Source organism: Ovis canadensis, chromosome 3 (genome assembly GCF_042477335.2).
Source record: "Ovis canadensis isolate MfBH-ARS-UI-01 breed Bighorn chromosome 3, ARS-UI_OviCan_v2, whole genome shotgun sequence".
NCBI lineage: Eukaryota > Metazoa > Chordata > Mammalia > Artiodactyla > Bovidae > Ovis > Ovis canadensis.
Genome location: NC_091247.1, coordinates 125164685 through 125453042, shown reverse-complemented (window position 1 = coordinate 125453042; position 288358 = coordinate 125164685).

Here is a 288358-nt window from a genome sequence, read left to right as displayed (position 1 = left end):
AAAACAAAAGGCAACTTCAATGTTTTCAAGAGCAATGTTGAGAACAAAAGGTGTTAAATGCTATTGGTTATCAAAACTCTGAAAAACTTGGACTTCAAATATATATATATATATTTAGCACAATTGATAATGTCAAAATCAAGTTGTAATTACAGAAAAAAATATCCAAATTGAATATAAAAAAATAGTAACCATTTACCAGTGTGTTAGGAGACATTATTCTGTTGTATACTAAGAAATCCGACTCAAACTATTTTAAGCACACACAAAAAAGATTCATTGACATATAAATAAAATAAACCAAGATATTACTCGAAGTAATATGAAATGCTGGAATTCCAGTGATGACATCAGAATGTAGATTATGTCTCTTCTCTGTGTTGGATTTATTTTGCCCCCATAGGGAACCCTGGCTACTACAGGTTTATATGGCCACCTTGTTCCACCGTATAAGAGAGCTTTTCCTTGTCAAGTTCCAGAAAAGACCCTTACATTACTATAATTCCTAAAGTTTAAACAATAAAAATTCTCAGTGCTGGCTACAGCCTAAAAAATTTCATTGTTTATGAGAAGGGAAATTAGCAGAACCGTTGCAGAGAGTAATTTGTCAGTATCTGAGAGGGAGGAAGGATACTATGAGGAACATGAGTAAACTTTTTGAAGTCAAATAGCATCTCTAAACTTAAGAATCTCTGGCCAAAATATCCAATTTCTGGAATGTAATCTTAAGAAATAATCAGAATAGAAATACTTTATTAATCAAAAGATTAATCAAAACCTTATTTATCATTGGATGAGAGAGTTTCAAAGATGTTTTTACTATTAATATTTTTCAGTTATGCTTATAAAAAGTTATAGCCATCTAAAAACATCCAAAATATTTTTAACTTCATATGAAACAAATAAATAATCATCTAAAATAAAAATGTTAATATCTTTAAATAAAATACCTATAATTTCAAAAATCAGAAACATTCAATAATATGAAAACTTTAAATTGTAGTATATACTTTCAAAAAATCATCATAGCATTGAATATTATTTATCCTAATTTTTATTTTGCCATTTACCTAATACATATATAGGTATATTTGTGTTGCCTTTTAATCCAATTCTGTAGTGTTATTTGTTTTATAACCTCCTTCCCTCTTGTGAATTTCTTTTCCTCCTTTCTCATATTTTCTATATTATTTTATACTATGGAGCTCCTCAAACAGAACTTCTTTTCCATTTAGAAGTAGATTATATTCTGAGGATTTTTTTTTTTTTTTTTAGATTATCAAGTGCTTTGCCTGACATCTTTCCTCATAACCGTGGCACTTTTTGCTCAAGGACCCTATGTTTTGAGTTATTTTTCTTCTTACTCATTATCAGCAAAGACAGTGTTTGCCAAGAGAAAGAATGAAGAATTTTTTTCATCAGTCTTCACTTGCATGGTGGTCCTTTTTCAGAGCTACAGCTGAACTGCTCAGTGGTCTATTCTACCACTTAGCAATTGCTGATTCAAAACAAGAAGTTTTTCTGGGTTTGGTTTTGTTATTTTTGTTTTTTAATTTGAAGTTTCTGCTTGTGTGCAGCAGTCATTTCCATGAGAGCTGAAAATAACTAGAAATTGCACCATCTTCACCTAACAGTTGTTGAGGGATAGAAAGAAATACTTTGTTTTCCTGAGTTAAAAGTTGACTCCCAATCATGTACAATGTTTCCAGGTAATCTCTGTACATTAGTCTGTTTTTCTATGAAACAAACTACCTCAGATTCTCAGTGGTTTAAAGTAACATTTAATTCCCTTACTCTTTGATTCACTGGTCATCTGGGTGGTGTTGCTTCAGGTCTGTTTCAGGTCTGATTCATCCTTGTACCTGGAATATGTCTTTTTCATGAGGACTGGCAGGAGTATAGAAGGAATAAGTAGAAACAGTATATTTCATAAGATCTAGGTTTAGAAGTGTCACACTGTTGTTAACTGTCCACATATCACTGGCCAAGGCATGTTACATGGCTAAATTTAAAAAAAAAAGGGGGGGGGCAAAAAAGATGTCCATTCTAGTGAGAGCTACCTACTGCAAAGTCAACTAGGAACATGAACCAATTAATTCTATTACAGAGAGGGAGTGAAGAATTGATAATAAACTGGCAACATCTATCACATTCTGTTTCATGAAGCAAACCCAGAGTTTATCATGTATTGAAGCATAAACAGATCTTATAGTTAAAAAATTCAATCTACTTTATAATGTATGTCAGTTTCTTTCACACTCTCTCATTAAATTATCTGTCAATCTGGGCTTTTTGTACTTCAAGTTTTTAATCTTATTCTGTGTCCAACGGTTTATGGTGAGAACATGAATGAGATCTTGTTGGAACTTTTTAGAAAGTCATAGCTTGAACTGATAACCTGCATTCTGTTTTGCTTTTCAAAACTAGAGTTGAATTAGACTTCTGTTTACAAAGGATACTAAAACAATTTTCAAGTTATATGTCAAAATATATAACTTTAATCCTATTGATAGCACAAAGCAACTTTGTAAACTTGGATAAGCCAGGATTCTCTTTCAGCTCCAGTAGTTTCATCTGTAGAGAAACAAAATTAGTTATTGAAGTCAAAACTTGAATAATGGTATATTTTTCAGTAATGTAGTAAACAAAATATTTTACATGTGCTATCAAACAAATGAACAGACATTTTATCCTATATCTTTGAAAACAACTCATAATTCTTCAGTTAGGCTAGTTATTAAAATGCATTGAAATTAAAATTCTAATTAAAATTAAAACAATATTATTTCTGATTTATCTCCTCTGGGAAGGGGCTGGAGGGAACCCTATAGGTTATGAAAATATTTTATGTCTTGATAGAGATGCGGGTTACTTAGGTGTATGGATTCGTCAAAAAAAAAGTATATTTAAAATTTGAATGTTTCACTCTCTGTAAATTTTACCATTAGAAAAGAACTACAAACAATTTAAAATTAAATTTAAAAGGCATTTAAATTAACTTAAAAGCCTAGGATATTTTGAACATCAAAACATATAAGTAACAATAAGAAATTAAAATCTATTGAATAAAACAAGAATCCATGGTGCCATGCAGACAGGAAAGAAAGAAGGATTGTTCCTTGAGGTAGACTGTTTACAAATAGAGAAATGATGGTCCAGAGGCAAAGTAATACTTGGCAAACTTCACTGAGGCTACTGATGTAGACTGTGAAATCCTGACTAGATGAAATGAAGGTAAAGAGGTAGGTAGTAGCCTAAAGTGTCCTATAGGCTGAGTTAAACATCTTGGACTTTTTTCCTTTGAGTCATGGAGACTCAAGGACATTCAGCAGGGCGTCAGCATGATTAAGTCTGTACTTTGTTGTCATCCAGTTGTGTCCCACTCTTTGCAAGCCTGTGGACTGCGGCACGCCAGGCTTTTCTGTCCTTCACCATCTCCCGGAGCTTACTCAAACTCGTCCATCGAGTCAGTGATGTCATCCAACCATCTTGTCCTCTGTTGTCTCCTTCTCCTCCTGCCTTAAATCTTCCCCAGCATCAAGGCCTCTACTTTAGGATGTACAAATCTGTACTTTAGGATGTCCATATTCATGTCAACATGAAGCACAGAATATTCATTAAGAAACTACTGCAGGAACATTGCTGATAGATGACAATGGCCTAATTTAAACTAGTGGCAGTGTGAATGGGTGCAGGGGGACATACTCTATGGCTGTTAGGCAGCTGGAATTTATAGGACTTGGCATCTAACTAGATGTAAGATAGTGGGAGAGGTGTTAAAAATGTCTTTTGGTTTTCTGGTTTGGGCAGCTAGATGGACAGTGGTTACCACTCAAAAGATAGAAGACAGAGAACAAGGAATGTGCTTCTTAATCTGTTTCTTTATCTGTAAAGTTGCCATTGCTTTAATCATCTTGTAGGTTGCCTGTACTACATTGAGACCTAAATCCCTGGCACAGAGATGTTTAATAAACAACCATTATTTCTATGTACAAAGTTGCAGAGAAACAGGTAGCTATACGTAGTAGGAGGCAGAATTGTTACTAAACATGCCAGAAAGGCCCTGAGTGCTATAGACAGATAGGCGACAAGAAACCAAGGTAGATGCTTTTCCTCTGTGATCCCATAGTACCTAGGCATCCTTTCTTCTTTTCCTGTGAGATCTTTAGGACCAGGGTCTGTGGACTTATTCACTGTTATATCTGTGCCTAACACAGTGCCTGCCATAGAATAATAATATGGAATAATCATTTGTTGAATGCCTGAATGAATGGATGGATGAATGAAAGCAAAACTAAAAATGCAGCTTGAAGTATTACAAGAGGATGAATCTAGATCTTGATCATAGACATCTGATTGCCTTTGTCCTTTAAGTCAAAATATATTATCCTTTCAATTCTCCAACAGTACCACACTCTCTCCAATTGCAGGGCCTGTGCACCTGCCCAAAATGCTTTTCCTCCACCCAGAATTAATGCCCCCTTATCCTCCAGATTTCTGATCAGTCATCCTTTCAACCGGGAAGGATTCTTGCTAATGTAGTCAGCCCCTCTACTACATTACCCTCCTTGCACCAGGCATCTGTCCTGTGTCATTCTCACCAAAATAAGGCTCTATATTTACGTCTGTGACTGTTCATTTAGTAACTATTTCCTTCAGTAGACAGAAAACTTCAAAGAACAGAATCCTGTCTGTTTTTTATTCACTAATCATCCAGGACCTAAAGTATAGTGCCTGACACACAAAATAAAAGTTTGTTAAATAGATACATTAATTTAAAACTGTCTCATCAGTAGATAGTTGGTTCATTTCAGCACTGTGTATACAGTTGAGCTCAATAAGTAAGAGTTGTTTGTTAAATGAAAGGTTAGAATTGATTTTCTTTCCCAAGTTTGTAAACAGTTGTTAACTAGTATGCTTGAAGCAAATAAATTCATTTCTGCATTAAAAAATAGAAATAGTGATGGAATTAGAAAAATCAGTGAGTGCTTAAGTGATTGAGAGTACAATTTTGCTAAAAAAAAAAAAATGACATTTACATAGTTTCAAAGTACTCCCCACAAAGTATTAATTGTGAAGGGGAAAGGGAAATAAAGTGACTTCATAGTAGACAAACTTTGAAGATAACATTTTAACTATATGATCAAATTAATATCACATACCTTTTACCTTCTGTGATATTTTGTGATATCTTCTGTCATATTCCTGATTCCTATGATATTCCTGATAAAAATGTAATAGATGAAACTGATCATAAACATCAAATTCATACTGAGATATTTCACAAGATAATGACATATGTGTGTGTATAGGAAATTATGTAAAATGTTAAATATCTTGGTCTTAACCATAAACCCATCATTATATAAGGGAATTTTTTTATTCTTAAGGTTTAAAAATTAAAGAATTTAGTGGTAAAATAACATGTTTTTAATGGAAAAATAAGCTCTTACTGTATGGCACAGGGAAATATATCTAATATCCCTTGATAAACCATAATGGAAAAGAATATTAAAAGAATATGTGGATATGTATAACTGAATCATTTTGCTGTATAGCAAAAATTAACACAAACTGTAAATCAACAATACTTCAATAAAAATAGAACATGATTCTAATTGATACAAATACACCTGATTTATTCTGCTCTCCATCTTAGACAAGACCCATGGCTTAAGGAATTTGAAGTAGGAGCAGAAACACAATCTACACTTTCATTCCTCCTTTTCTCTGCAACTGGGAAGAAATGATCAGACAGAGGGAGATGATAATGGTTGGCTAATGGTTGAGTGTGCCAGGGCTCACTGTATAGCCTCTTAACAAATCCTGAAGAGCAGTGATATCTCCAGTTGTTTGTTGGTCTCTTTAGAATACCTCTGTTTTCAGCTGGGACCCCATCTATCTATTAAGGAACAAGAAATAGCCTGTTTACTGTTCTGTGATCTCTTACATCTCTAACATTCAAAATCGTAATTATATCCTTACATATTGTGGGTAAATACAGATTCTTTACAATCTTTACAATCTTGAACTCACTGTTTACACTGATGCTTATTTAAAAACATCATTCCACATTCCTATATATGGATAATCAAATTGTTATCCTTGGCACTAGAAATGTTTCATGAATTCTGTGCATGCAAGCATGCTCAGTTGTGTCCCACTCTTTGCAACCCCATTGACTGTAGCACACCAGGCTCCTTTGTCCATGGGAATTTTCTGGCAAGAATAGTACAGTGGGTTGCCTTTTCCTTCTCTATATATGTATGTGTATATATATATATATATATGCTTTATTTTTAAAATATACAACCCAGGTCTGGTATTTGAGTCAATTAACTCTGCTACTAGAAATATTTATTCAGAAGGGTATAAAGCAAAATTTGTGCTTCTCCATAGACATTACATTTCCCAGATATTCTCATGGTCCTTGGAGAGCTGCTAGCAAAAAGTATTACCAAGTAGGAAGAAATCTAAAGAAGTCACTGAAGCATAGTGCCAGAGAGCTCTACATAAACAAGGAAAACAAAGATTTATAGAGTAATTATGGAAAGAGAATATGTGGGTGTGAAGAATAAAATTGGCCCTGGAGGTTTCACTACAAATATGTTGCCATCAATTTTTCTGGAGAAGAGGCAGAAAATTGTCTGATGACATTAAAATGCAGTGCAGATTGAAAACAGCAAATGTGTAGGAGACCAAAATGACCCCAAGATAAAACTTTACCCCGCTCATAATATTTATATCTATATAGCTGTGAACCAGCAATTCTCTTGCCAACTGCATTTTCCTTTTGTAACCAAGTGATGTGTGTTACATAGACATCAAATTCCACCCGGAATTAAGCCATGTGACTTTACAATCAAATACATAATATTTAAAGCAGAAGAGGTTATGTTTGTCTTACATACAAAGAAAATAATGTTTCTCTGAAACAGTCATGCAATCATTCAGTATATAACATACAACAGCCATTGTGAAGAGAAATGTGCTAAACAAAAAGCTATTAAGGCAAGCAAAGTAATCTTTTTGAATTCTACCACTCATAATCCCAAGGTTGTAAAAAAGTAGCACTTTTTGTCATAGTATACTTATTTGTAAAATAAGAAAATATTTAGGGTCATTTTTGTCATTTCTAACAATTTTGAAATTCTGTTGTAGAAAATATCTTTCAGGGCCTCTTATTCCCGAGAGAAAAACAGTTGATTTAAAATTTTTATGTCATTATCAGTCTACTACAAACAGAAACTGGTTTCTTCAAAATTTAAAATATACAAAGTCCTCAAATGCTGCAGTTACTTGAAATATGATTCTTGCCATTCTTAAAACCTTACTTTTTCTTGTTTCTAGAGAAATAACTAGGGGCAAGTCTCTGCAAGGCCTCACCAAAGAAATATCATGTCTAGGGAAGGGAATGGATATGTAGTTATTTTCTTTTCCATGCCCCATCTGTTGAGGAGATCTATAAGCAATTATACACCAATAACAATAAAAATATCTACAGGTAAAATATTGTTGTTTAGTCCATAAGTCATGTCCAACTCTTTGCAACTCCATGGATTCTAGCCTGCCAGGCTCCTCTGTCCATGGGATTTTCCAGGCAGGAATACTGGAGAGGGTTGCCATTTCCTCCTCCAGGGGATCTTCCTGACCCAGGGGTCAATCCCAAATCTCTTGCTTCTCCTGCATTGGCAGGCGGATTCTTTACTGCTGAGCCACAGCGGAAGCCCTACAAGTCAAATATTTGTTTCTAAATATAACTCTCCACTAAAGAAACCTAGGCTCATTAATGGGAAAAAACCTGATTTTAGGGTTGAGGAAGGGAAGGTACATGAGACTGGAACATTTTGTTTTGCTAGAAAATAAGAAAGTGTTCTAAGAATAATGGGACATCTCAAAAGGACCCAGGGATTAGACTGGGGGACTTATACTGGTCACTTTAGGAACATCAGAAAATAAACAATGATAGCAATAGATTTTAACTTATTCAAGAAACCATGGTCCAAAAGTTCATACTGATTTACATGCAAACATGGATGTGTACTTTATTGAAGCTAAAATGTCAAGTAAAAATATAGAAAAACTTCTTGCTATGAGACCTCTACTTTCCACAAAAGTCAAATTCAGAAGAGAGAAAACCTGTGGAACTCTTTCAGAGTAACGGAGACTAAGGAGGAAGAATACCTAAATGCAACATGTGTTCTTACGTTTGATTCTGGACTTGAAAATATAACAGCTATGAAAAGTATTACTGAGATCACATTAAGAACATGAAATATACTTATGGTCTCTGTATTAAATAACAGAATTATATTACTGTCAATTTTTATTTTGAGAATTATGGTTATTAAGAGAATGTCCTTGTTCTTAAGAAATAAACATCTAACATATCCATGGTAACACAAATATTTTATCTCCAACTTGCACTTAAATAATTCAGAAAAACTTCATGCACACATGGAGAGAGAAAGACTATAAAAATTCAGTGAAAGCAAAATATAAACAATTGGGACAAACAAGAGAGCTTTATACTATCCTTGTAACTTTTTCTAAATTTTAAATAGTATGTTATGATTTTAAAAGTAAAAAAAAAATATCAAGAATGTAGATGATATATTTCACTATAATGGAAAATAATGAAACCCTCCCCTAGTATTTACAGTTGTCTCAGTTCTCAGTCTTAGAGCCAATCAGTTAAAGGGGTGGCTGTGTTTTCTTGAGAAAGAGCCCTACAAAACCCAGCAAGTTTATGTAATACTGATCACTTCACATTTTCCTAAGGGACCTATGGCAATTTACCAGAGTAACTCTTTGTGGAAAGAATGATCAGATCATTCAAAGGCTATTGCTTATAAGAAATGAAGTGCTACACACACACGCACACACACACACACGCACACACACACACACTCACACACGTGTATATGTGTGTATGTGCTTTTAAAAGGAAGAGAATGGGTAGTGGTGTGCTAGTAGGCTAACTCTCTGGGGGAAAAAAAATCCTAATTTATAGTGTTTGCTGATTTCTGAGGCATATGTCCCCCACCATGGCCAATTTCAAGCTACCAACAGTTTGACTTATGAATTTTAAAATGTTTTCCTAATTTTTCAAATGTTTTATTATTGAGGTATAATTGATGTAAGGGCTTCCCTTGTGGCTCAGTTGGTAAAGAATCTGCCTGTCCATGCAGGAGACATGGATTCCATGTCTGGGTTGGGAAGATTCCCCTGGAGAAGGAAATGGTAACCCACTCTGATGTTCTTGCCCGGGAAATTCCATGGACAGAGGAGCCTTGTGGGCTACAGTCCATGGAGTTGCAAAAGAATTGGACACGACAGAGACGACAACAACAATAACTGACATAAACCACTATTAGTTTCAGGTGTATAACATTAAGAATTAGATATTTGTAAATATGGCAAAATGATCCCCATAATAACTCTAGCTGACATCCGTCTGCATACATAGTTCAAAGTGTTTCCTGTGATACTTTTTAAAATTAATTTTTACTAGAGTACAATTGATTTACAGTTTTACATTAGTTTCTGCTAAACAGCAAAGTGAACCAGTTATACATGTACATGTATCCACTCTTTTTTTGATTCTATTCCCATATAGGTATTACAGAGTATTGAGTAGAGTTCCCCCTGTGCTATGCAGTAGGTTGCTATCAGTTATCTATTGTATATATAGTATTCTGTATATGTCAACCCCAGTCTCCCAATTTATCTTTCCCTCTCCCTTTCTCCTTGGTAATAAGTTTATTTTCTATATCTGTGACTCTATTTCAATTTTGTAAATAGATTCACTTGTAGCATTTCTTTAGCATCCACAGACAAACGATATTACATATTTGTCTTTCTCTGTCTGACTTCATTTAGTATGACTATCTATAGGTTCATATATGTTGCTGCAAATGGCATTATTTTGTTCTTTTTTTATGGCTGAGTAATCCATTGTATGGGAGAAGGAAATGGCAACCCACTCCAGTATTATTTCTTGGAGAATCCTGTGGACCGAGAAGCCTGGTGGGCTGCTGTCTATAGGGTCGCACAGAGTCGGACACGACTGAAGCACTTAGCATGCATGCATGCATTGGAGAAGGAAACATCAACCCACTCCAGTATTCTTGCCTGGAGAATCCCAGGAACAGGGGAGCCTGGTGGGCTGCCATCTATGGGGTCTCACAGAGTTGGACACGACTGAAGCAACTTAGCGGCAGCAGCAATCCACTGTATATATGTACCACATCTTTATCCATTCCTCTGTCAATGGACATTTAGATTGCTTCCATGTCCTGGCTGTTGTAAATAGGGCTGCAATGAGTATCTGGGTATATGTATCTTTTCTAATTATGGTTTTCTCTGGATATATACCCAGGAGTGGGATTGCTGGGTCATATGGTAGCTTACCTTTAGGATCTTTAAAACAAATTATTTATGTAGTTTAATTGGAGGATAATATTGTGATAGCCCCTGCCATACATCAACATGAATTGGCCACAGGCATACCTGTGATATTCCATCCTGAAACCCCCTTCAACCTCCCTGCCATCTCCACCCCTCCAGGTTGGCACAGAGCACCAGCACTGGGTTTCCTGCATCATACCTGAAACCTCCAGTATTTCTCTATTTGAGTTAGTTAGTCTTAGTCATTCAGCCATTTCCCATCCTTTGTGACCCCATGGACTGTCACCCACTAGGCTCCTCTGTCCATGAAAATTCTCCAGGCAAGAATACTGGCAGGGAGTAGCCATTTCCTTCTCAAGGGAATCTTCCCAACCCAGGGATTGAACATGGGTCTCCTGCATTGCTTCAGATGCTTTACCATATGAGCCACCAGGGAAGCCCAAGGAGGTCATTTATTTTACATATGGTAATAAGTTTCAAGGCTATACTCTCAAATCATCCCACTCTCTCCTTTTCCCATTGTGTCCAAAAGTCTGTTCTTTATGTCTGTGTCTCCTTTGCTGCCCTGCATGTAGGACTGTCAGTATTATCATCCTAGATTCCGTCAGTTCAGTTCAGTCAGTCATGTCCAACCGACTATTTGTGACCCCACGACTGCAGCACACCAGGCTTCCCTGTCCATCACCAACTCCCAGAACCTACTCAAACTCATGTTCATTGAGTCGGTGATGCCATCATCCTCTGTTGTCCCCTTCTCCTCCCACCTTCAATCTTTCCCAGCATTTGGGTCTTTTCCAATGAGTCAGTTCTTTGCATCAGGTGGCCAAAGTATTGGAGTGGCCAAAGTATTGGAGTTTCAGCTTCAGCATCAGTCCTTCCAATGAATATTCAGTATTGATTTCTTTTAGAAAGGACTGATTGGATCTCCTTGCAGTCCAAGGGACTCTCAAGAGTCTCCTCCAACACCACAGTTTAAAAGCTGATTCTTTGGTGCTCAGCTTCATTTATAGTCCAACTCTCACATCCATACATGACTACTGGCAAAACCATAGACTTGACTAGACAGACCTTTGTTGGCAAACCAATGTCTCTGCTTTTGAATGCTATCTAGGTTGGTCATAACTTTTCTTCCAAGGAGCAAGCATCTTTTAATCTCATGACTGCGTTCACCATCTGCAGTGATTTTGGAGCCCAAAAAGATAAAGTCTGTCACTGTTTCCATTGTTTCCCCATCTATTTGCCCTGAACTGATGGGACCATATACCATGATCTTCGTTTTCTGAATGTTGAGCTATAAGCCAAATTTTTCACTGTCCTCTTTCACTTTCATCAAGAGGCTCTTAGTTCTTTCTTCTTTGCTTTCTGCCATAAGGGTGGTGTCATCTGCATATCTGAGGTTATTGATATTTCTCCCAGCAATCTTGATTCCAGCTTGTGCTTCTTCCAGCCCATCATTTCACATGATGTACTCTGCATATAAATTAAATAAGCAGGGTGACAGTATACAGCCTTGACATACTTCTTTCCCTATTTGGATCCAGTCTGTTCCATGTCCAGGTCTAACTGTTACTTCTTGACCTGCATACAGATTCTCAGGAAACAGGTCAGGTGGTCTGGTATTCCCATCTCTTGAGGAATTTTCCAGTTTGTTTTGTTCCACCCCATCAAAGGCTGGTGGGTGGTGGTTTAGTCACTAAGTCATATCAGACTCTTGCAACCCCATGGACTGTAGCCTGCCAGGCTCCTCTGTCCATAGGATTTTCGAGGCACAAATTATGGAGTGGGTTGCCATTTCCTTCTCCAGGTTAAAGGCTGTGGCATAGTCAATAAAGCAGAAATAGATGTTTTTCTGGAAACCCCTCCTACCCCCATTTCTGATGATCTAATGGATGTTGGCAATTGGATCTCTGGTTCCTCTGCCTTTTCTAAAACCAGCTTGAACATCTGGAAATTCACAGTTCATGTACTTTTGAAGCCTGGCTTGGAAAATTTTGAACATTACTTTGCTTGCGTGTGGGATGAGTGCAATTGTGCGGTAGTTTGAACATTCTTTGGCATTGCCTTTCTTTGGGATTGGGATGAAAACTGACCTATTCCAGTCCTGTGGCCACTGCTGAGTTTTCCAAATTTGCTGGCATATTGAGTGCAACACCTTCACAGCATCATCTTTTAGGATTTGAAACAGCTCAACTGGAATTCCATCACCTCCATTAACTTTATTCATAGTGATGCTTCCTAAGGCCCACTTGATTTCACATTCCAGCATGTCTGGCTCTAGGTGAGTGATCACAGCATCATGATTATCCGAGTTATAAAGATCTTTTTAGTACATTTCTTCTGTGTATTCTTGCTACCTCTTCCCTATATGTGCATTAATATATGATATTTGTTTTTCACTTTCTGACTTACTTCACTCTGTATAATAGGCTCTAGGTTCATCCAGTTCTAAGAACTGCCTCAAATGCGTTCCTTTTCTTTTGTTTGTTTGTTTTCATTTTCTTTATTTTCAGTTTTTTTTTTTTAATTTTAAAATCTTTAATTCTTACATGCGTTCCCAAATATGGACCCCCTCCCACCTCCCTCCCCACAACATCTTTCTGGGTCATCCCCATGCACCAGCCCCAAGCATGCTGTATCCTGCGTCGGACATAGACTGGCAATTCAATTCTTACATGATAGTATACATGTTACAATGCCATTCTCCCAAATCATCCCACCCTCTCCCTCTCCCTCTGAGTCCAAAAGTCCGTTATACACATCTGTGTCTTTTTTCCTGTCTTGCATACAGGGTCGTCATTGCCATCTGTCTAAATTCCATATATATGTGTTAGGATACTGTATTGGTGTTTTTTTTCTGGCTTACTTCACTCTGTATAATCGGCTCCAGTTTCATCCATCTCATCAGAACTGATTCAAATGAATTCTTTTTAACGGCTGAGTAATACTCCATTGTGTATATGTACCACTGATTTCTTATCCATTCATCTGCTGATGGACATCTAGGTTGTTTCCATGTCCTGGCTATTATAAACAGTGCTGCGATGAACATTGGGGTACATGTGTCTCTTTCAATTCTGGTTTCCTCGGTGTGTATGCCCAGAAGTGGGATTGCTGGGTCATAAGGCAGTTCTATTTGCAATTTTTTAAGGAATCTCCACACTGTTCTCCATAGTGGCTGTACTAGTTTGCATTCCCACCAACAGTGTAGGAGGGTTCCCTTTTCTCCACACCCTCTCTAGCATTTACTGCTTGCAGATTTTTGGATCGCAGCCATTCTGACTGGTGTGAAGTGGTACCTCATTGTGGTTTTGATTTGCATTTCTCTAATAATGAGTGATGTTGAGCATCTTTTCATGTGTTTGTTAGCCATCCGTATGTCTTCTTTGGAGAAATGTCTATTTAGTTCTTTGGCCCATTTTTTGATTGGGTCGTTTATTTTTCTTGAATTGAGCTGCATAAGTTGCTTGTATATTTTTGAGATTAGTTGTTTGTCAGTTGCTTCATTTGCTATTATTTTCTCCCATTCAGAAGGCTGTCTTTTCACCTTGCTTATATTTTCCTTTGTTGTGCAGAAGCTTTTAATTTTAATTAGATCCCATTTGTTTATTTTTGCTTTTATTTCCAGAATTCTGGGAGGTGGATCATAGAGGATCCTGCTGTGATTTATGTTGGAGAGTGTTTTGCCTATGTTCTCCTCTAGGAGTTTTATAGTTTCTGGTCTAATATTTAGATCTTTAATCCATTTTGAGTTTATTTTTGTGTGCGGTGTTAGAAAGTGATCTAGTTACATTCTTTTACAAGTGGTTAACCAGTTTTCCCAGCACCACTTGTTAAAGAGATTGTCTTTAATCCATTGTATATTCTTGCCTCCTTTGTCAAAGATAAGGTGTCCATATGTGTGTGGATTTATCTCTGGGCTACCACACGAAATGCTCGAACATAAGACACCACCAGGACCGAGCACAGAACAAAGGACGGAACAGAAAAAGCCGGCTGCAGACCATCCCCCGCCGGGGACAGGCAGCCAGAGCTGTAAGGACTGGAAAGGGGCAATTGCAGACCCGGAGAGACTTTACTTACCTAACTGCAAGCAGGCTTCTTTGCTAAGACTTCTGGGGGTGCTGGACAGTGACCATCTGCCTCACGGGGGGCGCCAGCAGTCCACCCAGAAAGCTGAGCAGCAGCGGCAGAAAAGGTGACAAGTCGCGGCGATCGTGCTGGCCAAACTCCTGAGCTACTCATTCCTTTTTACAGTTGAGTAATATTCCATTGTGTATACGTACCACAACTTCCTTATCCATTTATCTGTTGATGGACGTCTAGATGGCTTCTATGCCCTAGCTATTGTAAATAGTGCTGCAACGAACAGATGAACATCAGAGTACATGTGTCTTTTTCAGTTATGGTTTTCTCAGGGTATATGTCCAGCAGCGGGACTGTTGAGTCATATGGTAGTTTTATTCCTAGTTTTTTAAGGAATCTCAATACTGTTCTTCGTAGTGGTCGTATCAGTTTGCATTCCCTTCAACGGTATAAGAGGGTTCCCTTTTCTCCACACCCAATCTGGCATTTATTATTTGGAGAAATTTTTATGATGGCCTTTCTGACCGGTGTGAGGTAGTACCTCACTATAGATTTGATTTGCATTTCTCTAGTAATGAGTGATGTTGAACATCATTCATATGTTTAGTCATCTGTATGTCTTCTTTGGAGAACTATCTGTCTAGGTTTTCTGCCCACATTTTGATTTGGTTGTTTGTCTTTCTGGTATTGAGTTGCATGAACTGCTTATATATTTTGGAGATTAATTCTTTGTTAGGTGTTTTGTTTGATATTTTCTCCCATTCTGAGGGTTGTCTTTTCACTTTGCTTGTAGTTTCCTTCTTTGTGCAAGACCTTTTAAGTTTAATTAGGTCCCATTTGTTTATTTTTGTGTTTATTTTCTTTGGTCTAGGAGGTATATCATAGAGGATTTATTAGAGACTGTTCTGCCTATGTTTTCCTCTAAGAGTTTTATGGTTTCTGGTCTTACCCTTAGGTCTTTAATCCATTTTAAGTTTATTTTTGTGTTTGGTGTCATGAAGTTTTCTAATTACATTCTTTTTCATCTAGTTGACCAGTTTTCCCAGTGAAACTTGTTGAAGAGACTGTCTTTTCTGCATTGTATATTGTTGCCTCCTTTGTCAAAGATAAACTGTTCATGGTGTGTAGGTTTATCTCTGGCTTTCTATCTTGTTCCATTGGTCTATATTCTGTTTTTGTGCCAGTACCATACTGTCCTTTTAAAAATTTATTTATTTTTAATTGAAGATTAATTGCTTTACAGAATTTTGTTGTTTTCTGCCAAACCTCAACATGAATCAGCCATAGGTATACAGATGTCCCCTCCCTCTTGAACCTCCCTCCCATCTTCTTCCCCATTCTCCCCTCTAGGTTGTTACAGAGCCCCTGTTTGAGTTCCTTGAGTCATACAGCAAATTCCCATTGACTATCTATTTTACCTGTGCTAACATAAATTTGATGACTGTAGATCTGTAGTATAGTCTGAAGTCGGGAGGGCTGATTCCTCCAGTTCCATTTTTTTTTTTTAATTGCTTTGGTTATTCAGGGTCTTTTGTGTTTCCATACAAATTGTGAAATTATTTGCTCTAGTTCTGTGAAAAATACTCTTGGTAATTTAATGGGGATTGCTTAGCAGCAGGAGCAGCATTGAATCAATAGATTACTTTGGGTAATACAGCCATTTTCACTATATTGATTCTTCCAATCCAAGAACATTGCATATCGGTCCATCTGTTTGTGTTGTCTTTGATTTCTTTCATCAGTGTCTTATAGCTTTCTGCATACAGGTCTTTTTTCTCTTTGGGAAAATTTATTCCTAAGTATTTTATTCTTTTTATTGTGAATGGGATTATTTCCTCAATTTGTATTTCTGATGTTTCATTGTTATTTATAGGGATGCAAGGGATTTCTGTGTATTAATTTTATATCATGTGACTTTATAATTTCACTAATTAGCTCTAATAATTTTTGCTGGCATCTTTAGGGTTTTCTGTGTAGAGAATCATGCCATCTGCAAAGAGTAAGTTTTACTTCTTTTCTGGTCTGGATTCTTTTTATATCTGTATATTCTCTGATTGCTATGGCTAAGAGTTCCAAAACTATGTTGAATAATAGTGTCTTGTTCATGATTTTAGAGGAAATGCTTTCAGTTTTTCACCCTTGAGGATAATGTTTATTGTGGGTTTATCATATATGGCTTTTATTATGTTGAGTCATGTTCATTCTATATCTGCTTTTTGAGATTTTTTTTTCATCATAAATGGGTGTTGAATTTTGTCAAAGGCTTTCACTGCATCTTTTGAAATGGTCATATGGTTTTTAATCTTTCAATTTGTTAATATGATGTATCACATTAATTGATTTGCATATATTGAAGAATCTTTGCATCCCTGGGATAAAATCAACTTGGTCTGAGGTATGATCTTTTTAATATGTTGTTGGATCCTGTTTTTTAGAATTTTTTGAGTATTTTTGCACCTGTGTTCGTCAGTGTTATTGGTCTGTAATTTTTTTGTGGCATCTTTGTCTGGTTTTGATAGCAGGGTGATGGTGGCCTCAAAGAATGAGCTTGGGAGTTTTCCTTCCTCTCCAACTTTCTGGAAGAGTTTGAGCAGGATAGGTGTTAGCTCTTCTCTAAACTTTTGGTAGAATTCCGTTTGTGATGCCATCTAGTCCTGGGCTTTTGTTTGTTGGAAGATCTTTTATTACAGTTTGGATTTCTGTGCTTGTGGTTGGTCTATTCATATTTCCTATTTCTTCCTGGTTCAGTTTTGGAAGGTTATACTTTTCTAAGAACTTGTCCATTTCTTCCAAGTTGTCCATTTTATTGGCATATAGTTTCTCCTGATAGTCTCTTATGCTTTGTATTTCTGTGTTGTCTATTGTAACTCTCTCTCTCTCTCTCTCTCTCTCTTTTTTTTTTTTTCTAATTTTACTGATTTGAGTCATCTCCCTTTTTTTCTTGATGAGTCTGGCTAAATGATTTGTCAGTGTTGTTTACCTTCTCAAAGAACCAGCTTTTACCTGTATCGATCATTGTATTTTTTAAGGTATCTCATACTGTGCTCCATAGTGGCTATACCAATTTATGTCCCCACTAGTGGTATAATAGTGTTCCTGTTGCTTCACATCCTCTTCAGCATTTCTTGGTTGTAGATTTTTTTTGATGGCCATTTTGGCCTGTGTGAGGTGATACCTCATTGTAGTTTTGATTTGCATTTCTCTGATGAAGAGTGATGTTGATCACTTGTTCATGTGCTTTTTTGTTCATCAGTATGTCTTCTTTGAAGAAATGTCTGTTTAGATCTTCTGCCCATTTTTTGATTGGGTTGTTTGCTTTTTTTTTAATATGGAGCTTCATGAGATGTTTATAAATTTTAAAGACTAATACCTTGTTGGTTACATTGTTTACAAATATTTTCTCCCATTCTGTGGATTGTCTATTTGTTTTGTTTATAGCCTTTGCTGTGCAAAAGCTTTTAAGTTTAACTAGGTCCCATTTGTTTATTTTTGTTTTTATTTCCTTTTCTCTAAGAGGTGGGTGAAAAAACAGCTTGTGGCAATTTATGTCAATTTATATGTTCTGCCTATGCTGTTTTATAGGCGTTTTACAGTGTTCAGTCATACATTTAGGTGTTTAGTACATTTTGTGTTTATTTTTGTGTATGGTGTTGGGGGTATTCCAATTTCATTCTTTTACTATAGCTGTCCAGTTTTCTGAGAACTACTTATTGAAAAGACTGTCCTTTCTCTATTGCATTTTCTTGTCTCCTTTGTCATATATTAGGTGACCATAGGGGCAGGAGTTTAATATCTGGGCTTTCTATCTTGTTCCATTGATCTATTTTTCTGTTTTTGTGCCATGACTATATTCTCTATACTCTTTATAATATTTAGATTATTGAAGCTTTGTAGTATATCTGAAGTCAGGGATTTTAATTCCTTCTGTTCCATTCTTTTTTCTCAAGATTGCTTTGGCTATTCAGAATCTTTGTGTTTCCCTAAAAAGTGTAGGAGTTTGGTCTAGTTCTGTGAAAAATCCCGTTGGTAATTTGCTAGCAATTGCATTGAATCTATAGATTGCTTTGGGTAGCATAGTTATTTTGATAATATTGATTCTTCCAATCCAAGAACATGGTAGATCTCTCCATCTGTTTGTGTCTTCTTTGATTTTTTCATCAGTATCATAGTTTCCTGAGAACAGATCTTTTGCTTCATTAGCTAACTTTATTCTTAGGTGTTTTATTCTTCTGATGGTAAATAAGGTAGTTTCCTTAATCTCTTCTGTGATTTTTCATTATTAATATATATAAGTCAGTTATTGAGCTAGCTAGTATTTAGTTAGTTAGTTAGTTAGTATATACAAGAGATTTCTTTGTATTACTTGTGTGTCCTGAAACTTTGCCAAATTCATAGATGAGTTCTAGTAGTTTTCTGATAGCACATTTAGGATTTTCTATCTATAGTATCATGTCATCTGCAAACAGTGACAGTTTACTTCTTCTCCAATTTGGATTCCTTTTATTGCCTTTTCTTCTCTAGTACCTGTGGCCAGGACTTCCTAAATGAAGTTGAATAAAAGTGGCAAGAGTGGACACCCTTGTCTTGTTCCTGATCTTCGAGGAACAGCTCTCAGTTTTTCACCTTTAAGAAAGCTGTGGTACATATACACAATGGAGTATTACTCAGCCATAAAAAAGAATTCATTTGAATCAGTTCTGATGAGATGGATGAAACTGGAGCCGATTATACAGAGTGAAGTAAGCCAGAAAGAAAAACACCAATACAGTATACTAACACATATATATGGAATTTAGGAAGATGGCAATGACTACCCTGTATGCAAGACAGGAAAAAAGACACAGATGTGTATAACAGACTTTTGGACTCAGAGGGAGAGGGAGAGGGTGGGATGATTTGGGAGAATGGCATTCTAACATGTATACTATCATGTAAGAATTGAATCGCCAGTCTATGTCTGACGCAGGATACAGCATGCTTGGGGCTGGTGCATGGGGATGACCCAGAGAGATGTTATGGGGAGGGAGGTGGGAGGGGGGTTCATGTTTGGGAATGCATGTAAGAATTAAAGATTTTAAAATTTAAAAAATAAAAAACTAAAAACAAACAAAAATAAATAAAAAAAAAAAAAAGAATTGCATTTGCTGTGCGTTTGTCCTGTATGGCTTTTATTATGTTGACTTATATTCCCTCTATGCCCACTTTCTGTCAAGTTTTTATCATAAATGGGTGTTGAAATTTGTCAAACACTTTTTCTAGATAAAGATTTTTAGCTTCATCTCTTCAGCTCAGTTCAGTTGCTCAGTCATGTCTATTTGTGACCCCATAGACTTCAGGGAAGCATGCCAGGCTTCCCTGTCCATCACGAATTCCCAGAGCTTACTCAAACCCATGTCCATCGAGTTGGTGATGCTGTGATCCAGTCAATGATGGTGATCCAACCATCTCATCTTCTGTCGTCCCCTTTTCCTTCCTCCTTCAATCTTTCCCAGCATTAGGGTATTTTACAGTGAGTCAGTTCTTTGCATCAGGTGGCCAAAGTACTGGAGTTTCAGCTTCAGCATCTGTCCTTCCAATGAATATTTAGGACTGATTTCCTTTAAGATGGACTGGTTAGATCTCCTTGCTGTCCAGGGAACTGTCAAGTGTCTTCTCCAACACCACAGTTCAAAAGCATCAATTCTTTGGTGCTCAGCTTCATTTACAGTCCAACTCTCACATCCATACATGATTACTGGAAAAACCATTGCTTTGACTAGATGGACCTTTGTTGGCAATGTCTCTGCTTTTAAATATGCTCTCTAAGTTAGTCATAGCTATTCTTCCAAGGAGCAAATGTCTTTTAATTTCATGGCTTCAGTCACCATCTTCAGTGATTTTGGAGCACCCCCTCCAAAACAGTATCTCATTGTTTCCATTGTTTCCCCATCTATTTGCCATGAAGTGATGGGACTGGATGCCATGATCTTAATTTCTGAATGTTGAGTTTTAAGCCAACTTTTTCAGTCTCCTCTTTTGTTTTCATCAAGAGGCTCTTCAGTTCTTCACTTTCTGCCGTATCTTACCAACATTCTTTGCTTTCTGATCCATCTCTTAGGAACATTCAAATATGATATCAGTTCAGTTCAGTTCAGTTAAGTCACTCAGTCGTGTCTGACTCTTTGCGACCCCATGAATTGAAGCACGCCTGGCCTCTCTGTCCATCACCAACTCCCAGAGTTCACTCAGACTCATGTCCATTGAGTCAGTGATGCCATCCAGCCATCTCATCCTCTGTCGTCCCTTTCTTCTCCTGCCCCAAATCCCTCCCAACATCAAAGTATTTTCCAATGAGTCAAGTCTTTGTATGAGGTGGCCAAAGTACTGGAGTTTCAGCTTTAGCATCATTCCTTCCAAAGAAATCCCAGGGCTGATCTCCCTCAGAATGGACTGGTTAGATCTCCTTGCAGTCCAAGGGACTCTCAAGAGTCTTTTCCAACAACACAGTTCAAAAGCATCAATTCTTCAGCGCTCAGCCTTCTTCACAGTCCAACTCTAACATCCATGCATGACTACTAGAAAAACCATAGCCTTGACTAGACGGACCTTAGTCCGCAAAGTAGTGTCTCTGCTTTTGAATATGCTATAGCACACAGTATATACTATACATTGTACAGCATTACAGAATATTTAGTGAAGTTGACTCTTCTTGAACAACACAGTTTTAAAATATATAGGTTTACTTATCCAAGAATTTTTCAATAGTAAATGGAAGAGTACTATTGTGGTTGGTCAAATCAAAGAATAAGGATCTGGGGATACAAGGAAATACAAATATGAAGAGCTGAAGGCTATACATGGATTTTGAACTACATAGGGTTTTGGCACACATGCCCCTCACATTGTTCAAGAATCATCTGTGTAGTTCCCATGCATTGCATCACGTCACCATGGTTTATTTAAGCACTGAAAGTTTCTACCATTTGACTCCCTTTCCCTATTTCACTTAAACCCTATACTCCACCACTGTGTCTTACAGGATGTTTGGTTTTTTAAGATTCCATACACGAGATCAGAAGATAGTTTTATGACTTTATCTGACATTTCACTTGGCATAACACTCAAGGTCTATCCATGTTGTCATAAATGGCAATATTTCCTTCTTATTATGACTGAATATTTCATCACACACACACACACACACATGCCACATTTTCTGTATCTATTCATGAAGTGATAAGTAATTTCTGTTATCTTGGTTCTTGTAAAAATACTACAAATTGTGACTGTGCATGTGTCCTTGAGAGTTAGATTTTTTCATCTTATTTTGATACTAAGAAATGTAATTGCATCATGTGGTAGTATCTATTCTTATTGAATCTTCACACTGTTTTCCATGGCGGCTGAACCAATCTAAATTCCCACCAACAGTGCACAGTTCACTTCAGTTCAGTTCAGCCGTTCAGTCGTGTCCGACTCTTTGCGACCGCATGAATTGTAGCACGCCAGGCCTCCCTGTCCATCACCAACTCCGGAGTTCACTCAGATTCACGTCCATCAAGTCCGTGATGCCATCCAGCCATCTCATCCTCTGTCGTCCCCTTCTCCTCCTGCCCCCAATCCCTCCCAGCGTCAGAGGCTTTTCCAATGAGTCAACTCTTTGCATGAGGTGGCCAAAGTACTGGAGTTTCAGCTTTAGCATCATTCCCTCCAAAGAACACCCAGGGCTGATCTACTTCAGAATGGACTGGTTGGATCTCCTTGCAGTCCAAGGGACTCTCAAGAGTCTTCTCCAACACCACAGTTCAAAAGCATCAATTCTTTGGCACTCAGGTTTCTTCAGAGTCCAACTCTCACATCCATACATCACCACTGGGAAAACCATAGCCTTGACTAGACGGACCTTTGTTGGCAAAGTAATATCTCTGCTTTTCAATATGCTATCTAGGTTGGTCACAACTTTTCTTCAAAGGAGTAAGTGTCTTTTAATGTCATGGCTGCAATCACCATCTGCAGTGATTTTGGAGCCCAAGGAAATAAACTTTGCCACTGTTTCCCCATCTATTTCCCATGAAGTGATGGGACCAGATGCAGTGATTTTCGTTTTCTGAATGTTGAGCTTTAAGCCAACTTTTTCACTCTCCACATTTACCTTCATCAAGAGGCTTTTTAGTTTCTTTTCACTTTCTGCCATAAGGGTGGTGTCATCTGCATATCAAAGAGCTCCCTTTTAAGCCAACTTTTTCACTCTCCAAGTTTACCTTCATCAAGAGGCTTTTTAGTTCCTCTTCACTTTCTGCCATAAGGGTGGTGTCATCTGCATATCAAAGAGCTCCCTTTTCTCCACATTTTCACTAATACCTACTGCTTCCTGATAGCCATTCTAACAGGTGAGGTAACATCTCCTTGTGGTTTTGATTTGCATTTCTCTGAGGATTATGGATGTTGAGCGTCTTTTTTATGGCCTTTTGGCCATTTGTATTTCTTCTCTGGAGAAATGTCTATTCAGATCTTCTGCCTAATTTTTCATCATATTATTGCTGCTATTGATGTTATTGACTTGTACAAGTTCTTTGGATATCAATTCTTTATCATTATTTTCTCTCATTCAGTAAGGTTAACTTTTGAATTTGTTGATTATATCCTTTGGTGAGCTGTCTCTATTTCTTGAGCTGAGGATTAGAGCTATTATGATACAAAATCCAAGTGGAAAACCTTAAAATGCACATATTCCCTTTGTCAAATAGTGAGTAAGAAGTACATCTGACTCTTAAACCACAAGGGTTAATCCATACATAATATAGAATTGGCCCTTCATATCTGCAGTTTGTCACATTTACCAATTAAACCAACCATGGACTGTGGGCACTGTAATGTTTACTACTGAAAAACATCTGCATATAACTAGACCACACAATCATACCAGCATTCAAAGGTCAACTGTGATATCATATTCCAGATACAATGGCAGAGATTTATCACCCTGTAAGGTGTCACTAATTATACATGGATAATTATCCCTATCATCATCCTCTTAATTTACTAGTATAAACTCTTCCAAAGCCAGAAGAATAATGGTAGTAATGGTGAATGTATTATTTACTGCTGCAAGACAAATATCCAAAAACCTAGTTTCTAAAACAACACACATGTATTATCCACAATTTCTGTCGGAAGTCTGGGCATAGTTTACCTGGGTCTCCTGCTTCAGTCACAGGAGACTACAATTCACATGTAGGCTGGAGAATCAGTTGTGGAAACATCTGCTTTAGAGCCACTTTAGGTTGTTGGCAGTATTCAAGTATTTGCATTACTGAGGTTTCAGTTTCTTCCTGGAGAATGCTTTTGCACAAAAAGGCTACCCAGAGTTCTTTTGACATGGGATTTCTAAATTGGCCTTTACTTCATGGCAGCTTTAGGGTCTCTCTAGTACATTAGTTAGGGTTAGGGTCAGCCATGAAATTAAAAGACTCTTAATCCTTGGAAGGAAAGTTGTGACCAACCTAGACAGCATATTAAAAAGCAGAGACATTACTTTGTCAACAAAGGTCTGTCTAGTCAAGGCTATGGTTTTTCTAGTAATCATGTCTGGATAGGAGAGTTAGACTATAAATGAAGCTGAGCACTGAAGAATTGAGGCTTTTGAACTGTGGCATTGGAGAAAACTCTTGAGAGTCCTTTGCACTGCAAGGAGATCAAACCAGTCCATCCTAAAGGAGATCAGTCCTGGGTGTTCATTGGAAGGACTCATGTTGAAGCTGAATCTCCAATACTTTGGCCACCTCATGCAAAGAGCTGACTCATGGGAAAAGACCCTAATGCTGGGAGGGATTGGGGGCAGGAGGAGAAGGGGATGACAGAGGATGAGATGGTTGAATAGCATCACTGACTCAATGGATGTGAGTTTGGGTAGGCTCCGGGAGTTGGTGATAGACAGGGAGGCCTGGCATGCTGCAGTTCATGGGGTCGCAAAGAGTTGTACATGACTAAGCAACTGAACTGAACTGAAGTACCTTGGTTAGTAAGAATTACAGTAGTGACATTCCAATATCTTTGCCATGTTTCATTGATTAGAAGCAGGTAATGGGAAAACATTGTATAAGATTATAAATATCAGTAAGCAGGAAACACTGGGAGTCATCTTTGTGTCTGTTCACTAGAGTGGACATCTGTAAACTTTCTTATTCATAGCTGCTGTCATTCTAGCTACAATAAAATTACTCAAACAGACAGGGATATTTCTAAATAATAAAGGAATTTTCTTTCAGGAGAATGTTATAGTGCTAAATCTTTATGTACCTGATAACATAGCTTTAAGCTGAAACCCAAAATTCTTATAAACAACAGAATGGTTAAATTATGGCATGGTCACACAATGGAATACTACAATGCAATGAGATTGAACAAAATCCAATGTGGTATACTTCAAAACATTTCTAAAAACCTATCTAGAATACTTACACATGTGCTTTTTTATAGAAATGAGAGGACAAAAACATTGACTTCATATGAAACAGAAAAACAGACAAAAATTGCATATACTTTATTTTTATTGCTAAAGTTAGGGACTACCATGAATATTTATGTTTTGTTTGTGAAGACCAAACAACTTCATAAGAACAGCAGCAGATTCAAAACATAACAGCTAAAAGTATACCAGAATTAAAATCAATTTAAATTTTAATTACTAGGAAAAATTTTAAATACTTTTAAACTTTTGGTTTAACAAATAGAAAAAGAATGTTTCTTCACACAATGTCAAGCAAAACATACAAACAGAAAAGATAAAACGTAGAGAATATAGTAAATAATTATAAAACAAAATGCCATGTAATAAAAAACCAAAATATTGTCAGACTTTCATTTAACTAAGAAATAAATGTTGAAATTTATACTCTAAAAATAGAGCATATTTAATTTATATCTTCTACTTAATATGAGATTTATAGTAAAACCACAGAGAAAATGTAGTATTTAATATGGGATAAATTAAGTTGCATCCATAGACAAATATTTATAATATTATTGACATATGTAACCATGAGCCTTTTAAAGGTGAAAATTATAGCTTTTATATTAGTGAGTGAGTGGGTGAGTGAGTGAGCTCAGTCATGTCTGACTCTTTGCAACCCCATTGACTGTAGCCCACCAGGCTCTTCCATCCATGGGATTCTCCAGGCAAGAATACTGGAGTGGGTTGCCATTTCCTTCTCCACTTATATTAGTAGTTACCATGATATAATTATTGGTATTTACATCTCTTATATTTTAAATCTTTTTCATATGATTTAAAGCTATAAAAGAGTACATTTAAATCCATTATTTATTTAGTTTAATAATATGTGGAGAAGAATAAACATAAGCAGTATAAGAAGAAATGGGGGAGGAGAAATAGTGCTACAACAACTGATGCCAATAAATGTCACTCAAATGGGTACACTCAGATGGGTACACACACTAGGTCAGGCACTGCAGCTTATGTGTGTGAATGTAATTAGTGAAAGTGTTAGTCAGTCAATTGTGTCCCAGTCTTTGTGAGCCCATGGACTATATCCTGCCAGGCTTCTCTGTCCATGGAACTCTCTAGGCAAGAATACTGGAATGGGCAGCCACTCTCTTCTCCAGGGGATCTTTCCAACCCAAGGATCAAACCCGGGTCTCTTGAATTGCAGGCAGATTTTTTACTGTCTGAGTGACCAGGGAAACCCCCAATGTAATTAGGATCCCCCTGAAATGAGAATAGAATGCTATAAGTATATAAGTTCAAGTAAATATGCAGAAACTGTTAAATATCACTGCTGCTGCTGCTAAGTCGCTTCAGTCATGTCCGACTCTGCGACCCCATCGACGGCAGCCCACCAGGCTCCCCTGTCCCTGGGATTCTCCAGGCAAGAACACTGGAGTGGGTTGCCATTTCCTTCTCCAATGCATGAAAGTGAAAAGTGAAAGGGAAGTCACTCAGTCGTGTCTGACTCTTAGTGACCCCATGGACTGCAGCCCACCAGGCTCCTCCATCCATGGGATTTTCCAGGCAAGAGTACTGGAGTGGGGTACCATTGCCTTCTCCGGTTACATTACTAGCAACATAAAAATAAATACTAATATTTAACTATAAATTAGAACAAACTGCCTAATATTTCTATTTCTGTGAAAAATGACTTGGGAATTTTGATAAGAATTGCTTTGAATCTATATGTTGCTTTTGGTAGTATGGTCATTTTAACAATATTAATTCTTTCAGCCCGTGAACTCAGGATATCTTGTATATATGTCCTCTTCACTTTCTTTCATCAGTGTCTTATAGTTTTCAGTGAATAGTTTTCATCTCCTTGGCTAAACTAATTCCAAGGTATTTTCTTTTATTTATGATGCAATGGTAAATGAAACTGTTTTCTTAATTTCTCTGTCTGATATTTCATTATTATTATATATGTAGGCAAAAGACTTTTATATAATGACAATCTTTCAACTTTACTGAATTCATCTTCTAATAGGTTTTTGCTGGAGTTTTTCTATATATAATATGCTATCAGGATAATGCTGGCCTTGTAAAAAGAGTTTGGAACTTTCCCTTTCCTTCTAATATTCAGAAGAGTTTGAGAAGAATTGGTATTTAATTATTTTCTAAAGTTTGGTATAATTCATCACTGAAGTCCTCTGGTTCTGGGTTTCAGTTTGTTGTGATATTTTGATGACCAATTTAATTCCCTTACTAATAATCAGTTTACTCAGATCTATTTCCTTATAATTGTCTTGATAGGTTATATGTATCAAGAAATATACCTATTTCTCCTAGATTGTCCAATTTGTTGTATATAATTGTTCATACCTGTCTCTGATGATCCTCTGTATATCTTCAGTGTCAGTTGTAATGTCTCCCCTTTCATTTTTGATTTTGAGTTTTATCTTTTTCTCTTGATGAACTTAGTCAAAAGTTTGCCAATTTTATTTTTGCAGGAATTGGCTCTTAGTTTCATTGACCTTTTAATTGTCTTTTTAAAAAATTTGCACTGTGATCTTTATTTATCTGATTTCTCTTCTCCCTCTAGGACTCCTATGGTGCAAATATTGTTTCATTTGGTATTGGTTCCTCAGCCCTTAAGCTATTTTCACTCTTTTATTTTTTTTTTCTTTTTGCTTCTCTGATTAGATAAGTTCCCTGATTAGTTAATTTACAATGTTGAGTTAGTTTCTGTTGTACAGCAAAGTGAATCTGTTATGCATATAGACATACCCACATAGCAAGGGCGGCTGTGACCAGTGCACATAGTGCAGCTAAGAAGAACTATCGCACATCCGAGGTCAGGGGCAGAAGCCAGGAGGACCCCATGCCCGAGGGGCGGTGGCCAAGAGGAGTTACCCCATGTCCGAGGTCAAGGACAGTGGCCTAGAGTGCCAGGCTGTGACGGTGCAGGAATGGCCAAGAGGAGCTACCCCACGTCCTAGGCCAGGGGTGGCGGCCAGGAAGAGCAACCCCATGTCCAAGGAGTGGTGGCTGCAAGAGGGTCTAGAGGAGCTATTACATATTCAAGGTCAGGAGGGGCAGTGGTGAGGAGATATTCCTCATCAAAGGTAAGGAGCAGGGGCTGCGCTTTGCTAGATTAACCATGAAGAGATAGCCCAAGTCCAAGGTAAGAGAAACCCAAGTAGGTGTTGCAAGAGGGCATCAGAGGACAGACACACTGAAACCATAACCACAGAAAACTAATTAATCTAATCGCACTAGGAACACACCCTTGTGTAACTCAATGAAACTAACCCATGCCCCCGGGGCCACCCAAGACGGGTGGGTCATGGTGGAGAGGTCTGACAGAATGTGGTCCACTGGAGAAGGGAATGGCAAACCACTTCAGTATTCTTGCCTTGAGAACCCCATGAACAGTGTGGAAAGGCAAAATGATAGGATACTGAAAGAGGAACTCCCCAGGTCAGTAGATACCCAATATGCTACTGGAGATCAGCTGAGAAATAACTCCAGAAAGAAAGAAGGGATGGAGCCAAAGCAATACCCAGCTGTGGATGTGACTGGTGATAGAAGCAAGGTCCGATGCTGTAAAGAGCAATATTGCATGGGAACCTGATTGTCAGGTCCATGAATCAAGGCAAATCGGAACTGGTCAAACAAGAGATGGCAAGGGTGAATGTCGACATTCTAGGAATCAGTGAACTAAAATGGACTGGAATGGGTGAATTTAACTCAGATGACCATTATATCTACTACTGTGGGCAGGAATCCCTCAGAAGAAATGGAGTAGCCATCATGGTCAACAAAAGAGTCCAAAATGCCATACTTGGATGCAGTCTCAAAAACGATGGAATGATCTCTGTTCGTTTCCAAGGCAAACCATTCAATATGACAGTAATCCAAGTCTATGCCCCAACCAGTAACACTGAAGAAGCTGACGTTGAACGGTTCTATGAAGACTTACAAGACCTTTTAGAACTAACACTCAAAAAAGATGTCCTTTCATTATACGGGACTGGAATGCAAAAGTAGGAAGTCAAGGAACACCTGGAGTAACAGGCAAATTGGGCCTTGGAATGCAGAATGAAGCAGGGCAAGACTAATACAGTTTTGCCAAGAAAATGCACTGGTCATAGCAAACACCCTCTTCCAACAACACAAGAGAAGACTCTTTACATGGACATCACCAGATGGTCAACAACAAAATCAGATTGATTATACTCTGCAGCCAAAGATGGAGAAACTCTATACAGTCAACAAAAACAAAACCAGAAGCTGACTGTGGCTCAGATCATGAACTCCTTATTTCCAAATCCAGACTTAAATTGAAGAAAGTAGGGAAAACCACTAGACTAGGTATGACCTAAATCAAATCCCTTATGATTATAAAGTGGAAGTGAGAAATAGATTAAAGGTACTAGATCTGATAGATAGAGTGCCTGATGGACTATGGACTGAGGTTCGTGACATTGTACAGGAGACAGGGATCAAGACCATCCTCATGGAAAAGAAATCCAGAAAAGAAAAATGGCTGTCTGGGGAGGCCTTACAAACAGCTGTGAAAAGAAGAGAAGCAAAAGGCAAAGGAGAAAAGGAAAGATATAAGCATCTGAATGCAGAGTTCCAAAGAATACCAAGAAGAGATAAGAAAGCCTTCCTCAGTGATCAATGCAAAGAAATAGAGGAAAACAACAGAATGGGAAAGACTAGAGATCCCTTCAAGAAAATTAGAGATACTAGGGAATATTTCATGCAAAGATGGGCTTGATAAAGGACAGAGATGATATGGACCTAACAGAAGCAGAAGATATTAAGAAGAGGTGGCAAGAATACACAGAAGAACTGTACAAAAAACATCTTCATGACCAAGAAATCACGATGGTGTGATCACTAATCTAGAGCCAGATATCCTGTAATGTGAAGTCAAGCGTGCCTTAGAAAGCATCACCACGAAGAAAGCTAGTGGAGGTGATGGAATTTCAGTGGAGCTATTTCAAATCCTGAAAGAGGATGATGTGAAAGTGCTGCAGTTGATATGTCAGCAAATATGGAAAACTCAGCAGTGGCCACAGGACTGGAAAAGGTCAGCTTTCATTCCAACCTCAAAGAAAGGCAATGCCAAGAATGCTCAAACTACCTCACAATTGCACTCATCTTACATGCTAGTAAAGTAGTGCTCAAAATTCTCCAAGCCTGGCTTCAACAATATGTGAACCGTGAACTTCCTGATGTTCAAGCTGGTTTTAGAAAAGGCAGAGGAACAAGAGATCAAATTGCCAACATCCGCTGGATCATCGAAAAAGCAAGAGGGTTCCAGAAAAACATCTATTTCTGCTTTATTGACTATGCCAAAGCTTTTGACTGTGTGGATCACAATGAACTGTGGAAAATTCTGAAAGGGATAGGAATACCAGAGCACCTGATCTGCCTCTTGAGAAACCTATATGCAGGTCAGGAAGCAGCAGTTAGAACTGGACATGGAACAACACACTGGTTCCAAATAGGAAAAGGAGTGTGTCAAGGCTGTATATTGTCACCCTGCTTATTTAACTTATATGCAGAGTACATCATGGGAAACGCTGGACTGGAAGAAGCACAAGCTGGAATCATGAATGCTGGGAGAAATATCAATAACCTCATATATGCAGATGACACCACTCTTATGGTAGAAACTGAAGAGGAATTAAAAAGCCTCTTGATGACAATGAAAGTGGAGAGTGAAAAAGTTGGCTTAAAGCTCAATATTCAGAAAATGAAGATCATGGCATCTGGTCCCATCACTTCATGGGAAATAGATGGGGAAATAGTGGAAACAGTGTCTGACTTTATTTTTTTGGAGCTCCAAAATCACAGCAGATGGTGACTGCAGCCATGAAATTAAAAGACGCTTACTCCTTGGAAGAAAAGTTATGACCAACCTAGATAGCATATCGAAAAGCAGAGACATTACTTTGCCAATAAAGGTCCATCTAGTCAAGGCTATGGTTTTTCCAGTAGTCATGTATGGATGTGAGAGTTGGATTGTGAAGAAAGCTGAGCACTGAAGAATTGATGCTTTTGAACTGTGGTGTTGGAGAAGACTCTTGAGAGTCCCTTGGACTGCAAGGAGATCCAACCAGTCCATTCTGAAGGAGATAAGCCCTGGGATTTCTTTGGAAGGAATGATGCTAAAGCTGAAACTCCAGTAATTTGGCCACCTCATGCGAAGAGTTGACTCATTGGAAAAGACTGATGCTGGGATGGATTGAGGTCAGGAGGAGTAGGGGACAACAGAGGATGAGATGACTGGATGGCATCACTGACTTGATGGATATGAGCCTGAGTGAACTCTGGGAGTTGGTGATGGACAGGGAGGCCTGGCATGCTGTGATTCATGGGGTCGCAAAGAGTCGGACACGACTGAGCAACTGAACTGAACTGAAGTGTACTGTTTTTAGATTTCCTTCCCATTTAGGTCATCACAGAGCAGTGAGTAGAATTCCCTGTGTAATTTCTCATTAATTGTGTATTTTATATATTGTTCTTATTGCTTAGTCACTAAGTTCCATTCAAGTATTTTGCCACCTCATGAACTGTAGCCTGCCAGGTTCCTCTGCCCATGGGATTTCCCAGGCAGGAATACTGGAATGGGTCACCATTTCCAGCTCCAGGGGATCTTCCCAATCAGAGACTGAACCCACATCTCCTGCATTTTATATATAAATACTGTGAAGTGAAGTGAAATTCGCTCAGTAGTGTCCAACTCTGTGACCCCATGGGCTATACAGTCCTTGGAATTCTCTAGGCCAGAATACTGGAGTGGGTATCCTTTTCTTTCTCCAGGGGATCTTCCCAACCCAGGGATCAAACCCAGGTCTCCTACATTGCAGGCGGATTCCTTACCTTTAGTTTATATGTGTCAATTCCAATCTCCCAATTTGTCACACATCTCTTTCTCCCTTTGGTAACCATAAGTTTGCTTTCTATACCTATGATTGTACTACTGCTTTGCAAATAACTTAATCTGTACTACTTTTCTAGATTCCTCATATAAGAAATATTGAATAATATTTGTATTTCTCACTCACTTCACTTTATATGACAATCTCTAGATCCATCCATACTGCCTCAAATGTCCTTATTTCATTCTTTTCCTATGGCTGAGTGATAGTCCTTTGGATCATTGTACAACATCTTCTTTATTCTTACAATGAAGGACATTTAGGTGACTTCATTGTCCTCCCTATTGTAAACAGTGTTAAAATGAAGATTGTGGTTCATGTATCTTTTTGAATTATGGTTTTCTCTGCATATATGTCTAAGAGTGGGATTGCTGGATCCTAGGGTGGTTCTGTTTTCAGTTTTTTAAGGTACCTCCATGCTACAATCCAACAGTGGCTTAACGAATTTACATTCCCACCAATAGTGTACGAGAGTTCCCTTTTGTCCTTTCCCTTTCCAGCATTTGTTTTTTATAGATTTTTTAAATCATGGGCATTCTGGTAGGTGTGATTATTGAGAGTTCTCCCAGCAATCTTGATTCCAGCTTGTGCTTCTTCCAGCCCAGCGCTTCTCATGATGTACTCTGAATATGTTAAATAAGAAGAGTGACAATATACAGCCTTGACACACTCATTTTCCTATTTGGAACCAGTGTGTTGTTCCATGTCCAGTTCTAACTGCTGCTTCCTGACCTGCATATAGGTTTCTCAAAGGCAGATCAGGTGCTCTGGCATTCCCATTCCTTTCAGAATTTTCCACAGTTTATTGTGATCCGCACAGTCAAAGGCTTTGGCATAGTCAATAAAGCAGAAGTAGATGTTTTTTTCTGGAACTCTCTTGCCTTTTCCGTGATCCAGCAGATGCTGGCAATTTGATCTCTTGTTCCTCTGCCTTTTCTAAAACCAGCTTGAAAATCAGAGAGTTCATGGTTCATGTATTGCTGAAGCCAGGTTTGGAGAATTTTGAGCATTACTTTACCAGCATGTGAGATGGGTGCAATTGTGTGGTAGTTTGAGCATTTTTTGGCATTGCCTTTCTTTGAGATTCCAATGAAAACTGACATTTTCCAATCCTATGACCACTGATGAGCTTTCCAAATTTGCTGGCATATCAACTGCAGCACTTTCACATCATCATCTTTCAGGATTTAAAATAGCTCCACTGGAATTCCATCACCTCCACTAGCTTTATTCATAGTGATATTTTCTAAGGCCCACTTGACTTCACATTCCAGGATGTCAGGCTCTAGGTGAGTGATCACACCATCGTGATTATCTTGATCATGAAGATCTTTTTTGTACAGTTCTTCTGTGTATTCTTGCCACTTCTTCTTATTATCTTCTGCTTCTGTTAGGTCCATATCATCTCTGTCCTTTATCGAGCCCATCTTTGCATGAAATGTTCCTTGGTATCTCTAATTTCCTTGAAGAGCTCTCTAGTCTTTGCCATTATGTTGTTTTCCTCTATTTCTTTGCATTGGTCACTGAGGAAGTCTTTCTTATCTCTTCTTGCTATTCTTTGGAACTTTGCATTCAGATGCTTATATCTTTCCTTTTCTCTTTTGCTTTTAACTTCCCTTCTTTAATGACACCACCCTTATGGCAGAAAGTGAAGAGGAACTAAAAAGCCTCTTGATGAAAGTGAAAGAGGAGAGCGAAAAAGTGGCTTAAACCTCAATATTCAAAAAACGAAGATCATGGCATTTGGTCCCATCACTTCATGGGAATTAGATGGGGAAACAGTGGAAATAGTGTCGGACTTTATTTTTTTGGGCTCCAAAATCACTGCAGATGGTGACTGCACCCATGAAATTAAAAGACACTTACTCCTTGGAAGGAAAGCTATGACCAACCTAGATAGCATATTTAAAGCAGAGACATTACTTTGCCAATAAAGTCCGTGTAGTCAAGGCTATGGTTTTTCCAACTGTCATGTATGGATGTGAGAAACCTGGAATGTGGAATGTGAAGAAACCTGAGCACCAAAGAATTGATGCTTTTGAACTGTGGTGTTGGAGCAGACCTTTGAGAGTCTCTTGGACTCCAAGGAGATCCAACCAGTCCATTCTGAAGGAGATCAGCCCTGGAATTTCTTTGGAGGGAATGATGCTGAAGCTGAAACTCTGGTACTTTGGCCACCTCATGCGAAGAGTTGACTCATTGGAAAAGACTCTGATGCTGGGAGGGATTGGGGGCAGGAGGAGAAGGGGACGACAGAGGATGAGATGGCTGGATGGCATCACGGACTCGATGGACGTGAGCCTGAGTGAACTCAGGGAGTTGGTGATGGACAGGGAGGCCTGGCGTGGTGCAATTCATGGGGTCGCAAAGAGTTGGACATGACTAAGCGACTGAACTGAGCTGAACTGATTCTGATAGGTGTGAGTTAGTAGCTGTTTGTAGTTGGAGTTGCATTACTCTGGTAATGGCACCCCACTCCAGTACTCTTGCCTGGAAAATCCCATGCATGGAGGAGCCTGGAAGGCTGCAGTCCATGGCTTCGCTGAGGATCAGACATGACTGAGCGACTTCACTTTCATTTTTCACTTTCATGCATTGGAGAAGGCAATGGCAACCCACTCCAGTGTTCTTGCCTGAAGAATCCCAGGGACGGAGAGCCTGGTGGGCTGCCGTCTATGGGGTCACACAGAGTGGGACACAACTGAAGCAACTTAGCAGCAGTAGCAGAATGAATGATGATGTTCATAAATTCATGTTTTTGGCCATTTGTATATCTTTTATGGAGAAATGTGTATTTTGGTCTTCTGCCCATTTTTTAAATATTTTTTTTTTATATTGAGGTACATGGGTTTTTTGTATATTTTCGAGATTAACCCCTTCTCTGTTACTTTGTTTGCAAATACTTTCCCCCATCTTGAGAGTTGTCTTTTCATTTTTCTCATGTTTCCTCTGTTGTGCAAAAGCTTTTAAGTTTAATTAGGCTATATTTATGTATTTTTGTTTCTATTTTCATTATTCTAGGCAGTGGATCAAAAAAGATCTTGCTGTAATATATGTCAAAGTGTGTTATGCCTGTTCACTTCTAAGAGTTTTATAGTATGCAGCATTAAATTTAGATCTTTATTAGATTTCAATCTTATTCCTGTGTATGGTGTTAGAGAGTGTTCTAATTTTATTCTTTTACATGTAGCTGTCTAGTTCTCACAACACCACTTATTGAAGACTGTCTTCTCTCAGTTATATATTCTTGCTTCCTTTTCAGTATATTTGGTGGCCATAAGTATGTGGGCTTATTTCTGGACTGTCTATCCTGTCCCACTGATCTATATTTCTACTTTTGTACCACAGCTATACTCTTTGGATTACTGCTTTGGCTATTCAGGGTCTTTTGTGCTTCCATACAAATCATAAAATTTTTGTTCTAATTCTGTGGAAAAAAGAATGCCTTTAGTAATTTGATAGAGATTACACTGAATCTCTATCAAATTGAATCTCTAGATAGTTTTGGGTAGTACGGTCATTTTTGCATTGATTCTTCCAATCCAAGAACATGGTCTTCTTTGAGTTCATTCATCAGTATCTTACAGTTTTCAGAGTATAGCTCTCTTGTCTCCTTCAGTTCAGTTGCTCAGTCATGTCCAACTCTGTGTGACCTCACGGACTGCAGCATCTGCCTGGTATTCCCATCTCTTTAAGAATTTTCACCAGTTTGTTGTGATCTACACAGTCAAGGTTTTGGAATCATTAATAAAGAAAAGTAGACGTTTTCTGAAATTCTTTTTCTCGTTAGGTGGGAATATTCGTAGGTATTTTATCCTTTAGTGTGCCATGGTAAATGGGATTCTTTCCATGATTTCTCTTTCTGATATTTTGTTGTTAATGTACAGGAATGCAAGAGATTTCTGTGTATTAATTTTCTATCCTGCAATATTACCAGCATTATTAATGAACTCTAGCATGTTTCTGGTAGCATCTTTAGGATTTTCTGTGTATATATTTGTGTCATCTGCAAAGAGTGAGTGTTTTACTTTTTCTACTTCTTTTACAATTTGGGTTACTAGCTATGGCTAGGATTTCAGAAACTATATTGAATAAAGCTGGTGAAAGTGGACATGCTTGCCTTGTTCCTAATTTTAGAGGAAATATTTTCAGGTTTTCACCATTATGATGTTAGGTGTAAGTTTATCATATATGATCTTTATTATATTGAGGCTAGATCATGGAAAAAGCAAGAGAGTTCCAGAAAAACATCTATTTCTGCTTCATTGACTATGCCAAAGCCTTTGACTGTGTGGATCACAATAAACTGTGGAAAATTCTGAAAGAGATGGGAATACCAGACCACCTGACCTGCCCCTTGAGAAATCTGTATGCAGGTCAGGAAGCAACAGTTAGAACTGGACATGGAACAACAGACTGGTCCCAAATAGGAAAAGGAGTATGTCAAGGCTGTATATTGTCACCCTGCTTATTTAACTTCTATGCAGAGTACATCATGAGAAACACTGGACTGGAAGGAACACAAGCTGGAATCAAGATTGCCAGGAGAAATATCAATAACCTCAGATATGCAGATGACACCACCCTTATGGCAGAAAGTGAAGGGGAAATAAAAAGCCTCTTGATGAAAGTGAAAGAGGAGAGTGAAAAAGTTGGCTTAAAGCTCAATGTTAAGAAAACGAACATCATGGCATCTGGTCCCATCACTTCATGGGAAATAGATGGGGAAACAGTGGAAACAGTGTCAGACTTTATTTTTGGGGGCTCCAAAATCACTGCAGATGGTGATTGCAGTTATGAAATTAAAAGACGCTTACTCCTTGGAAGAAAAGTTATGACCAACCTAGATAGCATATTCAAACGCAGAGACATTACTTTGCCGACTAAGGTCTGTCTAGTCAAGGCTATGGTTTTTCCTGTGGTCATGTATGGATGTGAGAGTTGGACTGTGAAGAAGGCTGAGGGCTGAAGAATTGATGTTTTGAACTGTGGTATTGGAGAAGACTCTTGAGAGTCCCTTGGACTGCAAGGAGATCCAACCAGTCCATTCTGAAGGAGATCAGCCCTGGGTGTTCTTTGGGAGGAATGATGCTAAAGCTGAAACTCCAGTACTTTGGCCACCTCATGCAAAGAGTAAACTCATTGGAAAAGACTCTGATGCTGGGAGGGATTGGGGGCAGGAGGAGAAGGGGACGACCGAGGATGAGATGGCCGGATTATATCACTGACTCGATGGACGTGAGTCTGAGTGATCTCCGGGAGTTGGTGATGAACAGGGAGGCCTGGAGTGCTGCGATTCATGCGGTCTCAAAGAGTTGGACATGACTGAGTGACTGAACTGAACTGAACTGATAGCCACTCTATAACCATTTTCTGGAGGGTTTTTTATTATTATTATTATAAATGGATATCGAACTTCTTCAGATGCTTTTTCTGCATCTATTGAAATAATCATGTGGTTTTTATTCTTCAACTTGTCAACTTATTACACTGATTGTTCATACATATTAAAGGATCCCTGCATTCCTGGTATAAATCTCACTTGAACGTGCTATATGATCCTTTTAATGTGTTGTTGAATTTGATTTGCTAGTATTTTGTTGAGGGTTTTTGCATCTATGTTCGTGAGAAGTCTCATCCCTGCAGGAGAACCTCTGTGATACAATTTTTATTCCAGTGTGTGGGTCGACATCTGCCAACCGCTGTGAAAGCAACCATCCTATCATCTTGTTGCTGTTTCGTCTTTGCCTTTAGATGTAGAACATCTTTTTTGGAAGTTTCCAGTCTTTTTATTGTTGGCTGTTCAGCAGCTAGTTGTGATTTTGTGTTTTCATGAGTGGAGGTAGGCTCAAGTTCCACTCTGCCATCTTATCTGCCTTCCTCTCTTCTTTGGTAGTCTCAGATTTTCTTTGCTAACCAACTTCTGCAGAAGAATGGATGAACTGTTTAATGACCATTATTTTAAACTTTTTGTCAGCTAACAACTTCTGTTTCATTTTTTCTTTTCTTTTTTTTAAAATTTTTATATTTACTTTATTTTACTTTACAATATTGTATTGGCCTTGCCATACATTGACATGAATCCCCCATGGGTGTGCATGAGTTCCCAATCCCTAACCCCCCTCCAACCTCCCACCCCACATCATCTCTCTGGATCGTTCCCGCACACCACCACCAAGCATCCTGCATCCTATATCGAACATAGACTGGTGATTTTTTTATTACATGATAGTATACATTTTCAATGACATTCTCCGAAATCATCCCACCATCTCCCTCTCCCTCAGAGTCCAAAAGTCCATTTTATATATCTATATCTCTTTTGCTGTCTCGCATACAGGGTCATCATTACCATCTTTCTAAATTCCATATATATGTGTTAGTATACTGCATTGGTGTTTTTCTTTCTGGCTTACTTCACTCTGTATAATCGGCTCCAGTTTCACCCATCTCATTAGAACTGATTTAAATCTATTCTCTTTAATGGCTGAGTAATATTCCATTGTGTATATGTACCACTGCTTTCTTATCCATTCATCTGCTGATGGACATCTAGGTTGTTTCCATGTCCTGGCTATTATAAACAGTGCTGCAATGAACATTGGGGTACATGCGTCTCTTTCAATTCTGGTTTCCTCGGTGTGTATGCCCAGAAGTGGGATTGCTGGGTCATAAGGTAGTTCTATTTGCAATTTTTTAAGGAATCTCCACACTGTTCTCCATAGTGGCCATACTAGTTTGCATTCCCACCAACAGGATAAGAGGGTTCCCTTTTCTCCACACCCTCTCCAGCATTTATTGCTTGTAGGCTTTTGGATTGCAGCCATTCTGACTGGGGAGAAATGGTACCTCATTGTGGTCTTGATTTGCATTTATCTGATAATGAGTGATGTTGAACATCTTTTCATGTGTTTATTAGCCATCCATATGTCTTCTTTGGAGAAATGTCTATTTAGTTCTTTGGCCCATTTTTTGATTGGGTCGTTTATTTTTCTGGAATTGAGCTGCATAAGTAGCTTGTATATTTTTGAGATTAGCTGATTGTCAGTTGTTTCATTTACTATTATTTTCTCCCATTCAGAAGGCTGTACTTTCACCTTGCTTATCTTTTCCTTTGTTGTGCAGAAGCTTTTAATTTTAATTAGATCCCATTTGTTTATTTTTGCTTTTATTTCCAGTATTCTGGGAGGTGGATCATAGAGGATCCTGCTGTGATTTATGTCGGAGAGTGTTTTGCCTACATTCTCCTCTAGGAGTTTTATAGTTTCTGGTCTTACATTTAGATCTTTAATCCATTTTGAGTTTATTTTTGTGTGTGGTGTTAGAAAGTGATCTAGTTTCATTCTTTTACAAGTGGTTGACCAGTTTTCCCAGCACCACTTGTTAAAGAGATTATCTTCACTCCATTGTATATTCTTGCCTCCTTTCTCAAAGATAAGGTGTCCATAGGTGTGTGGACTTATCTCTGGGCTTTCTATTTTGTTCCATTGATCTATATGTCTGTCTTTCTGCCAGTATCATACTGTCTTGATGACTATGGCTTTGTAGTAGAGCCTGAAGTCAGGCAAGTTGATTCCTCCAGTTCCATTCTTCTTTCTCAAGATTGCTTTGACTATTCGAGTTTTTTTGTATTTCCATGCAAATCTTGAAATTATTTGTTCTAGTTCTGTGAAAAATGCCGCTAGTAGCTTGATAGGGATTGCATTGAATCTATAGATTGCTTTGGATAGTATACACATTTTCACTATATTGATTCTTCTGATCCATGAACATGGTATATTTCTCCATCTATTAGTGTCCTCTTTGATTTCTTTCATCAGTGTTTTATAGTTTTCTATATATAGGTCTTTAGTTTCTTTAGGTAGATATATTCCTAAGTATTTTATTCTTTTCACTGCAATGGTGAATGGAATTGTTTCCTTAATTTCTTTTTCTACTTTCTCATTATTAGTGTATAGGAATGCAAGGGATTTCTGCGCATTGATTTTATATCCTGCAACTTTACTATATTCATTGATTAGCTCTAGTAATTTTCTGGTGGAGTCTTTAGGGTTTTCTATGTAGAGGATCATGTCATCTGCAGTGAGAGTTTTACTTCTTCTTTTCCAATTTGGATTCCATTTATTTCTTTTTTCTGCTCTGATTGCTGTGGCCAAAACTTCCAGAACTATGTTGAACAGTAGTGGTGAAAGTGGGTACCCTTGTCTTGTTCCTGAGTTTAGTGGAAATGCTTTCAATTTTTCACCATTGAGGATAATGTTTGCTGTGGGTTTGTCATATATAGCTTTTATTATGTTGAGGTATGTTCCTTCTATTCCTGCTTTCTGGAGAGTTTTTATCATAAATGGATGTTGAATTTTGTTAAAGGCCTTCTCTGCATCTATTGAGATAATCATATGGTTTTTATTTTTCAATTTGTTAATGTGGTGTGTTACATTGATTGATTTGTGGATATTGAAGAATCCTTGCATCCCTGGGATAAAGCCCACTTGGTCATGGTGTGTAATCTTTTTAATGTATTGTTGGATTCTGATTGCTAGAATTTTGTTAAGGATTTTTGCATCTATGTTCATCAGTGATATTGGCCTGTAGTTTTCTTTATTTGTGGCATCTTTGTCAGGTTTTGGTATTAGGGTGTTGGTGGCCTCATAGAATGAGTTTGGAAGTTTACCTTCCTCTGCAACTTTCTGGAAGAGTAGGATAGGTGTTAGCTCTTCTCAAAATTTTTGGTAGAGTTCATCTGTGAAGCCGTCTGGACCTGGGCTTTTGTTTGCTGGAAGATTTCTGATTACAGATTCAATTTCCGTGCTTGTGATGGGTCTGTTAAGATCTTCTATTTTTTCCTGGTTCAGTTTTGGAAAGTTGTACTTTTCTAAGAATTTGTCCATTTCTTCCAAGTTGTCCATTTTATTGGCATATAATTGCTGATAGTAGTCTCTTATGATCCATTGTATTTCTGTGTTGTCTGTTGTGATCTCTCCATTTTCATCTAATTTTATTGATTTGATTTTTCTCTCTTTGTTTCTTGATGAGTCTGGCTAATGGTTTGTCAATTTTATTTATCCGTTCAAAGAACCAGCTTTTGGCTTTGTTGATTTTTGATTTATGGTCTCTTTTCTTTTGCATTTATTTCTGCCCTAATTTTTAAGATTTCTTTCCTTCTACTAACTCTGGGGTTCTCCATTTCTTCCTTTTCTAGTTCCTTAAGGTGTAGAGTTAGGTTATTTATTGGACTTGTTTCTTGTTTCTTGAGGTATGCCTGTATTGCTATGAACTTTCCTCTTAGCACTGCTTTTATAGTGTCCCACAGGTTTTGGGTTGTTGCGTTTATATTTTCATTTGTTTCTATGAATATTTTTATTTCTTCTGTGATTTGTTGGTTATTCAGAAGCGTGTTGTTCAGCCTCCATATGTTAGAATTTTTAATATTTTTTCTCCTGTAATTGAGATCTAATCTTAATGCACTGTGGTCAGAAAAGATGCTTGGAATGACTTCAATTTTTTTGAATTATCAAGGTTAGATTTATGGCCCAGGATGTGATCTATCCTGGAGAAGGTTCTGTGAGCACTCGAGAAAAGGGTGAAATTCATTGTTTTGGGGTGAAATGTCCTATAGATATCAATTGGGTCTAACTGGTCTATTGTATCATTTAAAGTTTGTGTTTCTTTGTTAATTTTCTGTTTAGTTGATCCGTCCATAGGTGTAAGTGGGGTATTAAAGTCTCCCACTCCTATTGTCTTTTGTTAATTTCCCCCTCATACTTGTTAGCATTTGTCTTACATATTGCAGTGCTCCTATGTTGGGCGCATATATATTTATAATTGTTATATCTTCTTCTTGGATTGATCCTTTGATCATTATGTAGTGTTCTTCTTTGTCTGTTTTCATACCCTTTGTTTTAAAGTCTATTTTATCGGATATAAGTATTGCTACTCCTGCTTTCTTTTGGTCTCTATTTGCATGGAATATCTTTTTCCAGCCCTTCACTTTCCATCTGTATGTGTCCCTTGTTTTGAGGTGGGTCTCCTCTAGGCAGCATATATAAGGATCTTGTTTTTGTATCCATTCAGCCAGTCCTTGTCTTTTGGTTGGGGCATTAAACCCATTTACGTTTAAGGTAATTATTGATAAGTATGATCCCATTGCCATTTACTTTATTGTTTTGGGTTCAGGTTTATAGGCCCTGTTTGTGTTTCCTGTCTAGAGAATATCCTTTAGCATTTGTTGAAGAGCTGGTTTGGTGGTGCTGAATTCTCTCAGCTTTTGCTTGTCTGTAAAGCTTTTGATCTCTCCTTCATATTTGAATGAGATCCTTGTGGGGTACAGTATCTGGCCTGTAGGTTATTTTCTTTCATTACTTTAAGTATGTCTTGCCATTCCCTCCTGACCTGAAGAGTTTCTATTGAAGATCTGCAGTTATCCTTATGGGAATCCTCTTGTGTGTTATTTGTTGTTTTTCCCTCGCTGCTTTTAATATTTGTTCTTTGTGTTTGATCTTTGTTAATTTGATTAATATGTGTCTTGGGGTGTTTTACCTTGGGTTTATCCTGTTTGGCACTCTCTGGGTTTCTTGGACTTGAGTGATTATTTCCTTCCCCATTTTAGGGAAGTTTTCAACTATTATCTCCTCAAGTATGTTCTCATGGTCTTTCTTTTTGTCTTCTTCTTCCGGGACTCCTATAATTCGAATGTTGGAGTGTTTCATATTGTCCTGGAGGTCTCTGAGATTGTCCTCATTTCTTTTAATTCATTTTTCTTTTTTCCTCTGATTCATCTATTTCTACCATTTTATGTTCTATTTCACTAATCCTATATTCTGCCTCCATTATTCTACTTTTTGTTGCTCCAGAGTGTTTCTGATCTCATTTATTGCGTTATTCATTATATATTGACCCCCCTCCCTTTTTTTTTGTCTTCTAGGTCCTTGTTAAACCTTTCTTACATCTTCTCAATCCTTGTCTCCAGGCTATTTATCTGTGCTTCTATTTTGATTTCAAGATTTTCGATCATTTTCACTATCAATATTTGGAATTCTTTATCAGGTAGATTCCCTATCTCTTTCTCTTTTGTTTGGTTTCGTGGGCATTTCTCCTATTCCTTTACCTGCTGGGTATTCCTGTCTCTTCATCTTGGTTATATTGCTGCGATTGGGGTGGCCTTTCTATATTCTGGGAATTTGTGGAGTTCTCTTTATTATGGAGTTTCCTCACTGTGGGTGGGATTGTATCAGTGGCATGTCAAGGTTTCTTGGCTAGGGAGGCTTGTGTTGGAGTTCTGGTGGGTGGAGCTGGACTTCTCTCTGGAGTGCAATGAAGTGACCAGTAACGAGTTATGAGAAGTCAATGGTTTTGGAGTAACTTTGAGCTGCCTGTATATTGAAGCTCAGGGGTGTATTCTTGTGTTGCTGGAGAATTTGCATGGTATGTCTTGCTCTGGAACTTGTTGGCCTTTGGGTGGTGCTTGGTTTCAGTGTAGGCATGGAGGTTTTGATGAGCTCTTGTTGATTAATGTTCCCTGTAGTCAGGAGTTCTCTGAAGTTCTCAGGATTTGGACTTAAGCCTCCTGCTTCTGGCTTTCAGTTTTATTTTTACAGTAGCCTCAAGACTTCTCCATCTATACAGCACCAATGATAAAACATCTAGGTTAAAGAAGAAAAGTTTCTCCACATTGAGGGACACCCAGAGAGGTTCACTGAGTTACATGGAGAAGAGATGAGGGAGGAGGTAGTTAGAGGTGACTGGATTGAGGTGGGTTGGATCAAAAGAGGAGAGAGCAAGCTAGCCAGTAATCATTTCCTTATGTGCACTCCACAGTCTGGACCGCTCAGAGGTGTTCACGTAGTTATACAGGAAAGAGGAGAGGGAGGAAGTAGACAGAGGTGGCCAGGAGGATAAAAGAGGGGAAAGAAAAGGAGAGAGACAGATCCAGCCAGTAATCTGTTCCCTAAGTGTTCTCCACAGTCCAGAACACACAGAGATTCTCAGAGTTCTGTAGAGAAGAGAACGGGGAGGGAAGAGACAGAGGCCACTGGTGGAGACAAAGGAGAGTCCAAAGGAGGAGAGAGTGATCAAGCCAGTAATCTCGCTCTCAGGTAACATTAGGTACTGAAGATTGGGTTTTTAAATATACAAAGTTGACAACAAATACCGAAAAGCAAAGATTAAAAATCTAGAGTAGAGGTTGGATTTTCAAAACTACAATATTAAAGAAAAGAAGAAGAAAAAAAGCCATATAATTATTAAAACAACAACAACCACAAAAAGACTATATACGGTGTTCGCTTTAAAAATAGGGTCTTTTTTTTTTGAAATGTACTAGTAGGTTATAAAAATAAAAATTAAAGGAGAAATAGAGGACTTAAAATTTTTATTTTATTTTAATTTTAAAATATTTATTTTTTTTCTTTTTTTTTTAGTTTTTTATTTTTTAAATTTTAAAATCTTTAACTCTTACATGCGTTCCCATACATGAAACCCCCTCCCACCTCCCTCCCCATAACATCTCTCTGGGTCATCCCCACGCACCAGCCCCAAGCATGCTGCACCCTGCGTCAGACATAGACTGGCAATTCAATTCTTACATGATAGTATACATGTTAGAATGCCATTCTCCCAAAACATCCCACCCTCTCCCTCTCCCTCTGAGTCCAAAAGTCCGTTATACACATCTGTGTCTTTTTTCCTGTCTTGCATACAGGGTCGTCATTGCCATCTCTCTAAATTCCATATATATGTGTTAGTATACTGTACTGGTGTTTTTCTTTCTGGCTTACTTCACTCTGTATAATCGGCTCCAGTTTCATCCATCTCATCAGAACTGATTCAAATGAATTCTTTTTAACGGCTGAGTAATATTCCATTGTGTATATGTACCACAGCTTTCTTATCCATTCATCTGCTGATGGACATCTAGGTTGTTTCCATGTCCTGGCTATTATAAACAGTGCTGCAATGAACATTGGGGTACATGCGTCTCTTTCAATTCTGGTTTCCTCGGTGTGTATGCCCAGAATTGGGATTGCTGGGTCATAAGGTAGTTCTATTTGCAATTTTTATGGAATCTCCACACTGTTCTCCATAGTGGCTGTACTAGTTTGCATTCCCACCAACAGTGTAGGAGGGTTCCCTTTTCTCCACACCCTCTCTAGCATTTATTGCTTGCAGATTTTTGGATCGCAGCCATTCTGACTGGTGTGAAGTGGTACCTCATTGTGGTCTTGATTTGCATTTCTCTAATAATGAGTGATGTTGAGCATCTTTTCATGTGTTTGTTAGCCATCCGTATGTCTTCTTTGGAGAAATGTCTATTTAGTTCTTTGGCCCATTTTTTGATTGGGTCGTTTATTTTTCTTAAATTGAGCTGCATAAGTTGCTTGTATATTTTTGAGATTAGTTGTTTGTCAGTTGCTTCATTTGCTATTATTTTCTCCCATTCCGAAGGCTGTCTTTTCACCTTGCTTATATTTTCCTTTGTTGTGCAGAAGCTTTTAATTTTAATTAGATCCCATTTGTTTATTTTTGCTTTTATTTCCAGAATTCTGGGAGGTGGATCATAGAGGATCCTGCTGTGATTTATGTTGGAGAGTGTTTTGCCTATGTTCTCCTCTAGGAGTTTATAGTTTCTGGTCTAATATTTAGATCTTTAATCCATTTTCAGTTTATTTTTGTGTGCGGTATTAGAAAGTGCTCTAGTTACATTCTTTTACAAGTGGTTAACCAGTTTTCCCAGCACCACTTGTTAAAGAGATTGTCTTTTCTCCATTGTATACTCTTGCCTCCTTTGTCAAAGATAAGGTGTCCATATGGGTGTGGATTTATCTCTGGGCTTTCTATTTTGTTCCATTGATCTATATGTCTGTCTTTGTGCCAGTACCATACTGTTTTGATGACAATGGTTTTGTAGTACAGCCTGAAGTCAGGCAAGTTGATTCCTCCAGTTCCATTCTTCTTTCTCAAGATTGCTTTGGCTATTCGAGGCTTTTTGTATTTCCATACAAATCTTGAAATTATTTGTTCTAGTTCTGTGAAAAATATGGCTGGTAGCTTGATAGGGATTGCATTGAATTTGTAAATTGCTTTGGGTAGTATACTCATTTTCACTATATTGATTCTTCTGATCCATGAACATGGTATATTTCTCCATCTATTAGTGTCCTCTTTGATTTCTTTCATCAGTGTTTTATAGTTTTCTATATATAGGTCTTTAGTTTTTTTAGGTAGATATATTCCTAAGTATTTTATTCTTTTCATTGCAATGGTGAATGGAATTGTTTCCTTAATTTCTTCTTCTATTTTCTCATTATTAGTGTATAGGAATGCAAGGGATTTCTGTGCATTGATTTTATATCCTGCAACTTTACTATATTCATTGATTAGCTCTAGTAATTTTCTGGTGGAGTCTTTAGGGTTTTCCATGGAGAGGATCATGTCTTCTGCAAACAGTGAGAGTTTTACTTCTTCTTTTCCAATTTGGATTCCTTTTATTTCTTTTTCTGCTCTGATTGCTGTGGCCAAAACTTCCAGAACTATGTTGAATAGTAGCGGTGAAAGTGGACACCCTTGTCTTGTTCCTGACTTTAGGGGAAATGCTTTCAATTTTTCACCATTGAGGATAATGTTTGCTGTGGGTTTGTCATATATAGCTTTTATTATGTTGAGGTATGTTCCTTCTATTCCTGCTTTCTGGAGAGTTTTTATCATAAATGGATGTTGAATTTTGTCAAAGGCCTTCTCTGCATCTATTGAAATAATCATATGGTTTTTATTTTTCAATTTGTTAATGTGGTGAATTACATTGATTGATTTGTGGATATTGAAGAATCCTTGCATCCCTGGGATAAAGCCCACTTGGTCATGGTGTATGATCATTTTAATGTGTTGTTGGATTATGATTGCTAGAATTTTGCTGAGGATTTTCGCATCTATGTTCATCAGTGATATTGGCCTGTAGTTTTCTTTTTTTGTGACATCTTTATCAGGTTTTGGTATTAGGGTGATGGTGGCCTCATAGAATGAGTTTGGAAATTTACCTTCCTCTGCAATTTTCTGGAAGAGTTTGAGTAGGATAGGTGTTAGCTCTTCTTGAAATTTTTGGTAGAATTCAGCTGTGAAGCCGTCTGGACCTGGGCTTTTGTTTGCTGGAAGATTTCTGATTACAGTTTCAATTTCCGTGCTTGTGATGGGTCTGTGAAGATTTTCTATTTCTTCCTAGTTCAGTTTTGGAAAATTGTACTTTAATAAGAATTTGTCCATTTCTTCCACGTTGTCCATTTTACTGGCATACAACTGCTGATAGTAGTCTCTTATGATCCTTTGTATTTCTGTGTTGTCTGTTGTAATCTCTCCATTTTCATTTCTAATTTTATTGATTTGATTTTTCTCTTTGCTTCTTGATGAGTTTGGCTAATGGTTTGTCAATTTTATTTATACTTTCAAAGAACCAGCTTTTGGGTTTGTTGATTTTTGCTATGGTCTCTTTTGTTTCTTTTGCATTTATTTCTGCCCTAATTTTTAAGATTTCTTTCCTTCTACTAACTCTGGGCTTCTCCAATTCTTCCTTTTCTAGTTTCTTTAGTTGTAGAGTTAGGTTATTTATTTGACTTGTTTCTTGTTTCTTGAGGTATGCCTGTATTGCTATGAACGTTCCTCTTAGCACTGCTTTTATAGTGTCCCACAGGTTTTGGGTTGTTGTGTTTTTATTTTCATTAGTTTATATTCATATTTTGATTTCTTTTTTTATTTCTTCTGTGATTTGTTGGTTATTCAGAAGTGTGTTGTTCAACCTCCATATGTTGGAATTTTTAATAATATTTCTCCTGTAATTGAGATCTAATCTTAATGCATTATGGTCAGAAAAGATGCTTGGAATGATTTCGATTTTTTTGAATTTATCAGGTTTAGATTTATGGCCCAGTATCTGATCTATCCTGGAGAAGGTTCTGTGAGCACCTGAAAAAAAGGTGAAATTCATTGTTTTGGGGTGAAATGTCCTATAGATATCAATTAGGTCTTACTGATCTAATGTATAATTTAAAGTTTGCATTTCTTTGTTAATTTTCTGTTTAGTTGATCTGTCCATAGGTGTGAGTGGGGTATTAAAGTCTCCCACTATTATTGTGTTATTGTTGATTTGCCCTTTCATACTTGTTAGCATTTGTCTTACATATTGCAGTGCTCCTATATTGGGTGCATATATATTTATAATTGTTATATCTTCTTCTTGGATTGATCCTATGATCATTATGTAGTGGCCTTCTTTGTCTCTTTTCACAGCCTTTGTTTTAAAGTCTATTTTATCGGATATAAGTATTGCCACTCCTGCTTTCTTTTGGTCTCAATTTGCGTGGTATATCTTTTTCCAGCCCTTCACTTTCCATCAGTATGTGTCCCTTGTTTTGAGGTGGGTCTCTTGTAAGCAGCATATAGAGGGGTCTTGTTTTTGTATCCATTCAGCCAGTCTTTGCCTTTTGGTTGGAGCGTTCAACCCATTTACGTCTAAGGTAATTATTGATAAGTATGATCCCATTGCCATTTACTTTATTGTTTTGGGTTCGGGTTTATACACCCTTTTTGTGTTTCCTGTCTAGAGAATATCCTTTAGCATTTGTTGGAGAGCTGGTTTGGTGGTGCTGAATTCTCTCAGCTTTTGCTTGTCTGTAAAGCTTTTGATTTCTCCTTCATATTTGAATGAGATCCTTGCTGGGTACAGTAATCTGGGCTGTAGGTTATTGTCTTTCATCACTTTAAGTATGTCTTGTCATTCCCTCCTGGCCTGAAGAGTTTCTATTGAAAGATCAGCTGTTATCCTTATGGGAATCCCCTTGTGTGTTATTTGTTGTTTTTCCCTTGCTGCTTTTAATATTTGTTCTTTGTGTTTGATCTTTGTTAATTTGATTAATATGTGTCTTGGGGTGTTTCACCTTGGGTTTATCCTATTTGGAACTCTCTGTGTTTCTTGGACTTTGGTGATTATTTCCTTCCCCATTTTAGGGAAGTTTTCAACTAGTATCTCCTCAAGGATTTTCTCATGATCTTTCTTTCTGTCTTCTTCTTCTGGGACTCCTATAATTCGAATGTTGGAGCGCTTCATATTGTCCTGGAGGTCTCTGAGATTGTCCTCATTTCTTTTAATTCGTTTTTCTTGTTTCCTCTCTGATTCGTTTATTTCTACCATTCTATCTTCTATTTCACTAATCCTATCTTCTGCCTCCGTTATTCTACTATTTGTTGCCTCCAGAGTGTTTCTGATCTCATTTATTGCGTTATTCATTATATTTTGGCTCTTTCATATTTCTTCTAGGTCCTTGTTAAACCTTTCTTGCATCTTCTCAATCCTTGTCTCTAGGCTATTTATCTGTGATTCCATTTTGATTTCAAGATTTTGGATCATTTTCACTATCAATATTTGGAATTCCTTCTCAGGTAGATTCCCTACTTCTTCCTCTTTTGTTTGGTTTGGTGAGCAACTCTCCTGTCCCTTTACCTGCTGAGTATTCCTCTGTCTCTTCATCTTGGTTATATTGCTGCGTTTGGGGTGGCCTTTTTATATTCTGGTAATTTGTGGAGTTCTCTTTATTATGGAGCTTCCTCACTTTGGGTGGGGTTCTATCAGTGGCTTGTCAAGGTTTCCTGGTTAGGGAGGCTTGTGTTGGAGTTCTGGTGGGTGGAGCTGGGTTTCTTCTCTCTGGAGTGCAGTGGAGTGACCAGTAATGGGTTATGAGACATCAAAGGTTTTGGAATAATTTTGAGCTGCCTGTATATTGAAGCTCAGGGGAGTGTTCCTGTGTTGCTGGAGAATTTGAGTGGTATGTCTTGTTTTGGAACTTGTTGGTCCTTGGGTGGAGCTTGGTTTCGGTGTAGGTATGAAGGCATTTGATGAGCTCCTATTGCTTAATGTTCCGTGAATTCAAGAGTTCTCTAATGTTTTCAGGCTTTGGACTTAAGCCTCCTGCTTCTGGTTTTCAGTTTTATTTTTACAGTAGCCTCTAGACTTCTCCAACTATACAGCACCGATGATAAAACATCTAGGTTAAAGATGAAAAGTTTCTCCACATTGAGGGACACTGAGAGAGGTTCACTGAGTTACAGGAGAAGAGAAAATGGAGGGGGTAGTTAGAGGTAACTGTAATGGATGCGGTGAGATCAAAAGAGGAGAGAGCAAGCTAGCCAGTAGTCACTTCCTTATGTGTGCTCTATAATCTGGACCACTCAGAGGTATTTACGGAGTTATACGGAGAAGAGGAGAGGGAGGAAGTAGACAGAGGTGACCAGGAGGATAAGAGAGAGGAATGAAAAGGAGAGAGACAAATCTTGCCAGTAACCAGTTCCTTAGGTGTTCTCCACCGTCTGGAACACACGGAGATTCACAGAGTTGGATAGAGAAGAGATGGGGGAGAAAAGAGACAGAGGCCACCTGGTGGAGAAAAAGGAGAGTCCAAAGGAGGAGAGAGTGGTCAAGCCAGTAATCTCACTCTCAGGTAAACTTAGGTAGTGAAGTTTGGGTTTTTAAATGTACAAAATTGACAACAAAAACTTAAGAGCAAAGATTAAAAATCTAGAATAGAGGTTGGATATTCAAAAATACAATATTAAAGAAAAGAAGCAGAAGGAAAAAGGAAGAAAGAAAAAAAAAGAGAGGAAAAAAAACAAGAATTATTAAAAAAGAAAAACCCACCAACAACCATCCAAAGACTATATATGGTGTTTGCCTTAAAAAAAATTTTTTTTTAAATAGTAATAGTAGGTTATAGAAATAAAAGTTAGAGGAGAAATAGAAGACTTAACAATTTAAAAACGTTAGAAAGAAAAAAAAAGGAAAATTTTAAAAATAGTAAAAATAGTTCTTGCCCTTCTCTGATGTTGTGGGCCATGTGGGATCACTTCCAAGGTGGTTCCCTCTGTTTAACTTCTTCTGTTTGCTGTTTTTTTAGGCTCACTAGTTCAGTTGTGCTGTGGGGAGGGGGGATGCTGCAAACAAATAGCACTGTCGTGTGCACACAGTGTCTCAGCCCCGCTTGATCTGTCCCTTCTCACGGTGCACAAACCGCTCCGGCTCTACGATGCTCAGCCGGGAACCGTCTGGGGCTGGCCCTAGGCTGCGTGCACTTCCCCGGTCCAAGCCGCTCAGGTTCGGCACTCAGGCAGCCCTCAGAGGCACAGATTCAGCTGGGACTGTGCTTTGTGCCCTTCCCAGGTCCGAGTAGCTCAGGAGTTTGGCGAGCGCGATCGCCACGACTTGTCACCTTTTCTGCTGCTGCTGCTCAGCTTTCTGGGTGGACATCTGGCGCCCCCCATGAGGCAGATGGTGACTGTCCAGCACCCCCAGAAGTCTTAGCAAAGAAGCCTGCTTGCAGTTAGGTAAGTAAATTCTCTCCGGGTCTGCAATTGCCCCTTTCCAGTCCTTACGGCTCTGGCTGCCTGTCCCCGGCGAGGGATGGTCTACAGCCGGCTTATTCCGTCCCGTCTTTTGTTCTGTGCTCGGTCCTGGTGGTGTCTTATGTTCGAGCTTTTCATGTGGTAGCTATCCCACAGTCTGGTTAGCTAGCCCAAGTTAGATCGTTCTCTTAAAAATTTTTAAAAAGTTTTTAAAAAAAGAAGAAAAAGAAAAGAAGAAAAAACAAATCACACAACATCAACAACAACAAAAAAGGAATGATTGTAAAAATATTAAAGATATATCTGGCCCTTTCTCTGGTGTTGTGGGCAGTGTGGGGTCACTTCCAAGGTGATTCCCTCTGTTTAACTTCTTCTGTTTGCTGGTCTCTTCAGTGTCTGATTTCCCCCCTGACACAGGGGGGGCGGTGGTGGACACTTTTTTTTTTTTTTCAGGCTCACTTGTTCAGTTGCGCTGTGGGGAGGGAGGGATGCTGCAAACAAATAACACTGGCGTGTGCTCGCAGTGTCTCAGCCCCGCTGGGCCTGCCTCTGTTCTCAGTGCACGCCGCTCAGGCTCTACGTTGCTCTGCCAGGAACCATCTGAGGCCGGCCCTAGGATGCATGCACCTCCCCGGTCTAAGCTGCTCAGGCTTGGCACTCAGGTAGCCCTCAGAGGCGCAGATTAGTTTGGGCTTCCCAGGTCCAAGTAGCTCAGGTGTTTGGCGAGCGTGGTCACTGCGACTTATTGCCTTTCCCATCTCTGCTGCTCAGTTTTCTGGGTGTACCGCTGGCGTCCGTTCTGAGGCAGATGATGACTTTCCAGAACCCCCAGAAGTCTTAGTTAGCAAAGAAGCCTGCTTGCAGTTTGGTAGGTAATGTCTCTCTTGGGCTGCGATTGCCCCCTTCCAGCCCTTACGGCTCTGGCTGCCTGTCACCAGAGGGGGATGATCTGCAGCTGGCTATTTCTGTTCCATCCTTTGTTCTGTGCATAGTCCTGGCGGTGTCTTATGTTAGAGCTTTTTGCGTGGTAGCTATCCCACAGTCTGGTTTGCTAGCCCAAGTTAGTTCGCTGTGGTTACGCACGGGGCTTTCCAGCCTGATTCTTAAAAGCACTGCAGCCTGCTCCTCCCGTGTCTCCCTGCCCAGCCCCCACTTGCCAGTGGCGGATGCAGGCGTCTGCGCTGCTTCTCCACTGGGGGAGTTACTATTGGGCTTGTAATCTGTTGGTTTTATTTATTTATTTTTCCTTCCTGTTATGTTGCCCTCTGTGCTTCCAAGGCTCGCCACCGACTCAGCAGCAAGAGTGTTTCCTGGTGTTTGGAAACCTCTCTTCTTAAGATTCCCTTCCCGGGATGGGACTTCCTTCCCGGTACAGAGCTCCCTCGCTACCTCCTTTGTTCATCTTTTATATTTTTTCCTACCTGTTTTTGAAGACAATGGTCTGCTTTTCTGGCTGCCTGATGTCCTCTGCCAGCATTCAGAAGTTGTTTTGTAGAATTTACTCAGTGTTGAAATGTTCTTTTGATGAATTTGTGAGGGATAAAGTGGTCTCCCCGTCCTATTCCTCTGCCATCTTAGGACCACCCCCTCATTTTTTTTCTCTAAAATTTTATTCTTAGTTTGGAACATATTACTCTATTTACTTTTCTTGACTTTATGTGGCTTATATGCATTAGTTAAGAGAGCCACCTCTCCTAATTGTGAACAAGTTCTTTCATGTAGGATATAAACTTTACCTTTCAGTGGTGCCCTAGCTCTTGGTTGCCTTTTAAACCTCTGTGATTTTCCAAACACTCTATTTATAGTGACTCCTAGTAGATGAAGGTGTGCTAAGACCTGTCACTGTCCCAAAGGAGAGGATTTTAGTTAGAACCTAGGTTACTTTTCTATATTTTCAGAATTATTATCAACAAATATTTATTATTAAAGTATTTATTCCTTTAAATATATTCTTCCCATTCACTAAATAAGATCTTCATTTTTGCTTAAATGCAAAAGACATTCACATACATGTACTGCTATTTTAATCTCAAACTACAAATATTAATGTCTGTTTAATATAATTATTGAAAATTAAAAGATGCTTGCTCCTTGGAAGAAAAGTTATGGCCAATCTAGGCAGCATACTAAAAAGCAGAGACACTATTTTGCCAACAAAGGTCTGTCTAGTCAAAGCTATGATTTTTACAGTAGTCATGTATGGATGTAAGAGTTGGACTTTAAAGAAAGCTGAGCACCAAAGAATTGATTCTTTTGAACTGTGGTATTGGAGAATACTCTTGAGAGTCCCTTGGACTGCAAGGAGATCCAACCAGTCCATCCTAAAGGGAATCAGTCCTGAATATTCACTGGAAGGATTGATGCCAAAGCTGAAACTCCAATACTTTGGCTACCTGATGCGAAGAACTGACTCATTGGAAAAGACTATGATGCTGTGAAAGACTGAAGGTGGGAGGAGAAGGGGACAACAGAGGATGAGATGGTTGGATGGTATCACTGACTTGATGAACATGAGTTTGAGTAAGCTCCGGGAGTTGATGATGGACAGGGAAGCCTGGTGTGCTGCAGTCAGCCCAGGGGGTCACAAAGAGTCAGACACGACTGAGGGACTGAACTGAACAGAATTTATTGACTCAAACACGGGTTTTCTATAAATGACTGTACAGCACCGGACTTCTTTAACATAATATTCACTATGAAACTAAATTGACAACAAAATAGGACAAATTGGTTCGTATCAGAAAGTACTAAAAATATCTAACATTATACTTACAAGAATGAGAACAGTTCAATGACACAAAACAACAGCATTTTTTATTTGAAAGGGTTACATTCTAGTAGGTAATTTATAAAATGAGTTATTTTCACAGTTAATAGTATTTCATTCCAAAGATACATCAGTATCTTCAATATTCTTAAAGTACTCTGATATTAAAAATCCTTATCTATTTGTTTGGCTACTAAACGCACTTGAGGAATTGCTCACAGAATACCTTTAGAGTATTTAGCTATCAATAAGAAAATCAGGCTGAGCCTCTGAATTTCCTTTCTGATATAAAATTGTCAAGTCAGCAGGAGTAAATCTATGTCAACTAGGATGTGTTTTTATGCTTCCACAGGGAACAGAAATAAAGACATCAAGTGTTAGCTATTTAAGGTATGTGACAGAGAAGAATACTATTAGAGTTCCCTTTGACTCACTGAATGATTGCTTATAAAGAAAAAGATCTGATATGTTTAGCTGCACAAAAAATAGATGAATTAGTCACATAATCTTGTTTCTAATACTTCACACCCAAAGGTAAGACACCAGTAACATTTTAGTTAAATCAATTGTAAAAACTTCAATGGAAAACTCTGTACTTCAAGGAATATTAGTTATATTGGAGCAGATTAGATTTGCTAGTAAAAATAATAATACCTATTATAGCTAATATTTGAGTGCTTACTATATGCAGACATGATTATGTCTTACTATTACCTATTTAAACATCATATATATATATATATATATATATATATATATATATATATATATGAAATCATCAAGGTAAAGGGAAGTCAGAATTTGTTCCAGGTCACACAGCTTCAAACCTAAACATATTCACTCCAAAGCTGGGTCTGAAAATGGGAATCCTATATGCAAAGCTACAAAAACAGGATTATAAAACTTGGGTACAGAATAAGATGATTTTTTTTCCCTCAGTCATATGGATTTTATATAGGGGAGTTAAAAATATAGGGACATGAGTTTGGTTGAGCCAACATTATGGTGAACCAATTATGGATTCTGGAAAATAATAGGGACCATGGAAAGCTTTCCAGCAGAGGAATAGCAAAACCTAAATGGTGCCTTAAGGAGAAAGAAGATTAACATTTAATGTCAACTATTAAACAGCTGTTAAACTATAACTATTGAATCACATAAGATGTGGGAGGATTGAGTTTGCTTTAGAGAAACAGCATTACTCCATGGTTCCACACACAGATTTATAATGAGTAATGAATCCAGTTTTGTCATTTGTTACGTATCTCATGAATAATCTGGGACTGTATAAATTACTTGGATGAACTGCTTGGGTAACCAACATATAATGTAAATTCAAACTGATAATAATATACTGATAACATTTTAAAATTTTTCTTAAAAAATTTAAATATCCTAAAAGTCCTATTGTTTTCCATTTCTATTATAACTAACCTAATTCAGAATGTTACAACCTCATGCACCAAAATGGTGCATCAGTCTCCCTAGTAGTCTCTAAATTTCTGTTTACTATTTATCTTTGCAACTAAAAATCACACCTTCTCCTCAAAAATTTTCAGTGACTCTTAATAACATAACAGTGTAATTTCAAACTTGTCAATCTGGCATTTAAGACTTCCAAAATGTCCCTCAATTTGTTTATTTATTTTATCTCTAATTACTATGTCATTGCTAGTTTATTCAATAAATATGGTTATCTTGCTTTCACTCCACAGAAAGGGAAGAGGGATAAAATTTGGGAATATACATGAGTTTGTTCGTCAGATATTTAACTTCTTGAACCACAGTTTGCCATTTTGTTAAAACAGGTTTTCCCTACCTCACTCAACAAGATATTATAAGGATTAAAATAAATTTACATAATCAAATGAAAATATACTAAAAAACATGAATTTTTCAAACACTGCTGTGTTACAGGCTCTGGATTAGGCAGTGTAGCTGCAATGACAACATTCCAGAGGCCAATTTATTTAAAAAAAAAAATAAGGACTGATGTTAGAATTTGAGATGATGTAATAATTATACCCATATTCCTCTTCTAAACTCAAAACCAATTAAGATATAAACAGATCAATGTATTAATTTTGTTACTAATAAAACAAGCCCAAAGACCAGTCCAACCATCCACTATAGGAATAAACACCAGATGACTGTCCAAACTGAGGGATATTTTGCTTCTGGAAAGCAGACATATTTGTCCAAGAAAGCTGCCTTCCATTATTGTGTGATGGACTATCCAGTCCTAGTGACTATTACATGCAACCTAGGTATTAAAGCAGGGATATTTCACTATGTTATGTTTAAATTTCTAGCAGAATGCAATAAAAATAGAGTGGTATATATTCATTGTTGATCTAAGTACTAACTAGTTAATTTCAGTCAGTGCAGTAGAGTCGCTCAGTCGTGTCTGACTCTTTGCGACCCCATGAATCCCAGCAAGCCAGGCCTCCCTGTCCATCACCAACTCCTGGAGTTCACTCAGACTCACGTCCATCGAGTCAGTGATGCCATCCATCCATCTCATCCTAGTTCATCCCATTCTCCTCCTGCCTCAAATCCCTCCCAGCATCAGGGTCTTTTTCAATGAGTCAACTCTTCGCATGAGGTACCCAAAGTATTAGAGTTTCAGCTTTTGCATCATTCCTTCCATAGAAATCCCAGGGCTGATCTCCTTCAGAATGAACTGGTTGGATCTCCTTGCAGTCCAAGGGACTCTCAAGAGTCTTCTCCAACACCACAGTTCAAAAGCATCGATTTGTTGGTGCTCAGCCTTCTTCACAGTCCAACTCTCACATCCATACATGACCACTGGAAAAACCATAGCCTTGACTAGAAGGACCTTTGTTGGCAGAATAATGTCTCTGCTTTTCAATATACTATACTGGTTGGTCACAACTTTTCTTCCAAGGAGTAAGCATCTTTTAATTTCATGGCTGCAGTCACAATCTGCAGTGATTTTGGAGCCCCCCAAAAATGAAGTTTGACGTTGTTTCCACTGTTTCCCCATCTATTTCCCATGAAGTGATGGGATCGGATGCCATGATCTTCGTTTTCTGAATGTTGAGCTTTAAGCCAACATTTTCACTCTTCTCTTTCACTTTCATCAAGAGGCTTTATAATTCCTCTTCACATTCTGCCATAAGAGTGGTGTCATCTGCATATCTGAGGTTATTGATATTTCTCCTGGCAATCTTGATTCCAGCTTGTCCTCTTCCAGACCAGCATTTCTCACGATGTACTCTGCATATAAGTTAAATAAGCAGGGTGACAATATACAACCTTGACGTATTCCTTTTCCTATTAGGAACCAGTCTGTTGTTTCATGTCCACTTCTAACTGTTGCTTCCTGACCTGCATACAAATTTCTCAAGAGGCAGGTCAGGTAGTCTGGTATTCCCATCACTTTCAGAATTTTCCACAGTTTATTGTGATCCACACAATCAAAGGCTTTGGCATAGTCAATAAAGCAGAAATAGATGTTTTTCTGGAGCTCTCTTCCTTTTTCCATGATCCAGCGGATGTTGGCAATTTGACCTCTGGTTCCTCTGCCTTTTCTAAAACCAGCTTGAACATCAGGAAGTCCACAGTTCACGTATTGCTGAAGCCTGGCTTGGAGAATTTTGAGCAATACTTTACTAGCGTATGAAATGAGTGCAATTGTGAGGTAGTTTGAGCAGTCGTTGGCACTGTCTTAATTTGGGGATTGGAATGAAAACTGACCATTTCCAGTCCTGTGGCCACTGATGAGTTTTCCAAATTTGCTGCATATTGAGAACAGCACTTTCACAGCATCATCTTTCAGGATTTGAAAGAGATCAACTGGAATTCCATCACCTCCACTAGCTTTGTTCATAGTGATGCTTTCTAAGGCCCACTTGACTTCACATTCCAGGATGTCTGGTTCTAGGTCAGTGATCACACCATCATGATTATCTGGGTCATGAAGATCTTTTTTGTACAGTTTTTCAGTGTATTCTTGCCACCTCTTCTTAATATCTTCTGCTTCTGTTAGGTCCATAACATTTCTGTCCTTTATCAAGCCCATCTTTGCATGAAATGTTCCCTTGGTGTCTCTAATTTTCTTGAAGAGATCTCTAGTCTTTCCCATTCTGTTCTTTTCCTCTATTTCTTTGCACTGATCGCTGAGGAAGGCTTTCTTATCTCTCCTTGTTATTCTTTGGAACTCTGCATTCAGATGCTTATATCTTTCCTTTTCTCCTTTGCTTTTCACTTCTCTTCTTTTCGCAGCTATTTGTAAGGCCTCCCCAGACAGCCATTTTGCTTTTTTGCATTTCTTTTCCATGGAGATGGACTTCATCCCTGTCTCCTGTACAATGTCATGAACTTCAGTCCATAGTTCATGAGGCACTCTATCTATCAGGGCTAGTTCCTTAAATCTATTTCTCACTTCCACTGTATAAGCATAAGGGATTTGATTTAGGTCATACCTGAATGGTCTAGTGGTTTTCCCTACTTTCTTCAATTTAAGTCTGAATTTGGCAATAAGGAGTTCATGATCTGAGCCACAGTCAGCTCCTGGTCTTGTTTTGGTTGACTGTATACACCTTCTTCATCTCAATCTGATTTCAGTGTTGACCATCTGGTGATGTCCATGTGTAGAGTCTTCTCTTGTGTTGTTGGAAGAAGGTGTTTGCTATGACCAGTGCATTTTCTTGGAAAAACTCTATTAGTCTTTGCACTGCTTCATTCTGCATTCCAAGGCCAAATTTGCCTGTTACTCCAGGTGTTTCTTGACTTCCTACTTTTGCATTCCAGTCCCCTAGAATGAAAAGGACATCTTTTTTGGTGTTACTTCTAAAAGGTCTTGTAAGTCTTCATAGAACCATTCAACGTCAGCTTCTTCAGTGTTACTGGTTGGGGCATAGACTTGGATTACTGTCATATTGAATGGTTTGCCTTGGAAACGAACAGAGATCATCCCGTCGTTTTTGAGATTGCATCCAAGTACGGCATTTTGGACTCTTTTGTTGACCATGATGGCTACTCCATTTCTTCTGAGGGATTCCTGCCCACAGTAGTAGATATAATGGTCATCTGTGTTAAATTCACCCATTCCAGTCCATTTTAGTTCACGGATTCCTAGAATGTCGACATTCACTCTTGCCATCTCCTGTTTGACCACTTCCAATTTGCCTTGATTCATTTTAGTTCACTGATTCCTAGAATGTCGACATTCACTCTTGCCATCTCCTGTTTCATCACTTCCAATTTGCCTTGATTCATTTTAGTTCACTGATTCCTAGAATGTCGACATTCACTCTTGCCATCTCCTGTTTGACTACTTCCAATTTGCCTTGATTCATGGACCTGACATTCCAGGTTTCTATGCAATATTCCTCTAACAGCATCGGACCTTGCTTCTATCACCAGTCACATCCACAGCTGGGTATTGTTTTTGCTTTCGCTCCATCACTTCATTCTTTCTGGAATTATTTCTCCACTGATCTCCAGTAGCATGTTGGGAACCTACTGACCTGGGGAGTTCCTCTTTCAGTATCCTATCATTTTGCCTTTTCCTACTGTTCATGGGGTTCTCAAGGCAAGAATACTGAAGTGGTTTGCTGTTTCCTTCTCCAGTAGACCACATTCTGTCAGACTTCTCCACCATGACCAGCCCATGTTGGGTGGCCCTGCAGGCTTGGATTAGTTTCGTTGAGATAGACAAGGGCATGTTCCTAGTGTGATTAGATTGGCTAGTTTTCTGTGATTATGGTTTCAGTGTGTCTGCCCTCTGATGCCCTCTTGCAACACCTACCGTCTTACTTGGGTTTCTCTTACTTTGGACATGGGGTATCTCTTCATGGCTACTCCAGCAAAGCGCAGCCCCTGCTCCTTACCTTGGACGAGGTATCTCCTCACCGCCACCCCTCCTGACCTTGAATGTGGAATAGGTCCTCTAGGCCCACCTGTGCCTGTGCAGCCACCACTCCTTGGACGTGGGGTTGCCTCTCTCGGCCGCTGCCCCTGACTTTGGACGTGGGGTATCTCCTCTCGGCCGTGCTATGTACGCAGTCACAGCTGCCCATGCCATGTGTATGTGTGTGTTACGTTATATACGTTAAGCCAACATATATACGTTAATATATACGTTAATATACAGTGTTTGTCCTTTGATTTCTGACTTATTTCTGACATACCTGTCTAGGTCCATCCACATCTCTATAAACCCTTTTCCTTTTTATGGCTGAGGAACATTCTATTGTCAAGTTTATGAATTTTCTATTTAAAATTTGATACAGAAAATGTGAATTTTGGAGGCCCTTAGTGTTTTTCTGGGTTCTTTATTCCAGGCTTCCCATGTGATTTCCCCTTTCTTATTTGTCGGATCTCTGAGTTATCATTGACTTCCCTATCTGAACACCCATTAAAACTACTTCTTTCTGACAATAAGACAATTTAGGAGTCACTATCCAAAATGTATAAATAGCCCATAAAATTCCATATCAAAAAAGCAAACATCCCACTTAAACAATGGGCAGAAGACCTGAATATTTTTCCAAAGAGGACATACCTATGGTCAATAGTCACATGAAAAGATACTCTTCATAGCTAATCATCAGAGGAGTGAAAACCAAAACCACAGTAAGATACCATCTCACACCAGTCAGAGTCGCTAGCATCAAAAAGAACACAAATATCAAATGTTGGCAAGGATGTATAGAAAAGGGAACCACTTGTTCATCATTGGTGGGAATGTAAATTGGTGCAGCCATTATGAAAAAAGTAGAAGAGTCTTTAAAAAACTAAAACTAGACTTATTATATGACCCAGCAATCCCATTCCTGAGTACCTATCTGAAGAAAACAAAAACAGTAATTTGAAAAGATACATACACCCCAAAGTTTTTAGCATTATTTATAGTGCCAATATAAGGAAGCAATCTAAATGTCTATCAATATTTGAACAGATAAAGAAGATTGGTATATATTTATATATACACAATGCAACACTACTAGTCATACAAAAGAATTAAGTTTTGCCATTTGGGCTTCCCTTGTAGCTCAGTTGGTAAATAATCCGTGTGCAATGCAGGAAATCCAGGTTCGATTTCTGGGTTGGGAAGATGCCCTGCAGAAAGAAATGGTGACTTACTCCAGTATTCTTGCCTGGAGAATCCCATGGACAGAGGAGACTGGTGGGCTATAGACAATGGGGTCGCATGAGACAGACACAGCTTAGCAACTAAACCACCATTTGTCACAACATGGATGAACCAGGAAGGTTTTATATTTAGTGAATTGTCAACAGGTAATATAAAAATAAGGCAAAATAATATAATAACAACAACAAAAAAGAAACAGACTCACAGATATAGATAACAAAGTAGTGATTATCAGTGGAGAGGGGCAAGATAGGGGCTTAAGAGGCCTAAACTACCATGAATAATATATATATATATATATATATATATATATATATATATATATATATAACAGAGATACATTGTATAGCACAGGGAATATAGCCAATATTTTATAATAACTTTAAATGCAGAATAATGTATAAACCATTTAAGGCACTATGTTGTATACTTTAAATTAACACAATACTTAGAAATCAACTGTGTGTGTGTGTCAAGTCATTTCAATCATGTCTGACTTTTTGCAACCCTATGGACTATAGCCCACCATACTCCTCTGCCCATGTAATTTTCCAGGCAAGAATATTGGAGTGGGTTGCCATGCCCATTTCCAGGGGATATTCCCAGCCCAGGTTGGAACCCACATCTCCTGAGTTTCCTGCATTGGCAGGCAGTTTCTTTACCACTAGCACCATGTGGGAAGCCTGTAACTCAATTTAAAAATTTGAGGTACAGTTGATACCACCTGTAATCATTTGCACCTCAATTTTTTAAAAAGTATCATTATAAGTGAATCTCAAAATTTTTAATCTTACTACCATATTTTAAAAATTATATCTAGGTATCTTTTTAAAAAAAATGTGTGAATTTTTATCAAAACATAGGATTGATTCATTGTAAAATGTGAACTCTTCTATAAGGTTTTTCTATATTCCTCAGTTCCTCCCAAATATATTCTTTACAATTTCCAGAACAAAAACATTTGAAAAAATTATTCTTACATATGCCAGCAAATCTGGAAAACTTAACACTGGCCACAGGACTGGAAAAGATCAGTTTTCATTCCAATCCCAAAGAAAGACAATGACAAAAAATGCTCAAACTACCGCAGAATTGCACTCATCTCACACGCTAGTAAAGTAATTCTCAAAATTCTCCAAGCCAGGCTTCAGCAATACATGAACCGTGAACTTCCAGATGTTCAAGCTAGATTTAGAAAAGGTAGAGGAACCAGAGATCAAATTGCCAAAATCCATTGGATCATTGAAAAAGTAAAGAGAGTTCCAGAAAAACATCTACTTCCACTTTATTGTCTATGCCAAAGCCTTTGACTGTGTGGATCACAACAAACTGTAGAAAAGTCTTCAAGAGGTGGGAATACCAGACCACCTGACCTGTCTCCTGAGAAATTTGTATGCAGGTAAGAAGCAACAGTTAGAACTGGACATGGAACAACAGACTGGTTTCAACTCAGGAAAGGAGTACATCAAGGCTGTATATTGTCATCCTGCTTATTTAACTTATACACGGAGTACATCATGCAAAATGCCAGGCTGGAAGAAACACAAGCTGAAATCAAGATTGCCGGGAGAAATATCAATAACCTCAGATATGCAGATGACACCACCCTTATGGCAGAAAGTGAAGAAGAACTAAAGAGCCTCTTGATGAAAGTGATGAAAAAGTTGGCTTAAAACTCAACATTCAGAAAACTAAGATCATAGCATCTGGTCCTATCACTTCATGGCAAATACATGGGGAAACAATGGAAACAGTGAAACTTTATTTTCTTGGTCTCCAAAATGACTGCAGTGGTGACTGCAGCCATGAAATTAAAAGACACTTGCTCCCTGGAAGAAAAGTTATGACCAACCTAGACAGCATAGTAAAAAGCAAAGCTATTTCTTTGTCTACAAAGGTCCATCTAGTTAAAGCTATGGTTTTTCCAGTGGTCATGTATGGATGTGAGAGTTGTATGGATAAAGAAAGCTGAGCATTGAAGAATTAATGCTTTTAAATTGTGGTGTTGGAGAAGACTCTTGAGAGTAACTTGGACTGCAAGGAGATCCAACCAGTCCATCCTAAAGGTAATCAGTCCTGAATATTCATTGGAAGGACTGATGTTGAAGCTGAAGCTCCAATACGTTGGCCACCTGATAAGAGCTGACTCATTGGAAGAGACCCTGATGCTGAAAATGATTGAAGGTGGGAGGAAAAGGGGATGACAGATGATGAGATGGTTGGATGGCATCACCAACTCAATGGACTTGTATTTAAGAAAACTCTGGGAGTTGGTGATGGACAGGGAGGCCTGGCATGCTGCAGTCCATGGGGTCATGAAGAGCTGGACATGAGTGACCAATTGAACTGAAGTGAACTGAACAGTCATTCTATTTAATTAAAATTAGTGCTCCTCAGGGCTTCCTAGGTGGTGCTATTGGTAAATAACCTATCTGCTATTTTAGGAGACATAAGAAACACAAGTTCGATCCCTGGATCAGCAAGATCCCCTGGATGAGGAAATGGTAATCCACTCCACTATTTGCCAGGAGAATCCCAAGGACAGAGGAGCTAGGTGGGCTATAGCTGGTGGGATCTCAAGTAGTCAGACATGACTGAGGCAACTGAGCACACACTCAGAGTGTTCTTCAACCTTGGGAGGTGACTGGAAATACAGGAGACAATTTTGATTGTCAGAATGACTGAGAGAATATTTGGGAGACTGGAGTAGAATATCAAATTTATTATCAGAAATAGGATTATAACTCACATTGAGACACTTTCCTGCCTAAAATGCCATTACCTCCTATATGTCCATTAAAAAAACACTACTCTGAAAATAATGAGATTTTTTTTATCTTCTTTTTTTTTTAAATTTTAAAATCTTTAATTCTTACACGCGTTCCCAAACATGAACCCCCCTCCCAACTCCCTCCCCATAACATTTCTCTGGGTCATCCCCATGCACCAGCCCCAAGCATGCTGTGTCCTGAGTCAGACATAGACTGGCGATTCAATTCTTACATGATAGTATACATGTTAGAATGCCATTCTCCCATATCATCCCACCCTCTCCCTCTCCCTCTGAGTCCAAAAGTCCGTTATACACATCTGTGTCTTTTTTGCTGTCTTGCATACAGGGTCGTCATTGCCATCTTTCTAATTTCTATATATATGTGTTAGTATACTGTATTGGTGTTTTTCTTTCTGGCTTACTTCACTCTGTATAATCGGCTCCAGTTTCATCCATCTCATCAGAACTGATTCAAATGAATTCTTTTTAATGGCTGAGTAATACTCCATTGTGTATATGTACCACTGCTTTCTTATCCATTCATCTGCTGATGGACATCTAGGTTGTTTCCATGTCCTGGCTATTATACACAGTGCTGCGATGAACATTGGGGTACATGTGTCTCCTTCAATTCTGGTTTCCTCGGTGTGTATGCCCAGAAGTGGGATTGCTGGGTCATAAGGTAGTTCTATTTGCAATTTTTTAAGGAATCTCCACACTGTTCTCCATAGTGGCTGTACTAGTTTGCATTCCCACCAACAGTGTAGGAGGGTTCCCTTTTCTCCACACCCTCTCTAACATTTATTGCTTGCAGATTTTTGGATCGCAGCCATTCTGACTGGTGTGAAGTGGTACCTCATTGTGGATTTGATTTGCATTTCTCTAATAATGAGTGATGTTGAGCATCTTTTCATGTGTTTGTTAGCCATCCGTATGTCTTCTTTGGAGAAATGTCTATTTAGTTTGTTGGCCCATTTTTTGATTGGGTCGTTTATTTTTCTGGAATTGAGCTGCATAAGTTGCTTGTATATTTTTGAGATTAGTTGTTTGTCAGTTGCTTCATTTGCTATTATTTTCTCCCATTCAGAAGGCTGTCTTTTCACCTTGCTTATATTTTCCTTTGTTGTGCAGAAGCTTTTAATTTTAATTAGATCCCATTTGTTTATTTTTGCTTTTATTTCCAGAATTCTGGGAGGTGGATCATAGAGGATCCTTCGGTGATTTATGTCGGAGAGTGTTTTGCCTATATTCTCCTCTAGGAGTTTTATAGTTTCTGGTCTTACATTTAGATCTTTAAAACATTTTGAGTTTATTTCTGTGTGCGGTGTTAGAAAGTGATCTAGTTTCATTCTTTTACAAGTGGTTAACCAGTTTTCCCAGCACCACTTGTTAAAGAGATTGTCTTTACTCCATTGTATATTCTTGCCTCCTTTGTCAAAGATAAGGTGTCCATATGTGTGTGGATTGATCTCTGGGCTTTCTATTTTGTTCCATTGATCTATATGTCTGTCTTTGTGCCAGTACCATACTGTTTTGATGACTGTGGCTTTGTAGTAGAGCCTGAAGTTAGGCAAGTTGATTCCTCCAGTTCCATTCTTTTTTCTCAAGATTGCTTTGACTATTCGAGGCTTTTTGTATTTCCATACAAATCTTGAAATTATTTGTTCTAGTTCTGTGAAAAATATGGCTGGTAGCTTGATAGGGATTGCATTGAATTTGTAAATTGCTTTGGGTAGTGTACTCATTTTCACTATATTGATTCTTCTGATCCATGAACATGGTATATTTCTCCATCTATTAGTGTCCTCTTTGATTTCTTTCATCAGTGTTTTATAGTTTTCTATATATAGGTCTTTAGTTTCTTTAGGTAGATATATTCCTAAGTATTTTATTCTTTTCGTTGCAATGGTGAATGGAATTGTTTCCTTAATTTCTTCTTCTATTTTCTCATTATTAGTGTATAGGAATGCAAGGGATTTCTGTGCATTGATTTTATATCCTGCAACTTTACTATATTCATTGATTAGCTCTAGTAATTTTCTGGTGGAGTCTTTAGGGTTTTCCATGGAGAGGATCATGTCATCTGCAAACAGTGAAAGTTTTACTTCTTCTTTTCCAATTTGGATTCCATTTATTTCTTTTTCTGCTCTGATTGCTGTGGCCAAAACTTCCAGAACTATGTTAAATAGTTGCAGTGAAAGTGGACACCCTTGTCTTGTTCCTGACTTTAGGGGAAATGCTTTCAATTTTTAACAATTGAGGATAATGTTTGCTGTGGGTTTGTCATAGATAGCTTTTATTATGGTGAGGTATGTTCCTTCTATTCCTGCTTTCTGGAGAGTTTTTATCATAAATGGATGTTGAATTTTGTCAAAGGCCTTCTCTGCATCTATTGAGATAATCATATGGTTTTTATTTTTCAATTTGTTAATGTGGTGAATTACATTGATTGATTTGCGGATATTGAAGAATACTTGCATCCCTGGGATAAAGCCCACTTGGTCATGGTGTATGGTCTTTTTAATGTGTTGTTGGATTCTGATTGCTAGAATTTTGTTGAGGATTTTTGCATCTATATTCGTCAGTGATATTGGCCTGTAGTTTTCTTTTTTTGTGACATCTTTATCAGGTTTTGGTATTAGGGTGATGGTGGCCTCATAGAATGAGTTTGGAAGTTGACCTTCCTCTGCAATTTTCTGGAAGAGTTTGAGTAGGATAGGTGTTAGCTCTTCTTGAAATTTTTGGTAGAATTCAGCTGTGAAGCCGTCTGGGCCTGGGCTTTTGTTTGCTGGAAGATTTCTGATTACAGTTTCAATTTCCGTGCTTGTGATGGGTCTGTTAAGATTTTCTATTTCTTCCTGGTTCAGTTTTGGAAAATTGTACTTTTCTAAGAATTTGTCCATTTCTTCCACGTTGTCCATTTTATTGGCATACAACTGCTGATAATAGTCTCTTATGATCCTTTGTATTTCTGTGTTGTCTGTTGTGATCTCTCCATTTTTGTTTCTAATTTTATTGATTTGATTTTTCTCTCTTTGCTTCTTGGTGAGTCTGGCTAATGGTTTGTCAATTTTATTTATCCTTTCAAAGAACCAGCTTTTGGGTTTGTTGATTTTTGCTATGGTCTCTTTTGTTTCTTTTGCATTTATTTCTGCCCTAATTTTTAAGATTTCTTTCCTTCTACTAACTCTGGGCTTCTCCAATTCTTCCTTTTCTAGTTTCTTTAGTTGTAGAGTTAGGTTATTTATTTGACTTGTTTCTTGTTTCTTGAGATATGCCTGTATTGCTATGAACTTTCCTCTTAGCACTGCTTTTATAGTGTCCCACAGGTTTTGGGTTGTTGTGTTTTCATTTTCATTAGTTTCTATGCATATTTTGATTTCTTTTTTGATTTCTTCTGTGATTTGTTGGTTATTCAGAAGTGTGTTGTTCAACCTCCCTTTGTTAGAATTTTTAATAGTTTTTCTCCTGTAATTGAGATCTAATCTTAATGCATTTTGGTCAGAAAAGATGCTTGGAATGATTTCGATTTTTTTTTTAATTTATCAAGTTTAGATTTATGGCCCAGGATGTGATCTATCCTGGAGAATGTTCCATAAGCACTTGAAAAAAAAGGTGAAATTAATTGTTTTGGGGTGAAATGTCCTATAGATATCAATTAGGTCTAACTGATCTAATGTATCATTTAAAGTTTGCATTTCTTTGTTAATTTTCTGTTTAGTTGATCTGTCTATAGGTGTGAGTGGGGTATTAAAGTCTCCCACTATTATTGTGTTATTGTTGATTTCCCCTTTCATACTTGTTAGCATTTGTCTTACATATTGCACTGCTCCTATATTGGGTGCATATATATTTATAATTGTTATATCTTCTTCTTGGATTGATCCTTTGATCATTATGTAGTGGCCTTCTTTGTCTCTTTTCACAGCCTTTGTTTTAAGGTCTATTTCATCGGATATGAGTATTGCCACTCCTGCTTTCTTTTGGTCTCTATTTGTGTGGAATATCTTTTTCCAGCCCTTCACTTTCAGTCTGTATGTGTCCCTTGTTTTGAGGTGGGTCTCTTGTAAGCAGCATATAGAGGGGTCTTGTTTTTGTATCCATTCAGCCAGTCTTTGCCTTTTGGTGGGGTGTTCAACCCATTTACATTTAAGGTAATTATTGATAAGTATGATCCCGTTACCATTTACTCTATTGTTTTGGGTTCGGGTTTATACACCCTTTTCGTGTTTCCTATCTAGAGAATATCCTTTAGAATTTGTTGGAGAGCTGGTTTGGTGGTGCTGAATTCTCTCAGCTTTTGCTTGTCTGTAAAGCTTTTGATTTCTCCTTCATATTTGAATGAGATCCTTGCTGGGTACAGTAATCTGGGCTGTAGGTTATTGTCTTTCATCACTTTAAGTATGTCTTTCCATTCCCTCCTGGCCTGAAGAGTTTCTATTGAAAGATCAGCTGTTATCCTTATGGGAATCCCCTTGTGTGTTATTTGTTGTTTTTCCCTTGCTGCTTTTAATATTTATTCTTTGTGTTTGATGTTTGTTAATTTGATTAATATGTGTCTTGGGGTGTTTCGCCTTGGGTTTATCCTATTTGGAACTCTCTGTGTTTCTTGGACTTTGGTGATTATTTCCTTCCCCATTTTAGGGAAGTTTTCAACTAGTATCTCCTCAAGGATTTTCTCATGATCTTTCTTTCTGTCTTCTTCTCCTGGGACTCCTATAATTCGAATGTTGGAGCGTTTCATATTGTCCTGGAGGTCTCTGAGATTGTCCTCATTTCTTTTAATTCGTTTTTCTTGTTTCCTCTCTGATTCATTTATTTCTACCATTCTATCTTCTATTTCACTAATCCTATCTTCTGCCTCCGTTATTCTACTATTTGTTGCCTCCAGAGTGTTTCTGATCTCATTTATTGCATTATTCATTATATTTTGGCTCTTTCATATTTCTTCTAGGTCCTTGTTAAACCTTTCTTGCATCTTCTCAATCCTTGTCTCTAGGCTATTTATCTGTGATTCCATTTTGATTTCAAGATTTTGGATCATTTTCACTATCAATATTTGGAATTCCTTCTCAGGTAGATTCCCTACTTCTTCCTCTTTTGTTTGGTTTGGTGAGCAACTCTCCTGTCCCTTTACCTGCTGAGTATTCCTCTGTCTCTTCATCTTGGTTATATTGCTGCGTTTGGGGTGGCCTTTTTATATTCTGGTAATTTGTGGAGTTCTCTTTATTATGGAGCTTCCTCACTTTGGGTGGGGTTCTATCAGTGGCTTGTCAAGGTTTCCTGGTTAGGGAGGCTTGTGTTGGAGTTCTGGTGGGTGGAGCTGGGTTTCTTCTCTCTGGAGTGCAGTGGAGTGACCAGTAATGGGTTATGAGACATCAAAGGTTTTGGAATAATTTTGAGCTGCCTGTATATTGAAGCTCAGGGGAGTGTTCCTGTGTTGCTGGAGAATTTGAGTGGTATGTCTTGTTTTGGAACTTGTTGGTCCTTGGGTGGAGCTTGGTTTCGGTGTAGGTATGAAGGCATTTGATGAGCTCCTATTGCTTAATGTTCCGTGAATTCAAGAGTTCTCTAACGTTTTCAGGCTTTGGATTTAAGCCTCCTGCTTCTGGTTTTCAGTTTTATTTTTACAGTAGCCTCTAGACTTCTCCATCTATACAGCACTGATGATAAAACATCTAGGTTAAAGATGAAAAGTTTCTCCACATTGAGGGACACTCAGAGAGGTTCACTGAGTTACAAGGAGAAGAGAAGATGGAGGGGGTAGTTAGAGGTAACTGGAATGAGATGCGGTGAGATCAAAAGAGGAGAGAGCAAGCTAGCCAGTAGTCACTTCCTTATGTGTGCTCTATAGTCTGGATCACTCAGAGGTATTTTCGGAGTTATATGGGGAAGAGGAGAGGGAGGAAGTAGACAGAGCTGACCAGGAGGATAAGAGAGAGGAATGAGAAGGAGAGAGACAAATCCTGCCAGTAACCAGTTCCTTAGGTGTTCTCCACCGTCTGGAACACACAGAGATTCACAGAGTTGGATAGAGAAGAGATGGGGGAGAAAAGAGACACAGGCCACCTGGTGGAGAAAAAGGAGAGTCCAAAGGAGGAGAGAGTGATCAAGCCAGTAATCTTGCTCTCAGGTAAACTTGGATAGTGAAGTTTGGGTTTTTAAATGTACAGAATTGACAACAAAAACCTAAGAGCAAAGATTAAAAATCTGTTTTTGAAGACAATGGTCTGCTTTTCTGGTTTCCTGATTTCCTCAGCCAGCCTACAGAAGTTGTTTTGTGGAGTTTGCTCGACGTTGAAATGTTCTTTTGAGGAATTTGTGAGGGAGAAAGTGGTCTTCCCGTCCTATTCCTCCGCCATCTTTACAGTTCCTCCCAGGACCTTTGAAGCCAGAAACAGAGACGCGGCGTGGCCCTCTCACTCGCTCTGAATTTTCATCTGCATGCAAATGCGTGCGGGGCACTGACTCTCCAAGTCGGTCCAGAAAAATTCCAAGAAGTCAAGGGAACTGAGCTGAGGGACCAGATGGACTTTTGAAAAAGTCTCCCCTGACATCATCAGATGAAAGGGAACTGGGCCCATTGGAGAAACAAGCTTCCCAAGTTCATGTAATGAGTACAGTAAGCATGATAAGTGAAGGGGCAGGTTCAGAACACAGATCTCATCTCCTAACACAGGCTTTGAGGGACCTCACAAAGGCAGAGCAGGAGGAGAGGTCAGCAAGCACCCCAGAGCTGCACCCAGCCCAGTCCAGCTTCTCCCTCCTTGCTCTTTTTTTATCTTCTAATATATGCATATTCTTTTCTTGTATGACATTCTAAATTCCCAAACTGAGATATCGCATTTACAGGCACATTTCAGTTACTTGTTTTGCATATTGGTTTGTAATAATTTATTTCCCTTTCTACCAGTGTCTCATAAGAAAATGCAATCAATGATATAGGATTTCAAGGTAGTCTATTTGTAGTTAATAAAGCCTTCTATATTTATGTAGGTCAAGCCACAATCAAGTTTCCTAATTTTACAACCAGTATTTACAGAGTTAATAGTAAAGTCTCAAAAAGAATAGACAGTCCAGCCTGTAATTTCTATATGTCTATTCGTCTTAAAAGACAATGATCATTTAACGAAAGAAATATCTTGTAGTACAAGAGACATGGCTAAAAAACACAACCACAGAAACCAAATGATTCTATCATTGAATTTTTAGATACTCACAAGCAAATTTTAAATATGTCTTACTAACTTTGGATGTCAAAGTCAGAAGTATACCAAGAAGAGGATTCTGAAAAGATGGCAGAGCAAGGAGCACAAGGCAAGGATGCCCACTCTCACTGCTTTTACTCAACACAGTTTTGGAAGTCCTAGCTACAGAAATCAGAGAAGAAAAAAGGAATTCAAATTGGAAAGGAAGGAATCGAACTGTCACTGCAGATGACATGATACTATACTTAGAAAATCTGAAGATGATACCAGGAAACTACTAGAGCACATTAATGAATTTGGTAAAGTTGTAGGATACAAATTAATACACAGAAATCAGTTGTACTTCTATATACTTTATAATAAAACATTCATCTTTATTAAGAAAATAATTCCATTTTCAATTGGTTTATAACTCCAAACTTTGTTTTCTGTGTAATTTCAGAAACTGGTGCATTTAAGAGAAATATTAGTTTATATATGGGACCACATAATGTATAAAGATGTAATTTTGTCATATCATTAACCAAAGGGTATAGCAAAAGAGCTGTAAAGGACCCGAATTTCTGTATGTTACTGAAGTTAAACTGGTATAATTTATATTAGAGTATTTTAATCTCCATAGAAACTACAAATAAAATACATATAAAATTATATACAAAAGGGTATGAGAAATCAGCTTAAAGATCTCACTAAAAAAAAAAAAATAACCAAACAAATATGCAGGACAGTAATGCAGAGGCTAAGACACGAAAATGTTATAAGTATATTAAAAAAAAAAAAACTTGTACAATGACAGAAATAAGAAATTACTATAAATACTATATAAATAGACTAAATACTTCTATCAAAAGTCAGTCTGGTAGATATAACAACTATAAACATGTATGAACCTAATAACAGATCATCATAACACATGAAACAAAACTGATGGATTTGAAGAGAGAAATATGCACTGCTATAATAAGTTGGAGCCATCAATATCTCAATCACAATAAAGGATTGAACAACCAGACAGAAGATAAACAAGAAAACAGAGGACTTAACAATATACACTAAATATAACTGACAGAGAGAGAACACTCTAACACAGGAAGTACATATTCTTCTCAAGTGTGCATAGAACACTTTCATGATAGACCTCAATATATTTGAAATATTTAAAATATTAAAGTATAAATATTGACATGTTAGCCTCAATAGATTTAAGAAGATAAATATGCAAAGTATTTTCTCTAATCACATTGGAACAAAGTTTGAAATCAATAACAAAGGGAAAAGTGGAAAATTCACTACCTTGTAGAAATGAAAGGACACCCTTCAAAATAATATATGGATCAAGGAGACAAATAAAAATGACAACAAGATATACCAAGACTTATGCCACAGAGTAAAAGTGATGATAAGCTGGGAATCTATAGCTGTAAATTCTTACAATAAAAAACAAGAAAGGTATAAAATGAATAATCAATCTTTACAACATAAGGAATTAGAATAAGAACAAACAAAATCCAAAGTGGCAAAAGGAAGAAAATAATAGAAAAAAATTACAAATAATTGAACCAAAAACTGCTTCTTCAAAAAAAAAAAAAAAATCAACAGAACTTCAGACAAGAGAGAATATGCAAAATGCTAAAATTAGAAATGAAAATGAGAATATTACTACCAATTCTAGGGAAATAAGATATTATTAGAAAGTAGTATGAACATATGTATACCCACAAATTGGATAATATAGATGTAATAGACAAATACCTAGAAAAACACAATCTTATACAGTAGAAGTGAGAAAGAGATTTAAGGGACTAGATCTGATAGATAGAGTGCCTGAGGAACTATGGAATGAGGTTCATGACATTGTACAGGAGACAGGAATCAAGACTATCCACATGGAAAAGAAATGCAAAAAAAGCAAAATGGCTGTCTGGGGAGTCCTTACAAATAGCTATGAAAAGAAGAGAAGTGAAAAGCAAAGGAGAAAAGGAAAGATGTAAGCATCTGAATGCAGAGTTCCAAAGAATAGTAAGGAGAGATAAGAAAGCCTTCCTCAGTGATCAATGCAAAGAAATAGAGGAAAAGAACAGAATGGGAAAGACTAGAGATCTCTTCAAGAAAATTAGAGATAACAAGAGAACATTTCATGCAAAGATGGGCTCAATAAAGGACAGAAATGGTATGGACCTAACGGAAGTAGAAGATATTAAGAAGAGGTGGCAAGAATACACAGAAAAACTGTACAAAAAAGAGTTTCACGACCAGATAATCACAATGGTGTGATCACTCACCTAGAGCCAGACATCCTGGAATGTGAAGTCAAGTGGGCCTTAGAAAGCATCACTACGAACAAAGCTAGTGGTGGTGATGGAATTCCAGTGGAGCTATTTCAAATCCTGAAAGATGATGCTGTGAAAGTGGTGTACTCAATATGCCAGCAAATTTGGAAAACTCAGCAGTGGCCACAGGACTGGAAAAGGTCAGTTTTCATTCCAATCCCAAAGAAAGGCAATGCCAAAGAATGCTCAAACTACTGCACAATTGCACTCATCTCACATGCTAGTAAAGTAATGCTCAAAATTCTCCAAGCCAGGCTTCAGCAATACATGAACCACAAACTTCTAGATGTTCAAGCTGATTTTAGAAAAGGCAGAGGAACCAGAGATCAAATTGCCAACATCCACTGGATCATGCAAAAAGTAAGAGAGTTCCAGAAAAACACCTATTTCTACTTTATTGACTATGCCAAAGCCTTTGACTGTGTGGATCACAATAAACTGTGGAAAATTCTGAAAAAGATGGGAATACCAGACCACCTAACCTGCCTCTTGAGAAATCTGTATGCAGGTCAGGAAGCAACAGTGAGAACTGGACATGGAACAACAGACTGGTTCCAAATAGGAAATGGAGTACATTAAGGCTGTATATTGTCACCGTGATTATTTAACTTATAGTCAGAATACATCATGAGAAATGCTGGGCTGGAAGAAGCACAAGCTGGAATCAAGATTGCCAGGAGAAATATCAATAACCTCAGATATGCAGATGACACCACCTTTATGGCAGAAGGTGAAGGGGAACTAAAAAGCCTCTTGATGAAAGTGAAAGAGGAGAGTGAAAAAGTTGGCTTAAAGCTCAACATTCAGAAAATGAAGATCATGGCATATGGTCCCATCTCTTCATGGGAAATAGATGGGGAAACAGTGAAAACAGTGTCAGACTTTATTTGTGGGGGCTCCAAAATCACTGTAGATGGTGATTGCAGCCATGAAATTCAAAGACGCTTACTCCTTGGAAGGAAAGTTATGACCAACCAGTATAGTATATTGAAAAGCAGAGATTACTTTGCCAACAAAAGTCTGTCTAGTCAAGGCTATGGTTTTTCCTGTGGTCATGTATGGATGTGAGAGTTGGGCTGTGAAGAAAGCTGATCACTGAAGAACTGATGCTTTTGATCTGTGGTGTTGGAGAAGACTCTTGAGAGTCCTTTGGACTGCAAGGAGATCCAACCAGTCCATCCTAAAGGAGATCAGTCCTGGGTGTTCATTGGAAGGACTGATGCTGAAGCTGAAACTCCAACACTTTTACCATCTCATGGAAGAGTTGACTCACTAGAAAAGAGCCTGATGCTGGGAGGGATTGGGGGCAGAGTGACAAGTGGATGACCGAGGATGAGATGGCTGGATGGCATCACAGACTCACTGGACATGAGTTGAGTGAAATCCTGGAGTTGGTGATGGACAGGGAGACCTGACATGCTGTGATTTATGGGGTTGCAAAGAATTGAACATAAATGAGTGGTTGAACTGAACCAAGATTAAATCATGAAGAAATAGAAAATCTAAATAGACATATATGTAGTAAGAAGGCTGAATCAGTAATCAAAAAGTTCTCAACAAATCCACTGGCTTCACTGGAGAATTCTACAACATATTTAAAAAATTAATGCCAATCTATCTTAAATATTTCTAAAATATTGAAATGGAGGAAACAAGTCCTAAGTGATTCTATGGAGCCAGCATTGACCCTGAAACCAAAGCTAGAGAAAGATACTTCAAGGGAAATAAAAATAAAACTGTAGACCAATGGTCAAATTACTTTTGACAAGGGTGCCAAGACCATTCAATGAAGGAAGAACAGTTTTTTCAGCAAATAGTATGGGGAAATTTTGGCATATTAATGCAGAAGAGTGAAACTAGATCCTTACTTATAACCATATATAAAAATTATCCACAGAGTAAAAGGCAACATCCAGAATGTGACAAAATATTTGTAAGTAATGTAAGAGATTAACATCCAGAATATATAAAGGACACTTAAAACTCAACAACAAAATACAAGCAATTCAATTAAAAATGGAGAAAAGAGACATTTCTCCTAAGAGAATGTGTGAGTAGCTGATAAGTACATGAGATGATACTTAACATCAGTATTCATTAGAGAAATGCAAATCAAATCTACAGTATACCACTTTATATCCATTAAAATGACTACTATCATAAAGAAATAGAACACATATCCTGGCAAAGATGTGAAGGAATTGGTTCATACCTTTGAGCATAATTAATGGGGATGTAAAGTGGTACAGTCACTCTAGAAAACAGTTTGGTCATTCCCGAAAAAAATTGAAAATAGAGCAAGAGCATGGTTCAACAATTCCACTTCTGGGTATATATACCCGTGAGAATTGAAAGCAATGTCTTAAAGTGACATGTGTACACCTATTTATAGTAGTGGCTCACAACAGCTCAAATAAGGAACCAACACAAATGGCCATGGACAGATAAATGGATAAGAAAAATGTGGCATATATATATATACATACATACAACAGAATATTATTCAGCCTTAAAAGGAAGAAAATTTTGCAATAGGTTACAACAGTGATGAACTTTGAGAACACTATGTTATGTGAAATAAGTAAGTCGCAAAAGACAAGTACTGATTTCATTTATATGAGATACTTAGGGGGTCATATTACATAGTACAATGAAAGTACAATGGTAGTTATCAGGGCTCAGGAAAGGGATATTTGGAAGTTACTGTTTAATGGATATAGTTTCAGAAAAATAATTATGGAATGGATGGTGGTGGTGGTTGCACAAAAATGTGAATGCATTTAAAATCACTGAATTGTAAACTTTAAAATGGTTAAGATGGTACATTTTATGTTAAGTGTATTTTACCACAATAAAAAATAATAAAAAGAACACATTCACATGCACACTCCACATTCTACAAGGACAGAAGCTTCCGTGTTCAGGTCCTTTCCAGACTGTCTTCTGTATGACTTCATCTGTCTATTCTTTATCCTTTAAAATATCTTTTTACAATAAACTAGTAATATAACAAGTTAAAAAAAGAAGAAAATAGTATATTCAAACATACCCATCGATTTAAATTTACCTGCTGTACCTCTAAACAATGTGTTTATCTCTAAGAGCTATTTGGTCTCTCAATTTTGTTCTGTCTCTATTTTTCAGGTTTCCCTCATGGCTCAGCTGGTAAAGAATCTATCTGTAATGTGGGAGTCTTGGCTTCAATCCCTGGGTTGGGAAGATCCCATGGAGAATGGAATGGCTACCTACTCCAGTATTCTAACATGGAGAATTCCATGGACTGCATAGTCCATGGGGTTGCAAAGAGTTGGACATGACTGAGCTACTTTCACTATTTCTCAGACATTAAGAACCCACCTGCTAATGCAGGAGACACAAGACACACAGGTTCAATCCCTGAGTCAGGACAATCCCTTGGAGTAGGAAATGGCAACCCACTCCAGTATTCTTGCCTGGAAAATTCCATGGACAGAAGAGCCTGGTGGGCTACAGTCCATGGGGTTGCAAAGAGTCAGCCATGAGAGAGCACACATACATGCTGCTGCTGCTGCTGCTGCTAAGTCGCTTCAGCCGTGTCCAACTCTGTGCGACCCCATAGACGGCAGCCCACCAGGCTCCCCCGTCCCTGGGATTCTCCAGGCAAGAACACTGGAGTGGGTTGCCATTTCCTTCTCCAATGCACAAAAGTGAAAAGCGAAAGTGAAGTCGCTCAGTCATGTCTGACTCTTTGCAACCCCATGGGCTGCACCCTACCAGACTCCCCCATCCATGGGATTTTCCAGGCAAGAGTACTGGAGTGGGCTGCCATCGCCTTTTCTGCACACATATATACGTAATGAATATACCAAATGTTGGAAGTAAATATTTTTTCAGAACCAGTTGAGAGAGAAATACAAAAATGAACATGTATTTCTTTTCTCCTATAAAGTTTTTGAAGGACACAGTGAGACTAATATGAGTTAAGTGGCTCTTCTTGAAACACTCATCAATTTAAAAATAGCCACAGGAAATCTTGCTCTTCATAGAGCAAACATAACATAGCTCAGAGTGACTGCTCACACTAATCTGAGATGGAAAGGGAGGTCAGAGACCAAATGCATAATGCAGATATGTATTTTTTACACAAATTAGCTCTACCCAAGTGAAAAAATATGTACTGATACTTTTCATTTCACAACTAAGAAAGTCATTCCTTCATGAGGAGGAGTAAAAGTGAAACTAGAAGTTCTGAGTGCTGTTTTATTGCATGTTAAAAAAGGCTTTCTATCTTAAAAGCTGTGAAAGACTAATGCTTGTTGCAAATTTGAAATAAAGTTAAAAATGATTCATTTGGGGAGATTGCATCAATTTTAGAATTCTAAAGTACTAGGTCCATCAGATGGACAAAGAGAAGAGTCCTCCACAGAAAAAAATTGACATAGGCCAAGTATGGAAGCACAAAACAGTCTGTCCATGGACCACTGTAAGTAATTTTGCATGACTGTGAGTTAAACACACAATTGGCAGAAAGCTTTGGCAGAGATGCATTAAGACAGGCGGGAAAGAAGCCAGATCATTTAAGGCCTTACATGCCAGCTAAAGAATTTGAGCATTATTGCGAAGGCTATAAAGAACAATTAGGGGTTTAAAGGTGGCTTAGAAATCAGACTTCAATATTAGATCACTTTAATTCTATTATGAATAAAGGATGGAAGGTTTGGAGGGCTGAAAGTACAGTAATGAAAGAATACTAACAGGGACCAAGGAGAAATGATGAGAGTCTGGATAATTCAGTGTTCATAAGGAGTTAAATTTTAAGAACTGTTTAGGAGGTGGCATAAGACTTGATGATTTGAACAAGATAAGTCAGAGGAAGAGTCCTGGCTGACTTCTAGATTTCATTATTTATGATTGATCTAATGCCAGTGCCTATGAGCATAATAAGGAGAAACGGAAAAATGTGGGGAAAATACAATGAGTTTGTGAATAAAGCTATTGACTTTCAAATGTTTAAGCAAATGCAAGAAAAGATACTCAGTAAGGGTTTGATTATATCAATCTGGATCTCAGAAGATGGGACCCTGGTGGAAATAGAGATTTATGAGTTATTAGCATATGGGGTTTATGAAAGATAATTTGGAGAAAACATACAGAATGAAAATAGAACATAACTAAGAAAACATTATCATTTAAGAATGTGCTTAGCAACACACAATGTAATAGAATACCCAATAAATAGTAACATTTAAAATGGTTTCCAAATCTACAAATAATAAATCCTAGGGAGGATGTGGAGAAAGGGAATCCTCTTGCAGTGTTATGGGGATGTAAATTGATATAGCCACTATGAAAAACAGTATGGAGGTTCCTTAAAAAACTAAAAATAGAACTACCATGTGACCCAGCAATCTCACAACTGGGCATATACCCTGAGAAAACAAGAATTCAAACAGACACATGCACCCCAATGTTAATAGCAGTACTATTTAGAATAGCCAGGACGTGGAACCAACCTAAATGTTCCTCAACAGATTAATGGATAAAGATGTGATGTGTGTGTATGTGCGTGTGTGTGTGTGTGTATGTAATATATATGCACATATATAACTGGTGTAAATATACATATATAAATGGTATATATACAACCTTCCATTGTACAATGGAACATTACTCAGTCATTACAAAGAGTGAAATAATACCCTTTGCAATAACAGGAATGGACCTAGAGATTATCATATTAACTGAAATAAATCAAAAAGAGAAAAAAAAACCATACTGTGTCACTTATATGTGGATTCTAAAATATGACACAAATGAACATATCTACGAAACAGACTCATAGACATGGAGGACAGATTTGTGGTTGCCAAGAGTAGGGACTGAGGGTGGAAGTGATTGGGAATTTAGGATTAACAGATACAAACTATTATTTATAGGATGGATAAACAAGGTCAAACTGTAATAGTCAACATCTTGTGATAAACATAGGGAAAAGAATATGAAATATATATGTGTGTGTACATTAATATATGTATGTATGTATAACTCAGTCACTTTGTTACATAGCAAAAATTAACACAACATTTTTAAAAAATGTTATACTTCAGTAAAATTAAAACATTTTAAAAAGGCTTATTTCTCTTATGTAATTAGAAATCTAGAGGCCACTACTCCAGGGATTTTGCAATGGTTTAAAACCACCTTCTGGAGAAGGCAATGGCAACCCACTCCAGTACTCTTGCCTGGAAAATCCCATGGACAGAGGAGCCTGGTAGCCTGCAGTCCATGAGGTCGCGAAGAGTCGGACGTGACTGGGTGATTTCACTTTCACTTTTCACTTTCATGCATTGGAGAAGGAAATGGCAACCCATTCCAGTGTTCTTGCCTGGAGAATCCTAGGGGCGGGGGAGCCTGGTGGGCTGCCGTCTATAGGGTCACACAGAGTCGGACACAACTGAAGGGACTTAGCAGCAGCACCACCACCACCTTCAATAACCTGACTTGTCTCTGTGTTTCTACTCTGAATCTACCTGTATATTGGCTTTCATGATCACTCTTGTTCCTTGATGGTTGTAAGATGGTACTGCCCCTCTGTCTCATATCCTCATTGTACACAGAAGGGACAAAAGAGAAAGAGATGCTTTCAATATAGCAAAAGGAAAATATCTTTTTAAAAACTCTAAGACACTTCATTAACCAAAATTGTCATATAATTGTACCTGAAAGAAAGGAAAGCACGGTATTTTGATTTCAGCAGACTGCTACTCCAAGCCACTTCCCTTACTAAGGAAAAGACTAGGTAGTGTTAATGGCAGGCAATTCATAGGCTCCAAAAAAATAGAAGTTTTCTCCAAGAATTACCAGAAGAGATAGCACTTATGAAGCATATTGGAAAGGAGTGGCCCAAGAGGCCAGACCATGAGAGTCTTCTGATAATGATATCCAAATCAAACAAGTAGGAAGTAAGCAGCAGCGTGTGTGTGTGTGTGTGTGTGTGTGTGTGTGTGTGTGTGTGTTGTGAGGGGATGTGGGGCTGGTGGCGGGGGGTGGGGGGCGGTTCATGTACAGGAAAAATAAAAATAATGAAAATACTCTGAAAACATCAGCTGCTTGTTTTCTTGATTGTTCTATTTAATTTGCACATGAGTTGCCCTTCATTTTGAAAACTCCTCTTTTATCTCTATATTATGGGCTTCCCCTGTGGCTCAGCTGGTAAAGAGTCTGCCTGCAATGCAGGAGATGGGGGTTTGATCCCTGGCATGGGAAGATCCCCTGGAGAAGGGAAAGGTTGCCCACTCCAGTATTCCAGCCTGGAGAATGCCATGGACTCTATGGTCCATGGGGTCACAAAGAGTTGGACACGACTGAGCGACTTTCACTATCTCTATCTTATAAATCCAGCATATTTTCAGTTTCTGTTCTACTTGTTTCTTTGTCCATGATGAAGTTGACTTATGCAATGTCTTAGTGAACCAAATATATTTAATCATGTGGGTCCTCAGAAATTCTTCTTATATCTTTGAAACACTTTGATAATTTATTTGTAACATCTGACCTTGAAAATAAGAGCAGAGTGAAAAATGTGGGGCCTCTTAGAACTAAAATTACCTGTCCATCCTGATACTGAGAAGGTAACTGAGATCAAGACAGACATGACCTTTATCTGAAAAGTCCTACCTCCCCCAAGGGAGCTTGCTTTCAGTGCTTGATGTGGGCTGTAAATATTCCCCCTATCTTGGATCCATTTCTAGATATCTACAGTGCCAACTCAGCTACAGGGGTCTTCATGAAATCACAGACTGGCTTCTTCCTTGACCTAATGCTGCTTTCTTCACCTGACTCCCAGGAGTTTACCTTTCGAGTACTCTTCAGTGAACTTCCTAACCATTAATCTTCATCTCAGACTCTGCTTCCTGGGGAACACATAAGTATTTCATTGATCTTAAAAATATATACTAACCTCTTCCTTCATTCATCTAATACATATATGCATCTCTGTCAGGCAAAGCTATTTTGCAATAAGGAAAGAATAACACAAATGACATATCTATCTTTATATATATATATAGTAGAGGAATACAGACAGTAAATAAAATGTAGTTGTCCTTTCTGTCTATATTGTCAGGTAATGAGACACACTTTTGATGTCATTGCCATGAATTGAGATAATATTAGGTAGCCAAGTATAAAGGTTGTATAGGCAGTTGGATAAACAAATCTGGAGTTCAGGGTGAGATCTTTATTAAAGATATATATTTGAGAGTCAGCAGCACACAGATGGGATTTAAAACCAAAATAATAAATATTAATAGAGGTCTGAATATTGAGTCTTGGGACATCACCATCTATACAGAATAGGGAGATGAAGAAGAATCAGCAAGAGAGACTCAGAGGAGTGACTAGCAAAATAGAAAGAGAACCAAGACAGAATCTTTGGTCCAGAAGGCAAGTAAAGACTGACAGGTGAGTGGAATACAAAAAAAGTATAGACGAAGAGCAGGAGGTAAAATGGATTAAAAATAATCATGAAATCAATACTCTCTGGTAGTAAGCAGTTGGAGAAAGGGAGAGTAAGTGGAACTGGAAAGATATGAGAAATAATATGAGATATAAATTGATGCAGCTTAAATTTGGATTGAATTTTGGATAAGAGGGTGAAAAATGAGTTAAACCTTAATTGCTTTTATGTGTTCTCCTGCTTCGCATAGTCTTTTGGTCAACCTGGGTAGGTAATGAATACTTATAGAATCTCCCTCTTCAAACAGTTCCACCTCTAACTTTCCCATTTGGGTTAATGATTTATTTGTCACAAAACACTCATTAACAAAAGTGGGGAAATTGGAGATACAGCTATTCTTTCATTATGCCATACCCCTTTAAATAAGAATGTGAGTCTGTATATTTTCCAGAGGAAGAGATGGTATTCATTCGGATACATCAGGAAGGAGTCAGGATTTAAGAAAATGTTTCTAAGTTACTACAGCCATGTTTACACTTACCTTTGCATTTTTCTATTAAAATGTTTACTCAATTCTATACTAAACTTTAAATAAACCTTTGAAATGTCATATTTGTTGCTTCTTAAAATTTTCTATCTAAACATTGAGACATCAAAGGAATGTGAGAAGGTAAACCCAGGACCCACTACAAGTATCAAATTTGTTTCAAGTCCATGTTTGGTTTCGGAAAATGCATATATTCTTTCATTCATTTTACTCTATAATAAGACTATTTCTATAAGTACAGAATTTTGTTTTAAAAAATAAGGTGGGAGGGGGGTTCATGTTTGGGAACGCATGTAAGAATTAAAGATTTTAAAATTAAAAAAATAAATAAATAAAAAATTTTAAAAAAAAATAAATAAAAAATAAACATATCTCCAGCAGATGTATTACACTTCACCTTGGTGTCCCATATGCCTTGCTAGCTCTTTTTATTTGCTTTAAGCTTTTTATTGTATATTGGTGTACAGCTGATTAACCACACTGTGATAGTTTCAGATGAACAGCAAAGGGACTTAGCCATACATATACACATATTCTCCCTCAAACTCCCTTTCCGTCCAGGCTTCTATATAACATTGAGCAGAGTTCCCTGTGCTATAAGCAGGACCTTATTTGTTATCAACTTTAAATATAGCAATGTGTACATGTCGGTCTCAAATTTCCAGTTTCCCTTCCCCTCTGGCAACCATAAACTCATTTACCATAGCCAAGGGCCATCAACAGAGGAATGGGTAAAGAAAATGTGGTACTTATATACAATGGAATATTATTCAGCCATTTAAGGGAAAGAAATAATTTACAAAACAGAAACAGACTCACAAGCTGGCTCCCTTTTAATGCAAGAGTTACATTTCTCATAACTGGAAGAAAACCCAGTTGAGTAACTAGTCAGAGAGCCTTGCAAAGTTCAAGGTATTAGAAGTTGATTAAAATTCAAATGAGCTTATCTGTCAGTGATCAAGAGTCCATTGTTTTTATCTGAGTTTGGACTGTATTAATAATTAAAATTATTTTAATTGGAAAGCAAAGTAAGTTTCCTCAGAAAATGATCCACACAGTTTAGATAACATGAATTATAAAAGCTGAGTTGAGGTTTGAATAAAACATTTATCTGTGATATTTTGATCTCTTTCTCTGTGGGGCAGGAAGCACCGCATTCTTGTATTTTATCCCCTCTTAACACTCCTTAAAAGAAGCCTCATCCTGAATGGAAAAAAAGTTCTCAGCAAAAGGAGTTTATTTTGTTTCTGTCTGAGTTTTGAGGGAGATGTCTAGTTGTGTTTATTGTTTCTAAAAGTTTTGGCAAGACAAAGAAAAGCATTTTTGCTTATGAAAACCATAGGAGAAATTTAAATTAATACAAAGAGAATGAGAGCAAGTTTAGGCCATTCCTTTGAAGCTGGATAGGCAATTCAAAGTCATAGGGCAGGGATTCAAAGAACCATTGCCTAGGAAAGCCTCTCTCCACCCCACATCAAGCTCTAATATATTTGGGATAAATTGTGTATCTAGTCCAACAGGCTTAAAATGTTTTATTTCAGATTGGATGAGGTTGGAGTTATTGTCCTTTTTATGACTTCAACATCATTTGTCTTTGTGTCTTTTTCCTCCCTGGTTGCCCTGATTGATCTTTTCCAAGTCCCCTCCACATAAATGTATCCTCCCCCATGAGCTGACTGTGGCTCAGATCATGAACTCCTTATTACCAAATTCAGACTGAAATTGAAGAAAGTAGGGAAAACCGCTAAACCATTCAGGAATGACCTAAATCAAATCCCTTATGATTATACAGTGGAAGTAAGAAATAGATTTAAGGGCCTAGATCTGATAGATAGAGTGCCTGATGAACTATGGAATGAAGTTCGTGACATTGTACAGGAGACAGGGATCAAGACCATCCCCATGGAAATGAAATGCAAAATAGCAAAATGGCTGTCTAGGGAGGCCTTACAAATAGCTGTGAAGAGAAGAGAGACGAAAAGCAAAGGAGAAAAGGAAAGATATAGGCATCTAAATGCAGAGTTCCAAAGAATAGCAAGAAGAGATAAGAAAGCCTTCTTCAGCAATAAATGCAAAGAAATAGAGGAAAACAACAGATTGAGAAAGACTAGAGATCTCTTCAAGAAAATTAGAGATACCAAGGGAAGATTTCATGCAAAGATGGGCTCGATAAAGGACAGAAATGGTATGGACCTAACAGAAGCAGAAGATATTAAGAAGAGGTGGCAAGAATACAAGGAAGAACTGTACAAAAAAATCTTCATGACCCAGATAGTCATGATGATGTGATCACTAATCTAGAACCAGACATCTTGGAATGTGAAGTCAAGTGGGCCTTAGAAAGCATCACTATGAACAAAGCTAGTGGAGGTGATGGAATTCCAGTTGAGCTGTTTCAAATCCTGAAACATGATGCTGTGAAAGTGCAGCATTCAATATGCCAGCAAATGTGGAAAAATCAGCAGTGGCCACAGGACTGGAAAAGGTCAGTTTTCATTCCAATCCCAAAGAAAGGCAATGCCAAAGAATGCTCAAACTACTGCACAACTGCACTCATTTCACATGCTAGTAAAGTAATGCTCAAAATTCTCCAAGCCAGGCTTCAGCAATACATGAACCGTGAACTCCCTGATGTTCAAGCTGGTTTTAGAAAAGGCAGAGGAACCAGAGATCAAATTGCCAACATCTGCTGCATCATGGAGAAAGCAAGAGAGTTCCAGAAATATATCTATTTCTGCTTTATTGACTATGCCAAAGCCTTTGATTGTGTGGATCACAATAAACTGTGGAAAATTCTGAAAGAGATGGGAATACCAGACCACCTGACCTGCCTCTTGAGAAATCTGTATGCAGGTCAGGAAGCAACAGTGAGAACTGGACATGGAATAACAGACTGGTTCCAAATAGGAAAAGGAGTACGTCAAGGCTGTATATTGTCACCCTGCTTATTTAACTTCTATGCAGAGTACATCATGAGAAACGCTGGACTGGAAGAAACAAAACCTGGAATCCAGATTGCTGGGAGAAATAGCAATAACCTCAGATATGCAGATGACACCACCCTTATGGCAGAAAGTGAAGAGAAACTAAAAAGCCTCTTGATGAAAGTGAAAGTGGAGAGCAAAAAAGTTGGCTTAAAGCTCAACATTCAGAAAACGGAGATCATGGCATCTGGTCCCATCACTTCATGGGAAATAGATGGGGAAACAGTGGAAACAGTGGCAGACTTTATTTTTTGGGGCTCCAGAATCACTGCAGATGGTGACTGCAGCCATGAAATTAAAAGACACTTACTTCTTGGAAGAAAAGTTATGACCAACCTAGATAGCATATTCAAAAGCAGAGACATTGCTTTACTGACTAGGGTCCGTCTAATCAAGGCTATGTTTTTCCTGTGGTCATGTATGGATGTGAGAGTTGGACAGTGAAGAAGGCTGAGCGCCGAAGAATTGATGCTTTTGAACCGTGGTGTTGGAGAAGACTCTTGAGAGTCCCTTGGACTGCAAGGAGATCCAACCAGTCCATTCTGAAGGAGATCAACCCTGGGATTTCTTTGGAAAGAATGATGCTAAAGCTGAAACTCCAGTACTTTGGCCACCTCATGAGAAGAGTTGACTCATTGGACAAAACTGTGATGCTGGGAGGAATTGGGGGCAGTAGGAGAAGGGGATGACCGAGGATGAGATGGCTGGATTGCATCACGGACTTGATGGATGTGAGTGTGAGTGAACTCTGGGAGACGGTGATGAACAGAGAAGCCTGGCGTGCTGCGATTCATGGGGTTGCAAAGAGTCAGACACGACTGAGCGACTGAACTGAACTGAGCTGAACTCCCCATGTTTCTTCCATGTCATTTCTACTAGCTCTTCCTTTTGATATTTTTTTCTGTCACTGATATAACTCATAAAATGATATGCATACATTATCATACACACAGCCTACACACACCACTGTGTTGGTAAATTTGACACAGCAATCCATTGAAAAAAGCAAGCAGAAAAGCAGCATATATATATTTTTTTAGCTTTAAGAGATGATGTGTTCAAGAAAACAGTCTGTAAATCTGTGTTCTGTCCAGTGTTCTAATCCACTCGGCATTTTATATTAAATGTGTATATTAAAATTGGGTAATGAAAATTACAACAGATACAGAACTTCTTCTGACCTTCCCTTCAGATTCTAAGGCCCCTCATAGTGGGATATAACATAAAGAGGTCAGAGAAAAATTCTAGAGGAAGTGATGTGTGAACTCAAAGTTGTAGGGATGAGTAGAAAATATCTAGTTAAGGGTAGAAGAATGTAGAAAATACCTAGTTAAGAGTAGAGAAAGGAGCAGTAATGAGTATGAGGGATGTGAAGGAGCCCAGTTGGGCTGCATGAGGAAGTTGGTACACGACTTGCATTACACAGGGTGCTAAGGCCAAGATAAGAATCCTACTTTTTCTCCTGAAAGCAATATGTATCATTAAAGGGTAGTTAGCAGATGGGGAACATGATCAGAAATGTATTTTGACAGATCACTGTGCAATAAAGTATGGATAACTGACAAAAGAAAAGTTTAGAGGAGTTTGGGGAAATTAGTTTCTAGGCTATTGAGAATCCCAAGATTGCAATACGTACAGAAGGAAACGTTGTGCTGGCCATGCACATGAAAATATAATATGAGAAATATTTAGGAAATGTGACTAACAGGACTTAGTGATGCTTCAGTTATCGAAGATGAGGAAGAATGCTATGTCCACAATGAGTGCTGTTATTTCCTTATAAACATAAAAGGATTAGAGTGCCATTCACAGAGCTCAGGAAAGTTGAGAAAGAAATAGAACTGAGGGAGAATACTATGAGTTTATTATTTTTCATATCCTCTATTTGAGGTGCTTTATAGATTTCCAAGAAGAGATATCAGAGAAGGGGCCAGATAAGTGCATCTGTTCTCTCTGTATAGCTAATAATGACTGAAATCATAAAAGTGAATGAAAAAATAAGAGATGAGAATAGGATTCTACCACTAAGAGTAACTTCGGAACTTAATGGTCTATAGTAATGAGCCTGAGAACAAATACAGTGAAGTATGAAGAAAATCAAAGGGTACTATTGTAAGAAATTCAAAAGATGAGAATTTTGCAATGCAAGAAAGTAGACGATAGAGCTGAATGTTACTGAGAAGCACACTAAGAAGGGTATTAAAAATATTCTTTGAATTTAGAGCCAGGAATGTGATTACTGATCTTATCAGTAACTGTTTTGATAGAGGCATGGTGCTTGATGCCAGATCAGTTTGAGAAGTAAAAGATAATAAAGGAATGCAGCTCTCATATTCATCTTATTTGAGAAAATTGTATTAGGATGTTCTTCCACTACATTTTGGTGAAATGACACAAAAACTCATACCCAGATCAGAAACATGAGTGTTAAGCTAGATTAATACTTCTAATTTACTATTCTACTAAGAATAAAACTTTGCAGATTTCAAAGCAAACTTAAAGACTTTCATAGCAAGCAGCATCTTAGACTAGAAGGAATTTAAGCCATGGATCTGAATTCCAAATTTATCAATGACTAGCCGTAAACTCTGAGTAAGCTACTAAGCATCTCTAAGCCCTTATTACCTCATTATAAAACAACATGAATAAGATCTTTTGCAGAGAGCTTTTTAGAAATTAGAGAGATTACTGTAAAGTGCTTATAAAATGATAGCCATACTAAAAGTAGGCATCCTTTATATTTATGTCTCCTTTTTCTTCCCCTATCAATACTTACGTTTGGGCTTTCATCAGCTTTTGCCCAAATATTTCACTTTTTTTTTTTTTTTTTTCCTAACTAGCCTTTCTTCTCTTCCAGACTGTTGCCAGGATGAACTTTCTAAAAGGCGAATATGTTCATATTGCTGGCTTGGTTAGAGCCCTTGAAATGTTTCAATAGATCCCCCCTCCCCCGCCTAGTTTCCAGAATAAAGTTCAGATTTCTTAGACTGTCATCCAAGGTCCTTCATGTTGTGATACTTGCCCCCAAATCCTAGCTCTGTTTATTGCCATTTCCTCACATGAACACTTCTAATCAAGCCCCCAGAACTTCTTGCCATTCTCAAACACATAGACCATACTCTTCACATTATCACACAGGGTGTCCCCACTGTTCAGAGAGTTCTTCTTTCTGTCCCTTCTTCAAAACTAAACTGAACCTTCACTGTAATGATTTTCCTGAATCGGATTGGCATGGATTTTCTCTGTGCTCCAGTAATATCCTGTGCATTTTCTTCTTTCATATAGTGGGTTAAGGCATAGACACTGGCATAGACTGCTCTTGCTCAAATATTGTTCTGATATTACTTGTATACCTCAAAGCTAAATACTCTCTTTCTGTGACCCACTTTTCTAATAAAATTAGGATCATTTCAAAAGAGTCATTTTTCTGATTTGTTATTTAAAATATGAGCTAATACATGCAAAGCATTTAACACTCAGATGTTAATATGAAGGTAGCAGGAGAGCTGTTAGCTGTTAATGCGGAGGTCATGATACCCTACTATTCTATGAGCTCCTTGGATCAAAGGTCTTCTATTGTTTGCTTTTATAATACCAACATGTCACAACTGTTCCAAAGTCTACTGCTGTTCAAGTAATACTGAATAATGAAGCAGACACAATAAAGGATAAATTTCAGAACATCACATCCGAGATCTGAAAGTGCCAATATGAAACAAGAATTAGTATGGACATAGAAAAATCTCTCCTAATAAATTAAGGAAAGGTATCATTCTAGGGTGGCCAAATGTTTATATCCACAATTTACTGTTTGCTGAAGAAATGAGCTATAGTAAATATCAGTAATAAACATTCCTTGAAGAGATACAAATTACATGTTATGGGAATTTGAATATGTCTTAATTGTAAATGTACTTTTTATTAACAGTAAATAAAATAATAATTTCTTAAAGCATCAGTTATTCCTATAAATTAGATATATTTTTAATAAAAAAGCTAATTTCCATGTTAAAAGGATATTCTATTACAGTATTAATTTTGTAGTATGGTCATATGAAATATTCAGGTGTTAATTAAGCATATTATGAATAGCCCAAAATATGGTATACATTGTAGTCAATAATAATATCAGTATACTTACTGATATAAGAATAAATAGAATAAAAAATACATTTGTTTGGTTTCCTAACTTATTTTATATAATCTGAACTCAGCCCAGGAGCTAAGAACATATTCTCTAATTTCCAGTTAATCAATTTCAACAATCTGCCACTTTTCACATTGAGGTCAGTTCTCAGGAATCAGAATTATTTGTCTTACAAATTATAAGAATAATTCATAAGTGACCATCTTAGAAGATTTTGCTCCCTCCAAATAAAACAAACTATTAAGTGACCATGAGCAAACTTAACCTATGTAAAGCACAGTAAATACTTCTCAGTTCCTCTTTTATAACTGTCTTTTGTCGTACTAGAAAATTCTACAAAGGAAAAACATGGTTCCAAAGTTTTTCATTTGAGAAAGAGAATCATGATCCACAAAGTCAAAACAGTAACTCAATCATTTCTTTAAATGATCACTTATCAATATAGAATCTGCTGCTGCTGCTAAGTCGCTTCAGTCATGTCCAACTCTGTGCGACCCTCTAGACAGCAGCCCACCAGGCTCCCCCGTCCCTGGGATTCTCCAGGCAAGAACACTGGAGTGGGTTGCCATTTCCTTCTCCAGTTCATGAAAGTGGAAAGTGAAAGTGATGTCTCTCAGTTGTGTCCAACTCTTCGCGACCCCATGAACTGTAGCCTACTAGGCTCCTCCATCCATGGGATTTTCCAGGCCAGAGTACTGGAGTGGGTTGTCAATTACTTCTCTGAATATAGAATCTGAGACCACATAAAACCTTTTGAAGATCGTTTTTCTTCAAATAATTTTTCTATTCTAATACTACCTATAATCTGGTTGACATGGACTCTTGTTTCAAAATCATAATCCACTGAGAAAAGAAAAGTTTTGAACTCCTTACCTTGTTCATGGCCAAGTCTTGGTATTTTCTTTACTCTTCTCTTGAGTTGCTGAACCTTCTAGTCAACTTCATTTTTTAATCACTCGCTTCACGTACTATTAGTTGTTCTATACTCAGCTTTCATATCTAACAATAAATATTACTCCTCTGGTAATGACCAAAATTCCCAAATATGACTCACCTTGCTCCTTGGAACTGTGCCTGCTGTGGTCACTTAGCAGGAAGCCTTGCAGAACTTCAGCCCTGGGAATAAAGATCAGATAATTTTTAAAAACAGAGAATAGAGTTTTGAATATTTATACATTTGTAGATAAAAGTATACTAAATTATCTTTCTCCAAGTTTGAAATATACTGATTTTAGCATTAATACTGAAAGGTAAGGTTAGATTTTAATATTCACCTTTAAGTAGCAAAATGCATATTTTTAAAAAATAACTTGCAGGAGTTTGAAAAATTAAGAATTCTAAGATATGATATAAGACTAAATACATATAAAAATAGGTATTCCATCTATATATTCACCAAATGAAGAACCTGAGCAAAGGAAATATTAAGACTGAAAAATTAGACACATAAAGTTTTTGAAAAAGTATTAAAATCAGTGTTTCAGCTGTGCTGAGCCAGCTAGACCTAGCTTTTATGGGTATGTGGTTTCAAATTATACTCCATAATCTTCACCAAGTGTTTTATATTCCTGAATAGGAAAAAAAATAACCATATAAATCACTTTAAAATGTGTGTTCTCTACTGACCAAGAACAAAAGCTATCTTGGTTAGAAGCATGGATAGTAGAAGCAGGTATATTAATATAAATAATACTGTTTTAAAATATAAAATTATCTATATTTTATCATAGTAGGTATAATGTGAGAAAATCTAACCTGATTCCATTTTTCACAATGTTAATATAAAACCATTAGTAATAATAACATTAATTATTCACTTCTAACTCATATTTTTATCCCAAGAAAATTCTACAGTATGTTATTACAATGTTTTGAACTTTACTCAAGCACCCACTGAATTTTGAATACATAGTCTAAATATGCCATGGACACATACAACTGTTTACAGTCAAAAATGATAAGAACTCACAGGAAAAATGGTTTAGGGAGTGTGATATTTCAGTTATTTTTAAATTAATATTAATGGATTTTGTTTGAGTAAATCACATAATTATTAATATTAAGCATGTTCATTGTTTCCAACTCAAAATCACCTTATGATTTTAAAAGAATTATCAAAACCTTTTCCTGAATTAGTTAAATTTTGACATCAGCAGTAAGTAAGACCATCACAGCCAAAATGGATTGAGATTACCTGCTTATTTTTACAGGCAGAACCAGATTCCATTTCTGGGATAATGTGGTCTTTAAATTCAGATACTGGAATTATTTAAGAACCAAATTGGTTCAATAAAATATTATAGGCATGTACATTTTTACCTTCTGTCAAGAAGCTCTTTATCTATTTGCAGGATGAAAACAGTGGTAACACAGTATAAGTAGAGACCTATCATTTTCCATTGTTCTTGAGCCTAATGCTTTAGGCTAACTTGCAGGCAAAGAGAGAAAGCCAGAGGATAAGCAAAGAAAGACCAAGAAGAGAGATATATTAACATAATCACAGTGACTGAAATTGAAAACCAGTAAACACTCCAGCACAGGAAACTCAAAATAACAACTCACTTCTAACTACAGCTATTTTCTTATAAAAAGTTTAGTTTGAACAATATGGAACATGCTCTGTCTAAAATAAAGCAGGATGTGATGAACTTGATCCTCAGACCAACACAAGTTCTATTATCAACTCTGACTATATTATGTCAGGCAGATTATTAAAAATGAAAGAGTTTCAGTTCCCTTCATCTGACCAATAAAAAAAAGTTGCCTGAGGCATATAGGGGAAGATTAATATGAAAGTATTTAGCCTAAATCTGGCAGCAACATGGTATTTCACAACTGTAACTTTTTATCATTAGTCAATCCTGGCTTAAATATAGGGTCTAGGGCATACTTTCATTCATTACGCCCTCTGTGTTAACTTCTTTCATGGTAAATACCAACTAAATAGTGAAAAGTTCCCAGAATCAGATGTGTAAAATACAAGTTTATTTTTAGCTACAATTACTGTTACTGAGATCCCCTTTCTATGGATATCAAAAATGTTTAACTCTACCAATTCATGGTAATTAAATTACTTCTGTTTTAAAAGTCTCAGAATTTCACCTCTCACGCACGCCACCACCATCACCATGCACACACAAATATACACAGGCGTGGTTCGCCTTAATTTCTCCCAGAGTCATCATAATCCTAGGGTGGAGTCATGTATCATCCCAGCATTAGAAGCGAGGCATCTGGTCCTTGTGCCAGTTCCTGGCTCCTCCGATTCACGCGGAAATGTAGTTCACGCTCATCTGGCCCTCACTACTCTATTACCTTAAAGTACCCAGTTCATATCTGTTTTCATTGTCAGAACCATATAATCCATATTCTCTTTGTCCTAAACATAAGTCTTCTTCTGGTACCTTGATCCTGATAAAAGTTCTGAACATTTGCTGGGGACTGGTTGCTCAGAAATGTTGGTTATCTTCCCACACTATTCAGGGAGTTCATGATTTTGTGTAGTTGACCTCATACTGATTTAAAACTCCTTCAATCACTGCTAGTCTAATCCTGGGTGCCAACTGGACATTGGGTTTTCCCATAAGACTTGCAGAATTCTACATTATGCTGCGGGAAGCCAAGCAGCTAGTCTTTTCTTCTCATATCTGGGGATTTATTTCATCTAGTCTACTCCTTGGGGCTTGGTTCAAAAATCAAGGGATGGGCACTTCCCAGAGAACCATTGTTTCTAAATCTAGCTACATTCCTGTGTGATCTCTCTTTCCATAAGCTAATCAGTCTAAACCTCCCTTTCCTATTCTAAGATATCAATTCTTGGCTCCAAATCCAGCAGGCGCTAGCTTTTCATAATTAAATGGAGCTTCCAGCAGTGAAAGAAAAAGGCACAAATTTCTTACAATTAAAAGTCCAGTCTTTTTAAAACATCATCTCCACCACAGGTTTATAGACACTCAGGGAATCAAGAATTTGACCCCTTGATTGTTTCTCTTTTGTTTTATTCTTATCATCTCTACCTTGAATATACAGTTTATAGAAACCCTTCCTTCTCCCTCAGAGGCTGAGCCCATGAGAAAGTAATGGAAAAACATAGTTTCATAATCAAAACTTTGCTCAGGGCAGTTGCCAATGCCAAAGACAGTTAGACTAGACTCCAGAGCCTAGTGTTCAACAGTCCACTCACATGTGGCTTTCTGCCTCTGTAGTTGTTGACATGGTTCCTTCAAGTTCTTCTCTCCAAGTTTGTATATTCAAATCCATGCTATTCTAAGCTCAATTCAAAGTGCTGTCTCTTCTAGTCAACAGAAATAGTAAAGATGGTCTCTTCTTCACTAGAAATTCTTATAGAGTCATATCTGTACCACTGTCATGAAGTAGAAAAATTCTCATTTATATTGGAATATTTCTGTTATATATTTTATTCATGATACTTTAAGTCCTCAAAATGTATTTCTCCTGAGTCCTGTATTTATCACTAGCTGTGATGGTATCTGAATGAGATATTACATCAGTTTTATTCATAAATTGATCAAACCATTTAGCTTTCTCTAGGGTTTATTAAAATATATAACATATATTCTAATATTAAAATACTTAATTACATTTTAGTTTCCTAGGGCTGCTGTTGCAGAGTACCACAAACTGGATGACTTAAAAGAACAGAAACTTATGTTCTTAACAGATCTGGAGACAAGAAGGGCAAAATCAAAGTGTTAGCAAGGCCATACTTCCTCTGAAATCTGTAAGGGAGAAATCCTTCCTTATCTCTTACTTTCTATAGGTGGCCATTAACCCATAGTGTGGCTGGGCTTGCAACTGCATTACTTTAATCTCTGCCTTTGTTGTCACATGGCTTCCTCTTTGTCTGTTTCTGTCCTGATGTGGCTGTCTCTCCTCCTTTTTGTGTGTATCTTTGTCTAAATTTCTCTCTTCTTATAAGGATACTGGTCAATTGAATCAGGGCCTACCCTAATGACCTGGGGGCTTCCCAGGTGGTGCTCCAGGTAAAGAACCTGTCTGCCAACTCAGGAGATGTGAGTTAGACTCCTGGATCTGGAAGATTCCCTGGAAGAGGGCATGGCAACCCACTCAAGGATTCTTGCCTGGAGAATCTCATGGACAGAGGAGACTGAGAGGTTACAGACCACAGGGTCACACAAAGTTAGAAATGGCTGAAGTGACTTTGCAGGCATGCACTAATGGCCTGATCTTAATTTGATTACCTCTGGAAAGACCCTATCATAAATACGTTCACATTACATAGGAACTGTGGATTTGGACTTCAACATACCTTTTGGTAAGATACAATTCAATCCATAATAATAGTTTGTAATGGTTGACAAATAGTAAAATACTTAAAACAGGACTTGTCTTCAGCTCACATGGTAAAGAATCTGCCTGCAATGTAGGAGACCTGGGTGGGAAGCCAAGAGCTACCTGGAGTAACAGGCAAGTTTGGCCTTGGAGTCAAAACGAAGCAGGGCAAAGGCTAACGGAGTTTTGCAGCATGCAATATGCCAGCAAATTTGGAAAACTCAGCAGTGGCCACAGGACTGGAAAAGGTCAGTTTTAATTCCAATGCCAAAGAATGTTCAAACTACCGCACAATTGCCCTCATTTCACACACTAGCAAAGTAATGCTCAAAATTCTCTAAGGTAGGCTTCAACAGGATATGAATCAAGAACTTCCAGATGTTCAAGCTGGATTTAGGAAAGGCAGAGGAACCAGAGATGAAAGTGCCAAAATCTGTAGAATCATAGAAAAAGCAAGAGAGTTCCAGAAAAAATCTACTTCTTCTTTGTTGACTATAGTAAAGCCTTTGACTGTATGGATCGAAACAAACTGTGGAAAATTCTTAAAGAGATGGGAATCCCAGACTACCTGACCTGTCTCCTGAGAAACCTGTATGCAGGTCAAGAAGAAACAGTTAAAACGGGACATGGAACAACAGACTGGTTCAAAATGGGGAAATGAGTACATCAAGGATGTATATTGTCACCCTGCTTATTTAACTTAGATGCAGAGTACATTGTGTGAAATGTAGGGCTGGATGAAGCACAAGCTGGAATCAAGATTGCAAGAAGTATCAATAACCTCAGATATGCAGATGAGATAGTCTTTATGGCAGAAAGCAAAGAGGAATTTTAGAGAGTGAAGAGCCTCTTGATGAAAATGAAAGAGGAGAATGAAAAAGCTGGCTTAAAACTCAATATTAAAAAAACAAAGATCATGACATCTGGTTCCATCACTTTATGGCAAATAGATGGGAAACAATGGAAACAGAGAAACTTTATTTTCTTGGATTCCAAAATCACAGCAGATGGTGACTGTAGCCATGAAATTAAAAGATGCTTGCTCATTGAAAGAAAAGCTATGGCCAACCTAGATGGCATATCATAAAGCAGAGGCATTACTTTGCCAACAAAGGTACGTTTAGTCAAAGCTATGAATTTTCTGCCAAAAGAATGCACTGGTCATAGCAAACACCCTCTTCCAACAACACAAGAGAAGACTCTACACATGGGCATCACCAGATGGTCAACACAAAATCAGATTGATTATTCTTTGTAGCCAAAGATGGAGAAGCTATATACAGTCAGCAAAAGCAAGACCAGGATCTGACTGTGGCTCAGATCATGAACTCCTTATTGCTAAATTCAGACTTAAATTGAAGAAAGTGGGGGAAACCACTAGACCATTCAGTTATGACCTAAATCAAATCTCTTACAATGATACAGAGGAAGTGAGAAATAGATTTAAGGGACTAGATCTGATAGATAAAGTGCCTGGTGAACTATGGACTGAGGTTTGTGCCATTGTACAGGAGACAGGGATCAAGACCATTATCATGAAAAAGAAATTCTAAAAAGCAAAATGGCTCTCTGGGGAGGCCTTATAAATAGCTGTGAAAAAAAGAGGAGTGAAAAGCAAAGGAGAAAAGATATAAGCATCTGAATTCAGAGTTCCAAAGAATAGCAAGGAGAGATAAGAAAGCCTTCCTCAGTGACCAGTGCAAAGAAATAGAGGAAAAGAATAGAATGGGAACGACTAGAGATCTCTTCAAGAAAATTAGAGATACCATGGGAACATTTCATGCAAAGATAGGCTCAGTAAAGGACAAGAATGGTATGGACCTAACAGAAGTAGAAGATATTAACAAGAGGTGGCAAGAATACACAGAAGAACTGTACAAAAAATATATATATATATTTTCATGATCCAGATAATCAGGATGGTGTGATCACTCATCTAGAGCCAGACATTCTGGAATATGAAGTCAAGGGTTCCTAAGGAAGCATTGCTAAGAACAAAGCTAGTGGAGGTGATGGAATTCCAGTTGAGCTATTTCAAATCCTAAAAGATGATACTGTGAAAGTGCTGCACTTAATATGCCAGCAAATTTGGAATATTCAGCAGTGGCCACAGGACTGGAAAATGTCAGTTTTCATTCCAATCCCTAGGAAAGACAATGCCAAAGAATGCTCAAACCACCATACGATTGCCACTCATCTCACATGCTAGAAAAGCAATGCTCAAAATTCTCCAAGCCAGGCTTCAAGAATACATGAACTATAAACTTCCAGATGTTCAAGATAATGTTAGAAAAGGCAGAGGAACCAAATCAAATTTCCCTCATCGAAGGGAGGGATCATCGAAGAAGCAAGAGAGTTCCAGAAAAATATCTATTTCTGCTTTACTGACTATGCCAAAGCCTTTGACTATGTGGATCACAATAAATTGTGGAGAATTCTTAAAGTGATGGGAATACCAGACCACCTAACCTGCCTCTTGAGAAATCGGTATGGAGGTCAGGAAGCAACAGTTAGAACTGGACATGGAACAACAGACTGGTTCCAAATAGGAAAAGGAGTACATCAAGGCTGTATATTGTCACCATTCCTATTTAACTTATATGCAGAGTACATCATGAGAAACACTGGGCTGGAAGAAGCAAAAGCTGGAATCAAGATTGCTGTGAGAAATATCAATAACCTCAGATATGCAGATGACACCACCCTTATGGCAGAAAGTGAAGAACTAAGGAGCCTCTTGATGAAAGTGAAAAAGGAGAATGAAAAAGTTGGCTTAAAGCTCAACATTCAGAAAACAATGATCATAGCATGTAGTCCCATTACTTCATGTCAAAGAGATGGAGAAATAGTGGAAACAGTGGCAGACTATTATTTTTGCCTCCAAATCACTGCAGATGGTGACTGCAGCCGTGAAATAAAAAGGTGCTTACTCCTTGAAAGGAAAGTTATGACCAACCTAGACAGCATAGTAAAAAGCAGAGACATTACTTTGCCAACAAAGATCCATCTAGTCAAGGCTATGTTTTTTCCAGTAGTCATGTATGGATATAAGAGCTGGACTATAAAGATAGCTGAGAGCCAAAGAATTGACATTTTTTAACTGTGGTGTTGGAGAAGACTCTTGAGAGTCTGTTGGACTGCAAGGAGATCCAGCCAGTCCATCCTAAAGGAAATCAGTCCTGAATGTTCTTTGGAAGGACTGACGTTGAAGCAGAAACTCCAAAACATTGACCACCTGTCACGAAGAGCTGACTCATTAGAAAAGATCCTGATGTTGGGAAAGATTAAAGGCAGGAGAAGAAGGGGACAACAGAAGATGAGATGGTTGGATGGCATCAATGACTCAGTGGACATGAGTTTGAGCAAGCTCTGGGAGTTGGTGCTGGACAGGGAAGCCTGGCGTGCTGCAGTGCATAGGGTTGCAAAGAGTCGGACATGACTGAATGACTGAACAGCAACAACATACTTAAAATATATTTGAATTAAAAAGTTGTTCTTAACATGAGATGTTCTCATATTTCAACAGTACCTACTATATATGTGCTAGCTCATCAGCAACGTGTAACAGCTTGATCCTTGCATTAATCAAATAATCCCTCTGAATTTAAACAAGTCTGCCTCTATATTACTGCCTAGTAGTTCTCTCTCTCTCTTGAAACCATCCTTCATTTTTATTTTAAAGCTTTTACTCTGAAGCTGACTGCTATTGTGACTTTCCTGTTAAAGGTCCAAATCAAATCCATTTAATCAGTAATGGAATTGGTTCCATTAATCTAGTTCATTACACATCACAGAGAAAAATCAAACTGAAAAGAAATAAAAAATGACACTGTACAATATATTCACTTGCCTCTCTTAACCCAAGCCCTTGGGTTAGCTATTCAATTTCATTACAAATGATTTAAGATTATTCATATTTATCAACCTCACACTGTGTCTAGATAGTTGTTGAAGCATCTCTATGGGATATGCCACTGTATTGATATAAAAATATTAAAAACCTAGCTCTAAAAACTGAACAGCATTGCATCACATGAATTGTATGTATAATTATTGATAATGATATGAAAATTCAAGGCTGAGCCATTAATATTCTAGATCAAATGATATCTGATTTGTGATTGCAATTAAAATTGCTTCCAATGAAAGAGTGAATGATTACATTTTATCACATTCCTAATGCAAAATACTAAACTCTCAGAATGTTGTTTTTCTAATTGTATCACTTACTTTTGGTGTTATTTTAAAGTGCCATTCGAAATGCTTTATAGCCATGGCAAGAGATCCATAATGGCATTTTCAACATAATGCATGAGAAAGTAACACAGAGATAATGTTTGATGTAAATAATTTTGAAAGCATTTCCATCTGTAATACGTCTTTAAAAAAATCCCACAAAGTGTCTTGAATTTTCACATAAATGCTATACCTTAGTGAGAAAATATATTGGCAAAGAGTGGAAAAGGAAGAATTACTCATAAATACATTTCATGACAACTATGAATTTTGTCATACTACAATACAAAATAAATCACTGCATGTTTCTAAATACCTCATTTCAATTCAAAAAGTATATATTGCTATTCAGCATTATAAAATTTGAAACTTTTAATGAAAAACAACTGAAGTCTCTTGTTGTGTAAAGAAGCAGCTTGCCTTGTCCTGCTTTCACCATGATCTCCAGCCTCTTCACTGTCCTTTAGTGGGTGACCCATCACCTTTGGCACACTTGCCTCTGTGCTTTGTCTGTATAAATTATCACTTTTTAATCAGCATGACTTTTAGGCATTTTCACCTTATAAAGTAAAAACCACCTAAAACCAACCAGAGTGTGTCTGTTTTTTGTTTGTTTCTTTTCCTAAGCAATACTCTGTTCTAGTAATGGCTCAGATGTTTATTAACATTTTGACATTAGCTAGCTTATCCTGTTTGAGTCTGTTACTTCATGTGCAGAATTAATTATTTGTGCACTAGTGTCAAGATATTCTAAGTCAGCCGACAAAAGGCTAGCATATTGTATATAATGAACAAATGATAATTTGTTTTCAGCTGCTTCTAATTCAAAACACACTTCAAAGAAAATTGCCTACTCATGCTGAATTGGCTCTACTAAAGATGGATAATATCCATTCTCTTCTCACTTCAAGTTGATCCTGGGCACCAGTCTCACTCATCCCTAGTTTGTGTCCATTTTCTTTCCCACAAAGACTTCCATGTTTTGTCAACTTCCATACATTTCAATCCATCCTTTAATGAAATGTTAATATCCTTTTTCACTAACAAATCAAGACATGCACATTTTACCTTAAAATTCTATTTTTTTTACCCATTTTCATCTTCTTTCCTCAGTTACCAGATGAGTAACTGGCTCTCCTGGAATCCATCTCCTTAGAATACACTTTTAGTTATATCTATACAGCATTCTCTCATCTCATTTAAATCTTTGCTCAGACATCATCTGTTCAATGAGGCCTAATTGGATCCTCCTACTTAAATGTTAAATTCAACTCATTCATCTCCTTCATGGATCACAGCCTTGTGTGGCAAAGGGGGTTGTGCAACTCAATAAAGCTATGAGCCATGCTGTGCAGAGTCACCCAAGATGTCCAGGTCATAATGAAGAGTTCTGTTGAAACCTGGCCCACTAGAGGAGGAAATGGCAACCCACTCCAGTATTCTTGTCTGGAGAACCCCATGGACAGTATGAAAAGGCATAAAACATGACACTGGAAGATGAGCCCCCAGGTCAGTAGTTACCCAATATGCTACTGAGGAAGAGCAGAGGGCAATTACTAATAGCACCAGAAAGAATGAAGCAGTTTGCTCCAAGCAGAAATGATGCTTAGCTGTGGACTTGCCTGGGGGTGAAACTAAAGCTCAATGCTGTAAAGAACAATATTGCATTGGAATGTGAAATGTTAGATCCATGAATCAAGGTAAATTGATGTGGTCAAGCAGAAGATGGCAAGAGTAAATATCAACATCTTAGGAATCAATGAACTAAAATGAATGGAAATGAGCAATTTATTTCAGATAACTGTTATATCTACTACTATGGGCAAGAATCGCTAAGAAGAAATGGAGTATTCCTCACAGGCAAAAAAAAGAGTCCAAAATGACAACTTCAAAAATGATAGAATGATCTCGTTTTTTTCCAAAGCAAACCATTCAACATCACAGTAATCCAAGTCTATGCCCCTATCATTGATGCTAAAGAAGCTGAAGTGGACTGGTTCTATGAAGACATACAACACCTTCTAGAATTAACACCAAAAAAGGTGTATTTTTCATCATAGAGGAATGGGATGCAAAAGTAGGAAGTCAAGAGATACCCAGGAAAGCAGGCAAGTTTGACCTTGGAGTACAAAAGGAAGCAGGGCAAAGGTTTACAGAGCTTTGTCATGAGAACATGCTGGTCAGAGCAAACCCCCTTGTCCAATAGCTGAAGAGACAACTGTACACGTGGACATCACCAGATAGTCAAACCAGAAATCAGATTGATTATGTTCTTTGCAGCCAAAGCTGGAGAAGCTCCATACAGTCAGCAAAAACAAAACCTGGAGATGACTATGGCTCAGATCATGAGCTCCTTATTGAAAAATTCAGGCTTAAATTGACGTAAAGAAATTTGATTTAGTTCAGATATGAACTAGGCCAAATCCCTTATAATTATACGATGGAGGTAACAAATAGATTAAAGGGATTAGATCTGGAAAAAAGAAAAAGTGCCTGAAGAACTATGGACTGAAGTCCATAACACTATACAGGGGACGGTGACTAAAATCATCCCAAAGAAAAAATGCAAGCAGGCAAAGTGGTAGTCTGAGGAGGCTTTACAAATCATTGAGGAAACAAGAGAAGCAAAAAGCAAGGGAGAAAGGGAAAGATATACCCAACTGAATGCAGAGTTTCAGAGAAAAGCAAAGAAAGATAAGAGGGACTTCTTAAATGAAAAATGCAAAGAAATAGAAGAAAACAATAGAATGGGAAAAACTAGCGATCTCGTCAAGAAAACTGGAGTGATTAAGAGAGTATTTCATGTGAGGATGGGCACCATAAAGGACAGAACTGGTAAGGATTGAACAGAAGCACAATAGATTAGAGTAGGTGGCAAGAATACAGAGGAAGAATTCAAGGTCTTAATCAGAATAACCATGATGGTGTGGACCCTCACCTAGCCAGACATACTGGAATGTGAAGTCAAGTGTGCCTTAGAAAGCATTACTGCAAACAAATCTAGTGGAAGTAATGGAACTGCAGCTGAGCTATTTCAAATCCTAAAACATTATGCTGTTCAAGTGCTGCACTCTATATGTCAGCAAATTTGGAAAACTCAGTAGTGGCCACAGGAAAGGAAAAGGTCAGTTTCCATTCTAATAGCAAAGAAGGGCAAGGGCAAAGAATGTTCCAACTACCAAAGAATTATATTCATTTAACATGCTATCAAGGTTATACTCAAAATCCTTCAAGTTAGGCTTCAGTAGTACATGAATCAAGAACTTCCAGGTGTGCAAGCTGCGTTTCAAATAGGCAGAGGAACAAGAGATCAAATTACCATCATTTGTTGGATTATGAAGAAAGTATGGGAGTTTCAGAAAAATATCTACTTCTTGCTTCATTGACTATGCTAAAGCCTTTAACTGTGTGGATCACAACAAACTGACGAAAATTCTTAAAGAGATAGGAATACCAGACAACCTTACCTGTCTCCTAAGAAACCTGTATGTGGGTCAACAAACAACAGTTAGAACCAGACATGGAACAACCTACTGGTTCCAAATTGACAAAGGAGTATAACATGCTGTATACTGTCACCCTGCTTCTTTGACTTCTATGCAGAGTACATCATGTGAAATGCAGGGCTGAATGAATCACAGCTGTAATCGAGATTGCTGGGAGAAATATCAACAATCTCCTATATGCAAATGATACTGTTCTAATGGCAGAAAGTAAAGAGGAACTAAAGAGCCTCTTGATTAGGGTGAAAGAGGAGAGTGAAAAAACTGTCTTAAAACTCAACATTCAAAAACTAAGATTATAGCATCTGGTCCCATCGCTTCATGGCAAATAGAAGGGGAAATACAGGAAACAGTGGAATATTTTATTTTCTTGAGTTTCAAAATCACTGCAGACTGTGATTACAGCCATGAAATTAAAAGACACTTGCTCCTTGGAAGGAAATCTATGACAAACCAAGACAGCATATTAAAAAGCAGAGACATCACTTTGCCAACAAAAGTCCATCTAGTCAAAGCTATGGTTTTTCCAGTGGTCATGTATGGATGTGAGAGTTGGACTATAAAGAAAGCTTAGTGCCAAAGAATTGATGCTTTTGAACTGTGGTGTTGGAGAAGCCTCTTGAGGGTCCCTTGGACTGCAATGAGATCAAACCAGTCAATCCTAAAGAAACCAGTCCTGAATGTTCATTGGAAAGACTGATGCTAAAGTTCCAATACTTTGGCCACCTGATGCAAAGAGCCAACTCATTGGGAAGGTCCCTGGAAGGCAAAAGGAGAAGGGGGTATCAGAGGGTGAGAGGGCTAGATAGCATCACCAACTCAATGGGCATGAATGTGAGCAAACTCTGGGAGTTAGTAGAGGACAGAGGAGCCTGGAATGCTGCAGTCCATGTGGGCACAAAGATTCAGACAGGACTCAACAACTGAACAACAACAAAACACTCATTCATAGGCTCTTACCACACTCTATTTTTGTTCCATACCAGGTTTTAGCCATAGACTAACTACACAGATTACTTAATCAGTTGGTCTACACTGTGTCCTTTAAGAAAAAATCAGTGCCTCTACAGAACAGGCATTCTTTTATATTTTTCCAGTAAGGGCACTGTGAACTAAATATATATATATATATATATATATATATATATATATATATATATATATATATATATATATATATATATATATGTATGTATGTATGTATGTATTCCATATATATTCAGTGGATAAATGAATGAACGTCTTTCTCTAAATCTACAAAACAACCTTTTTTTCTACCCCTTAGAAAACAAATCATCTTTAACACTTTCATTTTATAAAAACTTAAAATAGAGAAAATATTTTTTAAGTGTTTATTTGTCTTAAAATTTTAAGTGAGCTCAACTAAAGTCTTTAAAATCCAAAAGAGCTAAAGGAGAGAGAGACATAAGTATATGTTTGTATGGGGAGGGAGGGAGGGAATGGGGGAGGAAGAGAGAGTTGGAGGGAGAGAGAAGGAAGGATTGAAATTTTAGGCTTGGAAATTTTAAAAGCAAAATCTAAACATATAAAAAGAAAACCTATAAAACAAAGTGATTTAGAGATTTAAAAGAAAATAAGTGCAGTATTTTATGACGTTATTTAAAACAAACAAACAGAGGATTAGGGGCTTATAAAACAGAATCAAATGCAAGAAAGATGGAGGGCTAAGAGGTTCCAACATTCATCTCCCCTACAAAAATAATAAATAATGAACAACTACAGCCTGATGAAAATAGTTCTAGGAAATCTCTGGACTACAAAGCAGCAGCAACAGTCATCCTGCAAAGCTTATAAACCAAGAAGAGCCACATGGAAAAGAAAAGGAAGTTTTTATATGTGCTATTTTCTCCTTGTCCAGAGCGCCTTTGTGCCAAGAGGGATCCACTGCAAGGGAGCTCACTTCATAGGGTAAAGAAGAGCAGAGAGCTGTGAACCCCAGCAAGCCTCACACTACGGACATTTGCAGCCTTTGTGATCAAGAAACCCCAGTCTTCTGCAACCCAGTTTACAGAGCCACCCAGAATCCCCACTTTTTTTTCTCTCTTCCACTTCTGGGGGCTGGAGCTCTCTCTCTGTAGGTAGATCTGCCTACAGGTGCACTAGTCACTGCTGTGCTCTGTTCTCCAATAACAGGATGCCACTGTGCCTCATCATCTATAAGACAACAGATGCTTCTCCATGCCAATCTCTCAGGTCTCAAATTGTGACTCTGACGGGCCATTACCAGGACTAAGATTTCCCTGCTCTGCATCCCTCCCTTAGGTCTTAAGTCAGGGTTCTGACCCACATCACAGGCTGCACTGCAGGAGCTCTTTGTCCCAGACCCCAGGGTTCTAACTCATATCTTTGACCTGCCGTTGCACTGCTTCTCCTCTGTTCCATGTCCCCTAGTGCCAGAGTTGGGACTTGGACCCACCATGCTCTTACACCTTGCCCACTGGGCCTGAAATACTGCTTTTCATCCTGTTATCCAAGAACCCATGCCACTTCTATGTCCTACCCCTGGGACCTGAATCACTTCAGCAAGCCCCATAGACCAAGAATCCAATCCCACAGTAGATCTGTCTACTCTTGCACTTCAGACAGTGGCAGTAGTGTATCCATGCTCCAGAACCAAAGAACTTTTACAGTTTCACAAGTACCTGATTTTAGGACCCTGGCTTTGCTGCTGCTCTGAGTACCAGTCTGCCAAATCTGCCATTGAGAAGGACCAAATCAGTTAAAATTTCTTCTCAAGGAAAAAAATGGAGAATAGGAAGACACCAGGAGACTTAACTTCTGAGGGCCACCACAACATGAGCCACTAATGCCATCCATAGAAAGTCCACAGTCTTGACCACAAAAGAGTCCATAGTCTTTGCTGATGCTGCCCTCAATAGACAGAGCTGCAGAAACTTCACCACTGTGCCTTCCCAGGAAAATTATCACTCCTCCTAGCTGGCACCCTCACAGTCACCATCAGGTGCAAATCTTTCCACACTGAAGCCAGTTTGAGAAGACTGAAAGAGAAGACTTATGCACAGACATCAATGCACAGAAATACACAAAAAAGGAAAAACATAACACTATCAAGAAAGATAATACTTTTCAGTAATTGAATGCCAAAAGAATAGAGACCTATGAGTTATCTGAAAAAGAGTTCAAAATTATTATGTTGAGTAAGTCCAGTGCAATTCAAGAGAACACAGACAACTCAATGAACTCAGACAACAATGCGTGAACAAAATAAGAGATTCAACAGAGAAATCACACAAAAAAATTTTTTTACTTCAAGAATACAATGCATAAAATTAAAAATACAACAGAGAGCTTCAATAGCAAGCTCAATCAGACAGAAGGAAAAACTGCAAAATTGAGGATAGATCTCTAGACAGACAAAATCTCTGATCAGATCTCTGGTCGTGGGGGGCGGTAAATAATAATGAAAAGGAATGGTTTTCTCTTCAAAATATTGACAGAGGACGGTCCTAAAATCACCTCCTCCCATGGACACACTGAATTTACAGTTAACTATGGAATGACTGCCTCTGAAAGAAATCCAAAGTAGCTCAGCCACTCAGGTGAATAAGAAAACAACAATAACAACAACAAAAAACCACACACACACACTGAAATGGGTAAAAGAGGCTGAAACACATAACTGGTAAGGAAATTATAACTCCCAGCTTCTCCCTGAGCAGGGAAGGATTTGGACCACTCTTCTGACTCCCCATCTTTTTTAAAGTCTTCTACCTGATAGACAGGTCCCAAAACATCTAGATCAGAAGATCCATGAGATAATAATGTTATAGTGAACTAAGAAAAAGTTCTTAAAAAACTTCCAAGGATTTACCATGATTTCCTCCCCAGTGTTCAGTGAGAAGCAGAAGACTGAAACGCCCAGTCTTTCTTTTGAAAGAAGCCTATTTTCTTATCTTAAAAGCTGAAGCCTGAGGAGTAGGCTTCTAGTTTAACCACAGTGAAGAGGAATTAAAGAGCTTCTTGATGAAGGTGAAAGAGAGTGAAACATTCAAAAAATGATCATGTCATCCGGTCCCATCACTTCATGGCATATAGATGGGGAAAAATTAGAAACAGCGTCAGATTTCATTTTCTTGGGCTCTAAAATCACTGCAGATGGTTGACTGTAGCCACAAAATTAAAAGCTTTCTCCTTGGAAGGAAAGCTATGACAAACCTAGACAGCATGTGAAAAATCAGAGACATCACTTTGCCAACAAAGGTCCATAGAGTCAAAGCTATGGTTTTTTCAGTAGTCATGTATGGATGTGAGAGTTGGACTATAAAGGAAGCTGAGTTCTGAAGAACTGATGCTTCTGAACTGTGGTGTTGGAGAAGACTCTTGAGAGTCCCTTGGACAGCAAGGAGATCAAACCTGTCAATCTTAAAGGAAATAATCTCTGAATATTGTTTGGAGGGACTTGTGCTGAAGCTGAAGCTCCAATATTTTGTCAACCTGATGCAAAGAGCTGACTCACTGGAAAAGACCATGATGCTGGAAAAAACTGAAAGCAAGAGGAAAAGGGGGCAACAGAGGATGAGATGGTCAGATAGCATCACTGACTCAATGGACATGAGTTTGAGCAAACTCAAGGAGATAGTGAAGGACAGGGAAGCCTGGCGTGCTGCAGTCCATGGGGTCACAAAATGTTGGACATTTTGTTGGACTCAGTGACTGAAAAATAACAAAGGGCCAATTACAATACTCTCCAGAGGCAGGAGAAGCTAGAAGCTACCAACTTCATACATTTTCTCTGTCATACTCCATATAGCCAGAGAAAAGTTTGTGTACATGTCTAATGCCTTAGCTTTTATGGTTGTTACCCAGAGTACACATCCCTTCATCAACTAATTCTGGCGACCAGTGGGGGTACATTTTTGAGTCCCACATGCCAAGACCTCTTGTAAAAGAAGCCTGTTTTGCTGACTTTAAAAGCTACAGACTCAGGAGCAGACTTCTAATTTATCACACATCTACAAGCTGATTAAAATTCTCCCTAGAGACCAAGAAGGCCAGCAGATGACATTTTTGTGCCGTCCCTCTGCCCCACACCAGATTGCAGGTGTCTCTTTGAAAGGAGTTTGTGCACATGTCTGGCACCTCAGCTTTTCTGGCGGCCATCCAAACTGCACAGACTTTGATTGTCTGGCTCTGGTGGCCAACAGGACTTGTATTCATGGGTTCAATGGGGTTGTAGCAAATAAAAAAACACTTCTTAACTGGCTTTTCCCTTAGGCTCCATGTAGCTGGAGCAGGTGGAAAAGCTAATCTCCTGAAAAAGAAATCTCCTCAGTCTTCTCCTGAAAAGGCTATTTTCATACTACAAAATCTGCTGCCTGAGGGTCTGAGTTTCAATAAGCCTGCATCTAAGTATTGACGGAGGCGTTGCCCTTGAGTGACTGACCAGTCTTGGAACACAGTCAACCATAAGAATCACTGAGAGAAAAGAAATCTGCCTGAACAATTCAAGGTTTCAGAGACAACCAAGAATGAGGGCAGAATTCAATGATAAGACATTTCCTACACAGGGGCACTCATTCAAGAGTGAGAGAGATGACTATTTTATCTAATTCACAGAAAATCAACAAAAATCAAAAAACAACAGAATATGTTCCAAATAAAAGAATAATATAAATGTTATAAATATATATCATATTTCATATAAAATATATTCATTTGAAGTATGAATACATGTGATTTACCTGAAAAAGAGTTTAAAATAATGATTATAAAGATGATCACTAAGGTTAGGAGAACAATACATGAAAAGTGTGAGAATTTCAACCAAGAGAACATTTAAGATTTCTCTACCAAACAGAAATTACAATGTGGCAGAATAACTGACCTCAAAAATTCAACAGAGGGGTTCAAAAGTAAATTAAATGAAACAGTACAAAGGGTTAGTGAACTTGAGAAAAGAGCAAATTGGAGGAGCAAAAAGTAAAAGGAATGAAAAAAAAGGATGAAGATAGCTTAAAGAATTTAAAAGACATTATAAAGAGAATCAATATTCATGTTATATGGATTCAAGAAAGCAAAGCATGAGAGAAAAGGGATAGAAAGCTTATTGGAAGAAATCATGGATTAAAAACTCTCCTAACCCAGGGAAGGAAATAGATACCAAGATCCAGGAAAGATTCCAAATAATATGAATCCAAAGGCCCTCAGACCAAGATATATTATTATTAAAATCTCGAAAGTTAAAGACAAGAAGAGAATATTGAAAAGAGCAAGAGAAAAGTAACTTAAAGTACAAGGAAACCATGAGACTCTGAGCATATTTTTCAGCAGAAATTTGCAGACCAGAAGAGAATGACATGATATATTCAAATTTTTGAAAAGAAAAAGGAAAAACTACCAGCCAAGAATACACTGCCTGGTAAAGCTGTCATTCAAGAATGAAGAGATAATGAATTTTTCATATAACTGAAAGCTGAAGAAGTCTTCATGATTAGCCTAGACTTACAAGAAATATGACTTTTTTTTTAAAGCTGAAATAACAAGATAGTAATTAGTAACAGTAAAACATATTAAAGTACAAACTGACTGGTAAAGGTAAATACATAATTAAATTCAGAAAAAACTATAATGATGTGATGGTGGTGACTAATAACATATATCTATATGAAGGTTAAAAGACAAAAGCAGAGGCTTCCCTGATGGCTCAGTGGTAAAGAACCTGCCTGCCATTTTCAGACATGAGTTTAATCAGACATGAGTTTGTTTACTAGTCCGGGAACATGGACATGAACATGCTGTGGAGCAACTAAGCCTATGCATCACATACCTACTAAGCCTGTGTTCTAGAGCCTGGGAACTGCAACTACTGAGCCCTAGAGCCCAAGCTCCACAATAAGAGAAGCCACCACAATGAGAAGCCTGTACATCACAATGAAGAGTAGCCCCTATTTGCCTCGACTAGAGAAAACCCTGCACAGCAGTGAAGACCTAGCACAGCCAAAAATCAAAGCAAAAAAGACAAAAGCAGTAAAAATAACTATTATTACAATAGGTTATCAATGAATGCAAAAGAAAAAGATGTAAATTGTGACATCAAAAACAAGAGAGCAGGAGTAAAAACATATTTCTAGAATATATTTGAGTATAAGTTGTTATCAACTTAAAATATAATGTTATAACCCTAAGACAGTTTGGGTAAGCCTCATGGTGACCACAAAGCAAAAAGTATAGTAGATATACAAAGTTAAAGAAATAACAATCTAAGCATGTGTGCTAAGCTGTTTCAGTCATGTCCAACTTTCTGCAACCCTATGGACTGTAGCCTGCCAGGCTCCTCTGTCCGTAGGTTTTTCCAGGCAAGAATACTGGTGTCAGTTGCCCTTTCCTTCTCCAGGGAATCAGTCCATATCTAACAAGAATTAGTTAAAGTGTAAATGGCAAAATTCTCAAATAGAAAGACACAGAGTGACTGAATGGACACTTATAAAACAAGACCCACCTAGTCATGTCTACAAGAGACTCACTTCAGATGTAAGCACACACATAGACTGAAAGTAAAGGGATAAATAAAGATACTCTGTACAGATGGAAACCAAAAGAAAGCTGGGCAGTTATAGCAGACAAAAGAGACTTAAAAGACAAATTTGGTAATAAGACACAGAAAAGGTTCTTATATAATGATAAAGTTGTCATTTCAACAAGAGCATATATTATTTATAAATATTTATGCATACAACATATAAGAACCCAAATATATAAAGCAAATATTACATGCCTTACAGGAGAAATAGACATCAGTAGAATAATTGTAAGGAACTTTAATACTCCCCAACCTCTTAACCAGTGGATGACCATCCAGGCAGAAAAAGGATAACAAAATATTGGACATAGACTAAGTGTTAGACCATATGGCTTTAACAGAAATCTAGAAAGCATTCCCTCCAAAAGCAATAAAATACACATTCTTCTCAAGTGCACATGGAATATTCTCCAGGATAAATCATTTGTGGGGCCAGAAAAACAAGGTCATAATAAATTTAAGAAGGTTGAACTCATATCAAGCATCTTTTCAGATCACAACAATATAAACTAGAAATCAATTATAAGAAGAAAACTGGAAAGTTCACAAATATTAAGCAAAATGCAACTAAAAAACCAATAGTCAAAGAAGAAATCAAAAGAGAAAGCAAAAAAGAAAATCCTGAAAAAATGAAAATACAACAAGTCAAAACTTATGGAAGGCAGTAAAAGTAGTTCTAAATAAAAATTTATAGCAATAAACCTCTACAGTAAGAAACAAGAAAGATCTGTGTGTGTGCTTAGCCACTCAGTCATGTCTGACTCTTTGTGACCCTATGGATGGTAGCCTGCCAAGCTCCTCTGTCCATGGGGATTCTCCAGGCAAGAATACTGGAGTGGGTTGCCATGTCCTCCTTCAGGGGTTCTTCCCAACCCAGGGATCAAACCCAGGTCTCCTACAATGCAGGCAGTTTCGTTACCAGTTGAGCCACTGAGGAGGTCCAAGAGTACTAGAATGGGTAGCCCATCCCTTCTCCAGGGGATCTTCCTGACCGAGGAATCAAACTGGGGTCTCCTGCATTGCATGCAGATTCTTTATCAGCTGAGCTACTAGAGAAGCCCAAGAAAGATCTCAAATAACCTAATATTTTAAAACCACAAAATGAATAACAAACTAAGACTACAGTTAGTAGGAGGAAGGAAATAAAGAACAGAGTGGAGATAAATGAAATAGAAACTAAAGACGGTAGAAAATATCAATGAACCTGAGGGTTCCTTTTAAAAGATAAACAAAACTGGCAAGTATTTAGCTACATTCAATCAAGAAAAAAAGAAAGAGGACTCAAAATTAGAAAAAGACATAACTACTGTTACCACAGATATTAAAGGATCTGAAAGACTGCTATGAACAATCATATGCCAATATTTTAGACAAATAGAGAAATAGACAAATTCCTAGAATTATGCAACCTATGAAACTGAACCATGAAAAAAAAGTCTGACCAAACCAATTACTAGTAAGGAGATTGAATCAAAGTCCTTCGAAAAAACAAAAACAAGAATTCAGGACAAGATAGCTTTACTGGTGAATTCGACTAGGCCTTTAAAAGGGAATTAATATCAATCCATCTCAAATTCTTCCACAAAAGAGAAGAGGGACACTTGAGGCCACGTTATGCTTACACTAAAAGCAGACAAAGAAAGTACAGGAAAAAACCATAACCAGTCATATCTCTGAGGAACACAAATGCAAACATTGTCAACAAAATACTAATAAATAAACTGAATTCAAAGCCACCTATTAATAAAAAAAACCATGATGAAATGGGACATATATCTTGAATGCAAGGATGGTTCAATACACTCAATTCATTAAATGTTATATACCACATTAACAGAAGAATGGATCAAATTCATATGATTGTTTTAACAGATATAAAATCTTGCTAAAACTCAGCAGTCTTAATAAAAATTCACAAGTCAGGTATCGAAGGAATGTATCTGAATATAATAAAGGCCATAATAAAGACTACAACTAATATCACACTCGGTGGTCAAAGTTAGAACCTTTCCTCTGAGATCAGTATGAAGACAAGAATGCCTGCACTTCAGTTAACACAGTACTGGAATCTAGCCCCAGTACTCCAGCAAGAATAAGGTAAGAATCATCCAAATCAAAAAGAAAGAAACAAAATTATCCCTCTTTGTAGATGATATAGTAATATATATAGAAAACTTTAAATATCCCATCAAAAACTTTTAGAACTAATAAAAAATTAATGAAGTTGTAGGATATAAAAACAGCATACAAAAATTACATTTCTATTTGCTAACAATGAAGATGTAAAAGATAAATTAAGAAAGCAATCACATCAAAAACAATAAAACACTTAAGAATAAGTTAATCAAGTAGGTGAAAGACCTGTACACTGAAAACTATAAGATATTGATAAAGGAAATTAAAGAAAACACAAATAAATATAAAGATATTCTATACATTTCACTTAGAAGAATCAATATTATTAAAATATTGTATTTCTATATGACCCAAAACAATCTACACAATCAGTGAAATCCCTATCAAAATCCCAATGCATTTTCCACAAAATTAAAACAAAGAATCCTAAAATTTGTGTGGAACTCCAAAAGACCTTGAATAGCCAAAGCAATCTTGACAGAACAAAACAAAGCTTGAAGCACCCCACTTCCTGATTTCAAACTATATTACAAGTTTATAGTATTCACAGCAGTATGCTATTGGCCTAAGAACAGGTATACAGACAAGTGGAACAAGTAAGCTCAGATCTAACCCTACACATACACAGTCAACTTATTTTTGACAATGATACTAGAAATGCACAATGGGTAAAGGATAGTCTTTTCAATAAGTTATGATGGGGAAACTGAATATTCATATGCAAAAGAATAAAACTGGACTCCTATATTACACTATTTTAAAAAATTAATTCAAAATAGATTAAAGACTTGAACATAAGACCTGAAACCATAAAATTCCTAGAAGAAATCACAAGGAAACAGGTCACTGACATCAATCTTACAAATGATTTATTGGATAAGACAAGGTACAGGCAACAAAAGCTAACATAACTAATAAGAAGTACATCAAACTCAGAAGCTTCTGCATAGCTAAAGAAAATATCAACAAAAAGAAAAGACAACCTATGGAATAGGGGGAAAATATTTGCAAGTCCTATATATGATAATGGATAAACAGCCAAATTATATAAGAACTTAATAGTGAAAAGTCAATTAATCCAATTTAAAAAATAGGCAAAGGACCTGAATACCTGAAAAGGCAAATTTCCAAAGAAGACATAAAAATGACTAACAAGTACATGAAATTATACTCAACATCACTAATACCAGGGAAACACAAGTCAGAACCACCAATACTTATCATTTAACATTTTTTTGCACGAGACCCTGCTTGGATTCCTGGGTCAGGAAGATCCACTGGAGAAGGGATAGGCTATCCACCCCAGTATTCTTGGCCTTCCCTGGTGGCTCAGCTGGTAAAGAATCCACCTGCAATGCAGAAGACCTGGGTTCAACCCCTGGGTTGGGAAGATTCACCTGGAGAAGGGAAAGGTTACCCACTTCAGTATTCTGGCCTGGAGAATTCCCCATAGACTGTATAGTCCATGGGGTTACAAAGACTCGAACACAACTGAGTGACTTTCACTTTCAGAATGGCTGTAGTCAAAATTATGAAATAAGATAAGACTATGAAAAAGGATTCCATATACCTGGTTGGTGGGAATATTAATTAAGTAGCTATTATGGAAGACAGTATGGAGCTTCCTAAAAGAATTAAAAATACAATTAACATATAATGCAATAATTCCCATCCTGTGAATATATCCAAAAGAAATGAAATAACAATCTCAAAATATCTCTCATATTCATTGCAGTACTATTTACATAGCCAAGATATGGAAATAATCTTAATGCTCTTAGATGAACTGATAAAGAAATGTGGTACCTATACACATGGAATAGTAGTTGGACATTTTTAAAAAAGGGAAATACTGCCATTTGCATCAACATGGGTAAACCTAGAAGCAATTATGCTAAGTAAATAAATCACCAAAAGAAAGATAAATAATACATGGTAACGTTTATATGTGGAAAATAAAAACAAATAAAAGTTAATTTCATAGAAACAGAGGATAAAATCAGCAGCTGAGGGAAGGGGAAACTAAGAGATGCAAGTCAAAGGATAAAAACATTCAATTTTAAGAAGAATAACTTCTGAGAATCTAATGTGGGGTATTGTGACTATAAAGAAAGCTGAGCTCCAAAGAATTGATGCTTTTGAACTGTGGTGTTGAAGAAGACTCTTGAGAGTCCCTTGGACAGCAAGGAAATACAACCAGTCAATCCTAAAGGAAATCAGTCCTGGATATTCTTTGAAGGACTGATGCTGAGGCTGAAACTCCAATACTTTGGCCACCTGATGCAAAGAGCTGACTCATTTGAAAAGACCCTGATGCTGGGAAAGACTGAAGGTGGGAGAAGTGAATGACAGAGCATGAGACAGTTGTATGGCATCACCAACTCGATGGACATGAGTAAGCTCTGGGAGTTGGTGGTGGACAGGGAAGCCTGGTGTGCGCGGTCCAAGGGGTTGCAAAGAGGCAGACACAACTGAACAACTGAGCAACTCAACTGAACTGATGGTGACTATGTGTGTTTATGCTCAGTCCCTCAGTTGTGTTCAACTCTTTAGGATCCCACGAACTGTAGCACACCAGGTTCTTCTGTCCATAGAATTCTCTGGGCAAGAATACTGGAGTGGGTTGCCATTTCCTATTCCAGAGGATTTTCCCAACCCAGGGATAGAACCCACATCTCTTGCATCTTCTGCATTGTCACTCAGATTCTTTACTACTGCACTGCCTGGGAAGCCCATGGTGACTGTACTGAATAATACCATATACTTGAAAGTTGCTGAGAGTAGATCTTAATTTTTCTTATCAAACACATAAAAATGTTACCTGTATGAGGTGATGAATGTATTAATCGCTTTGATATTGATAAATATTATATAATATAAATGGATATCAAATCATATATTTTATACTTTTAAATATATGATTATAATGACAGCTACTACAAATGAAGTTATAATGGAGTATTTATGTACTAAGAATAAAAAAGTCAATATTATAAAGCAAAACTATAGAAGAAAAATGAATATTAGAAAATCCTTAGTATAAGGAAACAATTTATTTCTTTAGTCCAGACAGGTAAGTCAACACAGTAAATAATACCAATAGGAAAAATAATCAAAAGTAAAGACAGAAGACCTAACAGAATGAGATAGACTGCATTGAAATATATAGAACTAGAGATGTAAAAATGCTCCCTAATGCTCATAAAACAATAAACATGACTAGAATCTTAACTACAAAAAGTTCCATAGATCCTAAAATATAAATATTGTACCAATATCATTATCTGATTAAAGGAAACTAAAAAATTTTAAAAACTTAAATATCTTACCAAATCAAAATAAATAGTTTTCCTTAAACAATCTTCTAAACAAGTAAATCAAATCTACATGTTGTAAAATCTAGAAAATATTTAAATGCAAACATTCCCTATTGAAATCTATAGAATACACCTAACACATATTAAGATAATTCACAGCTACAAATTTTGTGTCAATAAAAATAATGAAAACAAACTATCTGATTGAAAACATTAGAAAATGAATTATAAATTAAGCCAAAGGAAAACAGGGGATAATTATTAATGATAAAAACAGAAGTTATTTATAAATCTGAAAATAATAGCAAAATTTAAATCTAGTTTTCAAAATAACTATATATGCATTAAACTAATAACCAACCTAGTCCTGAAAAAAAATTGTAGAAAAAAAATCCCTAAAATTTAAAAATATCAAATTAAAAAATGAGAAAAACAAAAACAATGGGATAAACAAAAATTTTTCTAGAAAAGTGGAAACTGTATTTGCAGCCAAAATCTAAGTATATCAATTACCACAGAATAAATAATGTTTGTAAACTGAGATCTCTCTAAAAGCACTAGGCATAGATCATTTTCGTACTGTTCATGGGGTTCTCATTAAAGAACTAAAGAGTTTCTCAATGAAAGTGAAAGAGGAGAGTGAAAAGGCTGGCTTAAAACTCAACATTCAAGAAATGAAGATCATGGCATCCAGTCCCATCACTTCCTGGAAAATAGATGGGGAAACAATAGAAACAGTGACAGACTTTGTTTTCTTCAGCTCCAAAATCACTGCAAATGGTGACTGCAGCCATGACATTAAAAAACGCTTGCTCCTTGGAAGAAAAGCTATGACCAACCTAGACAGCATATTAAAAATTAGAGATATTACTTTTCCAACAAAGGTCTGTCTAGTCAAAGCTATAGTTTTTCCAATAGTTATGTATGGATGTGAGAGCTGGACTACAAAGAAGGCTGAGCACCAAAGAATTGATGCTTTTGAACTATGGTGTTGGAGAAGACTCTCGAGAGTCTCGTGGACTACAAGGAGATCCAACCAGTCAATCCTAAGGGAAATCAGTCCTGAATATTCATTGGAAGGACTGATGCTGAAGCTGAAGCTCTAATACTTTGGCCACCTGATGCAAATAACTGACTTACTGGAAAAGATCTGAGGCTGGGAAAGATTGAAGGCAGAAGGAGAAGGGCACAGCAGAGGATGAGGTGGTTGGATGGCATCACCAACTCAATGGATGTGAGTTTGAGTAAACTCCAGGAGTTGGTGATGGACAGGGAAGCCTGGTGTGCTGCAGTCCATAGGGTGTCAAAGAGTTGGACATGACTAGCGACTGAACTAAACCGAGCTAGATCATTTTACATGAAAAATATATAAAATCCTTGACAAATAGATCATTTTCAAAGCTATTTAAACTCTACTCATGTGGTGCTACTGGTAAAGAAGACGCTTGCCAGTGCAAGTAGACATAAGAGATGCGGGCAGGTTCAATCTGGGTCAAGAAGATTCCCTGAAGAAGAGCATGGTAAGCCACTCCAGTATTCTTGCCTGGAGAATCCCATGGACAGAGGAGCCTGGCAGGCTGCAGTCTATAGGGTTGCACAGAATCAGACATGACTGAAGCAACTTAGCATTCATGCATGCACCATATGTTTAAAAAAAACGTAAAAACCCTGAATTCTGTTTTTTCAAAGTAGGCATAAAATTACTAAGTACTGCACAAAACCTGTCAAGAACTGTATAAAAATAGTGAGATCATTTATGAATTATGAGACATTCATTATACAAATTTTGTGAGCAGAATTCTGATCATTATATGAATAAAATGTCATTTTTCAAGAGATTTTATTCTAGATAGAGGATTGTTCAACATTATCTGTTATTAATATAATTTAACATGTTACTAAGCCTAAGGAGAAATATCACAATATTATCCATAGATATTAATTAAATATAAAATATTAAATATTTTATATTTAGAGATATTGTCTTAAAATGTTAAAATACACTTATTCTTAGTTCAAGAGGCTTAACAGAGAAGCAATAAATATTTGCAGAGTCAAGGACAAGATAAGGCTGTCCTCTGTCACATTAGTATCTAACATTTTACTTTAGCTACTTGCAAAAATATTTTGATAAAAGATAAACTAGAGATATAAGATTTAGAAATAAAGTGACCTGTTTACCGATGATATGTTTAAATACCTGCAAAATAGAAGTGAATCAACAAAAATTATTCTGTAAGAAATAAAATAACTCAGTATAGTATGGCATAAAACAGAATATTCATAAAAAACACTTAAAGAAAAGAGTTTGAGCCATATTGGACAATTTTTAATCCATAAAAACACCAGCAAGTCAATTAAACACTACTAACAGCAACAAGGAAAGTAAAAAAGATAAACTTATGGTAGAAGAAAAGACCTCACTTGCAAGAATACAAAAGAGGCACAGTACCTGTAAACAGACTTAACCAGAAATGAATAAATATTGTTTTTGACTAGAAACTGTAAAACACTCATGAAGGGAGAAGACTCAAACGATCTGTAATGTAATGTGATGTCAATTTAAAAAAAAATGTTTTTAACTAAACAGGCTGCCTCAAAGCTCAGATGGAAAATAAATGTGAATAACCCAGGAAAATTCTTTAATAAAAACAAAGTCATTGGAGGCCATTAGTCCATTAACATAAAATATAAAGCTTTCATAAATAAAACAAGATAGTACATTAATAGACTATTGGAATAGAAGAAAACATATAGAAATATACATACAAACATGTACATAATATTATAATATGTGAAAATGTTTGGATCTAAAGTTAGGAAAGAAAAAAATAGCTCAGTTTATAAAAGGTTTGGGGAAAACTGGGTAACCATCAATACACAAATAAATTTGGAACTGTATTTCATGTCATAATTAGACAAAAATGCAAAATGAATCAAATATGGAAACGTCAAATTTTAACAAAGGCATGCAGTATAGCTGTGAAATGAATGACCCTAATTTGATCTTACAAAGCCATAATGACCTAATTACAGAATCTCATTTCCTAATCCTTGATCCACTGGACATAAGTGAACATTTTGCAGCTGTTCATTTCCATTTAAAACCCTCCAATCTTTGGCTTGAGTGACTTCAGGGTTCAAGACAGACTCAGGTCAGGCAGATAGTTATAGTTACAAGATGCCAGTTCAGGCCAGTTCAATTGCTGTCGTGTCCGACTCTTTGAGACCCCATGGACTGCAGCACACCAGGCCTCCCTGTCCATCACTAACTCCAAGAGTTTACTCAAACTTTTGTCCATTGAGTTGGTGATGCCATCCAACCATCTCATCCTCTGTCATCCCCTTCTCTGCCTGCCCTCAATCTTTCCCAGCATCAGGGTCTTTTCAAATGAGTCAGCTCTTCGCATCAGGTACAAAATGCCAATATATAAATAAAACTAAAGTGAATAAACTGAATAAGTGGTGAGAATAAAAATAAATTCCAAAGTAGGTGTATTATTGATTAAATGACTTTAGTCATTCTTCCCTGACTCAGCTTCCATAAACAATTTTTGTGGAGGTAGGTTTTTAACTCCAAGGTTTTGCTTTACTTAGGGCTAGGCAATCAGAGGCATGTCTTTTCCAACATCCTACCATACAAGATTTTAGCTTCTTTGAATAAATGAGAAACAGCCACTTAGAGAGCAACACTGGAATGAACATCCAACTACTGGTTTGTACTGTAGACACTAAGTCTTCACGTCTACCTGGCCCTTTAAAGTCTTCTTCCCTGGGATCTTTTATGGTTTTAAATATTATTGTTTTCACCAACTGGGTCCTCCCCTTCAGAGATCTTATCTACTGTCATAATTCAAAAAAAAGTTGATGACTCCAAAACCTATAATCATATCTTTAAAAAACCTTTGGCTCCAGACCATTATTACCAATTTACTATAAATTGTTGTCTCAAGTCAGAGACAACCACAAGAAGGCAGCTTAACAGAGTAGTTAAGAGCATTGGGGGCGGGGGGTGGGGTGGGGTGCAGTTCCCTGGAGGCTCAGTGGTAAAGAACCCATCTGCCAAACAGGAGACTTGAGTTTGATCCCTGGGTTGGAAAGACCCCCTGGGAAGAAAATGTCAACCCACTTCAGTATTCTTGCCTGAGAAATCCCATGGACAGTAGGAACCTGGCAGCTGCCGGGAGCCAGCGTGAGGAATGCCACCCTTAACAAGGTCATGCGGCAGAGATCTGATGTACAAGGTAGAGTCAGATCTCAGGTTTTCCCCCTGATATTTCCTGAGCATGTACCCCCCAAAATAAGAATATGCCTGCCTTATTGTATTGTACTTTTCCACTCTCCTGACACACTCTGGAAAAAGTCATCTCAAGGCTTTAGTCTTCTGCATCTGAAATGGTGTTTCAATCCAAAAACCCCTCTGATGGCTTTTTAGCCTGCCTGCAGGACTCGTACAGCTGCGCATGTGATTGAGGCCTCCTGACTGCGGGAGGCACAGGAAGCTTAAAACATCCTAGGAATGTAGGGGCTTCCGAGGAGTCAAAATCATTAGAATAGGACTCATTAAAGGTATCATTTGTTGAGCCAATACTTGCTGCCAAATTTTCGTATCTTTTATTTGTAGAGATAGTTGGTATACAGAAAAACAGGTAGTAGACCTGGTATTAGCAACATTAGATCTTTGAGTTAAGTACTTTCTTTGTTATAACCCACTGCACCTTTGTTCTACAGGAATGTAACTTTATTTAGTACTTTGAGGGTGATGCAGAGTAAAGAAAAAACACATCTAGGGAAAAGGAGTTTTCTGGTTGATAAACAATTATCCAGGAAGAGAGCCATAAAAATGTTAACAAGCCTCTTGGCCAGAAGATAATGTAAACCACCTGAGACCTTTTGTACACGGGAGGGTACGCAGAAAGAAAGCCTTGTCTCAATGAGGGTCAGGACTGCTGCCCCTGCATAACTCTGCATATTCCATTATGTACAAATTGGGGTATATAAGCTGATTTTGAAAAATAGTTTTTGGAGTCTTGCACCGATGCTGGGCTTCCCCCTGTCGTTCTTTTCTCCCTTTTTCAGCTGAATTCCCATCTGGGGTGTCGAGGCTCACCGTGTTTACTTACTTGTCCCGGCTTCTAAGATCTGTAAGAGAGAGAGCCCAAGGCGGGGCACTCTCCGATATTCAAACGGATGCCAGTGGCCTAACGTAGATGGTGCAAGTTCTTTGTCTGGAACTTTATTGGCTTTCCACGTATACCAAGTTATTCTGTTATGCCCACGGTCCGGTTCCCTAAGACTGAGAGAATAAGATGCTCACAGCAATGCAAAAGCACAAAGGGGTTTTATTGCTAGCTCGAGCTAGGACTCAGGTCTCATCCAGCACAGTGGAGTCTTGACAAGAGCCCCGAACTCTGAATCACATCTACTTTTATACAGATGGTTCTTTGTTCCTGTAACAGCATAGCTGATTGGCTAAACCGTATGCACGCATGGGACTTTTAAACCTCACATCCCTATCCGGATTGGCTCAGGTCTGGCGCGGGCGGGGGGGTGCTATGGGGATTTTTTCTGATTGGTCGAGCTACACTGCCTGCAGGAGTTCCCAGTGCCTCAGCTTTCCTAGAGACTAAACCTCAGGCCTAGCCTGCCCCTTAGAGCCTGTCCTGGCTCCAGTTTGGTCCTAACATTCCCCCCTGTCTCAGCTACATAGAGTAATCTTCCTCTTTATTTTGGGGCAGGGCCTGATATTGTTGCCTCAGTACCATCAGTTGGATGGTATTGACACGGTCTTTTACAAAGGCAACAAGCTTATTTATGATGCATGGACCAAAAATAAGTATTAATAGTAGCGCTATTAGAGGGCCCACCAGGGTGGAAATTAGCATTGTTAACCACGGGGACTGTTGGAACCAGGACTCAAACCATCCTTGTTGGGCCTCTTGTTCTCTTTTTCATTGGGCCAGCCCTTCCCTTACTTTGGCCATTAATTCTCTTACTACCCCAGTGTGGTCCGCATAAAAACAACATTCTTCCCCCAGCACCGCACATAGGCCCCCTGAGAGACTTCATACTCAAGATACTTTTTGGGAATTGGGGCAGAGGTCTCTTTCTTCTGTAACTTCTTCCTGCTGTGCATGGGCGTAGGCCTGCCTAGTAGAGCAGAAGTCTCTCTCTACCTGATCTAAGTTGGGGTTTTCCACATCTGAAACCAGCTTCTACCCTTGTAGTTGCAGCAATTTAGTTGACCCCTCTCAGAGATGAAATAGACAAGGGCCAAATAAAAGACCTAACAGGATGGTCATCTCTGGTCCCCGGAAACAGAAGGCAACATTTGGGGTGAGGGTTGCAGGGTTTGTGATCCTTTCTGACTGGTTGGTGGTGAGGCAACAGAGCTGTGCTCCAAGAATCTTGTGTTCAGTCTGAAGTTACCATCTTCCACCTGGGTGGGGGCTCAAAGACATTGTTATGCATATTTCTTTGAGTAGGAACCAGGACTCTGTCTGGAGGCTGTACCAACCTTTGAATGTTTCTGTTTTTGTATCCTCTCCCTTCCCTGATTAGCAATTGTTTGAATCCAGGCTTTGAAATTCAGGGAAGGCCAAGGAGGCTGAACAAAGTCTATATCCTACAGATAAGAAATGGAGAACACAGAACAGATCTATACTCCAGAGCCCCACAGAGTCCCGTTCAGTTTTAATTTTAGGGAACTAGGCAACTATGACTGTGATAACTTCCTGTCAAAATGGGGCATAGGACTGCCCCAGCTTGGAGCAATACAAGCTGTAATCTGAAAGTACACCCATAGCATCACCTAGTTATTTTCCAGGATATCTGAACCGTAGCTACTCTATTTTGACTTTTAATTGTAAACTTTTCCTTAATAGCCAAAGCAGATTTCACCGTTAATGACATCAGTGTTTCTCTAGGTATGAGAAGATGCAAGAATTGGGACTCATAAAATCTTTTCCTGAAAAGATCGAACTATCTGAAGGCCTGTTCTGCCAGTTTTTCTCAGAGCACACAGTGCCTCATCCTTGATTTTCACCCTGAACTCCTTTCAGGGGCATTGAAAGTCATCAGTTGCAGCGGCCATGATTTAATCTTCATAGATGTAGATGGCGAGTGTCAGTCTTCAGTTGGCAGAGCCCCTTTTTGCTCATAAACTTGACCATGGTTATGAGGGGGGCACGTCATGACCATTTTATCCCATGGTGCTGAGAGTGTCCATTCTCAGGTAAACAGGCCACTCAATGTGCTGTTACTGGACTAGGTCATAAAACAGTATCTAAAATTCTCTGGACCACCTGTCTTACTAGCTTTTTGGTCCAGGAAAATATTCCCTCTTGTTGCTTCTTGCCATATCTAGAGTTACACTGTTACCATCATCGATTTCATATGGGACTATATATTATTCTATTAGAGGCCTCACACACATATTTGATAGTGTAATCTGACTTAGTCTGCCCTGTAGAATCTTTATCTTCCAGGGAAATTATATATTGGCACCATCTATAAGGCACATAGCCCAGTTTTTTAGTGTTACTAGACTGATTATCTTTAGTATGATTTAATTTTTTTTTCAATATAGAGGAGACTTTAAACCTAATTTATTGTAGCCTGGTATTATCTATATAAATCCATCCCATAATTGTGGGAGATTTTCCCCTCTTTTGTGGAAACTTTTCTTGTTCTGATTGAGCTTGGGTAATAGAAAAAAGCTCAAATTTATAGCCAGAGTCAGAGCAGCATTATTAATTGGCCCAGTGAGGGGATCCTATCTAGTAATATCATAGTGACCTGAATATGACTATAATTTTTAAGTAAATTTTCTCAGGGCCAACCAGTTAGAGTCTGGTAGTAGAGAAATTTACCAAGGTAACCCAGAACTAGACACAGGTAATTGGCCACAAACTCAACAATTGGATTGATTTTTAAAACTAGCATAGGATCAGGCCTATGATAGAAAAGCATTTGACTTATATGCAAAGGTCTAAGAAGTCAAGAAAACATAAGTGATCATATGAATCAGGTCCAGCATCTTGGGGAAGCTGTCTACCTCTGATGTCGTCGTCTTCTCATCCTGGTGTGGTGTAGTTTCTCCTGATAAAAAAAAAAGTCTTTCAATCCATGTTGGAGACAGTCCCTTAAATTCTGTCTTTTTCCAGTCCTGGTTGCAGGTCATGAGGCATTTGATCTTCATCCAAAGATAGATTACTGAGATAAGCTTCAGAAACAAACTTAGGGTGTTCTTCAAGAATTCAATTAAATTTTACATTAATATCACATAACATCAAAGAACTATCTAAGAGATGAGTCTTACTAGATGCAGACCTCCATTAACAAACAGGGATTTAACATTTTGAAATATCTTTTTCTCCTTATAGTTACCCTTGTTTTTCTTAAATATAACCAAATTAAGGCTAGTTTATTTGCAAAATAGGTCTGTTCTCACTGATTTTGGTCTGATGATTTTTATAGCCATAACTGATTATAGGCTTTGTATTTTGCTGAAACATTTATAGAGTCTCAGACTGAACTTTTAAAATAAAACAGGGCTGGGAAACTCACACCAAAGGCTTATCACAGATTTTGCCTAACAAATCTAGGTGAATTCTTCCCTTTTGAAGGTCTCAAAAATTCCTTAAGATTCTTGTACCCATGAGATGACCTTCCTAACTCATTTGATAAACTTACTGGAAACCTAAGAACTTCCAATTTTTGGAGGAGTCAGATAGAAAATATAACTGTTTTGTTTATAACGTTTAATTTTACCAAAGTATTGTCATAATTAGTTTGAGAGGAAGATCTTCCCTACTCCCTGTAAACATAAGATTTAAACCCATAATTTTTCAAATAGAAACCATAAAAGTTATAAGCATATTCGCTAGTTCATTCAGTCCTTTTGTTAACTTTTGGGAAGTCATCAGGTTTTTCAATAAAATACCAGGACATATCAGAATGTTAAAAACTCCATATAATTTTTAGGATATCTGTATTAGTAATTTTACCATACATTATAACATAAGCGGATTTATTACTCATCTGATAATCTTTTTCATGTACTTTAACCAACCAAATAAACACAGTTTAATATCTCTCTGGGATGCTCTAGGGGCCCTCTGAAGCACCCCAAAGTTAGCTTGAGATATAAAAGCTCATATCTCATTTACATATTTTAGAAGTTTCTTCACTTGAGGTAATTCCCTTGTTGACAAACTTGTAACAGATATAATATTTAACTTATATTAAACCTAGGTACAATCAAAATATTCTACTTAATGTTAATTACTCTAAGACATGTCTATATTAGATAGGTCAACAAACCTTAATATCAGGTATTTAACATTGAATATTTCCCAGTTCACATGAACCTGGAATTTATTTTTTAATTTAGAATTACTTGATTTGTAAGCACTTACTCCTTTTTTTAAGCCAAATAAATAGTGCTAATATACAAACTAACCTCAAAAATATTACCCAGGGACAGAGACATACCAAGACATATTTAGACAGACACAGTGCAAGATCTAGCTTTAAGTCTTTTTTTTTTTTTTTTTTCTCAGTGTCAGGAGTTAGAGATGGTCTAGATAAGTGTTCCTGAGAGCCCTGGTCTCAAGGCACAGGGAAAGAAAATCAAGTTCTAACAAAACAGCAGCAGGTCTAAACCACACGATGGCCAGACAAAGCAAAATTTCCTTCTCCAGGGGATCTTCTCAACCCAGGGATTGACCCCAGATCTCCCATATTGCTGGCAGACGCTTTAACCTCGGCTCCACCAGGGAAGCCCTTAAATACAAAAATACAGTCTCTCAGAAAACCTCCTATAGAGACACAGAACTTCAGATCTAAGCACTAACATCAAAGATTTCAAGGGAGGAAAGGAAGCCAGGTTGAAAGAAAAAGAGGGAGGAGGCAGGAGAGGGGGGCAAAAGGGGTGGCCTTACAGACGTCTCCTGCCACCTATAGATACCCAGGCATTACGGGACTTTTCCCTGGGCCTCCAGAGAAGGGAGGACTGGAACTCGGCCCTACCAGAAATCAGAACCAGAATTCGAGTTCTCTGCCAAGGGGAGGTGATCAGTCTCCAATCCTCAGCTCAGGCTGAGGGCCCTTCGACCAGATTCCTGCGTCCAGGACGGGGGAACTAGAAAAACAGGGAAGGATAGGAAGGGTTAAGGAGAGGAGACAGAGAGAAGGGGAGAGAGATCAATGAAGTCTCTTGTTCCTTACCGGTCAGGGCACTCTGGCCAGCTGTCCCCGTCAGGAGGAGACCAGGAACAAAAGGGTTCCCGTCGTGGCCGCTGGGTCTGGTCCATTGGCAGGCAAGCTGGCCCCTGAGTACCCCGAGTGGTTAGGATGTCACTCTTGGCTTTTTCACCAATAACGATAGATCTTGCGCCCTTACCGAAGGGCATCCACCACCCACCAGATTCGGGATCAAGAGGGAAGCGCTCCCCCGCTCAGAGCCAGCTGCCTTCCAGCGCAACTGCTGGGCCTTGGCCTTACACTAGCTAGGGCAACTAATTTGCCCTTAACCTGACCTAACACCAGTGCTCAAATTCAGAGCCAGCTTCCTTCCAGCACGACTGCTGGGCCTTGGCCTTACGCTGGCTGGGACTATCAATTCGTCCCTGACCAGACCTGTAACCTTCCCCAGGCTAAGAAACCCCTTCTGCCAGGAGGGCGTTATTCTCCCCAGTCAGAGGGATCCCAGATGAGCCCCCAAATGTTATGCCCACCGTCCGGTTCCCTAAGACTGAGAGAATAAGATACTCACAGCAATGCAAAAGCACAAAAGGGTTTTATTGCTAGCTCGAGCTAGGGCTCAGGTCTCATCCAGCCCAGTGGAGTCTTGACAAGAGCCCCGAGCTCTGAATCACATCTACTTTTATACAGACGGTTCTTTGTTCCTGTAACAGCATAGCTGATTGGCTAAACCGTAGGCATGCGTGGGACTTTTAAACCTCGCATCTCTATCCGGATTGGCTCGGGTCTGGCGCGGGTGGGGGTGCTATGGGGATTTTTTCTGCCTGCGGGAGTTCCCAGTGCCTCAGCTTTCCTAGAGACTAAACCTCAGGCCTAGCCTGCCCCTTAGAGCCTGTCCTGGCTCCAGTTTGGTCCTAACAATTCAGCCTCTTTTCTCCACTTAATTTTCCTACTACACTAATTCTTCCTAATCTAATCTTATATTAATAAATAAACAAGTTTTTCCTTGCCAACGCCGTCTCCCCTTCGAATCACCCTGGATCCACCAGGGCTGGACCCCGGCAGGCAGCTACAGTCTAGGGGTCGCAAAAGAGTCACACAGGACGTAGTGACTAAGCAAAAACAATAACAGCATTGGAGCCAGGCTGCCTGGGCTCAAATCCCAAGTTTGTCAGTTACTATTTTAAATACATGGTCCTGCAAAGTTGATCAGTTTCACTGTGGTTCAGTTTCCCCAGATAGTTAAATTATTTAATATTTATCAAACATGTATAAGAGGATATAGGACAGATTGAGCTATTTAGGTGTTAAGTAAATATAAATAATAATATATGAGGGAAATTTACAGTGGGGATGTTCCCTCCAAGGAACTTATCTATGTACTTCATTAGAAAGCCAATAATTAGACATTTCTCCCCCAGGAGTTTGATGATCTATCGGCCTTAACCAGGAAAGTAAGGTATTTGACAATAAAGAGTACTGTTCCTGCAAGAAACTTGTCCCTCTCCTCTATCTCTCTTCCTAGAGCAGCTAAAGATATAAAAGCATAAGATAGAAGTTGAGGAGGTGGCCTAGAGCGATACACTATCACCTTCTGTGTGACTCCTGGCGATAATAAGAAAATGAGAGAGCAGACCACTGCACTTCCTCCTCGCTCCAAGTCCTTTGACCCCAAACCAGGTCTGAATCGTGATGGGGGAGGATATGAGATTAGAGTTGTAAATTAGACTATGGTTTTTAATAACTTAAAGTTGAGAGAAATTTCAGAAACTGCTCAAGACATCATTAAGAGATTTGCTACCATCAGAGAAGGAAGATTTGATGTAGCACAGCTGGGGGCAATGATTAGAAAAAATATAAATCATTTTCAAGAGTGTACCCTACAAAGCTCAGACTCTCCAATAAATCTGTTATTATATATATAGCTATAAGAGCTTTGACATATGAGAGGCAAGCTGTAGCACTCAGATAGCTGTGGCTAGAAAAGCTTCTGCAAAATTTAAAAGTTTTTCATCAAGTCAAAAAAATCAATAACTTTTGACAGAAATCAGGAATCACTTAAAATGGCTTATACTATAACTAATCTTATTGCCATAACCAAAAAAAAACCTAATATTAAAAATGATTTATTGCCCAATATAATTTCATTAAACTCAGGAATTTCTAAAGATGAAACATCAACACACACAATCACACACAAACATAGTCAAAATTAAGTTATATTTTTAGCAAAGAAAAATTATGTTCTTAATATACCCCTCTTCACTAATTGTTTCATATGAATTAGATTATATAAGAAGAATACAAATAAAAGTGACAAAGAAAAAGGCAGGTAACAAAGAAAGAGCAGACAACTACCTCCACAGTACTGTCTGAAGAATGCTAAAACATCTACAGATGCAGAATTATATTTTTGCCAACCTATTTGTTGACTAATAAGTTGATTTCCTCATCTTTAAATGTTGCTATTAATACCACCCTGGGATTAGAATAATAAACCTGAGATGGGAGAGGCACTATTTCAAACAGACAAATTAAATCAGGTTGTTAACATATAAAATACTTAGCAATGTAATAGTAAATATATGTAGCAAGCATTAAATATATGTAAACTTATATAAGAACCTCTAAACATAATGGAGATGGAAGATCTTTGCTTTGTGTCCATTTCTTTAGGTCTCTCTCATGTCCCCAATACTGTTAATCCTTGAACAACACTGATTTGAACTGTGCAGGTCCACTTATATGTGAGATTTTTCACTAAATACATACTATAGTACTACCTAGTCCAGGGCTGGTTGAATCAGCAAATGCAGAAGCAAAGATATAGAAGGCTTACTGTAAAGTTATATGTGGATATTTGACTGTGCATGAGGTGGGGGGGGGGGGGGGCAATCAACGCCCCTAACACTGTCATTGTTCAAGAATCAACTGCAAATCTTTCTAAATCTGAATCCATAAATACCATACAAAATTCACTGTAAACACCAACTTTTCCAAACCAGCTTCAGCTGCTTCCTTCAGGCACTCTGTATGGTTTTAGAATTTCTACATATGTCAGCATTCCAGTTGTTTCAAATTCCCTCCCCCTTCTTCCACCTTCCAATCCTTTTCCCTATTCTTTGCCTCTGTCTCTACCTCTTTTATTATTGCTGCTCTTTTCTCATTTTTTCACATTTTAAGTTTGAAACACCCCTCAGAAAACTCTTCAGGATGCTTTTTCTGACAACTGCTCACATCTCCAACTAGTATACACAGCTAGGAGGGCTCTGGGTCCCACTCGCTAACTTGCTGTATACAAAACTGCAAAGTTTACACAAGGGTCTCTCTCCCAAGGTCCCTCTGAAAGAAAGTCAAGACAAAAGGAGCTGGCCATCATCCAGACGTTCTGTAGACATGTAGTTCTCAAACTGTGCGCCAGACTAGCAGAATCAGTAATATCTGAAGGCAAGTGAGAAATGGAAGATTTCTAACCACACTCTAGACCTGCTAAATTAGAAACCCTGGCATTGAGGTCCTGTCATTTTTGTTTTCATAAGCTCTTTAGGTGATTCTGATACATGCTACAGTTTAAGAATTACCACTGTAGATGATGTCCAACAAAGTAACTCTCCATGTAAGAAAGCTACTTTGCTACTGAGTCAGGAGAGTGATCTAGAAATAAATCAACATGGTTAATTAAGAGAGAAACAGTAGGAAAAAACAACAACAACTAGACCTAATATACTATAGTTCCTTTCCTGATGTTTATTCAAATGGTTCACAGAGGTAGAAGGAGAAATTGTACTTAAATAAGTAAAAGGATTATTATCAACTGGTTATGATGGAAAGATATAAAATTTTATTTATGGTTTGACTTAGTCATGTGTTTATTCAGCAAATGTTTCTTGAAACTTTTTCTAGACAATCAGAATGCTGCAGTTTGGAAGACAGGGACCTTATACTTCATAAAGTTAAATTCTAGTATGTGTAAGAAGTCTCATTTGCCCTCTTTGAGTCCCTGGCTAGGCCTAAGAATTAAACGGAAGTAAAACAGATTAACAGGAGAAAAAGCATACAAGTTTAGTCAGTTTTACATATAGGTAGAAGCCTTTACATGAGAATGAAAAGCCTAAGAAGTGACCAGAATGAAAAGCTTTTATACCCTTTAGACAAAGAAAAGACATGTGTGAAGAACTGATAAAGGATTTGGGGCTGCAATAACAAATTGTAGACAAGTGATCAGGAAGTGAGTGTTAATTTAACAAGGCTGCTTTGCACAGATTTTTCAGCCTTAATTCCCTATCTCTGGTGATATAACAATGTCTTTCTTTCTTGTGGTACAGGAAGGGTACCTTTCACATAGGAGTTTTATCTCTGACTTTCAGGAAGAGGAAAAGAGGGTCAGAGTACCTTTCCTGTACCTGCTGTTTCTAAGTGCCTTTAATTTAAAATAATCATTATGACAAAATAGCATATTCTGGGGATACATGTTCTGAATTATTCAAAGGGAAGAAAGGAAAAACTAAATATTTTACTGTAATTTTAAGGCACTGTAAGAGTGATAAAATGAAACTTTGTAAGGGATTAGTAATGACTAGAACTAAATGATGGATGAACAAAAAAGAGGAATATTTAAACAAGAAAATGAATAAAATTTGAGGAGTAGACGTCAACTTGGGGACAATAGATTCTGGCAAAAACAGAAAAATGAAAATACCTCGGGCTGAACTTGAACATTTCAAAAATTAGCAAGAAGGCCAGTGTGGCTGCAGCATAGTGAACAGAAGGGAAGGTAGGAGACAGAAGTAGAGGAAAGGGCTGAATCTTTGAGGACATCACAAGGATGCCAGATTGTATTCCAAATTTTGTGTGAAATCATTGGAAATTTTTCAATAGGAAAATTGACATGATTTGCTCAACTGCTATGTAAAGAAGCTATAAGTGGGGCAAGAGTAGAATAAAGGTAAAACCACTTAGAAGTCTAGAGTAAAGGTCAAAACAAGAGTAGATGGTAATTTGGATGAGAGTGGTAGCAGATAAGATAAAAGGGATAGTCAGATTATAGATGTACTTTAAAACTAATAGAATTTATGGGTGAACTGAATGTGAAGTGTGATAGAACTAGGATACAAGGATTACTTGTAGGTTTAGGAGCTGAAAAACTGCAAAACTTGTCGTGCCTTTTATTGTGGTGGGAATCAGTATAGCAGCAGCAGGCTTGGAGAGGGATACTGAGGTCGTTTTTGGCACATTAAATTTGTCTAAGTAGAAAGATATACCATGCTTGTGCTGAAGGGAAAGACAAGATTAGTGAGAAAAATTGGGGAGGAATTCATGATATGAGAGAATACTTTTGAAGACTACACAGTTCATAGGAGGAAAGGAGGGAAAGTGCTTGCAGGTAATTACGAAGATACTGAATTTTTTGGTGCAAAAGCAAATGCTCACCAAGAAATTAAAAGTGAGGATTTCAAGTGAGCCCCCCAAAATATTTGTTGATATCTGTTCAGATGTGTGACTCTGTTCACAAATATGTGTCTGGGTAGCTTGATAAATTACTAGATCAATAGGACTCCAGATTTTCTTTCCATGATCACCTTTCAATGAGCTGTAAAAATTCAGAGATTTTCCACCAATTAATGAGGGTTGGTAATATTTTAATACAAAGACAAAAATAGGGAAGGAAAATTGCCTCAAAGGAAAAGTAGTCAAATTTTACATGTGCTGGTTTTTATGTACAAAAGGACCAGAAGAGAATATTTGTAGCACATATACTATTGTTCATAGCAGAAAAATACTTACAAAACCCTGTAGATTCACAGCCAAGCTTTAAGAATTTATTTAATGTATTACATATTGTCAAGAGAATTTAATAAATATGTTCTCTTGCTCATTAATAGAGTATGCAGAAACAAAATGATTTAATATATTTTCTTAAAGTGCTTCTATATATCTTCCTGGCAAGATTTTAAAATAACTTGTAGCTCTAAATATTTCTTACATCATAGCCTAAAGTCACAGAACCTATTTTCATAATCTTAACATGTACATATTAAACAAATCTAATATTTGTTTTTTAAAAAAATGAATGAATATTTGTCCTAAATGGTATTTGAAGATTATAATTTCAAATAGCTGATTTTTGCATCCAAGTCAGAAAAAATTTATAGCAACTGTAAAGAAAAACACAGAAAGTATAAATATTATAGCTAGATAGGAAAACAAAAAACTAATAGCAAAATTGTGGAAGGTCCAATTAACATCATGGCTTTTTCCAATAGGACTAGTGGAATAGGTAAGTCAGCTTTTTTTTTTTTTTTTTTAACTGAAGAGGAAAAAAATCCTTTTGTAAACAATGCTTTTTGGTTACTAATTCACACTAGCAATTTCATAGCAAATGTATAACACGTGTACCACCATGAAGACAGGGCATGCTGTAATCAGACTGCTTTGTGAATTTACTATAACAAAATGATTAGACACTGGATTCAATCATGCCACGTCTGGGATTTGGCATTCTAACAACTGCAGTCCAGCTGCCAGTCCTGCCAGTGTTAGAAACTTACCAGTCCTTTGTAATAAGGTTGTCTGGAGCTATTCCTTTGATTACTTTCAAGAGAGAGAAAGAATTATGTATACCTTCTACATGTGTAGAGATGGCATGACTCATCTGTGGTTGGAGGCTTTTCTTACATATCTTACTACACAATGGTATCCATATGAATGATCACTGCCATGAACTCAGGAAATGAATATCTGGATAGTTTTCATGATGAAACTAATAAATTATTCTAATGAATTCTGATGAGCAGGAACTAATATAATAATTTCAAAATTTTCAATTCATGCTGGAGTAGAGAACAGCATGCTACAGCTTTAGTCAGTGCCTTTCCAAATTCTAAAGTAATATATTATAAACATTTTAATAATAAGGAATTTTATTTTGCTGCCAAATCAAATCCACTACATGCAATGTAACATTTGAATGTATCAAATACTTTTAAAAGAGTTACATCTCCTATGGTCAGATTTTGAAATGCCCCTGTTCTCAATCTCACCAAAATCCCAAACTAGAAAGATTGCACCATATTGTCCTTTTTTGACAATTAACTTCGAGAATGATGTTGATAACAGAAATGATACAAAGAAGAACTAATTTAAGTGGAATATTAAGATTCTATTTTGAGGCTTTAGATACATTATACAGATGAAGAGTGAGGAGATAATATGCAATTATCTTACCTATATGCCCAAAATAAATGATGTCAGTGGCTGTAATAACTAACCTGAAAATCTTAGCAGCTTCCTATAGTACATGTATTCCTTGCTCCAATGCAGATATTCCTGTTGGCAAGCATTCAGGTAATTATTCATTGGCAGGTACTTTATATTGTGTTCAGTATCTCCATTCATTTGCTGAATAAAGATAAGGAAGGTCAAATATTTTGTAAGAAAGATTTCTGGAAGCTGGGTATTGAAGTCACATACACGAATCACCTTTGTCCACATTCCACTGTGTAAAACTATAAGGAGGCTGGAATATACAGTCTACTTGCATGCCTAGGAGTAAAAGGTGAATACACATAGTCTCTGCCATATTTTGCTTGGTTAAAAGCTGAGGAATTGTGACATGAACCTGAGTAGCAGAATGGAAGTGACCATGAAGACTTGACGATAAGTCGGTATTTTGAAAAACTGTGTGTACATGAAAAAGTAGGTATACATGAAAAATCAATGAATATTGATCCTAAGTGGTATTTGAAGATTATAATTTCAAACAGGTGACTTTTGCATCTAAGGCAGAAATAACTTATAGTAACTGTAAAGAAAAACCCAGAAGACATAAATATTATAGCTAAATAAGAAAGCAAAAAACTAATAGTAAAATAGTGAAAGGTCCAATTAACATCATGGCTTTTTCCAATAGGACTAGTGGAATACGAAAATCAGTTTTGTTTTTTTATTTTTTTACCTGAAGAGGAAAAAAACCCTTTTGTAAATAATACTTTTGGGGTTTTATTTGCTTTATTAAAAAAATTTATTTATTTTAATTAGATGCTAATTACTTTACAATATTGTAGTGGTTTTTGCCATACATTGACATGAATCAGCCATGGGTGTACATGTGTCCCCCATCCTGAACTCCCCTCCCACCTCCCTCCCCATCCCATCCCTCAGGGTCATCCCAGTGTACCAGCCCTGAGCACCCTGTCTCTTGCATCAAACCTGGACTGGTGATCTGTTTCACATATGGTAATATACATGTTTCAATGTTATTCTCTCAAATCATCCCACCCTCATCTTCTCCCACAGAGTCCAAAAGTCTGTTCTTTACATCTGAGTCTCTTTGTCTTGCATATAGGGTTATTGTTACCATCTTTCTAAATTCCATATATATGCATTAATATACTGTATTGGTGTTTTTCTTTCTGACTTACTTCACTCTGTACAATAGGCTCCATTTTTATCCACCTCATCAGAACTGATTCAAATGCATTCTTTTTAATGGCTAAGTAATATTCCATTGTGTATATGTACCACAGCTTTCTTATCCATTCATCTGCTGATGGACATCTAGCTTGCTTCCATGCTATTGTAAACAATGCTGCGATGAACATTGGGGTACATGTGACTCTTTCAATTCTGGTTTCCTCGGTGTGTATGCCCAGCAGTGGGATTGCTGGGTCATAAGGCAGTTCTATTTCCAGTTTTTTAACAAATCTCCACACTGTTCTCCATAGTGGCTGCACTAGTTTGCATTCCCACCAACAGTGTAAGAGGGTTCCCTTTTCTCCACACCCTCTCCAGCATTTATTGCTTGTAGACTTCTGGATCACAGCCATTCTGACTGGTGTGAAATGGTACCTCACTGTGGTTTTGATTTGCATTTCTCTGATAATGAGTGATGTTGAGCATCTTTTCATGTGTTTGTTAGCCATCTGCATGCCTTCTTTGGAAAAAATTGATTAAAGATCTAAACGTAAGACCAGAAACTATAAAACTCCTACAGAAAAACATAGGCAAAACACTCTCTGACATAATCACAGCTGGATCCTCTATGACCCACATCCCAGAGTAATGGAAATAAAAGCAAAAATAAACAAATGGGACATAATTAATCTTAAAAGCTTCTGTACAATGAAGGAAACTATAAGCAAGGTGAAAAGATAGCCTTCAGAATGGGAGAAAATAATAGCAAACGAAGAAACTGACAAAGAATTAATCTCGAAAATATACAAGGAGCTCCTGCAGCTCAATTACAGAAAAATAAATGAGCCAATCAAATAAGGTAAATAATACTTTTTGGTTACAAATTCACACAAGCAATTTCACAGCATCTTATATTACTTTGGAATATATAGGGAAAGAGTAAATAAAACCTTTAGAGTGTATTAGTATAAAGTATATTGGGATTCCCTGGTGACTCAGATGGTAAAGAATCTGCCTGCAATGCAGAAGACCTGTGTTCAATCCCTGGGTTGGGAAGTTCCCTTGGAGAAGGAAATGGCAACCCACTTTAGTTTTCTTATCTGGAGAATCCCCATGGACAGCAGTGCTGGTGGGCCACAGTCCATGGAGTCACAAAGAGTTGGACACGACTGAGTGACTAAGCACACCACCATCACAGTATTAAACTAGTTTTTGTAAATTGTTGTTGTGTTTTTCAATCACTCAATCACGTCCAGCTATTTGCAGCCCCATGAACTGCAGCACACCAGGCTTCCCTGTCCTTCATTACATCCCTGAATTTCCTCAAACTTGTATCCATCGAGCAATGATGCCATCCAGCTATCTCATTATCTGTCGTCCCCATCTCTGGCCTTCAATCTTTCCCAGCACCAGGGACTTTTTCAGTGAGTTTGCACTTCAAATCAGGTGGCGAAAGTACTGGGGCCTCAGCTTCAGCATCAGTCTTTCCGATGAATATTCAGGGTTGATTTCCTTTAGGACTGACTTGTTGGATCACCTTGCTGTCCAAGGGACTCTCAAGAGTGTTTCTCCAGTACCACAGTCCGAATGTATCAGTTCTTTGGCAAAGAAAGTATCAGCCTTCTTTACAGTCCAACTCTCACATCCATACATGTCTACTGGAAAAATCATAGCTTTGACTAGATGGACCTTTGTTGGCAAAGTAATGTCTCTGCTTTTTAATACACTGTCTAATCTTTTCTTCCAAGGAACAAGCATCTTCTAAGTCCATGGCAGCAGTCATGTCTGTAGTGATTTTGGAGCCCAAGGAAATAAAGTCTGCCAATGTTTCCATTGTTTTCCCACCTATTTGCCAGAAAGTGATAAGACCAGATGCTATGATCTTAGTTCTCTGAATGTTGAGTTTTAATTCAGCTTTTTCACTCTCCTCTTTTACCTTCATCAAGATGCTCTTTAGTTCCTCTTTGTTTTCTGCCATAAGGGTGGTGTCATCTGCATATCTGAGGTTATTGATATTTATCCTGGCAATCTTGATTCCAGCTTGTTATTCATCCAGGCTGGCATCTTCCACGATGTGTTCTGCATATAAGTTAAATAAGCAGGGTGACAGTATACAGCCTTGACATACTCCTTTCTGAATTTGGAATCAGTTTGTTGTTCCATGTCTGGTTCTAACTGTTGCTTCTTCACCTGAATACGGATTCTTCAGGAGGCAGGTCAGGTGGTCTGTATTCCCATCTCTTTAAGAATTTTCCACAGTTTGTTGTGATCTACACAGTCAAAGGCTTTAGCATAGTCAATGAAGCAGATGTTTTTCTGGAATTCTTTTGCTTTTTTGATGATCCAACGGATGTTGGCAATTTGATTTCTGGTTCTTCTGCCTTTTCTAAATCCACCTTGAACATCTGGAATTTCTCAGTTCACATACTGTTGAATCCTAGCTTGGAGAATTTTTAGGATTTCCTTGCTAGCATGTGAAATGAGTGCATTTGTAGAGTAGTTTGAATATTCTTTGGCATTGCCCTTCTTTGGAACTGGAATTAAAAACTGACATTTTTCCAGTCCTGTGGACACTCCTGAGTTTTCCAAATTTGCTGGCATATTGAGTGCAGCACTTTCACAGCATCTTTTTTTAAGATCTGAAGTAGCTCAGCTGGAATTCCATCACCTCCACTAGCTTTGTTCCTAAGGCCCACTTGACTTTGCATTCCAGGATGTCTGGCTCAAGATGACTGATCACAACACTGAAGTTATCCAGGTCATGAAGATCTTTTTTGTATAGTTCTTCTGTGTATTCTTGCCACATCTTCTTAATATCTTCTGCTTCTGTTACGTCCATACTGTTTCTGTCCTTTATTGTGCCCATCTTTGCATGAATTGTCCCCTTGGTATCTCCAATTTTCTTAAAGGGATTTCTAGTCTTTTCCATTATATATTTTTTCCCTTTTTTTCTTTGCATTGTTCACTTAGGAAGGATTTCTTATCTCTCCTTGCTATTCTTTGGAACTCAGCGTTCAGTTTGGTGTGTCTTTCTTTTTCTCCTTTGCCTTCACTTCTCTTTTTGTCTCAGCTATTTGCAAGGCCTTCTCAGATAACCATTTTGCCTTTTTGCCTTTTGTAAACAGGAATTATATTAACTAAGTATTTCTGCCAATAGGATAAATGAGATCAACACACTGAACTGGTAGAAGAGATCCAACTTATTTTCTTTAGTTTTGTTCATCCCTTAATGCAACTTGTAGAAAAACATTAAGGGTTTTTCAGAAATCAAACTTTATTTATTTATTTTTTTCTAATTTGAGCCTCTATGGAGATACATCATGTTAGATCTGCACAAGACGACTCTAAATCCTATTTTCTGGATTATTAAATACCTCTCCAATGCTTTTTTCATAGATAATGTTATAGTTTCTTGTTGGATTAAATCAAAGCTATGCAAAATAAGAGGCTAGCCATATTGTTTGGCAAGGCACACCAATAGAATCCATAAATAGATATATTCCACATTTTAAGTTAAATATAATAAAAGTAGCTTGTGCCTACAGTGTGGTACTATATTCTACACACATTATGGTATATATTATTAACAGATTTATAGTGGAAATTTACCTCAAAGTCTGTTTTGTTTTTAATAGTATATTTTCCAGTAAATGGGTGGATTTTTTAATTGACACATTTTAATATCCTCAATATTTATTTCAATCATAGACATGTTACTCTGACAGATGTTTCCAAAGGAAATGTTTATTTCAATATTAGCAGAGAAACATCTGCTGTTGGAAGGAGAAAGACTGCCATTTTATTTCTGAAACTTACAAAGGCCAGTGGCTCATCACCAAAACCATCTACCATTCATCTTAAACAAACGTATTTATGTTATTAGGAATGAGCAACAATTTCCTTAATATTTCCTGGAACTCCATTTGTGTTCTGCTGAGATACTTGAAACTGTTTCTTTCTGATTCTATAATCTTTTTATTTGCCTATACTCATACAACCCAAAACTAATAAAGGTAAGATAAACTTACAACTCAGTTAAAAACTATTGCAATAGAGTAATGGAAAGAGAATACCAATTAAGGCAATATAAAAGGCAATCAATCATTTTACTTATCCATCTGAAAATAACTTCAGACTTGGAAGAGGTTTTTCTCATTATAAAGAGATACATCTGGTGTTTTCTTGAGTTCTGTGGTTATATAGAGAGATTTTATCTTGACTTGTACTTTATCTCCTGAGAAGCTTTAAAGGAAATGGAATGGAATTGCATAACCTATGGCATACACCTTCCCATCACTACTTTTTAGTAGAAAATCAGATTTGGTAAGCTTTTATTTAGTGAATACCTTACAAGTAATGAACAATTTTTAATAAGTAAAACCTAAGGTTCCAATGTAAAGGCTCTTAAATATGACTGTTAACTCTCTAATGAACTGTGATATAATATTACAGAGGAAAAGTTTACATTTATCATTGCTTCCAGCAGTAGAATATCTGAGCATAACAGAAGTAATAGCTGTATTGATTTGGGTTCACATGTTTTTGTCTAAGCCAAAGAAAAATTAATAAGTTCATTTTTTGCAAAGTAAAAATTATTTTTCCAACCAAAGTAAATATGATGATTATATCTCTTTAAACAACATATTCTTTCCCCTCAGAGTTACAACTAGTCTGCAAAAAGCCTAGAGGATAAAAATTGCTTGGAACATTGAATAAAGAAATTAACAATTGGTTCAAGAACTTCAAGTAGTTCATAGCAATGGCTGCTTTTACACAAAAGGAGTGATGATTGCAACAGGAAGGTTACCAAGAGGATTTTTTTTTTTTTTCAAATTACTTCAGTTCAGTTCAGTCACTCAGTCATGTCCAACTCTGTGCAACCCCATGGACTGCAGCACGCCAGGCCAGGCTTCCTTGTCCATCACCAATTCCCGGAGCTTATTCAAACTCATGTGCATTGAGTCGGTGATGCCATTCAACTATCTCATCCTTTGTCATTACCTTCTCCTCCCATCTTCATTCTTTCCCAGCATCAGGGTCTTTTCCAAGGAGTCAGTTTTTTGCATCAGGTGACCAAAGTATTGGAGCTTCAGCTTCAGCATCTGTCCTTCCAATGAATATTCAGGGTTGAATTCTTTTAGGATAGGTTGGATAGGTTGGTTCTCACTGCAGTCCAAGCGATTCTCAAGAGTCTTCTCCAACACCACAGTTGAAAAGCAGCAATTCTTCTGTGCTCAGCTTTCTTTATAGTCCAATTCTCACATCCATACATGACTACTGGAAAAACCATAGCTTTGACTAGACGGACTTTTGTTGGCAAGTAATGTCTCTGCTTTTCAATATGCTGTCTAGGTTGGTCATAACTTTTCTTCCAAGGAGCAAGTGTCTTCTAATTTCATGGCTGAAGTCTCCATCTTCAGTGATTTTGAAGCCCCCAAAATAAAGTGTCTTACAGTTTCCATTGTTTCCCCATCTATTTGCCATGAAGTGATGGGACCAGATGACATCACTTATATTTACTTAGATAAATTTACTTATATAAATTCAAATTGCAGCTCAACAACTGTCTAGTGTAAAGTTCTTACAACAGTACCTAACACAGAGTAAGCTATTATTGTTAATAATTTTCTGTTCAAGAGAAAGAAGAGGTTGTAGGAGAACACAAAAGAAACATATAACCTGGTGGTATTCTTCTATTTTAGACCCATGAGAGGCACATGAATTTAGTCACCCATTTAATAAATTTTTACTTCATTTTTACTGATTTATAGTTTTACAATATTATGTTTTGGGTGTTCAACATAGTGATTAACAATTTTTAAAGATTGTATGCATGTATGCTAAGTTACTTCAGTCATGTTAGCCTCTGTGTGACCCTATGGACTGAAGCCTGCCATGATTTTCTGTCCATGGGATTCTCCAGGCAAGAATACTGGAATAGGTTGCTGTGCCTTTATCCAGGGGACCTTCCTGACCCAGGGATCAAACCTGGTTCTCTTATGTCTACTTGCATTGGCAGGAGAGGTTGTAATTTTTTTACCACTAGCACCACCTGGGAAGCCCTTTTTAAAGGTTATATTCCTTTTATATTTATTATAAAAATACTAACTATATTCCTTGTGTTGTATTATACATCCTTGTAGCTTATTTTATAGTATAGTTTGTATCTCTTAAACCCCTACCCCTTTCTAACTATTCCCCTTCAATCTCCCCACTGATAACCACTAGTTTATTTTCTATATCTGTGAGTTTGTTTCTTTTTTGTTATGTTCACTAGTTTGCTATATTTTTTAGTTTCCACATTAAGTGATAGCAAGCTATATTTATCTTTCTGTGTCTGCCATTTAATATTTTCAAGTCATAGCCCATACCAGGCTATTTATTAGGATCTGTGGCCCTAGCAATGAACAAAACAAAAGTGGCCTGGCCCTTGGAGAGGTCAGCAAATTCCACCACTGGAGAGTAGTATACAGTTGTATGCAGATGAGAGTGACAACTGCCTTGACGCAACCACCATGTGCTATGACTTCATAATTAATAACAATATTGACATTGTGTTAATTTTAATCAACAGTTACTTTACATTTGTTATCTTTAATTTCACATAGGGTACCTACTACACGCATATTATAGATAAAGATCTTGAGATCACACAGAATTTAATGGTCTCATTGAGCTCACGCAACTGGTAAAATGACAGGGCCAGAATTCACATCTCTGCCCTTATTTACTACACTATTACAGAGTGAGTGAGAGGTTTCTTCCTAGAAATCCCTATGCTCTGCATAGTTTTGTTCTTGTTGTCGTTGCTTTTATGCTGAGTGCTATCTTCTCCCTCAGGGAACCATTCTCTGTTTTACCCTAAATCAAAAACCAAAATTTTTAACCATGGAATTGGTTCTCAAACCTCCCTACACATTGGATTAACCCTTAAAAAATACTAATGTACTGTTCCTACCAACAGAAATTATGATTTAACTGGTCTGAGTTATTGCCTGGGTATTGAATTTTTAAAGCCCCCTGGATGATTTCAATGTATTGTGAAGGCTGATAACCAATGAACTAAGAAATAAATGACTGCTTGGGTGGTGCTTAGAGGTCAGAGATATAAATATAAGGTATTATGTTTATATAATTTGAAAAAATATATTGAAAAATAAAAATTATAAATTAAATTTTATAAAAATGATTTGCAGTATTTCTATAAGGATTAGAAATATAATTTATTACATATATTATTGATAAAATAATATAACTGATTAAATATATAACTGCTTAAGTATATACTTGATTAAAACATTTTATTATTATTGATAGATTTAACAAAAGACACAAAATTGCCCTATAAATTTATATGCTCTAAGACTTGAAACTAAACATTAAAAAAATGAAGATCATGGCAACCAATCCCATGACTTTGTGGCACGTAGAGGGGGAAAAAGTGGAAACAGTGTTAGATTTCATTTTCTTAGCTCCAAAATCTATGCAGATGGTGACTGCAGCCATGAAATTAAAAGATGCTTGCTCTTTGGAAGAAAAGCTATGATAAACCAAGATAGTGTATTAAAAAGCAGAGATATCTCTTTGCCAACAAAATCCATATAGTCAAAGCTATGGTTTTTCTGGTAGTCATGTACGGATGTGAAAGTTAGTCATGTACAGATGTGAAAGTTGGACCATAAAGAATGCTGAGTGCCAAAGAATTGATGCTTTCAAATTGTGGTGTTGGAGAAGACTCTTGAGAGTCTGTCCCTTGGTTGCAAGATCCAACCAGTCCATCCTGAATGAAATCAACCCTGACTAGTCATTGGAAGGACTCAATGTGAAGCTGAAGCTCCAATACTTTAGCCACCTGATGCAAAGAGCCAATTCATTGGAAAAGACCCTGATTCTGGGAAAGATTGAGGGCAAGAGGAGAAGGGGCCGACAGAAAATGATATGGTTGGCATCACCAACTCAGTGGACATGAACTTGAGCAAAGTCCAGGAGATAGTAAAGGACAGGGAAGCCTGGTGTGCTGCAGGCCATGGGGTCACAAAGAGTTGGACATGACTTAGTGACTGAACAACAAGAACCATTAGGTTGTCCACAAACTAGCTTCTGCCTTCACACACATTTCAAACTTTGTATTCCTTGTGCTAGTCACATTTTTTGGCACTGAGAGCCATCAAAAGAGTTTACATATCAGTCCAACCTCTAACCCTGTCAGTATGCCCTGGTAGCTATGCATTATAAGCAGCACAAATATTCCTGAATGCTATTCATTACTGGCACAGCCAGCAACTATTTTGCTGTACACCAAACATACCATGAACCATTCAACTACTTCTTACTAAACCCCAAAGACATTTATCCCCAACTCAACTTCCCCTTAGTGTCAGTCACTCAGTCACGTCTGACTCTTTGTGATTGATCCCATAGACTGTAGCCCATCAGGCTCTTCTGTCCATGGAATTCTGCTGGCAAGAATACTGGAGTGGGTTGCCATATCCTTCTCCAGGGGATCTTCCTGACCAAGGGATCGAACCTGGGTCTCCTGCATTGTAGGCAGATTCTTTGCTGTCTGAGCCACCAGTCACCCTACTAGGGCAAGTGTGATGGAGTGGAAAGTCATGTAGTGAGGAGACAGTGTTCTCAATGACTCTAGTTATAATATTACTTTTGAAAATATTACTAAAATTTCATAACCCTTGAGACCTGTTAATGTGAGGGATCTTGAAAATTAAGTTTTACAATATTCATGGCAAATCCATCCGTAAATATTAGCCACAATTATTGTCAGTAGCATTTCCATCATTTCAATACAGGGTAATAATCTGGTTAGAACATGTAGATAAGTAACTAATGTTATTAATTTCTATTTTAAGCATTTCACAGACATTAATGTGTTTAAGCCTCACAAGAATTTCCCATAAGTACTCATGATCACCAGCTCTCAGCTGAGGCAGATAAGGCCCAAGAGCTCAGTGACCTTAACTCACAAAGTGAGTACATGGCAGATGTGAACACAGACAGCCTGATTCTTGAGGGCATGTTAGGCATCTCTTTGAAGCTCAGCCTGAGCTGAAAATGTATAATCATTTACCCTAGTATGAGGAACCACCAAATATTTATTTTAAATCACTGAATAGGGAATGTGGGAGCTGATGAAAATTACAGAAAACTGACTGCCTGAATGAAAGATAGGTGGGTCTATGGAGTCAGTATGGGAGTCTGCCCTGTACTGTTGAGGCAGTTCACATACAACATAAAGGAAAACTTTAAAGTGGGCCTGACAAGAGAAAAGAGAACCACTGATAGAAATGCCAAGCAAAATGAAAATTGAGTCAACTTCCTACTATGGGTCAAAGCAAAAGCCCAAAGCAAAGAGCATTTACATATGATTTACAAAGATACACAGGATCAATTAGCAAGACAAGTTACCTCTTTACTATTACGATAGAGACATTATAATATAAAGGCATTACACGTTCAATCAAAGAGCTTACAAAAAATACAATGCAGTGGTAATTGTGGTTCACCCAGTAAGGAATGAAAAAGCAGTGTGTGTGGACAACTGTATCTGAAAATGTGTAATGTTCTTGCTATGTGGTGTGACAAGGCAAGAAAGGAACTGGGACTAAACTGAGGTTCAATGTTACTCGAATAAGTCAGACTAATTCCCATTCATTGTGATTCAGTTCAGACGTCAAGAAACAAAATCAGATGCCCCAAACCCTGACATACTACATATTCCTTATCTTTGTGTCTGTCTCTCTCAGAGCTTATCAGAGCATTTGGCATTTATCATAATCATTTCAGTTCTTATATATTTGCCTGTCTCCTCCAAAACATAGTGACCTCATTGCTGGAAGATCTTATTTTTTACTTCTGTGTTCTAGTTTTGTCACCTTGGAACTGTTCCAGAAACCATAGAATGATGAGTGAACAAATGAATGTGGGAGGGAAGAAATGCAATGTCTCACATCTTGCTTACCATGCATCACAGGGTTTTAAATTCAGCACGACAGAACACAGCACTGAGCAATGGCCAGGAATGTGACTCACACAACTTTCTACAAACATCATACACTCCCACCCACCCTTTGAACACTTGGAACACTTTTATTCTCATGATATTTATCATATCCATTCTCCAAAATATATATATTGCTATATTATACATATATATGTTGAGTACAACCATGTGATAGACACTATTTAAAGCAACAGTATGAGTGTTGAACAAAATGATACTACTTTGTATTCTATTTATAGAAGTTTTGTTCCTGTGCAGTTCCTGCATATTAAAAAAAGAAGAAAAAGTTACAGTCGGCTCAGTGCTATATCACCTACAGTGGTGGTGGTGATGCTTTAGTCACTAAGTTGCAACTGACTGTTACAACCCCAGGGACTGTAAGCCCACCACCTTCCTCTGTCCATCGGATTTCCCAGCAGGAATACTGGAGTGTGTTGCCATATTTCCTCCTCCAATATCACATATAATACTTGGCCATTCATTTAAATCAGGGGCTTCCCTGGTGGCTCAGACGGTAAAGAGTCTGTCTGGGCAGGGAAGATCTGTTGGAGAATCGAATGGCTACCGACTCCAGTATTCTTGTCCGGAGAATTCCATGGACCTAGGATGGCGTGGACCTGTTCAGGGGGTCACAAACAAAGCATAGGACACAACTGAGCAACTGACACTTGCACTTTTCACAGTCCTAATTTTTAATTGCTAAATAGTTTACAGTATATAAAAAGTAAAACTTGTGTTCAAATCTTACAAGCTACATTCTTAGTGAATAAATATAATTAAGCTATCAATAGTTTCATTGGAAACTACTGCTGCAGGAGAGTCTTTCCTGAGGAATGTGTGTGTGTACATTGCTTCTACTGAATCAGAACCTATGATTTAACAGAAGATATGACCTTACAGAAACACTCTTCTGAGATATCAGCCCATCGACATGCAAAGATCCTTGATCGGCAGGTAATGAGGTAGCCAAGCACCAAATAATGTGGTATAATTTTTGAACATCCCCTAGGACAAACAATAACTTCCTCACTGAGTCTGTGGAATCAGAATACATCATCTCCTGTTATAAATGAGATCTGAAATTCTGATTTATCCATCAATTTAAATAATTGATATTTAGGTATGAAACAACAGTCTTATTATTCTTTTGAAATCTTTTTGTTGTTTTGTTTCAATGGTGCTTTTTAAAAAAGGATTCTGAATTTTTTATCTTAAAAAATTGCTACATTTAAAACGTGCACTTTCAAGCATTCAAACTCTTGATCAGTTTAACAGCACTCTCTCAACGTTCCTGCCACTCAAGTCATGCCAAATGCTCTTTTGTTTGTTCTTTGAGAAAGGAACGCTGTCTTCTCTGACAGGACCAAAAAGTTTTCCTATGAAGTCAGTGTTTATTTCACTGTTTTGACTTTACCTCCCCGCTTCCCCCAAATGCAAATATAGTTTTAGAATGTTATTTATATTTAGTTTTGTTTGTTTCCATTATACATGGGAAAAAACAAGGTTAAAAAAGTATATGTTTTAAAATTAACGAACTATTGTTAGGAATTTAGAAGACTAAGAAACACAAACTCTGAAACATTTTAATTCTTACCATCCCTCCTATTTTGAAAAACATATAGTACACTATGTAATTCTATTGAGAAAACTTTTCTCTCTGGGTGGTAAAGCTCTTGACGCTAATTAACCCCTTACATGTCTATAGATATAATTTTTAGTAACTTTCCTTTGCCATAAAGGAAATTAAGCAAATTGAGTCCAGTCTAAAGATAAGAGGTTCTACAACACCTTATCTACTTCATATTGCTTAGTAATTATTCTTTCTTAAAATACTTCCCAAATTATCATTATTTTAAGAAAGATGAGATGCCGACTTGGGGCAAGTCGGCAGGCTTTTCAAAGTCAAGCTTAACTCATATTCTCTCATCTTTTCATTTTAATTCCAACTATATTCCTTTATGTGCCTCCAAATTCCACTAAAATTATGGTGTGCCTGTTTATATCTATTTATCTCTATTAATTTCTGTATCTCTACCTAATGAAAACTTAACCTGATGTTTTTGATATTGCTAAAATCATAATTAGTTTAGGCCATATATAACATTATAAAAGTCAGAAGTATGTCTACTTTACACATTGTTTGAAAAAGACTTAACATTTACTCAGCAGTAGCAAAGGTGAAATTTACTTCTTCACTATGAGATAAGATATAAATCTTATTTTTCATATTGTAATACATGAATCAAAAATGCTAATAAAATTCCTTCAGATGATTCTACAAGTAAGAAACCTTCTACAATTTAATAAGATATTTAACACTGTGTTGAAAGAAAGAGGTTGGAAAGTCAAAATATAGGCCAAATTCAAGTGACACACAAAAATGGTACCCTGGAGAAATCACTTGTACTTTTACAATTTAGAAAGGTCCAAGTTCATAGTGAAAGTTGCTCAGTGCTGTCCACTTCTTTGTGACCCCATGGGCTTTACAGCCCATGGAATTCTCCAGGCCAGAATACTGGAGTGGGTAGTCTTTCCCTTCTCCAGGAGATCTTCCCAACCCAGGGATCTACCCAGGTCTCCCACATTGCAGGCAGATTCTTTACCAGCTGAGCCACAAAGGGAAGCCCAAAATACTGGAGTGGGTAGCCTATCTCTTCTCCAGTGGATCTTCCCAACCCAGGAATCGAACTGGGGTCTTCTGAATTGCAGGTGGATTCTTTACCAATTGAGCTATGAGGGAAGACAAATTCATAGTAAGCAAATATTAATAACAAACTTCCATACTGTGCTCAAGAATGGCTCAAAGACTATTTTACACAACATATTGCTATAAGTCAGGCTGAAATCCAAAGTTAACATGTGCTTTGTTTTCAAACTAGAAGATGCAAAAACATAAAGCAAAATTAAAATATTACTTTACTGGCTGCCTCAGTTAGCAAATTGTTTTGCTCCAAGGAAGAAAATTAAATGTGTGGGTTTTCTGTAGCTTTCTTTTAAATCTTTTAACATTCTAACCTACTTTAGTATCACTTCAACTTTAATATTACTATACTACTAAAGTAATGTTTACGTAATATTACAAAAGTAGATTTACTTTAGATTGGGGGGGGTGGTGGGGAGTTCCCTAGTAGTTCATTAGTAAAGAATCTGCCTGCCAATGCAGGAGACAAAGGTTCAATCCCACGTGATACCACATGCTACGGAGCAACTAAGCCTATGTGCCACAACTATTGAGCCTGTAATCTAGAGCCCAGGAAACTAAACTATCAAACCCAGGTGCCAAAACAAGAGAAGCCCCCACAATGAGAAACCCACTCACCACAACTAAAGAGTAGTCCCTGCTCTCTGCAGTAGAGAAAAGCCCATGCAGCAACTAAGACCCAGCACAGCCAAAATAAATAAATAAATAATTGATTCCGATTTGGGCATGACTAACAAATTACATGGGCTTCCCTCGTGGCTCAGATGGTTAAGAATCTTCCTACAGTGCTAGAGACCTGGGTGTAATCCCTAGGTCGGGAAGATCCCCTGGAGGAGGGCATGGCAACCCACTCCAGCATTCTTGCCTGGAGAATCCCCATGGGCAGAGGAGCCTGGCAGGCTACAGTCATGGGGTCACCAAGAGTTAGACATGACTGAGTGACTAAGCACAACACAGCACAACTAAGTATCTGGTCATTAAAATCTTGAGAACAAATGCAATCCCTTAGACGGACTGAAAATAGCATGGTGAGAAAGGGGTGAAAGAAGAAATTTCGGGAAAACTATTTTTAGAGGTCATACAAAATAACAGAAAAGGAGAAATAGCTAAGTAGCCAATAGAGAGGGCCAAAGAGTTTGAAGATATAGAGCAAAAAAAGCAATTGATTCAGAAATGTTTGGAGATGGAAAGGACACTGTTCTAGTTACAGGAGCCAGAGAATAAAGTGCAAAAATTAACCTTGACTAGAAAGAGAAATACCTCATCTGCACAGAAAATGTTTCAGTATGGATGGATTTGGATGCAGATGTTGCCTTGCAGGAATGGTAATGAAAGAATTTTTTTAAAGTCACATATTGTCTTGTTGGTGACAGTTAATTTTAAATACAAAGAATTTTAATACAGGTTAATGTGCTTTTCTCATGTACAAATCATCATGCTTGATCTTCCTCCATTCAACCACAAGTACCTTGCAGAGAATTAAGATTGAAAAGGAAAGGAAAAAGTTAAGGAAAAACTTTGCCTTTTAAACTGGCTCGTGAAGCTCATTTCATTGATGGACATGTAACAGCAAAAAAAATTCCAAAACTTTTAAGTTTGTAACATCAGACATCATCAAGAAGGAAAAACAGGATGAAGATTGAGGGTCAAAAAATCAAATCCCTGAAGGAACCTGATTCATAAACAGAGTTTCAAGAGGTAGATGAAAAGCATATTTTATAGTCATTCTTTGATAGTTTTATTTCTGGCTGAAAGATCAGGAAAGTCTATAAAGCATAAAAGAAAGAGTCACCCCAGCCCAAGTAGACCATTATTGTTAAGCATTCCCACTTCTTCCAAGAGCAAGTATTGTCTAAACCAGTGAGAGGGAGACATTGCCTTTCTGAGGAGCAATGTAAGCAATCCTTCATACTGCAGATAGTAAGCAAAAGGTAGAATTTGTAGAGATCTGCACAGTGCGGGTCAATCTTCAGTAGGATAAATTCCCTCCACAACTCTTCCCATTGGACAAGCTATTCTTCAGTGATCTAAGACCCATGCTGTCCAAATAGGATAAGGTCCTAGATAACCAGGAGACTCTTGAAAGTAGACTCCCTGGACTTGGAGGGGGATAAGCAGAGTCAGTTCCAGTCTGTCCCAACAGGGGCAGAGTTGAGGTCTATTCCAACTACATTTTTTGACATGTGATGCAAAAAGATCTAAGAAGGAACAGTGTAGTCAAGAGCAAAGATATATGCCAAGTCACATATAATGAAACAAGAATTCTTCTTCTGAAGTGGGAATGAAGGGGAATGAAAATACAGAGGTACAAATAAGGAAAAGTGTGAGGACTATATTCAAATAAATATAGAGGAATAGATAATTTATGAGAAGATGGTCCTGGGAGGATGGTATGGCCATGTTTCAGGATTTGAGTAATTTAGGGAATATTGGATAACATGAAATGCTCCAGAAAGAAAAAGAAAAGAAATAAATAAATTTATATTTTAAAATATCAACTAATTACCAAATTATAGCAACATTCACCATGGTTTGATTTATTTGGGTTTAATTTATTTTCCCAGTAACAGATGTCCATGTTACTTGCTAGCTGCCAAACCACATGACTCTGTTTTGATAATAATTGAGATACTTATTTAAAAATATGATTTGTTTTATTAACTATAAACTGAATATTCAAATGTCATGAAGTGAAAAAAAATTTTTTTAACTAAGACTACAGAATTTCAGTGAAATTACTCATGCTTCTCCCATCTGTTATATAAAAAAAAAAAGTCCTGGCTTAAAAAATTTATATAAACACTTGACATCCAGCATTTGCATATATACTGTGATTTACTAAATTGTTTCTTTAAATGAACAGAAATAATACAATGAAAGTGGAACCAGCAGGAAGAAACAAGTTTTATTAGTCCAAAGAGGCATTATACAGAAATGTCAAACTGACCACCTACTGAAAATGGCTGGAACCCTCACTTCTTTCTAAATGTCACCAACTGCTCAAAATAAACACTACAGATGATGTATTAGCAGCCTTACATGATGTTCTTTTACAGTTATCCATACTTTATTCACTCCTTTTTGTCCTCCAAACTTCAAGTGACACTGCTTTTTCTTTTTTTTTCTTTTTTCCCGGCAGCCTGTCATAAAACTCTTGTTTTCCTCAATTAGATGAACTTCCTCTGGACCAGGCTTCAATAAACCCTTCCAATTCTTCCAGGCCCCACTCTAGCTCAACATGAAAAGGGCACAACTTTTCAAGTCAGAAGACTCAAGTTCAGCATCTGCTCTATGTTTTGGACAAGTCTCACTCCATCTGGACTGCAGTCTCCTCCTCTGGAAAATGAAAGGATTCTGAGTCTTGTCCTTCAACCTTTACCATTCTGTGATTCAGATGCATAACTGAATAATACTAAGAAGCTCAGGGGAGCAGCAGTGGTAGATTATACAACCAAGGATCAAAAAGGATGCCAAAACTGTCAAAGAAGGGATAACTAGGCTTCTACATCAATACTTTTCAACCAAATTCCCCAGATGTCCCTGTGGGGTTAAATTTTCACATAAGTGAGAGTATCACTGATACTGTCAGAAAGAAAAGACTTAATTTGTGTGTGTACATGTGTAATGTATGTGTGTATACAATAAAAGCATATAAATATATGTGTGTGTGTGTATATATATATATATATATTCTAGAAACCATGGCACAATTCATTGATGTCAGAAGGCATTCACAAAGTACTAGTTGGAGATATTAAGATTTGCTTACTTGATAAACCATATCCAACCATATGATTGCTAGGAAAGCAGTCATATAAAAACATGAGATATATTGTTTGTACTTTAAAAAACAAGCTTTAAATCACAAGAACAAATTAGTGCCAGGAACTTGCTATGACCCTAAATATTTAAAATTATTTTGATGAAACTATATGCCATTTAAGAAATTATAATACATGTGTAATTATGTTATTTTTTATCTCTGAAATAAAGCTAGCTATATTGTTTACTATCAACAAGGAATGTTTACAGTCTTTCTCCAAAATAAGTCCAGAGAATTTGACATTTAGCTTCTACTAAAGTTTCTACACAAAGAATCATTTTTAATGCTCATATTCATATAAAATGTAAGTAAAATAAGTGATAACAATGCAACATTTAAAAACTCCCATGCCTTCTTAATATTTCAAAATATTAAGGTATTAACTCAATACCTTCAGTTATTTTAAGGTATTGACACTGTATTTTAGAGTAAAATTAGAGAATTATAGCAAAATTGTAATGTACTATTTGGGGAGCTTATAAATGCATAAAAGCTATATGCAAGGCTAAAGGCAAGTTTATGAAGATCACTAAGATAAAATTAAACAGGATAAATCAAATCAATTCCAAGAATTATTTTGCACTGATAAGATATTGGCTAAAACACTGTATAAAAATTATAGAAACTTGCTAAATCATCTTTTATTGCATTGACTTCATGCATGCCAATGTTTTTAGCATACCACATATAAAGACAAGCTTGAACATTAATCCTCTATTTTATGACTTCAGTAAAAATTATTCAAAATTGACCCATGGACTCGATTTTTAAAAATCACATAAATACAGAATATCTCAATAAAGTGCCATTTACACAAGAGTATAAATTTTTACCTTTATCATTATTTTGGAGTATACAAATGCCATTCCAAAAAGAAGGTTCAATTTTTCCATTATTCAGCACGTCACATGACACATGAACTGCACATCTACTTTTTCAATTATTAATATGAGAGAGAAGAATGTTACCCCAGTGCAGGTAGCTGCAGTGGCAGGTCCAGCTGCTTATGACTCAAGTATCCTGTAATCGCCAACTGACAATATTCTTCTATTTCAAAGCACTGTCTTTTCAGGTCATTTACTCTAATCATCAGTCCCAGTCCAAAAGTTCTTCAATCCACTGGGACCACTGATCCATTGATCTATTACTTTTTCATTGGCAACCAGGCCCTCATTTACTCATTTAAAAAATCCAGTTTAGATTCCCCATCCATAACTCTCATCTAGTCTTTGAATAAAACCTGAGCTCCTGTACTCTTTTACCTGTGCCTACTTAAAGAAAAAGAAAAAAAAAAAAAAACAACCCTTATTGTACAGGAGACAGGGATCAAGACCATCCCCATGGAAAAGAAATGTAAAAAAGGAAAATGGCTGTCTGGGGAGGTCTTACAAATAGCTGTGAAAAGAAAAGGAGTGAAAAGCAAAGGAGAAAAGGAAAGATATAAGCATCTCAATGCAGAGTTCCGAGGAAAGCAAGGAGAGATAAGAAAGCCTTCCTCAAGGATCATTGCAAAGAAATAGGAAAACAATAGAATGGGAAAGACTAGAGACCTCTTCAAGAAAATTAGAGATACCAAGGGACCATTTCAAGCAAAGATGGGCTTGATAAAGGACAGAAATGGTATGGACCTAACAGAAGCAAAAGATATTAAGAAGGGGTAGCAAGAATACACAGAACTGTACACAAAAGAGCTTCACGACCCAGATAATCACGATGGTGTGATCACTCCCCTAGAGCCAGACATCCTAGAATGTGAAGTCAAGTGGGTCTTAGAAAGCATCACTATGAACAAAGCTAGTGGAGGTGATGGAATTCCAGTCGAACTATTTCAAATCCTGAAAGATGATGCTGTGAAAGTGCTTCACTCAGTATGCCAGCAAATTTGGAAAACTCAGCAGTGGCCACAGGACTGGAAAATGTCAGTTTTCATTCCAATCTCAAAGAAAGGCAATGCCAAAGAATGCTCAAATTGCTGCACAATTGCACTCATCTCACACGCTAGTAAAGTAATGCTCAAAATTCTCCAAGCCAGGCCTCAGCAATGCATGAACCTTGAACTTCCAGATGTTCAAGCTGGTTTTAGAAAAGGCAGAGGAACCAGAGATCAAATTGCCAACATCTGCTGGATCATGGAAAAAGGAAGAGAATTCCAGAAAAACATCTACTTCTTTTTTATTGACTATGTCAAAGCCTTTGACTGTGTGGATCTCAATAAACTGTGGAAAATTCTGAAAGAGATGGGAATACCAGACCACTTGACCTGCCTCTTGAGAAACCTGTATGTAGGTCAGGAAGCAACAGTTAGAACTGGACATGAAACAACAGACTGGTTCCAAATAGGAAAAAGAGTACGTCAAGGCTATACATTGTCACTCTGCTTATTTAACTTATATGCAGAGTACATCATGAGAAACGCTGGACTGGAAGAAACACAAGCTGGAATCAAGATTCCCCGGAGAAGTATCAATAACCTCAGATATGCAGATGACACCACCCTTATGGCAGAAAGTGAAGAGGAACTAAAAAGCCTCTTGATGAAAGTGAAAGAGGAGAGTGAAAAAGTTGGCTTAAAGCTCAACATTCAGAAAACAAAGATCATAGCATCTGGTCGCATCACTGCATGGGAAGTAGATGGGGAAACAGTGGAAACAGTGTCAGACTTTTATTTGTGGGGGGGCTCTAGAATCACTGCAGATGGTGATTGCAGCCATGAAATTAAAAGACGTTTCCTCCTTGGAATGAAAGTTATGACCAACCTAGATAGCATATTCAAAAGCACAGACATTACTTTGCCAACGAAGGTCCATCTAGTCAAGGCTATGGTTTTTCCAGTGGTCATGTATGGATGTGAGAGTTGGACTGTAAAAAAAGCTGAGTGCCAAAGAACTGATGTTTTTGAACTGTGGTGTTGGAGAAGACTCTTGAGAGTCTCTTGGACTGCAAGGAGATACAACCAGTCCATTCTAACAGAGATCATTCCTGGGTGTTTATTGGAATGATGAAGGAATGATGCTGAAGCTGAAACTCCAATACTTTGGCTACCTCATGTGAAGAGTTGACTCATTGGAAAAGACTCTGATGCTGGGAGGGATTGAGGGCAGGAGGAGAAGGGGGACGACAGAGGATGAGATGGCTGGATGGCATCACTGACTCGATGGACATGAGTCTGAGTGAACTCTGGGAGATGGTGATGGACAGGGAGGCCTGGCGTGCTGTGGTTCATGGGGTCACAAAGAGTTGGACATGACTGAGCGACTGAACTGAACTGAACTGAATCCTCACTTAACCCAACTCTCTTAGCACACTATGTTTTCACCTGAACTGCTCAACATGACTGTAGAAAGCACACACAAGCACATGGGCTAGTCTCCCTTCATATTCAGGATCACTTATTTCACTCAGGACCTCAGCAGTGCTCTGGGATTCTAATATATGTCCCCAATGAGTTCAGTCTCCCAATTACAAAAAATATTACCTGATACCATCTTGCATCTCCTCAAATTTTCAGCTTCTACTTCTCCCCACTCTTAGGGGATAACTAGATCTTAGTTCACAGCAGAAACTGAAGCAACCAAATCAGAACTTCTCCTCCCATTTCATCTGCCATCATGTCTATGCCTCTGTGGATGAATTCTCAAGATCCTTTGTGTTACACTGGATGACAAATTTCTACATCTAGTTAAGGTCAACTATTCACTTATATGCATTTCAACCTTGTCTCCATCTCAGACTTTATTCCTTTAATTATAATTTCCCTCTCAAAACAAATTTTACTTCTTTCAAGTTATTGGATTGTTTCTATTTCCATACCAATCTTCTCTAATAACTTTCGCTAAAGAAAAAAGAAAGCTATATGTATGTGCCATTTAGTTACTCCTTAAATTCTCTGCTTTCATCTTGGCAAAATTTCTCAAAGGGTTTGTTTACACTTGCTGCCTCCATCTGATCTCTTAGTGCTTTGATCACAGCCATTCCACTGAAATTGTTTTGCTCAAGGATAATGACAATTTCCATGTTGGTAAGTTCTATGGTTATACAGTCTATATTTAGTTTTAATTCTACTCAACGTTTCAGCAGCATTTGACTAGACATTTACCTCTTTCTTGAAACATTTTCTTCTTTTTAATTCCATGACATGACGTAATCCTGGTTTCATTTTACTGTTTCTATTCAGACTCATTCTCTATATTGTCTTCTTCTTCCTGACTATTAAGCCCTGGAATGACCTGGAAATCAAATCTTTGCCTCTGCTTTCTCTACCCACCCCCACTCCTTAATTACTTAAGGGTTAGGGTTAGGGTTAGGGTTAGCCTTTGGAAACCATCTACATGATCTGATAACTCCTAAGTTTATATACTCATCTTAGAACAGCCCCATTATCTCTTGACTGTTCATCTGACTGCCAAATCTCTCTCCTCACTTAGATCTTTAATAGACATCTCACACTTAATGTTTCTAAAATAGAAATTTGAATATATCTAACCCTTCAAACTTGGCACCAGCAGTTGCTATGGTCAAAGCTTTGGAGTATTTTATTTTTTACATCTGAAATTCAACCCCTAAATCATGAACAATTAGTTATATTGTGCTCAGTCTCCAGAATATATCTGAATTGGATTACTTTTTTAAACTTCCACTGCTAGCACTTTATTCTAAGGTATCACTATGCACCTAGCTGGAGTTATTTTAATTTTTTTTTTTAATCTGACTATAACATTCTCATTGTCAAAAACTCCCAACAGCTTCACATCTGGTTTACCATGGGGACCTTACCTCATGGTCTTGTAGATTCTCCATACCTTCCTCTTACATGTCTCTTTAATCTCATCTCCTAATGCTCCTCCCCTATTTTCTGAAGTCAACATATTTACACTTACTTCTTCACTTAAATTTTTTTCTTCCATATATTGAAAAGACTTATTCATACACTTTATTCAGGTCTTTTGTCAAATTTACCTTCTTAGAGAATCCTTTCATGAACATCTTTTCTAAAATAACCTTCCCCTCTAACTTATTACATTTAATCTGCTTTATTTTTCTTTATAACACTATTTCCAAGAAAAATCATGATAGTAGCATATATAGTAATATATTTGCTTATTTATTGACTACCTCTACCAATGGACTATAGACTTATAAGGACTTACTTTCTGTCTTACTAATTCTTCTATCCTTAACATAGTACTTGACAGTGAGAGGAAAATAGGTACTGAATGAATGAATGATGAGAAAACTAATGAATTTAGATAAATCCATGACAAAATTCAATAATTCAAACTTCTCATTTTATTTAAAATTTTATTACCTATTCTCTTGTATCATAAACAGTGCATCCTTGGTGGCTTAAATAGAATGTTCTTTAATATTTTTATTATAAACTATGAATTTCAAATATAGGAGTGGTCAAGAGTTTCTTTAGTTTCACTACTTTAGTATGATATTCAAAGATGAATTCCATTCAAATACTGAATTGGTCAAAAGGTTCTTTCAGGTATTTCCAAAAGATTCTATGCAAAATCTGAAAGAAACTTTCGGCCAGTCCAATATAATCACGCTCATGCTAGGGTCTCACCTTTCCTTGTTCTAGAATAGTACTTTATTGTAGTTTTGAGTCAAACTGCCTGATCTCCAGTACAGTAACTCATTATTAGTCGTGCAACCTTAAAAGATTTAATCATCCATTCTGTATAATAGCGAAAATTCTAATAAAATAAACAAAAGATTAAGAGATGTAATGCATATAAAGTATCTACAGATAGTACCTGATCCCCAACTTGCACTCAAAATATGTCAGCTTTTTGCACAGCTTTTACACACAAATTTCAGAAAGCCCTGATTACCTTTTGAAAGTAGCATACTTGGCTTAAGGTAAAATATTGGGAGAACCAAAAAATTCATTCGTTTTTCCATAAGATGTTACAGAAAAACCTGAATGAATTTTCTGGCCAGCTTAATATTTCCGGGGATACTGATTTCCTTCTTACTATAAATTATTGTATGAACATGTGTGGTAGACAAGGATTAAAAAAAAAAAAAAAAAAAACACAGGAATTCGAGGATTTGAACCTGCCAATGTTACTTGGTTATGATTTGAGGATCTGACTGATCCTCAGATTCTGAATTGTGCTCACGCTCCTAGATTTCAGAGGTCAGCTGACTTCTCTCTATTTAGGAGCCCTCTCAGGTTTGCCTGCTTTCCTTTATTACTTGATAGTCAAATACCACGTCTTCCATTTGCCAGATCCTCGTACATCTTAAATCTAGCGTCTTTCTCTCTCTGCCATAGACTTTGTAAATCACAATTCAAAGCTATGTTTCTGCCTATGTTTCATTACAAGTTTGTGTATTTATTCTGCTAGGTTAATATGACATACTTTGTAGCATAATTGTATTTCATGCTCTTTGGAAAATTTAGTCAGAGACAGAAAAACAACAGAATTCAAACTAATGTCAGCATCAATATTAATGTTTGTTCATGTATTTTATTTTTCATAGGATTCTTTTCTCCTCTTACATAAATTTTATGCTTCTACATGTCTATTAATGTTCTTTATTGAATAGACAATAACTTACATGATTAAAAATCAAGAGGATTTTTCTATTAAAATGGATTTCATATTTTTTTAAGTATTTTAAGAGAGGGCAGTTATTGCAACCAACTAGTTTTTCCTAAAATCTAGTACATGCTAATATGTTGCAGTATACTCCTTGATTTAAACTCTAACCTAGAAGTAAAATAAATAAAACATTATAGGTTATTTACTAAATTAAAATGCAATCTTCCAAAATATATTTTTATCACTACTCTTAAAGTTCAACAACTCTATCTTATGGATAGATGTGAAACATTCCATTAGAACAGGTAATAAAAGAGCAATAAATGGGCCATTTTTTTTCATGTCTAAATGAGCATATGGCTTGAAAATCTGCAGACAAAAAAGATTTTGGCATATCTACTTCAATGGATATACTACCCACTGATGCTTTTCTCTAAATTTTAAAAATGCTTACATATTTATACATTTGAAGGCACAAAAAAAGTAAACTTTAAGAAAAATAAGAATAAAATTCCCCATAATATTACACTAAGATTTAATACCTTCATAATGCAAATTACAGGGTGAAAATGCTTGCACTTTATACTTTAACTGGATTAGCAAACAAGATATAAACAGACAACAAAAATGAAACTGAATGTATATCAAACACAATACCCAAGTAAATAATTAAGAGAAACAATGTGTTGCAAATCTCCCCAAATGAAACTGACATACTGAAGGTCATGCCAAATTCACATGCCAAATAAATATAAATCAATGGTGTGATTTAGCTATTAAAGTCAATGAGTTATTGAGATGCTTTCACAGTAGCATAGCAGCACAGATATAAAATGAAGCTTTCTAAATTACCTAAGCAATGAAAAGCATACAAGAGTTAGGAAGGACTCAGAGGAATAATCTAGAATAAGAATTTGAGATATTAGAAAGGCTTCATAATACATCAGAGAATCATGAAAAATTGTCCTCAAAGTAGACTGTGGAATGAACAAGACATAGGATAAAGGAGTAGCACAAGATACTTAGTCATATAGTGAAATATTTTGACAGTAAAGATAGTTAAACATAAGACTAACTTTAAGTTGGAGAGTAATTTGCTTAGAGAGATTTCAGTATGGAGTTGGTCTTCACAGATGACATGGTTGGAACATAGGTCTTTCAAAAACACTAAAATGTTCAGAGGACTGCTATGATTATCTCCCAAACATGATTATTAAAGGACAAACCAGACACTTCACTTGGCATTTAATAAAAACTCTTTTGCCTGACATCTATCTTAAATTGTACTTGGCTGTTCTTAATGAGCTTAGAATGTGGTTGCAATGCCAAAAAAAAAAAAAAAAAGTAAAACAGAAACAAAACCCTGGACTTCAGGATCAGAAAACCTGATTCTGAATTCTAGCTGAACCAGTGTTTCTTCTTACTTGTCATGGCCAAAGTATAAAGAAATAAAGCTGTTTGCTGGTAAGAAGAAAGAACCCAGACATGCACACTTATGTCAAGGAGAGAGACAGACAACCAGGAAGCCACAGCCACTAGCATTCATTAAAAAATAAATATTCAATATATCTAAATTTAAGTATTTTCAAAAACAAGCTCCCAGTTTTTGTGACATGCAAATTTGATAGGAAGGACACATAGTCTTCTATGTAAATCACAAATAATGTCTCATTATTTCATTAATGTGTATTTATTAATTAGTTGGTTGCTCAGTCATGTCCAACTCTTTGTGACCCCATTGACTGTAGCCTCTGTCCATGGAATTCTCTGGGCAAGAATATTGGAGTGGGTAGGCATTTTTTTCTCCAAGGCGTTAATTAAATACATAAGAGTAATACAAAGTTTAAACATGATTATTAATCGACCAAATTCAAAAGTAGATATCCCATTCCAGAAAATCATAGTTGTGAGATTCAGAAGAGAATAAAACAGAATTTGAAAGCATAGTCTCTGTCATACCAGAAGAGGGACCAGTCCCTTTGTTCCAAGGTAAATAAACTGTCAGTACTTTCCAGGTGAAAGGAGACTAGAAGCTGATCTCAGAAACCCATCTGCACAGTTGCTCAACATGATACCTAAGTAGAAAATATACTCATTTCTTATTCCTTAATGAATTCAGTCATCGCTAACAAATCTTTTTGTCATCTGCAATAAACTGTAAATCTAAGAAGGAAAAAAATACTCCCTAGCTATTGCTATACGAATCCCCATGGGTTAGATTATCTGTTTCCAAATATTTTAACCTGAAGTAAAAACAGAATAACAAAAGGTAAATACTGTTTAAGAAGATCATCTTAAAGAGGCTTAATTATTTTCAAGACAGTCTACAAGTAACAAATTAAGATGATTAGTTTCCAGATTTGATAAATATCTGAAGAATTTAGAAATAACTATAAAGCTTTATTTAAAATACCAAGTTTCAGTATTCATTATCAGAACTTTTAAGATTACAAATATGGGATGGCAATCTTTATTTTATTTTAATTGGAGGCTAATTACTTTACAATATTGCATTGGTTTTGCCATGCATCAACATGAATCTGCCACCGGTGTACACGTGTTCCCAATCCTGAACCCCCCTCCGACTTCCCTCCCCTTACCATCCCTCTAGGTCATCCCAGTGCACCAGCCACAAGAATCCTGTATCCTGCATTGAAACTAGACTGCTGATTCATTTCATATATGATATTATACATGTTTCAATGCCATTCTCCCAAATTACCCCACTCTCTCCCTCTCCCACAGAGGCCAAAAGACTGTTCTATACATCTGTGTCTCTTTTGCTATCTGGCATATAGGGTTATCATTACCATCTTTCTAAATTCCAATATATGTGTTAGTATACTCTATTGGTGTTTTTCTTTCTGGCTTACATCACTCTGTATAATTGGCTCCAGTTTCATCCACCTTATTAGAACTGATTCAAATGTATTCTTTTTAATGGCTGAGTAATACTCCATTGTGTATATGTGCCACAGCTTTCTTATCCATTCTTCTGCTGATGGACATCTAGGTTGCTTCCATGTCCTGGCTATTATAAACAGTGCTGCGATGTACATTGGGGTACACGTGTCTCTTTCAATTCTAGTTTCCTCGGTGTGTATGCCCAGCAGTGGGATTGCTGGGTCATAAGGCAGTTCTATTTCCAGTTTTTTAAGGAATCTCCACACTCTTCTCCATAGTGGCTGTACTAGTTTCCATTCCCATCAACAGGGTAAGAGGGTTCTCTTTTCTCCACACCCTCTCCAGCATTTATTGCTTGTAGATTTTTGGATCACAGCCATTCTGACTGGCGTGAAATGGTACCTCATTGTAGTTTTGATTTGTATTTCTCTGATAATGAGTGATGCTGAGCATCTTTTCATGTGTTTGTTAGCCATCTGTATGTCTTCTTTGGAGAAATGTCTATTTAGTTCTTTGGCCCATTTTTTGATTGGGTTGTTCATTTTTCTGAAATTAGGCTGCAGGAGTTGCTTGTATATTTTTGAGATTAGTTGTTTGTCAGTTGCTTCATTTGCTATTATTTTCTCCTATTCCAAAGGCTGTCTTTTCACCTTGCTTATAGTTTCCTTTGTGGTGTAGAAGCTTTTAATTTTAATTAGATCCCATTTGTTTATTTTTGCTTTTATTTCCAGTATTCTGGGAGGTGGGTCATAGAGGATTCTGCTATGATTTATGTTGGAGAACGTTTTGCCTATATTTTCCTCTAGGAGTTTAATAGTTCCGGTCTTACGTTTAGATCTTTAATCCATTTTGAGTTTATTTTTGTGTATGGTATTAGAAAGTGTTCTAATTTCATTCTTTTACAAGCGGTTGACCAGTTTTCCCAGCACCACTTGTTAAAGAGCTTGTCTTTAATCCATTGTATATTCTTGCCTCTTTTGTCAAAGATAAGGTGTCCATAGGTATGTGGATTTATCTCTGGGCTTTCTATTTTTTTCCATTGATCTATATTTCTGTCTTTGTGCCAGTACCATACTGTCTTGATGTCTGTGGCTTTGTAGTAGAGCCTGCAGTCAGGCAAGTTGATTCTTCCAGTTCCATTCTTCTTTCTCAAGATTGCTTTGGCTATTCGAGGTTTTTTGTATTTCTATACACATTGTGAAATTATTTGTTCTAGCTCTGTGAAAATACCGTTGGTAGCTTGATAGGGATTGCATTCAATCTATAGATTGCTTTGGGTAGTGTATTCATTTTCACTATATTGATTCTCCCAATTCATGAACATGGTATATTTCCCCATCTATTAGTGTCCTCTTTGATTTCTTTCACCAGTGTTTTATAGTTTTCTAATATATAGGTCTTCAGTTTCTTTAGGTAGATATATTCCTAAGTATTTTATTCTTTTTGTTGCAATGGTGAATGGAATTGTTTCCTTAATTTTTCTTTCTATTTTCTCCTTATTAGTGTATAGGAATGCAAGGGATTTCTCAGTGTTGATTTCATATCCTGCAATTTTACTGTATTCATTAATTAACTTTAGTAATTTTCTGGTGGAGTCTTTTAGGGTTTTCAATGTAGAGGATCATGTCATCTGTTTGCAGAGAGAGAGTTTTACTTCTTTTCCAATTTGGATTCCTTTTATTTCTTTTTCTGCTCTGATTGCTGTGGCCAAAACTTCCAGAACTATGTGGAATAGTAGTGGTGAAAGTGGGCACCCTTGTCTTGTTCCTGACTTTAGGGGAAATTCTTTCAATTTTTCACCATTGAGGATAATGTTTGCTGTGGGTTTGTCATATATAGCTTTTATTATGTTGAGGTATGTTCTTTCTATTCTTGCTTTCTGGAGAGTTTTTATCATAAATGGATGTTGAATTTTGTCAAAGGCTTTCTCTGTATCTATTGAGATAATCACATGGCTTTTATTTTTCAATTTTTTAATGTGGTGTATTACATTGATTGATTTGCGGATATTGAAGAATCCTTGCATCCCTGGGATAAAGCCCACTTGGTCATGGTGTATGATCTTTTTAATGTGTTGTTGGATTTTGATTGCTAGAATTTTGTTAAGGATTTTTGCATCTATGTTTATCAGTGATATTGGCCTGTAGTTTTCTTTATTTTTGGCATCTTTGTCAGGTTTTGATATTAGGGTGATGGTGGACTCCTAGAATGAGTTTGGAAGTTTACCTTCCTCTGCAATTTTCTAGAAGAGTTTGAGTAGGGTAGGTGTTAGCTCTTCTTGAAATTTTTGGTAGAATTCAGCTGTGAAGCCATCTGGACCTGGGCTTTTGTTTGCTGGAAGATTTCTGATTACAGTTTCAATTTCCGTGCTTGTGATGGGTCTGTGAAGATTTTCTATTTCTTCCTGGTTCAGTTTTGGAAAGTTGTACTTTTCTAAGAATTTGTCCATTTCTTCCAAGTTGTCCATTTTATTGGCATATAATTGCTGATAGTAGTCTCTTATGATCCTTTGTATTTCTGTGTCATCTGTTGTGATCTCTCCATTTTCATTTCAAATTTTATTAATTTGATTTTTCTCCCTTTGTTTCTTGATGTTTCTTGATGAGTCTGGCTGACGGTTTGTCAATTTTATTTATCCTTTCAAAGAACCAGCTTTTGGCTTTGTTGATTTTTGCTATGGTCTCTTTTGTTTCTTTTGCCTTTATTTCTCCCCTAATTTTTAAGATTTCTTTCCTTCTACTAACCCTGGAGTTCTCCATTTCTTCCTTTTCTAGTTGCGTTAGATGTAGAGTTAGATTATTTATTGGACTTTTTTCTTGTTTCTTGAGGTATGCCTATATTGCTACGAACTTTCCCCTTAGCACTGCTTTTCGTGTCCCACAGGTTTTGGGTTGTTGTATTTTTATTTTCATTCATTTCTATGCATATTTTGGTTTCTTTTTTGATTTCTTCTGTCATTTGTTGGTTATTCAGTAGCGTGTTGTTCAGCCTCCATATGTTGGAATTTTTATTAGTTTTTCTCCTGTAATTGAGATCTAATCTTACTGCATTATGGTCAGAAAAGATGCTTGGAATGATTTCAATTTTTTTTTTAATTTACCAAAGCTAGATTTATGGCCCAGGATGTGATCTATCCTGGAGAAGGTTCTGTGTGCGCTTGAAGAAAAGGTGAAATTCATTGTTTTGGGGTGAAATGTACTATAGATATAAATTAAGTCTAACTGGTCTATTGTATCATTTAAAGTTTGTGTTTCTTTGTTAATTTTCTGTTTAGTTGATCTTTCCATAGGTGTGAGTGGGGTATTAAAGTCTCCCACTACTATTGTCTTATTGTTAATTTCCCCTTTCATACTTGTTAGCATTTGTCTTACATATGGCAGTGCTCCTATGTTGGGTGCATATATATTTATAATTGTTATATCTTCTTCTTGGATTGATCCTTTGATCATTATGTAGTGTTCTTCTTTGTCTCTTTTCACAGCTTTTGTTTTAAAGTCTATTTCATCTGATATGAGTATTGCTACTCTTGCTTTCTTTTGGTCTCTATTTGCATGGAATATCTTTTTCCAGCCCTTCACTTTCAGTCTATATGTGTCCCTTGTTTTGAGGTGGGTCTCTTTTAGACGACATATATAGGGATCTTGTTTTTGTATCCATTCAGCCAGTCCTTGTCTTTTGGTTGGGGCATTCAACCCATTTACATTTAAGGTAGTTAGTGATAAGTATGATCCCATTGCCATTTACTTTATTGTTTTGGATTCAAGTTTATACATCCTTTTTGTGTTTCCTGTCTAGAGAATATCCTTTAGCAATTGTTGGAGAGCTGGTTTGGTGGTGCTGAATTCTCTCAGTTTTTGCTTGTCTGTAAAGCTTTTGATTTCTCCTTCATATTTGAATGAGATCTTTGCTGGGTACAGTAATCTGGGCTGTAGGTTATTTTCTTTCATCACTTTAAGTATGTCTTGCCATTCCTTCCTGGCCTGAAGAGTTTCTACTGAAAGATCAGCTGTTATCCTTATGGGAATGCCCTTGTGTGTTATTTGTTGTTTTTCCCTTGCTGCTTTTAATACTTGTTCTTTGTGATTGATCTTTGTTAATTTGATTAATATGTGTCTTGGGGTGTTTTGCCTTGGGTTTATCCTGTTTGGGACTCTCTGGGTTTCTTGGACCTGGGTGATTATTTCCTTCCCCATTTTAGGGAAGTTTTCAACTATTATTTCCTCAAGTATGTTATCATGGTCTTTCTTTCTGTCTTCTTCTTCTGGGACTCCTATGATTCGAATGTTGGAGAGTTTAATATTTTCCTGGAGGTCTCTTAAATTGTCCTCATTTCTTTTCTTTCTTTTTTTTTTTTTTTTGTCCTCATTTCTTTTAATTGGTTTTTCTTATTTCCTCTCTGATTCATTTATTTCTACCATTCTATCTTCTATTTCACTAATCCTATCTTCTGCCTCCATTATTCTACTATTTGTTTCCTCCAGAGTGTTTTTTATCTCATTTGTTGCATTATTCGTTATATATTGACTCTTTTTTATTTCTCCTAGGTCCTTGTTAAACCTTTCTTGCATCTTCTCAATCCTTATCTCCAGGCTATTTATCTGTGATTCCATTTTTATTTCAAGATTTTGGATCATTTTCACTATCATTATTCAGAATTCTTTATCAGGTAGATTCCCTATCTCTTTCTCTTTTGTTTGGTTTGGTGGGCATTTTCCTGTACCTGCTGGGTATTCCTCTGTCTCTTCATCTTGTTTATATTGCTGCGTTTGGGGTAGGCTTTCTGTATTCTGGCATTTTGTGGAGTTCTCTTTATTGTGGAGTTTCCTCACTGTGGGTGGGGTTGTATCAGTGGCTTGTTAAGGTTTCTTGGTTAGGGAAGCTTGTGTAGGTGTTCTGGTGGGTGGAGCTGGATTTCTTCTCTCTGGAGTGCAATGAAGAGTGCAGTAATGAGTTATGAGATGTCAGTGGTTTTGGAGTAACTTTGGGCAGCCTGTATATTGAAGCTCAGGGCTGTGTTCCTATGTTGCTGGAGAATTTGCATGGTATGTCTTGCTCTGGAACTTGTTGGCCCTTGGGTGATGCTTGGTTTCAGTGTAGTTGTGGAGGCATTTGATGAGCTCCTATCAATTAATGTTCCTTGGACTCAGGAGTTCTCTGATATTCTCAGGATTTGGACTTAAGCCTCCTGCTTCTGGTTTTCAGTCTTATTTTTACAGTAGTCTCAAGACTTTTTCTATACAGCACCGTTGATAAAACATCTAGGTTAAAGATGAAAAGTTTCTCCACAGTAAAGGACACTCAGAGAGGTTCACAGAGTTACATGGAGAAGAGAAGAGGGAGAAGGGAGTTGGAGGGGACCCGAATGAGATGAGGTGGAATAAAAAGAGGAGTGAGCAAGCTAGCTAGTAATCACTTCCTTATGTGCACTCCACAGTCTGGACCACTCAGAGATGTTCATGGGAGTTATACAGAGAAGAAAAGAGGGAGGAAAGAGACAGAGGTAGCCAGGAGGATAAAAGAGGGAAATGAAAAGGAGAGAGACAGATCCAGCCAGTAATCAGTTCCCTAGGTGTTCTCCACTGTCTGGAATACACAGAGATTCACAGAGTTGGGTAAAGAGAAGGGGGAGGGAGGAGACAGAGGCGACCGGGTGGAGAAAAAGGACAGTCCAAAGGAGGAGAGAGCAGTCAAGCCAGTAATCTTGCTCCCAAGTAAAAATGGGTATTGAAGATTGGGTTTTTAAAGGTACAAAATTGATAACAAATACCAAAAAGCAGATTAAAAATGCAGATAGAGGTTGGATTTTCAAAAATACAATATTAAAGAAAAGAAGAAAACGTCACAAAAATTATTCTATATATATATATATATGAAGTTTGCTTTAAAAAATAGGGTCTTTTTCTGAAAAGTAATAGGTTATAAAAATGAAAATTAAAGGAGTAATAGAGGACTTAAAATTTTTTAAAAAGTTAAAAAGAAAAAAGAATGATCATAAAAACACTAAAAATATATCTAGGACTTTCTCTGGTGTTGTTGTGGGCAGTGTGGGGTCAGTTCATTTTTGGATAGTTCCTTGGTCCAGCTTATATTTCTCAAGATCTATAGGCCCCCTCCTATGTAGTTAGTACTAACTACAGGGTTTTAATCTATTGCACCTGTCACTTCCAAGGCAGTTCCCTCTGTTTTAGCTTCTTCTGTTTGCTGGTCTCTTCAGTGTCTGATTTCTGCCCTGACATAAGGAGGGTGGTGGTGGACACTTTTTTTAGGCTCACTTGTTCATTCATACTGTGGGGAGGGAGGGATGCTGCAAACAAATAACACTGGCGTGTGCTCGCAGTGTCTCAGCCACACTGGGCCTGCCCCCACTCATGGTGGATGCACCCTCCCTGCCCACACAGCGCAGGCTCTAGGTTGCTCCTCCAAGAACCATCCAAGGCCTGCCCTGGGCTGCATACACCTCCCAGGTCTAAGCCACTCAGGTTCAGGCACTCGGGTAGTCCTAGAGGCGCAGACTCCATTGGGCCTGCATTTTGTGCCCTCCCCAGGTCCGAGCAGCTCAGGTGATGAGGTGTTTGGCAAGCATTGTCACTGCGACTTATCACCTCTCCCGTCCCTGCTGCTCAGATTTCTGGGTGTACAACTGGCGCACCTTCTCAGGTGGATGGTGACTGTCCAGAAGCCCCAGAAGTCTTAGTTAGCAAAGAAGCCTGCTTGCAACTTGGTAGATAACGTCTCTCTGGGGCTGTGACTGCCGCCTTCCAGCTCTGGTTGCCTGTCATTGGAGGGGGATGGTCTGCAGCTGGCTAATTCTGTTCCGTCCTTTGTTCTCTGTGCAGTCCTAGTGGTGTCTTAGTTTAGAGCTTTTCACATGGTAGCTATCCCACAGTCTGGTTTGCTAGCCTAAGTTAGTTCGCTCTGATTACCCTCGGGGCATTCAGGCCGGATCCTTACTCTAAGCAATGCAGCCCGTGCCTCCCTGCCTAGCCCCTGCTTGCTAGTGGCGGATGCAAGCGTATGCACTGCTTCTCCCCTGAGGGAGTTACCGTTGGGCTCCTAATCTGTGGGGGTTAATTATTTATTTATTTTTCCTCCCTGTTATGTTGCCGTCTGTGCTTCCAAGGCTCTCCACAGACTCAGCGGTGAGAGTGTTTCCTGGTGTTTGGAAACTTCTCTCGTTTTAAGACTCCCTTCCTGGGATGGAGCTCTGTCTCTACCTCTTTTGTTTCTTTTTTTGTCTTTTATATTTTTTCCTACCTCTTTTCGAATACAATGGGCTGCTTTTCTGGGTGCCTGATGTCCTCTGCCGGCATTTAGAATTTGTTTCATGGAATTTACTCAGCGTTTAAATGCTTTTTTGATGAATTTGTGGGGGAGAAAGTGGCCTCCCCATCCTATTCCTCCACCTCTTAGGACTACCTCTTGGCAATCTTTAATGTTTACTGTATAACTCCCAGAAGTTTGTGATACACAATTAACATTAAAATTAAAACCATAAAGGACAATTACTCAAGGATTGGAAAATTTATTTACTAATATCTTTCTCAAATATCATGTTGAACTATATGAAATTGTCATTTTTGTAGGGCAGAAGTAGTTGAATATTGGCCATTTCATGTCATTAAGTTTAATAGTTATTCAATCATATATGTGTTTGAGGATCAGTTACAGGCACTAAGGATACAATGTGAACCAGATTAGAATCTGATGTGTAAATAAATTAATCATCTACAGTTTTCATTGCCTTCTAGTATGTATATATATCACATGGATGATTGTTTTCAGCCAATCCATCCATAGATTCATCCATATATTCATTTTACAAATATTTACTTGGCACTTGATATATGCTGGGTATTTACCTCAGTAATAAGAACACATTATTTTAAAAAAAAGAAAAAAAGAAAAAATTCAACACAATCTCTGCTCTAATGAAGCTCTTCTAATGAAAAGCACAATCTCTGCTCTTAAATCTTACAAAAACAGACATCAAAACAAGCAAACAACCTTTACAACACTATGAAAATAAACACTGTAATAAGTGTATTAAAGAACATGTATAGATGGCTTTATAAAAAGTAACCATGAAGATCTTCCCTGATTTTTGAGTTTCCATATTTTGTCATCAGCAGTCCATATTTTTGAGGCACCTCAAAAATACAAGGGGGAAAGCTATAATAATGCTTAATAGCTGATGTAACTTGGACTAAATGCTTTACATGTTTTCTCATTTAATCACACAGCAAAAGCAAACACAATTCTAGCCCCCATTTTACTGTGTGTGAAAGTCATTCAGTTGTGTCTGACTCTTTGTGACCCCATGAACTGTGGCCTATCAGACTCCTCTGTCCAAGGAATTCTTCAGGCAAGAATACTGGGGTGGGTAGCCATTCCCTTCTCCAGGGGATCTTCCCAACCCAGAGATCAAACCCAGGTCTCCCTCACTGCAGGTGGATTCTTTATCATCTGAGCCACCAGGGAAGCCCCCATTTTACTGATCAGGAACCAGATTTTCACGGATTAAGTAACTTGCCTAAGAACACAAAGCTAAAGAATAATCTCAGAGTTTGGACTTTCAAGAGCCTCTCTCTCCAGTATCTCAGTTTTCAGCCTTTGCTTATGTTTCTTCCTATAATTCAATTCTGATTTATACAGGGCTAATATAACATCTCAGGACACAACTTTTCTTAAAAAAATTCCTAGGATTTTTCAACTAAGCCCTTTTCTTTGTGTGCTGAGATGTAAATGGGAAACACAGGGCAGGAGAAGGGTGAGAGTTGATGGCATGGTCAGTCAGCCGAGAAACAACTGAAGCTGAGGTGGCTGAAGTAGCTATCATCTCTGTTCACATAATCCTGTGAAATGTGATATGGAATTCCTCTTTAGTTTAGAACTGATACCTGATACTCAACAGTTGTGCACTAAAGCAAACTTTACGCAACTCCACACAAGCATACTCCAAAGAAGCTAAAATTTACAAACAACTGTAACATAAAAATCTCAGAATCGTACAATACTTCTTTGTGTACAATTGAGATTGGGGGGGAAAAAGCCAATTCCAAATTTCAGTAGACAGGGTTAAAACTCAAGAATTAATTGAAATATGCAATGCAAATAAATGTTAAGCAAATTTAACATAATTTGGATAGGTGAAATACATCTCAGAACAATGAACAGGAGTTTTTCTATTACATTTCATGGCAATTGACCCTTATTTACCTCTTTTCATTATTCCTGATAAAAGAGTGATACTGTGAACACTACCATTTAGTGTACTTGATGTGAAATACAACATTAAAAATAATGCTATGATTACAGTCAGTAAACAGCAACTATAGAAGACAAGATTTCCTGCAGCACCAAATTCCCTCTCTTTTATTATCCAGCTCTCCATGTGGCTAAAGAATAGAGATATCATTCCTAACACTTTCCACTAGGCCTCATTTATAAGAAACATTTTACATTTCTGCTATGTCTAGAACTCATAAATACATATTTTCGTGGATGTCTTCATCTCTATGTAGCTGCTGAGTTTATTTTGAAATCTACCACATTCAACATAGTAAAATGAAACACTCTGGTTTGGCCAATTCCAGAGACTATACATGTGAACATAATGCCATGTATGTGATTCACATTAAACATTACATGAAAACTAATAAATGTATTGTGCAGCCACCATTTTGGTTTATGGTGGTATTAATTATATACAAAATTAGAAAATATCAAAGGAACTCATGGGTAGATAGATAGCATCATGTTGGTTGTTCAGTAGTGTCTGACTTCTTGTGACCCCATGGTCTATAGCCTGCCAGACTACTCTGTCCATGGAATTCTATACCTCCTAACGCAGACGTGACCAAAAGCCAAAACGGAAGAGCATTCTCCAGCAAGAAACTGAAACCTCAGTAATGCAAATACTTGAATACCGCCAACAACCTAAAGTGGCTCTAACGCAGATGTTTCATCAACCGATTCTCTAGCCTACATGTGGATTGTAGCCTCCTGTGACTGAAGCAGGAGACCCAGGTAAACTGTACCCAGACTTCTGACATAAATTGTGGACAATACATGTGTGTTGTTTTTAGAAACAGTTTTTGGTGATTTGTCTTGCAGCAATAAATAGCTAACACATTCACCATTAACACCATTATTTTTCTGGCTTTGGCAGGGTTTATCTTTCTAGATAAAGATTTCTAGATCCATCTCTTCAGTTCAGTTCAGTCGCTCATTCGTGTCTGACTATTTGCGACCCCATGGACTGCAGCACACCAGGCTTGCCTGTCCATCACCAACTCCAAGAGCTTACTCAAACTCATGTCCATTGAGTCTGTGATGCCATCCAAACATCTCATCCTCTGTTGTCCCCTTGTCCTCCCACCTTCAATCTTTCCCAGCATCAGGGTCTTTTCAAATGAGTCAGTTCTTTGTATCAGGTGGTAAAAGTATTGGAGCTTCAGCTTCAGCATCAGTCCTTCCAATGAATATTGAGGACTGATTTCCTTTAGAATTTCTGCCATACAAACATAACTCATTACTATTGCTTTCAGTTTAGACCCACTTTCGAGGGGGCAGGAGGGAGGCATAAACTTATTTGCTACTAATAGTGGCAGGCACAAAGAAATGGCTTCCTAAATGCCTGATGACAGTATTTTTTGTTCATATCATACCTGTTCTCCTATTAAGCAGTTCCAAAAGTTTTTACAGTTTCCATTTACAGAAAGCAGGAAAAGTGAAATCCTACAATGCCAAGTGTAATGGCTTAAAGCCAAATGGATATTCCTGCTCCAGCACACCTAGAAGTCACACACCTGTGAGCAGCAGCCACTTATATACATTCAACAAAGAGGAACCCCCAGTGGAGTCCTCACATTGATTTTATCATTATACTTACAGGGCCCGTCACTGTGATGCCACCTCTTAGGTAGAGGAAGAGGTCATTTTCTAAAGTCAAAGCCTTCAGTGAAAGCCATATGTAGGTAACAATTACCCTGGGGGAAAAGACTTAATACCCATGACTTAACAATATCTATGTGTGTGCTCTTATAAGATAATTGTTCTACACACTAAAATTTGATAAAGTTTAAGGAGATCAGTCCTGAGTGTTCACTGGAAGGACTTATGTTGAAGCTGAAACTCCAATACTTTGGCCACCTGATGCAAAGAGCTGCCTCATTTGAAAAGATCCTGATGCTGGAAGACTGAGGGCAGGAGGGGAAGGGGGGATTCGGAGATAAGATGGTTGGGTGGCATCAGCGACTCAATGGACATGGGTTTGGGTGGACTGCAGGAGTTGGTGATGGACCGGGAGACCTGGCATGCTGCAGTTCATGGGGTCACAAAGAGTTGGCCATGACTGAGTAACTAAACTGAACTGAAACTAGAGTAAGAAGAAAATCTAGGTAGAGAAGCTAGAAATTCAGTTTTGACTTATATATTGATCACATTCCTAGTAGCAAATGAATAAGAGGCAGATTGATAACTATGAAATATCCATGCTTGTCTCACTTTACTTTCAATGTTAAACCTCTAAAATGTAGCCTATTCATTTGCTATGATTTTATGAAATAGTGAGTTCACATACTGGAGAGTGAACTCAGTTACTAAGACAGCATGAAATGAAATGAATTAATGACAGACAGAGTTCTTATGATGATGTTATCATAGTGTTGAGCTTTAAAGAAACCCTGGTCAGAAGGCAGTGTATCCCCTGCCTATTGTTCACATATTCCCTAGACTTCTCATCACATGATTAAAAAGTTAATAGGAAATGCAAATTCTAAGCCTGAGACCACAATTGTCATTATAAATAAAACAAATTTTTCCATGACTAAATACTCCCAGTAGATAAATCCGGGGGCTTTGGGGAGATATGCAATATAAAGAATATGTACTGGACTACATGAAAAAATCTAAGTCAAAGATCTAAAAATCTTCTGAATTCTGAAACCCACCTGAGCCCAAAGATTTCAGATAAGGAATAACATACCCTTGCTATTTAGACTCCTCTGTCCATGAGATTCCCCAGGCAAAAGTACTATAGTAGGTCATCATTACCTTCTCCAGGGGATCTTCCCAACCCAGGGATCAAACCCAGTTCTCCAACATTGCAGGCAGACTCTACCAACTGAGCCACCAAGGAACCCCAGTAAATTATACAAGTGCATATTTAAAAGAACCTAGGGTTAGATGGATGAAATTACTGTTTGTGTAAATTAAAATAATTCAATATTAGCACTTCTATATGGTTCAACTTAGTTGTTCCTCATTCCTCATACTTTCAATGACTGGTGTAACAGGATATTAAATGTGCTTGGTTCTCAGGATTAACCGAGGGTCCAATAATGAGTTTGGGTCAGACTTACCTAACCACCCACCCAAAGGGAATCTGGCATAGGAATGCAATAAAACCCATTCCACGGTCCTTGGGATCCCTGATCCAAATCAAAGATATTTATAAAATATGAGAGAAGGGAGGGCTGCTTAAAAGTCATGAAATCCTACTTCTAATTCCTAGTGTTATCTCCTCCTAGTAAGAGATGGGGCTTCAATTCCCTTACCTAGGAAAATTGTTTTTGAAGTAGGTTTGCTGAAATTGTTTGATACAGAGAGAGCCGGTACTTGGTTCAAGTTTAGGAAATTTAAACTGTAAGTGGGATCTGACTCCTGCCTATGAGAAATGTGCTCCATGTTTGCTTAGATGATGAAGCCAGGAGAGTGCGACTATGGAAGGATTCACTTGCACTTCAGATTGTGATAGGTTATGAGATCCAAAAGAAGTGTTTCCTACAGACCAATGAAGGCCACACCAGGAAAAGAGTCTTATAGCGTTTTTCCCCATAAGACTGTCTGGAGGAAGCAGAGACCTCTGGAGAAAGAGTCCCAAGTTGTAGCAGCGATGCTCAGAGCCTAAAAATGGCAGTTAAGGGAACCTTTCTCAAGAGAGATGCTTCCTCCACAGAAAAGGGGGACCAGGAACAAACCTGGGCGGAATCCCAAAGCATACTCCATTGTCCAAGTCACAGCGCAGGACCAACCATATTATCAGATCACACAACTGAAAGTTGTGCTTGTCCTTGCCCCTGACTAAACCTTCCTTCCCATTATTGAGGTCAAAATAGCAACTGTAAGGAGAAACCCATCTGACTGACCATCACTCTGCCCTTTTTCCTGATAATTTCCAGTCTGAAACAGACAGTTTCAACCGAGGTGTTGTGGGGGAGAAAAGATTTAATGAATGCTAATTCAGTGTTTAATTATAGACACTGAACATTCTAATTTGAGTTGAGATTAAATGCAATTTAAAGGACTAAGGTCTAAGCTGATAACTCTGAGATTTAATGGAGTTTTCATCCAGAAGAAGGGAAGATTAGTGTACTGAGAAAAGTACAGGGATGGGAGAAATAATTCATTATTTGATGTCCTGATTATATCATGAGGTGTGTTTCTTAAGCATACTGATTTACATTTATAAAGAAAGACATAAAATGAAAAATAATAACTCTGTGTGTGTGTGCTCAGTTCTGTGTGACTTTATGTGTTCCCTTGGAATTAGTCTAGCATGCTTTTCTGTCTGTGGAATTTCCAGGCAAGAATACTAGAGTGGGTTGCCATTTCCTACTCTTTCTAACCCAGACATAGAACTCACCATCTCTTGTGCCTCCTGTATTGGCAGGCAGATTCTTTACCACATGTGCAGCCCCATAATAAATCTATCATGGACTCAGTTCAGTTCAGTTCAGTTGCTCAGTTGTGTCCAACTCTTTGTGAACCCATGAATTGCAACATGCCAGGACTCCCTGTTCATCACCATCTCCCAGAGTTCACTCAGACTCATGTCCATCGAGCCCATGATGCCATCCAGCCTTCTCATCCTCGGCCGCCCCCTTCTCCTCCTGCCACCAATCCCTCCCAGCATCAGAGTCTTTTCCAATGAGTCAACTCTTCGCATGAGGTGGCCAAAGTACTGGAGATTCAGCTTCAGCATCATTCCTTCCAAAGAACATCCAGGGTTGATCTCCTTCAGAAGGGACTGGTTGGATCTCCTTGCAGTCCAAGGGACTCTCAAGAGTCTTCTCCAACACCACAGTTCAAAAGCATCAATTCTTCAGCCCTCAGCCTTCTTCACAGTCCAACTCTCACATCCATAAATGACCACAGGAAAAACCATAGCCTTGACTAGACAGACCTTAGTCGGCAAAGTAATGTCTCTGCTTTTGAATATACTATCTAGGTTGGTCATAATTTTTCTTCCAAGGAGTAAGTGTCTTTTAATTTCATGGCTATAGTCACCATCTGCAGTGATTTTGGAGCTCCAAAAAATAAACTCTGACACTGTTTCTACTGTTTCCCCATCTATTTTCCATGAAGTGATGGGACCGGATGGCATGATCTTTGTTTTCTGAATGTTGAGCTGTAAGCCAACTTTTTCACTCCACTTTCACGTTCATCAAGAGGCTTTTTAGTTTCTCTTCACTTTCTGCCATAAGGGTGGTGTCATCTGCATATCTGAGGTTATTGCTATTTCTCCCAGCAATCTTGATTCCAGCTTGTATTTCTTCCAGCCCAGCGTTTCTCATGATGTACTCTGCATAGAAGTTAAATAAGCAGGGTGACAATATACAGCCTCGACGTACTCCTTTTCCTATTTGGAACCAGTCTGTTGTTCCATGTCCAGTTCTAACTGTTGCTTCCTGGCCTGCATACAGATTTCTCAAGAGGCAGGTCAGGTAGTCTGGCAGTCCCATCTCTTTCAGAATTTTCCACAGTTTATTGTGATCCACACAGTCAAAGGCTTTGGCATAGTCAATAAAGCAGAAATAGATGTTTTTCTGGAATTCTCTTGCTTTTTCCGTGATCCAGCGGGTGTTGGCAATTTGATCTCTGGTTCCTCTGCCTTTTCTAAAACCAGCTTGAACATCTGGAAGTTCACGGTTCATGTATTGCTGAAGCCTGGCTTGGAGAAATTTGAGCATTATTTTACTAGCATGTGAGATGAGTGCAATTGTGCAGTAGTTTGAGCATTCTTTTGCATTGCCTTTCTTTGAGATTGCAATGAAAACTGATCTTTTCCAGTCCTGTGGCCACGGCTGAGTTTTCCAAATTTGCTGGCATATTGAGTGCCGCACTTTCACAGCATCATCGTTCAGGATTTGAAACAGCTCAACTGGAATTCCATCATCTCCACTAGCTTTGTTCGTAGTGATGCTTTCCATGGCCCACTTGACTTCACATTCCAAGATGTCTGGCTCTAGGTTAGTGATCACATCATCACGATTATCTGGGTCGTGAAGATCTTTTTTGTACAGTTCTTCCGTGTATTCTTGCCACCTATTCTTAATATTTTCTGCTTCTGTTAGGTCCAAACCATTTCTGTCCTTTATCAAGCCCTTCTTTTCATGAAATGTTCCCTTGAATATATAAACTTTTTATTTTTCCTAAATAACATTTCCCTGTGCATAAAGAACTAAAATACACACAAGGCGTTTTCTGTGAAAGCAAGAGAAACTCCAAGAAATGTTACATTAACATTATTTTTAAAATTATGATTATTACGAGAAGTATGCATATTTCTAACCCTAACCCTAACAGTAACCCTAATTTCAACCTTAATTCCATAACTACTTTAAATAAGAAATTATCATAAAATATCAAGCATGCAGTCCATGGAGTCACAAAGAGACGGACATGACTGAACAACTGAATTGAACTGATCAATCATGGGTCAAATGTTTTAAATGTGTCTTTTAAAAAGATTTAGTAAGGCTTTGTATCAAAAAATAAACCCAAAGTAATTCAGACTAGAAATTTATTTCCTATTAAGCTATAAACTTCTATGAGAAACATAACATATATTTCAAGCCCACAGCTTTAGGATTTTTATATTTATCTGCACTCAGAGGTACTATGTTTATGTATATAATCTTCTCAGCTAATGTCTCACTTTCATTATTTCATTTTACACATACTCTGAATACCTACTTACATTTCATATGTTCAAGGGTAGGTAAGTAATAATAAACTAGACATAAATGTCTAGACTGTTCTCAGGAAGCTTTGCACAATTAATAACAAACATGGCACATGGCACAAAATGGCAGGAAGCATAAGAGCACTTCAAGGAGTGATGTGTAGTTCTACAGGGGAGCAAGTGAGGGTACAGTGAAGCTCATTATTTTTGTGCAAAGTTAAAAATGTGGTCACTGCAATGTGTTCATATGCCCTTAACATGACAATCAAAACATAATAAGTTGTGGTACTGATAAAAAATAAAGTATATATGGGACTAAAGGAGGCTCTTGATGAAGTTGAAAGAGGAGAGTGAAAAAGCTGGCTTATAACTCAACATTTGAAAAACTAAGATCATGGCATCTGGCCCCAACACTTCATGGCAAATAGCTGGGGAAAAAAAATGGAAACAGTGACAGACTTTATTTTCTTGAGCTCCCAAATCACTGTGGACAGTGACTGAAGCCATAAAATTAAAAGACACTTGCTCCTTGGAAGAAAAGCTATGACAAGCCTAGACAGCACATTAAAAAGCAGAGACATTGCTTTGTAGACAAAGCTCCATGTAGTCAAAGCTATGGTTTTTCCAGTAGTCATGTATGGATGTGAGAGGTGGACCATAAAGAAGGCTGAGTGCTGAAGAATTGATGCTTTTGAACTGTGGTGTTGGAGAAGACTCTTGAGAGTCCCATGGGCAGCAAGGAGATCAAACCAGTCAATCTTAAAGGAAATCAAGCTGAATATTCATTGCAAGGACAGATGCTGAAGCTCCAATACTTTGGCCACCCGATACAAAGAGCTGACTCATTGGAAAAGACCCGATCTCTGGAAAAATTGAAGGCAGGAGGAGAAAGGGGCACAGAGGATGAGATGGTTGGATGGCATCACCGACTCAATGGACATGTGTTTGAGCAAAGTCAGTGAGATAATGAAGAAGAGAGAAAACAGGTGTTCTGCAGTCCATGGGGTCACAAAGAGTTGGACACAACTAAGGGACTGAACAACAACAAGTGAATGGGTTCAAGTCTATTTTGGGGATTATTTTCAAAATATATTTTCAAAGGTAGCTCTCTCTTATGTATCCTGCATTGGCAAGCAGATTCTTTACCACTAGCACCACCTGGGAAGCACCAAAGCTAGCTCCGTGTGCTGTGCTGTGCTTAGTCACTCACTTGTGTCTGATTCTTTGTAGCTGTATGGACTGCAGCTTGCCAGGCTCCTCTGTCCATGGGGATTTTCCAGGCAGGAATTCTGGAGAGGGTTTCTATGCCCTCCTCCAAGGGATCTTTCCAACCCAGGGATCGAATCCAGGTCTCCTGCCCTGCAGGAGGATTCTTAGCTTCTGAGCTACAAGAGAAGGTTCAAAAGAAATACAGTTGACCCTTCAACAACATGGGTTGTAGAGGCTTCCCTGGTGGCTCAGTGGTAAAGAATACATCTGCCAATGCAGAAGACATGAGTTTGATCCCTGATCCAGGAAGATCCCATATTCCAAGTAGCAACTAAACTGCGTGCCGTAACTCCAGAGCCTGTGCTCTAGAGCCCACTAGCCACAACTACTGAGGTCATGAGCTGAAAGTAAAGAAGCCCAAGCACCCTAGAGCCTGTGGTCTGCAACAAGAGAAGCCACAGCAGTGAGAAACCAGTGCACCACTAGAGACTAGACTACGCTTACCTCAACCAGAGAAAAGCCCAGGCAGCAACAAAGACCCAGTACAGCCAAATTGATAAAATAAATTTCAAAAACTTAAAAAACAAATGGGTTGTGTAACTACTCAAATCTACTTAGAAGTGAATTTTTTTCAACTGTAAATACTACAGTACCACACGATCCATAGTTGTTCGAATCCATGGATGTGGAACCGTTTCATGGGAAAAACATGTATAAGGAGGGCCAATTCTATGTTATATTCAAATTCTCAACTCCAGGGAGGTCAGACACTAACAGCTACTTTGTGCAAGGGTTGACTGTATTTAGTTATTCATCCTGTGTGATGTCACAGAAATTTTACTAGGAGAAACATATGCCTTTATCTCACAATAGTTCATCCAGACTATTATCCTCATTGCTGATCCAACTTTTCCAGATGCTTCTGTATTATTTTTGTTTTGTTTTTTCTTAAATCGCCTAAACATATGACTATGATCAGCAGTTTTTTTACTGTCCATCTCAGTGACAGAATTAGAAGATAAATAAAAAACTGAATACCAAATATGCATCCACTCAAAATATCTCAAAGCAGTCATATTTTTAAAAGGGACCCCCAGGCACATGGGAAGCTAATTTTGGATTTGAAAATACTACTTCAGAAAAGCAATAATGTTTATTTGGAAGAAAATTTAAATGAAAAGAACAATGGGTTGGGTGGAGAACAAAACAATGTACTATAAAAATAAGCATCAAAGAAAAAAGTAAAAATATGCCATGTGGAAAAACATATTTCCCCAATGCATCGTGAAAAGTAACAAATACTACTAAATCATACTGAGGAAGAGACATTTCGTCATAGTGATTTTCTACAGATGTCGGCTGTGGCAGGCCACTAATTTATGTTTAGAGCAATAAATAAGCATAGGTTTGTTGAAGAAGTTTTAGGTTTGATGCTTAAAGCTTTCTTGGAAGGATCACTGGAGTTATTTTATATGCATAAAGGAGACTTATAAACCACATACTCTGAGTAATCTTACTTGTTATAAGAAGGCAGTAATAATCTGTAAAAGGTGCATTCATCACTATGGTAATAAAAACAATCAACCTCAGTCTTTCTTCTCATCCTTTCTTACCCTGCACTTACACTGTAGTTATTCATTTTCCTGTTTCTATTCATGGTACCACTATTTTCCTGCCTCCCAATGTGGAAAGCAGCTATTAGGACCACAACTTTGGAATTAGACAACCCCCTGAGGCCAAGCTCTCACCCTAGCTGTTTAACCTTGAGCCAGCTGCTTAACCCCTCTGGTTCCCATTTCTTCTCTCTACATGGTAGAGATCACAGCATCTTGCTCACTCCATTTTTGCTAAGATCACAATATATGCAAACATTCATGATGTGTGCTGGTATCACTATCACCATGGTTATCCACCTTCCTCAGCATCATACTGATATCTATCCTTCCTTCCCCTTTCCTGTTTATCTTCATTCCAACACTGAGCCTCTGACTCACTTTCTATTGTCTCTAACTACATCTCCCAGTGTTCTATTTTCTTGGTTGCAAACCCATATTCTACCCTCCTCATAAATGAAATCAAAGCCAAAAGAACATTCCTCTTTTGTACACCTGGATTTTGCTATAAAAACATTCCCCTTCCCTCCGTTTGCAAAGCCTGCACAAATGTTAACATGCCAGCTGCACAAAATCACAGGCTAATAGGCTATCCAGCCTAAAATGTTTTCAGATGTGGCAACTAGAATCCCCACCCATTCTATGTGGTAAGCAGAGTCTTGTTTCTTCTGAACAAGGTAATTCTCCAAACCAAGACATTTAACCTCTGTCAGTATCTTTCATCAGGAGTTCACCAGACCTTCCCTCACAGAAGCCCTGGTGCTCATTGTAAAGAAGACAACGTGAGCAAAGAAAAAGGTAGCTTCTCCTTTTCCATCAAAATTACAATCTCAACATGTATGCTGCAAGCTCCTTGTACTTCCTTACCACAAGCTCCTTGGAGGAAGAAAGGTTGTGTTGTGCTTTGCTTTTTTTTCTTTCCCTTTCTTTCCTTTTCCCTCTCTTCTCAGCCTCTTCCTCTTCTTCCCTCCCTCTTAATCTCTACTTATTCTTTCTTTCCCCGGTTCTTCCTCTCCCTGTTCATTATACCTGGATGCCTAATGTTTTTTCATATTATCCTAGGTATGTGTGAGTACATCAAAGTGGATCTGGCTTGGGCAATACTGTGTCAATTGCCAGCAGAGCATCTAGAATCTCCTGTTCTACACGAAAGTGACAGTGAAGTCACTCAGACGTGTCCTACTCTTTGTGACCCCATGGACTGTAGTCTACCAGGCTCCTCAGTCCATGGAATTTTCCAGGCAAAAATAATGGAGTAGGTTGCCATTTCCTTCTCCAGGCGATCTTCCTGACCCAGGGATAGAACCCTGGTCTCCCACATTACAGGCAGACGCTTTACCCTCTGAGCCACCAGGGAAACACACAATGTTCCACATGGATGACATAAAATAGTGCAAGGTATAAATATTCATCCAGGTTGGACAAATGGAATTTAATGCTATTTTATTTGTGCCTTAACTGTCTTAGAAGGACAAAACCCACTCTAAGAAAAAGAAAGTCTAAAGGGCATGGCCAGCTCTTACGTTTTAGAATAATATGAAAATATACCACCTCACTTCTAGGCAGAGAATAATGCCTACACATTAAAGGTTCCTGAGCTCCAGTGAAACCCAGGAGAGGTCTAGGAGAAACAGTACTACAGATATAGATGATGTAATAAACCCGTGCATGCTGCTTCCTCATACTTATGTATGGGAAAATGTCAATGTCGCTTTAGAATATGATTGTGATCTACTGAATATAGTCTACTGGGAATCGCGTTGTTCCTGCTTTGCATAATACACTTTTCCATGTGCCTTCACTTCCATCATCTCAAGGATAATCCCAGGCAACCACAGGGACCACTAGATCCTACAAACATTTGAGTACCTATGAAACACCATTCAGCTACATTCTTCTTCCATACCTTCCTTCATCCTACCTATTATCGCTCTCTTCTTAATTGTAAGTGCTTCCCCGTCTGGGATCATTTCCATCAAATAAACACTCCGAAATATCTCCCATCCCAACACAAAATAAAAATTCTCCTGCGATGTTTGACTCTCCTTCAGAAAACATCATATGTCTGTGTTCCTCTTTCAGTAAAATATATTTAAAATGTTTTTAATCATCTCTGTTCTCTCATTCTCTCTAGTCCAATCAGGTTTCATCTTTGCTAGCCATTGAAACAACAGCTGACATATCTAGTAATTATCTCCATTGTGGTTAAATACTGTGGTTGTTTTTTGGGGCTTCTTATTTGCCTTGGTTGTTTTGGGGGTCTTCTTATTTGCGTTACTGGCAGCATTTGACACAGTTGATTATGGTCTCCTTCTCATAATAGTTCCTCAACTTAGCCCTCCATGACATCACTCTCTCTGGTTCCAACTCAGATTTCATTGAGAGTCCCTAACAGTTTACTCTGCTGATTATCCTTACCTTCTCAAATTCTAAATTTTGGGTTTCTCCTACATATAATTTTTAGGCTCTACCTCTTGTCTAGTGATTTTATTTCATCTATATCCTGCTATTCCTAAATGTATATCTGCAGACCATATCTATCCCTCACAAATTTATTTTATGAAATAAAATATTTTAAGCCTGTTTTAAACTATTTTAAGTACAGTTATTTCTCTACTCTATGCAGTTTATTCACCTATTATTGGAAACAATATCTACATTTTCAGGCTGTTGCAAAGTTGAAATAAAATACCTTAAGTGGAAACATAATTTTCATCTTAAAGCAATAAAACACAAAGGGTTAAAAATTAGAAAATAACTTTAATGTTACTTCTCAAATATGCCCAGATATTAAAAATTTTAGTGACACAAACATAAGAGCTTCTTTTCAAAATTGCATTCCTCTAGTCAATATATAATGAATCTATCTTATAAGAATATGCATTTTCCATGGAGTTTATTAGAATAAATTGTGTATTAACATTTAATATATATATATATCTTGCAACCATCTTTATTTTCTCTAAATTGATCCTTAAGGGGGGAAAAAGTATCCTTCAAAAAAAAATTATGTTACTAATGAAATAACTGTTCATGGGGTTCTCAAGGCAAGAATAACGGCGAGGTTTGCCATTCCCTTCCCAGTGGAACACATTTTGTCATTAAAAGGTAAAAAGTTAGGACACTGAAAGATGAATTCCCCAGGTCGGTAGGTGCCCAATATGCTACTGGGGATCAGTGGAGAAATAACTCCAGAAAGAATGAAGAGACAGAGCCAAGGCAAAAACAACACCCAGTTGTGGGTATGACTGGTGATGGAAGTAAAGTCTGATGCTGTAAAGAACAATATTGCATAGAAACCTGGAATATTAGGTGCATGAATCAAGGCAAATTGGAAGTGGTTAAACAGGAGATGGCAAGAGTGAACGTCAAAATGTTAGGAATCAGTGAACTAAAATAGACCAGAATGGGTGAATTTAACTCAGATGACCATTATATCTACTACTGTGAGCACGAATCCCTTAGAAGAAATGGAGTAGCCAGCATAGTCAACAAAAGAGTCCAAAATGCAGTACTTGGATGCAGTCTTAGAAATGACAGAATGATCTCTGTTCATTTCCAAGGTAAACCGTTCAATATCATGGTAATCCAAATCTATATCCCAACTAGTAAAGCTGAAGAAGCTCAAGTTGAATGGTTCTATGAAGACCCACAAGATCTTGTAAAACTAACATCCAAAAAACTTCTCCTTTTCATTATAGGGGACTGAGATGCAAAAGTAGGAAGTCAAGTGATACCTGGAGTAACAGGCAAATTTGGCCTTCGAGTACATAATGAAGCAGGGCAAAGGCTAACAGAGTTTTGCCAAGAGAACGCACTGGTCATAACAAACACCTTCTTCCAACAACACAAGAGAAGACTTTACACATGGACATCACCAGATGGTCAACACCGAAATCAGATGGATTATATTCTTTGCAGCCAAAAATGGAGAAGCTCTATACAGTCAGCAAAAATAATATGGGGAGCTGACTGTGGCTCAGATCATGAACTCATTGCCAAATTCAGATCTAAACTGAAGAAAGTAGGGAAAAACCACTAGACCATTCAGGTATAACCTAAATCAAATCCCTTACAATTATACAGTGGAAGTGACAAATAGATTCAAGGGATTAAATCTGATATACAGAGTGCCTGAAGAACTATGGACAGAGGCTCGTGACATTGTACATGAGACGATGACCAAGACCATCCCCAAGGAAAAGAAACACAAAAAAGGCAAAATGATTGTCTGAGGAGGCCATTACAAATAGCTGAGAAAAGAACAGAAGCAGAAGACAAAGGAGAAAAGGGAAGATATATCCATCTGAATGCAGAGTTTCAAGGAATAGCAAGAGGATATAAGAAAGCTTTCCTCAGTGACCAATATAAAGACATAGCGGAAAACAATAGAATGGGAAGGACTAGAGATCTCTTCAAAATAAAATTAGTGATACCAAGGGAATATTTCATGCAAAGATAGGCACAATTAAGTACAGAAGTGGTATGGACTTAACAGAAGCAGAAGATATTAAGAGGTGGCAAGAACACACAAAAAAAAAATATACAAAAAAGTTCTTCATGACCCAAAAACCATGGTGGTGTGAACCCTCACCTAGAGACAGACATCCTGGAATTCAAAGTCAAGTGGGCCTAAGAAAACATCACTATGAACAAAGCTAGTGGAAATGATGGAATTCCAGTTGAGTTATTTCAAATCCTAATCAGTTAATCCTGATGCTGTGAAAGTGCTACACTCAATACGCCCGCAAATTTGGAAAACTCAAGAGTGGCCACAGGCCTGGAAAATATCAGTTTTCATTCCAATTCCAAAGAAAGGCAATGCCAAAGAATATTCAGACTACCATGCAATTGCACTCATGTCACACACTAGCAAAGTAAAGCTGAAAATTCTCCAAGGGAAGTTTCAACAGTACATGAACCAAGAACTTCCAGATCTTCAAACTAGATTTAGAAAAGGCAGAGGAACTAGAGATCAAATTGCCAACATCCATTAGATCATCAAAAAAGCAAGAGAGTTCCAGAAAGACATCTGCTTCTGCTTTATAGACTATGAAAAAGCCTTTGACTGTGTGGATCACAAAAAAACTGTGGAAAATTCTGAAAGAGATGGGAATACAGACCACCTGACCTGTCTCCCAAGAAATCTGTATGCAGATCAAGAAGCAACAGTTGGAACTGGACATGAAACAACAGGCCTTTTCCAAATCAGGAAAGGAATACATCAAGGCTGTATACTGTCACCCTGCTTATTTAACTTACATGTAGAGTACATTATACAAAATGCTGGACTGGATGAAACACAAGATGGAATCAAGATTGCTGGGAGAAATATCAATAACCTCTGATATGCAGATGACACCACCCTTATGGCACAAAGTGAAGAAGAACTAAAGAGTCTCTTGATGAAAGTGAAAGAGGAGAGTGAAAAAGTTGGCTTAAAACTCAACATTCAGAAAACTAAGATCATGGCATCTGGTCCCATCACTTCATGGAACAGTGGAAACAGTGACACACATTATCTTTGGGGCTCCAGAATCACTACAGATAGTGACTGCAGCCATGAAATTAAAAGAAGCTTGCTCCTTGGAAGAAAAGCTATGACCAACCTAGACAGCATATTAAAAAGCAGAGACATTACTTTGCCAACAAAGATTCGTCTAGTCAAAGCTATGGTTTTTCCAGTAGTGGTATATGGATGTAAGAGTTAGACTTATAAGGAAAGCTAAGTGCCAAAGAATTGATTCTTTTGAACTGTGGTGTTGGAGAAGACTCTTGAGAGTCCCTTGGACAGCAAGGAGATCGAACCAGTCAATCCTAAAGGAAATCAGTCTTGAATATTCATTGAAAGAACTGATGCTGAAGCTGAAACTTCAATACTTTGGCCACCTGATGCAAAGAACTGACTCCTTGGAAAAGACCCTGATCCTGGGAAAGACTGAAGGTGGGCGAAAGGGATGACAGAGGATGAGATGGTTGGATGTCATCATTGACTCGATGGACATGAGTCTGAGTAAGCTCTGTGAGTTGGTGATAGACTGGGAAGCCCGGCGTGCTGCAGTCCATGGGTTCGCAAAGAGTCAGACACTACTGAGCAACTGAACTGAAATGAACTGAATGAAATAACACCAGATCACGCAGTAAGATAAAATATTCATATTTACTTTCTGATTTGTCTTTGTAGAAAATTTCAAGGGAAAAATCTAACTAAATAATTCATTTATTAGAACAATCAAGAAAATTGATACTTTTAAAAACCTTAAAGTTCAAACAGGAGTTGAATGAATTTTTACATTTTCAACAGTTATTATGATGACACAAAGACATGGGCACAGTGTATGCTTCAAGATGTTCTTGTTCTCTAAGTCTGATTATGCAAGGTTGCTCTCAAATACAAAAAGAGGTCAGCAGAGGACATGGCTGACTAATAAATGTGGATGAGATTTAAAGCAAGCGGTACAAACCAAATACTATTTTTGCAGCCTAATGATTTTTTGAAAACGATTTGCTGGGTAATTATGATTAATCCAAAAGAAAATCTGGCATCCAGTGCTTTTAATTCAATTTATGAGTGATTAGGGCATAGAGATGGTAAGATAATAACTCTCTTAATGGGGTGGCTTTTAAGCACAAAATTACCTTTTGAATGCTATAGAAAAACATTTCAAGATTTAAAGAACCTTGCTGTGATTATTAAAACCTGTGACAAGCATTCTCGACGCTCTAATAATCAAACAAAATAAAAGTTCTTTGTCCTACTTAGCCTTACCCTTTCAATTTAGGTCAGCCAACCCATCCACACTGTCGCAACTTTGACCTCATCTTCACTGCAAGCTCTATAATATCAAACTTACTTTCTTCTTTTGAGCACAACTTCCTGTCCTTTCCCTTTACCAATTCTTTAATATTACAGAATCTGATCATCAACCTCAGTATGACCCTTCATCCTTCTACTTATTATTATTACCCTCAACTCTTTAATTCACTTAACTCTATTTCTTAAACCTCTCTACCATAGACATACATTTCCATCAAATTCTCACCATACTTGGCTTGAGGGCCTGCTAGAAGATGCAAAGAGAACATTCAGAGCCTTAATGGATAGAACCAAGCTAACTGGAAAAGGAGATTATTATGATTATGAAACAAGGAGTTCAGTTCAGTTCAGTTGACCAGTAGTGTCCAACCCTTTGCAAACCCATGAACTGCTGCATGCCAGGCCTCCCTGTCCATTACCAACTCCCGGAGTTCACTCAAACTCACTTCCATCAAGTCAGTGATGCCATCCAACCATCTCATCTTCTGTCATCCACTTCTCCTCCTGTTCCCAATCCCTCCCAGCATCAGAGTCTTTTCCAATGAGTCAACGCTTCGCATGAGGTGGCCAAAGTACTGGAGTTTCAGCTTTAGCATCATTCCTTCTGAAGAACATCCAGAACTGATCTCCCTTAGAAGGGACTGGTTGGATCTCCTTGCAGTCCAAGGGACTCTCAAGAGTCTTTTCCAACACCACAGTTCAAAAGCATCAAGTCTTCGGTGCTCAGCTTTCTTCATAGTCCAACTCTCACATCCATACATGACCACAGGAAAAACCATAGTCTTGACTAGATGGACCTTTGTTGGCAAAGTAATGTCTCTGCTTTTAAATACACTATCTAGGTTGGTCATAACTTTCCTTCCAAGGAGTAAGTGTCTTAATTTCATGGCTGCAATCACCATCTGCAGTGATTTTGGAACCCAGAAAAATAAAGTCTGACACTGTTTCCACTGTTTCCCATCTATTTCCCATGAAGTGATGGGACAAGATGCCATGATCTTAGTTTTCTGAATGTTGAGCTCTAAGCCAACTTTTTCACTCTCCTCTTTCACTTTCATCAGGAGGCAGAGGAACCAGAGATAAAATTGCCAACATCCGCTGGATCATCAAAAAAGCAAGAGAGTTCCAGAAAAACAACTATTTCTGCTTTATTGACTATGCCAAAGCAAGGAGAAATGGACACAAATAAGAGTAGCAAGGCAATGTGAAATACTAGGATAGAAATGTTCTGGGACAACATGACCAAAAAAAGAGCAGAAAAAGCAGTTCAATAAGATAGAGATCTGGGTGAATATAAGATCCCTGCAGCATATGTGCAAAAATCAGTTCAGTTCAGTCGCTCAGTCGTGTCTGACTCTGTGACCCCATGGACTGCAGCATTCCAGGCTTCCCTGTCCATCCCAACTTCCAGAGCTTGCTCAAACTCATGTCCATGAAGTCGTGATGCCATCCAACCATCTCATCCTCTGTCAACCCTTCTCCTACTGTTTTCAATCTTTCCCAGCATCAGAGTCTTTTCCAAGCAGTAGGTTCTTCACATCAGGTAGCCAAAGTCTTGGAGCTTCAGCTTCAGGATCAGTCCTTCCAATGAATATTCTGGACTGATTTCCTTTAGGATTGACTGCTTGGATATCATTGTAGTCCACGAGACTCAAGAGTCTTCTCCAACACCACAGTTCAAAAGCATCAATTCTTTGGCGCTCAGCTTTCTTCAGAGTCCAACTCTCACATCCATACATGACCACTGGAAAAACCATAGCCTTGACTAGATGGACCTTTGTTGGCAAAGTAATGTCTCTGCTTTTGAATATGCTATCTAGGTTGGTCATAACTTTCCTTCCAAGGAGTAAGCATCTTTGAATTTCATAGCTGCAGTCACCAGTTAAATGTTGCTATATTTGCATTAAAACTGGTGTTGTGTAATATAAAAATGAACAGTAAAATTTAAGCTCATAATTTAATTTTTTTAATTATAATGATATTAAATAACCAATACAAAATAAAATGGCAAGTCTAGAGACTATGGAAGAAAAAGCTTCATGTTCTGTTACTTTTAGAGATATTTTTCCTCCTTTTTGAATAGGTGGTCCTGTATTTTTATTTTGCACTGGATTCCACAAATTATATAGCCAGCCCTACAACCAGTTTAGAAAAAAGAGAGGATTGAGCATGTTTAATTATGTGTGAAAGAGAAAAAAGGAAAAGAATATGGCTATGCTTATCCTTGGATTTAACCTTGCTTGATTATATATTTGGATATAGGAAGGTAGGATGCACACAATATGCTTATGTGGTCACAGAATTTTAATATACATGCTCAGAAAGTTTCCAATTTAGAGAGATGAAAGCCATGGGATGACACAAACGTTTTCCTCTGTTCCCTATCCAATTTCCCCTCCTCCCACTTTTGAGAGTAAAGTAAGTATTTCCCTGGTGGCTCAGATGATAAAGAAACTGCCTGCAATGCAGGAGACCTGGTTTCGATCCCTGGGTCAGAAAGATCTTCTGGAGAAGGAAATGCCAACCCACTCCAGTATTCTTGCCTGGAGAATTCCATGGACAGAAGAGCCTGATGGGCTCCATAGGGTCACAAAGTGTTGGACACGACTGAACGAGTAGCACTTCCACTTTCGTTATAATTTGTAGAAATTTTAAGAGATTATTAATTATATTATTTAAAATAACATAATATAGGAAACCTAACCTTTTGTAAAATATCTGCTAGCTAATATTATACTCTAATCTATAGGAGAAACAGAGGGTTAGAGGGATTATGCAAAACAGCAGGTAATTCTCTTTATTTCATTCTGCTTCAATATTGGCTATTGGCTTTTGCAGGTTTTCCCAGGTATGGATACTTTTTATAATGATTGCTGTGCCACTTAATGGTTTTCTATGATGCACACTCTAGTCATAAAGAAACTTTCCAGAGTTTAATCAATTACATTGTCCTTCATTCATCCCATCACCATTGCTCAACATTTAAGCTAACCTTTATTCATTTGTTTTGACATCTCTTTCCTTTATTCAGCACAGATGAAAATAAGTGCTTTTAGAATTGGGAACAAACTTTAATTCCTATCAGCTAAGAAAAAAATGACACCACCCTTATGGCAGAAAGTGAAGAAGAACTAAAGAGCCTCTTGATGAAAGTGAAAGAGGAGAGTGAAAAAGTTGGCTTGGAGCTCAACATTCAGAAAACGAAAATCATGGCATCTGGTCCCATCAATTCATGGGAAATAGATGGGGATACAGTGGAAACAGCGGCTGACTTTATTTTTGGAGGCTCCAAAATCACTGCAGATGGTGATTGCAGCCATGAAGTTAAAAGATGCTTATTCCTTGGAAGGAAAGTTATGTGCAACCTAGACAGCGTATTAAAAAGCAGAGACATTACTTTGTCAATAAAGGTCCATCTAGTCAAGGCTATGGTTTTTCCAGTAGTCATGTATGGATGCTAGAGTTGGACTATAAAGAAACCTGAATACAAAAATATTGATGCTTTTGAACTGTGGTGTTGGAGAAGACTCTTGAGAGTCCCTTGGACTTCAAGGAGATCCAACCTGTCCATCCTAAAGGAGATCAGTCCTGCATGTTTACTGGAAGAATTGATGTTGAAGCTGAAGCTCCAATATTTTAGCCACCTGATGCGAAGAGTTAACTCATTTGAAAAGACCCTGATGTTGGGAAAGTTGAACGCAGGAGGAAAAGGGGACGACAGAGGATGAGATGGTTGGATGCCATCATCAACTTGATGGACATGAATTTGGGTAGAATCCAGGAGTTGGTGATGGACAGGGAGACCTGGCATGCTGTGGTTCACGGGGTTGAAAACAGTCAGACACGACTAAGTGACTGAACTGAACTGAAAGAAAAAATACAAAACACTGCCATGTCTACTACATTTAGAAATTGGCAAAAACTATTTTTTTCTTTTCATGTTTAGTTCCTTAACTCAAGTAGGCTGTATTTTTCTATAAAAATAAGGTAATTATTAGTGGAAATGATTAACATTTGCATGCAAACAAACTGTCCTTTCAAATCTCTCCTATTTTTTTACTCACACATATCAAGTTGGTACTCAGTAACTGTGCACCTATGGAATCCTTAAAATATTGTAGCATTGCCACACATTTCTCCTTGCTTCTGATGACATAGACGCATTGGCTCATAGGTGCTCTGTTGAAGTGTTTTTGCTTCTGAAGTTGCAAATTATCTTTATAATCATGTCAAGGTATTTAATTTTCAGTTTAAAAAAAAACATGCTTTGTTTATAGTTACATGTAATATTGTTACTTTTCTGTCCATGGAGATCATCACCATCACTAGTCAGTTTTGGACTCAGAATTAACTTTTTGAAGGTGACAAAGTCAATATTTTTAAAGAAACAATTTGGTGAGTTTTTCTTTGCCTTTTATTTCCTAAAAGATATAAGATAAATTTCTCATCTTTCTATGGTTCTATAAAACATTATTTGTAATATGTTTTTCATATTTAGTTTAAATATTATTATAAAGAGTAATGTATCCTCTCTCAAAAGTCTTGAGTTTTTGGCAGGACCCAGTAGGGTAGGATAAACAGAAATCATTTCTTGTTCATGAGGTATTCTTAGTACTTTGCAAGTTAATTTATATACTAAGCATTTAATAACTGTTTGTTGAATACACAAAATGGTTGAATTTTAGATTTCCCCAGGGAGATCACATTCAGCTGATCTGCTCTGTTCACTCACCTAATGCTGGAATTTCAGCTTCTCCTCATGGTGTGCGGTTTTACACGATGGTGACTAACGTGGGCTCATAAACAATGCTACTGTTGCCTTTCTGTAAAAATTATTTGAGATGAAAGCTACATGCTAGTGGGACTTTATGGATACCACTCACAGTGACAGTTTTCTTGCTTAGGGCAGTAAGTTTAGTTTCCCAAAGCTAAACCTTGAAGCTGCCAAAGAAGCACCGGTTTCCCTTCAGTCGATGCTGGTCAGGTGCTCTGCTGTTTTCCATGTAACAGTGAGGACTCTGTTGTCTCCAATTGAATGACAGACACTCTCATCATTAACTCATGTATTCGATCAATAAATCTGTGGTGCATGTTTTCTATATGCTAAATACTACTCAAGGCACTGGAGATCAAACAGCATAGGAGATGGTAAACGTAACATAATGAACAAGATAGCAAATGTACCTCTTATCATGGTATTTCGATATAAGTGAGACAAGAGATGATAAATACTTGACAAGTCTTATCATTTTAGTGTTAGAGCATAGCCTGTGCGCCATATCTCAAAAGCCTCATTTCTTACCGTCTGCATCACAAGTTGCCTTCAGAGTTAATGGCTCTGAAATCAGGATGTCTATTACATTGATATTAGATTTAATGTGGTGCATCCTTTTCAGTTGTTTTCTGTGAAAATGTGTTATTAACAATGCTTGTGATGAAGAATGGCTTCTTAGAGTGAAAGAAATACCGCAATCCTTTCTGACACCACTTTTAAGTTCTGCCTGCTACACCTCCTATGGAGCATTGAGAACTAGTTCATTCAGCTGAGCTGAGAGCCATACAGCACACTGATCACTGATCATTTTTCCCCTAAGGTCCTATATTCAAACATTCTCCATAAAGACCCACCTCACCCCTCATGATCAGCTCATGAGATATATTCTTAATGGGCCTGCATGACCTCTTCACTAGATATATTCAGACATGCCTCAGACTTAACCACAGGCTGTACTTAATTTCCAGCTGTAAAATGTTACAGCTTGAGTCTATCTCATCCAATCCTCTCCTTTTACAGCTAAGAAAAGCAAAGTCTCAGATGTTAGGGATGATGTTCAAAGTCTACTCCAGTTTCAGGATTGGAGCCTATGAACTCCCAACTTGGAATCCATTTATCTTTCCACAAGACTATGCTACCACTACTTTAAATACTTTAAAAATTCTTTCACCTTGCCTCTAGACATTATTCTTCCTAAGTAACATGTGAAATCTTCAAAATAAAAATAAAAGTATGCAAGACCTTAAAACAAGCTTAGAGAAAAATATCACCAGATGCCTCCTCTGTGGTGGGCCTATAGGATATATGAGAATGTGTAAAAAGCTGCTTAAGCCCTTGAGAATCATGGGCTCTTGCTCAATTGAATAGCAAGTATCATAATTTATGATAATCTTCAAACAATGCTTGCTCAAGAAGAATATCTGAGTGTCAGACTAATAATTTCTGTTTAATAACTTAAAATGTTTGTCAGTTGCTGGTCCTACCTAGGCTGGATCCTATTAAACACAAGGGACACTATAAATTCTGGGTGATCTATTAGTGTAGGCTCCATGTTTGATGATAAAGAAGAGTTATATAAAATGCACTGCAGGGAACTTTATCCCACTCTTTCTCTAAAATTCATTTCCATTCAGGAAGTGGTAAAGCTCACAAATTCTCCCTTTATGGAAAGGCCAAGAGACATATCTATTTATTCTTCCCTAATAGGCTACGTGCACCAAGGCATCAGTGGGGAATGATGGTGGGAGATTTTGCTCAAATAACAGATGATTTACTTTTCTGAGAGTAATATGAGAAAAAATTATGTGAAAGACTTCAGACTGTGATTTATATTTTAAAGGCATTGAATATGAATTATAGTGTACTTTTATAAAAGGTAGGTGGATGACACATGCTTAGTACTGAAAGGGTTTTAGAAGAACACTTCACTCTTAACCATTCTTTAATCTTGATTTTAGAATCACAGGTTTCATTAAATATCACCCTAGTATTACATACATCATCAAGCAAATATTTGATACGAAGCCTTGGAAAAGAAATCTATGTTTCCAGGCCTTATTTGCTGAACTTGGAATACTACTTAACACTTTTCCTGAAGACATGGTAAGAGAATACATGTGAAGGGCTCAGTAGCTAATTAAACAATGGAACATTATATATTTCTTTCCTAAAGATCAATATGCATATTAGCAAATATCCTACTTTACTGTGTTAGTGTTAGTCGCTCAGTCATGTCCAGCTCTTTTACAATCCTATGGACTGTGGCCCACCAGGCTCCTCTGTCCATGGAATTCTCCAGGGAAGAATACTAGAGTGGTTGCCATCTCCTTCCACTTTACTAGAGCTGCCCTAACAGTACCACAAGCTGGGTGTTTTGAAAAGATAGAAATTCACTGTCTCACAGCTCTGAAGGCCAGAAGTCTAAACTTATCAGGAAGCCATGATCCCCCTGAAGGGGTAGGGTAGGATCTGTTGCAGGCCGCTTCTGGGAGGGAGTTCCTTGGCTTGCGGCAGCATCACTCCAATCCTCACATGGTGTTATCAGTGTGTGCACATCTGTGTCCAAGGTCCCCTTTCATAAGGACACAGTCATATTGGATTAGGTGTCCTTCACACTCTAGGATGACCTTCCTCAACGTAACCAACATATGCAATAACCCTACTTCCAAATAAATCCATATTCTGAGGTCCTAGGGGTTAGGATATCAACAAATAAATTTTTAGGGAACACAATTCAATCAGACAGCACAATAAAATCTTTTGGAATACCATTAAATAATAGCATTTTATTCTGATCATATTGAAGAATTCTTTTTTTAATCTTTAAAAAAAAAAAAAGAATAGACCACTTAATTACTATATTCCTGTCAGCATCTTCCCTGGTGGCTCAAATGGTTAAGAATCTGCCTGTAATGCAGGAGACCCAGGTTCAGTCCCTGGGTCAGGAAAATCCCCTGGGAAGGAAATGACCACCCACTCCATTATTCCTGCCTGGAGAATCCCATGGACAGAGGAGCCTGGTGGGCGGCTACATTTCATAGGGTGGCAAAGAGTCAGACACAACTGAATGACTAACTTTCACTTTCACTTTGTTAGCATCTTATAAAGCAGTATGAGGAAGAGGCAAAAGAGAAAATTAAGGTATGACATGTAAAATACCTGAATTTAAAATAGTGCTGATGTGAATGGAAAATGTAACTTGAGAAGGAAACTGTGTAAATAGTTGCTGCAGAAGTGGAAAGACAGAAAAGTACAATGGATATGAAGGGAAGGAGAGAGTCAACACAAAGAGGATATTCAGCTGGAATCCAGCCTGTATCTAGTGGCTTTTGCTACTAAACAGATCACCTCAGATCTCAATGGCTTAAAACAGTAAACATATATCTCACATGTAGAATTCAGCTGCTGTCTATACTGAATTTGGCCGATTCCTGATTATTCATTCATGCATCTGTGGGTTGGCTTTGATCTACATGTCCCTCAGTCTCCTCTTGGGATTAATAGGTTAGCCCAGATATCTTCTTTAGTTCAATGACAGGGGTAAAGAAAGCAAGTGGAAATACCCAAGGCCTTTTGAGGACTGAACTTAGAAATGCATAGCTCTGCTTCTGCCTCATTCTCTTGGCAAAAGCAAATCATATAAATGAGCCAGAATTAGGGCGAGAGAACATTCATCTTCAAGTTGACCATCCCACCCACAAGCTAGAGGCCAAAGGAAGCTAATGAGCTCTGTCCTGCCACCCACAGATGCATCAACTGCATGATCTTTACATTTTTAATTTACCTCTTCAACCTGGAATGCCTCTTTTTGGTAGCAATTATATGCTCTCTTGATGCTAAAGCCAACATCTATAGAATCTAAAAGCTGCCCAAAGGAATATCTGGGGTATAAGTTCATTTTTAACAGTGGTATAAATAAAGTGGATGTGAATGGGTACTGAGCTGCAATACATATAAGTATATATACATACCACGCAAACACTCAACACACACATTTATTCGGCACACTGACAGATTAAAGTCTTGACCTCTTCAATGTAACCTCCTTCTTTATTTCCTGAGTCTACCTTTTTATTTTTTGGTACAGCCAACATCTTTCACTTCTTCTTATTGGATCATATTTTATGATAAATGAGAAACAGTTCAATGAACTGAGATATATAACATGAGACTATCACTGAAGATGTGTACAACCTTTCTGAATATATGGCCACATTTTGTTTGCATAAAATTAGTTATGACATGGAAATGGAAATTCAGTGCATAACAAATTAGAATAACTATGCATTCATCTAATATTTATTGAATGCCTACTGTATATCAAGAATTGTTTTAGCTCTGGAGAGAAATTTTATATCACTAAAACCATCTATTTCATAGGACTTTCTATCATATCACATTAAATCAGCTCTGAAACAAGAAAAATTCAATACATAATATATTTGATACTTGTTGCTTCATCTAATATTTACTGAATGCCTATTATGTTTCATTCACTATTCTAGGCTCCAGAAATATTTCAGTAAATATCTTAGCTTACTTTTCAGTGGTTCAGTTCAGTTCAGTTGCTCAGTCATGTCAGACTCTTTGCCACCCCATGTATCGCAGCATGCCAGGCCTCCCTGTTCATTACCAACTCCTGGAGTTTACTCAAACTCATGTCCATCGAGTCAGTGATGCCATCCAGCCATCTCATCCTCGGTCGTCCCCTTCTCCTGGCCCCAATCCCTCCCAGCATCAGGGTCTTTTCGAATGAGTCAACTCTTCATATGAGGTGGCCAAAGTATTGGAGTTTCAGCTTCAGCATCAGTCCTTCCAATAAACACCCAGGACTGATCTCCTTTAGGATGGACTGGTTGGATCTCCTTGCAGTCCAAGGAACTCTCAAGAGTCTTCTCCAACACCACAGTTCAAAAGCATCAATTCTTTGGCACTAAGCTTTCTTCACAGTCCAACTCTCACATCCATACATGACCACAGGAAAAACCATAGCCTTGACTAGACGGACCTTTGTTGGCAAAGTAATGTCTCTGCTTTTCAATATGCTTTCTAGGTTGGTCACTCTTCCAAGGAGTAAGCGTCTTTGAATTTCATGGCTGCAAGCACAATCTGCAGTGATTTTGAAGCCCCTCAAAAAAAAGCCTGACACTGATTCCGCTGTTTCCCCCTCTATTTCCCATGAAGAGATGGGACCAGATGCCATGATCTTCGTCTTCTGAATGTTGAGCTTTAAGCCAACTTTTTCACTCTCCTCTTTCACTTTCATCAAGAGTCTCTTTAGCTCCTCTTCCCTTTCTGCCATAAGGGTGGTGTCATCTGCATATCTGAGGTTATTGATATTTCTCCCGGCAATCTTGGTTCCAGCTTGTGCTTCTTCCAGCCCAGCGTTTCTCATGATGCAGCGTTTCTGCATGTAAGTTAAACAAGCAGGGTGACAATATACAGCCTTGACGTACTCCTTTTCCTATTTGGAACCAATCTATTGTTCCATGTCCAGTTCTAACTGTTGCTTCCTGACCTGCATATAGATTTCTCAAGAGGCAGGTCAGGTGGGCCGGTTTTCCCATCTCTTTCAGAATTTTCCACAGTTTATTGTGATCCACATAGTCAAAGGTTTTGGCATAGTCAGTAAAGCAGAAATAGATGTTTTTCTGAAACTCTCTTGCTTTTTCGATGATCCAGCAGATGTTGGCAAGTTGATCTCTTATTCCTCTGCCTTTTCAGTGGTAGTTACAGCAAAAAAACAAGCAAATATAAAAATAATTCAAAGTTCCTCTAAGTGCTATGCAGAAAAGCTAAAGTAGAGTTAAAGTGTAGGTGCTATTTTATATGGATCTATCCAAGATGACTTCTTTGACCAGGGACACCTAAACAAAGGAAATATTAAATAGAAAGAGAGAAAGCCAGAAGAACACCCCCAAAAAAAGACTCTACTATCAGAGATAACTGCAGATACTAAAGTCTTGTAGTAGCATTTAAGTGAAGTCGCTCAGTCATGTCTGACTCTTTGCTACCCCATGGACTGTAGCCCACCAGGCACCTCTGTCCATGGGATTTTCCAGGCAAGAATCCCGAATTGGGTTGCCATTATGTTTGAGATATTCAAGACTAAAAAGAAGGATGCTAGGGCTTTCAAAGAGGTAGCCAGCATCCAGAAGGGGTAGGGCATCCATTAGCAGTCTTGCCACGATTTGGAATTTCATTCTAAGTGTTAGGAAAAGTCAATGGAAGGTTTCGAATAGGGGTTGTAGCAGGATAGTGAGTCATTATTTTTGTTATTAATGCATGCTTTTACTCTGTCCACCCAAGTTCTACAATCTGGAACCAATCAATCTACCTCCCTGACTTAACATTATTTCATAAATCCTAATTCTCTAGGAAAAGATCCTGTCATCATTTCCCATTACTTCTGTCACTGCTTATCAAAATCTACTCATCTTTCAAGGCCTCCAAGGATAACTGCCACCTCCTTTACAAAGGAACATTTCTGATTGGAATAATTTCTCTATCCTTCATCTTTTTATCTTTTTGATCTCTCCATGAGATTTTTACTTCCCTAGAAGCCCTATTATTCAACACAACTTTCAGGTAATAGGTCAAACAATTGAAAAGTATTATAAAAATGTGGAATTGTTAACAAAGACATTCACATCATATTTTAGAGTAAATTAAAGTACATAACTGCACACTCATGAATATTTTAGTGTAAGGTTAAGACCTTTTCTTTTTGTGTGGATCTACAGATTACAGTTTTAGATAATGCTCTCTCCTAAAGAATGCTCATAATCCTTTGTCTACTGATCTTAATTTTAGTTAATACTGATCAGCAACTTAAATAAACCTATATATATTAATCTCAAGGTAAAAATCCTTGAATGTATATTCATTTTTTTTAGTCTTTTCCTTGCTGCTCTAGGTGCAGTTCACAAACCAACACCCTCATCATCATACCCTGGAATTCATTATGAATATAGAATCTCACGATCTGTACCAGAATTAATTTAATATGAATCCATACTGCAACAAAATCTTCAAGTGATTCTTATAAAAGTTACATAAATAATGGTCTAAGCACTGCCCCAATTCAACTGTAATTTATTTAAAAAACAACCTGTCATTATTAAACCTCTTCAGAATATTGAGCTTGCTTTTCCTAAACACAACTGTCTCTCTTGATCTCTCTTTTTTCCTGCATTCATATTTCATTGGTATATGAATCTACAAAAAAGACTTAACATAGCAGGTCTGATACTGTTCTTAGAAAGTCCTGCTTTCAAAGTTGAAAGCTGGTGCCAGGGAACCTGTCTAGGAAACAATTTTCTATATTGGTATAAAGTTGTCTTGAAACAGTCAAAGTGCCTCTCTGTGCCAATGATGTAATTTATGGTGAACACCTGTGCTCCTTCTGAGAGTCTGGAATTTTGGTGTATGCTAAGCAGAGGAGGCCTATAAGACTGACTCTCAAAAACCCTGAACTCCTATGCCCGTATAGGCTTCCCTAGAAGCTAACACTTCACATGGGTTGCCACAACTAGTTGCAAGAGGAATTAAGTGCATTTTGTGTGATTCCCCCGGGAGAGGGCTCTTGGAAATCTGCACCAGATCTCCTAAGCCTGCACTGCACACCTTTTCTATTTGCTGATTCTGCTTCCTGCCCTTCCCTGTAATAAATCTTAGGTGTCATTACAACTATATAGGAAATCCTTCTAGCAAATCACCCAAGTTGGGAGCAATCTTGGTGACTCAAAACACAAAGTAATTCTAAATTAAATTACCACATTACTAAAACAAATAGAGCTGATTTTGGAACACACATAGCTGATTTTTAGTAAGTATACAACCCAATTAGTGAGAGCAAAAGTGCACGAATACTCAAGAGTCACCCAGGGCAAATAGAACATCTCAGATATTACTCAGCACATTTTCAGAGAGATTAGGTGATATTAGTCAATTCTCCAAGGATATAAAGCTCTCCTTAAGGCAAGATCCAAGCTTAACAGTTTTATTTTCCTCTACAGAATATAACACTGTGCCCTCCACATAATAAGTTATCAGGAAGTATTTATTTAAAAAATTATTTTACCATTTAAATATTTGACTAAATTATATTTTAAGCAAGGTAAAAGAATCACTAAGCCTTTTTTTTAAAAAAAAAATAAAGGGAATGTAAATGATGTATAGTTAAATCCAATTCGCCTATAAATATTTTTAACAGAAGAAAAACATACTATATTTCCAGTTTTTCATTATCAACGTAATATGAAAAGATGTCAGCAGTTTTTTTTCAACATAAAGCAAAGTACTGTACTTTTATGTTGGTAAATTTGGCTATTTCAGGTTTTATGGGCTCTATTCTAGATCACTACAGCCCTCTAGAAAATCACAGGGGTGTTCCTGCTCCAAAACAAATCTAACATTCCCCAAAGCCATCATTCTTCTTAACTTGTCAACAGATTCAGTTCAATTTGTTGTATATAAAACTTGAACTCTGAAAACTAAATACCCTAAGAAGCTATGATCCTTCCATGCTTGTTTGAAGGGCTTTGCTGTTTAGACAAGTAAATGACTCCTTTTAGAAACCATTATGAAAATCAAGAACAATTGTTAAAATGTTGATTTATCATAATGTAAGTAAATTGCTTCATTTTGTGGCTAACATTTCTCACAGCCTTTTGTCACCCAGAGAGTTAACTTTAAAAACATTGACTTAGAATGGGCTCTGATGTACATGTGCTAAAAATCATCTCATTATCATTTTTTTCTGAATTAGAACCCTTTGAATCCCTAGACATCTGGTACCAACCAAGTCTATGTGATTGTAATTTTATCTGAATCCTCAAAATTACTGGTCAACTTCAACTTGTATTGGGCTGACATAAGTAACCCTGTGCAATGGAATACTATTAAGTACAATTTTCCACCTATTCTGATGCAGAATCTTTTGTACTCATCATATATAAAGGGTTACAAAATAAAGACATTTAGAACATTTATGGATGAGGGAAACTAATTATAAATTATAGATTCCATTTTAAGTTGACTAAAGCTATATCTTTCTATAGGATTTTTCTCCTTGCAATTAATCATAGATTTCACAAAAATTTTAGCATGATGAAACAATTTGAAATATTTATAAGGGCAAAGAAAAGGGTTTTCTGTAATCCTAAGAAAAAACTAAGGTGGCTTTTACATGAGCCACTTTTCATTTATAGGCTCAGTTTGGAACAATTAAACAATTCTGGAATTTTTAAATTTAAATATTTTAAATCTACTGAGCACCATGAGCACCATTCAGCAATACACACACACACACACACATCTATGTATACATTTCTATACATATTTTAGAGACCAGTCCAGTAGTTCATGCACATAGGAACTAAATAAACATCTATTGAATAAAAAAATAAATAAATGAAAGCATTAACAAATAAAAGAGTGAATAGGTGAATTAACGAGACTATTGGAGGGGTAGATCCTGACCTCCCTGAAACTACAAAATCTGCTTTGAGAATAAGAAGAGGCCTCTTTTTTGCCTCTTTTTGGCTTCTAATATTGTTAAAATATTAATAACAACACAGATTGAGATTAGGGGAACAAAATATCATGTATACAGTGATTCTTTCCAATGCATGGTTTACCCCCTCAGTTCTTAATGTCTAAATTGAATAAGCAGCTGACATATTATCAGAGATGTTTCTGGTCATGGCTTTATTTACCAACCTCCATTAACAGTATTAAAAGTGTTTGTTCAACATGTATGTGTTTGTCATAATTCCCAATTTCTTTTAAATGTGTTTTTCTAAATCCTTGTAATGGTCTTGCCAATCACTAAACTCACTTTTAAAATCAGAAAATTGGAGATGAGGTAATTATATCACTTCCAAAAAGATTTAAACCAAGTAAGTAAAAATTCATGCAATAAAATAATTTCATGCAATAAAACCATAAAGTGTAATGCTGTAGTGTTGGCAATTCTTTTGTGTGTAATGCTTTAAGTTTATTTTTAATTGGAGGACAATTGCTTTACAATGTTATGTTGGTTTCTGCCATACATTAACATGAATCAGCCATAGGTATACATATGGCCCCTGCCCCTTGACCCTCCCTCCCATTCCCTGCCCCATCCCACATCTCTAGGTTGTCACAGAGCCCTGGGCTGACCTCTCCGCATCATGCAGCAAATTCCTCCTGGCTATTTTACATATGGTAATAAAAATGTTTCAGTGTTACTCTCTCAATTCATCCTACCCTCCCCTTCCCCCACTGAGTCCACAGGTCTGTTGTCTGTCCTCTATATCTGCATCTCCATTGCTGCCCTGCAAATAGGTTCATCACTATCATTTTTTAGATTCCATATATATGCCTAAATGTAAGACAAGAAATATTCATACTCTTAGAGGAAAACAGAATACTCTCTGACGTAAATCACGGCAAGATCCTCTATGACCCACTTCTTAGAGTAAGGGCGGCGGCTGCTGCTGCTGCTGCTGCTGCTGCTGCTGCTGCTGCTGCTGCTGCTGCTGCTGCTGCTGCTGCTGCTGCTGCTGCTGCTGCTGCTGCTGCTGCTAAGTCGCTTCAGTCGTGTCGGACTCTGTGCGACCCCATAGATGGCAGCCCATCAGGCTCTGCCGTCCCTGGGATTCTCCAGGCAAGAACACTGGAATAGGTTGCCATTGCCTTCTCCAACGCATGAAAGTGAAAAGTGAAAGTGAATTCACTCAGTCGTGTCCGACTCTTAGCGACCCCATGGACTGCAGCCCGCCAGTCCCTTTCTGTCCATGGGATTTTTCAGGCAAGAGTACTGGAGTGGGAAACATAGATAAACAAATGGGACTTAATTAAAGGCATTGGCACAGCAAAGGAAACTATAAACAAGAGGAAAAGACAACCCTCAGAATGATTAAAAAAAAAAAAAAACTGCAAATGAAACAAATTACAATGGTGAACTATTCTTATAGTCATCAATGCTATAGTGAAATAGCAGATTCCAAATCTTAAATTTGGAGTTTTAAAAAGTTTGGATTTTAATTCTATTGAGAAATTCAAAAGAGAGACAAATGCACCAGCCATCAATGTTAAACCAAGTGGAAGTTCTTTTGTCAAAGATGAAGCAAAATGCCAATAGACTGTCTTTGAAAAATACAATTAAACCACAGGCCTGAAAGTATATAGAGAATGAGATGTGTTTTGCTCTGATTTCTGAAGCCTGAGATCTGCACATAGAATATCAGCTTTGATTTATTTCCATTCCTTGACTTCTTCAAATATCTGTTCCCTAATCCTGATTTTTTTTTCCAAAATTAGTATTTTAATGTCCTTATATACTTTATGGGGGAGCTGTTTGCATCATAATAATTTTGTAGTGGAAGAGAAAGATGTGATTCAGTCTGTGCCTTGGGATGTTCCTTTATCACTTGTCTTCCCTTTCAGTATAAACTATGTTTTAAAATGTTCACTTTGGCACCTGAATGGAAACCCTGGAGTATTTATTATATATATATATGAACTGAATGTATGAAAAAAAATTGCAAATAATTCTCATAAAAAGCAGGATTACTTCTCAAACTATGCTAGAAAACTGACTGGTAATTTAAAACATATATATTTAAAATACATTTAAAATTTGTATATGTTATATGTCAAAATAAAATTGTATGCAGTATATAAGTGATATGATTGTAATATCAGTAATATTTGGATTCTTAGCAAGGAAAAGCCTACAATTTTGCAGGACTCAGGTCCTAAAACTATCAGGGTTGTCTCCTTCATTCTCATCGCTGCATTTCTTTGCATGTTGGCTTAATTTTCCCTTGCTACTAAGGCACGTCTTCTGCTAGTCAAGGGCATGGCATCAACACATACTGGGCTAAAATGTGCACATCTTAGTGACAAAACTAAAAAAGCTCTTCCTCCATCAAAAGTTAGAAATTTCCCCGTGAAGGGGTATGATAGACAGCTTGGGTCCATGGCCACTTCTTGAACCACTGCCATGTCTCGATGGCAAGTTCCATAGAAAATACATCAGTTCCCATTTGGACCACAAGGTAAAATTAAGGAGGAGTTATCAATACCTTAAAACAATGTAATTACAACACACATGTTCAGCATTATTTAGATTAACTATTAGCAACAAAAATGTAAAACAAATTGCCCATGAACAAAATGAAAACATAGTGTTATATATAAATACTCACAGAACAAATGAATATAATCAAGCCATTTTACTTCTCTATGTCTCCTTTTCTACACTGCCAATTATGATTCTTTTTTTTTCTAAAAGTATTGTTCTGAAATTAAAATGCAAAATAACTTTAAAATAACAGGGGCTTAGTGAAAGTCGTTCAGTCATGTCTGACTCTTTGCAACCCCAGGTACTGTATAGTCCATGGAATTCTCCAGGCCAGAATACTGGAGTGGGTAGCGGTTCTCTTCTCCTAAGGATCTTCCCAACCCAGGGATCAAACCCAGGTCTCCTGCATTGCAAGTGGAATCTTTACTAGCTGAGCCATCAGGGAAGCCCAACAAGGGCTTAACATCACATGAAATTCATGACTCTTAAGTTGTTCGTAACTGTTCAAAATTGAAACGGACACAATCTCTATTCCCTTTGAAAGAATTCTGCTAATCTTCCATAACTATTATTGCCCAAACAATATGCTTTGGGGTTATTATTTTCATTAATAATACTACCATTTATCATTTTGATATTCTGAGTCATACTGACATTTGCATCTGTACAATATCAGCATAAATGAATACATGTGTGATAGACAGGTAATGCAAAGTGTTCATATAAGGAAAAAATCACACAAAAATTACTGTCTTTTACTAATGATATACATTTCTTCTACAAGGTTTACATTTAGAATGGTGCTTTTATTATTTTTTTTAATTTTTATTTTTACTTTATTTTGCTTTACAATACTGTATTGGTTTTGCCGTACATTGACATGAATCCGCCACAGGTGTACATGAGTTCCCAATCCTGAACCCCCCTCCCACTTCCCACCCCATATCATCTCTCTGGATCTTCCCCGTGCACCAGCCCCAAGCATCCTGTATCCTGTATTGAACATAGACTGGCAATTCATTTCTTACATGATAGTATACATGTTTCAATGCCATTCTCCCAAATCATCCCACCCTCTCCCTCTCCCACGGAGTCCAAAAGTCCATTCTATACATCTGTGTCTCTTTTCCCATCTTGCATAGAGGGTTATCATTACCATCTTTCTAAATTCCATATATATGTGTTAGTATACTGTATTGGTGTTTTTCTTTCTGGCTTACTTCACTTTGTATAATAGGCTCCAGTTTCATCCACCTCATTAGAACTGATTCAAATGTATTCTTTTTAATGGCTGAGTGAATGGTGCTTTTAGAAGTAATCTACGTTCATAGTTTCTCTCTAGAGGCTATCACCTCAGAAAATCAATTGTATTTGAAATAATTACTCTGCAGCAATATTGTGATCTTCTACATTAGCTGGGCTGAGTGAATTTAAAGAACCTTGCCTTTCAGTTAAAGAAATAAGCAAAACTTTCCACAATTCAATATTTTGGAAAGGAAGGACTCTGTACAACTCAATTACTTGAGTACAAAGTTGTGATGTGTTTGACATTTATAAAACCTGTCTATATTTTCTGATTTTCTCTGCATTTCCTCAGTTTGCTTTTCACTGAAGAGTGTTTCATAGGATAACTTTCCTAAACTTAAGAAGATAATTTTTGTAAGTACATAATGACCAACCATGTACCAAGAACTTAACTGTCACCTCAAAGTCACACCAGCACAAGAACTGATACAAGAATTATTACCACTGAAAAGTTATATTCATTGTTTGCTACCTCCATATACCAAAGTGCAGTCCCCTAGTGCCCTCAAGATTACTCTCCATGAAGAATGTCCATTAGTGTTACACGCTGAGCCAAGTTCTAAAGCAATGCTTAGTGACAGGTATCATCACTCCAGCACTTACAATGTACTAGGCACTCTACTAAATCACCTCATACAATGTTCATTATTTGCAAATTAAAATCTGAAGCTAAAGTCATTGAGTAAATTGAGTAAAATCACAATCACTCAGTAAGCAGCAGTGCTGATTTCCCCATCTACATCTGATTCCAAAACACAGGTTCTAAACCATGCTTCTAAATATTTAGAGAGGTTTCATGGAAAATTTCTCTCAGCTTTTACTTAAAGCCCTTTCTTAACCCTTAGGATCTGGCAACGAATCTATGAGTTGCTGAACTGTGAGAAATCTAAATGAAATCACTGTGTTCTCTATCCAAAATCATTCTCTCTCAACAACTCTGATATTGTGTAACAGAGCTAAACCTGTTGTATCTGATTTTCTCTTAGGAACAAGTTTCTTCCCAAAATGGAATTACTTTGCTCAATAGAGTAGGAGATGCTGGCAATTAAAACAATGCAATTACAACATAAATGTTTAGCATTATTTATGTTAACTATTAGCAATAAAAATGTAAAAACTAATTGCCTATAACAAAATTAAAATAAAGCATTAGGGAACTTTCCTGGGTGGGGGGACAGGGTGGGGTGGGTGGAAGGTGGGCAATGGCTAAGACTCTCCTGTTGCAGGGGGGAATGAGATTGATCCCTGGTCAAGGAACTAGATCCCACCTAGGAGTGTTTCAGTGGATAACTCTTTCCTAAAGTTTAACTAAGAAGATAATTTTTGTAAATACGTAATGACCAACCATGTACCAATAACTTAACTGTCGCTTCAAGCCACATGCCACAACAAGATTGAAGATTCTGCATGTTATCTACTGCAGAAAAATGAATATATATATATTTTAAAATATAAAGCATTTAAATATAAATGCTGAGATGTATGAGCTGCCTAAACATCTTATGTAAATAAATATCAGTTCTAAAACTGCCTGGAAGTATCTTAGCCCAGCAATAGAGAAAGTTGGTATCTATGTATCTTGTGTCATTTGATCTAGAGTAAAAATTCTCTACCTTCATAGCCTCAGGACCTCTGACTTGCTTAAAAATTACTGAAGACCTCGAAGAACTTTAATTTTTGAGTTATGTCAGTGTATATTTAACATATTAGGCAATTTTAAAGTGTAATATCTTAAACAGGATCACAAATTCTTTCTGTTCCTTCAAACAATAGAGTTCATTTTCCAACTTTGAAATTTTGCATGCCTTTTGACAGACCAGTTCCAAATAGGAAAAGAAGTATGTCAAGGTTGTATATTGTCACCCTGCTTATTTAACTTATATGCAGAGTACATCATGAGAAACCCTGAGATGGAAGAAACACAAGCTGGAATCAAGATTTCCAGGAGAAATATCAATAACCTCAGATATGCAGATGACACCACTCTTATGGCAGAAAGTGAAGAGAAACTAAAAAGCCTCTTGATGAAAGTGAAAGAGGAGAGTGAAAAAGTTGGCTTAAAGCTCAACATTCAGTAAACGAAGATCATGGCATCTGGTCCCATCAATTCATGGGAAATAGATGGGGAAACAGTGGAAACAGTGTCAAACTTTATTTTTGGGGCTCCAAAATCACTGCAGATGGCGACTGCAGCCATGAAATTAAAAGACGCTTACTCCTTGGAAGAAAAGTTATGACCAACCTAGATAGCATATTCAAAAGCAGAGACATTACTTTGTGAACAAAGGTCCTTCTAGTCAAGGCTATGGTTTTTCCAGCAGTCATGTATGGATGTGAAAGTTGGACTGTGAAGAAAGCTGAGTGCCGAAGAATTGATGCTTTTGAATTGTGGTGTTGGAGAAGACTCTTGAGAGTCCCTTGGACTCCAAGGAGATCCAACCAGTCCATTCTGAAGGAGATAAGCCCTGGGATTTCTTTGGAAGGAATGATGCTAAAGCTGAAATTCCAGTACTTTGGCCACCTCATGCGAAGAGTTGACTCACTGGAAAAGACTCTGATGCTGGGAGGGATTGGGGGCAGGAGGAGAAGGGGACAACAGAGGATGAAATGGCTGGATGGCATCACTGACTTGATGGACGTGAGTCTGAGTGAACTCCGGGAGTTGGTGATGGACAGGGAGGCCTGGTGTGCTGCGATTCATGGGGTCACAAAGAGTCAGACACGACTGAGCAACTGAACTGAACTGAACTAAACTGGTTTGCTTTGGCCAAATTAACGGAGCATAAGCAACATTGTATGACTTCCAAGACTAAGTCTTAGTACACTTTGTAGCTTTTGCTTTGGTTTTTTGGAATTCCTAAATCACTATTCTCTGAGGTACTGGATTGGAGACTTCATGGAGGGGAATTGAGGTTCCCCAGTTTACAGGCAGACCTATGACTCAGAACATCCTGTGCCTTGTAGCCCAACCCAAACCTCAGCAGAATGCAGCTGCTTTATTGAGCTTAGAGAAAACCAAGAAAAGAAACTCTTATTCATAACAAATAATAGAGAGACATAATAAATCACTGTTGCTTTAAGCCTTTAAATTTGGGGTGAATTTTAACACAGAAATAGACAACTGTTATGGAAATCTTATGCAGCTTTAGAGTCGTTTTGGTACCTAAAAATTACAGAATTTGAATTAAAAAGAAAATTAGATTCTAGTTAATGAAAGAAACATAATACTATTTTAAAGGTACCCAAAATGCTTTTTTCAGCTTAGTTCCATTTTTCCCTAAACCTCTGTTTGTTGGATTTTTTGAAAATAAGAACCAGCTTGATTTGAAAAGACAGTCTACACAATGGGAAAGAATATTTGCAAATGTGACCAGTAAGCAGGTAATTATCAAAATATACAAATAGCTCATACAGCACAATATAAAAAGAAAAGCCTATCAAGAAATGGGCAGAAGATCTTAGTATACTTTCTCCAAAAAAGACAGATGGCCAACATCTGAAAAACCATTCAACATCACGAATTATTAGAGAAATGAACATAAAAACTGCAATGGGATATCACTTCACTCCAGTCAGAATGACCATCATCAAAATGTCTACAGATAAAAATAAATGCTGGAGAGGGTGTAGGGGGAAAAGGAATACTCCAACACTGTTGGTGGGAATGAAAATTGGTACAGCTTCTATGGAGAATAGTATAGAGATTGCTCAAAACACTAATAATAGAACTGTCCTATGATCCTGTAATGCCACTCCTGGGCCTATATCCAGAGAAAACTATAAACTGAAAAGATTCATGCATGCCAGTGTTCACTGCAGCACTATTTACAATAGTCAAGACATGGAAGCAACCTACATGTCCATCAACAAAGGAATATGTAAAGAAGGCGTGGCACATATATACAATGGAATATTACTCAGCCATTAAAATGAATTAATGTTATTTGCAATAACATGGAAGGATCTAGAGATTATCATATTAAGTAAAGTGAGCCAAAGAGAAATAAATGGTATTGCTTATACATGGAATCCGAAAGGCGGGGGGATGAATTAACAAAACAGAAATATATCCCACTGACATAGAAAAAAAATTTAAGGTTATCGAATGGAAAGATGCAGGGGAGGTGGATAAATTAAATGGTTGAGATTAACATATATATACTACTGTATATAAAATAGATAACGAAAAGGACATACTGTGTACCATGGGGAACTATATTCAATATTTTGTAATTACCTATAAAGGAAAAGAATATGAAAAAGAATCTAAGTCACTGAGCTGTACACCTGGAACAAAACATCACAAATATAGCATCAGTCAGTTCAGTAGAGTCACTCAATCATGTCCAACTCTTTACGACCCCATGAAGTGTCCATCACCAACTTCCTGTCCATTATCAACTTCCAGAGCTTGCTCAAACTCATGTCCAGGGAATCGGTGATACTATCCAACCATCTCTATATCTAGAATATATATAATAAGAATATATTATACTTCAATTTTTAAAATTAATTAATCAATCAAACAAACTCGATTAATTTACACAGTAAACTTTGGAGGGTTTAAAAAATCTCCCAAGACTTTATCTATTCCTTCAAATTCTGTGTGTGTGCAAGCAAACACATGTGCTCAATATTCAAAATTTCGTCAACTATTGTTGATGATTCTGACAGTTGAAATTTTACTGGCCCTTTTATATACGTGTCAAGAGTTAGTATAATGATGCCCATGATTCTTAATGATTACACTAATACATTTTTCAGTGTATTCTAGTTTTAAGTGAAATGTACAGATTCTTTGACACTGAGACTTTGTAAGAATAGGTCTAAATTAAATAAAGGGTTGAGACAATTATCTGCATAATCAATTATCAATCTCTTATTATTAGGAAAATGCAGGAGTTTGAGGTTTAAAATTTGCAGATTGCTTGTTTATATTGAGTCATCCAGCTTTCCATTATCCTTTTTATGGAAATATGATTCAACTCTGTTTTATACAGAATACTGTAAGTACATCTATGTTCATATAACAATATGGAGTGAAGCAGTTATTGACTATGCCAAAGCCTTTGACTGTGTGGATCACAATAAACTGCGGAAAATTCTGAAAGAGATGGGAATACCAGACTACCTGACCTGCCTCTTGAGAAATCTGTATGCAGGTCAGGAAGCAACAGTTAGAACTGGACATGGAACAAGAGACTGATTCCAAATAGAAAAAGGAGTACGTCAAGGCTGTATATTGTCACCCTGCTTGTTTAACTTACATGCAGAGTACATCATGAGAAACGCTGGACTGGAAGAAACACAAGCTGGAATCAAGATTGCCGGGAGAAATATCAATAACCCCAGATATGCAGATGACACCACTCTTATGGTAGAAAGTGAAGAACTAAAGAGCCTCTTGATGAAAGTGAAAGAGGAGAGTGAAACCAGAATTGAAAGAGACACATATATCCCAATGTTCATCGCAGCACTGTTTATAATAGACAGGACATGGAAGCAACCTAGATGTCCATCAGCAGATGAATGGATGAGAAAGCTGTGGTACATATACACAATGGAGTATTACTCAGCCATTAAAAAGAATACATTTGAGTCAGTTCTAATGAGGTGGATGAAACTGGAGCCTATTATACAGAGTGAAGTAAGCCAGATAGAAAAACACCAATACAGTATCCTAACACATATATATGGAATTTAGAAAGATGGTAATGGTAACCCTGTATGTAAGACAGCAAAAGAGACACAGATGTATAGAACAGTCTTTTGGACTCTGTGGGAGAGGGCAAGGGTGGGATGATTTGGGAGAATGGCATTGAAACATGTATAATATCATATAAGAAACAAATCACCAGTCTAGGTTCAATGAAGGACACAGAACGCTTGGGGCTGGTGCACTGGGATGACTCAGAGAGATGGTATGGGGAAGGAGGTGGGAGGGGGGTTCAGGATTGGGGAACATGTGTACATCCATGGCAGATTCATGTTGATGTATGGCAAAACCAATACAGTATTGTAAAGTAAAATAAAGTAAAATTTAAAAAAAAAAATTGGCTTAAAGCTCAACATTCAGAAAACGAAGATCATGGCATCTGGTCCCATCACTTCATAGCAAATAGATGGGAAAACAATAGAAACAGTGGCTGACTTTATTTTTCTGGGCTCCAAAATCACTGCAGATGGTGACTGCAGCCATGAAATTAAAAGATGCTTGCTCATTGAAAGGAAAGTTATGACCAACCTAGATAGCATATTAAAAAGCAGAGACATTACTTTGTCAACAAAGGTCTGTCTAGTCAAGGCTATGGTATTTCCAGTGGTCACGTATGGATGTGAGAGTTGGACAATAAAGAAGGCTGAGCACTGAAGAATTGATGCTTTTGAACTGTGGTATTGGAGAAGACTCTTGAGAGTCCCTTGGACTGCAAGGAGATCCAACCAGTCCATCTAAAAGGAGAGCAGTCCTGGCTGTTCTTTGGAGGGAATGATGTTGAGGCTGAAACTCTAATACTTTGGCCACCTGATGAGAAGAGCTGACTCATTTGAAAAGACCTTGATGCTAGGAGGGATGGGGGTAGGAGGAGAAGGGGACAACAGAGGATGAGATGGTTGGATGGCATCACCAGCTCAATGGACATGAGTCTGGGTAAGCTCCAGGAGTTGGTGATGGATAGGGAGGTCTGGTGTGCTGCGGTTCATGGGGTCACAAAGAGACGGACACAACTGAACAACTGAACTGAACTGAACTGAGTTACCTATTTAACTTGTTCTGATATCAGCAACTGGGTATTTCTCTTTAAACTATAGAAGAAAGTTACCTCCATTTAGTGCTTTGCTTTGAAAACATGCCACATTAGGCTGGTATTATAAAAACTCAATTTAAAAACAAACATTTGATGGGGTTAAGATTTCTTATGAATGATGATAAAGGAACTAGAAGCCACTAGAAAATAGTAGATAACATATCGGAACAGGACCAATCTCTAACCTGACAATTTTCTTCTGAAAGAGGAATAAAGGCTATAGCATTGACTATTTGTTGTTATATTCTTAAAGCACAATATTGGCTTTGCCATTAATTTTTTTGACATTAACTCATTAACAAACTCATTAACTATTGTGACAGTCACAGGAAATAGACCTTTTTCCCCTGAAAAGAAATTATATACAGGGTGAAAAGAGGAAAAACCTAAGGAATTTTCAGTTAACATGATTTACATAGAACATCAAAGAATAAAAATTAGGAGCCAAATGTAGCTTTTCTCATGAATGGTTTAAAAAAGAATTTGATCAGTCACTCATATGTCACCACAGCCCCATAATTTTCAAAATCCTTGATCGCTTATTGGTCTTCATTATAACTGAAGCACACTGTAGCACCCAAGCCCCTGTCTTTCTAATGAAGTTTCAGAGACAAGCAATTTCTAGTTATCTACTGATTTATTGAGAGCTTCCCTGGTGGCTCAGAAGGTAAAGAATCTGCCTGCCATGCAGGAGACCTGGGTGCAATCCCTGGGCTGGGAAGATACCCTGGAGAAGGGAATGGCTACCCACTCCAGTATTCAAGCCTGGAGAATTCCATGGACTGTATAGTCCATGGAGTTGCAAAGAGTTGGACACGACTGAACAACTTTCACACTTGCACATTGATTTATTGAAAGAAAGGAAAAACCTTTACTTTCTATCATTTTTCACACCTACATCTTCTACCAACAGATGAATCCCCTTTCAAAGACTGTAAGAGAAAGGTCACAGTGACAGCAAAATCTGTAACATTCATTTGCTTAGATCAGACCCTTTCTGGTTGTTATCAATGGTGACTATACATCTTGATTTAACTGAAAGAAGCATAATTTACGTCTGCTGTAGCAGAATAAATATTAATCACCTCCCCTTTCATTACCAAAAAAGTATTCAAGTTTGGATAATAACATAGAAGATTAACCATTGAATAGCTTTTCCCCTGGGACCCTCTCTCTCATGCATATATATCTCTGTTCAGAAGCTCTCTTCAGTATGAAGGAGAGCAGGTCAATACTTCCGTGATTTTCCTCCATGTCTTCCTTCTTCTTTTTCTCTCAACCAATTATTCTGTTCATCTCTCCCTTGTTTATTTATCTTTCAAGGAAAGGTCAGCTATATCCTTGCCTTTATAGCCTCTTGCCTTATAATGGAAACAGTATTATTTAGCAAGCAGGTGAGGATGAGCTCTTGAGCTAGAGTCAACGTAACTGAACTTTTTAAGACTTTAGTTTCCTCTCTTGTAAAAGGAAAATAGTAAATTATAGGTCTCATTAGTGTGAGTGAGAAGTCACTCAGTCGTGTCCAACTCTTTGCGACCCCATGGACTGTAGCCCACCAGGCTCCTCTGTCCATGGAATTTTTCAGGCAAGAGTACTGGAGTGGGTTGCCATTTCCTTCTCCTGGGGATCTTCCAGGAAGTGGTAGTAAATTTGTTTTAAAACTAAATTATGAGAATGTATATACTCTGATTTATGTTACAAACTAAAGTGAACTTTAGAGGGGGAAAAAATGTATTTCCCCAGTACTAATTTTCTAGAAGTTAACCATTCTTTAAGTTCTTTTTCAAAATTATAATAAGTAAACTGTTAGTTTGAAAATAAATTTTTCAGATTTCTGAGAATTATAGAATATAAGCATCAGAAGGGACCCTAAATGTTAGAAGTGGGGGGAACAAAGGGAAGAAAAGGGAAGGGAAAGATGAAGGAAGGACAGAAGAAAGAGGAAAGAAAACAAAGAACTCTCATATCTAGAAAAATAATAGGAATAAATCTCAAGCTGAAATCCTAATAATTGAATGATAAAAGCTTACAGGATAAAGCCACATTATTTTTTTTCCATATAAGAACTGAAAATAAACTTGAAAAAAACACATGGGGTAAGTTCTCAAAGATTTATGGAAGGATGACTGATATATAATGGCCTCGAGGATCAGTCAGTACGGTTCCTTCATTACATCTGAAGTTTTGCTTCATATTTTACACTTAGAGCATAATAAACTCTCTAAACATGTTTGTAGTCTAATGACATAAAACTGTCTTAGCTAGAGGGAAGGTTAACAAAAAATGAACCAACAGAAAAAGGCAGCAAAGTGGACTTCAACATTTTGATATAGCATTATTTAAAACTGATTAATTCAAATCACCAACATTTCATATATTCCACCCAACAAATAGTTGATGCTCTAAATCAACTATATATAAGACAATTTATAAAAAACAGTCACTGCCACACAAAGTGTATAGAGCTAAGCTGAGAAGAAAGAACATTTACATAGAAAGATGTTTTTAAAAATAAGATGGGATGTATCCTTATGAAACAATTTGGAGTTTTATCAGGGGCTAGATTTATCCTCCTGTCTAAAACCACATGGAACAAAGAAAAAATATAGGAAACTATTTTTAAAACATTGGACATAAATTGACAAAAGGTAATATGATTTCTGAGAGGTGAGCAACAGCCAAGGTGAGCCTCAGGACTGACCCCACATCCTCTTCTCAGAGTCATTCCAGACCCTGACACAGGGACAGTGATCCAGATGCAGCCCAACAGTCTCCCTCAACAGAGGAAATGGATCTGAAAGCCACAGGGACCACAATGGCTGGAATTCACAGGGCAAAGTGCTGGTTAAGAGGGAGTTGCACAGAATAAATACCCCAGAGATCTGCAGAGGCCCTCGCTTTGAGTATTCCATAGAGTACTGAGCAGCACATGTTTGTGAAGAAATTACTCAAAGTCAGGAAAGAACCACTCAAAAGGATTAAAGGAAACAGTATTCAGAGCACACACAGGAACAGGAATAATGTGTGTCCCTTTGCCAGAATGAAAACCTGTAACTCATAGGACACTGGAGAGTATACGCGGAAAGATTTTGCCTCAGTAATGGGGAATAAATAATTAGCCATACACTAAAGACTGCTCTGGTTCTACCTAATAAATCTTAGAGGCGAGACCTCAAAGTGTCAGTTTTCCAAGTAACTCAGCCATATCCCAGAGGAAAGCTCAAGAATACTTTTAGGAATACAAACCGTACCAATATCCAACAAGGCAGAATTCATAATATCTGTACCTAAGCAATATACTGAAGAGCACTACAAATATTATGTTGGTAAATGCATATGATTTTTTTTGTTGTTGTTCATTTTTAAAATTTACTTAAAAGAAAAAAAACTGGACTTCTGCTTCCAAGAAGATTTAGTAGAAGTACTTTTGTTTATTCCCTTGTTAAGTACAATACTGAATGCTGTATTTATATATATATATATATATATATATGTCTTCAAAAGGTAGAGAAAAAATCAGACTGGGTAGGGAAAAAGCGATCCAGGGAATGAGATGGTAGTGCATTCCCTGGGTTTTCTTTTTGCCTTAACATCACAAACACAGAGTTGTAGAAGCCAGCAACCCACAGAAGGAATATTTATATAGTCATCTAAAAAAGATACACAACTTGAGAGTTGCAAGTTAATGTTATTTGGGACAAAATGAGGACTGCAGCCCAGGAGACAGCACCTCAGATAGCGCTGAGAAACTGCTCCAAAGAAGCAGTGGGAGGAAGGTCAATATATAATGTTTTGGTGAAGTGGGAGTTCAGTACCATTATGTACTCATTTTACAAAAGTTTTTTGTTAGTCACCAGGATCTGATGTTACCATGAAGGGATTTAGTGCTTCTCTAGATATGAGGAGATGCAAGGATTAAGATCATAAAATCTGTTCTGAAAAACATCCAATTATCCAAGACCTGTCCTACCAGATTCCCTGGAGCACTCCAGCCTAAATTCCCTCAGGGGGTATTGAAAGTCAACAGCTACAGCAGCACAGGGTTCACCTCCACAGAGGCAGATGACAAATGCCCTTGCTGCAGTCCTGTCCGACTCTTTGTGACCCCATGGACTGTACAGTCCATGGTATTTTCCAGGCCAGAATATTAGAGTCAGCAGCCTTTCCCTTCTCCAAGGGATCTTCCCAACCCAGGAATGGAACTCAGGTCTCCCTCATTGCAGGCGGATTCTTTACCAGCTGAGCCACCAGGCAGTCCTCTTAGCAAGTGCCAATTTGTAGTTGACAATAGAAAGTTGTTTTTTTTTTTTTAAAGTAAGATAAGATTTATTTTTCTGTCCAGTATGGCCCCAAAACACATAAAAAATAATCAGAATATAAGTAACAGTGACTTTTAATAACATTGGAAGTCAAGTATCAAAGATATTTAAGGGTAATAACACACATACCTGCACATTCTAATGATAAGACAGAGAAAAGGGGGCAGCCTAGTAAGACAGAAAAGTTTTAGACAATTACTGTTCTACTCAGCCAAACCTCAAACATGACAGAAAAAAGCAAACAACAGCAACAACAACAACAACCAAAAAAACTGGTCAGGTATCACTGACTCCAGGAAAAGCTGAATGCAGTAGCAGAATATAGACTTCTAACCTAGCCAGGATGTAATGAGTCATCCCAGCCCCTCCCTACTGCCAGGGTGGTGTCAGATAAAACCAGGATTTTTATCCTTTCTAGGTGGTAAAAAGCCTCCACCCAAAATGGTATCAATGAAAACTACCAGGGAAGCAGTAACAAGAGAATCCTGTCTCTTTCCATTTATGCAACCAATGGGGCTCCAGTGGGAGCTAGAACTCCAACTTCCATGCAGCAATCATTAGGACACATTTCCTTTGGTGTCAAGAGGCTGTGTGGGGAGCTTCAGTTTAAGCTTCATCCTGCATAATGAGGTGATGCCCTCTTGCGTGCCGAAGTGAGGTCAGCAGAGAAAGCCAGTTAAAATGGAAGGTTTAAACAAGATCTAGATACTCATACAAAGCACTCAGATTCCAGATGAAAATTATCTGTCATACCAAAACCAAGAAAAATTTCTACTTGATTGAAAAAAAGAAACACACACAAATCAATAGATGCCAAGATTAATATGACAGATTATTTAGAGTTACATAACAAAGATTTTAAACAGCCATCATAAAGATACTTCAATAAGAAAACATAAACATGCCTAAGAGCAAATGAAAACACACACACATACACACACACACACACACAATCACACAGAAATTCTCATCAAAAAATCAGAAGTATCATCAAGAACAAGAAATAAATAATAGATATTAAAAACACATTAATAGAAAGTTTAGAACTGAAAAATACAAAAGAGCAAAACCCCAGCAGAGGGGATTATAAACAAAATAGAGATGATAGAGTAAAGAATCAGTGATATTGAAGACAGAATAGAAATTTTCTAATGAACTACAGAGAAAATAACACATATACAGAACATCAAGGACCTGTTGAAGTAGGACAAGAGATTTTACATTTGTGATATCAGGGTAACAGAAAGAGTAAAAGATGGGCAGGACTGGAAAAATATTCAAAGAAATAATGACAAAACTTTGCATCTTTGGAGAAAAAAAAAAATCCTAGAGGTTCAAAAATCTGAAAAAATTCCAAGCAGGATAAACCAAAAAAATTCACATATAATCAAACTTCTAAAACGTAAAGAAAAAATTTTGAAGCAGTAAGTGGGAAATGAGAAGTAAAGGAAATACTTCTAAACTCATTTTATGAGGCCAGATTTACTCTGCTACCCAAGTCAGACAAAACCAAAGACTCCATAAGAAAATTACAAGGTAATATCTCTGATAATAGATGCAAAAATTCTCAACAATAACAAACTGAATCGAACAACACATCAAGCAGGTTATACACCATGGTCAAGTGGGATTTATGCAAAGTTAATCTAACATAATCAAAAATTGATCAATGTAATACAATACATTAACAGAATGAAAAATAAAAACCACATGATCATCTCAATAGATGTGGGGGAAAGACTCTGATAAAGTTCAACATTCATCCATGATATAATCTCCCAAAAAATAGGGGAAATCAAATTTAATAAGTTTATTTCAACACAATAAAGACCATTTTATGAAAGCTCACAGCTAAAATCATAATCAATGGGGAAAAACTGAAAGATTTGCTATAAGGCACGATGCCTATTCTTGCCACTTCTATTCAAGAGAGTGCTGAAAGTCCCAGCAAGAGCAATCAGATAAGAAAAAGAAATAGAAAGCATCCAAATCAGAAAGAAAGCAAATTCTCTCCATTTGCAAATGACAAGATTCTACATCTAGAAATCCTCAAAGACCACAAAAAAAAATCTGTTAGAAGAAACAAATTCAGTTAAGTTGCAGAATACACAATCAACATACAAAAATCAATTGCATTCTTTTATACCAACAGTGACTATCAAAAAAGGAACTCAAGAAAACTCTCATTTTATGATACTATCAAAGAGAATAAAATACTTAGGAGTAAATTCAACCAAAGAGGTAAAAGATCTACACTGAAAAGTGTAAAACACTGATGAAAAAAGAACTTAGTCATCAGAGAAATGCAAGTCAAAACCACACTAAGAAGATATAAACTCGTGTCTATCAGAATGGCTATTAAAAAAAAAAATTCAAGGGTTGCCAAAGAAAAAGAGAACCCTCATACACTGTTGTTCGGAATGTAAATTAATAAAGACAGTAGAAAAACAGTATACAAGTGCTTTAATACAATAAAAATAGAATGATCATATGGTCAAGCAACCTCTCTTCTGAGTATACACTCAAAGGAAATGAATCAGCAATCTAAAAAGGTTATCTGCATTTCCATGTTCAGTGCAGCATTATTTATAATGACTAAGATATGGAAACAACTGGAGTATGAACTATGAACAACAGTTCATAGTTGAATGGCTAAACAAAACATGGTATTTATCAGTTCAGTTCAGTTCAGTTCAGCCGCTCAGTCATGTCCGACTCTTTGCGACACCATGAATCGCAGCACGCCAGGCCTCCCTGTTCATCACCAACTCCCGCAGTCCACTCAGACTCACGTCCATCGAGTCAGTGATGCCATCCAGCCATCTCATCCTCTGACGTCCCCTTCTCCTCCTGCACCCAATCCCTCCCAGCATCAAAACTCAGACTTAAAAAAAAAATCCTGCTATTGGCAACAACATGAATGAACCTGGAAGACATTATCCTAAGTGAAATAAGTCAGACGTAAGAAAAAAAAGCATGATCACACTTATGTGTGAAATCTAAAAAAAAAAGACATAGAAGCAAAGGGGAGAATGCTGGTTACAATAGACAAGGAGGTGGGGGAAACAAAGAGCTGTTGATCAAAGGGTACAAAATTGCAATTATGCAGGATGAGTAATTCTAGATATCTATCACAGCATACAATATGGTAACTATAATTAAAAATACTGTGCTGAATAATGGAAATCTGCTGAGAGTAGATTTTAAGTGCTCTCATTACGCACACACACACACACACACACAGAAACACAGGCAAATGATATGTGATAAGAAGATACATTAATTAGCTTGACTGTAAGGCAATGGCACCCCACTCCAGTACTCTTGCCTGGAAAATCCCATGGATGGAAGAGCCTGGTAGGCTTCAGTCCATGGGGTCACTAGGAGTCGGACACGACTGAGCGACTTCACTTTCAGTTTTCACTTGCATGCATTGGAGAAGGAAATGGCAACCCACTCCAGTATTCTTGCCTGGAGAATCCCAGGCACGGGGGAGCCTGGTGGGCTGCCATCTATGGGGTCCCACAGAGTTGGACACGACTGAAGCAATTTAGCAGCAGCAGCAGCAGTGATAATTTTACTGTGTATGTGTTCATATATATCAAATTATCATATATAAACCTTAAATATATTCAATTTTATCAAAAATAAAAAATAAAAACACAACACTTGACTAAGTTATCATTGGAAGATTTTTTTAAGTATGTTTCGGCAACTTGATTTCTGAAAGTTCTCTTACAAAACCTATGAAAGTTGGTAATCTGAAAGTTCCTAACTGCAGATGCTGCAACTGTGAAATACTGGACTAAGAAAGTCATTATGAAGAAAAGTCTAACACACCTTATTCATGATTCTGACATATATTACATTTCAAACTGATCATATTCTGGATTTTCTGAGTTAACTAAAAATATTATGAAAAAGTAAGCAGAATATTATATTAATATAAGTGGTTTTAAAACCTTCAAATAAAAGATAGAAATTTTCAAACTGAATAAAAGAGGATGTTCCAACCATAAGAAATCCTTTTTTTGATATAAAGACATTATAGGTAATGGGTTTAAGAATGGATAAAGATATAACATGACAATAAGAATCCAAGTAAAGGAGAGTTTCAGTGGAGTCTCAGTGTTGATATCAGCCAAGTGGTGGTGGTTTAGTCACTAAGTCATGTCCGACTCTTGTGACCCCATGGAATGTGGGCTCCTCTGTCCATGCAATTTTCCAGGCAAGAAGACTAGAGGGGGTTGCCATTTCCTCCTCCAATCAGTCAAGTAGATCAGAGTTAGAATATCATCAGGGATGAAGAAAGTCACTTCATAATGATAAAGGAGTCAGTTAATCAAAAGAACATAACAATGTTCTTTATGCACTCAATAACACAATATTTATGCACCCAATACCAGAGCATTGAAATGCATGAAGTAAAAACTGGAAGAGCAAGGAGACAAAAATAAACCAGAATTATTCCGTCAGTGATGGAACGGGTGCATAAAATATTTGTAAGAACATATAATACTTGGTTTTAAAAAATATATTTGAAATTAAGATATCAGCAAATTAAAATAATCATATATTTATACTGCTCATTAATAGATAAATAGATTTGGTATTAAAAGCCACTTGCTATTTGAAGAAAAGTTATGACCAAAATAGACAGCTTATAGTCAAAGCTATGGTTTTTCCAGTAGTCATGTAGGGATGTGAGAGTTGAACCATAAAGAAAGCTGAGCACCAAAGAATTGATGCTTTTGAACTGTGGTGTAGGAGACGACTCTTGAGAGTCCCTTGGACTGCAAGGAGATCCAAGCGGTCCATCCTAAAGGAAATCAGTCCTGAATATTCATTGGAAGGACTGATGCTTCGGCCACCTGATGCAAAGAACTGACTCCTTGGAAAAGACCCTGATGCTGGGAAAGACTGAAAGTGGGAAGAGAAGGGGATGACAGAGGATGAGATGGCTGGATGGCATCACTGACTCATGGGACATGAGTTTGAGTGAACTCTGGGAGTTGGTGATGGACAGGGAGGCGTGGTGTGCTACAGTCCACGCGGTCAAAAAGAGTCAGACACGACGGAGCAACTGACCCGGAGTGTTGCTCAGTCATAAAAAGGAGGCAGATTTGACCATTTACAATAATGTGCATGGATCTAGAGAGTATTATGCTTAGTGAAACAAGTCAGACAGAGAAAGACAAACACTCTCTTTTGCTTTTGCTTGTTTCTCACGTTCTGAAAACACTGAACGTCTGGAAATGCTAGGCACATTTCCCCCAAGGAAATATCTTGGTCACTTTTTCAACTAAGGCAGTTACATTGGCCAGTTCCACAGTAGCTTGACTTTGTTCACTGAGTATCAATTGCCATCTACCATCATAAATAGTCACACTATTATATTTCTTTCAGTAAAGAGGAAAACAATATTATTTCTTGTGAGCTTCATTCACTTAGAGTCCCTGCTTTGGCCCTAGGGCATTTTACTTTGAAAGCCTGCTATATAGACTGTCACTAAGATCTTAACTGATTAAAACTTTGGTTTTTCTCGGTCTTCTTAGGGTAATATACCCAATGGCAAGCATATTAATCAGCCATCTGTACCCATGGGTTTCACATCTGTAGAAACAATCAAACACAGGACAAAAATGTTCAGAATAAAAATTTGAGAAAGTTCCAAATATCAAAACTTGAATTTTCCAAGCATTTGTAAACAGTTATGTAGCATTTACATTGTATTAGGTATTGCAAGTAACCCAGAGATGATATAAAGTACACCAGAGAATGAGCATAGCTTATAGGCAAACACATCTTCGTATATAAGGGATTTGAGCATTCACGGATTCTGGTATTTGAGGAAGATCCTAGGACTAATCCTCACTGGATTCTGGGGGACAACTTTATATTTAAACTAGCATTCCCAAGTGGGAAAGATGCAAATTAAACAGGTACCCTTGAAAGTATACTGACGTTGCTCCATAGGAGACCTATATTCTGCTTTGAGACTCAGAAGAAGCATCTCTTTCTTGAAAAATAGAGCAAAAATAATACAAGCTTTCCCTTTGCCCCTCTGTGATATACATGGAATTAACAGAGAGAAATTGTGGCTAGCAAGTAAAGAACAGGAAGTCAGTATTTGAAAAGATGTATTGGAGGGAAGAGAGTCATTCTCAGGAAACAAAAGATAGCCAATGCAAATTAGACTTTAAACAATGGCAAACAAATAATAAATGCTTACTGTGAAACATAATTTGGCTCCTGAGGTGACAATGATAAATCTGAGAGATATTTTTAAATATCAGTGCTTTGAAAAATAATTTAGATCAGAAAGCAGTAAGAGAACCCTTGATCAGAGTGGCATTTGAATCCTTTATTAAAAACAAGTCTAACATTTATATGAGCTAGGAACTATGCTGATCCTCAGAGAAATTCTCTTAGGTACAGTTTCTTCATTATTCATGTGAAGAAACGGAGACACAAAAGGGTAAAGAATACCTATGCTAATTTGTTGTTGTTCAGGATCTAAGTCGTGTCCGAATTTTAGCAACCCCATGGAGGCAGCATGCCAGGCCTCTCTGTCCTTCACTGTCTCCTGGAGTTTGCTCATTTCCATTAAGCTGGTGACGCCATCCAACCATCTCATCCTCTATCGTTCCTTTCTCCTCCCGCCTTCAATCTTTCCCAGCATCAGGGTCTTTCCAATGTGCTGGCTCTTCATATCAGGTGGCCAAAGCACTCCAGCTTCTGCATTAGTCCTTTCAACAAATATTTAGGGTGATTTCCTCTATGGACTGGTTTGATTTCCTTGCACTCCAAGGGACTCCCAAGACTCTTCCTCAGTTTAGTTCAGTAGCTCAGTTGTGTCTGACTCTTTGCAACCTGTGAATTGCAGCACACCAGGCCTTCCTGTCCATCACCAACTCCCGGCGTTCACTCAGACTCACATCCATCCAGTTAGTGGTACCATCCAGCCATCTCACCCTCTGTCGTCCCCTTCTCCTCCTACCCCCAATCCCTCCCAGCATCAGAGTCTTTTCCAATGAGTCAATTCTTCACATGAGGTGGCCAATGTAACTGCCTTAGTTGAAAAAGTGACCAAGATATTTCCTTGGGGGAAATGTGCCTACCATTGCCAGACGTTCAGTGTTTTCAGAATGTGAGAAACAAGCAAAAGCAAGTCCTTGCAGTCCAAGGGACTCTCAAGAGTCTTCTCCAACACCACAGTTCAAAAGCATCAGTTCTTCGGCGCTCAGCTTTCGTCACAGTCCAAATCTCACATCCATGCATGACCACAGGAAAAACCATAGCCTTGACTAGATGGACCTTTGTTGGCACAGTAATGTCTCTACTTTTAAATATGCTATCTAGATTGATCATAACTTTTCATCCAAGGAGTAAGTGTCTTTTAATTTCATGGCTGCAGTCACCATCTGCAGTGATTTTGGAGCCCAAGGAAATAAAGTCTGACACTGTTTCCACTGTTTCCCCATCTATTTCCCATGAAGAGATGGGACCAGATGCCATGATCTTTGTTTTCTGAATGTTGAGCTTTAAGCTAACTTTTTCACTCTCCTATTTCACTTTCATCAAGAGCCTTTTTAGTTCCTCTTCACTTTCTTCCATAAGAGTGGTGTCATCTGCATATCTGAGGTTATTGATATTTCTTCTGGCGATCTTGATTCCAGCTTGTGCTTCTTCCAGCCCAGCGTTTCTCATGATGTACTCTGCATAGAAGTTAAATAGGCAGGGTGACAATATATAGCCTTGACATACTCCTTTTTCTATTTGGAACCAGTCTGTTGTTCCATGTCCAGTTCTAACTGTTGCTTCCTGACCTGCATTCAGGTTTCTCAAGAGGCAGGTCAGGTGGTCTGGTATTCCCATCTCTTTCAGAATTTTCCACAGTTCATTGTGATCCACACAGTCAAAGGCTTTGGCATAGTCAATAAAGCAGAAATAGATGTTTTTCTGGAACTCTCTTGCTTTTTTGATGATCTAGCGGATGTTGGCAATTTGATCTCTGGTTCCTCTGCCTTTTCTAAAACCAGCTTGAACATCTGGGAGTTCATGGTTCACGTATTGCTGAAGCCTGGCTTGGAGAATTTTGAGCATTACTTTACTAGCGTGTAGCATATTGAAAAGCAGAGACATTACTTTGCTAACAAAGGTCCATCTAGTCCAGGCTATGGTTTTTCCAGTGGTCATGTATGGATGTGAGATTTGGACTGTGAAGAAAGCTAAGCGCCGAAGAATTGATGCTTTTGAACTGTGGTATTGGAGAAGACTCTTGAGAGTCCCTTGGACTGCAAGGAGATCCAACCAGTCCATTCTGAAGGAGATCAGCCCTAGGGTTTCTTTGGAGGGAATGATGCTGAAGCTGAAACTCCAGTACTTTGGACACATCATGCGAAGTGTTGACTCATTGGAAAAGACTCTGATGCTGGGAGGGATTGGGGGCAGGAGGAGAAGGGGATGACAGAGGATGAGATGGGTGGATGGCATCACAGACTCGATGGACGTGAGTCTGAGTGAACTCCAGGAGTTGGTGATGGACAGGGAGGCCTGGCGTGCTGCGATTCATGGGGTCGCAAAGAGTCGGACACGACTGAGTGACTAAAATGTACTGAAATGAATGTAATTGTGCGGTAGTTTCAGTATTCTTTGGCATTACCTTTCTTTGGGATTGGGATGAAAACTGACCTTTTCCAGTCCTGTGGCCACTGCTGAGCTTTCCAAATTTGCTGGAATATTGAGTGCAGCACTATCACAGCAACATCTTTCAGGATTTGAAAGAGCTCAATTGGAATTCCATCACCTCCGCTAGCTTTGTTCATAGTGATGCTTTCTAAGGCCCACTTGACTTCACATTCCAGGATGTCTGGCTCTAGCTGAGTGATCACACCATCATGATTATCTCAGTACAACTTAAAAGCACCATTTCTTTGGCACTCAGGTTTCTTCATGGTCCAATTCGCACATCCATACATGACTACTAGAAAAACCATAGCTTTGACTATACAGACATTTGTTGGCAAAATGATGTTTCTACTTTTTCATATGCTGTCTATGTTTGTCATAGTTTGTCTTTCAAGGAGCTAGCATCTTTTAATTTTTGCCTGCAGCCACCATCAGCAGTGAATTTTGGAGCCTCAGAAAATAAAATCTGCCACTGTTTCCACTTTTCCCCATCTATTTGCCATGAAGTAATGGGACCAGATGCCATGATCTTCATTTTTCGAATGTTGAATTTTAAGACAGCTTTTTCATTCTCCTCTTTCACTCTCGTTAACAGGCTCTTTAATTTCCTCTTCATTTTCTGCCGTTAGAGTGGCAATGTATGCCAATATGCAGATTCAAATCCCTATGATCCCAGAGCTCTGGGTCCTGTCCACTTCATAATACATTTCTATTCCCTTCATGTCAAGGAACCAAACAGTGAAATAAGAATTCTAAAGTACACTGTTTATCTCTGCTGGGTGTGTCTGTTTATACACAAATTGATACACAACCATCAAATCTTTACATTCTTTCTATGGAAAGATTGATATTCTCTGGGCAGATCCATTACAATGAACAGATTCCCGGATCAGTCTAAAAACAACCTTGGACAACTGGATGCAAAGTTGTCAAATCAAGCCTGGAATCCAGGAATATTCAGATAATTCCATTTATTTATGGCCCTGTATCTGGAGACAAACATTGTTTTTACTCTCAGATTCCCTCATATGCTTCATTCTTCTTCTCCTACAAAGCCCATTGGACTCAGATGAAACATCACACCAAGGATTATATGTGGAGTTTAACAGCTCCACTGTTATACGCAGAGCGCATGCACCACAGCTATTGATCCTGTGCTCTAAAACCCAGAAGCTGCAACTACTGAGTCCATGCACCCCAACAACTGAAGCCTTCACAGCGTAGAGCCTGTGGCTCCTCAACAAGAGAAGCCACAGCAATAAGAAGCCCCTGCACCACAACTAGGGAGGATCCCCTTTTCATCACAACTAAAGAAAAGTCCACACAGCTATGAAGACCCAGTACGGCCAAAAATAAATAAAACAAAAGTATTTTTAAAAAACCCACAATTTTCCCATACTTTAACTGCCTGTCAACATCTTCCATCCATTCCTAAGTTTCCAAAAGTTCTGCAGTTCTTGAATACAGTATTTTCTTTCTCAGATGCCACTGGGCCTTCTTTTCATAATTCTGAGGTAAGTCACTGAATCACTGAGTGTTCAAATTAAAATCCCCAATGCTCCCTTAGTAGCCACTAACCCCCAAAATGTTTGAAATATCTGTGATTGGTAAGTCAATTTCAGTTAGGGAGGGTAATATACTTTTAAGCATTGGCGCTCAACAAATGTTTAAATACTATCAATTATATTTCATGAAAGTATGGAATAATTCATACCTAAATCTACAGACATCATAAATCTATATGCTATTAGGAAACTAGCACCTATAACAGCTTTACTCTGTTTTAGTATCTTACTATGTCATTTAAGTAAATAACACTTTAAAAATTCATATATCAAAATTAAAACTAATAAAATTTAGATTAATAAATTAGAAAAGAAAGATTTTTTTGGTACTGATAGTGGAGGTTTTTGCTTGCTTAGTTATACTCACTAGCCATTGGGTATCTGCTAAAAATCACTTCAGTGCAACACTGGTTTCCAGATCCCTAGTAAAGAGTTCAAAGCATCTTACATTCAGGGTATGATGTGTTCATTCACCTTAATGCAACTATGTTTTTTCTGATTCTTTTTCCTGCATCACCATTAATGGAGGTTTTACTGCTAAACTGAAATTTTTGCCTAACAAAAACATTAGAAAATCTTTGTGACAGAACAAAAATGAAAACAGAATTTATCAGAAATTGTTATATGCAGCTGAAAGCTGCTCAATGCAACTAAATACAATGTGGAATCATTAATAAGGTATGGGAATAAATAATGGACACTAGCCTAAAATTTTTACAAAATTTGATCAAAGTCTCTACTTTAGTTAATAATACTGTATCACATGTAAATTTCCTGTTGTTTTTTTTTTAAACAAGAGTATTTCCTTATATTCTCAGAATTTGATTAGATGTTTCAAGCCTCATTCAATTTTGTTCTTAAATCATTATGCTAATAAATTTTCTAGATGTTAAGCAGCAATACTACATGCCAAAATACATGGAATTATATCAATGTTTTTAGTGAATATACATTAGAAATCTAGTAGTCTATTTATACTAAGTCAAATGAGTGGAATCAAAATACCATAAATTTTTTAGTTAGGCAACAATTCATAAGTTTTGTAAAAGAAATATATAGATATTCTATATCTATTATTTTCTATAATATATATTGTATATCCTCTATATGTACACAAAAGTTTTCTACTACACTTGATAAAGGTTTGAGAGAAAACAAGAAGAAGGAGACAAATTGGAAAACATAAACAATGAAATGGGAGCACTGATATGAAATAGAAGAAGTGAAACGAACTAGATAAAAGCAAAAGATCATCATATAGTCATATAATGCAGTTGTTTTTAAACACGGCTGCTCATCAGAAACACATTTGGAACTTTGGAAAGAAAAAGCAATACCTGGGCACTTTCATTTTTCAAAAACTTCCAAGATAATTCTGATATGTGCATCTGTATTTTTAAAAGTGATTACAGGTTTTCTATTAAATTATAGTTTTAGTGATATAAAGTTCTATTATTTTCTGTAGACCCATCATGATACAATGGTATTAAGCAAATAATAGTTACATAATCACAATAATAAGAGATGTTTATCAGTTTTCACAATCAATAGCCGGACAAAAATAAAAGATAATTACAATCGCAAGCCATAATGGAAACATGATTAACCTAATGAAACAATATAATTACATACACTTTAGGGGGTTAAATACAGTGATATGGTAAGTGTATAAACTGCAAATTTTCAATGTGTTTCCTCACTCTCTCAATTCCAAACAATGCAATATCCCTAGAGTTCTCTCCAAATTTATTAAATTTATTCAACTCTATCCTATATTTCCTCATGGAAAGAGAAGTCATTTCTTCTGGCTTGGAGTCTCTTCCATAGATTTTCCTTCCACTCTGAACCTACTGAGGAGGCTTCCAAAATCAGTTTGTAAGCTTTTGCCCGAGGAATACTCCAGGTACCATTCATGATGAGAGTGAATTAAGGGATACTGACTCATCTGTTTGTTTTGCTTCTCTTGCATTAGTACACAGACTGTGAAAAGAAATGGCATCCACTTACTGGATATCTTCCTGCTGCTGACAGAGTTGAATAAGCACTTAAAAAATAATCTTGGAATTCACTGCAATCAGAAGTGTCTGTGCGTCTGAACTCTTTCCAAGTCTGGGCATGTAAGTGTGGCAGTATCTACCTACTGAATGTTGCTATTATCCAGTAAGGAAATTCCAATTAAATGATATCATTACCTAGATATGGATGGGTTCCAGAATCTCAGCATAGAGAGAAGGAAAAAGAAAAACAAAATCAAATGTAAATCTAGAGACATCACTTATATTTTTGAAAAATAACTAATACTGCTCCCTGAGGCCACAGGGCTTTTTCCCTTCACTGTCCTGCTTTACCGCTTGCGTTCATGATAACGTATCAAGGTGGCATATTTCAAGTATCTCCCGGGGCTATCTGAAAACATGTGGCACTACTATTAGAAACCACATATGCTTTGATATATTCTTATTGGCAGTAGGTTTAGATCTTGGCTAGTGTCGTTTCCACATGCTGTTCTAGTGATTTTTTTTTTTTTAAACATTCTCTCAACCTGCCTTCAGCTTCTGCCTCCTTTCCTTCTTTGACCAGCTTTAATAATTAAGAAAAAAGTTATGGGGGGGAGGGGCAGTCATATTCTACATAGAACAATTTATATTTGGAAAAACTTGGGCTTGGAATTGATCCAGAAAACATTTGAACTCAAATCCATATTCCACAGATTTTTTAGGTAGTAAAGATATATTTCTCCTATCATTCTGGGAAATTATTTAGCAATTAGCTACAACAGCCCTCCAGCTCTCTACTCACCAAAATGCCCACTTGAAGGCATTTACACATTCTGCCACTGTCACTGACTTGCTTGGTTTTCTGTTGTTGTTATTTGGTTTGGACTAGCACTCAATTACAGAGTTTTGTAACTCTTCTTTTTGTATCTAGCAACAAATCAGGAAAACATGCTGGGTCATAGCTCAAAAGGTCACTGACCTGATGCTAGGATACAATTTTCTGAAAACAATCCCAGCTTTTGGTTACGGCATTTTCCAATAAAAGAGGAAATACGTATCCTGATGCCGAGGCATTTATCAGTTTAACAATTATTAATATTTTCTGATTCCTTCAAATCACCTTTCAGGCTCTCTCCTTTTTTAAAGGATGCATAAGGAAAAAAAAAATCACTTTTTACTGGACCCCCAACTAACTTCCAACAACCTTTCTTTATTTTAATAATCTAGCACACAAGGTAAGATAATTGCATAGAAACTACTCCCTTTGGTAGAGTCTTCCTAAGTAACCATGTCTAATATGATTTTAATGATGTTTTCAACAACCCATAGATCCTGCTCACAGTTGGTCATTGTTCCTGTCACGAGAAATGTGAATATCAGGTTGATGTTTATTCCTATGCATTATTCCTATATGAACCTGGTGTTAAAAAAGGAGAGATATATTTAATTCCAGCTTAGAGGTACTGTTATACCTTGAAGTAATGCAGGTTTCTGAATTACTCGGGACTTTCTACATCATGGTGGGCAAATGCGTAAATCACCTAAGAAGAAGATGGGAAGACAGACCAAAAGAGACAGGGCTGACAGGTTTTATCTGGTCCATAGCAAGGTTATACCTGTGTGTCATAGAAGGGCTCCACCAAATTAAAGGGGATGGTGCTGACTTGGTTCAAAGACTTCCCAGCCAACTCTGTAGTTACAGTAAGGCTTTCACGTCACATCACTGTTGCAGATGGATTTGCTTTCTCCCCATGTTTTCTAAGTAGAATATAAGGTAGAATTTAGTATCAAATCATCATTCCTCTGGAATAGTGGATTATCACAAGCCCTGTGATCTCTGAAAGACCACCCATGTTCATTACCCTCTACCACCTATGCTGTGGTACTCCATTTTGATAATGGAGTTCCAGTCATCTTTACCCAGTTGTTACAGGAGAATTGCTACCACACCATGATTGTTGATTCTCATTCTCACTAACTGAGACCTACATGCTGTTGTCGGGTCCCTACCCACTTGAAATGCAGGAGACACTGGTTTGATCCCTGGGTCAGAAAGATCCCATGGAGGAGGAAATGCAACCCACTCCAGTATTCTGGCCAGGAAAATTCCATGGACAGAGGAGCCTGGCAGGCTACAGTCCATGGGATCGCAAGGAGTCGGACATGATTGAGCATAGCACACAGCACACTCTAATGTCAACAAGTCTGCCTCTGAACCCTGACCCAGGGCAGTAACAGTGTCCCCTGAAGAAAACCTCAGATGATCTCTGTTAGTCTACCTGGATTATAGGTATCACCAGTAATATGCAGCTGTGATGGCTACCTTTATCTGTCAACTTGGCTAAGGTGTGTCCAGATAATTGGTAAAATATTATTTCTGGGTGTGTCTGTGGGGATCCCTTTAGAATAGATTAGCATTTGAATTGGTCAACTGAATAAAGAAGGTCACCCTTACAAATTTTGGTGGGCATCATTCTATTCATGAAGGGCCTGAACAGGAGAAAAAAAAAAAGAACAGTTAAAGGATGAATTTGCTTCCTGCTTGAACTGGGACATCATTATTTTCTGTCTTTAGACTTGGCACTCCAGGTATTCAGGCTTTTAAGTTTGGACTACAATTATAACCACAGACTTTCCCATGCCTCCAGCTAGCACTGGGCAGATCTTGATTTTCTGAGCCTTCATAATCACATCATGACTTGTAATATAAACCAATTTCTATAAATATTCCTACGATGGCATGTTGAAATCTACCAATGTATTATTACTGAATGCAGAGTTGTACACTGGTGGCCAGCATGAGCAGACAAAACCAGCTCCAGCACACTTATCTAGATTACCTGTGATTCTTTTCTTCATCTTGGAACTTCTGTCAATTATTTTACTTGAACTACAAATGTGAACAACTTGTAGACTGTGGAATCCACCTAACCCACCTCCAATAGAATGTCTGTGTGTGAAAGTAAACTTCCCTGTTCAAGTAGGCCATCCACATTGCAACACCTATTCTCATATGCTCAATCTAAAATTCACACTTACAGGTTTAGTGCCAGACCCTGATCCTAGATATCCCACCAATACATCACTCAAGAATTCTGAAAAAACTACAGGACAAAATCAAGAATGCTAGAATACATTCAGGGTATTTGTATTTTAGCTCAATTAACATGAAATTAAATTGATTACCAATTACCCATTAATTGTTCCATACTAATAGCATGAGAACATGACTTCACGTTATTAAATCATCAGAAGTACTTATATGAAAGGTTATAGGGTTTCAAAATTGTGGCTACCATTTGTCATTAAAAAGCCTAGCAGGTGGTCTTATTTCTGAGCCATGCGGTGAGTAGCCTAATTGAGAGCTCAGCTGTTTTTGTGTAATTTGTCACTGGCTCTCTCTGAATATACTATGTACTGAGTTTCTTTTCTCTGATATTATCTAAATTAAAGCAAATCGAAAAAGATGCACATGTGAGAGGGCTAACTAACAGAGTGAGTAGGATTTTAAATCAACTAATTAAACAAATGAAAGCCATCTGGTAAAACAAAAATGTAATAGAGAAATATGGTTAAGATCTAGACTTCTTGAGCCAGAGATGTGTTTCAGTCCCCACATTTGCCAATATCAGTTGTATGATATTGAACAAGTCACTAAACTTCTGTTGGCAAAGGCTGCCAGCTGATCATCATATGATTTTACTTCTCCTAGGTTCCCTGCTAGACTATATATCTCAACATTTCTTGCAGTTAATTGTGGCTATCTGACCAGTTTCACCAATGGAACGTGAACAGAAAAGCAAGAGATGGTACTTGAGGGCTAAGGATTTTATGAAGCTAGTATTCCATCCTCCATTGTCCTTTTTCAATACAGACTGAAATACAGATTCATATGACAATAGAGACTCTGAAGCATGGTGAAACAAGCTGGAACAAGCCTGGTTCCTTGAATTACCACATGGAGAAGAGTTACCTGCATACCAAGGCCATCACTATGACTTTTCCTTGAGTGCATTGTCTGAACTTCAAAGCATCTGTTATATCAGTTCAGCCTACTTGAATGAACACAACATCTCTTTAAACAAAAATATAATACCACTACCTGACTTAATAAACATTGTTTTGGTTGGGAGCAGCAAAACTTCACTGAAGCTACCCTAAGTTAAATGGAGAAATTTCCCACAGTTAACTGAGACTTCAGGAAAATAGCTGGTTTTTAAGAGAACATACAGACAATTAGGAAAGCCTTCTAAAAAACAAGAAGCAGTTTTGAAATATCTTATCTCTTTTTCAGTTCAGTCACTCAGTCGTGTCCGACTCTTTGAGACACCATGAATCGCAGCACGCCAGGCCTCCCTGTCCATCACCAGCTCCCGGAGTTCACTCAGACTCATGTCCATCAAGTCCGTGATGCCATCCAGCCATCTCATCCTCTGGCGTCCCCTTCTCCTCCTGCCCTCAATCCCTCCCAGCATCAGAGTCTTTTCCAATGAGTCAACTCTTCACATGAGGTGGCCAAAGTACTGGAGTTTCAGCTTCAGCATCATTCCTTCCAAAGAAATCCCAGGGTTGATCTCCTTCAGAATGGACTGGTTGGATCTCCTTGCAGTCCAAGGGACTCTCAAGAGTCTTCTCCAACACCACAGTTCAAAAGCATCAATTCTTTTGTGCTCAGCTTTCTTCATAGTCCAACTCTTACATCCATACATGACCACTGAAAAAACCATAGCCTTGACTAGATGGACCTTTGTTGGCAAAGTAATGTCTCTGATTCTGAATATGCAATCTAGTTTGGTCATAACTTTTCTTCCAAAGAGTAAGTGTCTTTTAATTTCATGGCTGCAATCACCATCTGCAGTGATTTTGGAGCCCAAAAAGATAAAATCTGACACTGTTTCCACTGTTTCCCCATCTATTTCCCATGAAGTGATGGGACCAGATGCCATGATCTTCATTTTCTGAATGTTGAGCTTTAAGACAACTTTTTCACTCTCTTCTTTCACTTTCATCAAGAGACTTTTTAGTTCCTCTTCACTTTCTGCCATAAGTGTGGTGTCATCTGCATATCTCTCTATACGTTCATTATTTTATCTTTCCATGTAAATGCCAATTCACAGTTGGATTTTACACACCCATGTTCCAGAAAGTAATATCTCTCAATTGCAATTTGAAGCTCAAGGAGATAGAATCCATGTGACTCATCTTAGGCCAAGTGTTCACCATTTGTCAACTTTAGAACAAAGCCACGGGATCACAAAATGCTAACATCATTGCCAAAGGCCCACTCCTATGTGTGAAGTAAAGAGAGGCGGTTCTCAAAGTAAAGAGGTTTGGGGCAAATTGATTCAAAAATGGGCCAAGTATACTACCTCATGAATGACCATAAAAAATAAAACAAACACTCCTGAAATCCATAGCAAAATTTTTACACACAGTAAGCATTCCAGGCAACTTGTTATTCTTATGATTATTATTGTTAGACATTGTACCCATTCTGTTGACATAGCAAATGATCACAAACAGCAACTTAAACAATATCCACTAAACAACATCCATCTATTATCTCACTGTTTCCATGGGTCAGAAGTCTGGAAATGGCACAGCTCAGTTGGATCCTCTGGTCCAGGTCTCATAAGAACCGAATCAAGATGTTGGCAGGATTGAGTTCCTTCCTAGAGGCAGATTTATAGAGGGACTTCAAAGCCCTTTTAATTTGTTGGCAGAAATGTTCCTTCTATTTATAGGAAAAAGACCCCTATTTTCTTGAAGATTTCCAGTTCTGGGCTGTCTTTCATCTCCCAGGGCCTCTCTCTGGTCCTTGCAATTGGCCTCCTGAGCTCAGAACAAGCAGTAACACACTGAAACCTCACTTGGAATCTCTGCCTTCCCCTTGTGCAGCATCTTTCTTACTTTCTCTTCCAACACATCTCTCTGACTTAAGCCAGAGAGGACTGTCTTCTTTTAAAACTTGTGTGATTGAATTCAGTTCAGTTCAGTTGCTCAGTCATGTCCAACTCTTTGCTAACCCATGAATCACAGCACGCCAGGCCTCCCTGTCCATCACCAGCTCCCAGAGATCACTCAGACTCACGTCCATCGAGTCAGTGATGCCATCCAGCCATCTCATCCTCTGTCGTCCCCTTCTCTTCCTGCCACCAATCCCTCCCAGCATCAGAGTCTTCTCCAATGAGTCAACTCTTTGCATGAGGGGGCCAAAGTATTGGAGTTTCAGCTTCAGCATCATTCCTTCTAAAGAAATCCCAGGCCTGGTCTCCTTCAGAATGGACTGGTTGGATCTCCTTGCAGTCCAAGGGACTCTCAAGAGTCTTCTCCAACATCAAAATTCAAAAAAAGCATCAATTCTTTTGTACTCAGCTTTCTTCACAGTCCAACTTACACATCCATACATGACCACTTGAAAAACAATAGTCTTGACTAGATGGACCTTTGTTGGCAAAGTAATGTCTCTGCTTTTCAATATGCTATCTAGGTTGGTCATAACTTTCCTTCCAAGGAGTAAGCATCTTTTAATTTCATGGCTGCAATCACCATCTGCAGTGATTTTGGAGCCCAAGAAAATAAAGTCTGACACTGTTTCCACTTTTTCCCCATCTATTTCACATGAATTGATGGGACCAGATGCCATGATCTTTGTTTTCTGAATGTTGAGCTTTAAGCCAACTTTTTCACTCTCCTATTTCACTTTAATCAAGAGGCTTTTTAGTTCCTCTTCACTTTCTGCCATAAGGGTGGTGTCATCTGCATATCTGAGATTATTAATAGTTCTCCTGGCAATCTTGATTCCAGCTTGTGTTTATTCCAGTCCAGAGTTTCTCATGATGTACTCTGCATATAAGTTAAATAAGCAGGGTGACAATATACAGTCTTGATGTATTCCTTTTCCTATTTGGAGCCAGTCTGTTGTCCCATGTCCAGTTCTAACTGTTGCTTCCTGACCTGCATATAGATTTCTCAAGAGGCAGGTCAGGTGGTCTGGTATGCCCATCTCTTTCAGAATTTTCCACAGTTTCTTGTGATCCACACAGTCAAAGGCTTTGGCATAGTCAATAAAGCAGAAATAGATGTTTTTCTGGAACTCTCTTGATTTTTCCATGATCAAGAAGATGTTGGCAATTTGATCTCTGGTTCCTCTGCCTTTCCTAAAACCAGCTTGAACATCTGGAAGTTCACGGTTCACATACTGCTGAAGCCTTGCTTAGAGAATTTTGAGCATTACTTTACTAGCATGTGAGATGAGTGCAATTGTGTGGTAGTTTGAGCATTCTTTGGCATTGCTTTTCTTGGGAATGGAATGAAAACTGATCTTTTCCAGTCCTGTGGCCACTGCTGAGTTTTCCAAATTTGCTGGCATACTGAGTGCAGCACTTTCACAGCATCATCTTTCAGGATTGGAAACAATTCAACTGGGATTCCATCACCTCCACTAGCTTTGTTATTAGTGATGCTTCTAAGACCCACTTGACTTCACATTCCAGGATGTCTGGCTCTAGGTGAGTGGTCACACCATCATGATTATCTGGGTCTTCAAGATCTTTTTTGTACAGTTCTTCTGTGTATTCTTGCCACCTCTTTTAATATCTTCTTCTTCTGTTAGGTCCATACCATTTCTGTTCTTTATCGAGACCATCTTTGCATGAAATGTTTCCTTATTATCTCTAATTTTCTTGAAGTGAATAAATTAGACCTGCCCAAATTATCCAGAATAATCTTCCTACTGTAAGTTTCAAAACCTTGTTTAATTGCTTGGTCATGTCTGACTCTTTTGTGACCTCATAGACTATAGCCCCCTAGGCTCCTCTGTCCATGGAATTTCCCATGCCAAAATACTAGAGGGGGTTGTCATTTCCTTTTCCAGAGTATCTTCCAGAGCCAGGGATTAAATCTGTGCCTCTGTCTTCTGCATTGGCAGGTGGATTCTTTATACTAGCAAGTTAATTTCTTTATATATATTTAAAATTCATAAGTATTGTAACCTTGTTTATTTAACTTATATGCAGAGTACATATTGCAAAATACCAGGCTCGATGAAGCACAAGCTGGAATCAAGTTTCCTGGGAGAAATATCAATAACTTCAGATATGAAGATAACACCACCCTTATGGCAGAAAGCAAAGAGGAACTAAAGAGCCCCTTGATGAAAGTGAAAGATGAGAGTGAAAAAGCTAGCTTAAAATTCAACATTCAAAAAATGAAGATCATGGCATCCAGTCCCATCATTTCATGGCATGTAGATGGGGAAACAATGGAAACAGTGAGAGCTTCAAAATCACTGTGGACAGTGACTGCAGTCATGAAATTAAAAGATGCTTGCTCTTTGGAAGAAAAGCTCTGACAAACCTTGAAAGTGTATTAAAAAGCAGAGACAATACTTTGTCAACAAAGGTCTGTATAGTCAAAGCTATGGTTTTTCCAGTACTCATATATTGATGTGACAGTTGGACCATAAAGAAAGGCTGAGCACCAAAGAACTGATGCTTTCAAGCTGTGGTTTTGGAGAAGACTCTTACGAGTCCCCTCAATTGCAAGAAGATCAAACCAGTCAGTCTTAAAGGAAATCAACCCTGAATATTCATTGAAAGCACTGCTGCTGAAGCTGAAGCTCCAATACTTTGGCTACCTGATGTGAAGAGCTGACTCACTATAAAAGACTCTGATGCTGGGAAAGATAGAAGGCAGGAGGATAAGGGGATAACAGAGGATGAGATGGTGGGATAGCATCATCAACTCAATGGACATGAGTTTGAGCAAGCTCCAGAAGATGGAGAAGGACAAGGAAGCCTGGTGTGCTTCAGTCCATGGTGTTGAAAAAAGTTGGGCATGACTGAGCTACTGAACAACAATTCTCTTTGTTAAGTAACATATATACTATGATTTATATATTTATTTCACTTTTTTTTTTTAATGTGCTCACAACTTCAAGTGCTGGAGATACAGTCCTAACCAGCACAGTTTAAAGTCCTGTGCCATGAAGGAGCCTATACACTAGTACCAAGAGACAAGCAATAAGCAAGTTAACATTTAAAATATCAAGGTAACTTTCAGATGATATAAAACAGAGTTAAGTGATAGAGAGGGCCCAGAGAGCTAGATAGGGAGAAGGCAGCTATATTTTAGATTGGCTGGTTAAGGCAGATGTCCCTAAAGAGGCAGGATTTGAACCTTCCAGGTAGAAGATACACTATAGGAAGAGATTCATGGGGATGGGAACCAGTTTGAAGTGCTGTGGCAACAAGGTTGTAAAAAAGTAATCAATGAGAGAAAGGTACTAGATGAATTCAGCAGGGGTGCGGGGGCAGAGATCAGATCACTTGCCTAACACTTTTAAATTCTAACAGTCAATATAGCTACATAAAAATTGCAATCAAGGGCTTCCCTGCTGGCTCAATGGCAAAGAATCCACTGTCAGTCCAGGAGATGTGCCTTCGATCCCTGATCCCAGAAGATCCCACATGCCACAGAGCAGCTAAGCCAGTGTGCAACTGAGTAGGTGTGGAAGCCACACCTAGTGAGCCCACACGTACAGCCGCTGAAGCCTGTGCACCCCAGGGCCTGTGCTCCACAACAAGAGAGGCCATGGCAATGAGAAGCCACTGCAGCTAGAGACTGGCTTCCACTCGTTGCAGCTAGAGAAAAGCCTGTGCAGCAGAGACCCAGAACAGCCAAAATAAATAAAGATTTAGTTTTTAAAAATTATAATATCATTTTAAAGCCATTTAAACATACAAATACTCAGTTCAAACTAAACTTCACCAAACTGGCCTATTTGGAAATAGTATTTCAAATCAAATGTAAAGTTATAGTTAAAAGAAAAAGTTACAATGGATAATTTCACCCTAATATTCCTCAATCCATGTAGTCCTATGAAATCATTCTTATCCCTCAAGTGTAAATAACACGCACATTTCTTCATGAAAAAGATGCCCATATAACATCTGTAGTGGGTGAACTAAGAATCCTTCTTCCTCATGCCCTTTTGCAAGAATCTTTAGAGTTCATGTTTTTTCAAGTCTGTTTGCCCTAATTTACTGTTTCTGCTAAATTTTAATTTCACTTGTATCTGTCTTCTGCTTTTTACTTCCTCCCAAATTAGGAAAATAATTTGTTTTCCTTAATCTCCTTTGAATTCTTCCCCCACAATAGACATAATTGTATTAGGCTGATTACAAGCAGGAGAGAAATACAAGTACAAGTAATATTGCAGCTACTTCAAACTTAATAATGATCATCTTTGTTCCAGATGACATTGGCTATTCCCATCTGGGGGATAGGGTGTTCATAATGTTCTCTTAGTCTTCAACAATGTTGCCCTCTGGTTTCTTTATTACTCTATCACCTTAGCCCCTTACTCAGGATTGTCAAATGAAACTTGAATTCAACTATCCCTATGGCTGCCAGGTCACAAGAATACCTCAAATTTTTTCCTTAAATGATATTTTTATCTTTCACAGGAATTGTGCTGTTGGATTGTTTTTACTTATTGTCTTAAAGACTATGAAAACTTTTTTGAAAAACATAATTTACTTTTTCCTTTAGGCATTAACTTTCTTCATTATGACACACGTTACACACACACACACACACACACACACACACATACTTTCAGAGGAAACATGCTCTATAAATCCAAAAAAGATAATGATAATTATTCATAATTTTTTATGATATATACTAGAATTCATATGTAAAATGTTCTGTTGCTGAGAGATGGACAGAATGAGAGATATTTAAAACCTTAGCTGGAAAAAAAGACCTAGTTAAAATGTGTAAAATCTTATTTTATTCAGCAACCCAACTTAAAAATGGCATTGTTAAAAAGGCTGTATTCAAATTTTCAGTGAACAGAGATCTAAATTTAATTATTCTGTTGGCTTGAGAACTTTGAGAACTTTTTATCATTCTTACAGAGTCCTAAAATGTGGTCTTTAAGCAGCCCTGGACTTTTTGTACATTCAAACCATATGCCTCTTGTTCAGACTCCCACTTTTTAACTCTATGTAGTCTAATGCCTTAAGTACCTTTGGAAAAAAGAAAAGCAACGCAGAATTCTGACTCTTATAAATCAAATGATACCTCAAGTTGTTAAATGATGACTCTAACAATCAACATCTTAATATAATACTGTGACCATTTTTCAGAGAAATATGTATTCAAATAATTTATGAAATTTCATCATTTTGACAAGGGATAGTGTAAGGTCAAGCAGGCCCAGCTCTGTCTGGGTATTAATTTCAGTTCTGTCATTTACTAGTACATCATTTCATTTTTTGTGCTTCAGTCTTTTCTTCAGTTAAATGGGTAATAATTTATACAGTTATATAAGAATTCAATGAGTTAATACCAGTAAAGTTCTTAAATCAATGTCTGGCATGAGACAGTATTTTTAAAAGATTAGCTGTTAAGATAAAAATATATGAAGATATAAAATTATTAAACTTCATAGAGGTGGGGAAATGAAAGTATTTCTCCTACTGAGAAAATATTAAATTAGTGGGTTATCCAAAACTTTCCCCAAAAGTGCCAACTGTACTAAACTTCTCAACTGATAGACCAAAGTATAAAGAAAAAAATGTATGACATATTGGGAAAAGTTTACCATGTCAAAATTATTTTATAATACTGTTAGCTTTCATTGATTCCCTTCATGGATCACTGCCTTGTCGTGGTGAAGGGGTTTACATAATTCAGTGATGCTATGAGCCATGCCAGGTAGGGCCACCCAAGATGGACAGGTCATAGTGGACAGTTCTGACAAAACTTGATCCACCAGAGGAGGGAATGGCAAACCCCCCAGTATACTAGTCATGAGAACCCCATGAAGTGTATAAAAAGGGGAAAAAATATGACACTGAAAGATGAGCGCCCCAGGTCAGAAGGTGTCCAATATGCTACTGGGGAAGAGCAGAGAACAACTACTCATAGCTACAGAAAGAATGAAGCAGCTGGGCTGAAGTGGAAATGATTCTCAGTTGTGGATGTGTCTGGTATTGGAAGTAAAATCTGATGCTGTAAAGAACATATTGCCTAGGAACCTGGAATGTCAGGTCCATGAATCAAGGTAAATTGGACATGGTCAAGCAGGAGATGACAAGAGTAAACATTAACATCTTAGGAATCAATGAACTAACATGGACAGGCATAGGTGAATTAAATTCAGATGAACGTTGTATCTACTACCGTGGGCAAGAATTGCATAGAAGAAATGGAATAGCCATCACAATCAACAAGAATTCAAAATACAGTAGTTGGGTGCAACCTCAAAAATGACAAAATTATCTCAGTTCATTTCTGAGGCAGAGCATTCAACATCACAGTAATCCAGGTCTATGCCCCAACCACAGATGCTGAAGAAGGTGAAGCTGATCAGTTCTATGAAGACTTACAAGACTTCCTAGAACTAACACCAAAAAAAAAAAAAAAAAGTTCTATTCATCATAGGGGATTGGAATGTAATAGTAGGAAGTCAAGAAATACCTGGAGTAACAGGCAACTTTGGCTTTGGAGTACAAAATGAAGCAAGGCAAAGGCTAACAGAATTCTGCCAAAAGAAACTACTGGTCATAGCAAACACCCTTTTTCAACAACACAAGAGACAACTTTACACATGGACATCACCAAAAGGTCAATACCGAAATCAGATTGATTACATTCTTTGTAGCCAAGGATGGAGAAACTGTATATAGTCAGCAAAAACAAGACCTGGAGCTGACTGTGGCTCAGGTCATCAGCTCCTCATAGCAAAATTCTGGCTTAAACTAAAGCAACAGGGGAAAACCACTAGGCCAGTCAGGTACAACTTAAATTAAACCCCCTGTGAATATACAGTGGAGATGATGAATAGAGTAAAAGGATTAGACCTGATAGACAGAGTGCCTGAAGAACAATGGACAGAGGTTCATAATATTGTACAGGAGGCAGCAAGCAAAACTATCCCAACAAAAAAGAAATGCAGGAAGTAAAGTAGTTGTCTGAGGAGGCTTTCAAATAGCTGAGAAAAGAAGAGACATGAAAAATAAGGGAGATACAGAAAGGTACGCCTAACTAAATGCAGAGTTCCAGAGAATATTAAGGAGAGAAAAGAGGGCCTTCTTCAATGAACAAGGCAAAGAAATAGAGAAAAACAACAAAAAGGATAAGACTAGAGATCTCTTTAAGAAAATTGGAAGTATCAAAGGAACATTTTATCCAAAGATGGGCACAATAAAGGACAGAAGTGGTAAAGACCTAATACAAGCAGAAGATATCAAGAAGAGATGGAAAGAATACACAGAAGAAGTGTACCCCCCCCCAAAAAAATCTTAATTATCTGGATAACCACAATGGTGTAGCCTCTCACTCAGAGCCAGACATTTTGGAATGTGAAGCCAAGTGGGCCTCAGCAAGCACTAAGTGGCAGCACTATTGCTGCCAGTAAAGACAGTGAAGGTGATGGGATTCCAGCAGAGCTATTTAAAATCTTGAAAGATGATGCTAATAAAGTGCTGCATGCAATATGTCAGCAGATATGGAAAACCCAGCAGTGGCCACAGGACTAGAAAAGATCACTCCTCATCCCAATTCCCAAGAAGGGCAGTGCTAAAGAATGCTCAGACCACAGGAAAATTGCACTCATCTCCCGTGTTAATAAGGTTATGCTCAAAATCCTCCAAGCTAGGCTTCAGCATTATGTGAACCAAGAAATTCTAGATGTTCAAACTGGGTTTAAAAAAGGCAGAGGAACTCAGGATCAAATTGAAAACACTTGCTGGATCATAGAGAAAGCAAGAGAAATCCAGAAAAACACCTACCTCTGTTTCATGGACTACATTAAAGCTTTGACTGTGGATCATAACAAGCTGTGGAAAACTCTTAAAGAGATGGGAATACCAGACCATTTTACCTGTCTCCTGAGAAACCTATATGCAAGTCAAGAAGCAACAGTTAGAACCCTTGTTAGGGAAATCAGAAAAATAATCTTGTTTAGGCTTCAGAGATAAAGCATAGCAGGCCTCTGCTTGCTTCTAACCTGCCTGGACACTGCCCTAAACATCAATGGCTGTCTGCCGTGAGTGCAAGACTTGCAGCACAATAGATAAGATAGGGGAAGAATCTTGAGATTGTTGAGCCCCTGGAGTGGGGCTGGCCAACCAAGTCCTGGGCTAAACAAAATTCCAAGTTTTATGCATTAACATGAAGTCAGAGCTACTATTTGCTTACAGATTGGTGATGATATCAGCCTGTATCCTGGAATTATAAGAAGGAACTCTGAACTACAACCTTTGAAGCATTACTCATGGAGCAGACACACTGCCTGGGACTTTTTCCCAATTGGAACTTTAGATATGCTGTGTCATGGGACTTCCTAGTGCTGTTTGAGTCTGGATGTTGGTCAATGAAAATAAGCCATACTGTGTGGGGCCACACAAGATGAACGGGTCATGGTGGAGAGGTCTGAAAGAATGTGGTCCACTGGAGAAGAGAATGGCAAACCACTTCAGCATTCTTGCCTTGAGAACCCCATGAAAAGGCAAAATGATAGGATACTGAAAGAGGAACTTCCCAGGTCAGTAGGTGCCCAATATGCTACTGGAGATCAGTGAAGAAGTAACTCCAGAAAGAATGAAGGGATTGAGTCAAAGCAAAAACAATACCCAGTTGTGGATTTGGCTTTTGATAGAAGCAAGGTCCAATGCTATAAAGCAATATTGCATAGGAACGTGGAATGTCAGGTCCATGAATCAAGGCAAATTGGAAGTGGTCAAACAGGAGATGGCAAGAGTGAATGTCGACATTCTAGGAATCAGTGAACTAAAATGAACTGGAATGTGTGAATTTAACTCAGATGACCATTATATCTACTATTGTGGGCAGGAATCCATTAGAAGAAATGGAGTAGCCATCATAGTCAACAAAAGAGTCCGAACTGCAGTACTTGGATACAATCTCAAAAACGACAGAATGATCTCTGTTTGTTCCCAAGGCAAACCATTCAATATCACAGTAAACCAAGTCTATGCCCCAATGAGTAACACTGAAGAAGCTGAAGTTGAACGGTTCTATGAAGACCTACAAGATCTTTTAGAACTAACACCCAAAAAAGATGTCCTTTTCATTATAAGGCACTGGAATGCAAGTATAGGAAGTCAAGAAGCACCTGGAGTAACAGCAAATTTGGCCTTGGAATACGGAATGAAGCAGGGCAAAGGCTAATAGAGTTTGGCCAAGAGAACACACTGGTCATAGCAAACACCCTCTTCCAACAACACAAGAGAAGACTCTACACAGGGACATCACCAGATGGTCAACACCAAAATCAGATTGATTATATTCTTTGCAGCTAAAGAAGGAGAAGCTCTATACAGTCAACAAAAACAAGACCGGGAGCTGACTATGGCTCAGATCATGAACTCCTTAGTGCCAAATTCAGACTTAAATTGAAGAAAGTAGGGAAAACCACTAGACCATTCAGGTATGACCTAAATCAAATCCCTTCCGATTATACAGTGGCAGTGAGAAATAGATTTAAGGGACTAGATCTGATAGACAGGGTGCCTGATGAACTATGGACAGAGGTTCATGACTTTGTACAGGAGAAAGAGATCAAGAACATCACCATGGAAAATAAAGGCAAAAAAGCAAAATGGCTGTCTGAGGAGGCCTCATAAATAGCTGTGAAAGGAAGAGAAGTGAAAAGCAAAGGAGAAAAGGAAAGATATTCCCATTTGAATGCAGAGTTTCAAAGAATAGCAAGGAGAGATAAGAAAGCCTTCCTCAGTGATCAATGCAAAGAAATAGAGGAAAAGAACAGAGTAGGAAAGACTACAGATCTCTTCAACAAAATTAGAGATACCAAGGGAACATTTCATGCAAAGATGGGCTCCATAAAGGACAGAAATAGTATGGACCTAACAGAAGAAGAAGATATTAAGAACAGGTGGCAAGAACACTCAGAAGAACTGGACAAAAAAGATCTTCACGACCCAGATAATCACGATTGTGTGATCACTCACCTAGAGCCAGACATCCTGGAATGTGAAGTCAAGTGGGCCTTAGGAAAAATCACTATGAACAAGTCTAGTGGAGGTGATGGAATTCCAGTTGAGCTATTTCAAATCCTTAATGATGGTGCTGCGAAAGTGCTGCACTCAATATGCCAGGAAATTTGGAAAACTCAGCAGTGGACACAGGACTAGAAAAGGTCAGTTTCCATTCCAATCCCAAAGAAAGGCAATGCCAAAGAATGCTCAAACTACCACACAATTGGACTCATTGCACATGCTAGTAAAGTAATGCTCTAAATTCTCCAAGCAAGGCTTCAGCAATACATGAACCGTGAACTTCCAGATGTTCAAGCTGGTTTTAGAAAAGGCAGAGGAACCAGAGATCAAATTGCCAACATCCACTGGATCATGGAAAAAACAAGAGAGTTCCAGAAAAACATCTATTTCTGCTTTATTAACTATGCCAAAGACTTTGACTGTGTGGATCACAATAAACTCTGGAGAATTCTGAAAGAGATGGGCATACCAGACCACCTGACCTGCCTCTTGAGAAACCTATATGCAGGCCAAGAAGCAACAGTTAAAGCTGGACATGAACAGACTGGTTCCAAATAGGAAAAGGAGTATGTCAAGTCTGTATATTGTCACCCTGCTTATTTAACTTATATGCAGAGTACATCATGAGAAACGCTGGGCTGGAAGAAACACAAGCTGGAATCAACCTCAGATATGCAGATGACACCATCCTTATGGCAGAAAGTAAAGAGGAACTAAAAAGCCTCTTGATGAAAGTGAAAGAGGAGAGTGAAAAGGTTGGCCTGAAGCTCAACATTCAGAAAACTAAGATCATGAAATCTGGTCCCATCTCTTCATGGCAGATAGATGGGGAAACAGTGGAAACAGTGTCAGACTTTATTTTGGGGGTCTCCAAAATCACTGCAGATGGTGACTGCAGCCATGAAATTAAAAGATGCTTACTCCTTGGAAGAAAAGTTATGACCAACCTAGATAGCATATTGAAAAGCAGAGACATTACTTTGCCAACAAAGGTCCATCTAGTCAAGGCTATGGTTTTTCCAGTGGTCATGTATGGATGTGAGAGTTGGACTGTGAAGAAAGTTGAGCACTGAAGAATTGATGCTTTTGAATTGTGGTGCTGGATAAGACTCTTGAGAGCCCCTTGGTCTTCAAGGAGATCCAACCAGTCCATCCTAAAGGAGATCAGTCCTGGGTGTTCATTGGAAGGACTGATGCTGAAGCTGAAACTCCAATACTTTGGCCACCTTATGTGAAGAGTTGACTCACTGGTAAGACTCTGATGATGGGAAGAATTGGAGGCAGGTGATGAAGGGAACAACAGAGGATGAGATGGCTGGATGGCATCACCGACTCGATGCACATGAGTTTAGGTGAACTTCGGGAGTTGGTGATGGACAGGGAGGCCTGGCGTGCTGTGATTCATGGGGTCGCAGAGAGTCAGACATGACTGAGTGACTAAACTGAACTGAACTGTTGGTCAAAACCCAACTTGGTGATATATCCTCTGCTCTTTCTATCTCTCTTTTCTTTTAATGTTAGTTTATTGAAAATAAGTTAGATAATTCTCTAATAAGTATTGCTATTATTTATTTATATAGAACGAGTGTCTTATTTTGTTACCAAATCCTTTGAGCCTGAGACAAAAGTGAAAACTTTTCTCAAAACAACCCTGTACTGAACTGACTGGTTCAGATTGAGAAAATAGTATGACAAGGCTGTTTGCTTCTACCCTGTTTATTTTCTTATACACAGAACACATCATGTGAAATGCCAGACTGGAAGAGATACAGGCTGGAATCAAGACTGCCAGGAGAAATATCAATAACCTCAGAAATGCGGATGATACCACTCAAATGGCAGAAAGCAAAGAGGAACTAAAGAGTCTCTTGATTAGGGTGAAAGAGGAGAATGAAAAAACTGGCTTAAAACCCAATACTATAAAACTAAGATCATGGCATCTGTTCCCATCACTTCATGACAAATAAAAGGGGGAAAGGTGGAAGCAGTGACAGATATCTTTTTCTTGGGCTCTAAATCCCTGTGGATGGTCTCTGCAGTCATGAAATGAGAAGATGGCTGCTTCTTGGTAGGAAAGCTATGACAAATCTAGACAGTGTGTTAAAAATCAAAGACATCACTTTGCTGACAAAGGTCCATAGAGTCAAGGTTATGGCCTTTTAGTAGTCATGTACAGATGTGAGAGTTGGACAATAAAGAAGGCAGAGCATCGAAGAATTGATGCTTTTGAACTGTGATGCTAGAGAAGACTCTTTAGAGTCCCCTGGACAGCAAGATCAAACCAGTCCATTCTAAAGGAAATCAACCCCAAATACTCTTTGGAAAGACTGATGCTGAAGCTGAAGCTCCAATACTTTTGGGCACCTGATGTGAGCAACTTACTCACTGGAAAAGACCTTGATACTGGGAAAGATTGAAGACAGGAGAACAGGGCAACAGAGGATGAGATAGGTTGGATAGTATCAGCAATTCAATGGACATGAACTTGGGCAAACTCCAGGAGATGGTGAGGGACAGGGAAGCCTGGCATGCTGCAGTCCATGGGGCATGAAGAGTTGGACAGGACTAGGAGGCTGAACAACAACCACAACAGCTCTTAGGAGACGAGTCATACCACCATTCATATCATATCAGTCTCTTAAGAGTAAATACAAAAGTATTCATTACTGGCTTTCTTCTTAATTCACTTAATTTTCCCTTTGCTTACATTTCCCTTTGCTTCCCTTTCCCAACATCAATATATTCTTTAAAATAAAATAACTTATTTGCATGCTCAAATCAAAATGCATTAACAAGCTATTCATGTAATTCACCATTTTTAGGCCATCTAGAGTGGTTGTTTTTTTTTTTTTTTCTCTTTCAGGGATTCCCAAGTCAGTAATGTGTTTCTCTTTCTTCAGGGATAAAACAAATTTTATCTTCACTTGCAAGTAACTTTGCCTTTCACAAATTATAATCTATAATATACTCTGTTTTAAAGATAAGCTATAACCCCAGAAATTCTAATGGTTGTTTTGAGCATTTTAGTTTTTAAATGTCCTCTGGCCTTTTTCTCAGATTATCCATGATTGTCAGTGAAGATTTGTAAGTCTCAAAATTTTAAAAGGATGAAAAAGATAAAAATGAGATAAGCAGTCATGTCACTAAAGCTACAAGGTTAAGACTAATAGTGACACAAACCATTCATATGTTTTCTGCCTACTGTCCACCTCCTGGCAGTGTGTGACACAGAAGAGAAATTCAGGGAAAGTAGGAAAGGAAAAAGACTTAAACCAACTCTGACAATTTTGGGTTCGGGTGAGGATACCCCCATGGCTCAAAGAGAAAATGTGAATAGTTCACTTGTTAACATATACATAGATATATAGACATATAGACATAGACATAGATATAATTTTAAACAAACAAGTGTCACTCAGTCGTGTCCGACTCTTTGCGACCCCATGGACTGTACAGTCCATGGAATTCTCCAGATCAGGATACTGGAGTGGGTAGCCTTTCCCTTCTCCAGGGGATCTTCCCAGCCCAGGGATCAAACCCAGATCTCCCGCTTTGCAGGCGGACTCTTTACCAGATGAGCCAGAAGGGAAGCCCAAGAATACTGGAGTGGGTAGCCTATCCCTTCTTCAGTGGGTCTTCCGAACCCAGGAATCAAACAAGTCTCTCCCGAATTGCAGGTGGATTCTACACCAACTGAGCTATCAGGGAAGCTGTGACATTAAAAGTCACAGCTCTTCTATATATTTTTTTAATTTTATCTATTTATTTATTTACCTATTTTACCTTACAATACTGTATTGGTTTTTAAACACTGTGCTACTTTTTCCTCTCTTTTTGTTTGTCCCTTGTTTTATCACCACTTGAAATTACCATGATTTTTTATGTGTTATACGTTTATATTTTCTTTTTCATTCTCTCTTCTTGTCACACCATCTCCCTTCAAAGGCTTTACTGGTATGAATCATTCTATATTTTCCTCTTGTTTGAATAACCATACATAATATGAACACAAACAATGAACTGGGTATATGAAGGCACATGGATTTGTGTAGGCATATATGGGATTTTCTGTCATTTGAAGTTTGCTAAAACTCACCAGTTAATCTACTTGGTCATTTTATTGATTGATACTGAATCACCTTTCCTTTATTTCCAGGCTAATGTATTTACTAAAGTGCTCTACTTCTTCTTGGGCAATTTTGGCATTTTTTTAATTTACTGGGCAATCATCCACTTCTTCTAGGTTACAAAATAGATTTGCCTGCCATAACCTCTTCAGATTCTGTTCATCTTTTCTGTATTTGGAAAATTATGTTTTCTTCTCATTCCTAAGGTTTCTTATTTCTTCATATTTGATTAATCAAATGAACAAATAGTTTGTTCTGGTTATACATCTTTTAAAAGAATTGGCCTCTATATAATTTAACATCTGTACTATTATTTACAAGATTTTTTTCATTCATTTTGGTTTCTATCCTATTTAAAAATAACCACTGTTTTAGAAATAATTACTGTTATTTTCTAGATGACCACCTCAGAAACCCTTAAGAAAATAACATTAGCAAGATAGCATGTATAATTGCCATTAACCAAATCATAGATATCAGTTCAGTTCAGTTCAGTCACTCAGTCGTGTCCAACTCATTGTGACCGCATGAATCACAGCAAGTGAGGCCTCCCTGTCCATCACCAACTCCTGGAGTTTACCCAGACTCATGTCCATCGAGTCGGTGATGCCATCCAGCCATCTCATCCTCTGCCGTCCCCTTCTCCTCCTGCACCAACCCCTCCCAGCATCAGGGTCTTTTCCAATGAATCAACTCTTCACATGAGGTGGCCAAAGTATTGGAGTTTCAGCTTCAGCATCATTCCCTCCAAAGATATACATTTGTGCAAATTATTAGGTATTGAATATCTGAGAATAAACGTGTTTATGTCCTTTATAGTTGTTTTTATTATAAAATTATACTTTAATGGCATTTTGGATTAAAAGAAAGAAATTTAAAACTATTAAATCCAAATATTTCAGAAGGTTTTTATATCCAAAATAATTTACTGTGTTCTACATTCATGATTTTTTTCAAGATCAAACATGCTTTATATGATTCTTAACTATTACTTTTGAATTATAGACAACTAGGAGCCATCTTCTGTCTTTTCTAAATAAGGATACGGCAGAAGTGGCATACGTAAAAAGGCTTTAATTTTCTTAAGATAAAATTGTTGTTTGTTGTAATTTGTAATATTAGGTTTTTGTAAACATTTGTTGGATACTTAAGATGTTATTTAATCTTTATGATGATTCTAGAGATCAAGTAAATGGAAAGACAGCTTTATATTATCATTATATAAGAGGTGATATAGATTAAAAAATGAATAAATTAATTCAGGGAATAACAATGAACCACTTGGATAGCATAACAAATTAAAAAATAGTTTAAAATTCAGTATGAAGTAAAGGAATTAAATATACTCAATACTTATTTATCAACAAGCTCTGAGAATCATGATAAACTTTCATATGAGAGACAAAAAGGGAAATAATCACTAATTGAACATGTAGAGTTTTCAAAAATAAAAACCCCTGGATTTTCTAAAAAGAACTATATATCCTTATGAGGTTCAACTTGAGTTACTGTTACTCTTGACTGTACTTGGACTTACCTTTACAATCAAATTATTTCCTGAACAGCTCTTAGACTCTGAACCATACATAGGCTTTTCACAAAGGAATAAGCCAATCCACCCAGATTTCTGTGAACAAGCTCCAGGATGCCACCTCTTGTGAAAAGTTCCCCAAATCAGCAACTTAGGAGAGCATTTGCAGGAGAAATGTATTTAAGAAATACCAGGAGACAAAGAAACAAGTTTATCTTTTAGAGAATGCTAATTCAAGACCATTTTTAATTTTTTAAAAACAAGAATAAACAAACGCCAATTCTGCCTGCCCTCTAAGACAATTACTGTATGTCATAACACTTAATTTCTTTTTAAAAAGCATTTGATCCACTTTTATTATTGTTGTTTAGTTGCAAAGTCGTGTCTGAGTCTTTGCAACCTCATGGAACTGCAGCCCGCCTGGCTTCCTCTGTCCATGGGATTTCCCAGGCAAGAATGCTGGAGTGGGTTGCCATTTCCTCCTCCAATCTGCCTTCATTCAGTTCAGTTCAGTTGAGTTGCTCAGTCGTGTCCAACTCTTTGCGATCCCATGAATCGCAGCATGCCAAGACTCCCTGTCCATCACCAACTCCCGAAGTTCACCTAAACTCATGTGCATCGAGTCGGTGATGCCATCCAGCCATCTCATCCTCTGTTGTTCCCTTCATCACCTGCCTCCAATTCTTCCCATCATCAGAGTCTTACCAGTGAGTCAACTCTTCACATAAGGTGGCCAAAGTATTGGAGTTTCAGCTTCAGCATCAGTCCCTCCAATAAACACCCAGGACTGATCTCCTTTAGGATGGACTGGTTGGATCTCCTTGCAGTCCAAGGGACTCTCAAGAGTCTTCTCCAACACCACAGTTCAAAAGCATCAGTTCTTTGGCATTCAGCTTTCTTCACAGTCCAACTCTCACATCCATACATGACTACTGGAAAAACCATAGCCTTGACTAGACAGACCTTTGTTGGCAAAGTAATGTCTCTGCTTTTCAATATGCTATCTAGGTTGGTCATAACTTTCCTTCCAAGGAGTAAGCGTCTTTTAATTTCATGGCTGCCATCACCATCTGCAGTGATTTTGGAGCCCCCCAAAATAAAGTCTGACACTGCTTCCACTGTTTCCCCATCTATCTGCCATGAAGTATTGGGACTATATTCCATGATCTTATTTCTGAATGTTGAGCTTTAAGCTAACTTTTTCACTCTCCTCTTTCACTTTCATCAAGAGGCTTTTTAGTTCCTCTTCACTTTCTGCCATAATTGCCTACATGTAATCAGAAACATGTAAAGAGTCTTCTCATAAGATGATTCTGATGCCAGCTATAGTTTCTGTTCTGTTTAAAACAAGGTGGGAAGGGAAAGAATGAAGGAGTGAGGAAGGGAAAGAGGAAGAGGGGGGAAAAATTCCACAAGTTACTCTGAGCTTTGACTTGTGCGTTACTCATCTGTAGCAAATTAAACTAAGTCATTAGGACTTGTAACTCTCCTCAGAAATGGGATTAAAGTTTCAGAAATCAGCTTGGTATGAATCATCTTGGAGTGAGAAAAAGCATTCTGCTAAAATAGGAGGAATTATAAAGAATTTATAGTATCTTTAATCTCAAAAATATGAATTAAAAAAAAATCAAAGTATAATTGTCACCTTTGAAACCTTTAGTTTTGCTATATCTTTGGAAGGCAAATTTTGAACAAGAACAATTTTTCCTTTAATTTTACTACAATCCCTACTGAAACAATAGAACCTATCAACAGAATCATTTCTTTTCAGAATTTAAGTCCTTATTTTTTAATGTTTAATAATTTATTAAAATGAAGAAAAATCTGTTTTTTTAAACCCTATGTGAGAACACTGGCATGATAATCCCTCATTAATATTTGTGAGACTACTATGAAAAAAATTCATTATTGACAATGTTTTAAAGCCACATGTGTTATTGTGCTAGTCAATTCATAGTTTTTTCAAAAGAATTTCCTTTAGTTTTCCTACTTTACAGAAATGAAAGCTCTTAATTGAACAGCTGGAAACTTCACAAATGGTTGATTTTGCTTCACAAATGGCTGATTTTGCATCACAAATCACATTGCCTCTCCCATTAAAAGAGAGCAGAACCTGTATAATCCATTACTGTTCTAATATTTTATGATTTATTATATTACAATGTATTGTATTACTCAAATACATTCAGAATTTTGTCCATGTTTTGCAATTTATACACAATGCTCAGTTTTGTTTGGAATTATTTTACAGATGTTCATACTAACATTTTACGGTCCCAGTATCAAATTCCACAAGTCTCCATGATGCTGTCCCCATAGTCCAAATAAAAAGCAACATACAACAAATTTGAGAGCAGGCACTTTGGTTAAATGTTTCATTGCCAACTATGAAGCTCTAACTAAACAACTTTTCTTTTTTAAGCCAAGACTTCATCATAATTAAAGATGTTACAGAAATCCGACTCAGCAAGCTTAGAAGTAATTTAGGAAAGCAAAATTTAAAAAAAACCATAAATGAGCAATTTGCATGTTTTTCTTCTCTATTTCATTGCCTTAGTGGTGGGAAAATAGACAGTTTATGGATTATGGTGGTCTCATCATTTCTAGTAGGTCAACTGACTGACCAAAGTCTCCAGAAAGTTTCATGGTTCATGAAGTTTTAAATTACAAATTAAAAATTCTCACATCATCCATCTTTCAATTTATAGCAGCTGGAGCAAAAATCTTGTTCTAAACAATTAGCTCAGAAAGTGCTGGCCCCTTTTCGCTTGATTCCATCAGTATCATTCTTGAATGTGAATCCTCAGTCTCTAAGCCAATTCCTTCCTCCAATTGACAATCCACTTATTGAAAGGACTCCAAATATTTGCCTTCTTGGACTCATTATTCACAGACAGATATTTTGATAGCATTAGCTTACACTGACCACAAATGTTTCATAGTGCTTGTGTTTTTGTGCCTTGACTTTTTTCGAGAGAGAAACATTGCAGTTAATTACAGGAAAAAGAAATATATCAGATAGTAATTGAGTGGCTATTAAACAAATCAAAGCATGGGAACTCAAGGGCATACTCTAATTTGCTGCTTATTTATTGGTTTGTAATTTATGTCCTGAAAGGGTCAATATAAGACAGTTGCTGCTTAGATATGAAGAACGTATATAGATTATTGTGCTCTCAGTTTATGTGATGTCTCAAAAAAGTTTCATCCTAATAACCAACCCTTACTCCCTAAAATACTCTTTTCTCTTCTGTGATATATTTTCTTAAATGTTTCTGAGGGTTTCTACTTTACCAGCTACTCTAGCTACTCCTTCTCTACCATGATCTATCACTGAGTTTCTCTGCGTTTGATATTGAACCCTCTACCTGGAAGTTGTACCTGTTCCAAAAGTTTTCAATATTATCTCTTTGCTGGTGATGCCAATACTATTCTAGGCACTCATATCCAATTTTCTATATAGTCTATTTAACCACATGCTTCACAGGCATCTCAAATAAGTCTCAAAACAAAGTCTTATCTCTCTGTCTTCTGCAAATCGTTCTCTCCCAGGCTTTTCTAGGCATATCGGGCACCATCACATGCCCAAACTGCTGAAAGTGGTATCATGTAGGTGATACTACAAAAAATGGGAGTAACCCTTAATTCCTTCCTCTTTCTCATCACTTACAGGCATTTCCCATGAGTTTTGCCTCAAAAGTATATCTTGATTATGTCTGCTTTTCTCCAGCTAATCTCCTACCACCTTTTTGAAACTCCTTCCAGGGCCACTAAAATAGGCTCATTACTGGTGTCTTGGCTTTGCCTGTGGTCTTCGTCCATCCTATTGTTACACAGCAGCCAATTAGACATCAACCAGATCATGTCAGGCCTCTTTGTAAAAATCCTTTAACATTTACCCATTGCATTTCAAATCAAAAGTTCTGATATTGGCCTATATGTATTTGAAAAGTCTGACTCTTATGTCAGAGATTATGTCAGATTTGACAGGTAATGTCTCCAATTTTAAGTATAAATATATAAAATAAGTATATATTTATATTATATATAAAATGTAAAATAAGTCTATATTTATATCATGTATAAATATATAAAATAAGTATATAAATACATAGAGTAAATTATATATATGTTTATATGTAATTATTGTGCATATAATAATGTATATATTTATTATATATAAAATAATAATATTCTCAATTATTATTAGCATCACTACATCTCCAAGAATATGCCACTTTTCCTCCCTACTTAGGCACATAGTACATATGTTTCAGGACTACCCTGGTGGCTCAGCTGGTAAAGAATCTGCCTGCAATGCAGGAGACCCTTGTTTGATTCCTGGGTTGGGAAGATCCCCTGGAAAATGGAAAGGCTACCCACTCCACTACTCTGGCCTGGAGAATTCCATGGACTATATAGTCCATGGGGTCACAAAGAGGTGAATGCAACTGAGTGATTTTCCCTTTCACATGTTTCCTGATACCTGAAATGCTGTTGTTCTCCAGGTTCTGAACATGGTTGGCTCTGTCACGTCTTTCAAGTTTCAATTTAAATGTCACTTCATCAATGAGACCTTTCCTAAACATCCTATCTATCCCATTATGCTCTACCAACATTTCTCTAGTCAGATAAGTTTAGGCATGAAGTTGACAGGCTCTGCCTGAGCTCACATCTCAGCTTTACCTCTTCTTACCCTGGACAACTCACTTGTCCTCATTCCCTCATTTTTAGAGGACAAATGACAATGGTACCTACCTCCTACATTGCTAAGAAGATTAATGAGAACTGGTCTGGCACTGTCCTGTTAATGTTCAATTCATGTTAGTTTTCTTCATAGCACTTTACAATTTGCAATTACTTTTTGGTTGGCTTGGTTTGTTTCATTTTATAGGCCTGGTCCTTTAGAAAACTAAGAACTCTTTTAAGCAGGGTATATTTATGTGCCTTCTTTTTTATAACACCTTATCAATGACAAATGTAATATCAGGTATGCAGTAGATATGCAATAAGCAATTACTGAATCAAGTAATTATTTTTGACTGGGTTTAAAAAGTCACACTTAAAGGCACATACACCTGGTTTTGTTTTTCCTTTGACTATGGGGAAAAAATATGTGTGGTTCCTTTAACCATTCACTGATGATTAACAGACATACATGTAAAGAATTATGTTACACAATTATGCTCACTTTTAATCCTAATTCACTCTTACTAAACAAAATATTTTAGCCATGAGTCACCAAATCCACTTGCATATCATTTTCTCTTTATTGTCTACTTTCAATAAACTTTATCTTTAAAATCTGAGGCTTCTGCATTTTCTGTAGCACCAGGGGCTTTCTGTGTGGATTCTGAGACCACATTTGATCTTTCAGATACACAAATATTATAGTTTAAAACCTCTGAAATTTAGGGAAGAGTTCTACGTTACTGTTGTTTTTACTGTGGAAATTGTAACACTTTCTCTTGACCTCTGCATACTTGAGCTCTGCAGATGGATGTTTTAGATCACAGTTTTTGTTTTTTTTTCCACTCTTTGTTTTCTTCTATATTTACTTTGAAGTTTGTCTTTGTCCATCTCCTATCCTGAGAGAGATCTCAGGGTCTCCAGTTGTCAAAAGGACTGACTCTTAGCCTATGTCTATTGCATGACTGGTCTTCCTCTGGGCTTCTTGAAAACATTGGCTACATTCATCCCTTGTCATGCCCTGAAAAATCTACATCAAGCCTCTTCGTGACACATCAAGTCTGCTTAGACTAACACTGTATTGTTGCTCCATTTTAATCTTTAGCTTTTCTTATTTGATAAAGTAATAAGTAACAGGAGTGAGATGTCATGGTAAAAATAAAACAAACAAAAATACTGCCCTGGAAATAACTTGCTTCCTTCCTACAGTCCCTTTATCTCATCTGATTATCAAGACATAATCTCATCCATGCATTGGCAAAGTTTTATCTTCAAGTTAATGGCACCCCACTCCAGTGCTCTTGCCTGGAAAATCCCATGGATGTCTCGAAGAGTCGGACACGACTGAGTGACTTCACTTTCACTTTCCACTTTCACGCACTGGAGAAGGAAATGGCAACCCCTCCAGTGTTCTTGCCTGGAGAATCCCAGGGACTGGCGAGCCTGGTAGGCTGCCGTCTATGGGGTCGCATAGAGTCGGACATGACTGAAGCGACTTAGCAGTAGCAGCAGCAAGAGGCAGCACAATGGTAAAGAATATGCCTAACTGCAGGAGACACAAGAGACACAAGCTTGATCGATGGGTCAGGAAGATCCCCTGGAGAAGGTAGTGGCAACCCACTCCAGTATTCTTGCCTGGAAAATTCCACTGACAGAAGAGTCTGTTGGGCTACATTCCAGAGGGTCACAAAGAGTCAGACACGACTAAGCACACACACACACACACACAAGCTTATTTTTTGCACTTCTATTATGCCACTTGCTTTGTCACAATTAGGAAACCACATATGAAAGGAGATCACAATAAAGAAAACACAAATTATAAACAGGGAAAGAAAAAAAAAACCTGCCTGTCTATAGTTATTTAAAAAAAAAAAAATAGCTGTTGAAACAACAACATGATTCGAATTTTCACATATTTGATTGAAAGGATTATTTCTTAGGTGTTTTTTGTTTTTTTTTTTTTTGGCCATGCCATGTGACATGTGGGATCTTAGGGGATCAAAACTATTGCACCCTTCAGTGAAAGCACAGATTTTTAACCACTGGACTGCCAGGGGAATCTCAAGGTTATTACGTCTGATGAAACCTACAATGAACACAAGTATGCATTTTTGGCTTAAGTATAATTTGAAGTACTCATGGGAAAAAATTTGGAAATACCAAGGAAAAGTGAAAATATATACATACATTTACCCAGCATTAGGACTTCTAACAATTTACCCAGCAAACAGCAAAATACACAAGACAACAAAGATACACCCACAAGGAACTGGTAAGCATTTTTCTCCTGTTCCATCTACTGCCATAGTCCATGTACTTTCAGTACGGGTCATATCCTATCCTCCAAAAGCAGCATGTGACCCAAAATTGAATAATCAGAGACTCACTTTCCATGACCACAGCAACTGGTCAAGAGAAAAGCTCATGAATGAGTCACACCCAAACAGAGTAATTCTCACCAATTTTGCTTGAGGAAACAGAAGAGAGTATCTCTCTTTTCTGCAGGTTTCCTGGGACAAGACTCCCAGTCTGAAACTGCTGGCAGCCTTTCTGCCATCTTAAAATGAGATCCAGCTTAATGAGAGAAGCAGCCAAGAGGGGAAGCATACCAAAGGATGGAGAGAAACAGTTACATATGACATTAATTCAGATTCTAGAGCCAATTACGCTCAAAGTTAGCTCTTTTTGAACTGTAATGGCAAACAAATTTCCCTTTTAGTTTAAGCCAATTTTAATTGCGTTTTTATAACACTTGATAATCAAAAGCTCAATAAAGCATTTTAGCACATAAATGGGAAAAAAATCATCTCTGTAGAGAATTTTAATTATGACAATTGTGACACAATTAAATGGAATACTAAACAACTATTAAAGAGAATAAGATATTGCTATAGATATTTCTATAGACAGACACACAAGACAGACACATATCCATGATATAGCAAAGTTCTAGAAACAAAAGAATATTGCAGTACCGTTAAAAAATGTTAAAATCTACATACACACATATTTACACAGCCTTGAATAGAAAATGGCTGAAATAGTGAATAGTGGTTACTTTCATGATTTCTCCTTTAATGGCGTACCTTTATTTTACATTCATTTGTTTAAATATTTTACCATAAGAAATACTTATATTTATAATAAAGGTATATTATATATGTTTTTAAAAAGAAAGACATAGAAGCAGCAAGATAAGGAAGTACTATTTTTTCTAACCCAGTCAAGGTAAAATCAATCTACTAGAGAAGAGGAAGTAAGATCTAATATCATTTACCATTTCTTTCTCTGCTCAGGAATTAGTGATGTATATATCACACAATCATGGCAAATTGAAACAGAAAATGAGGAAAGATGTCAATGCATCAAGCCAAAATGGTTAATTTTTTTTTTCCTTACTGTAGTGGACATCATTGATGTGGTGTGTAGGACAGATTTTAAGGTGGTCCCCTTGATTCCATCCCTGTTGTTCTTTCCCTTGAGTATGACTTCCTTCTAACAGAATGTGGCAAATGTGACAGAATGTCACTCCCATGATTCTGTTGCCTTATATGGGATAGGGGGCTTCCCAGGTGGCGCAGTGGTGATAAATCCGCCTACCAATGCAGGAGAGGGAGACACAGGGGTGCAAGAGAACGGGGGTGAGTTCAATCCCTGGATCAGGAAGATCCACTGGAATAGGAAATGAGATCTCACTCCAATATTTTTGCCTGGAGAACTTCTTGGACAGAGGAGCTTGATGGGCTACAGTCCATGGGGTTGCAAAGCCGGACACGTCTGAGCACACACACACTCATATGGGAAAGGGGATGGAGTGGCACTTCTGTGACTGTTTAAGACTCAGTCAGCATAGTCAACTTATGCTCAAACCTCGGTAGCTCCCTCTCTGTCTCTTTCACTGGTTTCAAAAAAACAAGCTATTAATAACATGGATCCTATAGTCACAAGGAAATGATTACAACTACAAACAACAACTAAAAAAACCCCAGAAGCTGATTCTTTCTTAGTAGGCCTTTCAAATGAGAATCAGCTAAGCCATGCCTGAGCTCCTGACCCATAGAAATTGTCAGATGATAAATGTGTGTTGTCTTAAGTCACCACATTTGTGGTAATCTGTTACAAACAGCACAGAAAGTAACACGAATGAAACACCCTTGAAGTCTAATTTCCAGCAAAAATTTGAGATGCTTCTACTTTAAGATGAAAATCTCATTACATACCTGCTTGAAAACAGATCAATAAGAAAGCTAAATATTTTTAAATTGTATATTAATTAAAAGGATATAAATAGCAAGGAAAAAAGAAGACACTGGGGAAAAGTTACATTTTCTTTGTGGAATATATAAAACACATATTTGATGTGCTGGTTCCTGGCATAAAATTATATTCAAAATTATTTTTCAGAATTTCAAAGCCTAAAATATAAAATGGTACTTTCTACCAAAAAAAAAGATTCTTATACCCTTTACCAAAAAAGGGGTGATGGAAGAGGATAAAATAAATGTGTATACACAAAAGAGGTGTACGAATAGTTTGGTTTACATAAAAGTCATTTAACATAATTTAAATCCTTGGCTAATAAGTAATGCAAATTTTAAAAATTTGTAATAAATTTAATACATTGTGCTTGTATATGTAATATCTAAATTATTCCTCTAAAAAGCAACAACAAAAACTTATCTATAATTACAGATACATTTGAATGTGTTCTCTCTAATATTTAGTAAACTACAGACATACACACTGATTTTAAAACATAAGATCCTTCCCAATTTTGAATGGATTTTAATCTAAGTCAATCACCACACAAAGTCCCTCATAAAGAAATATTTTTATGTGAAATAATCTTCTTCAGTAGAGTTCACATAAATAAAGCTTCACAGACATTTTAGTAACTGTGGCAAAAAAAAAATGTGGATTGGGAATTTATTTTTTCTTATAGCTGTATACATTCTCTTCTTCTTGGATTGTCTGACTGGTATTTGGAGAATTTAAACAATTCTTTAAATAAAGGTAACAGAATCAGAGGTCAAAAGTTTCCAAGCATGGACTAAACCTAAATGGCAAGAAAAATATCAAAATGTATGCAAAAATATACAGAAATCTTACTGACCTCATAAAAGCAAAACATACCAGAAAATCACCTTAAGAAAACAAAGCTTATTTTGTCTTAGAAAAACTTATCAAAAAGTAGGTAATAATCACATCAGTCAGTCAGTTCAGTCACTCAGTTGTGTCTGACACTTTGCAACTCGATAGACTGCAGTATGCCAGGCTTCCCTGTCCATCACCAACTCCTAGAGCTTACTCAAACTCATGTCCATTGAGTCAGTGATACCATCCAACCACCTCATCCTCAATTATCCCTGTTTCCTCCCACCTTCAATTGATCCCAGCATCATGGTCTTTTCCAATGAGTCAGTTCTTTGTAGTAGGTGGCCAAAGTACTGGAGCTTACAGTTCAGTTCAGTTCAGTTGCTCAGTCATGTCAGACTCTTTGCGACCCCGTGAATCATAGCATGCCAGGCCTCCCTGTTCATCACCATCTCCCAGAGTTCACTCAGACTCATGTCCATCGAGTCTGTGATGCCATCCAGCCATCTCATCCTCTGGCGTCCCCTTCTCCTCCTGCCCCCAATCCCTCCCAGCATCAGAGTTTTTTCCAATGAGTCAACTCTTCACATGAGGTGGCCAAAGTACTGGAGTTTCAGCTTTAGCATCATTCCTTCCAAAGAAATCCCAGGACTGATCTCCTTCAGAATGGACTGGTTGGATCTCCTTGCAGTCCAAGGGACTCTCAAGAGTCTTCTCCAACACCACAGTTCAAAAGCATCAATTCTTCGGTGCTCAGCCTTCTTCACAGTCCAACTCTCACATCCATACATGACCACAGGAAAAACCATAGCCTTGACTAGATGGACCTTAGTCAGCAAAGTAATGTCTCTGCTTTGGAATATACTATCTAGGTTGGTCACAACTTTTCTTCCAAGGAGTAAGCATCTTTTAATTTCATGGCTGCAGTCACCATCTGCAGTGATTTTGGAGCCCAAGGAAATAAAGTCTGTCACTGTTTCCACTATTTCCCCATCTATTTGCCCTGAAGTGATGGGACCAGATGTCATGATCTTTGTTTATTGAAAGCTGAGTTTTAAGCCAGCTTTTTCACTCTACTCTTTCAATTTCATCGAGAGGCTCTTCAGTTCCTCTTCAATTTCAGCCATAAAGATGGTGTCATCTGCATATTTTAGGTTATTATTATTTCACCCAGGGATCTTGATTCCAGCTTGTGCTTCATCCAGCCTGGCATTTCTCATGATGTACTCAACATATAAGTTAAATAAGCAATATATAGCCTTGACATATTCCTTTACCAATTTTTAACCCATCCATTATTGCATGTCCAGCTCTAACTGTTGCTTCTTGACCTGCATACAGATTTCTCAGGAGACAGTTAAGGTGGTCTGGTATTCCCATCTCTTTAGAATATGCAGTTTGTTGTGATATTCACAGTCAAAGGCTTTGGCATAGTCAATAAAGCTGATGCTTTTATGGAACACTCTTGCTTTTTCTATGATTCAGCAGACGTTGGCAATTTGATTTCTTGTTCCTCTGCCTTTTCTAAATCCAATATGAACACCTGAAAGTTCTCAGTTTGTGTATTGTTGAAGCCTAGTCTAGCAAAGTTTCAGCATTACTTTGCTAACATGTGAGATGAGTACAATTGTGCAGTATTTTGAACATTCTTTGGCATTACCTTTAGTTGGAATTGGAATGAAAACTGACCTTTTCCAGTCCTATGGCCACTGCTGGCATATTGAGTGCAACACTTTAACAGCATCATCTTTGAAGATTTGAAACAGCTCAGCCAGAATTCCAACACCTCCATTAGCATTGTTCATTGTGATGCTTCCTAAGTCCCACTTGACTTAGGACTCCAGGGGGTCTGTCTCTAGGTGAGTGATTGCACAATTGTGGTTATCTGGGTCATGAAAATCTTCTTCTTCTTCTTTTTTTTTTTTGTTTGTATAGTTCTTCTGTGTATTCTTGCCACCTCTTAATATCTTCTGCTTCTGTTAGGTCCATACCATTTCTGTCCTTTATTGAGCCCATCTTTGCATGAAATGTTCCCTTGGTATCTCTAACTTTCTTGAAGAGATTTACAGTCTTTACCATTCTATTGTTTTCCTCTATTTCTTTGCATTTATCACTTAGGAAGGCTTTGTCTCTCCTTGCTATTCTTTGGAACTCTGCATTCAGATGGATAGATTTTTCCTTTTCTCCTTTGCCTTCAGCTTCTCTTCTTTTCTCAGCTATTTGTAAGGCCTCCTCAAACAACCATTTTGGCTTTTTGCATTTCTTTTTCTTGGGGATGGTTTTGATCACTACCTCTTGTACAATGTCATGAACCTCTGTTCATAGTTCTTCAGGTACTTTGTCTATCAGATCTAATCCCTTGAATCTATGTGTCACTTCCACTTTATAATTGTAATGGATTTGATTTAGATCATACCTGAATGATCTGGCTTAAAACTCAACATTTAGAAAACTAAGATCATAGCCTATGGTCCCATCACTTAATGGCAAATAGATAGGGAAAGAGTGGAAACAGTGACAGGCTTTATTTTCTCGAGCTCCAAAATCATTGCATATGGTGACTGCAGCCATGAAATTAAGAGGAGCAAGCGCTCCTTGGAAGGAAAGTTATGATCAACCTAGACAGCGTATTAAAAGCAGAGACATTACTTTGACAACAAAGCGTCATCTAGTCAAAGCTATGTTTTTTCTAGCAGTCATGTATAGATGTGAGAGTTGGACTATAAAGAAATCTGAGCACCAAAGAATTGATGCCTTTGAACTGTAGTGTTGGATAAGACACTTGAGAGTCCCTTGGACAGCAAGGAGATCAAGCCAGTCCATCCTAAAGAAATGAGTCCTGAATATTCATTGGAAGGACTGATGCTGAAGCTGAAGCTCAAACACTTTGGCCACCTGATGCAAAGAACTGACTCATTGGCCACCTGATGTGAAGAAGTGACTCATTTGAAAAGACCCTCATGCTGGGAAAGATGAAGGTGGGAGGAGAAGAGGATGACAGAGGATGAGATGCTTGGATGGCATCAACAACTCAATGGACATGAGTCTGAGTAAACTCCAGGAGTTGGTGATAGACAAGAAGGCCTGGAGTGCTGCAGTCCATGGGGTCGCAAAGAATCAGACACAACTAAGTGAATGAACTGACTGACTGACTGGTCTAGTGGTTTTATGTAGTTTCTTCTATTTAAGTCTAAGTTTTTCTACAAGGAGTCCATGATCTGGGCCACAGTCAGCTCCCGGTCTTGTTTTTGCTGACTGTATAGAGCTTCTCCATCTTTGGCTGCAAAGAATATAATCCATCTGATTTTGGTATTGACCATTTGGTGATGTCCATGTGTAGAGTTGTCTCTTGTGTTGCTGGAAGAGGATGTTTGCTATGACCAGTGTGTTCTCTTGGAAAAACCGTTAGCCTTTGCCCTGCTTCATTTTGTACTTCAAGGCCAAACTTGTTTGTTACTTCAGGGGTCACTTGACTTCCTACATTTGCATTTCATGTGATGAAAAGCGTATCTTTTTTTTTTTGTTTGTTTGGTGTTAGTTCTAGAAGGTCTTGTGGGTCTTCACAGAACCATTCGACTTCAGCTTCTTCAGCATTAGTGGTTGGGGCATAGACTTGGATTACTGTGATATTGAATGGCTTACCTTGGAAACGAACAGAGATCATTCTGTCATTTTTGAGACTGCATCCAAGTACTGCATTTTGGACTCTTTTTTGACTATGGTGGCTACTCCATTTCTTCTAAAGGATTCTTGCCCACAGTAGTAGATTTAATGGTCATCTGAATTAAATTCACCTATTCCAGTCCACTTTAGTTCACTGATTCCTAAAATGTCAATGTTCACTCTTGCCATCTCCTGTTGACTACTTTCAATTTACCTTGATTCATGAACTTAACATTCCAGGTTCCTATGCCTTATGGCTTTTTACTGCTGCTGCTGCTAAGTTGCCTCAGTCATGTCCGACTCTGTGTGACCCCACAGACGGCAGCCCACCAGGCTCCCCCATCCCTCGGATTCTCCATGGCTCTTTACAGCATCGGAATTTACTTCCATCACCAGTCACATCCACAACTGGGTGTTTTTTTTGCTTTGGCTCTTTCTCTTCATTCTTTCTGGAGTTATTTCTCCACTCTTTTCCAGTAGCATATTGGGCACCTAACTGATCTGGGGAGTTCATCTTCAGCATCATATCTTTTTGTCTTCATACTGTTCATAGGGTTTCATGACAAGGATACTGAAGAGGATTGCCGTTCCCTTCTCCAGTGGACCACATTTTGTCAGAACCCTCCACCATGACCCATCCATCTTGGGTGGCCCTAAACAGCATGGCTCAGAGTTTCATCAAGCTAGACAAGGCTTTGTTCCATGTGATCAGTTTGATTAGTTTTCTGTGATTGTGGTTAGCATTCTGTCTGCCCTCTGATGGATAAGAGGCTTATAGAAGCTTCCTGATGGGACAGACTGGCTGTGGGGACATATGGGTTTTCTTCTGATGGGCAGAGCCATGCTCAGTAAACCTTTAATCCAATGTTCTGTTGATGGGTGGGTCTGTGTTCCTCCCTGTTGTTTGACCTGAGACCAAACTAAGGTAGGGGTAATGGAGACCTCCTTCAAAAGGAGTTATGCCAACACTGTTGTATTCAGTGCCTCGACCCACACCTCTGCCAGAGACTCCTGGACACTCACAGGCAAGTCTGACTCAGTCTCTTACGGGGTCAGTGCTCCCTTCTCTTGGCTCCTGGTGTGTACAGTTTTGTTTGGGTTCCCCCAAAATATTTCCCCATTCAGGTGTAAGTGCTGTAATCAAATGTCACTGGCCTCCAAAGCCAAATCCCTGGGGGATCTCAGCCTCTTTGCCAGATGCCCAGGTTGGGAAATCTGTTGTACATACTAGAACTTTCATAACAGTGTAAGAACTTCTTTGGTGTAACTGTTCTCTGGTTTGTGGGTCGTCTGCTCAGTGATTCTATGATGGGGCTAATGGTGACACATAAACTAACCTGACTTAAAAATTTTGTTTTAAAAAAAGCTATTTCCATAGAATGAATAGTATCAGTCCAAGGGGGAAAAAAAAAGAATGCCCTGTTCAAAATGATAAAAATGGAGAAATAGATAGTGGCCAGTCTAATTTAGGAAATGGAACCCAGTCAAATGGAAAGATTGAGAATCAAAATATTTTAAAAATCTAACTAATGCAGTGTATAAACATTTTAGAATAAAGTGGAGAATTGAAGTCATTATCTGGATAACTAAAGCTTAAAACGGACAAGGCCATGGCAACCCACTCCAGTACTCTTGCCTGGAAAATCCCATGGACAAAGAAGCCTAGAGGCTGCAGTCCATGAGGTTGCAAAGAAGTGGACATGACTGAGCTGCTTCAGTTTTACTTTTCACTTTCATAACATTGGAGAAGAAAATGGCAACCCACTCCACTGTTCTTGCCTGGAGAATCCCAGAGACGGTGGAGCCTGGTGGGCTGCCGTCTATGGGGTCGCACAGAGTCGGACATGACTGAAGTGACAGCAGCAGCAGCAGCAAAGCACAAAAATGTAAACGTGTCTGTTTCTCTATTTAGGTATTTCAGGGAAAGGTTTACTTGGAATGTTCATTCTATGTGACTGCACAGCAGTCATGAATTAGCACTTCTCCACCAAAAAGGCTGAGTAATGACTTTACTCAAAGATTGAGAGTAAGTAAAGAGAACATAGATTCATAAATATCTTAAACTTCATACTTCACATAGCTTCATAGGCCTTTGAAAGCCTTCTAAGAAATTGAGGCTCATCCTAAGGCTAAAAGAAGCCATCCATACAGCCATAACTGTATTTGAAAAAATGTACTTTGGATACAGCATGGAGAATTTGTCAGAACAAAGGAGGAAGGCAATAATATAGATGCCGCAATAACAGAAGGTGAATGTGCTACGTGTTTTGTTCTGTAATTCAACTTCTTTCTCTGTCTCCTTTTCTCTTTGTTTATATTTTCAGTTCAAGTGTCATTCTTTCTAAGCAACAACTTCGTAAATTCCAACCTATTCTGTAAAGTCATCCATCCCTGCTTTTGTGCCCCGTTAAACTCAGAATACATTTCTACCCTCTTACATAAACCATTGAATTGTGTACTTATTTACTTCCATTCTTATCCTGGCCAGTGAATTCTTAATGAAAGTTATTTTTGTTTCCAGGATCTAACACAATGTTTGGACTTGTGCTTATCAACAAAGCTCTGACTGACATAAGAAACAGTTTGGTACTATTTTCCATATCTTCCCTAAAGACCACTCTCAAAAAGACATTTTGAAAATAGCCATTTTGGTAAGTACTACTCAGTTACTTTAACAGCACTACAATTAAAGTTGTTTAAGGAAGATATCTTGTCCGTTGTTCATACCACATCCCCTGGGCCTAAACTAATGTCTGGCATACAGTAGGCACTCAATAAATATTTAAAGAATAAATAAAAGAAAAACTTTTTAAATTCAAGTTTCAGCTTTCTCCTTCATTTGAAAAGGGTTATCCACCACTGGTATATGTAAAAAACATAATTCATGTCTACTTTTAGGGTCTTCAATTATTTACCTACCATAAATTGGAAACATTGACTAAGATAACCATCAGTAATGATGGTTCAGCATCTGAAGGGTTACTGTAGAGTGATTCTCTCCTGCCATAAAGTCTTAAAAATGGAAAAATGGTAGACCTGATACTCTAGCTGCCTTGGTCCAAAAGAAATGCATTCATAAATATTAACCCTTCCAAAGGGGAATTGTACTGTAGATGCACCTTGTTTCCTTGACCTTGATCACCGTTTTTCATTCAATATATTCTTGCTATATTTTCAAACCTGACTAGTGCAAATTCAACATCCTTTATGTAAATTATGTCCTTTATGCTATTTGGTTTGTCATTTGCCACCCTATCTCCCCAGGCCATATGTGGATCTTAGCAAGTAATACATTCTCCAAAGTCCCAAAAGTTCATTGCTTGTTCTAGAGCAATAGTGGGAGGGAGTGTGGAGAAGAATGGATTTTGGCAATCGGACTAGTCTCCTTCCAGAACTCTGTGTCCCCCTCCCTTTCCCTTCTCCCCATCTTCTCTCTCTCTCTCACACACACACACACACACACACACACACACACACACAAAACCATATGGCTCTGAAAGAAAACACAGTCCATGTTCTAAAGCTAACCAATCAAGGTCTGTAGAGAACACACACCTGAAAAACCCCAGCAACAATGACAACATCACTACAATATTATGCAGACCCCACTCCTCCTCATCTGTATTATTAATAGTTTCCTGGGGCTGATGTAACAAATTACCAGAAAATGCATGATCTCAAGCAACAGGATTTATTCTCTCAAAGTTCTAGAAGGTGAAAGTCTGACATCAAGATATCAGCAAGGCCATGCTCTCTGAAGGTCCTAGGGAAAATCTTTTCTTAAAGGTTCTAGGGAAATTCTCTTCCTACCTTGCTCTTGGCAATCTTTGATTCCTAGTTTGTAGAGTCATCACTCAAATCTATGCCTCCCTTGTCACACAGTGTCTTTCCCTCTGTGTGGATTTGTCTTTATATTTCACACCCCTCTTTTTATAAGGACACTAATCATATTGGGTAAAGGACCCATCCTAATCCAGGGTGACCTCATCTTAGATAATTATATCCTCAAAAATCCTATTTTGAAATAAAGTCAATTCTAAACTTCTGGAAAGATATGAATTTGGTGGCGAGGAGGGTCCTACTCAAGTTAGTACACCACTTTGGATAAACCTCTGGCTAAGCTATGCTCTGGACATGGTACTGACCTGTAATAGCAAATGGAATCATTACTAGAATCTTCTATTACAACAATATACAGAAGCTTTAAAATCATAGCATTAATTTTTCTGAATTCAATATGAAGCTAGTATCTTCTTACTGTGAAAGTCTGATACTATATGTAGGTGATAACATTCATGGAAAGTTCATAATTTTTTCACATGGAGGCTGTTGCAAAGCTCCCTCTTTTAATACATAGTCTGTCTATCACTTCTCTCTTAGCAGCTTCAATATAATTTTTTTAAAATAGTTGTCCATATGTCTGTAACAACTGCACTAAAGGAAATTTAGTAAAAGGCATGGTTTTCCTTTATAACATCAATTATAAATAAAACATGAATGATCAAATCTACACTATCCCCAGCTTCCTGCCCCATGAGCAGTCTGGATAAAACACTCAACACATTATTTCTACCTGTGCTAATTACAATAGTGATTTTCATACATTTACTTATAAAGACACTATTTCCTTTCATTTTTTCTCTAGCTTTAAGAAAGATTCAGATGCCCATGTATAAATACTTTATATATAATGAATAAGACTGCTGCTGCCTTCTATCAGTTTTTCCTCATTTATTCTCCCTCATCTCTTTCCTTGATCATATCAATTCTTAATCTTAAACTCTGTGATTGTTTCCCTTAGACAAAGAAAATGGACATTTTCATAATATTTTAGGAGCAAATAGGGTTTATTAGAGATAACTGAAGACACGTCTCTGTTTTATTTCCATTACTCGGATGACACCTGCAGTCATGAGGATCACATTGACTATGAAATAATGCTTTTGTTTTTCTGAGGAGGAGCTCAAATTCCATTTCTGATCATAAGCTAGTTTGCGGTACACTCTCTTATAAACATATACAGATTTCAGGTTATTTTCCCTTAACCTTGCTCATATATAGATTTTATGAAACTGCTGTTTCCCCTGCCTTGGGAGCTCTTCCTGCAGCTGTACACTAATTAAAAGGGCATTTTGTTAAGCAGTGGGAGTCCAGAACATATGGAGATTGGAAGCATTTGTGGTCTTGCCCTTTTCCCAGATTAGGTTAAGTAAATCTGGGCCCAGCAGCAGCAGAGGAGGACTCTACCATTTATTCTTATCTTTGTAGGAAAGTGCCTGTTCATCCCTGTTTTCTGTCACTAAGCTAATTCTCTATCCATGACTAACCAATTCCTCCCTGGATTCATTGCAATTTCACAGTAATTCACATTCCTAGAAAATAGCCCTTGATGAGGAACTTTGCCAAAATCCAAATGAAGTCTAAATAACACATATTCCCTAGCCCTCACTAATTCATTATTTTAGTTACCCATTCAAAGATCTTTAATAGTCAAGCATGATTTTATTTTATAAAAACCACGTTCATTTCCTAATAGAAGGGCATATTTATTTATTCTTTCAGCACTGTTACTTTTTATCATAGATTCTACTGGTTTATTGGCTCCCAACTTTGTACCAGATAAAACATAAATAGTCCTAGAGAATTGTTTACATTTAAAATGTTAATAGAGATTTTAAATTATATGTGTATGTTACTAGATATTATTCACATAAAGCTTATAAAAAGATATTTCAAGAAAGAAAAGTAAGATAGCCCCATAGTTTCCTCAGTCAAAACCAAGGAATGAAAAAAACTAACTAAATAAAATATTCATTGCTGGGAGCCAGTGTGAGAAACTCTGCCTATGGCAAAGGTCATGAGGAAAGAGGCTTGGCATACGCAAAGGGGTGATCAAGCCTCAGGAAACCCCCTGTTCCCGAGCATCTACCCCCAAAACCAGAGTCTATCTACTTTACTGTTTCATGCTCCCGCCTACACCTCTGACTTTATGGGGGGCTGTTCCCCACTGGTTCTCTCAGAGAAGGAGCAAACATGCAGCTCCAAGTCAATAAAAATTCCTGGGCATGACAAGAGTGTTTCAACTTATGAACTCCTCTGAAGGTTATCTAGCCTGCCTGTATAGGTTCGTCCAGCCACATGTGATTGTTTACAGCCTCCCAACCTGAGAGGCATGAGAAGTTTTAGACTTACTAAAGGCAGATTCTTTTGGGAAATTAGAAATTATTAGTATAGTGGGTTGGTTAGGAATTATATTGATGAAGGGTTTTTCATTTGTTGTGCCAATAATTGCTGCTAATTCCCTGCCCTTGGGGTGACAAGGGTGTCTCAGGTCAAACTTCTCTGCTGGCAAACTAGTTTGTGTACAGGATTATCCATACTCCTGCCACTACACACATGATGTTTACTACCTCTCAACCATAAACAGCACAGAGAGTTTGGAGTATTTTGAAAGTCTTAATTAGCATAGGGCTTTTCTCATTGTTGAGTCAATGTTTGCTGCCAGGCCTCCATATCCTTAGGCACCTGGGAATATATTAATCAATGTATTTGGAATATAGAAAAGGAAATATAGTAGTTTTTAAGGTTAGCAATACTAGACTTTTTGAGTTAATGAATTTTCTCTTTTGTAATAGATCACTGTACTTTGTTATAAATCACTGTGTCCTTGCTATGTAAAAATGTAACTTTATCACTATCTTAAGACTAAACAGATCTTAAGGGGAACACTGGTGAAAGGATTTTCATTTGTTGAGCTGATGTTTGCTGCTAAATCTCCATATTCCCTGCCCTTATAATGAATATAACTAGCATATAGGAGAAATAAGTATTAACATTTAAGCATATAGGAGAAATAAGTATTAACCTTTAAGATTAATTATGTTAAATTTGGGTTAAATAAATTCCTTTCTTGATTGTAACTCACTACACCCTCACCCTATAGGAATGCAACTTTATTTGGAGGGCGGTGCCTGGTTTAAGAAAAAACACCCTTGGAAAAAATAAGTTTTTTGGTTATCAGAAAGAAAGGGTCGTAAAATGTCAGCAGGCCTCATGGCCAGAAGTTGATGTAAAACGCCTAAGATCTCTTTTTATGTAAAGCACCTGATTTTGATAAAGGTCAGGACTGCTGACCCCCACATGACTCATATTCATCCCTATGTATAATAAAAAGTATATAAGCAAACCCAAAAATAAAGAAAGTGGATCAGTTTCTGGAAAGACTGATTCCCCCATGTTGTTCTTTCTTGCTCCCCGTTTTTCTGGCTGAATTCCCATCTGGAGCGTGGGTACTCACCATGTCTACTTACTTGTCCTGGCTTTCAAGCCCACATGAGAAGGAGCCCAAGGAGGGGCACCTTCTGATATTCAAGTGGCTCCGGTGGCCCAACATAGATGGTGCAAATTCCTTGTCTTGGAATTTTATTGCTATCCCATGTAAACCAAGTTATTCAGCCTTTTTCTCTCCTACTATTTTTTGGCTGAATTCCCATCTGGTGCATGGGTACCCACCAAGCCTGCTAATTTTGCCTGGGCTTCTAAGATCAGATCGGGGGGGCCTCAGTGCCTCCTCTCCTTCAGGAGAACGGGAAGACACCTGCGGCCTATGTAGATGGTGATTGGTATTCCATGTAAACCAAGTTATTCAGCCTCGTTTTCTCTGCTACTTTTCTAATCCCTCTCTATCTGTAATTAAATAAGTTATTTCCAAGGACACTGACTCCGTCCCCATCTTCGAATCACCCTGGATCCACCGGGGCTGGACCCCAGCAGTTCATGACAACATAGATTGTTCAGAGACAGAACTGAAAGACAGAACCATCACTACTAAGAATAAATTCCCAAAGACTAGTGATATTCAAGTATATAGGATAGATAAAGCATCCCAGAAGATGGAGAAAGTGAGAATGAGAGAAAGAAAGAAAAGAGTAATAAAATGAACCAAGATCTGATGCTGTAAAGAGCAATATTGCATAGGAACCTGGAATGTCAGGTCCACAAATCAAATTGGAAGTGGTCAAACAAGAGATGGCAAGGGTGAATGTTGACATTCTAGGAATCAGCGAACTAAAATGGACTGGAATCGGTGAATTTAACACAGATGACCATTATATCTACTACTGCGGGCAGGAATCCCTCAGAGGAAATGGAGTAGCCATTATGGTCAACAAAAGTCTGAAATGCAGTACTTGGATGCAATCTCAAAAATGACAGAATGATCTCTGTTCGTCTCCAAGGCAAAGCATTCATTATCACAGTTATCCAAGTCTATGCCCCAACCAGCAATGCTGAAGAAGCTGAAGTTGAATGGTTCTATGAAGACCTACAAGACCCTTTAGAACTAACACACAAAAAAGATGCCCTTTTCATTATAGGGGACTGGAATGCAAAAGTAGGAAGTCAAGAAACACCTGGAGTAACAGGCAAATTTGGCCTTGGAATACGGAATGAAGCAGGGCAAAGACTAATACAGTTTTGCCAAGAAAATGCACTGGTCATAGCAAACACCCTCTTCCAACAACACAAGAGAAGACTCTACACATGGACATCACCAGATGGTCAACACCAAAATCAGATTGATTATATTCTTTGCAGCCAAAGATGGAGAAGCTCTATACAGTCAAAAAAACAAGACTGGGAGCTGACTGTGGCTCAGATCATGAACTCCTTATTACCAAATTCAGAGTCAAATTGAAGAAAATAGGGAAAACCGCTAGACCATTCAGGTATGACCTAAATCAACTCCCTCCCTTATGATTATACAGTGGAAGTGAGAAATAGATTTAAGGGACTAGATCTGATAGATAGAGTGCCTGGTGAACTATGGAATGAGGTTTGTGACATTGTACAGGAGACAGGGATCAAGACCATCCCCATGGAAAACAAATGCAAAAAAGCAAAATGGCTGGCTGGGGAGGCCTTACAAATAGCCGTGAAAAGAAGAGAGGTGCAATGCAAAGGAGAAAAGGAAAGATACAAGCATCTGAATGCAGAGTTCCAAAGAATAAGGAGAGATAAGAAAGCTTTCTTCAGCAATCAATGCAAAGAAATCGAGGAAAACAATAGAATGGGAAAGACTAGAGATCTCTTCAAGAAAATTAGAGATACCAAGGGAACATTTCATGCAAAGATGGGCTCGATAAAGGACAGAAATGGTATGGACCTAACAGAGGCAGAAGATATTAAGAAGAGGTGGCAAGAATACACAGAAGAATTGTACAAAAAAGATCTTCACGACCAGGATAATCACGATGAGGTGATCACGAATCTAGAGCCAGACATCTTGGAATGTGAAGTCAAGTGGGCCTTAGAAAGCATCACTATGAACAAAGCTAGTGGAGGTGATGGAATTCCATTTCAGCTGTTTCAAATCCTGAAAGATGATGCTGTGAAAGTGCTGCACTCAATATGCCAGCAAATTTTGAAAACTCAGCAGTGGCCACAGGACTGGAAAAGGTCCGTTTTCATTCCAATCCCAAAGAAAGGCAATGCCAAAGAATGCTCAAACTACCGCACAATTGCACTCATCTCATATGCTAGTAAAGTAATGCTCTAAATTATCCAAGCAAGGCTTCAGCAATACGTGAACCGTGAACTCCCAGATGTTCAAGCCGGTTTTAGAAAAGGCAGAGGAACCAGAGATCAAATTGCCAACATCCACTGGACCATGGAAAAAGCAAGAGAGTTCCAGAAAAACATTTATTTCTGCTTGATTGACTAAGCCAAAGACTTTGACTGTGTGGATCACAATAAACTGTGGAGAATTCTGAAAGAGATGGGAATACCAGACCACCTGACCTGCCTCTTGAGAAATCTGTATGCAGATCAGGAAGCAACAGTTAGAACTGGACATGGACAAACAGACTGGTTCCAAATAGGAAAAGGAGTACGTCAAGACTGTATATTGTCACCCTGCTTATTTAACTTCTATGCAGAGTACATCATGAGAAACTCTGGACTGGAAGAAACACACACTGGAATCAAGATTGTCAGGAGAAATATCAATCACCTCAGATATGCAGATGACACCACCCTTATGGCAGAAAGTGAAGAGGAGCTAAAAAGCCTCTTGATGAAGGTGAACATGGAGAGTGAAAAAGTTGGCTTAAAGCTCAACATTCAGAGAACAAAGATCATGACATCCGGCCCCATCACTTCATGGGAAATAGATGGGGAAACAGTGGAATCACTGTCAGACTTTATCTTTTTGGGCTCCAAAATCACTGCAGATGGTGACTGCAGCCATGAAATTAAAAGACCCTTACTCCTTGGAAGAAAAGTTGTGACCAACCTAGATAGTATATTCCAAAGCAGAGACATTACTTTGCCCACTAAGGTCCATCTAGTCAAGGCTATGGTTTTACCTGTGGTCATGTATGGATGTGAGAGTTGGACTGTGAAGAAGGCTGAGCGCCAAAGAATTGATGCTTTTGAACTGTGGTGTTGGAGAAGACTCTTGAGAGTCCCTTGGACTGCAAGGAGATCCAACCAGTCCATTCTGAAGGAAATCAGCCCTGGGATTTCTTTGGAAGGAATGATGCTAAAGCTGAAACTCCAGTACTTTGGCCACCTCATGAGAAGAGTTAACTCATTGGGAAAGACTCTGATGCTGAGAGGGATTGGGGGCAGGAGGAGAAGGGGACGACCGAGGATGAAATGGCTGGATGGCATCACTGACTCGATGGACGTGAGTCTGAGTGAACTCCAGGAGATGGTGATGGACAGGGAGGCCTGGCGTGCTGTGATTCATGGGGTCACAAAGAATCGGACACCACTGAGAGACTGAACCCACCTGAACTGAGTAAAATGTGTTAGCTCACCTGTATGATTTGAGATTTTATGGTTTTATTAAATTATTTGCTATTATCTCTAGAATCTAGTTATTTCACAAGAGCATGACACTCTCCTTAGAAAACAAATATCAACCCAATGGGGGTATTTTTCTTTGTTATATACATCATGTAATAAAAGCTTGACTCTTTTCTAGGAAACTAGATATTACTATATGTGTTTTCTCATCTAGCAGCATTGATTATACTACTACTCTCCTAGGTTATGTTTAAAGAATAATGTTCTATGTTTTTAAACCATTGCAGTTAATATATCCTCAAAGGTTGAAATCGTTCCATGAGTCATGGCAGGTCAAAACTGGCAGAAAATGGAATAAGTAGCTCTTTTTCATTTCCTAATTAAATTTTGGTGCAATTTTTCATTTATACGTATCGAAAAAGGGCATCTGTAGTTTTGTGACTTAGCGTGAATACTCTAAAATATTATTTCTCTTTCCAAACCCCTTGATAACAACTGAACTAGCCAATTACTCTGTACAAAAAGAATGTAGAAATTAACACTCGCATTTGCCAATAACTTATCATTTCTTTCCTTCCAACTCTTTCTGTTACTTGAAATTTGCTTTTATTTCTTTGATTTTGATTTCACAATCGTCCTTCCACATAGCATTTTTTAAAACAACACTCAATAAAAAGTGATAATAGAGATTCTAACAACTGCCTGGGATATTTAAAATCAGTTTATTTTACCTGTTTATAAGGGCCATACTGGATTAACAATTTTTTATTTATTTTTATTTTTTTACTGTTCCAGTGGCCAGTTTTCCTTCTGTATCATTATTCTTTCAGTTATACATGAATAAAAATCTCATTAAAAACATTACCAAAAAAACCCTAAAATTCCTTTCACATCATTGTCAATTCCACTCCTCAGATGTAACCATCATTTTTACATAGATGCACTTGTATTTTTGTGCATTTACACCCATATATGCACCCACGGAAAATACATAGTATGATTATGTAGGTTTTTAAAAAAATTACAATGCCTTAAACATCTATCATATTACCTATCTCTTTTTAATTCTGACATCGTATTCCATACAATGGCTATATCACTATTTATTCTCTCTTAGGTGGGCATTTAGTCATTTCAAAATGTGTATCAATAGTGATATAGTGAATATCCTCATATCTGTTTCCTTAAACACACAGAACTTAATATTCCTTCCTTTCTATTCCTTACCTGATTCAATTTATATTAAATGTCATTCAGGGTATCTCAAATATTACTAATCTCTGAAATTCTACATAATAGTATTTTTTTTTTAAACTATCCTCAGAATATGGTTGACTTTTTATTTTGACACTTAATATAGCCTCGTTTATTTTACAGTTACTTGTCTACTCCTTGGGATAGCCAGGTAATTTTCACCCATTAATCAAATCTTTATAAGTATGTTCTATGTCACAAAATATTGTTCTAAGTACTAGGAATGTACAACAGACAAAGCACTAGAGATTCTGCCCATATGAAAAAGAAAGGACTATCTTGCCTATCTTGATTCTCTTTCAGTGCTGTGCATATTATAATTGATAGAAATGTTCCATAAATCTTTTGCTGAGGCTGACTTATACTATGACATAAATAAATGAGCTAAAGATAACTAGTGTGATAGTTAATTTTATGTGTCAACTTGTGTGGGCCATGGTATCCAGCTCTGCAGTCAAACATTATTCTGGATGTTTCCACAAGGATATTTTTAGCTGAAATTAACATTTAAGTCAGTGGATTTTGAATAAGGTAGATTGCCTTTATAACATGGGTTGGCATCAGTTGAAGATTTGAATAGAACAAAAAGCCAAATATCCCCTGAACAAGAGAAGATTCTACCAGTAAGATGGCCTTTGAACTTAAACTGCAGCAAGTCCTCTTCCCTAAGTCTTCAACCTGATGATATGTGAGCTTGAATAGGAGATTTTGAGCATGTCAGCCTCCATAATAACATGAGTTAATTCCTAAAACAGACACATGTGCACACTCACACACAAACACACATACCATATTGGTTCTGTTTCTCTGGAGAACCTTGACTAATGCACAGAGGGAAAATAGTGAAATGGTTTAGTTCTTACTCTGGGACCATGGAGAGGTTTTGTAGTAATCTCTATTATCCCTACCCCCCACTTTCTGAGGACTACCAGCATCAGACTTAATGGTGTACATAGTAGGAACCCTTTTCATTGGAAAATTGTACTTCTCCACTCTATTAACGAAATAAAGCTTGCAAATGTAACTCACTTTGACCAACAAATGTGTATTGTCTATGCTATTTGAAAGTATATGCTATTTTCGCTGTGCTACACAACAGCATGTTATGACAGTATGAAAGATAGCTCCTTCACACTGAACCCCAGAGTGAAAAGGCATAGAGACTACAGCTACGACTAATTTACAAGTGCTGAACATAAATGTGAACAAGAGATAGGCCTTGCTTGTTTTAATAACTTTGCAACTTCATTACTACAGCAAGAGTAGCTTTAATGGACTAGTAGAGTTGACCCTCGAACAATGAGGTCATTAGGTACACTGTACAGCCAAATTCCACACAAAATTTAGTCAGCCCTCCATATATGCGGTTCTTCCATATCTGCAGTTCCACATCCATAGATTCAGCCAGACATAGATTGTGTAGAACTATCATATTATTGAAAAACAACTCTTTGCAAAAGTGTACCCTTGAGGTTCAAGCTCATGTTGTTCAAAGGTCAACTGTACTGTCTCAATGGATTGAACTAATGCCTTCACCCATCTCCAAAAAAATATTTATAAAAAATATTTTGTGTGTGAATGGATGAATAAAGAAATTTACTCCTCCCCCTTGTCTGCTATTTAAAGTGGAAAACCAACAAGGACCTACTGTAAAGCACAAAGAACTCTGCTCAATATTATGTGACAGGCTGGATGGGAGAAGAGTTTGGGGGAGAATGGATACATACGTTGGGGAGTATGTAATTTCCTCAGTTCTATCTCACTGCAGCAAAAATTTGCAGTGGTGGTCCAGAGTTACAGCTTGGTTACAGCTCAATTTTATTTGGCAAGCAAAGGAGAATACATCCACAAGGCGTGAGGGCAGGCCAACCCAAAACAGGCAAGCAGCTCAATTTTGGCTCCTCTTTTTATATGTTTATTTCTCCTCCCCCTGAGCCTGCCATATGTAAACTGGGCAAGCCAGGAGGGCTGTTTGCTTCACCTGAGGTCCTCACTCTGGTCCTCGGAGAATCCTTTGTTCTATTTTTGTGGGCTTTTTCCTTTCTTTATCTTTTAGCCACCACTATTTTGGACTCCTTTTTCCTATTCTAACTACCTAAAATTCCCCCCCTCAAGAGATGGGCAGCCCAATTCCTTGGGAGTAGAGGTGTCGAGGTCTCTTAGGCTACTTCCTGCTGAGCTGGGACAGCAAGGGGCATTGGGCCTCCCCTCTTGCTCATCTCAAGCCTCAGAGTCCTTATGGTGGTGTCCATTTAAGGGTGAGTGATATTTTCTGTGGTTGGGTGTAGTTTTATATACCCTTATTACACTGGCACTGCATGTTGTAGCTTGTTAACCTGGGCAGAGACAAAATGAGTTAGATGATTGATAATACATGGAGCAATCATATGCATATCAATATGGTGACAACAGGGATTAGTAGGGGCATTAGCCAACCCTAAATTCCCCCTCACCAGGAGAAGAATTCCCCAAAGAGAGATTGTAGCCACCCCGCGAATTCTCCAGCTCATTCTTTGAGGTCCTGTAGGATCTGAAAGGGAAGGAAATGGCAACCCACTGCAGTATTCTTGCCTAGACAATCCTGTGGATGGAGGAGACTGGTGGGCTGCTGTCCATGGGGTTGCAAAGAGTCAGACACGACTAAATGGCTTAGCATGCATGCATGCATTGGAGAAGAAATGGCAACCCACTCCAGTATACTTGCCTGGAGAATCCAAGGGACAGAGGAGCCTGGTGAGTTGCCATCTATGGGGTCGCACAGAGTTGGACATGACTGAAGCAGCAGCAGGATTTGAATGTTTTTCTTGAGGGGTGTGAGACTTTCTTTAATTTAGCTGGAGGTATTTACCCAGAAACAACATGTCTCATAAAAGGTGGTTCAAGTCTCTCCTTGTTCAGGGATCAGGAGATCTATCTCCTGTCTATTTTGTGTTGTCCCTGCCAAGCTGTGTTGGCTCTTTAGAGCTATCCTGAGATAGCTATCCCCAGAAACTTAATTTTAGGGGTGTTCATTAGAATGGCACTCATTTGTAGTCCTGAATAGGTATCTGAGATCTCCCAGGGGCTCACAGGTGTATTGAGTGTCCTCTTCTGTTTTCTTCCATGGCTTAACTCATGAGTAGTGAATCTAGGAGTCGTGTCCTGGTACCTTGAGTGCTCTGGGGGTAGAAAGTATTACAGGGTAGGGGCCCTTCCATGTGTGCTGGAGTTGAGCCTTTGGGGACCCATCTTTCCAGACTTTAATAGGACTTGAATCCATGGTGCATATACTGGTGGCTCTTTAGAATCTTTTGGGTCCTGGTTGACACTCCACAAATGTATATCCTGCTGGAATTGCCCAATGGCCATGGTATAAGACCAGAAGGTCTGAGCCTCTGGATCTGGGAAGAGGTCATTGACATAAGCAAAAGGTCTCCCATATAGCATCTCATAAGGACTAAGACCAACCTGTTCCTTAGGGGCAATACAGGTGAGGAGGAAAGCTATTGGTAAAGCCTCCTTCCAACCCAGGGTAGTCTCCTGGGTTATCTTTTTTATCACTGATTTTAAAAATTGGTTGGCTCTTTCTACTTTTCCTGAAGACTGAGGCCTTTGGGCACAATGGAGATAATAAATAATGCCCAATGTTTTAGTGACCTTAGAAATAAATGATGTCCCATTATCACTTTGTAATGACCTGGGCAGACCAAATCTCAGAATGATTTCATGGAGCAGTTTCTTTCTTTCTTTCTTTCTTTTTTCTTTTTTTACCACTTCCTCAGCCTTCTCAGTCTGGGTGGGAAAGCCTTCAATCCATCCTGTGAATGTATCTATCATGACTAATAGGTATTTATACCCTTGAGAAACTGGTATCTGGGTGAAGTCCATCTGCCAGTCCTCTCCTAGGTAGGTCCCATGCCAATGGACAGGCTGGGCCAGCTGGGGTCTTCGAGCTCCTTGGGCAAGTGGGACAAGAGGAGACCACTTACCTTATAGTCATTTAGAGGCCTGTTCCTCTGAAAGATCATCTTGGTAATCTTTGGAGGGCCTTTTCCCCTAAACAAGTGACGGCATGTAAGGAGTTAACTCCCATTGGAGGTTCCAGGTAGAAAAAGGAGTTCCTCCTTTTGGAAACACCCCATATGATCTTGGAAGTTCTCATTCTTAGCTTTAAGAGTCTCACCTTCAGTATATAAAAGAGTTTCTGGCAAATTACTCTGTGGAACTAAGGTGGCAACCCCTATTAGCTCATTGTTCTGTAGAACTGCTCTCTTAGCTGTCTGATTGGCTGTTTGGTTCCCTCATGCCACTTCTGTGCTCCCTTTTTGGTGTCCTTTACGATGGGAGACTGAAACTTCAGTGGGCAGTTGGACTGCCTCCAAGAGCCTAAGGATTCGATCACCATATTTGATTGGGGACCCTCAGGTGGTCAAGTGGCCTCTTTCTTTCTAAATAGCAGCATGTGCATGTAGCACCAGAAAGGCATACTTGGAGTCAGTGTAAAAGGCTACTCTTTTTCCTTCCCAGCTCTAAAGCTCGACTCAGGGCTATGAGCTCAGCTAATTGGGCTGATGTACCCACCCGATGGCAAAGGTTTAGCCCCTGTGGTCTCAAAATTGGAAACTACTGCATATCCAAACCTCCTTTTTTCATCCAAGATAAAGCTGCTTCCATCCGTGTACCAGATTTCCTCAGGGTAGGTCAGAGGATCTTCTGACATTCCCTCTTGCGGTTTTATCCAAGGTTTCTAGGCAAGAGTGAAGGGGAAATAGCCCTCAGGGGTAGGCTGGAGGGTAGCTGGGTTAAGAATCTCACAAGGGGATATAGTGAGGCCTGGATTTTCCATCAGCACTACTTGATATCTGAGGATCCTTTGATCAGACATCCATAAATGACCTCTCCCATTCAGGAGTTGCTTCACTTGGTGGCTGGTAAAAATAGTTTGTCCCCAAAAGAGAGTTTGAAAGCATCTTCTATCATTACTGCAACAGCTCTGAGATTTTGAAGGCAAGGAGGCCAGCCTTAGGTAGTTGGGTAGAGCCTCTTGGATAAGTAAGCTCAGGCTGGGGCTCAGGTCCCAACCTTTGAGTTAACACTCCCAAGGTTATTACTTCCTTTTCATGGACACAAAGTTGGAATGCTTTTTCTGGGTCTGGCAACCTCAAGGTGGGTGCTTGAGGTAAGGCTTGTTTTATTGTAGCCTCGGCCTTCTTTGAGGATTTCCCCACATCAATGGGATTGAATCATCCCATCCCTTTAAGCTTTCATATAAGGACTGGGCAATTAGACCATAGTTGGGTATCCAGATTCTACAATACCCAGTTAGCCCCAGGAAAGCTCACAATTGCTTTCAAGTTGGGGGGGGAGGGGGGGCGGCAACTGGAGGATTCCTTATACTCAATCAAAGGACAGCTTCCAGGACCCATGTGTAATCTTAACTCCCAGGCAAGTGTCTTTTGTCTTGATCATCTGTGCCTTAGCATAGGAGACTTTATATCCCCTCTCAAGTTTAGAACCTGAATTGTATGTTTCTGGGCATTTTTCTCATGTGGAGAGCAGATTAGTAGATCATCTTCATATTGTAATATTTTCCCATTAGGTCCCAGGTCCAGATCTAGGAGATTATGGCTAGGAGCCTTCCCAAACAGGTTGGGGCTATCTCTTAATCCCTGAGGAAATACTGTCCAAGTCACCTGTTGTTTTTCTCCTGGATCCTCCCACTTAAAGGCAAAAAGATATTGGGATTCTTTAGCCAATGGTATGCAAAAGAATGCATCCTTGATTGTAAAACACTGGGCACTGGGTGGGATTCCTCCCAAGATTACATAGGGATTGGGTATTGTGGGATGGAGAGGGACTACAGCTTCATTTATGATCAGGATTTCTTGAACCATTCGTCAGATCCTGTCCTTTTTCTTTACAGGGAGGATCAGGGTGTTACATGACAAATTGTTGGGACAAGGAATAGCCTGCAATAGTCCACAGGCAAGGAATTTATTTACTAGAGGCTGCAGTCCTTCATGAGCTTCTCTTCTGAGGGGGTACTGTTCCCAGTTTGGAAACTAACTGATCAGTGATGACCAGTTCAGCTTGGTAGGCTTGTCCAGTAGTCCCCTGGTCCCACACCTGGGGGTTAATTTTGTCTTCCCATAGTTTTTGGTCCCTCCCTATTGAAGAGGGTGTAATGGGTTCTTCAGTAGCAACCAGAAGCTGTAGGGCTCTAGGGGCTGAAAAGCTTCCCATCACAAGGGGAAGCTCACTTCCCAAATTAGTGAGTATATCTCTTCCCAATAAGGGAGGGAGAATTAATGCTTTTGAACTGTGGTATTGGAGAAGACTCTTGAGAGTCCCTTTGGTTGCAAGGAGATCCAACCAGTCCATTCTAAAAAAGATTAGTCCTGGGTGTTCTTTGGAAGGAATGATGCTAACGCTGAAACTCCAGTACTTTAGCCACCTCTTGTGAAGAGTTTACTCATTGGAAAAAACTCTGATCCTGGGAGGGATTGGGGGCAGGAGAAGGGGACAACAGAGGATGAAATGGCTGGATGGCATCACTGACTCAATGGACGTGAGTCTGAGTGAACTCTGGGTGTTGGTGGTGGACAGAGAGGCCTGGTGTGCTGCAATTCATGGGGTCACAAATCTGACACAACTGAGTGACTGAACCAAACTGAATAAGGGAGTAAGACATTCAGGGGCTACCAGAAACTGACTGGAAAATATTTGTCCATCCCAGAAACAAATAAGTGCTTGGGTGAATCTTTTTTTAATTGTTTTTCCTAGAGTACCCCAAATGGTACAGGTTTGGGAGGAGAAATAGGAGGTCAGGAGTAGGTAGCCCTTATGTTAACCAAGAAATTCTCAGACCTACTCGCCACATCCAGTTGCACTCTTAGCTCCAGCCCCATGATGGTTATCTGTGACAGGCAAGCTGGCTGGAGTGGGCTGCTTCAGTACTGTTGAACATCATGAGGGAAGGCTTGGCGCTTGACCTTGAGGCTCTTGGGTCCCAATGGCACAGTGCTGCCCAATGTCTAAACTGATGGCATTTGTAGCATGTCATTTTAGATTTGTTTCGGTTTGGACATTGTTTGGTCCATTGTCCTGCCTATCTATGCATTTGGTTCATGCCTTGTCCTTTAAGGACTCAGGGTTTGCCATAGGGCTTCCCTGGAGGAAGGCCAGCATCTGGGGATGCCTTGTCTCTTTCCTTTTCTCCCTTTCCTGGGCCTTGGCCTTCCTCTCCTGTTCTCTGTTATAAAAGGTATTGGTGGCTGTCTGGACCATCTCATCTAAAGAGGCAGCAGGGTCCTGTTGCTGTAGCTGTTGTAACTTTATCCTGATGTCTGATGCACGTTGGGACAGGAATTTGTCCTTTAAAATCACCTGTCCCTTGTAAGAGTCTAAGTCCAGATTGGTAAACTTTTTGAGGGCCTTTTTTTGCCTTTCTAGAAAAGCAACGGGGATCTCACTGGGCTCTTGAGTTATTGCTGAGACCCAGGCATAGCTGATTACTTTTTGCTGGGATGCTTTTAGTCCTGTCTTTACACAGATTGGAAAATAATTCCTTTCCTAGATGTGCTCAGTTCAGTTCAGTTGCTCAGTTGTGTCCAACTCTTTGCAACCCCATGAATTGCAGCACGCCAGGCCTCCCTGTTCATCACCAACTCCTGGAGTTCACTCAAACTCACATCCATTGAGTCAGTGATGCCATCCAGCCATTTCATCCTCTGTCATACCCTTCTCCTCCTGCCCCCAATCCCTACCAGCATCATAGTCTTTTCCAATGAGTCAACTCTTCACATGAGGTGGCCAAAGTACTGGAGTTTCAGCTTTAGTATCATTCCTTCCAAAGAACACCCAGGACTGATCTCCTTTAGAATGTTTTAGATGTGCTCAGGGACATTATAATTCCAATTAGGAGGGGGCCACAGTTTTCCCCACTGCGTATTTATCACCTGTGAAGGTGACATGTGAAGGTGACATGTGAAGCCCCATAGTATACCTTTGGGCTTCCCTTAAGAACCTAGTATACTCAGGGTCAGATAAAGTTTCACTAAATATGACCTTGATATCCTTCCATGTCAAATCAAAGACAAGGATAATGTGTTGGAATGTATCCATATATTTTCCTGGTTCATCTGTATAGCTTCCCAGGTCTTGTTTGATCTGTCTTAGTTCTAAGAGGGAAAAGGGCTTATGGACCTGAGTTGATCCAAATTCTCCTCCAGTTTCAACTAAGGCACATACTTGAGTTGGCTTTTGTAGAGGGGGTGCTCCCAGATATGGGGGCATGTTTGGATACAAGGACGGAGGACCATGCAACTCAGGATCCATGGGAAATGAGTCTCTTGGTTGTCTGTGCCTAACACCATTTGCCTAGTAGGCTCACTTTTTGGGCATACAACAATCCTATACTTAAAACAGAGCTCCTTCATATCTCTTAGTCACAAGAAAATTTGGACATAGGGGATCTCTGTCCATTTCCCTTGTCTTTTGCAGAATAAGTCTAGCTGCAGGATGGTATTGTATTTTAAACTCCCATCCTCAGGCCAGTGTTCCTTTTCCCCCAGAGGATATCATGGCATGCACTGGTACAAAGGAATTTTAAGCTACTTCTCCTTAGAGTTAGAGGATTGAACAGCTTCCAGTTAACAAGGATGCATCTCAAGAGCATCTGTTGGGAAGTGGATTGGTTATTTCCCACCTGAAATACAGTGATGACAGGGAGGAAAAGGAAAAAACTAATAGGCCTCCTTCTATTTTTATGGGTGGACTTCCTTAGGGGTGAGTCTTTTTTCTGAAGTTTATCCTACCCAGTACTGTTGCAACCTGAGAGCCAGGAGTCCCCGGGTCAGAGTGAAGATCCCCAGACATGCTGAAGCATGACAGCCTCCTGGAGATCGAATCCCCAGGCAGGTCGAGACAGGTCAGCCTCCCGAGAACTGGGTCCCTGGGCAGGTCAAGGCATGCCAACCTTCTGGGACCGGCAGATCCCTGAGCAGGTTGAGGTGTGACAACCTCTCAACGATCAGATCCCTAGGTAGGTTGAGGCATGTTGAACTCCTGAGACCCTGGGCTAGTGGGTCCCTGAGCAGGCTGACCCATGACAACCTCATGGGGACTGGATCCCTAGGCAGCTTGAGGCAGGTCGACCTCCTGGGACCCCCAGGCTGGAGTTGGCCATTCCCAAAGTCTCCAGCATGACCATTGCTAGGTAGGATTAAGGGAGTGTAGTCTTAACTCATTGCTGGTTTCTCCACTGCGGATAGGAATAGATACCATGATGTAAAGCAGTTCAAACCTGTGCCCTGAGATTGGGAACCTGGTAAAATAGCCATAGGCCTTATCCTCTTATTGCTCTGAGGGAATGTAAGTCACTGATTTCCTCCCCAAGTTCTCCATAAGAGTAATTTAGGATGTTTTCAATGGTAAACATTTCATTGACATAGACCCATTCTAGGTAATAACAGAACTAATGACAAAGGGGTGTGTTATGTGGTCCTGTTAGGGACATTAAGAGTATTTAAATATTAAATGGGGTAGAGGGATGTTGCCTACAAGAGGGCAGGGTCCTGGTTGTAGGAGTTAGTTGGTGGCTTAAGAACAAATTGATAAGAGGCAACAGAGCAGATGTTCCATAAAAGTGGAGTGCAGATTTGATTGGGGGGGTGGCGGGGGGAATGTTTGTAAATTTAGGAGAAGGGTGGTAAGGGTTTGGGCTCAATGGCCTACAGGACTAACTCCCAAAGTGACAACCATTATCCCTGGAAGCCCAATTTCCCCAGAAGGGATGTCACCAACAGATGGACTTCTAGCAGGCATTATGTGCATGTCACCTGCCCTAGTGTGTCCACTGAGAGATGCTGTTGTTGCACGTGTTGCAGGAAATGTGGAAAATGAAGGCCTGAATATATAATGGGATTGGATACCATACAGTATTTCCCTCCCAAGGGCCAGCTATTTTCTGGTAGTCCCTCAAGAAGATTATAGAGGCAACATTGTGGGCCTGGACAGGGCTCAGGAAAAGGGCATTAAACAGGACAGAAGAGGGCAGGACACAACTTTTGAAAGAATGACATAGCACAAGGGCATAGCATAAACCGATTAAAATCAAATGGGTCCAAGATGACAGACAAGTTAATTTCAACTAAACCTTGATTCTCAATCTGCAAGCTAAATGACATATCCAGAATTCCAAGGCACTATCAAAAGACCAAGGAGTGGTGGTTTTCCAATTGTTGGAATGATCCTCCCACTCATTAGCATATGAAACACCCAGCTCATGAAAACTAACCACACCACATTCCATGGCCAACACACTTGCCTTCTATGATGGCCCACACTCTTGGAGTGTGCTTCTCTCTAAATCCGAACAATCCACCTCTTACCTATAGCTGTGTCTCTTACTGACTTTTTTTGCAATAAGACATCAAGAACCTCAGCTTCATTACATCCTGAAACCAGGTACCATGGGTTTAGGCCAGGCTTAAGTCCCAATCAGATACAACTGAGTGACAAAGCATAGCACAGAGTCCCTGCCTCATGAGTTTGAGTACCAATCTTAGGTAAACAGTTTCAAACACAACTTTCAGAAATGGAAAGATGATGACCTGCCCAATACTTGGTGAGCAGTGGCACAGATGGAGAGAGGGGCTGAAGGATAGGAGGAAAAAGCAGTGTGAAAAATGTGCTGAGGAATCCCCTTCATAACCTGCCAGGAAATCTGCTAAACATATGACCTGTGCTCACAATTTTCATTGACCTGATCCTTGGTACAAAAATGATTAAAGACAGAAGAACCTTCACCTGCTTGGGAAACAGCTACTAAGGCACAGAAGATAGTGGAGGCTTTGAACACACTGGGAAGTAGCCCCCTGGCAGAGTCCCTCAGTTGTACTGACTGCTGCTTACCTGTTCACAGGGAGTTCGAGGAAACAAGAAACAAGAGGCAGTAAAGGAATTAAGATTTTGTTTGCCATATATCCTTCCAGCCACTGGGGTGAGGAGCTCCTACATTAACCAGAGACCTTCTGAAATCTGAGACTGAGCTGTGTGAGCTTTCTGCCTAGTTTGTTTTTGCTGTCCCAGTTTCCAGCATGCTGGGCTTCTTGTCACTTCCACTGTGCTGGGTTTTCTTCATATTCAGCTTCAACTACACAAACTTTTCCTGAGTTGGGTTTCTGCTGTGCTTGGCCTCTGCCTCACAGGGGCCAAGCAGAGGTAGTTTCAACCAGGTTAAATCCAAGTCACTGCACCAGATATGTCAGAGGAGTATGTAATTTCCTCAGTTCTGTCTTGTCACAGCAAAAATTTAAATTGGCGGACCAGTGTTATAGCTCAGTTACACCTCAGTTTTATTTGGCAAGCAAAGGAAAATACATCCTCGAAGCGTGAGGGTGGGCTGACCCAAAACAGGCACACAACTTAATTATGGTTTCTCTTTTTATGTTTTTTTCTCCTCCCCCTGAGCCTGCCCCATGTAAACTGAGCTAGCCAGGAGGGCTTTTTGCTTCACCAGAGTTTCTCACTCCAGTCCTCGGACCTTCCTCTGTTCTATTTTCACGGGCTGTTTCCTTTCTTTGTCTTTCAGCCACCGTTAATTTGGATTCCTTTCTCCTATTCTAACTGCCTAATCCCAAGGGAATATTTCATGCAAAGATGGCTCAATAAAGGACAGGAAATGTATGCCACCTAACAGAAGCAGAAGATATTAAGAAGAGGTGGCAAGCATAAACAGAAGAACTGTACAAAAAGATCTTCAGGACCAGATAATCACGATGGTGTGATCACTCACCTAAAGCCAGACATCCTGAAATGCAAACTCAAGTGGGCCTTGGGAAGGATCACTACAAACAAAGCTAGTGGAGGGGATGGAATTCTAGTTGAGCTATTTCAAATGCGAAAAGATGATGCTGTGAAAGTATTGCACTCAATATGTCAGCAAATTTGGAAAACTCAGCAGTGGCCACAGGACTGGAAAAGGTCAGTTTTCATTCCAATCCCAAAGAAAGGCAATGCCAAAGAATGCTCAGAATACCACACAGTCGCACTAATCTCACACACTAGTAAAGTAATGCTGAAAGTTCTCCAAGCCAGGCTTCAGCAATACGTGAATTGTGAACTTCCTGATGTTCAAGCTGGTTTTAGAAAGGGCAGAGGAACCAGAGATCAAATTGCCAACATCTGCTGGATCATGGAAAAAGCCAGAGAGTTCCAAAAAACATCTATTTCTGCTTTATTAATTATGCCAAAGCTTTTGACTGTGTGGATCACAACAAACTGTGGAATATTCTGATAGAGATGGGAATACCAGACCACCAGACACACCTCTTAAGAAATCTGTATGCAGGTCAGGAAGCAACAGAACTGAACATGGAACAACAGACTGATTCCAAATAGGAAAAGGAGTCCATCAAGGCTGTATATTGTCATCCTGCTTATTTAACTTATACGCAGAATACATCATGAGAAACGCTAGGCTGGATGAAGCACAAGCTGGAATCAAGATTGCTGGGAAAACTATCAATAACCTCAGATATGTAGATGACACCACCCTTATCGCAGAAAGTCAAGAGGAAATAAAAAGCCTCCTGATGAAAGTGAAAGTGGAGAGTGAAAAAGTTGGCTTAAAGCTCAACATTCAGAAAACTAAGATCATGGCACTGGTCATAACACTTCATGGCAAGTAGATGGGAAAACAGTAGAAATAGTGTCAACATTTTTTTATTTTTATTTTTTTGGACCCAAAATCACTGCAGATGGTGACTGCAAGCCATAAAATTAAAAGACGCTTACTCCTTGGAAGTAAAGCTATGACCAACCTAGACAGCATATTAAAAAGCAGAGACATTACTTTGCCAACAAAGGTCCCTCTAGTCAAAGCTATTGTTTTTCCAGTAGTCAGGTTTTTATGTGAGAGCTGGACTATAAAGAAAGATGAGCACCAAAGAACTGAGCTTTTGAACTGTGGTATTGGAGAAGACTCTTGAGAGTCCCTTGGACTGCAAGGAGATCTGACCAATCCATCCTAAAGGAAATCAGTCGTGAGTGTTCATTGGAAGAACTGATGTTGACGCTGAAACTCCAATACTTTGGCCACCTGATGCAAAGAGCTGACTCATTTGAAAAGACCCTGATGCTGGGAGAGATTGAAGACAGGAGGAAAAGGGGATGACATAGGATGAGATGGCTGGATGGCATCACTGACTCAGTGGACATCAGTTCAGTTCAGTTCAGTCACTCAGTTCAGTTCAGTTCAGTTGCTCAGTCGTGTCCGACTCTTTGTGACCCGATGAATCGCAGCACGCCAGGCCTCCCTGTCCATCACCAACTCACGGAGTTCACTCAGACTCATGTCCGTTGAGTCAGTGATGCCATCCAGCCATCTCATCCTCTGTCATCCCCTTCTCCTCCTGCCCCCAATCCCTCCCAGCATCAAAGTCTTTTCCAATGAGTCAGCTCTTGTTGACTCACATGAGGTGGCCAAAGTACTAGAGTTTCACTTCAGCATCACTCCCTCCAAAGAAATCCCAGGGCTGATCTCCTTCAGAATGGACTGGCTGGATCTCCTTGCAGTCCAAAGGACTCTCAAGAGTCTTTTCCAACACCACAGCTCAAAACCATCAATTCTTCAGTGCTCAGCTTTCTTCAGAGACCAACTCTCACATCCATACATGACCACTGGAAAAACCATAGTCTGGACTAGACAGACCTTTGTCGGCAATGTAATGCCTCTGCTTTTGAATATGCTATCTAGGTTG